This window comes from Lissotriton vulgaris, chromosome 1_1, assembly GCF_964263255.1.
Source record: "Lissotriton vulgaris chromosome 1_1, aLisVul1.2, whole genome shotgun sequence".
Classification (NCBI taxonomy): domain Eukaryota; kingdom Metazoa; phylum Chordata; class Amphibia; order Caudata; family Salamandridae; genus Lissotriton; species Lissotriton vulgaris.
In genome coordinates, this window is record NC_141685.1 from 1393204687 (window position 1) to 1393493044 (window position 288358).

A 288358-nucleotide genomic window follows, 5' to 3' on the forward strand; every position below is an offset into this window, starting at 1 on the left:
TGGGAAGCGCGGCAGTTCAATCCCAAAGTGCCTATCTACCTCGTCCAAGACCTCCCTCCAGTAAGCAGTCAACACCGGGCAAGCCCAAAGAATGTGTGAGAGGGTACCCTCCTGTCCGCATCCCCGCCAGCAACTCTTGTCAGTGTGTCTGCGCATTTCGTATAGTCTCTCCGGGGTGTAATACCAGTAAGTAGACACCTTAGTGAAGGTCTCCGTGAGACCCGTGTGGTATGCAGAGTGCCTCGCCCGATATGCAATTTTGTCCCACTCCCTGTGGCTAAGTGTCCTACCCAATTCTCTGTGCCAGCGCTCCCTCCCTGGGTTATGATAATGGAACGGCGGGGGCTGAAGGAATTTGTACAAGTCGGTAATCAACTTGGCATCCGAGGTCCGGGTCACCAACCACCGCTCATATGAAGTAATTTGGCGAGCAGCGGTGTCGCGCACCTGGGGTTGGAGAGCCCAGTGTCGGACCTGCATATAGCGCAGTCTGTCCGCCTCAGTCAGGCCGAATTCCTGTCGAAGTTGTTGGAAAGGAAGCACGCCTTCCGGCCCGTAGATCTGGAAAAGCGCCCTGCAGCCCGCGCTCACCCAGTGGGAAAAGGCTCCCGGTTCCAGCCCCGGGGCAAAGTCCGGGTTACCCACTATAGGCGTGAACGGCGAGGGGAAGGTGGTCAGCTCATAAGCCTCGCAAACCACATCCCACACCCGCAGGGGGACCCGTGTAACAAAAGAAGCGTAGAGATTAGCAGGGCGATGCGCGTGGCGCAAGAAGGGAACCTCCTGGAGGGTGCGACCCGCCACCGCCTGGTCTTGAAAGAGCCAGTGCTTGTCGGATTCCCACCTGCTCCACTCCACCAAGTATCGCAGTTGGGCCGCCTGAAAATATTTGCGGAGGTCCGGGATACCAAGGCCCCCCGCCTCCGGAGCAAGCGTAGAGAGGACCCTCTTCATCCGCGGTTTACGACCTTGCCAAACAAAGCGGGAGATGTCAGCCTGCGTCTTCTGTATCCAACCCACAGGGGGTTGGAGAGGTAGAGCGCGAAAGAGGTACAGAACCTGGGGCAGGACCGTCATCTTAACCGCTGCAACACGACCCAGCCACGAAAGCAGGCCTTTGCTCCAGCGGCCAAGTTCCTCCTTGATCTTCCTGCTAAGGGAAGTGTAATTGGCTGTTACCATCTCCGGTAGTGTGGGCGCCAGCAGGATCCCCAGGTATGGCACCGTAGACGAGGACCACTGCATGGGAAAAAGGCGCTGAAGGTCCCTCCTGGTTTCCGCGGTTAGTGACACATCCAACGCCACCGACTTGCTCATATTCATTTTGAAGCCGGCTACACGTGCAAAGGCGTCCAGTTCCTGGATGCACGCTGGGAGGGACCTCTTAGGGTCGTCTAGGGTCAGCAGGACATCATCCGCATAAAGGCTGACCGTGTGGACATATTGGGCCATCTTAACCCCAATGGCGTCTGGATTATCGCGAATCCTCTGAGCAAAGGGCTCCATATAGAGGGCAAACAAAAGCGGCGAGAGGGGACAACCTTGTCTCGTACCGCGTTCGATGGCAAAACTTCTGGAGCTACACCCATTGACCCGCACAGACGCCGATGGACTCTTATAACAGTTGAAGACCATGGTGCGGAACTTCTCACCGATACCCAGTTTCCTGAGAACCAGCTCAAGGTACGGCCAATGAACTCTGTCGAAGGCCTTCTCCGCATCCACTGATAGCAACATCCGCTCCCCAGAGACGCGTGAGGCCTTCTCTAGTACGTGCGTCACTCTCTTGGTGTTGTCCACCGTCTGTCTGCCGGGCACGAAACCAGCCTGGTCTGCCTCCACCAGTCCCGGTAGGTGTAGACCAAGCCTGGATGCTAGAATTCCTGTATAGAGTTTGAGGTCTACATTTAAGAGCGAAATAGGCCTGTACGAACCACATAAGGCTCGGTCCTTCCTGGGTTTCGGGATGACCGATATCGTGGCGTTAAGGAGATCCGGGGGGATAGCGCCAGGCTTGGAAAAGGAGTTAAACAGTCGAGCCAAAATCGGGGCCACAGCGGTGCAAAAGGTCTTATAAAACAAAGCCGTGTAGCCATCCGGGCCCAGGGCCTTACCATGTTTCAGCCGCGCTATAGCGGAGATGACTTCTTCGACATGGATGTCCCTCTCTAGGTGGTCCGCCTGGGCGGAATCCAGCGCCGGGAGGGCCACTGACTCCAAATAGTCCTCGGCTGCTCGCGGCGAGGGGGGCTCCCCAGCATACAGTGCTTCGTAGAAGCCGCGAAAGGTTTCCGCCACCTCCGCTTCACCAGAAGCAGGAACCCCGTCTGCCCCCACCAGTTCCTTCACGACGTTACGCTGTTGTGCGACCCGGAGCCGATGGGCCAGGAGCTTACCGCACTTGTCCCCCCCCCGAGTAAAAGGCATGCCTCAGGCGCAAAGCGGCATACTCCGCCCTATCAAGATCCAGTGCTGATAGGAGCTTCCTCGCCGCTTTCAATTGCCTCCAAACTCTCGGAGCCCCCGTGCGGCGATGAACCTGCTCAAGCTCCCTGACCTGCGCGGTCAGTTCGTCCCTTTTACGCTGCCGTTCCTTATTTTCGGCTGAGGAGATGGAGATAAATTCCCCCCGGAGAACCGCTTTCAAAGCCGCCCACTGCGTTGCTTGAGACGTGTCGGAGTTGCCGTTGTGAGTCAAATAATCCTGAATGACCTCCCCTATGCGCTTCACAACCGATTTCTTATGCAAAAGAGTATCGCGAAGACGCCACATCCCTCGAGAGGGAGAGGGTCCCGGCCATTTGAAAACGCCGGAAACTGGCGCATGGTCAGACAGGGATAGGACTCCAATGTCCGCCGCCGTGGCGGCGGTGCACAACGGTCCACTCACCAGGAGGTAATCCAGCCGCGAGTACGTGCGGTGCGCATGGGAAAAATAAGAGTAGTCCCTATCAGCGGGGTGCATAGAGCGCCAGAGGTCGTGCAAATCCATCTCCGCAATCCGATCCTTCATTGCGCGGGGAAGTTCCCCCGTCTGCGGGAAGAGTTGCGCCGACCTGTCCATAGCAGAGTCGAAAACAATGTTAAGGTCTCCCCGTGTGCGCCAGATGTGAAGGCCACTCTGCAAGTAAAGGTGCTGCGTCACAGGCGACAAAATGGCAGCCCGACCCGGGCACTACCAGTCGCGATGCCCGGCCAGGGCGTCGACTGGGGGCCAAAGCCAGGGTCGCTCCTCAACAAGTCCCGCAGGGAGTTAGTTCAGTAGCGAAGGCGATGGCAGGCACCCACCAGCCCGAGGCGCAGACGGAGGCCACCAACACCAGCTCCTCAGGGACAAGATGGCGGCAGGGCGGGGCCCGGCCGGGCGACCCGGGCCGGCGACCCCGCTGGCGACCCCCGGGATATAGCGATCAAGGAGAGATTGTAGCCAATGTCACACAGTACCACCAAGGGGCCAGGGTGGGCCGATCCCGGCGTCGAGGCCTCCGGTCGTCGTTCAAGGGGCCGGGGCTGCACAGCGCAGAATGTCGCAGTCACTAGTCGGAGGGCCAGGGCATGAACTCAAACCCAGAGTCTTCTGTGTCACCAAAACACCGCTCGTAGGGTTCCGCTATCCTCCGGCATTCGGCAAGTCCGGTCACCTCCGGATCGTCAGCTTTCAGCACCAGGCCCAGCCGCGGCGTCTGGACAGCGGTGCCTGGATCGCACCGTTGTTCGCCCCGCCTCCCGGGCTCTCCTCCGCACCCCGATCTTCGGTTCAACTTTTAAAATGCTTCCCTCGAGGCGATGAGGGTCAAAGTGGTATCAATGTGCGCACCAGGTTCTCCGGCACACTCCTCTCGCTCGCCGAGCAGCAGCGGGGGGAGAGAAGCGCCGAAAAAGGGGCTCGAGCTGAGCTGGGCCGGAGGAGCTACGGGAGGAAGCGTCCGTTCACCCCGCCATCTTGGCCACGCCCCCCCACCATACCTTTTTAAATGTTCTTAATTCCCAACATCAATTTGTTTTAACTCTTTTTAGATTAAACATCTCCCACCGCTTGATAAGTTTTCCAAACCCCAATGACTGGTTAAAAGATTTACAACTTTGCCCATGTGATAATGTATCAAACCAATCAACTATGCACAATGCACTTTTTTGTAAATTTTACAAGGATCTGAGAAGTTCTTTTATTGTACCCTTATTGAAATGACTACATTTTAAACAATGCAGGCCAGCTTTTTTATACCTACAATTGCTTCCAAGCCTGTACACATGTGTGGTACTTGCAAGGTTTCTTATGGCGACTCAAGCAAGAAGGAAAACAATAGTAGCAATATGTTGATAATTGATTTCTTGACTGCAATGTGAACTGCGCTTTTTAATTTTTGATACCAATACATTTTATATGGATGTATCTGTGTTAAGAAATTTTTTAACGCATGTACTCTTTTATGATTCACTTTGTGTGAATTGAATAAAGATATTTTGAATTTTGATACAGGTCACAGCAGACAATTCCATTCAAACACAACGAAGAGTTGCAAATTCCGTACCTTCCTGGAAATGAGGCACAATGCCTGGTGCGCGTTGATATGGGTCGCACCAGAAAAATCCTGGTCACACATGCAGGTGCAAGTTCAGAAGTGACTCACAAGGTAGACTGAGGTACTACTACGGTTACGCCCCCACCTCTGAGGGTCAGAACCTGTGAATCTGACACTGCACGAAATGAGAATGCAGTCAGTGTGTCACATGAGAGAGATGTGGCACAGTCGACGAAGCGGGCCACACGGGGGTATCGCAACTGGTGGATCGGCTTACCACCAACACGATGCTTATGCGTGATGAGGTCCCCATGATGCAGGGGCCATATGCCTTAGATGCGGGCAAGACTTCTGGGGCTCCGCAGAAGGCAAACCAGTCTCCAGGCACAATTATTAGTTCAACGCTCATGCCGTGCTACCAGTTGGCATTCAGCAGACGATGTGGCCACTTAAGAGGGCACCGCTCTTTAGGTGTCACAAATAGACAATGTGAACCCTCATATGAGATCTGTGATGTCCCTGAGATCTCTGAAAGAACAGGGGCCAAGCCAACAAACTCTTGGAGAGTACACTTCAGGGTGCAACACAGCAGCAGGTTGTCAGCCAAGGCCAGCCACTATCCAGGAATGACGCACAGTCCCTTTCAATGGCAGCAATCCTCCTTGTGCACAACAGATTCTTCTGGAAGTGTGCACCACACAGTTCCAGGTCCTCTCCACATCACAAGTGTAACAGTACCTTGCTGAAGTATGACACCAGTAGGTATACTGAAGTATGTCTTTAAAGTTGGGGTGCTTCAACCATAGATGTCTCCTCTAAACTCCAGTCCTGTCTGCCATGAGTTTGTGGAATGCAGATCTTAATCTTTAACGGGGCCTTGATTTGGCTCCAGAGGCCGTGTCAAAACCTCTTCCTCCAATCTATCCTGCCAGGCCCCAAAATAGCAGAGGTCTGTCGTTCCAGTTGCATGCCAATGTTTTACCGCTGTCACTAGGGAACTGCCAGAAGTACTCCCCCAGCCTCCAGGGTGGACTGGAGCCATTACAAAAAGGCACAGAAAGAGTTTTAGTGCAAAGTAAGGCCCACTTTTTAGAAGTGGCATTAAGAAGCTAGTAATGAAAAAAACACTTTTACCACTAGAAAGAGTTTGTCATTATGAATCCAATGATAGAAAACATTATGAGGCTGCTCCACTACAATCCACTATTGTAGCCTAAAGTAATATCAATCATCTCCCCATATTAGCCTAAGGGAAGAGCAAATCTTAATGATAGTGAAAACACACATGGGTATTTTCCACTATCTGGGCAGGGAACACACGTGTGTACCGGCCATGCCTTTCACGTACCTGTCGCTTCACCCCTTAAGATGTACCCTTGGGGTGCTCTGGTGGTAGTGAAAGGTATCTCAGGATGGCTAGTGATTTAGAAAGGCCTGCCTAAGTAAAAGCGCAATTGTGGACATACAGACCTGTAATGGCAGGTTGGACACCTGTTTAGAAACACTGTAGGTGCAAATGCACACACTAGCCTGCACTGGCAGGCTGGATACATGTGTAGAATCACAGTAGGTGCAAATGTGCACACCAGCCTGCAATGGGAGGCTGGACACATGGTTAGAAATCATCATGGAAACACCACTTCCCAACGTGTGTAGGAAGGGCAAGTGCACTTCCACACTGCATTTACAGTGAGAACGTGCCCAGAGCCCGAATCCCACTACAAGAGAATCAACAAAACCTGGGAGGAAAAGCAGAACGTTTAGGGAAATGCTACCTGAAGAGTATCAGGTCTAACAGGAAGATATAACCGGATCAGGTTTGGTGTCTCTGGAATCCTAAATGAAAATCCTAGCTTATGGTTAAGTCAGATCTTAAATTGCAATTCTGAAAATGCTTTTTTTTAGAAAGTGGGCATTTTCTTGCCTTAGTCATTTGGTGCATGCAGCCTGTCTCTGATCACATGTCTGGGTGTAGTTGGCAGTTGGGCTTTGTGTATTCCACTTAGATAGCTACACACGATGGGAATTTAGGTGTGACTTGTTGGCCATCCTGACAGGATGGGAGGGAGGAGCTGGGCACAATCTCACTTACACCTGAATAGGCAGTGTCCTGTCCATTCACAAAGGGCTGCATACCCCCCTATAGTGAGATTGGAGCCAGAGCAGTATGGGAGGACATATGTGCACTTTTAAGGCTTGTATTTGAATTCTCTCCAACTTCATAGGCACTACTGGATATAATTACTGGACCTCTGACACCGCCATTTGAGTACACTTCTGTAACTGTGACTACTCTGCTAGGAAGAAGGACTGCTGTGCTGCTGAAAGGACTGCCAATCTGACAGACTCCTGCTTTGCTGGGCTGCGGTTTGCCTGGGTGCCTGTACCTCTTGAACCCAGAACCTAAATAGACTCCAAGGGCTGGTTGGCTGGTTTCCTGGTCTGAAACTTCAGAGACATAACAGGCTTCCAACAACCTTGCATCTGCACCCGAACACTGCGATCTGGGATTCTACCCTGCAAAGTGGTGCCACCCCAATCCTGGACCATTGGAATTGGACCTAAGGGGCCTACCAGCAGAGCCTTTCAAATCAACATAACATAACAGATGCATCTTCTCTGCTGAGCATTGCATATTCTAGTCAAACCGACACATCTCCTCGGCTGAGAGGTACATTCTCGAGCAAAACTGATGGATTGCTGCAGTTGCATGGTTTGGGCCTGGCGCAGATGGTCCATATCACCCTCTCATCTTCAGAAGTGACATAACGCTGATGGTGCAGCACATCTTCAACCTAGGTCCTCACATTCCTTGTTGACGGCACCTCGACAAAGATGTTGGCCTCCGTATCACAGTCTTGCAGCTCATTGGAACTGATGTATCATCCCAGCAGCGCACTGCATCTTCGACGTCTGGACTTCTCATCGCAAGCCTTGCCAACAGGATCCTTGACGACGACACAACAGGACCTCGCACTGCAGCCTGAGCATCTCGAAATCGGCAAATCACTTCGACTTTGCAACGCTTCCTCGCCTCGGATCCATGCAACGCTCCACAACCAGGATTTAGGTACTTTATGCAGCAGGCCTACTTGGTCCTTGTTGCCAGCCTGCTCTCCATTGTGGTCGGCCTTGACTTGTGACTTTGTCCCAGTCCGGCTCGACTAGATATCCCTTGCTGGCAATTTGTGTTTTTTGGTTCTACTTTACCTAAAAAAATTGACATTCATTATCTCCGGTATCCCTGATTGGATTTTTGTCATTTTGGTCTTATTTATTAAATCTGCTCTATTTGTCTGAACCTGGTGTGGGATCTATTTGTGTGGCATTTTCACTGTTCTACTATTTTAAGTGTGCACAAATACTTTACACATTGCTTCCCAGTTAAGCCTACCTGCTCTTTGGCAAGCTACCAGAGGGTGAGCACAGGTTCATTTGGGGTTAGCTTGTGCCTTACCTTGACTATGATTGTGAATACTGCTTGACCAGGGCTCCCACCCCAGTCAACCAACAACCCAATGTCCAACAAGTAGGCATAGATCCTTACTCTTAATATGTCTGTCCTCCTCCTTACTCTGTTTATGTTTCTCTCTATAGTAATAAACGCCCTCTGTTGTCAACACAATGACCCAACCACCAGATGCCTGTATGTGGCAATTCAGTAAGCTCAGGTGAAAATTAATTTATGACTCAACAAATGGGCTAATGTTCCTAAGAAAAGGGGGTAGTGTCTCTCAAATGGTAGAGAATGCCCGGACCAGGATCATGGATGGGAACAGTCAGCAGGACTGTTTCATGTTGCCCTCACACATCCCCTAGAGTACTATGCAGAGACTGGAAGGGTAGGCGCAAACATGCGGTCCACACGCCTTAACTCTTGACAAGCTTCAGCGTGGCACTTCAGCGCCACCCTATGTTGCCTTGAATCTTCTTGCATTTAAATCTGACCCTGAATAACATACACAGTAGGTAGCACCTAGGGGCGCCAACTCAGTGTTCGGTAGTTTGTTCACTATATGTTTTTTGTCCTGACAAAGCGCCACAGATCCTTACGACCACACCAGGCGCAATACATGTTGGCATACCTTTGAGGGAGTGGCCTGAGATAGGTTCCCCCTCCCATGACTATAGAATACTTCCCATATTTGGTGTCATTACACTGACTACCAGGGTTCCTTTCAAACCCCAAGATAGCACTCACCTGTCATAGGTTTTTTATCCCTAGAAGGGTGATCCCCTCATTAAAGTATCTTATCAGTTTTAACCTCTAATCACACCTCATACTCCACATCACGATCACCTCACTTGCACTCATCATATGGCAGCCTCTTAAAAAGATCTCTGCCAAAGTGACCCTTTGGGGGACCCGTATGGCATTGCAGTGCTAGCCCCTCGAGGAGCACTGCCCTATGAAGAAGTATGATATCCTCTAGGGCAGGGGTCTTCAAACCGGTCCTGGAGGACCGGATCCATGCCAGATTTTTTAAATTACTACATGTATCCCAATGAGGATATCCAAAAAATCTGGCATGGATCCGGCCCTCCAGGACCGGTTTGGAAACCCCTGCTCTAGGGGATATGTGAGGGGAACATGAAACAGTCCTGCTGACTGTTCCCATCCATGATACTGGTTCGGGCATTCTCTACCATTTGAGAGACCCTTCCCCCTTTCCTTAGGATCATTAGCCATTTGTTGACTCTTCGATTAACTATAGGAGCACGGGCTCTGGACCTTATAATCAAGCTCCCTGTCCCCCTACACCCCTCTCTTTCGAGGAAGGGGTCCCTTTGATACGGAAACTAATTTACACCAGCGTAATTTCAGGAATTTTGTGTTGTGCTTGTTAAAGGAAAATGTAGGCTAGGTTACATAATTATGATGATTGCAGCAAAATTATAGCATAGAAACAATGTGCACTGACAGAAAGGCAGCTGCTGTTGTTTGCAGCAATTGTGTTTCTTGTGCTATTTTTGCTTATAGCAGGAAATGCGTCTTCTTGTAAGAAATTGACAGGAGGAGGCGCTTCAAACTGAAATATCATGCTAAATGACGTATGTGCATGTTCCATAATTCTCCCAAAAATATTAAATAATTACATGAAAGCAAATTACATGAATTTTGCACATTCAACAATTCCACCCTCTACCTATGTGTCTCATCCTGAGCAAGATCTTTCCTGCATTCCTTGATCGTTAATGGCTCTGGTGAATTCCAAGATTGAACCATTGGACTCCTACGGAGTCCTTAAGCATCCCTTTCCAGTATTTATTCTTTCTACCAATTTTCGAATGGAGCCCACATCTTCACCCTGTCGGTTGTAGAGCAATCACTGTCTAACTTGACGGCTCGCTTAGCAGAAAGGGGCCCAGTCAATAGGATCCGGGAAGGTAGAGGATAATCATTTCATGTAGATCTCCCTTCTTGGCAATAGAATCAGTGCAGATAAGAAAAATCTTAGCTTTTTAGGCAATTCAATGCTTTCTCCTTTTTTACTCAGTAGGATGCCAAAAATATCAATGTAGGGCTTACCATGATTTCTTTGCCGAGCCTCTCAGATTAATCTTTACCACAATTTGCCTGAACGGTTTAATCACTGGACATTGTATGAACATATGCGAATCATCTGCCAGCTCTAGACCACATTTAGGACAGGGTTTTACTAGTTGTTTTGTCTAAACCTTGACAGCTTTTTCGGTGTCAGGTAAACTCTGTACATAGTAAAGAGATGTTATTTTCCTTAGAGATGCAGATTTCACAGAGTCACGTAAAGTCGACATAGATACTTGCCAGAGGTCTGTTAAATCCATCTTTTCTGTAGCTCTTCTAGCAGAGTGAAGTCTTCCTGTTGCCTTGCACCATTATCCAGTACCACTTGGCCACCTCTTTCTTTATGGGGGGGTTTCCCTGTAGTAGTTCCTACAGTTCAGGATTCTCCATACCGTCTTTCGGCAATCCATGCACCCAGCTTGTCAGCTGATAGTACTTAAATCTAGAAAGTATACTACCTGCCACAATAGGTCTTCCCAAGAGATCAGTCTACCTCCTTTAAAGATCTGACCCCCATCTTTCAAGGGTCTTGCCAAGATGTAGTGTAGACAATCTGGAGTTCCAGTAAAGTTCCAGATAGGGGCAAATTCACTATAGTAAGGTATTCAAAATAGTCTTCTAATTTGCACCCGGCTGCAGGCAGCGTTTAGCATCTTTAACCTGACTTTCTTGAAGAATCTAGTGTTTCCAACTTATACAAGCAGTGTCTGTGCACATACAGTAGGTTTTTCAGAATAGCTTGAAAGATAACCCCTTTTTGTGAGTGGTCCTATCCCCTTAGCAGCCTTCTAATGTTCTTTAGCTGAAAAGACCAGCAATAAAACTGGAAGTCCGGGGCCACTATGCCCCCATCCAGCATTTTTCTATGGAGTTTCCAGGAATTTCGAACTCCCTGACGGTTTGGGTAAAACTCTTCTCCTCTCCCTATAACTTCATGATTCAAACCTGGGGCGTGGCCAAGCAGGCTACGATGGCAGACGTGTCCTGCTGAGACTCCGCGATTGGCCAGCATATTGCCCTTTTCCCGGCATTGCTCCGGGCGGCTGAGACAACATTGAGATGCTGGAAACACACCCTGCGTACAACAATGCCCTCATTCCTACATGATTGAGCGAATCCCCGGCAGAAATTTGAAAATACCGGACTCGGGCTCCTGGTATTTACTTTGATGCATATGCCTGCGAATCTTTACCTACTTAGGAAAAACCGATTTCTTAATAGCGAATCAGTAAAATTCGCTATTAAGAAATCGGTATTTCTCATTTACCTACATCTGGCCCTTTGTTACTTCTGAGCTTTATATTCCTCGATTCTGAAAGTGGTGTTGAGCAAACCTCCTATGCATTCAAGCTTCTGGGCTGACTGAGCTGAGACTTTGAATAGTTGATTGGAAGCCCAAATATTTGGAGAGTCTGAACCCACCAAAAGCAGTCTTCTTTGCAGTCTTTTTCCAGAGAAGAAGTATGAATTAGGTCATCCGAGTAAGAGTGGATCATCCCCCCTGACTGTGAAGAAGACTTTGGTGAGAAACCTTTGGATGGCCTTTAATAAAAAAGACAAAACTCGAAACTGCAATGTTAGTTTCCTATGAATCTTCTGATGAGAGTGAGCAATCGGTATCTGGAGGCACGAATCTCTCCAATCCATCTTGATTATGAAATCTTCTTTCGGAATAAGGGGAATGGCCCTCTGAAGAGTATGAATTTTGAAATGATTTGTCGGAATGAACTTGTTGAGAAACTTTATGTCTGTGATTATTCAGAATTACCTTGATAACTTCCTCACTATGGACTAACACCCCGATCATCTCTCTTGAAAAGGAACAAGGAAAATAGCGTTCTTATTTATGATCAATGTTATGCTCTCCTAAAGAGTGTTCATTTTTAATTCAGTCCATGGGCCATCGAGTTTGAAAATAATCGTTGATCCTGAAAATCAGGGGAAATGTTCATGACATAGCCATGACAAAATGGCTTGAAGGACCCACCTGTCCAAAATTGATGCTTTCCATTGCTGCTGTAAGTGGAACAGGTGACCCCCTACTGGACCTATGCATACCGTTTCATGGTTAGGAATACTGTTTGGGGTTTTCACTCCCACCTGAAGATTGGTGGGAGGAAGGATTTGATTGAACCTCCTTAGGTTAAAAATAGGATCTGTAGTGATAGAATTCACTACTTTTCTTCTTGTCATGATCAGATCTTCTTGAATCTCCTTCCCATGATTTTGGTCTGTGACGAAAAGGATGTGTGTGCGTTTGGCTGTTGAATGACTTGCAGAAAACATCCTCCAATTTCTCACCAAAATGTCTATTTCCTGTAAAAAGTATTTGTAACAGACAGTTTTTATGAGGTGCACCTCCTTTCCAACTACTCAGATGCACAAGATTGCTACCTTTTTCCAAACCAAAGTACAGCTAGTTTATAATGAACGCCATAAGACCAGCCACAGCCCGTGGAGGGAGTTCCGGTGGGGCAGAAAGGCGGGCGGGGGGTGCTAAAAAGCAGAATATGGATAATTGGAGGTAAGTAAACAATTTAATAAATAAAACGAATTTCGTAGCGCGCACTGCATCGCATTTTGCGATGCAGGGCGCGCTACAAAATTTGTTTTATTTATTAAATTAATAAAAGGTGAGGGAGCCATGGATATTCAGAAACTATTCTCCTGGTACTCCCCGCGGCGGATTCTTAGATCAGCCAATACAGGGCTTGTACAGGTTTCCAAAATTCAAAAAGCTAAATGGGGAGACAAAAGCCTCTCTCATAGAGCAGCCAAATTGTGGATCAAGCTACCAACCTCTATTAGGCAACAGTCCAACAGGCTTCTCTTGAGGAACCTGGTTAAGACCTGGCTTTTCCCCCCGCAATAAATTTCGGTTGAGCCTAGTCTACTGCAACAAGTCACTCCTAGCGCCAAGATGCCTCGGCAATCGTGCGCTTTATCACTAGATCACTCACTCACTCACTCAGATGCAGGTGGCGTCTTGCGGCAGCTGCACCTGCTGAGGCCATAGCAGATGCTCTTCAGTTATAAACCATTGAATCCAACAGGAAGTTCGCCAGGATTTCCATCCTCCCTAATGAGAACAATTAGTTGTACCTGTGTTAGGTCCATTTTGTGCTTACTATGTTATACTATGTGATTGAATGTATACGAGTGCGCTTCCGCACTGGTATCGTTTGGTCTCATATGACCCTCGCGCACACAGTGACACGATTGCATGGATTTCTGTGCTCGTGTCCTGTCTGCGTGTGATGATTCAAATCGTCTTTGCGGGTTGTGTGTGGTTGATTGGCAAGCTCGTAGGTTGTTCAGATTCGGATTGCCGGCAGGATATATTAAGGGTGGTGGTTCACTGTTGGGGCATTCTGAAGCTGGAATCAACTTGTACCATGATATGTTCTCCCATATGGATTAAAGAAGAAAAGAATAATATTACCTGTTTCTGTGCCTATGTCCAATTTACTTAATACTTACCTGAGTAAGTTGACATGTATCTTTAAAGCTGGAGTGTTGAGTCATAAGTGTTCTATGTTCTTATGTACTGTGACTTAGATGGGTTCGCTCTGTGGTCAGTTGTTTGCTGGCTGGAAAGGGAGCACCATCTGTAGTCGTAGATGTCTTAAATAAATACCTATTTCAACCTTCTTGGCCTGAGGACATTTACTTCTCAAGATTGGCGACGATCGCATCCAGCCATTAAGACATCTGACAACTGCAACTGAGGTATTGTGCGAGAACCCAGTCTGATGGGTTACAACTTTTTATGCTTGCATGGAAAGGCAAATGTACTTGTACCCATGTGGAGGACATCATGAGCACTACAACAATCAGCAAGGGAGTGTTTTTCTAAGTTTAAAAGTTGTTGGCAGGTGCTGATCAAGTTAATTTCTCACAGTAGTATGTTAATTGAGCTCGAGCTGCACCAACAGCTTTCACATCTGTGTTTTGCCATGTGGATTTCTGTCTACATTCTCACGCACAAGAGCACGCATCAGTGATCGACAACAAGGGATGTCATCTGCGGAAAGCTGATGTGCAATGACAAAGGCAATGTACTAGGGAAACAAGCTCTATCTCCATTCAAATCAGACGAAATGCGGTGCGTAAACAGTGGCCATTTTGAAAGTTTGGGAAAGCCTGCATTGAAACCTATGGCACACGAGTGGTTCAGTTGTAGTAGAAACGCGGTGAGAGAATTCGACTGATGGCGTATTCCTGTGCATTTATCTATCATCGGTGAAGTTATCTGTTGCGGTGATAGGCACATCCTTCATCTAACAGATTGGAAGCTCTTTCTACGGAGAAGGAACACATTGTGGTGATAGGCACACCATTTCAAGACGGTGCCTACATCCTGCCTGTTTAGCAACAGTGGGATTACGGTACAATTACAGTATTGGGAATAGGGTTGAAGTAACTATGGCTGCAGCTCCCCCATTGTTTTTTATGAAATGAAATGAAATTAAATGAAAAGGAGATTTGTAAAGCGCGATTGCTGCCCTGGGGCGTCCAAGCGCTACAAAGAAATGGTGTTTCCTGCCCGATACAGTCATCACAGAAAATTAGTTGTGTATATTAAAAAGAAAAGTTTTGAGTTGCCTATGAAAAGAAAGCAAATTAGGGTTAGCCCTAAGTTGGGGCGGAAGCGAATTCCATAGCTTGGCCGCGTTGTACGAAAACGACCTGCCACCTGGTCTAGTTCGCCTGACTCGGGGGACTGTAGCCAGAAAGGCTTGACTTGAACGAAGCTGTTTACTAGGGTGATACGGAGTGATCAGCGCATGGCTGATCACCCGGCCCATCTGCCAATAGGCTTGGTGAGAGATGCACATTGCTTTGAAATTGATTCTTTCCCTAACCGGGAGCCAATGTAGGCTCCTGAGCCCGGGTTTTACTAACATCCTGCAGAGCAACTGAAGCAGCGTACGTGCAGCTCAGTTCTGAATAATCTGCTATTTCCGCAGTGTATAATCAGGTACACCTAGGTACAGGGCATTATTAAAGTCCAGTCGAGACTGGATCAGGCCCTGAATGACTACCTGTTTGGCTTCCCCGGGTAAAAGTGGAAGAACTTTTCTCAGAAACCTGAGAAGACCAAAGCAAGTCGCAGATAGCTTGGTTGCCTGGGTGTCGAAGGTCAAAGACTTATCCAACCATACACCCAGACTTTTTATATTGTCTTTGGGAGTAGGTGGCATGCCCAGGCTGGGGGGCCATAAAGAGTCAATTGTAAGTAAGGCAGGAGGACCAAGGAGCATCAGCTCAGTTTTGTCTCCGTTGAGCTTGAGACAAGATGTTGTCATCCAACTTTTTACTTCCTCCAGACAGTTCATCAAACCACTCTGTGCTGACTGGCCATTTTCCTGCACGAGTGAGACCACTAGCTGTGTATCGTCCGCATATGTAATGATCTTTATATCATATGAAAGGACGACCTCGGCCAGTGGTCTCATATAAACATTAAATAACGTAGGGCTCAGTGATGAGCCCTGCGGTACCCTGCAGCTCAGGGGTTTACTGGAAGAAACAGTATCTCCCTCAAAGACCTGAAAGGACCCGTTGCTCAAATAAGATTTGAGCCAGATTATTGCCGTCCCTAATATTCCCAAGCCAAGAAGGCGACACAGTAGCGTGTTATGATTGACCGTGTCGAATGCTGCGCTCAGATCGAGGAGGACCACTGCCACTGATCCCCCTCGATCCATAATCCTTCTAGCTTCCTCAGTAACTGCTAGTAGAGCAGTCTCCGTCCCGTGTTTGGGGCGGAATCCCATCTGGGTGGCATCAAGCAGTTGGTTACTCTCGAGAAAGTTCATTAAGTGTATATTGATATGTTTTTCGAGGATTTTGCTCACCCAAGGAAGCAGAGAGATAGGGCGGTAGTTATTAAAGTTGCTGGGGTCTGTGTTAGGTTTCTTTAAGAGTGCGTGCACCATGGCTTGTTTCCAGGTGGACGGAACCAATCCGGAGGACAGTGAGGCGTTAAGTAAGTTCATAATGATGGGAAGAACAACATGGATTACCGAGACCAGTGTGTCCGGGCGGCTGGGTCACATGGGGAGCCTGACTTTACCTGACGCATCATCAGTTCAAGGGTCTCCTGATCTAATAAAGGAAACTGCTCCAAAGTGACGAGGGCAGATAGACATCTTCTGACGGCGATGTCCATTCATGGGCAGAGGAGTCTGGGTTGGCATCTGTAAATGATACATAGATTTGATCCACTTTTGGTAAAACCAGGAATTACCTATCGAATGGGAGAAGTGGGTAAAGATTTTTACAAATTATTGTAGAGTCGCCGCTCTAGTTGTTCACGCTACGTGATGACGTGGCGTGAACGGCAGCCATCTTGGAATCGGCGCTCTGTGTGCTGATTAATTCAATAAAGGACACTTCTAACCACCCCCAAAGGCCTCTGTCTTCTCTATAAAAAGCGCATCTTTACAATAGCAACGAGGTGAACAAAAAACCAAAAAAAACGACGAGGACCCACAAGGAGAAGCTTTAAACGAACCCTAATCATCTCCTCACTGCACTACCACTGGTCAGAGAGGCCTACTCAGCAAGCTGCACCACTGGAAAGAGGGGCAGCACGTAGGGAAGCACACAGAGCATGGCAGAAGCAGTTGTATCCAGGCAAACAGATATTGGACGACGAACCGAGGTACGAGGGGCACCACTTATACTTGCCACGTGCTAGAAGGGTGGCAGGGCAGCACCAGAGCCACATCCTGCAGGAACACCCGGCTAGATAGTAGCACTAGCAGATCCAGGATCCATAGATAGTGGTCAAGAGGGAGACACCCAGCCCCGACCAGGCGAAAAAGAGGAGAACAGCGCACCAGGCAGCCCCAAAACCCAGAGTGTTGAGCCAAAAAGGCGGGAAACCGTGTTTGCTCAATCATCCTCGGCGACAACGTCGGTTCCATTCCTACCAAAACCTGGAGAGCCCCTAATGAAGTGGGACGACTGGAAGGAATACATCACAAATTACATTGAAGTCCTAGAGGATGAGAATGAAGAGGCCTTCACAAGTGTCAGGAAAAGAAGAATCTTACTACACAACTTGGGCCCAGAGGGAATCAGAGTGTTCAAGAACCTGGTACCCAAGCAGAGACAAACAGGTGACGATGATGTGTATGCGCATGCCCTAGAAGAGCTTGATGAACATTACAGACCGGCAGTTTGTGTGTCGATAGACCGATACAATTTCCAACAGCGGAAGCAAGAACAGGGCGAATCTATAGATGAGTATGTAGCGGCATTAAAAAAGTTGGAGTCCACGTGTCAGTTTGGCGGACTCCATGATGATTTCATAAAAGACCATATAGTGATGCATACGACGATGAAATCAGTACAGGACAAGCCATGTTCATGCGGTGATACCACGTTGAAAGAGGCGATTGCGATGGTGAAAAAGGCAGAGTTAGCACGAAGATGTGCAGACGCGGCGAAAAGAGAAATGGCGGCAAAGCCCATGGTCAACAGAATGGAGAACGAAGAGCCAAAAGGCGGGAACAGGAACACGGGTTCGACCCATAAGGGACCCAACAAGTGGCAAGGAAAGCCGGGACCGCCAGGGAGGCAGATGAAAGGAAGTAAGACTTCATGCTACCGGTGCGGCAGCTGGGCCCATGAGGCGAATGACAAAAGGTGCCCAGCCTTCCGGGCTAAGGGCATGTTCATTACGAAAAAGTTTGTCGGAGGAAAATGGCCCGCAACACTGTGAAATTCGTTGACATGGACCAGGAAGATGGGGAAGGAAGAAGCCAAGTGGAAGAGGATGAAGTACTGTGCATCGAGGAACAAGTCTTGAGTGTAGGCACCAGGATATCGAACAAACCCGTGCTGGACATGTTGATAGGTCGCGTGATGATAAGCATCCTGGCGGACTCAGGTTCACCGTACACTTTAGTGCAAAGAACAGTGTGGACAGAGAAGTTCATGCTCCATAAAGCCAGCACCTTGAACCACCGGATATCAGACCGGTCACGTACCTGGGAGACCGCATCCCCATAGCAGGTTATCGACCACTAACATTCGAATTCAGAGGACACAGTGCAGAGTGCAAACTATATTTGACGGAGAAAGGCCCATCGGTATTGGGTTGGATGGACCAAGGAGACTTGGGCATCAAGCTGGACCCCGGCGGAGAAGTGCAGGTACTATTGACAGAAAATGAAACGTGGCCAGACATGGAGAAATGGAAAAGAGACTTCCCCAAAGTATTCGGCAGAAGAGTCGGGAAATTGGAGAAGTTTTTGCATAAGATCATCCTCGAGATGGATGCTACACCAGTGTCACATAAAGTAAGGAATGTACCGATAGCCGTGAGGGAGGCGGTGCAGCAAGAGCTGCGCGACTTGGAAAGAAATGGCATTATTGAACCCATCACATGTGCAGAGCGGCTGGCCTCCCTGGTGGTGGTGATGAAACCAAACGGCAAGGTCCGGCTGTGCGTGGACCGGCACGAACTTAACAAAAATATCGTAGTAGAGTAGTTCCCGCTGCCCCGTATTGAGGAAATGCTGGTGAAGACCAAAGGAAAAAAATGGTACTCCACCATCGACTTGACGTCGGCGTACCACCAGATAACGTTACATCCTGAGAGCAGGAGGCTGACATCATTCATCACCCCCTCGGATGTTACCAATTCTGCAGGATGCCCTTCGGTCTAGCATCAACAGCGGCGGCTTTTCAAAAGCTTATGCACCGTCTCTTCAAGGACATGGAAGGGGTCCAATACTTCCAAGATGACATTTTGGTCATGGGGGTGATCAACGGGACCATGACGCCAAGTTGGCCAAGGTACAGAGGGTGCTGGAAGACAAGGGGCTGACTACTGAGTGGGAGAAAGCCACCTAGGCATGGCATCCATCACCTACCTGGGGCACGAAATTGGTGAACTAGGGATCACACCAAAGAAGGAGAACGTAAGAGCAATATGCGACGCTCTGCCCCCTGCTAGCAAAGAGGAAGTCAGGTCCTTCCTAGGCATGGGCGAGTGTTAGACGGGGACCTGGAGGGTCGGCCGAGGACAAGGGGAGAGGCCTCCGGAGAGGGCCGTCTCCAGCGATCGTACAGACGAGTAACTTCCCCCCCACAGATGGACACCACACAAGGATGAGGTTAACACTCTTTATATACAATTCTTGAAGCAAGGATATCAGCGATACAGTGAGATCGGGACACGAGGGTCCTCTTAATTCTGGTCTCTGGAAGGGAAAGGGTAGCGGGACAGTCTTGGTACCGGTCTGGTACTGAGGTGGTACGAGGGATAGCTCACAATCCTCGAGCTCGGAGTTCTGGAAGGTCGGGCCGCGGCAGCGCCAGCAGGCTCGGTTGATAAGTCTCACTTGAGAAGGGCCGCGGCAGGGCCAGCCGGCAAAGGCGATGGTTCACACAAGGATGGGCCGCGGCAGCGCCGGCAGGTCCCGACGAGGATGTAGGTTGCAGAGGGCCGCGGCAGCGCCAGCAGGTCCCGACGAAGATGTAGGTTGTAGAGGGCCGCGGCAGCGCCAGCAGGTCCCGATGAAGATGTACGTTGCAGAGGGCCGCGGCAGCGCCAGCAGGCAGGACGATGATTCACAAGGCAGGGCTGTGGCAGCGCCAGCAGTCCGTCAAGGATGAGTTCTTCTAGGTGTCTCTCGACTCCAGGATACAACTGCCTTCCTGCTCTGGAGCTGCCCCAGTTATAGGTCTGGCCTCCTTTGATGTCCGGACCCTCGCTCTTGGAGGTCGGGAGGTCCGGGATGAGGGAGTCCAGACACCCAGCAGGGGGGTGGAGCCAGCGCCCGGGGAGGCCGGGGGCGATCGGCACCTGGCGGGGGAGAGCCTTCCTCCCATTGACCTGCCAAGTGATCTCTTCACCTCCTGGGTGGATGGTGGTGCCTCGATGTCGGGGCCTGGCCAGGCCCAGGGTTGGGGTCGAGCTGCGGCCACGCGGCCTCGTGGTGCAGTGTCCAAGATGGCGGCTGGGCCGGGGCAATGCTGCTGATGGCGGCCCGGGCCAGCCGATGTCGGGGTGTTCGGGGGCAGGTGTCCCGTTGGGGACGGGTTGCGGGTTGCTTCTGTGGGTTGCTGGGGTGGTTCTTCTGGTGACACCGGGAGAGCCGGTGTTTGAGTCTTATGATGCGGGGAGGGAGCGGCCCCTTCACGAGGCCTGTCCAACACCGAGTACTATAGCAAATTCATACAGCATTTTGCTTCCAAAACCCACCACATGCGTCAGTTGACATGAGAGAAAACGACGTTTGCATGGACAGAAGAAACTCAGAGGGAATTTAAAAGCGTCAAGAAAGATGTGACCCAAGCCGTATCCCTCCAAGGGTAGGATCCACAGGGGCGGACAGTGGTAACAACAGATGCCAGTGACAAAGGACTCAGCGCGGTCCTTATGCAAGACAGAGGTGGAGGAACGATGGAGACCCTCAGTTTTGCGTCCAGGGCCCTGACAGACACCGAGAAGAAGTTCAGTGTTATTGAAAAAGAGATGCTGGCAGTGGTTTGGGCCCTGGGGAGATTTCGCCAGTTCCTATGGGGCACAAGATTCCAACTAAGAACAGACCACAAGCCATTGGTGCGAGTCCTCACGTCCAGTGGGCATGCGAGTGCCACCCGAGAATTGCGAAAATGACTCTATAACTACTGGAGTATCGGCATGATGTAGAATAAATCCCGGGCAGCAGAAACAAAGTTGCCGACTATTTAAGCAGGGCAGCAGCTATGGAGTTAGCGGAAGAAGAGAAGGAAGAAGGGGGTGAAATGGTGGCATTGATGGAAGACCCTGAGAAGGTGATAAGCAACCAAGAATGGAAGGATGCATATCAGGCAGACAAGAGCCTCCAAGAGGTAAAAGGGTACATCACCTGAGGATGGCCGGAAGAGAAACACCTGAGTGGAGACATGAGGAAGTATTTCGAAGTGAGAGAGGAGCCCTCACTCGGCGACAAGGGAGTCTTTATGTACCAAGTGGACAAAGTAGTACCCCCAGAAGGACTCGTCCCTAGACTATTAGCAATACTACACGAACGCCATTTAGGAATCGGAAAGACTAAACTGAGAGCCAAACAGGGTTACTGGTGGCCAGGCATGGACACGCAAACAGAACGACACGTAAGAGAGTGTAACCAATGTCAACAAGCTGATAAGACCATGACACCATTGAGGCCGTCCACAGGAAAATTCGACACACCAAGCAATCCATGGGAAGAACTCTCCATTGATATCTTGGGACCTATCCTGGACGAGCAAGGAACCCTGAAATATCTATGTGTCCTGGTGGACAAATACTCCAAGTGGCCAGAAGTACATGTCAACGAAGAAATGGACACGGACACCATACTAAACTGCCATTTTCCTCAGGGAAGGCATCCCCAAATCTATATTAAGTGACAAAGGACCACAATTCACTTCAGACAAATGGCTAAAATACATGGAAAGGAATGGAGTCTACACCAAACACACGTCCATATACCATCTTGCAGGGAATGGACAAGTAGAACGATTCAATAGGGTCTTAATGGGCTCCATTCAAGCAGCCATCATGATGGGGAAGAATTGGGAAAAGGAACTGTTGCACATGATCTGGGCGTATCACATCACCCCCACCGGGACGGGGTTCAATCCTTTCCAGATTCTTAGAGGAAGAGACCCTTTTACCAAGGACAATTTGGCGTGGAAAGAGAAGACGGTGACCAGCAAGTGGTCTCCGGCGGCAGTACAAGCAAATTTAGAAAGGGCACAGAGAATATATTCGGAACACTACAATAAGAGAAGGAATGTAAAGGGCACGCAGTTGGAAGAAGGAGAATGGGTGAGAGTCAAACTAGCCACACTCCAACGAAAAGGGGACAGTAAATACAGCAGACCTCTCCAAGTCAGAGAAGTTTTCGGCAGAGTAGCTAGGTTGAGTAATGGGAATGTGTGGTCCCAGGATCTCATGGCTCGATGTAACAAAATAGTACAATGGACCCCAGAGGCGCGAGAACCAGAAGAGACGGACCAGTGCACATCGGGGAATGACACAGACAATCAGGAAGGAGAAATGGAAAGCACAGAACCAGGGTTGGAACAAGAAGGCGGAGAAACCCCACGTGCAAGCATGATAAGACGAGAAGGTAAAGAGCCAGTGGACAGGGAGAGATCGTTTGTCCACAAAGGCAAAGAGGCGGAGTCCCTGACCCAGGGGGAAAAGGAAGCAACATCCACTCCGGTAAGGTGCACCAGAGGTGGGCGATTGGTGGTCAGACCCTCCAGATTCCGGGACTATGAGATGGGCTCTGAAACCACCACAGACTAAGTTACTTGTTTGGACAAAAAAGGGGAGATATGTAGAGTCGCCACTCTAGTTGTTCACGCTACGTGATGACGTGGCATGAACTACTGCCATCTTGGAATTGCGCGTTTCCGAGCGCGAGGAGTCGGGCGCTGGAGCTGTGTGCTGACAACACGCTCAATAAAGGACACTTCTTACCACCCCCAAAGGCCTCTGTCTTCTCTATAAAAAGCGCATCTTTACAATTATATTGAGGCATTGCATAGGAGGGACTTCAGTATGGCTAGAAAGAAGGCTTTACTGTTAAGCACACTAGGTAAGGAGGATCAACATGTTTTAAGTACTTAAAGGTGGCAGCAGGTTTTAATGGACAGCCAATTGTGACTGTGTATTTGGAGTCTAAAGCAAGATTAGAAAAACAGTTTGCAAAAGAGACAAATATAGTAATGTGTAGACATCGTTTCTACACTCAACCACAAAGAATGGATGAACTGGTGGATCAGTTTGTAGCAAGGCTGTGTGAACTATCAGTAAAGTGTCAATTTGTAGAAATGAGAGAGAAACTGATCCAGGACCAATCAATTGTGCATTGTAGGAATAAAACAATGCAGGAAAGATTGTCGGCGGCAAATAACCCATCACTTCATGATGCTGTGGAAATAGCTAAGGTAGTTGATCAATCAGATCAGTGCATGAAGTAAATGGGAAAAAAAGGATGCAGCACTGCAGTGTCATGTGTTGAGCACGATGATACTAGAGTTCTCAGTACATACAGGCAAGGGTTATATAAATAATGTGAAGAAAGTGGTGTACAACAAAAATAATGTAGCAAATGCAACTAAACTGTTGGAATATGTAACACAATCGGAAAGAGTATGTACCAGGCATGGGAACAGTTTCCATACTGCAGATTATACAAATTGCTATGCCCTAGGAAAGGATTATAGACAGTGTAGGCGCAGAGGGCATTTTGTCGGCATGTGCAAAATGAACAGCAAAATTAAAGTAGCCGCAGTGCAAGGATGAAGGGAGGAAGATGAGGTGAAGGTGGGTAGAATTTTGTGTATTGAAGGTCAGGATGATGCAGGAAAGAAAAGCAGACCCAAGGCTCTGTTTGTGATTAAAGGTAAGACAGTTCAGCTTATGGTGGATTTGGGTTCACTTTATACAATTATTACCAAGAGTATATCCTTGTCTCTTTGGCCAAAAGTGCATTTGTTACCCATACACATAAATCCAGGGGGATATCATGGTGAGAAAATCGACATAAAAGGTTATATGCTCACAGATATAGGTTTTCAAGAGATGAGGGTGAAGGGAAAGATATATATGGCACAGAGTGGACCTCCAATTTTAGATGGGAACATCGGTATGATTTGCATTTGATCATTAATCACCGGTCACCTAATCAAATCATGGATGATGATATGACAGTGGATTAAATTGTGTGTGTGGGGGGGGGGGGTGGGGGGGGGGGGGGGGTTCACTGTTTTTGTGGAGGAGATTGGAGAGCTTAAAAAATATGTCCAACAGATGATGGTAAAACCGGGGCTGTACAGGTACAACATAAAGTGCAGAAAGTCCCCATTATCACCATCCAAGAAGTAAAAAGGATGTTGGAGGAAATAGCTACACAAGGGGTAATTGAACCGGTGGAAACCTTGCGCTGGATTTCTCCAGTTGTCATCACAGGCAACTCTTTCAGTCTTCATGGCCTGAGGACATTTACTTCTCAAGACAATCGTCTTCCTCTTGAATGTCAGAAGACAAAGACTGAAAGTCTTTAACCAAGGACTGGAAGGCCTAAACATAAGACATCTCAGACCTTCTTGCCAGATTGAGGCGAGCATGCACTCTTTTCAGTGCAGGCTCCACCTTATGGACAGGGTCCGACATCACCATATCCTTAGTCAGAAGGGATGGTTCACCGATGAGTTTGCTAAAAGAGGGTCCACTACCAATGACTGTAGAACTCAGTCCCGTCCTTTAGTATAGGATATAGCCTGATCATGAATCAGGTGACAACACTCTATTGGGATCCTTCTTTTCTCACTTTCTCACAGGTGAGTAGGGCGCTTCAAAAAATCCTTATTGATTGATTGATTGATTGATTGATTGATTGACTTCAGCAAACTCATAACGGCAGTAATAATAGGAACTTTAGGAAAGGAATGCCTCCGAAACTGACTGAAGCCTTCCCGAATTGCGCTGGATTGATCATCCTGCAACGGAAGCTGCGGGTTGGAAGAAAAGTAAGAATTACCGGCTTGAGAGCTACCTTAAATTTATATTTTCCTCTTGGAGCTGATAGTCTACCAGGAAACCCATGCACCTTCTCATTATAATCAGGAGAAACCTATGAGAAGAGAGAGGAAACAGAAAAATAAGATCCTTCCAAAGAAGGAATTAGATGAGAGGGTGAGTTTATGTTGCACTGGTGATTATATAGATAAAGATAGTACCATCTCCTGAATCTCTTTTTCAGAATCTGGAGGGGACCGGGATCTCTGCCATAATTTCTTACACCATGAAGATAGCTTTCTTCAGAGGAAGAGGGAAAATATTATGTTTCTTCTGCAAGTGTTTCCCCATAGCTGCACAGCCAAAGATACACACATAAGGCCAGCAGGAGGAGAAAACAAATGAACCCCCTTGGACCTCAAACTTAAGATGATCAAAAAAAAATGGCAGAGAGGAATGAAGAAAGATAATGAAATACATCACTTATCTTCCTGAAAGAAACATTATTGTATCCCAAAGATAAAAAAAAACATTTCATAATATATATTTCCTCTTTTAATTAGAAGTACTTATATGGAAGAAAGAATAAAGAAGCATTACAGGCAAAGATAAGGGTGCCCTACCCGTCTTACTCCCTCTTCCCTCCTTTCTTTTTCCTTCATTTTTAATGGAGATCACTTCTGCTTCTGTCAGGATATGCCACCAGAGGAAAAACAGAAAAAGAAGTAAAGCCGAAACCTTTGTCTGGGAAAGGGAAACAGTCTTGGAAGAGACCTCCCTTGGGGCTTAACCAGAGGTGTAGGCTCCCTGCGTTACCAGGATCAGCAACATTCTATTTTAAATAATAATGCTAAGGTGTCCGCTGAACTGCATAAAAGCGATGAATTGGCATCAAGAACAACCACTTGACGCTTCATCTACCGCGGGCTCCCTGCACAGCAAGGAAAGCACCAAGAAGGGAACGAGAACTGGAACACCTCACACCTGCCTGAATATTTTATCTTCCACCGGCCCTATGTGTTGTGAAGAAAAGCTAGAGAGGGAACAGTGACTCTTGCCAATACAAATATTAATCCTTTTGGGCCCACTGATCCCTGAGAGGATGAAGTGGGAAGCAGGCTACAGAAAATACGAGAATAAATTGATCCCCATGACACTTCTTGCACCATGGGCAATGTAAAACAATAAATACTGTTTCAGCAGGCCTCCTGCAATGCAGACAAATAAATAATACAATTGTAGGCACTGGACTGCCGGGCACCAAGCAGGTGACAAATGGCCAGAACTGCCAACTTTGGAACTGGATAATCAGGTTTGAGTCTCGTTGTCACTTCAACTACCTGGGAGTCAAGGCAAATCACGTAATCTCCCGTGCCTACCACAAATTAATGTGTACTTGTGTAATGTAACAGGTGCTCATGTAAAGCGCTCCAATACCTTCGGGGGAGGTATAAAACTGCAAAATAAAAAAGCGTAACAAAGGGCCCCTACACCCTCACTGCCATCCATAATGGTAAAAGAAACACGGATGGTGCCCTCCCAACAACCTACGGGATAAAGCAGGGCACAAAATAGAACAGGAAGAGGTCAGATGTAGGTGTCAGAGTGCAATGCCCTGAAATCTTGTTTTAGAATATTGAGTTTGAAGTTACATGCAGCAGAATAAAGACGTGTAATATTAAGCTCCATCTGTGGAAGGTTTTTGGTAGGTACCCTGGCTGGGAAGACGCTACAAATGGCGACGAGATAGAGACTACGCAACCCGAAGAATGACCGTGGTCTCTTAGAAAGTTTGACGTTGTCCAAGCATACTGGTCATGCATGCCATGTGTGTCGCTGTCGAAGATCGGAGTAGACGCTTCATGCACGTGGAGTCAAAGTGCAACTCCAGCCACTGTAAAGCATATGAAAACAATGGAATCATTGAAAAGAACTTACACCTTGATGGTCGAGAACCTGATGGTCAAGCCATACATAAAGGTACTGACCTGCTGAGCAAGATAAAGTTGTACCTTATCTGCAAAATACTGATACTCCAAATGTTGACTACGTATTGATACAGGCAGAAGTGAAGGCTGACAGAATCAGCAAGAAAGGAGTATATTGTCATTGCACTTGCCAAAGTCTCAACAAACAGAGCTTTACGACCTCAGTACCGGGCGAGGAAACTGAAGACAAAGCACTAGAGTTATGCTAACTACGCTGTCCAATACCTAAAGTAGTCCACCAGCAAAGCTGCCAGTTGATAGCTCAGAACAACTCCAGAGTTCTCCAGCAAGTGAAGATCTTCGATGGACACCGGGTGGAAGGACAGCGCTCCCCCAATTGACCATGACGACTCTGAAGCTGGTCCATCGCAAAGCCTCAAAAATAGAACAAGTGACACAGGCTCAAATGGACAGCCAACAGGAGCAGAAAGAGCTCCACCCTCAAGGTCAGCCACACACATCATTAGTTGCTATGCTGCTTCTTTTTTGAAACCAGCACCACATTTTGATACTGCCAAAAAGCAAAATATTGGCAATAGATGGTCTGAGGGGGTAGAGACATTTTAGGATTTCATTGTTGCCCTTAAAGAGACTGATAACAAAAGATTATCAAGTATCTCAGAATTCTTGCTGGTGATGGTGTGAAAGAAGTCAGAAAGAAAGTGCCGCAAAATAACGAAAATCTTTACATATTGTCGGATTAAAGAAATGCTGAATCTAAAATTCAATCCAGTACCAAACATTAATTATGAAAGATATATTTTCAGTCAAGAATGTTATAGAGTTGGTAAAACAGTTGATGAACTTATGGAGAGATTTGATATGTTCATCAAACACTGTAAGTTCAGTTAATTTAATGATGAGGAAGCTATGCAATTTAGAGTTATTGATGGATGCTTGTCCGATTCATTCAGATGACAAATGCTGAGACAAACTCTTAGTCTGGAGCGAGTGTTGATGGCTGCCAGAGCTGAGAAGTGTTCTGAAAGACAAGTCACTGGCATGGAGGTACCCAAAGTGAATTAGTCATGAGCATACAAAGTAAGTCCAAACAAAAGACTGAAAGACACAAAGTGTTTTCTACAAGTAAAAAGTTATGTTTTTTCGTTTCCACACGAAGGCAAATGTCCCGCCATCAGACAGATATGTAAAGGTTGTGGCAAAGAGAAACCTTTTAAGACAGTTTGTAAAGTGAAGGAAAAAGCAAGTGCGTCACGTTGCGAAGACAAAACGGCCACCCGAAATATTTCAGAGGCAACGTTTGATGTAATCCTACAAGGCAAAGCAGCGACATCAATTGAGTCAAATTGAGACTAAACAAACTCAATTGTCATCTAAACAATCACCAAACAGTTTGTATGCAGCAATATCTGATGAAAGTGAGGGAGATGGTTGCGCCATTTCAATGTTTAATGTCGGAATGGCCACATGTGAGCAAAAATGTCAGTCAAAGAAAAGTCGACATGCCAAAGCATCAAAGTCATACAAACGTTTTCCGAAAATAACATTAAAAGTAAATGATTGCTCGATACCTTTCATCATTGACAGTGGTGTATCGATAAAAATAATATAGAGAAAGATCATGAATTGCCTCCATTATCTTAATTTACACCATTGAAATCCAAAATGTGCATGTGGGCTACATAGGTGCCTATAAAAACTCAACTTTCATTTGTAGTGACATTGAAATAGAAGAAAACAAAGGTGCAAGCACCCATCAATATGCTCCACGGAACAGCAGCCATTGCTTGCTCGCTCAGTTCTTAGTACACTGCTGATATGGGACAGATTTTCTGTGAATTACAAGTTGAATGATCAATATTTTAATAAGTGAAACTTGTATACCCACCGCATTACTGCCTTAATCTGCGCCGCATTCCGCCTCTTTTGCATTCACTCAGCCGATTAGGAGCTGAGCTGCAGTTGGGGATTGGGAGGCTGCCTGTGGCGGACATCTTGGGGGAGGCAGGCTCGCAGGTCGGCGGTCCAGGCTTGCTGGATCGCGCTGTGACGCTATAAATCAAGGCAGTCATGGCTCCGCGCAGCGGACGCGCCTCCCACGCACCGAAGGAGCGCCAAAGGAAAGCCTGTCTGCGCCCGTCCGTGCTGAGGACGTGCCAGGCGGGCTTCCCCTCACTTCTGCTTACTGGTAGGGAGCTCCCTTTATTCCTTAACTCCATGGCTGCTAGAGCAATTCCCGCTGGGTGCTGAAATATTCAGAAACCCATGCTCCATGACGAGCTCAGCTCGTCATGAGTGTATGAGAGGTGTACATCATGACGAGCTGAGCTCGTCATGAGCGTCGAAGGTGTTAAACACCCTACTCTCCCTAAGGCCCCCGTCTAAATCATGTCAGCATACTTTTCCCCCTGACAAGATACATCTTGCTCACTCTTGTGGTTGTAATCATGGATACAATAGGAATACACATCTAAAAAAGTTGCCTTTGTCCACTAAAGCACTGAGGACTACTTCCTCTGTAAAAGAGGTAGGTTTCCTTATTAACTCTAGGTCTCTGTGCAAAAATAATATTGCATTCAATGATTTTGTTTCGCAAAGGAATCCTTCCTGGGTTTTCATCACTGAGACTTGGGCCTCAGAATCTTCAGACCCTGATCTGGTCGCCGCCATTCCCCTGGGCTATGTTCTGACTAGAATGGACAGAACGGGGCGAAGGGTGGTCTAGGAATATTGCATAAGACCTCTTTCATTTGCCCGTTTGATTTTCTTTCTATCTCTTCCGATACCTTTGAGGCTTTATATTTTTCCATAAATTCCACCTCTACAGTTTCCTTCTCAGGTATCCCTTGTTATAGGCCTTCGGGTCCTAGAACTTCTTTTACCCAGGACTTGATTAATCTTTTTGAACCTTTCCTGGATAGGCCTAACTTTACTCTCCAAGGCGATTTTAATTTTCACTTAGAGAAAGTTAGCTCTAGAGACACTACTTCCTTGGTGGAATCCTTAGCCGCATGTGGCCTGATCCAGCTCATGGGTGGTCCCACCCACTTAGCCGGCCTCACGCTTGATGGCATTTTTTCCAATGACACCAGACTCAAGATAGGAACCCCGATTCCTCTGGCATGGTCAAACCACCTGGCAGTGCGCTTTGAGCTGAATGCTCCCCAATCCTCCCCTTCTCCCGCTGACACCAAGATATGGGAACTCAGACGAAATTTTAAGCTGATTAGTAATGAAACTCTGGCCCCTTTTGTGTACGAGCTTAGTTCTTCTTTTAAAATTATGACATAAATTCTGCAGCAACCGACTTGGCTAGTTCCATCTCTAGAGCCGTAGACATATTGGCTCCCGCCAAGCAAGAGTCCCTCCATGCCTTGGTTCTCTGATCGTCTTAGAGGGCTGAGGCAGGGCTGTAGAAAACAAGAAAGGAAGTGGCATGCCCATCCTGAACCCTCTGGAAAAACACAACACAAACTTCTCTTTAAAGCATACAAGTCAGCGATAATGGAGGAGAAAAAGGCTTACTATGCCAATCTGACTGCATCGCTAAAATCATCCAGAGATCTTTTTAAGATCATTGATTCTCTCTCTGCCTCTAAGACTGCGGATCCGATAGCTGAATCCCAGGAGCTCTGTGACAACATGTCAACTTTTTCCACACTAAAATCGCTGACATTTATAACTCTCTCGAACTCCTCAACGCAGAACTGGATGCTAGCGCTCTTCTGCCCTCCTCCCATGCACCTGTCCCACCGGTTGTGAAGCCAGTGTTGAGTTTTCTTGACTTTCCTTTGCTCACTCTAGAAGATTAATCACCTCCTTGATAGCACCAAGTCAGGTTCTCCCCTGGACCCTTGTCCCTTAAAAACCTTGAAAACATCCTTGAGGTGATGAACCGGGCTATTACAGAGGGAACTTTTCCATCCCCATGGAAAATGGCGGTGGTTAAACCGCTTCTGAAAAAGGCTTCTTTGGACCCGGGGGTCTTGAAAAACTCTCGTCCAATTTCTCTGTTGCCGACTCCTGCTAAAATTCTGGAGGCTCACCTAAATTGCCATCTCACCGCCTTTATTGAGGACTCAAACCTCTTGGATACTTCGCAACACGGCTTTGGAAGTGAACACAACATCCGTGCTAAGGTTGACAAGGGCCATACCACTCTGTTAGTCCTTCTCGACCTCACGGCAGCCTTCGACACCCTGTCCCCCTCGGTCTTGGTTTCCAGGCTGGGGGAGATAGGGGTTGGAGGCTCGGCACTTAGTCTCCTGGCTTCCTTTCTTCATCAAAGGGAGCAGAGTCAAGCTGGGCGAGTTTCTGTCCCCTTCCAAGCCTGTGCAATGTGGGGTTCCTCAGATTCTTCTCTAAGTCCCTTATTGTTTAACATGTATGTGACACCCTTGCCTCAGTTGTGAGATCCTTTGGGTTTGAGGTGTTATCATACGCTGACGATACCCAAATCTTGGTCTCCCTCACCCAATCGGTGGCCGACTCTGCCTCGAAGTTCAGATCTTGTATGGATGCAGTCTCTAAGTGGATGATCCGGAACTTTTTAAAACTTAATGGCGACAAAACGGGGATCCTGATTTTTGGAGGCAATCAGGCAATCAGGATGTCTGGTCTAGTGACTGGTGGCCAGCTTCTCTTGGGGATTGTCCTGTCCCCTCTCACTCGGCCAGAAATCTGGGGGTCCTGATCAATGCCACTCTCTCTTTTGACCTTCAAGTCAGCAGGACTGTGTCCACCTGTTGTGGTATCATCAGGGTCCTCAGAAAGATTGCTGCATACCTCTCTCCAGCTGCCCGGAAGCAAGCTGCAGTTGCTCTAGTCTCTTCGAGACTGGACTACTGTAATGCTTTGTATGGGGGTATGAACAAGTTTTCTGCCATCACCTTCAGATGGTTCAGAATGCTGCAGCCAGGATTGTTCTGGATCTCCCTCGTCTTGCCTCAATATCACTGGCCCAGAAAAACGTCCACTGGCTCCCTGTCCAGTCTAGGATTTCTTTTAAACTTCTCTGTCTTGCTCATGGGGCTTTTTATGGCTCTGGTTCTGAAGGCCTCAGGTCCCTTCTTCAGCCCTACAGTCCTAGTAGAGTGCTTCGCTCCTCCTCCAAAAATCTTTTTCTTGTCCCGCGATTTGCAAAGGCTAGATGGGGAGGTAGAGCCTTTTCCTATCTGGCGCCTAGGCTCTGGAACTCCCTCCCTGCAGAACTGGCTGCTCACTCTTCACCTGGGCTCTTTTGTAAACAACTAAAAACCTGTCTCTTTCTGGAGGCTTAGCCGTAGATTCTGGATCTGGCGTTGCAAGACTCTGTGTTGTTTGTTTGTCCTTCTCTGTTATTGTCGGCGCCTTGATGCCCTTGGGCTAAGTTGCGCCATACAAATCCCCCCATCATCATCACTTTGAAATAGTAAGTCAATTTCCATCATTGTTTCACGGTTTGGGAAAACTAAAGACTATGAAAGTAAAGTTACACATTAATGATGATGTCCGAGATATAGATGAGTTACTTTTCATTTACAAGGTGCTGTTGAAAAAGAACTTGAGTCATTACTTTTCATAGTCATAGTCATAGTCAAAATCTTTATTCGATCAGATACAAATGATCATAAAAGTACAAAATAAAAGTATAGGATAAAAAAAAACTATTTTCTTTTTTTTTTTTTTATTCTTTTTTATTGCAAGATTCGGCATGTACCAAAATAATACAATTATACAATTTCCATAGGTCAGATTTAACAAAGGATTAACATTGATATATTTTTAAGAGTAGAAAGTAAAAATTAAAATAGAGTAGTAAAGAGGTAGGGGAGAGGAATAGAAACAATTTAGTGCTTGAACAAAGAAATGCATTTAACCAAAAAGAATTGTTTAAATCTTGGAAAAACTTTAACTGACAATCCCCACTTCTTGTACTTCAAAGAAATGCTTCCAAATCTTTTCTTTTCTAGCAAGGGCTTTTGGGCCTCTATATTTAGCTAGTGTGAATTCCATGATTCTGATTTCGCTAACCAAAGCAAGCCACTCAGCTACATTTGGAGGTTCCTTAGAGATCCATGCCCTAGCTATAGTTAATCTTGCACATGCGAACAAGATCGTTATAAGGTCCCTATTAAGACAGTTAATCGCTTGAATGTCTAGTAAGACCAAATGTGCAGTAAGTTCCGGTATCCTTATCTGATTAGTTTTTAGATGATCAGTTATTCCATTCCAATAAGTAGAAAGTGCAGGGCAGGAAAATAGCATGTGTTCAATTCCAGCAGCATATGTATTACATTTTGCACATTTAGATTTATCTGATAGCAAATTCCCTTGCGACCATATGGATATTCTTTGTGGTGTGTAGTACAACTCAGTAATTGTCCTATATAATTGCATTCTGAGGTTAGAGGAGTGTACTATATCGCTTAGGTGTGTTAAGGCATTTCCAATCTGTGTTGAGTTTATATCTAGATTTAGTCTACGGGACCATTTAGCTGCAATTTTGGTGGTATTTTCACATTTGTCTTTAATTAACAATTGGTATCCCAGTTTTATTAGTGATTTGGTTTTATCAGAGTAGATACACTCGCAAATATCTGACTGTATAGCTTCCGTTATTCTCATTTTGTTATGAAAAAAGTCTCTCAGTTGTCGATATTTAAAGTGCATATCATTCGTAAGACCGTTTGTTATTTTCAAGTTTTCAAAGTCTATCAAACCATTAGTTCCATATAAATCTCCTAGTGTGTTTATTTTGTTTCTAATTCAGCGATTCCCTGTCCCATCCGAGAAGATACCCGGGAGACCTGGGTTGTTCCATAATCTAAGTTCGGCATTATAAAATGGACTTTTACTAATATGCAAGATTTTGTCCCAAATTTTATAGCATGTTTTGCGGTCTTAAATTTGACCCGCTTGAAGTAGTTTGGATCATGAACGCGCAGTAGGAATTGCTTGGAATCAGCGCCTAGCATATATTGGTGAAAAAATAGCGATGGCTCGTTTTTTAATAAGCTCCTTATTCGAAAAAAAAAAGTAGCTAAAAAATACAAATTAAAGTCCGGAAAAGCAAGTCCCCCTTTAGAAATTGGCAGTGCCAAGAATTTTATAGCCCTTCGTGCCTTTTTGTACCCCCATATAAAGCTACTACATATACCGTCTAGCCTTTTGAAAAAAAGTTTATTCGGTTGCAGCGGTATCGCTCTAAACAGATAAAGTAGTTTAGGTAGTATTTTCATCTTTATCAGATTGAGCCGACCTAATAGACTGAGAGGGATTTTGTGCTATTTTTTGAGACTTATGATAGTTTCTTTTAAGAATGTCTCATAGTTCATTTCCAAAATTTTTCCCACTTTGGCAGCTAGTTTAATACCTAAATAAACAGCCTCTTTACAAGTATCAAAGATATGTGTATCCGGGATATAGTTGACTATAATTTGAGTTTTGCTCACATTCAGTTTGTACCCGGAAATTCTACCATAATTTTGCGCTTCATTAATAATTTCTGGCATAGCTTTATTAATGTCTGTTGTATAAATTGCTATGTCGTCAGCAAAAGCTGTTAGTTTAAGAGCTATGCCCCCATGGTTAACTGGGATAATATTAGTTTGATCATTAAGTGCATTTAAAAAAGGTTCTAAAGAAAGAGCAAAAAGTAATGGAGAAAGGGGGCGACCTTGTCTTGTGCCTCTTGCTATCTTGAAGTTGACTGAATCTTTACCTCCATAACTTATCATAGCCAAAGGTTCATCATAAAGTGACCTTACCCAATCTAAATAGTACCCAGATATTCCCATTTTATTTAATACTGCCCACAGATATTTCCACCCCACTCGGTCAAATGCTTTTTCCGCATCTAACATAATCATACCGAGTGGGGTGTGAGTAGCTTCTGCTACGTCAAAAGCTGTAATTGATGTATTTACATGCGTTGTGGTGTCTCTGCCCATTACAAAACCATGTTGTTGAAGGTTGACAATATCTGGCATGATAGGAGCTAAGCGATTGGCAAGGATTTTAGCAAAGATTTTTACATCAGAATTAAGTAAAGAGATCGGCCGGTATGATCCACATTCTTTTTCAGGTTTTCCCTTTTTCAAAAAAAAGATTATTTTTGCAATTTTCCATGATGGTGATGCTTGCTTGGAAACAATAATTGAGTTTATCACCTTTTCTAATAGCGGCAGCAGTTCTTGTGCACAAAGTTTGTAAAGTTCCACAGGTAAACTATCTTCTCCAACCGCCTTCCCTAAGGGTAAATTATCAATTGCGCGTTTGATTTCATCAAGTGTTATTTCTGAATTTAGTTGTTGGAGTACTTCAGTAGTTAACGCCCGAGGTGGAGTTAAATATTTGTCAAGATAATGTAGGATAGCTGCTTTGGATGGTATAACCTCTGGTGTATAGAGTTGTTGGTAGAATTTAACAAATTGATTCAGTATTTGATCCGCTCGTTCGTAAGTAATTGAGTCTGGTCCTATTATTTCTTTGATTTTAGTTTTAGCTTTTCTATCCGCAGTTTTAAAAGCTAATATTTTCCCAATACGGTCGCCGCCTTCGTACTGATCAAGTTTGTACTTTTGTAGTTTTGAGATATACCTTTCTCTCAAAGTTTTTTTTAGTCCTGCTTGTAATTCCGCCAACTTTAGTCTAATCCGCTCTATATTGTTTTTTGAGTGCCGTGTTGCCTCAGCAAGTTGTACTTCCATATCCAGTATATTAGAGGTCAATTTTTTATTATTTTTACGGCTCTCAGCATTTAGCCTAAATATATATTGTTGGGCGAGCCCCCTAATGCTGCATTTACATGTATCCAATACAATGTTTATAATAGCCGAGTTAATATTTACTGAGATAAACTCCTGTATGTGTTTTTTGACTAATGTAGTGAATCTTGTATCAACGAGTAAGTGTCTTGGGAAGGTGAATTTTCGTGGTTCTTTTTTATTTTGATCTTTAATTGTAACTTCAATTAACAAAGGATTGTGGTCGGAAGTAACTTTAGGGCAAATTTCGATCTCGCAATTGTCTAAAATTTGATCAGAGGCCCATATCATATCAATTCTAGAGCAGGATCTATGTGGTGCAGAATAACGAGTAAAGCCTGCCAACATAGGGTGTTTAGTCCGCCATACATCTCTGACATTGTTCAATCTTGCTAGTTCTAAGATTGCTGCTCTAACTTTGTGCATTCTTTTGTAGTTACTTTGCCCAGTAGAGTCTACTTTGTAGTCAATAGCACAATTGAAATCCCCGGCAATGATAGTTTCTCCCTCCCATTCAAGTAATTCTAAAGTTAGCTCTTCGAAGACTTTGGGATTATCAATATTTGGTCCATATACTACACATATTACCATTTTCACATTATCACCTTGCATCTGTGCAATTGCCCACCTTCCCCGAGCATCTGAGGCAGTTTTAATTGTTTCTAATGGAGCTCCTCTTTGCTTTAAAATAGCTACCCCCCTAATGGTCTCGTTTAGAGTAGAACATACAACCAATTCGTATCTCAATTGTGATAGTAGCTTTCGATCTTGATATTTGATATGGGTCTCTGAAACCAAAACTATATTAGGGTTGTACAATTTAATCTCTTCATGTACTAAATTCCTTTTGTTTTTACTATTTAGGCCATCTACATTCCAACATAATATTCTTAGTTTAACCATTTGACTATTGTAGTGTTTCTCGTATACAAATGATTCCCCTGTATCTTTACTCTTTTCATGAAATTAAATTTTTCCCTACTGATCCTTAAGAAATAATCGAATCCTGCAATCAATTTTTCCCCACATTTGTACCCCACCCCCCACCCTTGACACATGTTGTTGCACCCTCCCCTGCAACAACCCCACCCTCGCAACCTCCCGTCCCCTAGGGGGGAGCACCCCTCTATCTTGTGCTGCCGCTGTAGGGGCAGCGTAGTGAAGGTGCATACATGATAGACTGCTCATGTCACAACTTAAAATTCTCAGTATTTACTCACACCTAAAGAGTGAAAATTGAAAAAAGAAAAAGATTGAGCCCACATTCAGAAAAATTAGTAGTAGAAACCTAGAGTATGGTTGTGAATAGAAAAAAAAAATTAGCCATCTGCTCCTTAAATATAGGTTCAGTATAGTGGATTCAAAAGAAACAAGAAACTAAATAATGTCATTGGTGTATGAGCTCCAGTTTTTTTTTTCTTTTTTTTCCATCACATTAGTTTTCTTTTTCTTTTTGGTTTTCTTTTTCTTTTTCGTTCTCCCAAGAGAATTTTTCCAGCGTTTGTTCAGCGGCTGAAAGATCAGTGAAAAAAACCGCTTGACCATTACGAATGACCTTGAGACGAGCAGGCTCTTGGAGGTAGGCCATACAGCCTAGGTTTTTGAAAGCGTCTATCATCTTCCGAAGCTCCCATCGTTTATCCATTGTGCCCTTACTTAGGTCAGATTTCACAAAGAAAGTGAGGTTATCTTCGGTGACAGGGTTATTGGGCCTAGCCTTAAATGAAACAGCTTGCTGCAAAATGAAAATTCCCAAAATATATCAGGAATGGTCTAGGAAATTTACTATTTGTGTTTCTTTGGATCAAGGGCAGTCTGTGTACTCTCTGTAGCTGGGAGTCCCAGTCCCAGTCGGCGAGATCCATAAAGGCTCTTTGAAAAAGTTTCACCATGAAAGCCCTTGGGTCGGACCCCTCCATTCCTTCTGGTATGCCAAATAATCTAAGGTTTTGTCTTCGTGCCCGGTTTTCCAAATCCTCCACTTTAGCTTCTAGTTTGGAAACTCTTGATGTATTCTGTTTAACAGTTGATGTAGTCTTATTCACATCTTCTTCCACTTCCACAATTCGTTGTTTTATGTCCTCTATATCCTTTGTCACTCCTCCCAAGCCTTGGCAGATATCTCTCATAGTATCTTGTAGCTTAGTTTTATCTTCTCTTAACTGCAGATATTGTTGTTGAATCTCCGCTCTTTGCTCTAAGAGAGTCTGCATAATTGATTCCATAGAAATATTTGTTGAGACTGAGGGGTTAGAGGGATCATGTGAGACCATTTGAGGGAGTTTTTGTGCGGATAAGGATATGGGACCTGCTAGTGTTTCTTGAGGTTCAATATTAGAGTCATCCATCACTTTCTCTACAAGATTTTCTCCTGAGTTATCAACAGAATCCCCAACTGGGATTGATTGAGTTTTCCTCAGACTTGATATTATAGATTCCGTGTCTTCACTTAGCTGATCAGAGTTATAGGCTATTATTTCGAGATCTTGGTCTTCAGATTCGTTAGCCACTGCATTGTATATAGGAGAAATAGGAGAAATATTGAAAGTGGGAGTAGGAGAGATTATTGGGGTTATTGGGGAAACCCCCGCTCTGGGTTCGCCAATCGTTGCCGTGTTTGTTATGGTTGTGTGCCTTGATGTCTCTTGGTTTATAGATACTGCCCCTAGATTAGAGTCTATTGAGGGATCTGTAGGGTTAGTTATATTAGCCCCCTGAATACAGTGCACGTCGTCCGGGCTGGCGCCAGAGAGTCTTAAAGCCATATTCTTGACGCCTCCCTTTGCCTCTATCCATCTTCTCAGAGGGCTATCATCTATTAGACGACTTTTCTTGCTTCCTGGCACCTCTTTACTAGCTGTCTTTAGTAACAGATTTTTTTGCTTAATTTTGACCTTCATCTTAATTTTTCTTGATATAGTTTTTTTGTTAATTAAAGCTTTAGGTGTTTCGTCTAATCCCTCTTCTTCTGTTAATTCCTCATATTCTAAATTAGAATCTTCATCTGATATGACCGTAGATTCTTGAGACAGACCATCACAGCATTTCTTCTCCTTTGTTTTATTTTTGTCAGTCTGTAATTGGGCATTAATATTAATGTTCAGCTGATCAAGATCTGCTCTTTGGTTTTGTACCATAGGTTGTATTTCCTCTGTTGCTTCTGTTCTCTGAGTAGCCATTTTGCTTCCACTCGGTATATCCAGAATTAGTTTATTTGTTTCTGAACCAGAAATTACGTTAGCGCTAGGCAGCTTATCCGAGCCTTTCCTTCCATTCTTTATCGCAGCTCTGATCGCATTGTCAGCTACTACTCTCCCAATAGAATTTTCCGCCAAAGTTTCCGCCAAAGTTGAATTCTTAGCTGGTGGAGTAGTATTTGCGTTCAAATTAATCGCTTCCTCTTTGTCATTCATTTTCTTTTTCATTTTTGCCTCTACTGTTAGCTCCGATCCTGGTTTGGGCTCTCTACAACCACCTCCCTTCATGTCTGGAGCACATTTCGCATCATACCGTGAGTCTGCTTCGCTTGCATCGACAATTTTTACATTCTTAATTTTAAGTCTCCCGTTGTTAATATTTAAATTAGTAGAGTGTGCCTGCTGGGCCTCGTTGTTAGTGCCTGACGCCCCTGCTGCCGCTATCCCTGCAACCGCTGCCGCTGCCGCCATCGTACCTGAGTTAGCTTGTCTCCCCGTCTGACAGGTCTTCCGACTCCGCGTAGACCTCGTCTGCCGTGTGGACATCCGCTCTTTCGTTGCCTCCGTCTCCTCTGGTCTCCATGGCGTTTTCCGCGTGTTTAGGCGTAATGTCAGGTGAGCACCCAGCTGTATTGGAGACGCCCAGCTGACTATCCCCACAGGCGTGCGAGTAAAGCTGGCCGCCACGTAGCTCCAGGAACGAAGCAGACTCCTGCTGCAGTGTCGGAGCAAAACCCGTAACATTTGTGTCAGCTTTGAATCCGAATGCCGAGCACTCCACAAAAGAAAGCAGGATAGCAAAGAAAAAAAAGAGCGGGGTCAGCAATCCGAATCTGCCAAGTGTAAGTTTTAACGTGGATAAATCTCCTCGCAGTGTGTTCTTCCTGTCTTTACTCCGCTGGCTTTTCCATTTCAGCCGTTTATAGTATAGAGTAATTATTTCATCGGTTTGCAGCGTTCCTTGGGCAGAGCAGCTCCATGCAGCAGCCTTCACTCGGCGGTGTCAGCCCGCCATCTTGACTCCTCCCACCGTGTCATGCGCTGTGTCCGACTCTGCCTCGAAGTTCAGATCTTGTATGGATGCAGTCTCTAAGTGGATGATCCGGAACTTTTTAAAACTTAATGGCGACAAAACGGGGATCCTGATTTTTGGAGGCAATCAGGCAATCAGGATGTCTGGTCTAGTGACTGGTGGCCGGCTTCTCTTGGGGATTGTCCTGTCCCCTCTCACTCGGCCAGAAATCTGGGGGTCCTGATCAATGCCACTCTCTCTTTTGACCTTCAAGTCAGCAGGACTGTGTCCACCTGTTGTGGTATCATCAGGGTCCTCAGAAAGATTGCTGCATACCTCTCTCCAGCTGCCCGGAAGCAAGCTGCAGTTGCTCTAGTCTCTTCGAGACTGGACTACTGTAATGCTTTGTATGGGGGTATGAACAAATTTTCTGCCATCGCCTTCAGATGGTTCAGAATGCTGCAGCCAGGATTGTTCTGGATCTCCCTCGTCTTGCCTCAATATCACTGGCCCAGAAAAACGTCCACTGGCTCCCTGTCCAGTCTAGGATTTCTTTTAAACTTCTCTGTCTTGCTCATGGGGCTTTTTATGGCTCTGGTTCTGAAGGCCTCAGGTCCCTTCTTCAGCCCTACAGTCCTAGTAGAGTGCTTCGCTCCTCCTCCAAAAATCTTTTTCTTGTCCCGCGATTTGCAAAGGCTAGATGGGGAGGTAGAGCCTTTTCCTATCTGGCGCCTAGGCTCTGGAACTCCCTCCCTGCAGACCTGGCTGCTCACTCTTCACCTGGGCTCTTTTGTAAACAACTAAAAACCTGTCTCTTTCTGGAGGCTTACCCGTAGATTCTGGATCTGGCGTTGCAAGACTCTGTGTTGTTTGTTTGTCCTTCTCTGTTATTGTCGGCGCCTTGATGCCCTTGGGCTAAGTTGCGCCATACAAATCCCCCCATCATCATCACTTTGAAATAGTAAGTCAATTTCCATCATTGTTTCACGGTTTGGGAAAACTAAAGACTATGAAAGTAAAGTTACACATTAATGATGATGTCCGAGATATAGATGAGTTGCTTTTCATTTACAAGGTGCTGTTAAAAAAGAACTTGAGTCATTACTTTTCATAGTCATAGTCATAGTCAAAATCTTTATTCAATCAGATACAAATGATCATAAAAGTACAAAATTAAAGTATAGGATAAAAAAACTATTTTCAATATTAATTTTCATTTTAGACAACAATATAATTCATTTCATCTAAAGTTAAAAAATTCAAAACGATCAAGGCTTTTCCACAATAAAAAAAACAGTTGTTACACTATCAGGTCCCAAATAGCTTCAGCCAATTTTCAAGTTTCAAACCTATTGATTGTTAGTATCTCCCTCTTTTTCTTTTGTTTATGCAGGCCCATAGGAACGAAGCTAATGAAAAACATATCAAGGGGTCAGATAGACCTTTTTAAAAACATAATGTCACCCGGCATTGATTAAATTTCATTTTCTTTAATAGTGGCTTTAAATAGTCATTAATTTCCTTCTTATAAAGACTGCAGAATAAAACTAAGTGCAAATCAGTTTGTTTTGCCATTAGAGTCATTACTTAAACTTGACATTATCGAGCGCTCATCTGGTCCGACGCCACAGGTTTCCCCCATAGTGGTAGAGCACAAAAAGGACACTGAAGGAGCTGCATGCATATGCGTTAATAAACACCAAGCAAACAAGGCAATTGAACGAGAACGACATCCAGGTCATCATATTGCTGACAAGAGAAACGCAAACAAATGGTGCAAACATTTTATCTCGCCTTGTTTAAATAAAGCTTATCATCCGTTGGAACTCGAAGAAGATTGCAGGTATATTTCAATCTTTTCTACACGAGTACGTCTGTTTCGCTATAAAAGACAAGTTTTGGTGTGTCATCTGATGAAGGACCTTTCCAAAATGTCATTTGACGAGTCATACACCTGGTTGTGAATGCATTCAACTACCGCAATGACATTAATTTTTTGAATTTCACCAAAGGAGCTTAATAAAGCTCTCACTCAAGTATGTCGCTTACTGACTGATGCAAGTCTGACTTTGAATGCAGACAAGTGTGAGTTCCACAAGACCAAATTAAAGTTCTTTGGCCATATCTTTTCTAATGGGGTATGACACCTGATCCTGCTAAAGTACAAGCGCTGTCTAATGCTGACCTACAGAAACTGTTTCTATGATGTGTTCATTTCTTAGCATGGGCAGTTACTGTTCAACATTCATACAATACTTTGCTACCATAAGCGCTCCCTTACGAGAATTAGCAAAGAAAAATGTTTCATTCAAGTGGTCACAGGAATGTGAGAGACGTTTCCAACAAATCAAACACGCCATTGCAACTGCTACTGAAATGGCCTATTTCAATCCAAAGCTCCACACAGAGGTTGTTGTTGATGCTGGCTCTGTTGGGTTAGGTGCTATCCTGGCATAGCTCAGCAGACAACCCCATGCTTGAAGGCATATTGTGGCATATGCCAGTAGAAGTATGTCCCAAACAGAATGTGCTTACTCTCCACCCGGGAAAGAAAGTTTGTCTGTGGTATGGGTTTGTGAACATATCTGTGTATTCCTACATAGAAAACCTTCTACGCTGGTAACTGATCATCAAGCTATGATGACTATCTCTGGCAATCTAAAACTCAAGATGTCTCCTCATATTCAATGGTGGGGACTCAGATTCCAAGAGTATGATTTCACCATTGTACATCATCCAGGGATGGATCAGAACCCTGGTGACTACTTTTCCAGAGTGCCTATCCAAGATCAAGGTGCTCTATCCAAGATGGCTGAAGTCTACATTAATTTCATTGTTAAGTCGAATAGGACAGCTGACATATCATTAGCCCAAATCATCACTGCCATGAGCCATGATAATGACATGCTGAAGTTGACAGATATAATTGCAGATCAGTCATGAAACTGACATGCTTGACCTTTCACCAGTGATGGTGAATACCAAAAGTACAAAAATATTAAAGATGAACTGTCTGTAACTCAGAAACGAATTACACTGCGAGGGTTGAGAATCCTAATTCCAGAGAGTTTAAGACTGAAGATAATCAAGGTGGCTCATGTAGGGCATTGTGGTATTGCTGCCACCAAGAGAACTCTCCGAAACCGAGTCTGGTTTCAATATTTAGATGAAAGGGTTGAAAAGGAACTCAATGCCTTTCGTCTATGTAACTGCCTTTCTATGAACATTACTCAACATACTCTTACCATGTCAGAACTCCCTAAGTATGCATGAGAGAGAATAGCCATCAATTTCTTTGCTCCACTTGACAATATACATCATTTGATGATAATTGTGGATGAGTACTCTCAATTTCCTTTAATAGAGGATCTCTCATCCACAACTCAAGAGCGAGCCATTGCGAGGATTGCGGCAATTTTGCAACATGGGGCATTCCAGCGATTTTGAAGTCTGATAATGGCCTGCCATGCAACACTAAAGAATTCAGGGATTTTATGGAGAATCTGAACGTAAACCATAAGAAGAGTGCACCTTTGTGGGTGAAAGCCAACAGGCTTGTTGAGGGTTTTATGAGTATGCTAAATAAAGCAGTGCAGCGTGCAAATCTTGAAAGGCTCAATTTGCAAACCGTGTTGAATTCCACCTTTTGAGCCTATTGTTTACCACCTCCCTTGATCACGGGCGAAAGTCTTGTGACTTTGATGTTTGGGAGAGCAATGATGACCAAGTAATCTTGATGGACTAACAAAAGAGATGGAGGTGATAATTAGGCCTGAGCAGTGAACTCTGCTCCATTCGTGGAGTTTGCAGTGTTTTCCGTGCTCCGTGGATCACGAAGAGTTCCAAAAAACACTGTTCTACGTAGCAGAGTGGAGTTTCGTCCTCGCTCGTCAATGTAAGATTGACAAGCGAGGAAAATCCATCTCCTGGCAAGATTTCTCAACGTGGGCAGTTGGATTTCTTACGACCGCTGACATTGAGAAACCTTCCGTTTGCATTGAGAAAGCTGCAGCTCGAGTAAAAAGTCTACTTGAGTGTCAGATAAGAAGTAGCGCCCTCTTGCGCTGAACATGGTGCGGTTTGTGCTGATTTTACAGCAGGGGACATACACCTGGTGCTGAAAATCCACGCAAACGGTGTGACCAAACGCATTCACCACTTGCTGAACTCCGCAGAGTGCAGCAGAGTTTTTTTGTCACTTTGCTGAGTTCTTGAAGCGAAACTCCGCCCAGGTACAACTCGAATGAAGTACTCAATTAAAAAAGAAAAGATAAAAGCCTATGCTGACAAGAGGCGACTTGCAAAGAACATTGAAATAAAGACAGGGGATCCAGTGATCGCACTCCAACTGTGAAGGAAAACATCTGATTCTCCATATGATGCTGCACATTTCCACATTGTGTCCACAAGAGACAAATGGCAACTGCCCACCCTCCTGAAAAGTTTGTTACAGGGAACCCAGAGACTGCTGTTACTTCTTCGCCGTCTTCGATGATCTCTGACAGTGGATACGACAGCTCCCAGTTTCCAGTACCAAATTAGACCCAGTGATTAAAGCGCTAAAAAGGTTGTGACTGTATAAATATATATACTTATACAGTCTGGTAAATTTTATTTACCAGAGGGGTTGATGTAGTAACTTGGGATATTTTATTAATGAACCCTATTGGCTCCTAGTGAACTCGGTAGAGCTGTGATGAAGGTGTCAGAGCGAAATGCCATGAAAGCTTGTTTTAGAATGTTGAGTTTACCAGAATAAAGACGTGCAATACTAAGCGCTATGTGTCGCGTGATTATTGGCAGGTACCCTGGCTGGGAAGATGCTACAGGAAGGATGATAAGAGCACTTTTGAAATGCTCTAACACTCCCCTTGTCTTTCCTTTACAAAACAACAGACAAGGCACCAAATGGTGGACCGCTCATATCCCCCTGCCCATTTCTGCATGAGAGCAAGTTTATTTTGACATTAAAGTATTCTATGAAAAAACATAAACAAAAGTAAACTTCTTTTACCCTTGCGGAAACATTGTTTTGAAGGGTCATTTCAGAGCCGCTACGTCTCAATGGGTGACAACAGTCACTTTGATTCCCTTTCCCTATGGTGGTTGGGGTGGAAGAGGAACAGCTCTAAACACACACTTCAAGGTGTCGAGGTGTGGAGGAACATTCATGTACTTCATGTGTTGCTGATCCAAGTGCATGCCTGACACTTGCACACTAATAGGAAGGTGCCAGTAATGACTACCAAGTCCAGAAGATATTTAGGTGTGATGCCACATAGTACTTCCCTACTACAATATTTCTCTACTTATACCCAACATTTTAGGACCTTTGAAGATTCTTCATCATTTAAATTAGTTTCACTACAACTTGAGCTAATCATTAGTGGACTAGCACATTTGTTAGTTTGGTAGAGCTATCTTGTCCAGTATATTTCAACCAGCGAATTCTAGAAAATGTACACCAATTTGGAACAATTCCTTCATTGTTTATGTTTATCGAGTACCTGGGAGTGGTCAGGCTTTTGCTTTCAATATTCATGCAATCTGACTGTCAGGTGAGCGCAGGTGCACCTCATCAACTACTATGGAATTCTAGCTAAATATTTTTCTACTAAATTAAACGGGCATTACATTATGTAATGTTAAGTGACTCTCAGCAAAGGAGACAGTGTTAAAACCTCTAAATGTACAAAAGGAGCTGTGGGGAGTAGCAGTTAAATGTGTGACCACAACAGCTATAAATTTGGTTCTAATCCCAGCGTCAATACTTAAGCCATAAATCATGTCAAGTCATGTCGAGTACCCTAATCCCACTGTACTGTGAAACTATAACTAAGTGATATATTTACAAAGGGTTGCATGGGTGCTCTAACAGTGAAACACAATTCTGCAAAGTGCTTTTGGACCTTTTTAACATATAGTAGTATAGACATGTCACTTTGTTGAGCTGTGTGATGTGATCATCATCACAAAACATTTGAACATTTCTTTCCCCCACACCTTTTTAATATAAAAGCATGTACTACAAACAATCCAAATGCATAGACTGTGCAGTGGTCAGAGTTGAAGACCACATAGAGCCATTCACTATCAATGCACCCACCCAACAAAATAATTATTAGAGGTATTGATATTAAATGATTGGGCAAATTGGGAACACAATGACAGATCTTTGAGACACCATGATTATTTAAAATGTAAGCAGACTCAGTTGTACCTGTCCCATTTCAATAACTGCGTACATTTTATTGTTCTTCACCAGGTGAAACAGCATATTTCCCTCAGTGTGACGAGAAGTATTTATTCTACTGAGAAGTCCAACATGAAACTCTTCGCCATTATGCCAAATGACATCTTACACAGAGTAATCTGGGTCTCCCTGTGTCTTGTCAATCTGGTTTCATCTAACAAGTCCTCAACTCTGAGAGCTCCTCCTGTGGTAGAGAAGTCTCCCTTCATTACCATCTGGAACGCCCCAACAGAAGAATGCATGAAACACCAAACCACCAACCTGAGTCTCCAATTATTCCAGTTCGTGGCCAGTCCAATGAAAACCGCCATCAACCAGACATTGGCCCTGTTCTACAAAGACCGACTGGGCTTTTATCCCTATATTGATGAGACCACCGGTAAATCTATCAATGGAGGCCTACCTCAGCTAATCCACTTGCCTGACCATTTGAAAAAAACTACTGACGACATCACGTTTTATATGCCAGACATACAACAGGCAGGATTTGCAGTGATTGACTGGGAAGAATGGCGGCCATTATGGGCTCGGAACTGGGCAATCAAGAGTGTATACCAAAAGAAATCAATTGAGCTTGTCCTTAGAGAACATCGCACCCTTTCATCCCAAAGAGCAAGACTAATTGCTAAAAAGGCATTTGAGGCGGCAGGGCTGAGTGTTATGCAGGGAACTTTATCGCTGGGGAAGTTACAAAGACCAACCAGGGCCTGGGGATTTTACTTGTTTCCTGAGTGTTACAACTATAACTATCGCCAGAACCCCAACAATTATACAGGAAGTTGCTCGGATGTCGAAAAAAAAAGAAATGATCAACTTTACTGGCTCTGGAAGGAAAGCACTGCACTCTACCCCAGCATTTACCTGGAAACAGCTCTAAAATCTTCACCAAATGCAGCTCTTTACTCACGGCACCGAATTCAGGAAGCAAAAAGGGTTTCTACTTTCCGCAGAAGAAATGCTCCATTACCAATTTATGTATACACACGTCCAGTGTTTACAGACAGGCCAGAGGAGTTTCTCTCTCAGGTGAAATGGTGTTATTTTCTGTCATGGTTTTGAGTTTCAAGGTGACATCATGCCTTAAATATGAATTTATTTGGGTATTCTCCAGCGCGCCAATTACTGCTGGAGGCCATTTTATAAAGACAGATTAGATAACTCAGGAGGCCTCTAACCAGAAAGCAGTCCACATTATTCCTAACCGGCAGACATCTAAAATAAATCTGGCGTGTACAATGATGCAGGAATTTCATTAGGAAATGCACTGAAAAGGTAAGCCTCTAGTACAAATCCTATGCTAAAAAATACACTCACATCTCAGCACCAATGTGCGAAGCAGTGCGTTGTGCAAAGCAGCCTGTTTGCGCACCAGTGGACCGAATCACCACAGCAATAGACCAGTCTTAGTGGCTATAGCTCTGCAAGGTCTTTTCCCTCTTGACAACGCGGCACAGCAAATGCTGGTGTCTGTGGTTCATGAAAAAATCTGTAAATATGGCCTCAGGTTTTGCATGAAACTGGCTTCCATTCTTACAACAATATGTAAATGATAATCCTTGTTGAAGGAAGATGAGGTATTACTCTAGTGCAGGGTATAGTTGTCACAACTGAGCTACCTCCACAATTCATTCACTTTACTGGGTACGCCAGCTACTGCTAGGATAACATTGAAAGTGGCAACCCTAATACCCAAAGCACCGTGTGAAGAAACATTAAATATCCATAAGTAAAGAATCTAACTAGCATCAAGCTGCATTGAGCTTATGAGCACCAGCCCATAAGGTAGCTAAAGTTAAAAAAGCACAAAAGCAGGTCACTTGCACTAGACACTCATCTGCCAGAAAAAGAACTGAAGCTATAGTTCATGGTCCCAACCTACTGATCCTAACAAGAGATTTAGATGCAGTAATTAAAATAGTTTGGGAATTTGCCAACAAATTTGGCTTAGTACACGGGTACAAACTAACCACCTCTAGATTAGTTCCGTGGGTAGAACAAAACCTACTCAATAACTTGATTGTATGTCACTACTTCACAGTAAAACTACATGGTAATAACTAGATCAATTGTTGCTACCTCAGAGGGACCAGTAAATCGCAGCAAAGTAAATTTACTATCTGCGTGTGTGTCTTTGTGGTGTATATATAGGTATATACATATATATATATACATATATATATATATATATATATATATATATACTATATATATCATTCCATCTCTTCAAAGCCTTGAAGAATTTGAGTCGCACTCCACTCGGTTCTCGGCAAAAATTTATTGAAATCACTTGGGTGATGGCAGTCCTGACGCGTTTCGTTCACACTTGAACTTTCTCAAAGGTAAGCCCACACCTTCGCCTATGCACCTTCTTACAGCAATTGCCTTTATTTTGTTCCCCTGGTGGGTTGTCCCTCAGGTGGGCGTTGACATCTCGGCATGCTGGAACCTGTAGTCATAGTGCATGGGCGGTGTTGATTTAATCATTAGTTGTTGTTTTTGTCCTCGAACTTCTGTGCCCCGTGGCAGTCCTCTTTTGAGACTGATGCAGGAGTCATACCAAAGACAGTCTTTGGTGGCAGCCGCTTCCCCTTTCACCGCCTTCACGAACAAACACTGTTGGTTCCTGTCGGGGAAGTCTGGGCGCTCTCTCTGACTGTGCGTCACTCATGCGGCTGAACCACGCCGCTAAATATCATTCCATCTCTTCAAAGCCTTGAAGAATTTGAGTCGCACTCCACTCGGTTCTCGGCAAAAATTTATTGAAATCACTTGGGTGATGGCAGTCCTGACGCGTTTCGTTCACACTTGAACTTTCTCAAAGGTAAGCCCACACCTTCGCCTATGCACCTTCTTACAGCAATTGCCTTTATTTTGTTCCCTTGGTGGGTTGTCCCTCAGGTGGGCGTTGACATCTCGGCATGCTGGAACCTGTAGTCATAGTGCATGGGCGGTGTTGATTTAATCATTAGTTGTTGTTTTTGTCCTCGAACTTCTGTGCCCCGTGGCAGTCCTCTTTTGAGACTGATGCAGGAGTCATACCAAAGACAGTCTTTGGTGGCAGCCGCTTCCCCTTTCACCGCCTTCACGAACAAACACTGTTGGTTCCTGTCGGGGAAGTCTGGGCGCTCTCTCTGACTGTGCGTCACTCATGCGGCTGAACCACGCCGCTAAATATCATTCCATCTCTTCAAAGCCTTGAAGAATTTGAGTCGCACTCCACTCGGTTCTCGGCAAAAATTTATTGAAATCACTTGGGTGATGGCAGTCCTGACGCGTTTCGTTCACACTTGAACTTTCTCAAAGGTAAGCCCACACCTTCGCCTATGCACCTTCTTACAGCAATTGCCTTTATTTTGTTCCCCTGGTGGGTTGTCCCTCAGGTGGGCGTTGACATCTCGGCATGCTGGAACCTGTAGTCATAGTGCATGGGCGGTGTTGATTTAATCATTAGTTGTTGTTTTTGTCCTCGAACTTCTGTGCCCCGTGGCAGTCCTCTTTTGAGACTGATGCAGGAGTCATACCAAAGACAGTCTTTGGTGGCAGCCGCTTCCCCTTTCACCGCCTTCACGAACAAACATATATATATAAATATCTTTTTAGTGGATTTATTTTTGCTTCGGGCACATTGTATTCACAATAAGGAGCTTAATAGGTACGGAGCACGCCCCAGATTCTGTGATTTCTGCATCATCCTTGTGTACTGCTAGGTGTGTTGCATTAGTTGGGATTTCACTACGAAGAACCGACACTGGTCTTAGGTATTTAACCGTAGGTCTTCAGGGTGTAAACATCGAAATGTGCAGTCCCTAGAAGTATTAAGTTTTACAGGGTTGGCATGGACAATGTTAATAAGTTGATACTGATTAGATTTAAAAGACAGCTGCATTTGCAGGGTTTTTCATCACATGCTCTGTTCAACACTATATAAAGTGAGCTCAGTATGGACCCTGGTTTGTGTGAAAAAGGCCGGTGCCTTGGCCGAAACGTGTCTCATTGGCTTAACTACTGGAATAAACAGAGTGGTTTAAAGAGTTGAGATATATATATATATAGTGAGCAAGGCAGTGAATACCGTCGAAACGCGTCTGGGCTGTTGCATTGGAATTAAAGAAATCTTACTTTGAGATTATTCACGGAGTCAGAGCCTTCTTTGTATGGAAAGTTTGGACTGGTTTTGATATATATATATATATATATATATCTGCAAATACCTCGCAGCAGCGACGCTTCCCTGGCGAAACACGGGGCAAGGACCATCTTTTTTCAGCATTCTTATTTTATTCAGCCATTAGATAGGTAGTCATAACGCGTTTCGGCCGTCCCAGCGGCCTTGGTCACATGGCATTACAGATTGCTTTTGCCCTTTTTAAAGTGATATCGTGCAGTCACATGTTCCAATGATGGACATAAACAAAATACTACATGTATAAATACATATATATTATTTCTCTCTCATCCTTACCATTACAAATGGTAGTTATTAACTGTATAAATACATAAGTTAATTCTGCCTTTTTTGGAGATACATTTACAATTCTCTGTTCACCTATGGGGATATGTTTTAACTCTTCAAACATTTGAATAACAGCATAAATGCTTTTAACTCCCCGAACAAAAAAGATTATTTACTGAAAGGATTGTATCAACCATGTCCATCAAATAATTAATAACTATAGTGCATAATCAGTGCTCACAAGCGTGTATTAAATCATAATACAAAAAATAATAATAATCTCTACTATTCCGTAATAATAGAGAAAAAAAGATCCAAAAAAGAATAAACTTTATCTAAAAGGACCATTCAACAAAAGATGAGTCCATGATGATAATTTTTCCAGCCACTGAGTATTTAGATAAAGAGGTTATAATACCACTTGATATTATTTAGATTTGTAAATACATTTCTCAACTTCAACTACATTATTGCACATGCTATTTGCCATAAATGATTAATGGCATCAACATAAAAGTGACTTCGTGTCAATTGCTATAATTTTCAATAAAGTGACATTGTGTCAAAAAAGTGCAATAAGAATAAAGTGACTGGTGCTAAGGGATTACAATGGAATGAAATGGTATAGGGAGGGGAAAACTTAACTCTTTTCAACAAGAGTTGTAATCATTTAATTCAAGACTAGAAAAGATCATACAGTACCAATGAAACAAGTATAGTAAAAGTCTCACCATAAAACCAATCTATAAAAAAGGGGGGAATCGGTGACATGACTAAAATCAGCTATCATGAAAAACACTAGTATAAAATGCTACCCCAATATTTTAAAAGACGGCTAAAATCAATCAATTCATATATATACACACATCACACTATTTTATAAGTTTCACACAATATATCACAGTATAAATACATATGTGCAAAAAGTGCAAATACATATGTGCAAAAAGTGCAAAGTATGATCCAACTCCTCTTTTTCTATGGTTTAAATGATGTTTTACTATATGGCTGTAATCTGGCATTTGTACAGGCAGGTCATAGGTATGTGTGGAGGTCCTCCGTGGTGTTAAGACCTCCCGGCCACTTGGAGTTAAACTCAAGGATATATTTGGTTTCCAGCCTGCGCATACACGCCTCTCTGTCACCTCCTCTTTTTGTAAGAGGGATAGATTCTATGGCAAAGTATTTAAGACACTGAGGCCTACTGTTGTGACATGCCTCAAAGTGTCTAGCCACCGGATAACTCTGGTCTTTGTTGACAATGGCGCGTAGGTGCTGTAAGATGCGCTTGTGGATTTGTAATTTGCTGCTACCAATGTATTTAAGTTTACAGTCACATTCCAATATCTACACACAGTATTCAGTTCTGCAGGTTAGATGCTGTTTTATCTCCCTGGTAATCCTAGGAATTACTGTAGTGTATTTTTTGGTGTTGACACCATGTTGGCAAGCCTTGCATGCCAGGCATTTGTAAAAGCCCCTGCTAGTAGGTCGCCACGGTTCTTTCCCTATATGTTCTTCACTATTTTTTGAGAGGATGGAGCCCATACTTAAGCCTTTGCGGAAAGTTATTGAAGGGTTTGGGGGCATCACATCTCCAATTGTAGGATCATCTTTGACGAAATGCCAATTTCTTCTGACGATACTCCTGATTTCTTTTTCCTGCTTGGAGTATGTCAGTACTAGTCTGACTTCATTAGCTTTGCTACATTGCTTCGATTTCTCATTATATGTCAACAGATCACCTCTATTTTTAAGCCTGGATTTCCTTATAGCAGTATTCAGTATCTTGGCACTATAGCCCCTATCCACAAATCTCAAAAAGCTTTCATGTTGTTTGACAATCATGTCATCATTGTTACTGCAAATACGGCGGATGCGTAGCATCTCACCGTAAGGTATGGATTTAATTAGATGTTGGGGATGGGCACTCGTTGCATGTAAAAGAGTGTTACCTGCCGTCGGTTTCCTAAAAAGGGTACTGGTAAGAATATTGTTAGATATAAAAACCTGTACATCTAAAAAAGTCACCGATTCCCTACTTACATCAGAGGTAAAATGCAAATTAAGATCATTTTCATTGATTTCATGTATGAAATTTAAAACACTTTCCTCAGAACCATGCCATACAATAAATAAATCATCAATAAAACGAAGCCAACAGGTTATATTGGTGGAGCAGTATTCTTCAAATTTGCGCTTAAAGACCAGTTCCTCCCACCATCCCATAAACAGGCACGCGTAGCTGGGGGAGAAACTGGCCCCCATTGCTACACCCTGAACCTGTTGGTACATTTGTCCATTAAAAATGAAGAAGTTATTGTTAAGGCAAAATGTTAGCATTTCTAGAAGCATTTTATTATGATGGGCCAATTCAATTGGCCTGCGGCTCAGATAGTACTCACATGCACGCAGGCCATCCTTATGCTTTATACAAGTATATAAAGAGCTAACATCCAGTGTTACGAACAGCAAGTCTGGGCTCCACACTACCTCCTCTAGTTTTCGCAGAAAATCGCTTCAATCTTGTGCATATGAATTTAGAGATTTCATGTGTGGCTGCAAAAAGTAGTCAATGTATCGTGAGAGGTTTTCCACTGGGCCACCACAGGCTGCAATTATTGGTCTACCAGGTGGCTTGGTGATACTTTTGTGGACCTTTGGTATGAAGTATATGTATGGAGTAAGTGGATGATCTTTCTTCACATTCTTAAACTCATCTCCACTTAACATACCAAGGCCCTTCCATGCCACCAGGTTCTTGCATAGGGCCTCTAGCATAGCCCTGTATTTCTGGGGGTTGCTCTTAGTATAACATTGTACATCATCCAATTGTCTATGCGCCTCCTCAAGATATTCCGTGGTAGGCCATAAAACAATGTTTCCGCCTTTGTCCGAATTCCGAACTATAACTTCAGCATTTTTAAACTTGGTTGACAATTGATTTAATTTTCTCTCCTGGTTCGTATATTGTCGTTTATTGTTTTTGGTGGTTAAGGCCATCTTTTTAACTTGTTGCACCACTGCGTCGCTGAAAGAGTCAAGTCCATCACATGCCGCCAGTGGTATGTATTTAGATTTTGGCTTGAAGGGGGTTATTGGTTTCCTCTGTCCACTGGAGGCTACTATCTCCTGTGTCCCCATAGTTTCATTAATCCCCAACTGGCACATATCACGGTATAGATTTAAGTCACTGACTGCCAGTTCAGAGGTGCTTGTCACTGGTCTCGCTGGAGCATTTTCTGTACTGACTGTTTTGTTTAGGAATTGTTTTTTAAGTTTTAATTTCCTTATATATCTGTAAATATCCGCCCTCGTTGTAGTATAGGAAAAATTGGACTCAGGGCAGAAGCTTAAACCTAAGCTTAAGAGTTGCTGTTCTGCGACTGATAATTGTACTGAGCTCAAGTTTATTATAGATTTAGCTTGTTGTTCTTTGCTGGTTTGTTGTCTATCACAGCTCTCATTATTTGGAGGGTCCATTATGCTGTCTCTAACTAGGCCTGGGGTTTCTTGTTCCTCCCCCGTCCTCGGCCTCGTCCCGGCTTGGTTGTCTCGCCTTTGTTTGGCAGCTTTTCTCCTGCCCCTCCTGCGTTGGGATTTGGTTGAGACAATATTCCCTGGAAGTGCGATCTTAGGGTTGCCTTTCTGCTGTCTTTCAAGACCGCCAACTCTTCCCCCATTGTCAGAACAACATTGCTTTTGCCTCTTGTACCCTCATTGTCAGAGCCACTTTCTGCAGCAGAACTGTATACAGATATATCCTCAGACTCAGCTGGAATCGCTCCCGTGCTGTCTGCTCCTCTTTTACTTGCTGTTGCTGCTCTCAAGTTGTCATAACGACGTGCAAAAGTAAATATTTGACCATTGGCATAGTCGTCTCGGTCTCTTTTAAATTTGTAAATTTTCCTTGTCTTGATTTTTTCCTCCTCCTTAGATAGTCTTGTTACCATTTCATTCCTCATTTTGGTGGTTTGTGGGGTTTCCTTCTCACCTAGAAGTATTTTTATTTTCTCCTCAAGCGTATCTATCTTTTTTTGGAGTTCCTCACCATGGATTTCAGCAAACTTGACCAAAATCTGTATTAGTTTCCGCGAGGATTCTAGGTTACATTGACCCCATTCTTCCATCATTAGGGGATTGGGTGTCTCGTAGCTGGGGGCCAGCATGATACGTAGTCCTCTAGGGACTCTCCCCACATCCAGATATCTTTTGAGGGAGCGAGCTTCCCACCATTTGGACTGTTCATTTCTTTTCAATTTTTCTAATTCCCTGAACAAGTCTCTGGCGGTGCTGTTAGCTGTACCATCCGGCCCCCCTGCCCCCACCTCCTTCTCGGTAACCATCTCCTGCTCAATATCATCAGAAAACATCTCTTGTGCAGCGAGCTCACGGGCCCTCCGCACATCGCCTGACATAGTCTGGCTGAATGGCTGCTAATTACTTAAACGCTGAATAACGTGTTTATCAAAGAACCGCTCCTGTTGCCACAATTGTCTCCGTCAGCAGCAGCTGACTCTGGCGGTTAAACACGTACCTCCTCAATCCGTTTAGTCACCGCGATGTTAGTCTTCTCTTCTCTGTACCACGGGCTCCGCGCCCATCAGGACGCATACGCGGATCAGCTGCTTGCTCTCCTATCGGCACCCAGAGGCACCCACAAGTCGCGCTGCTCCTCCTAACGACGCCCGGTCTACAGTAGCCTCAGGGTAAGAGATTGCTCTGGCGTTTCTGGCAGCCAGACGGTGCTCGATCGGATGGCTCCACTCCTTCCCTTGAGTGGGATTCACAAAGTACCCCCGGGGTCCCCGCCAACTCTCCTCCACGAGGAAGGAGCTCGGCAGATACCAGGTGACAATAGACTGCTTGCAGTGAAGCCTGCTTTTAGAGGAGGGGGTCCAATATCGGCAGCAATCCAATGCCGATTATTATCTGCAAATACCTCGCAGCAGCGACGCTTCCCTGGCGAAACACGAGGCAAGGACCATCATTTTTCAGCATTCTTATTTTATTCAGCCATTAGACAGGTAGTCATAACGCGTTTCGGCCGTCCCAGCGGCCTTGGTCACATGGCATTACAGATTGCTTTTGCCCTTTTTAAAGTGATATCGTGCAGTTACATGTTCCAATGATGGACATAAACAAAATACTACATGTATAAATACATATATACTATTTCTTTCTCATCCTTACCATTACAAATGGTAGTATTAACTATATAAATACATAAGTTAATTCTGCATTTTTTGGAGATACATTTACAATTCTCTGTTCACCTATGGGGATATGTTTTAACTCTTCAAACATGGGCATCTCGTTTTCGCCGAACTATGCAAATACCACCATGGGATGGTGGGAAAAGACCATTGCATGGAATAGTACCAATCAGAGAGATGTAGATCGCATCATCTTATGGGTGCGATATATAGACGATTTGTTTTTGATTTGGCATGGATCTGACTTTGAATTTCGTGATTATTTTTCAAAACTGAATACAAATGATGTGGGATTACAATTCACCTGCACAACAAGTAACAAACAAATCGAATTTCTCGACACCAAAATATATATATCTGATGGAAGACTGAAATCAACACTGTTTCGTAAAAAAACAGCCACTAATAGTGTGTTACACGGGACAAGTTTTCATCCCAGGTCGCTATTGAAAAGCATTCCATATGGTGAATACATAAGGTTAAAAAGAAACTGCTCTGAACCTGAAGATGCTGAAATCAAAATCCAAGAGAGTAAGTTGAGATTTAAATCAAGAGGATATGATGAACGCATTCTAAAGAACTGCAAACATAAGGCTGATCAAAAGACACAAGCTGAAATTCTGATTGAAAAACCTAAAAAATCAACAGAAAAGGATCCACCAAGATTCGTGACCACGTACAGTAAAGAAAGCGGTATCATCGCCAACAAAATGAAAAAGTACTGCCATCTCATATCGGGAGACCCGGATATTGGAGAACTTGTGGGTAAACAACCAGCAATCACCTACAAATAAAATATCTCACTTCAGGATCTCCTGGTGAAAAGCTATTTTGAAAAAACACCGAAAAAGAATTGGCTGCAAACTCAACGGAATGGCTTCAAACCATGTTCATCATGCAAGGCATGTAAAATAGGAACCAGTAAAAAAAGCTATGAGGAACCTAATGGAAAAATCATGCACATTGATCAACAAATAACATGCATGTCTAAAAATGTGGTTTATATCATTGAGTGCAAATGTGGCAGCAAATATGTGGGCAGTACCACATGCATGTTGAAAAAGAGGATGTTGGAACACATCAGGGCGGTCAAAAATAAAAACATGCTCTATGCAACCGCCAAGCACATCAATGCCTGTCAAGAAGGAGACTGGAGAACTATGAGATTCTATGGGGTGAAAATGCTCACGAAAATGGAAAGAGGAGGCGACACCGTTCGAAAATTGCGACAAATGGAATCTCGCCTAATCATTCGATTACGGACAAAAACACCGAGAGGCATGAACTTTGGGGAAGACCTTCATATACATCTGGAGTGACCTTGATAGTACCAGCTTAAGAGACTCTCAATTTGATTGGGTACTAAACCCAACTACGAACTTACTGTAATCACTGGAACTATTCCAATTACAAGCAATAATTAATTTAGCTCATGTGATTTAACATGTCAAGACGAGTGTATGAAACTAATGACACACCGGTCTTTCTTTTTTTTTAAATTCTGAAATGTATATATACTGTTTTCAAACTACAACTCCCATAAAGCCACCTAAGGCTAATATGGGCTAGTATAAAAACGAAAATAGTAGAAGGACTTACTAACCGTGAGCAAAGCCCTGTGAGGCTGAAACGCGTTGGTGGGGTGAAGCGCTGATTAAAAGGCTTCAAAAAGAAATTTGGTGTGCCGCTCCCTTCGTGACATAAACTCTAAACTGGGTCTGGATCCGACCCCTGAGCCGAGCACACGCTGTTGAGCGCATCGACTGTCTGCAGGATCACTTTGTGGCAAAATATATATATATATATATATATATATATATATATATATATATATATATATATATATATATATATATATATATATATATATTTTCCTGGATTCTACTCGCCCCCCACTTGTCGGCAGAAGTCACAGCACAGCAGCAGGTAAGTTTTTCAAAACTTCTTTATTATTCACACACCATGTGCAGGATTCAGCTCATCAAAAAACAGACGGCCTAAGCGTTTCGCCTACTCTAGCCTTCCACTGGACCATAGAGTCCCAGGGATCTAAACCTTAACTTATAGTGCAAAGTGAAAGTACCCTCTTCCATGTCTATTAAAAATCTAGACCAGCAACCTTGCTCATTTCACATGGCTTCATCTGAGCGCCATTTTTGCTCAACATACCTGTGAAGTACACATTTTAACAAAAAGTCTGGGCTTATGTATATGTATAGATATATACATATATCTACATATTTACACACATTGCATACAATTTCAGAACAAGCCCTATGTTCCTCATATCTCCTTAGTGGAGTCCAATATTGTTATTTTGAACCAAATGTTTCATATGATTTTCATTTATGTCTTCATCATGTATAGTATTTGTTATTATGAGGGTTAAACTTAGGCCCATTATTCTCAGTAAAGTACCTGAATATATTTCCACATCTTCTCAAAATTCTCTCCATCTAATATGATTATATTTCCTTCTAGTCCGCAAAACGGTGCGACCTATATATACACTATTTACAATTCCCAAAGCCAATTCATGACCCCCAGGTTATTTACATCTAGGATCCTCAGCAATATCTTTAAACTAGAAGTGTATCAGTTGGGTTAAACATTGTTATTACAGGGTCTGAGTCATTTCGTTCCCGTAAAGTACATTCAATATTCCATGAACCCTGAATATCTTAAACTCATTTAACCCAACACCAGATCCAAGTGATGTTTTTACACCAATTTACATTTACAGACTAAGGATGTTCATACTCATCCATTTTTGATGTTTACTCATGTCACGATGTCTGCCCATGTGTGCTACATGTCCCTTTACGACTTCCCTTGACTTCTCAAGTTTGACGCCTATTTAAAATAATTCACATGAATGGATCCAAATTGTCACTCTCAATTAGTTCTAATATTGTCCCATCATTTGGATTTTCATAGAAGATGTACAAATAGTTCAGCTTCCAGATTATGTCCATCCGGGTGTTCAGTTCCCATGCCAAGAATCATCCTGGACTCCAGTTTTCGCAACTGTATAGTACGATCACCACCCCTCTCTGATGGTTTGCTCAGTTTGATCCCTGAGTATCTTAACAAGTCTGGATTGCTGTTGTGGCATTTGGCAAAATGTGTGGCCATAGGGTAGCTTGGGTCTCTGTTCTTGATCGCCCTTATATGCTGTAAGATTCTCAATTTTAATTTGTTGATTGTGCTCCCTATGTAAAATTTCCCACATGGGCATTGCAGTCTATAGGTCACACATTTAGATTCGCAAGTTATATGATCTCTTATTTTCTCAATCTTGCCATTCCGTAATTAGTACTCTTTCGCGTTTGTGCCATGTTCACAGGCCTTACATTTGGCACACTTCCAAAAACCCGGGGTTGTCAACCAAGTTGATTTTTTGGGGGGATGTTCCTTCAATGTCAGATGGCTTTGGGTTAAGATGTCACGCAATGAGGCAGTTTTCCTATATGTAATGCTTGGATGTTGAGTTAGTTGTTGTTTTAAGGTTTTGTCCAGGAGCAGTATATTCCAATTTTTCCGTAGGGCTATTTTCATATCCCTACTTTGATTGTTAAAATCCATAATCAATCGTGTCTCTTCCTCATCTCTGGTTTGCTCATCACTGCCACGATCCTTCCTGCTGCCACCGGGAATCAAAAGATCATTCCTATTCTTTTGAGCCACCCTGTTTTGTGCGGTGCTAATGACTTCTTCAGGTTAGCCTCTTTCCCAGAAGCGTTGTGCCATCCTCTCAATCTCCTCTCTCATGTCGTTCTCTTCTGAGCAATTTCTCTTTGCCCGTAGCATTTGCCCATACGGGATGCTCCTTTTTAAGTTAGCTGGGTGTCCGCTATTAGCATGGAGTATGCTGTTACATGAAGTTGCTTTTCTGTGAATTTTGGAGCACAGCTTGTTATCGCTCACGTACATTTCAACATCCAAGAAGATGAGGTTGGTTGAGCTAATTGTGGAAGTGAAATGGAGATTATATTCATTTTCCTCCAACGAGTCAATAAATATTTGTAGTGTTTCCTTGTCTCCCTCCCATATGATGAACAAGTCGTCAATGAAACGACACCAGAGTCTGACTTTTGATCCATACTCCTTCTCTTTGTCCACTGCTGCTGTTTCCCATGCTCCCATCAGGAGGTCCGCATATGTAGGCGCAAATGATGTCCCCATTGCGGTCCCCTGTTTCTGGAGGTACAGTTGTCACAGAAACAGGAATGCGTTATGCGTCAGGCAGTAGTTTAACATATCCAAAAGCATTGCAGAATGTTCCAAATGACTTATGGACCTCATTTACAGAGTTTTTTTGACAACTTCAACACCATCGTTATGACGTATTGAGGTGTACAAGGCGGCGATATCAATGGCCGCCATTTGGTAGTTAGGGTTCACATCATGCACTTCCCCTGTCATACTTAGTGAGAGAAAGGTTAGTTTGAGCCAATCAGTCGGCTCCCTCTGGGGAACTCTGTACAATTACTTTGCTTACTAGTTAGTTTTCCATTCAATCATTGAGATTTTATTCAAGAAGTCCATTGTATCCCTCAGGTAGGAAGGTAGGACAGTTACATAGGTCATTAAAAAGATGTCTATAAATCTTGATGTTGTTTCCAACAATAACCCTATGGAACTGCCAATGGGTCTTCCTGGTGGTTTGCTGAGGCACTTATGTACTTTCAGTAGAAAGTATATCGTAGCAGTAATAGGGTTGTCAGTTTTCAGGTACAAATATTCATTGAAGTCTATAAGACCTCTCTCCTTCCAACCTAACAACAGAGAGTGATATTCATCCATCCAGTTCTCAGGTCGATTCACCTCTAGTCGTTCGCAATGTTCCTCATTGTCCAATTGCCTATTAGCTTCATCAATGTAGTCTGTCACGTCTTGCACAACCAGATTTCCCCCTTTATCTGATGCTTTTATTATTAGGGTGGGGTCATTCCTCAGTTCAGACATTGCTCTGTTTTCTTCTGCTGTTAAGTTTTGAGTTTTATCCCTTTCATTCTTGTGGTTAAAAGATTTGTCAGCAATCCTTGTTGTCTCTTCTATCATGACCTCATGGAAAAGGTCCACTTTATTTCCCGGGGGAAGCTGTGGGCAAAATCTTGACTTCCTCTTTAAACCACTCTCACCTCCTACATTGGTAGGAGTTCCTGATTCTTGGCAGAATTCAATATCCTTTTGGATTGTGCTTGTATGGTCCTTTTGACTCAAGGAGACGGTGTCCTTTATTGTTGCTAGTGTAACAATCGCTGGTAAATCCTTGTGTTGGATGGACGATGTAGTTGCCTTTGGTCCCACGTGCTCCGATTTTTTTGTCCTGAGCTGGGATGGTGCAGTGAGATAAATAACGGTGATGGATCAAGCCCTGATCTTTGGACTGGGTAAGAGTGGTCTGCTTATTTCAGACACTCTGTTCATCACCACCCCCTTTTCTTAATCGTTTTTGGCCACTATAGGTGTGGCAGGGTATACTCAGACATGAGTCCCTTTCTCACTGCACCATCAGGATTCAAGCAAGCCAGGCCGAAGACGGCTGAAATGCCAGAAACCGGTCCCCGGTAGCTTGTCTCCTTTCTGGTGAAGAATTGGCTTGGTAGTTTAGTCTGCCCTGTTCCCATGATGCACTGGGCCAGGGACAGACTGATTTGCATATAGCCAGGTTCTGAGCTGGGATGGTGCAGTGAGATAAATAACGGTGATGGATCAAGCCCTGATCTTTGGACTGGGTAAGAGTGGTCTGCTTAATTCAGACACTCTGTTCATCACCACCCCCTTTTCTGAATCGTTTTTGGCCACTATAGGTGTGGCAGGGTATACTCAGACATGAGTCCCTTTCTCACTGCACCATCAGGATTCAAGCAAGCCGGGCCAAAGACGGCTGAAATGCCAGAAACCGGTCCCCGGTAGCTTGTCTCCTTTCTGGTGAAGAATTGGCTTGGTAGTTTAGTCTGCCCTGTTCCCATGATGCACTGGGCCAGGGACAGACTGATTTGCATATAGCCAGGTTCTGAGCTGGGATGGTGCAGTGAGATAAATAATGGTGATGGATCAAGCCCTGATCTTTGGACTGGGTAAGAGTGGTCTGCTTAATTCAGACACTCTGTTCATCACCACCCCCTTTTCTGAATCGTTTTTGGCCACTATAGGTGTGGCAGGGTATACTCAGACATGAGTCCCTTTCTCACTGCACCATCAGGATTCAAGCAAGCCGGGCCGAAGACGGCTGAAATGCCAGAAACCGGTCCCCGGTAGCTTGTCTCCTTTCTGGTGAAGAATTGGCTTGGTAGTTTAGTCTGCCCTGTTCCCATGATGCACTGGGCCAGGGACAGACTGATTTGCATATAGCCAGGTTCTGAGCTGGGATGGTGCAGTGAGATAAATAACGGTGATGGATCAAGCCCTGATCTTTGGACTGGGTAAGAGTGGTCTGCTTAATTCAGACACTCTGTTCATCACCACCCCCTTTTCTGAATCGTTTTTGGCCACTTTAGGTGTGGCAGGGTATACTCAGACATGAGTCCCTTTCTCACTGCACCATCAGGATTCAAGCAAGCTGGGCCGAAGATGGCTGAAATGCCAGAAACCGGTCCCCGGTAGCTTGTCTCCTTTCTGGTGAAGAATTGGCTTGGTAGTTTAGTCTGCCCTGTTCCCATGATGCACTGGGCCAGGACAGACTGATTTGCATATAGCCAGGTTCTGAGCTGGGATGGTGCAGTGAGATAAATAACAGTGATGGATCAAGCCCTGATCTTTGGACTGGGTAAGAGTGGTCTGCTTAATTCAGACACTCTGTTCATCACCACCCCCTTTTCTGAATCGTTTTTGGCCACTATAGGTGTGGCAGGGTATACTCAGACATGAGTCCCTTTCTCACTGCACCATCAGGATTCAAGCAAGCCGGGCCGAAGACGGCTGAAATGCCAGAAACCGGTCCCCGGTAGCTTGTCTCCTTTCTGGTGAAGAATTGGCTTGGTAGTTTAGTCTGCCCTGTTCCCATGATGCACTGGGCCAGGGACAGACTGATTTGCATATAGCCAGGTTCTGAGCTGGGATGGTGCAGTGAGATAAATAACGGTGATGGATCAAGCCCTGATCTTTGGACTGGGTAAGAGTGGTCTGCTTAATTCAGACACTGTTCATCACCACCCCCTTTTCTGAATCGTTTTTGGCCACTTTAGGTGTGGCAGGGTATACTCAGACATGAGTCCCTTTCTCACTGCACCATCAGGATTCAAGCAAGCCGGGCCGAAGACGGCTGAAATGCCAGAAACCGGTCCCCGGTAGCTTGTCTCCTTTCTGGTGAAGAATTGGCTTGGTAGTTTAGTCTGCCCTGTTCCCATGATGCACTGGGCCAGGGACAGAATGATTAGCATATAGCCAGTTTCTGAGCTGGGATGGTGCAGTGAGATAAATAACGGTGATGGATCAAGCCCTGATCTTTGGACTGGGTAAGAGTGGTCTGCTTAATTCAGACACTCTGTTCATCACCACCCCCTTTTCTGAATCGATTTTTTCTGGGGCTTTTCTGCCGGCAAGTGTTGCACAGAGCCTGATATTCGTCAAAATTCCGGGCATCGCCAACAGAGATATAGGAAATGGCACATTGGCTGTGGTACATGCCACACAAAATAGTTTGGGAAGTACAGCTATGCCATAGAGGTGTTTATTGTTGAGCTGGTTGTTGTGAGGAGACTCCCACCCCCACCCCCACCACGTAGCCAGTGCACATAAGGGAGCGCGTTTTTTGGCAGCAGATTTCCCTCATTGACTTCAGGGAGAATGAGGTCATCATATACTTCCAACATAGGAGGGTGTCCATAATAGAACTGCTGAACCTGATAGTGTGTGGGCTCTAGCCACCAACTGCCAGGCCTACCAACAGACCTCCGCAGGTCAAGCTGTTGGCTGTCCTCCACATCCTGGCGTCTGGTTAATTCCAGATCACAACAGCCAGTGTAACAGGAATATCGCAGCCATCTTTTTCTGCCATCTTACCCTATGTCCTGGATGCCATAATTCGCCTAACACCCCAGTGCCTCCTCTTCCCCAAGACGAAACAACCATGCCATTGCTGGATTCCCACATGTGCTAGGTGCCATGGATTGCACATATTTGCAACTTGTAACCCCTTTCAGCAACGTCACACCTGCACAAGAACTGGGAGCACACCTACTCTATTAATGTCCAGGCCATTGTGAACCATTGGAGGATGTTCACCAATGTGCTCGCAAAATACCCAGGGAGTGCACATAAAGCCTACATCTTCAGGAAGCATCATCAATGAGCATTTCCAGAATGGGTGATGTGTGAATGGCCTACTTGTTGGTAAACAAATATGAAGTACATAATAGAACTACTACTAGTAAGAAATGTAGGACAAAATAACCATCTGTGTCTGTTGATGGAAATAGGGACATATGTATGAGAGGTGTGCCTCATATATGTACCATGCATCATAGTACACATGTAATGCAAAGGCCCAAGTCATACATGTTAAGATATGCAAAGCCACTTTGTGTGCCTTTGAATGTTGTAAAGGGACAGAGCAATGCAACACTTGTCAACATGCAATGTACCTTCACTGTGTGCAAGGGTGGTTCCATGGGCGTTGTGGGGGTGTCTCCATGGATCTCCCGTGGATCATGAGCATGTCATGTATCCCACACCAGGTAAACCTCAAGATGTGACAAATCAATTGGTCTCCCAGGTGATGTGTAACAAGGAAAAATAAGTGAAGTGATCCAAGTCACTCCCGCTTCCTATGTGTGCTGTGTTCTGTGGCACACGTACATAGATGATCAGGGCTGTGAGGGTTCATAATGTGCAGGTAGGTGCCCCTCCATCACAAAGACAATCCCACATGCAATGCATGCACCCAAGCACCATGGTGCAAGTGTGCCTGTGTTTGGGCTAGGCAGCACATTATGTGCCAGTCTAACCTGAAATGCGAGGAAAGTGCAGTAGGTCCCAAATACTGTGCACTGCTGCCTTTTCTCAATGATGCAGTGTAGTGCAGACAGGTGACTTGCTGCACTTTAGTGCCACTTTCCCAAATATCTTGGCCACAGTGTCAAGCGCACATAGTGGGAACAACGCAGTGCAAGTGAAGACTATGATGTCCCAAACTGACATCCACTTACTAATCTGTCTATGGCAGCGACAAAATGTCAGTGAGTAGCAATGTATCATTTCACTCTGCGTGGATGAATTGAACAACGTCAACTGCACTAGGTAACAAATCACTTACACAATCATTTGGCATGACAGACAAGCCCACACAATTACAAAGGCAACACAAGAAAAGTCTGAGATCAGTGTCTTCTCAATGGCGTACCTACTCTCGGTATCAGGCAAAGGTTAACAAGGTCAATGGTGTGAGAAAAAGTGCTGTGGAAATGAGCAAGTGTGTCACACATAACAGTATACTTGTATGTTGATTAAAGGGGCTGGGCTAACATAGAAAGAAGTATGTGAAAAGGCCATGTGTCCCATGTCAGTGTAGGCCCAAACATGTATAAATGTCAATACTGGACCACATTGTGACACCAACAGTACAAAACATGCATATGTCTCAGCAATACTGACAGTTTGCGTACACACATACACATAGGTTGATGGCTGCATTGACTGATGTAACCAATGTGATGGCTCACCTGTACTGTGGAGTAAGTAGCCCAAATGAAAAGCATATGAATCCAGCAACGTGAAACACATTACGTCAAACACAATGCAGCCAAACATGTCATACATCAGTCATTAACAGAGAATACATTTCAGCTTGGAAAAAGCACCACAATTTACTCAGGATACTAATCTCGACATACATTAGCAACAGCAATTATTAAAATTAAAGGCAAGTAAACAATCTGTGACTCAATATGGACATATGTATGAGTGAGTTGTAAACATGTTGACAATGTCACAACCTACCTAAAGAGGACCAACTAAATAAATATCAGATCAATAATGTCACATCACGCACATAGTGAGTGCACATAACATAGAGTGATCAGGTACATCTCTAAATACTCATCACAGTAAGCTACTGGATAAACATGAATGTCAAGATGTAGAAGCGTATAATGTATCAGGTCTTGCTCATCATTGGCAATTACACACAGAACAGGAAGAGAAATGTGAATACCTATGGCCAACTGTATAAGTAACACATATTTTGAAATCCAATAATACGTATGTTTGTCATTCAGTACACATAATACACACAGACAGGATTGTAGCTGTAACAGAGAGCAAAAGCATTGACAGTTGTAAAGTATGTCTAGCATGTCTAGCTTTCAACTGACCAAGGATGTGGTCTCCAGTCATGGTACATGACCCCAGTAGTGCATCCCCACACTGAGCCAGAAGGACACTACGATCAGGCACTGGTTAAGACCCGCAAAGTTGTGGAGAGAACCTTTGGTGTACTGAAGTCCCAGCTCAGCTGACTTGACATGTCAGGCGGTAGATTGCTATACTCGGCCCCATTGGTTTGCAAAATCATCCTAATATGTGCCATTCTACACAACATCTCTGTCCGAAAAAATGTCCTGTGGGACGTGGACCATGATGTTAAGGACCCAATGGAGGAGCATGAGGATGGAGCAGTGATCCAAAATACAGTGGCTGGTAGTTGGTGACGCACCCACATTGTGCAGAATTTCTTCTCCTAAACTACATATACTTTGATGGAGAGAATGTCAGGACAGAATAGGAAGGTCAAACATGGAAAAAATGATTGAATACATTATTTGTGTTGGTGTTTCTGTCACAGTCCCAATAAACATCAACTTACCCATATCTCGTCAAATAGAAGTAGGCTCAAATGAAATAATCATGTCATCAGACCTGTTGAGCAACATGGAGCTATGCGTGTCACCTTTCAATTGCACATATACAGAAATGCAATGTGTAGCAGTGTAGTGCATTAAAGATACAAGCCAGGCATGGCACATTTGCAATTCCAATTAAATCATTACTCTCCTCTTGTACGTGCAAACCTGCACAGCTAGAAGTCTTTCTCTGTTATGCAGCAGCAAAGTGTACAACAGCGGGGACTCACTGAAGTTAGGAACACAAACCACAAACTGCCATACCTGAGAATAACCTCATGTTGTATTGTATCTCAACAATGTGTTACCATGCAGAATGATAGCATTCGGCTGTAAGTAATATATTTGCAGATACCATTAGAGATAGTAAGTGACATTTGTCATGGACAAAGACCTAGTGCCATGCAGACATGTAAAAGCTGTCACTTGTAAGGAACACATATATAAATGTGTGACTTACCACAAAACGCAGCACATGTTAACTATTTCCTTGCTACATTGACACATATTGTACATAATGCTCAGCAATGCAATGAGAACTAAGGTCTGCAAAATTCAAATATCAGCAGATGACATTGTACAGTGAGTAAATAGCCAGAGCAGTATGACACTGGACAGGTTATATGCAAACATCTGACATCTGAAGAATACTGAGATGTCAAGAGTGCGATTTCACTTGGATAAAAGGGCAGATAAAACTGTAAGTGCACACACACTAACTCATGGCACACGGTAAGATGGAAGGATTGTGATATGAACTTTCCTTTGCATGGCAAGAGGTGTGCACCTCTGACCTGAGTGCACAAGGGCATAGTTGCCTGCATCACAAATCTTGTATCCACCCAAAGATAAAATGTAAGTAAAGTGTGTGCTGTTACATATGCCTTTGTCAGGGAATACAGTATGCCTTGGACCAGGTGGCACACACAAACCTGCCCTTAGAGTAGATACTAGCATTGACAGGAGTAAGGCAGAGATCATGTGTGAATGGCAGCATAATGTTGGCTGAACATCACCAGTTAATTTGACTATTTAACCATGTTTCACTGCAGTAATGACTAATGGCTCACTCAATCAATCAATCAGGGTTGGTAAAGCTCAACTACTCGCCCATAAGTGTGTCAAAGCACTGGGGGTAGAGGGGTGGCTCCTCCGAGTGCTGAGGTCTTCCGAACAGTCAGGTCTTGAGGTCCTTCCTTAACTGGGGCAATGTGGCAGGTTGCTGAAGGTGGAGGGGAGGTCATTCCAGGCCTTGGCTGTGAGGTAAGAGAAGGACTTTCCTCCCGTTCTGGTCTTGTAAATACGTAGGACAGTGGCCAGAGAGAGATCGACTGATCGGAGGTGTCTTTTGAATGTATTGAAGGAGAGGTGGTTGTTTAGGTATGTGGGTCTGGGGTCACCTATTGCAAGGTCTATTGCTGTGTGACACACACACCCCCGAGACCCACATCATGTTTTCTGATATATGTGTACATGACACCATGTGCCAAACACCTGCCTTTGCAAGACATACACAACAGAAAGTCTGCAATGTACAGTAGTGTGCACATGCAGTGGTTGTGTGTGCTGCTACAGACCCTCTGCCACATTCCAAAGTGGGTGTAGTACCAAATAGTTTGCCATGACTGAAGTGTCAGAGCTCCGCTGGCAGACGCCGGGAGACTCGATTTTTAAAATTGTATAAATTGATTTTAGCTGTGTGAAACTTACCAGAAGCCTGTTGCTTCACTTTCCCTCATTCTGAAAAACAAACAGCGTCCTTGTGACGACTGCAACGACCCCCAGCTCGCCTCCCCGGCGACGCACAGGCCACGCCCACTTTCGAGGCCACGCCCACTTTCGTGATCACTCATAAGAGCGCGCGCAGTGTGAAGACGCCGCCAGAAGTGTCAGAGCTCCGCTGGCAGACGTCGGGAGACTCGATTTTTAAAATTGTATAAATTGATTTTAGCTGTGTGAAACTTACCAGAAGCCTGTTGCTTCACTTTCCCTCATTCTGAAAAACAAACAGCGTCCTTGTGACGACTGCAACGACCCCCAGCTCGCCTCCCCGGCGACGCACAGGCCACGCCCACTTTTGAGGCCACGCCCGCTTTCGTGATCACTCATAAGAGCGCGCGCAGTGTGAAGACGCCGCCAGAAGTGTCAGAGCTCCGCTGGCAGACGCCGGGAGACTCGATTTTTAAAATTGTATAAATTGATTTTAGCTGTGTGAAACTTACCAGAAGCCTGTTGCTTCACTTTCCCTCATTCTGAAAAACAAACAGCGTCCTTGTGACGACTGCAACGACCCCCAGCTCGCCTCCCCGGCGACGCACAGGCCACGCCCACTTTCGAGGCCACGCCCACTTTCGTGATCACTCATAAGAGCGCGCGCAGTGTGAAGACGCCGCCAGAAGTGTCAGAGCTCCGCTGGCAGACGCCGGGAGACTCGATTTTTAAAATTGTATAAATTGATTTTAGCTGTGTGAAACTTACCAGAAGCCTGTTGCTTCACTTTCCCTCATTCTGAAAAACAAACAGCGTCCTTGTGACGACTGCAACGACCCCCAGCTCGCCTCCCCGGCGACACACAGGCCACGCCCACTTTCGAGGCCACGCCCACTTTCGTGATCACTCATAAGAGCGCGCGCAGTGTGAAGACGCCGCCAGAAGTGTCAGAGCTCCGCTGGCAGACGCCGGGAGACTCGATTTTTAAAATTGTATAAATTGATTTTAGCTGTGTGAAACTTACCAGAAGCCTGTTGCTTCACTTTCCCTCATTCTGAAAAACAAACAGCGTCCTTGTGACAACTGCAACGACCCCCAGCTCGCCTCCCCGGCGACGCACAGGCCACGCCCACTTTTGAGGCCACGCCCACTTTCGTGATCACTCATAAGAGCGCGCGCAGTGTGAAGACGCCGCCAGAAGTGTCAGAGCTCCGCTGGCAGACGCCGGGAGACTCGATTTTTAAAATTGTATAAATTGATTTTAGCTGTGTGAAACTTACCAGAAGCCTGTTGCTTCACTTTCCCTCATTCTGAAAAACAAACAGCGTCCTTGTGACGACTGCAACGACCCCCAGCTCGCCTCCCCGGCGACGCACAGGCCACGCCCACTTTCGAGGCCACGCCCACTTTCGTGATCACTCATAAGAGCGCGCGCAGTGTGAAGACGCCGCCAGAAGTGTCAGAGCTCCGCTGGCAGACGCCGGGAGACTCGATTTTTAAAATTGTATAAATTGATTTTAGCTGTGTGAAACTTACCAGAAGCCTGTTGCTTCACTTTCCCTCATTCTGAAAAACAAACAGCGTCCTTGTGACGACTGCAACGACCCCCAGCTCGCCTCCCCGGCGACGCACAGGCCACGCCCACTTTCGAGGCCACGCCCTCCCCCGCCCATATCATGTGTTGCCAGCGGAAGCGCAGCGGACGAGCGCAGCGGGAGCGCCGTTTGCGCGCCGAAGGCGCGCCTAAGGCTTGCCTAAGGCGCGCCTAAGGCAAGCCCGTCTGCGCCCGTCCGCGGCAGACCGGGGCACGGGGCCAGACCCCCTGGTCCTCACCTCCCAGATAACCGCCACGACAAAGAGGAGCTCCTCAGCCTTCGCACCAAATACCTAAAGGTATGTGAGCACAGTATTGATCTCAGTAGTTCTACTAATTCCTGCGATAACTGTGGCTTCACCCTCAATAAACACCCCAAAGCTAACACGCCCAACGGCAATGCCCAACCAGAGCACAGTAGAAAAATCAGTGGCGCTCTACTTAACTGTCGCTCCCTCAAAAAGCATAAACTCGAAGTATTCGACCTTATAACTGACAACAAATGGGACTTACTATGCCTTACTGAAACTTGGCTGGACGAAGACTCAGACCCTGAAGTCAGAGAGGCCCTGCCCCCTGGATATGCAATTTGCAGGCAGGATAGACCTAAGGGAAGGGGAGGTGGCATTGCCATAATCTATAGAATGAATATGACATGCTCCCTCGAACCTGTTACTATAACAGATAGCGAAACTGGAGCTTTCTCCATCGGTATTGACAAAAATACGGTCATCAAAGGTCTACTGATCTATAGACCCCCTGGAGGTAGCAGAAACTTTACGGAAAGTCTTATCCAGAACGTCACCCCATTGGCTATGAGATACAGGAAGTTCCTTGTATTAGGGGATCTTAATCTCCACATTGAAGACCTTAACAACTCAGCTGCTCAAGAATTGTGCCAAGAGCTGCTAACCTTACAATTAGTAACTGCCTCCCACCTCCCGACTCATCGTCAGGGGCACCTTCTTGACCCCATTTTTAATAACCTGGAGGATCTGAAACAGGATACTCCCATTCCTTTGCCGTGGACAGATCACTTCCTAGTCCCTTTCCACTTCCTAGTCATGACTCATCATATAAAAACTCACCATTGCGCCAATAAACTACAAAGGAAATGGGCCCGGTTTTCCATGGACTCTTTCGAGCATCACTTCCGACTAAACGGTTCCCCCGCAGACTTAGGAGTGGACGTTGACAGAGCTTCCATAGCCCTGGACGGACACATCACTAAAGCCCTGGACATCACTGCCCCTTGGGCCAATAAGGGCCCGGAGCGACAAACTAAATCTGCACCTTGGTTCAGCACAACTCTTAGAGAAACCAAGGCAGCCTGTAAGAGGCTTGAACGAGCCTGGAGGAAGAACTATTCACTAGAGGCAAGAGATGTATACAGAGCTAGCATAAAAGAATACCACCTCCAAATCAGGAAAGCCAAAGCGACCTTCTATGCGGATCGAATAGATAGTGCTAACTGCTCATCCAAGGAACTCTTCAGGATTTATAAAGAGATTACTTCACCTCCCCCCGCTTTAGAGCAGGCCGACACATCAGCACAATCATGTAACGCTATCGCGGAATTTTTCCACCAAAAAGTACGCGACATTTACAACAGTTTCCCGGATGATGCAAGAACTGGCTCTAACCTTCTTCCTCCTCATGAAGAAGCAACTTGGGAGGCAAAGATCGAAGACTGCCTCACAGTATACCAAGTTCCGTCAGAGGATCTCCTGATAGCCATCGCTAAAGGCATTAAATCAGGCTCCCCGCACGATCCTGCCCCTGCCAAATTCCTGGCCAGCGCCATGAGTCATCTGGCACCTTATGTTGGCCACATACTATCTACCTCTTTCAACACTGGCAAGGTCCCTCACCGGTGGAAACAGGCAGTCGTACTGCCTCTGAAGAAAAAACCCAACATCAGTGCGTCCCAGCTTAGCAATTTACGCCCCATTTCGCTTCTACCCTTCTTCTCTAAACTGGCGGAAAAGCTGGTTAACCAACAACTATCCGCGCACGTAGAGTCCAGAGGCCTCCTGCATACCAACCAATCGGGATTCCGAGCATGCCACTCCACGGAATCAGCCCTCCTTTTTTCGACTGAGGCACTGAGGAAGCACGTAGATGCAGGACATGTGGCAGCACTAGTGCTCCTGGACCTCAGTGCAGCCTTCGACACTGTAGCACATCATACGTTGCTACAGTGTCTGAAGAAAGGAGGGGTGACAGGCATGGCCTGGTCATGGCTGGAATCTTTTCTCACCAACCGGAGCTTCTCGGTAGAGCAAGGAGGAGCACGCTCCGACACCTTCGACCTCGGTCAAGGAGTGCCGCAGGGCTCAAGCCTCAGTCCAACCCTTTTTAATTTATATGTCACCCCCGTGGCTACTACTGCGGAACGATACGGGGTAGAAGTAGTGACATACGCAGACGACACACAGTTGGTGGTCGCTCTGACCCAACCTGCTGAACAAGCCGCCGCTAACTTCTCAGCATGTCTCCAGGATATGGCGGGATGGATGGCGAAGAATTGCCTCCGTCTTAATGGTGACAAGACTGAGGTGCTGATTGTTGGAAAACCCCCCTCAGTCTGGACATCTGCTTGGTGGCCGCAGACCCTGGGGCCCCTTCCTACCCCTAGTGATCAGGTCAAGAATCTGGGAGTATGGGTGGACTCAAAGCTGGACTACGACTACCATACTAGACGGGTAGCCGGTACGTGCTTCTCGATTCTACGGAAACTCCGCAAAACCATCGACCTGCTCCCAGAATCATCTAGGAAGACCCTGGTCCACGCCCTTGTCACGTCAAGACTGGACTACGGCAATGCCCTTTATCTGGGAGCCAATGCCACTAGCCGGCGGCGACTGCAGACAATTCAGAATGCTGCCGCTCGCCTGGTCCTCCGGCTGCCCAGAAGAGCCCCTTCAAAAAAATCCCTACAAACTCTACATTGGCTCCCGATCAATGAAAGAATTGATTTCAAAGTCCTTTGTATTGGTCACAGGATCGTACATGGCAGGGGCCCGGCCTTCCTTCGGAACCTTCTTTGCCCCTATACGCCCACTCGACAACTCCGCTCGTTAGGAGCAGGCCTCCTCGCGGTCCCCAGACACAAGAAAGCCAGAATGGGAGGAAGATCCTTTCGTACTTTGGCGGCACATAAATGGAACTCTCTCCCCCTGAGCTTAAGAGTGGAAACATCGGAGCTCATCTTCCGTAGAAAGCTCAAAACATTCCTCTTCCCTAAAGATTAACCCGTCTTGTCTGACTGACGGAGTAGATGGCTCTTCTGACAGCGCGGGGACACACTGAAAGTGTAACCATGCGCTTTACAAATTCAGAAATAATAATAATAATAATGACTGAGTGTGTGTCCTGCACTTTGTGATGTTGGATTCTGTCTAACATATGCAGATCACTGTATAGTCTACAGGATATCCTTTGAGTGTCAACAGAGGGGCATATAATGGGCAGGTCCACACTGTGCAGCACAAATACTTGCCCTACGCCACAGCTATGTTTGCATGCACATTGCAAGAAATGTAAGGTATATACCATAACACCTTCAAAGTGTGCCTCTTGCCTTGTGCCAGTGATGGTTTGGCTACCTTGGCCCAACACAGGCACCTTTGTACAAGGCTGCCTCTGTTGTAGCGAGGCTGCTGAAAATGCGCCAGTGCAAGGTGAAAGGACTGGAATGCACTGTGTACGATGAATACGGTGGATTTCTGCCCTTTAACTTTGACGTAGGGTAGTGCAGCAAGGTGATTTGCTGCAATACCCTACATCAACTCCCCATAAATTCGGACCTATGAAACCTGTCAGGTAAGAAAAGAGGAGCAAGGAACGTGAGACCAAGATGTGTTTTCCTGCATTGCACAATTCCTTACAGTGTATCTCATACAATATGCCACTTCTGTGGGTCAGAACCCACACATGGACCCATTTGCGTTTCGCTTTGCCTCTGTTGGTATGGTCATAAGCCGCGCATCCGCGCCAATGTGGTGAAAAAGCATGTGGCTATGCGTTAATCACACATTGACAATTTTTGTACCAATGCGTCAGAAAAAAACCACATTTGTAAAAAACTGATGGGATACAGCCAAGAAAGGACTTATTGGGCATGGAAGGCTGCAAAATAGGAAGTGTGAAGTTACTTTCACTTTCTCTTAATCTCCGTTAGTCTGTGCTTGGTGTTGGAGGTGTTTGGAAAGAGCATTTTGGTCCTGTCAGTGTGGGTTTGGTGCATATTTTGTTTCTGTATGTCATCTATTTGGTGCAGTGCCATTGTGGTTTTGTAATAATTGACTTTGTATTGTTTGTTTGTTTTTTGGGTATTTCTTGTTGGGTTAATTAGATTTTATTGGGGTGTTAGTTTTGGGCGGTAGTGTTTTCGAGAGAGTGTCCACAATGTCTGGGAATAGTAGGAACTTTAGTGGGAAGGAGTTGGGGGGTTTGATATGGTTGATAGTCCATTACCTCCCAAGGATGCTTGCAGCTGGTGGCAGGGTGAGCCAGGGCTATCCTACCAAGGTAAAGGCCTCCGTGTGGACCATACTACCTACCAATTGAAACAGGAATGGATAGATGTCATCTCCCGGGAAGCAGATGCCATAGACTGCATTCGGTTGGTGATCAGTGGACCAGTAGGTATGTATCTCTGTTTTATCTGCCTTTTGTGATGTACCTTTTTCAGTAATTCCCAAAATAACCATGGAATATTCATCATTTGTGTTTTATGCAATATGACAACATACATGATTCATATCATGAGAAATATATATAATGAGATAATGTAAAGTAAGGTTACTTAGTGTGCCTCAGAAAGCCTACATTATTGAAACGTCAAATAAGCACATCTTATGTTGCACACTTCCCATACCCTGCCACAGGTGCCAATTCAATGGCTAGTGGGTTGCACATACAGATGAAACACCAAAATCTAGGGGCATTTCCTTACTTAACCTACAGAAATGTCCAGGGGATGCTAACAAATTTCCCAAACACACAATGTTGAAGGGGAAGTTGCAGATCTCATTTGTCAATGCTTGTATGTGTACTCCTCAATGTGTGCTGCATTGTGCTGCACATGTATACAGATTGCTATGTCTCATGAATATTTACATTTGCAGATCTGTGTGTTCTTCAGACAAAACTAACAACATTTTACATACTGAGAAGGCTTGTAGCCTTACAAAAAGTCTGAACGTACAACAGCTCACTACTACTCAGCACTCAATTCACCATTCCCAACACACACTTATCTGTCTTCTATGACAGTATCTAAGGTGTATATCTGTCCTTTTCCATCATAGCAACACTTAAGTAATCATAGGGTAAAACATTTCACCCATGTTTCATTGTAGACTAGAGTCTGTATTTATGCTGGCCAGCATTACTACAGAGATCACATGCTTGAGTCAAGCTTCAAGCATGTATTGATGTGTACATCAAGCTTCTGCATCCAGCCACGTCAGACCTGCAAGCAGACCAGATCTGCTGAATAACATGGGAATATATAGACATGTGTGTATGAGCTGCTGTCTTCTTATGACTTACTGGGATAGCATAGTTATTTGAGTAAAAAATGTAAACATTCTGGAAAACAATGTTTACAATAATATGTCCTCATTCATGTCTCCTAGGTGGATATTTTTCTTTCACCACAGGTGAGGTCGATACATTCCAGGAGCCCAATGCCACCAGTAAGTGTTATAAGTGCATGTAAGTACAATATGATGTCTGTGCGTGATCTTTGTGACACTGTGATGTGTGCTGGGAGGTAACACTCAGCTACCACAAATTACCTGACAGTCTGTGAATCAGAACTGAACCTGCCCACAGATCCTTTAGTGATGATACCAGAGTAAAATTCTGATCCTGTAATGTGTATGTAAGAAGGCCCACAGGAACTAAACATCTCTTAATTTCTGATTAATGGCACATCTCCAGACATGTGGCTTAGGGCACTGTGCTCATCATGTGGCACAAACTGTGCATATGTTCCACAGAAACACATGAAATTGTACAACAAATAGCAGATTCCCAGATGTTGTGGAGTCAATATATGTGGTAGCACAGTGATTTCTGTTTTGCAAAGCAAGTGTGGACAGTGATCTTTTTATAGATGTCCAAATTTATGATTGACACTGGGGCAGATGATGGGCAATATTTCTACACAGGCACTGTTCCCAAACATGGACAGGATAGGTATCATGGAATCTGATTCATACACTATATGTGCCAGGACACTCCTTGGAGTAACAGTGCGCTCTATAAATACCCCCACATAGACATAGACATATATGATTATACAACATATGTAGCATCAATGGCAGTATAATGGCTTCAGACATGCAGCATGCATTTGAGCTCTCCAGATAAGGCATTTCAGTTTTAAAGACCATAAGGATTGACTAACATACCTGCTGTTTTACACATCATATTTTTTTAAAGAATCAACTGTCCCCGTAGTAGTACGAAAAAAAAACTGAAAAAATAAATACATAAGGAATAGTGAATAGTCATAGTGAAATACATATGACAATGTCATCAGGGTTGCCATCACAGTCTGAGCGACTTTGGATATGGTAGATGAAGCATATGTTTTTTCTGAAGGAGCAACATATACTTAAGTAATGTCGTTGCCCCATTACAGACAACACATGACAGGCATACATATGTGTCTGTTCATGTGTGTGTTCATTATTGTATGGACATATAGGTATTCAATGTGTTAGCCTAACTCCAAGGTATGTGTGTTCTAATCCAGCCACAGTGGTCCTTGATCCTCCCTCAGAGTTATGATGCAAGGGCCTATAAAAGCTCTTTTTTGTACCAGATGAGTGGTAGATCAAGCATACACATACGACTGAGATGCTATGCAGAGTTAATGATGTAGCCATCCGAATGCAGCCTTGGGATGATGTGTGTACATAAGCTTCTTTCAATAGAACACCTAATGATTTTCCCAAAAAAGTCCGAAGCTGGAGATACTTGTTACATTTCTGTTCAATTGCCTGACTCTCAATGTTGGTAAGGTTACACAATCATGGTCTACCGGAAGTGCATGACAACCCCCTATCCGTTTATTAACTATCTGACATGGAGTAAGGGAAGGCAGCAATGTGTGCAGTCTTATAACATTCCACATGGGGTCTACAAGGCCAAGCCAGAGTGCCTGCACTATTTCTTCTTATCCTTTCACACTTATGTGAATGATCAATGATCAGCACATTAGCATGATGCTACTCCAAATCCCATATGTCGTCAAACATGCCATAGTGTCCAAACTTAAGTATGGGCATCAACTTGAGTGTGAATTTTAGTCCTATATGATATGGTATGGTATTTGATTCATTGTGACTAATGTTACATTTCATGCACCCACTTGGATGGCGTTTTCCTGGTTCATGTAGTGGATGTCTGTGTAGCCATTTATCCATATCTATTGCTGTCATTGGTTTGCTGAGGGACATATGATTGTGTTACAGTGTTAGGCTATTTCTCACACACATCATGTACAGCATGCACTAACTATTTTGAAATGTTTTCCCCCTAGACAACATGACAGTTGATGACGCACGTACCTACGAGATGATGCGTGAGCATTTCCGACATGTGGGCAATATTTCTAGGGCGTATTGGAAGATGCACAAATTATATAAATGTTCAAATGTTGGGTGGTCCTGGGATGTTCTGAGGCCAATCACACAACCAACATCTGCCAGTGGCCAGGACAGACCAGGGCTAAGCCACCAACCTACACCCCAGCCATCTTTTCCACTGACAACCCCTGCTGCCACACAGCTGAGGCACTCACGGGCCAGGAGGCCTCGCAAGAGGGAATCGGTGTTCCACTGCACCATTATTCATGAACTGAGGAAATTAAACCGCAAACTGGACAGTATTTAGGAGGAGCAGGCCAGTCAGCACATGTGCATGACAAAGCTAGAGGAGGCAATGTGGCAGATATCCCAACTGCTGTGAACATTTTTATTTCTGTATTTTTCCATTTTATGTTGTAGTATTTTAGTTGGCAAGATGTAAGTCAGTTAGCTGATAGTATAGGTTTAGATAAGGTAGGTTTTAGATTTTTAACATATATTATAGGTACCTTTTTAATATATTTACAAGGCTTTAATTAGGGGGCAGAGTTCACGGAGTTACACTATGCGAAATTACGCAAAGTTGCATACAAACTCTTTGGAATTCTGCAGAGTTCTACTCCACCCTGGTCCTCAGTTCATGAGTAGACAGGGTAAATGAACTACAAATCCCAGGACTTCAACAAGCCAACATGAGGGAGCACACTGGATGCCGTAAGGTGTGATGCAGGACGAATTTGCCACTGCACCTTGCAGCGACGCCCAGGATAAAAATGGACTTCATTAGGATCACAGTTAAAGTCAAGTCAGAATTTATATAGCGCACTACAGACCCAGAGGGTCTCAAGGCACTTGAGGAAGGGGGGGGGGGGGGGGGGGGGGGTTTACTTATCGAATATCCAGGTTTTGAGCTGTTTTCTGAAGGCTAGGTGGTTTTGAGTAATGCGGAGGTGGATGGGAAGGGAATTCCAGGTTTTGGCCGCTAAGTAGGAGAAGGATCTTCCCCCCATGGTGGCTTTGTGGATGTGCGGAACAGCGGCGAGGGCTTGGTTGGACGAACGCAGCTGGCGGGTGGGGGTGTAAAAGAAAAGGCGCGTTTTGAGACAATCAGGTCCAAGTTCGTATAGGGCTTTGTGTGCGTGGGTGAGGAGACGGAACGTTATCCTCTTGTTGACGGGGAGCCAGTGAAGGTCTTTCAGGTGAACGGAAATGTGGTCTGTGCGGGGGATGTCTAGTATGAGTCTGGCTGAAGCATTTTGGATGCGTTGGAGCTTTTTCTGCAGTTTTGCGGTGGTACCGGCGTAAAGGGTGTTTCCGTAGTCCAGACGGCTTGTAACCAGTGCGTGGGTGACCGTTTTTCTTGTTTCGGTGGGGATCCAGCGAAATGTTTTTTTGAGCATGCGTAGGATGTTGAAGCATGATGATGAGACGGCGTTGACTTGTCTGGTCATCGAGAGTGAGGAGTCCAGGATGATGCCCAGGTTCCGTGCGTGGTCCGTCGGTAGGGGGGCTTTTCCTAGGGCCGTTGGCCACCAAGAGTCGTCCCAGGCGGAAGGGGATGCACCTAAGATGAGGACTTCCGTTTTGTCCGAGTTCAGTTTCAGACGGCTGTGCTTCATCCACTCGGCTACTTCTTTCATCCCTTCATGTAGGTTGGTTTTGGCGGTGATTGGGTCTTTGGTGAGTGAGAGGATCAGCTGAGTGTCATCAGCGTAGGAGATGATTTTGAGGTTGTGTTGACGTGCGATGGTTGCGAGGGGGCTCATGTAGACGTTGAAGAGGGTGGGGCTGAGTGATGATCCTTGCGGGACGCCGCAGATGACTTCGGAGGCCTCTGACTTAAAAGGGGGGAGGCGGACTCTCTGAGTTCTTCCAGCGAGGAACGAGATGATCCAGTCCAATGCTTTTCCTTGAATTCCGATGTTTCTGATGCGTTGTATCAGGGTGCTATGGCAGACTGTGTCGAAGGCTGCAGAGAGGTCAAGGAGGATGAGGGCGACTGTGTCTCCGTTGTCCAGTAGTATTCAAATGTAGTCTGTTGCTGCGATGAGGGCGGTCTTGGTGCTGTGTTTGGCTTGGAAGCCAGACTGTGAGGAGTCGAGTTATTTGTTGGTTTCGAGGAAAGCGGCGAGCTGATTGTTGATGGCTTTCTCAATGACTTTGGCAGGGAATGGGAGGAGCGAGATGGGGCGGTAGTTTTTGAGTTCGGTGGGGTCAGCTGTGGGTTTCTTCAGAAGGGCGCTGAGTTCGGCTTGTTTCCAGCTTTCTGGGAATGTGGCGGAGTTGAGGGAGCAGTTGATGACGTCTCGGAGATGGGGTGCGATAATGGAGTCTGCTTTGTTGAAGATGTGATGGGGGCATGGGTCTGTAGGGGATCCTGAGTGGATGGAGTTCATCAGGCGAATGGTGTCTTCTGTGGTGATTGGGTTCCAGTCGAAAAGGTTATTCGGAGGAGGTACAGGTTCAGAGGCGAGTGGGGTGGACTGGTTTACGGGTTGGTTGTCAAAGCTGTTATGAATGTCGGCGATTTTGTCATGGAAGAATGAGGCGAGGGAGTCGCAGAGGACTTGAGAGGGGGTGATGTCGTTTGAGCTGGCGGTGGGGTTGGTGAATTCTTTGATGATGTTGAAAAGTTCCTTGCTGTTGTGGGCGTTGTTGTCTAGTCGGTCTTTGAGTGCTGATTTCTTGGCTGTCCGGATTAGTTGGTGGTGTTTGCGGGTGGCGTTTTTGAAGGCAGCTTGGGTGATAGTGTTTGGGTCTTTTTTCCAAGTTTTCTCAAGGGAACGACAGAGCTTCTTGGATTTCTTAAGGTCATCGTTGAACCAGGGGGCGTTCTTGCTTCCTTGCTTGATTTTATGTTTTTTCAAGGGTGCTAGTTTGTCGGCGGTTTGGGTTAACCATTGTGTGAGGTTGACGGTGGCTTGGTTAGGGTTCGTTGAATAGGCAGGGGTTTTTTGAAGAAGCGATGTGGAGATCTGGTCGATGGTGATTTTGTTCCAATTTCTTCGCAGAGTTGGTTGAGGTTGGTTGTGGATCGTGGTCTTATTGTAAATGAAGTGGATGCAACTGTGGTCCGTCCAGTGGAGGGGTGTGGTGTGCTTGAAGGAGATATGCTTGCTGGAAGTGAAGATAGGGTCGAGTGTGTCTCCTGCATAGTGTGTGGGGGTGTTAACAAGTTGTTTGAGTCCGAGATTGGCGAGATTGTCCAGAAGGGTGGTAGTATTACTGTTGTTGCTCTTTTCCAGATGGAAATTGAGGTCTCCCAGTAGAATGTATTCTTCCGAGGGGAGGGCGTGTGGGGTGATGAAGTCAGTGATGTCTTCGCTGAATTTTGTACGGGGTCCTGGTGGCCTGTAGAGGAGGGTGCCTCTGAGTGTGGTGTTGGGGTCGGTGTGGATCTGGAAGTGAAGGTGTTCGGCGATAGCGAGGTTGTCTTCTGAGCTGGTTGAGACGCGGATGGTGTTCTTGTGGACGATGGCGATGCCTCCTCCTGTTTGGATGGTGCGGTCCTTACGGATGATCTTGTAGCCATCCGGGATGGCTATGGTGATGTCTGGAGCTGAAGAGGCATTCATCCAGGTTTCTGTTAGGAAGGCGATGTCCGTAGAAATGGTGTCGAGTAGATTCCAAAGGTCAATGGCGTGTTTGTGAACCGAGCGGGTGTTGAGAAGGATGCATTTAAGGTGGTTGGTGTTGGATCTCTGTTTGGTGTTTGTGGGTTTGGTGTGGGTCTTGATGCAGGTGAATTTGCAGGAGTGGCAGGTGAAGGGTCCATGGGTGTGTCCTGGTGCTGCTTGGGCGCAGTTAGGGAGTCGGCAGGGGTTAAGTGCTAAGAGGGTGGAGGCGTCGTATGTAATGCGGGAGGGGTGGGTGATGCGGGGACCAGGGGGGCTTACCTTTGGTGCGCCTTTGGCGCGCATGGGGCGCGACCGCTGCGCGTGGACGCTGCGCTTAGATGCGGGCAGTAGCTGCACAGATCCAGGATGTGCCAACAAAAGAGGACTACAAATTCCGGTTAAGAGTAAGATGAAAGGAAGATCATGGTGGGGCAGCTGGGAAAGATGGTTCAAAGGTAAGAGAGCGTTGTTCATTTTTTTTATAGGACTGACATTAATAAAAGTGATAGAGTGCCTTAGAAATGAGGTGTGAAGCGCTACATAAACAAGGTATTACTGGCAGGCAGGAAACAGCTCCGATTGACCCAAAGAACTCTCTGTGGACAGACAGAGAATGGAGACGCTGAGGATTACTGAGACCAGTACGATATTTGTGGAGAACTGGGTCATATTGATTAAACATTCAATTTCCCTACTACTGGTCCTGCCTGCCTTCACATCGCTTACTTCCTCTACCCCAGACTTCTCCTCCCCTGAACCACCTACTGCCCTCTGCTAATTCCAAGTCACAATCTCCTTTTGATCACAATCACATTTCATTTTATAGCCCCACCTCCTCATCTTAAAGTACTTTTTGCACAGATGATGTTAGACACTATTTACTACCCCGGGCAGCTTCTCCTGTTCAAGCCTTCGTTGTCATTGAGGAGGAGCATCTGTCCATGCAGTAGGAGGCCCTGGACTACTAGGGCCCTATGCAGTTTGGAGTTGCGAAGCCCGTTCCATGGCTCACTGTGCTTAGACCAATCCTCCTCCACAGAGCAGCAGTGTGGCTTTTGGCAGGTTATGTCACTTGTCCAGACAGTGCTCATAGGCTGCGACACTAGGAAGATGGGTGAAAATGGAAAACGGTAAGAGCGAATAGAAAATGTAAGGGACTTTTGTCTCCAAGGTGGGTTATGTCTCTGTGAATTTCCATTAATGGTGAGTGGTGGGGGCAAACTCAGAATCAGAGTTTTTCGCTAAACTCTGCACTCCCCGCGGAGCGCAGAGTTTCAAAATTCCGCAAACTTGGTCCACGGAGCGGAGTTTACCACCCACCCCTAGTTTTAGTGAGTGTGGGGATAATATTTAGGCTTTTAAAAATATATATTTTTTTAAAGATTAAAATAAAAACATAAAAATACGCATACAATATATATTTGCTTAGATTTTACTGTGTATTACATTCATTTATAGGTGTAGTTCATGTTTGTATTGTGTGACTATGTGTGTTAAGGGAGAAGAGAGGTTGATGTTTAATTTGTTATTGGGATCATATATATAGCATAGCTAAAAATAAGTATAGGTAAATTAAGGTAGTGGTAAGGTAAGATAGTGTGGGAAATTGTAGGTTAACTTAGTTTAGGCTTAGTTTGGATAGTGTAAGTTACAGTAGTGCATATCATTTCAGTTAGTGAGTATTGCATTTTTATATATAAAAATGTTTTCTACTTTCACGGCAGCGTGATAATTTCCTGGGTACGAATTGTCATAATTGCTTAGGTTGAGTTGAGTACATGATGTAGGAATTTCCTGCAGTGTTTGTAGATATTGGTAACTTTGTGAGACGCCTATGTACAACAGTCAGTCTATGTTGCAATTGAGTCACTTAAGGAACCTTCAACATTCTTTGGGCACTGTGTGTGGTCTTCTTTGTGTGAATGGATGCACAGCCCAAAAAAGATAGTCACGTACTGTAGCACTGTGTGTGTAACTTCTGCTACATGTATAGTAGGAATGGATCTGTCACCCCATAATACCGATTAACCCCTTCCACGCTCATGACGAGCTGGGCTCGTCATGGTGTAGCCTCCTCGCACACTGATGACGAGCCCAGCTCGTCATGTAACATGGGTTTTTAAAAATCTCAGCATATGGCCAAATTCCAATAGCGCGCATGAGGTTAATGGCTATGCTGGAACCCACACTGGTGCCTGCCACTTACACACTCTCTCTTGCACCATTGTACTAGTAGGTCACTCTTGTTAGCTGGTTAGAAGCCATGTAAGTGGCCCCAATCTGCCCCTAAATGTCGTTCACCCTTACCATTGAATACTTGCTCAGTGTGGCACTTCCTGAATGTGAATTTGTGCAAATACTTGCTAAGTTAGAAAAACATTATTGTGATGTTTCCTCTTGGCCTAGGGATGTGTAGCTTGGTTCCTGGGTCTAAGCTCTGGACTTAGCTTAGGCTTGGCTGTGCCACATGTATTTGGGCAGTGTGATTTATATTTCTATGTTGAAAGGACATGTTAGAAATCCCAACCCTGTCCCTTGTACTCAGCACTGTGCAGCCCAGGAACATAGGTTGCTGTGATGCAGAGCATGACATTTTTGCGTATAATGTCCCTTATTGACACTTACCCTGTAGGTGTTTTTGGTCCTCAAGGCCAGCAGTGTCCTGTCTGGGAAATCCTGCCATCAACTCTGCTGGGATGACCGGTGCCACCTGCTCCTCCAAGGAGTCCAGCTCCTCCTGGTGCTCAGGTCCTCAGGTCCTCTTCCTCCAGTCTGCATGGCTTCCCTCAGGTTGTTGGCCAGTTTCAGCTTGGTCCTACGTTTATAATCATGCCAGCGCTTCTTGCTCTCTGGCACTAGCCTTTTAGTTTGCCCAAAACTGTTAATCTTCTCCACTATGGACTGCCAAATGGCCTCTTTCTTCCCTAATGGCAATTTTGAGGTGACAAAGAGTTGATGTTCAAGCTTTGTCCCCTCTGTTATTAGAATGTGGTTCTCTTCCTCACTGAAAATTCTCTTCCTCTTTACCTGGGGTTCTAACTGGACATCCTGCCTGGTGTTGGGGTTGTTGCCCTGACCACTGCCGCCTGCTCCATCTTTCGCTTTTGAGATATAGGTAATGTTTTCTTTTCTAAATGTGTTGCTTTTTTAGGATTTTTGATGCATGACGCACTCCAATGTGGCGCTAAGGTGATTTGCAGCATGTAAGCGTTGCTTTATGTGCCGCAAAGCAGCCTGGCATCACTTTGGCTGCACATTTTGTCACTTTTCTCTGTAGAAGCCATCCCATGGATGCATAATTTTTTGGAATGCATTATGGGACCTTACGCCATGGTGTGCCATACCGTAAATACTGCGCATCCATGGTGTTTGAAACTGTTGCATCGCAGCACACTTTTTCTGATGCATCGCTGCCTTACCACAGTGATGCATCAGTTCTCATAAATGTGGGCCTTAGTATGTAGTATGTAGAATATTTACATTTGGAATGAAGACGACTGTGGGAAAGTTTGCCCAATAGCTGACCTAGTTTATTTTAAAAATAGACACATCCATGTTCATAAGGATACCACTGTGTGGAATTAGGGTGAAAGATAAGTGTAGGATCAAACATCAGTTGACCAGAAAAATCAAGTAATGAACTTGAAGTATTATCGGATTTAGATGAATCTCCCAGTTCATTAAGAGAAGTTTTATGCCTCTTCTACGCAGGCCCAGACCAGATCATATGTCTAAATCATCCTTATCCATATCATTTTCTGTGTCACCCATATCATCATCTGTATCTTGTAACTGAACAACTTTGATGGGTAATTTGAACTTCTTTGAAGTAATATTCTCCTCAGAAAGAGGTTGAATAAAAAGAAAGTCTTTAGCCATAACGTTAAGTTCAGAAAAATGTATTTTCTCTTTTTTGGCATGAATATTATCAGAATCATTGGGAAAAATCTTTTGCATAGAGACTTCCAAAGTTTGAGAAATATTAGACATTGAGCTAGAATTGGCTTGTTGTACTGAATCTTTCATAAATAAATTCAAATTATCCTTGAAAATCTGACTCTCCTAATCCTCAGAATACATTTCCATGTTAAACAAAATATCAGTGATATTTATTTAAAAACCAGGTAAATGTCCCTTTAAGCCCTCCGGCAAGAGAAACTGATAGAAAAAACAATAAATATCCTCAATGCAGCCGGGAAAACGCTGTGGCCGAGGGCATGACTGGAGGCGGTCCCGCAGGCGTGTCAAACAGAGAGAGAGGTGGGCCATTGATTCGAAACAGCATAAAGAGGCAGATGGACGCGTGGTCCGAGGTAGACACCTCAGAGCAGGAAAACAAATGTCAAGTGCCAGCAACGTTGCCCGCGACCTTTGGCAAGAAAGGCAAATCTGAAAAGATGCGGAGCAGTCTATCGTCAAAGGCTGACGAAAGCAGTGCCAACGACTTCAAAGGCAGTGAAGGCCAATGGTCATCGCGGATCCAGAAAGACGTTGGGACTAAAAAAGATTCCCTAAAACGAGGTGACACTAGCTAAACACCACAGGGAGAATATATAACAATACAAATCGGGAAAACAACATTATTGAGCAGTTAATATTATATTATGCACCTTTAAAAGATAAATATTTGGAAATACTTATCTTGACTGCAAGCAGCAGGAAAAGAGCACTTGTTGCTCCCAGTCAAGATACTTATAGGTCTTGGGGGGCTAGAGAGCGCGCAAGCAGAATGGCTGCACTGATGTGAGACTCCTGCGTCCTGGAATACCTATCCTGCATTTATCCTAAGCAAACGGCTGTATAACTCGCCAAAAATGGGTGGAATGTAAAAAGCTAACCCCCTCACCGCTCGGTGCAAGTGCCAAGGAGATCGCTGACTGGGAACCGGTCATCCGGACGCTGGGAGACTGTGCCGTACTGCGCGCCGGAGCAATGAGACTGGGGAGCGGCTGCCCCGCTCAGGACAGGGCGAGGCTTTACAGGTGACCGCTAGGCCGCGCGCCTGGCGGAGAGCAGAGAGTAGCTGCACCGGAGCGCCAGCGATCGGACGGAGACTGGCGGATACTGCTGGGTGCCGCTATCAGTGGTGAAGCGTTGTGGGCAGCGGAGGCACACGGCGCTGGGGCATGGCTGAGGCTCTGTTTGCTGCTTGTGCCTGGCGTAATGGGCGCGTTGGAGCGAGGGGTGGCGAGGCCGCACGGAGCTCTGGCTGGGACACTGGCTGCGGGAGAGGTCGCCGGCACACCTGTGAGAGGATGGTGGGAGCCGGCGGGGCACAGGCGAGATCGAGACGAGGCACAAGTGTGGTGTTGCGGTTCCCTCCCCCCCGCAGGTCAGTGAAGACGAGCCATGCGGAGGGCGCTGCCATTGGGGACAGACGTGGATGCAGGCAAACGGGGAAGGCATATTTAAGAGCTGCGCTGCCGGACGTGGTGCGTGGAACGCCGTGTGCGGTGCTCCTAGGGCATACAGCTGGCAGTGGCAGAGCGCTATGCTGGGAAGGAGAGACAAAGTGTCCATTGGAGAACAGGTCTTTCCCACACAGTGCCTGGGAAGCAAGTAAGGAGTGTGCAGGACCAGGAGGAGGACCCCTGGGGCCTACTGGTGGCACTAGCACAACGCTGGGTGGTGCCGGGGCAGCAGGAGTCGGCCGGCCCCCGCCCCGCCCTGTGAGGACCTGGAAAGAGTGCAATAGCAACTGAGGGGAAGTCGGCTCTCCCCCACCCCCGCTCCTTATACTGTGGTCCTGTGACTTCCTGGTCTGGAAGGGCCCCCGCAAGGGGAACGGCAATGGAGGTGCCCAGAGGTCCCCTGATGAGGGTGGTGACGCCAGCAGGGGAGAGTCTACTGGAAGTGCTGAGGTGCTTGTTCTGCACTGGCTGCTGTCGATTTAAAGCTGCTGAGTGATGTACTGACAGGGAGGCATGGGACCACCTGTATAACAGTGCCGGGAGCCATTGCGCAGCCATTATTACATTGCGCCAGAGGTGAGGAAGGCAGCGTGGACGCAGGCGCATGTGCGGATATTACACAAGGTGGGGTGATAGGATATCATAGAATCCCCGCACTGCTGGTATAGGAAGATCGGTCGGCTGCTGTAGAATAATTGAAGCGACTGCCTGGGTTAGCACACTGAGGCAGATATGGGGAAGTTTGATACCAGACAACCGAAACTGAACTTTGATGCGGTGAAGAAGGGGAACAGGCCCGCACAAGACGATCAGGGCTTGGAGTCTGGGTTGCATACCAATGGAGGAGCCACGTCACAAGCATCGGATATGAATAATATCCTGCAAGAGATACGCCAGGGCTTCGCAACAGTGGTGGATAAAGTAGACCGGATGTCCTCCAGGATGGATGCTATAGCCCAAAAGCTCGACGTGCACGGAAAATGCATCAAGGAGGCGGAGCGTTGGATTTCTGACGCAGATGATGTCTCTGCAAGCCATACTACCCAACTGCCAAGAATGGGAAAGATCCTGCGTACCGTAGCAGCAAAAAATGAGGATTTGGAAGCCCGCAGCAGGCGTAACAACATATGCATCGTAGGTGTGCCAGAATCCACCAATACTGGTAGGATGGAGGACTATATAGAGAACTTACTGTTGACGACTATTGGGAAAGAGGCGTTCTCCTTGCAGTTTATAGTAGAACGGGCGCACAGATCACTTGGTCCCCGGCCGACGCCAGGCAACCCCCGCGCCCCATCATAGCCATAGGGATCGTGATATGGCTCTCCGTGCAGCAGGACAGAAGCAGACGTTGACACATGATGGCGTCACTTTCTTGATATACCCGGAATTCACTCCAATGGTGCAGGAAGAGAAGCGCAAGTTCGTAGAAGGTAAGAAGAAACTGAGAGCAGCACAAATTGACTATGCGCTACTGTACCCGGCGACACATCAGTGTAAACAAAAAATTTTCATGAATCTGCAACAAGTAGAAGATTTTCTCCGGACTGTGAAGCGTGCGAATCTGGGTAATGAAGACGACGCTGACATGGAATGACTATTCCCCAGAACTGCTGACATGTGCCACATGATACTGAGTGGCAGCTTGGGATGCGCTGGCGAGCAGAGAAATAAAAGGCGGTGAGATATCCTCCATTGACTTATTTGCTAATTTGTTATCAAGGTTCCAGGCTCCGCTTCCAACCCCACTCTGCGGAGTAAGGCAAGACGCTGGGGGGAGCGTAAGTGGAGCGGAGAGACTGGGTAGCTATCTAGACATGTCCACCCAAGGGTGTTCCCCCACGGACAGCAATGACACACTGATGGGGAGGGGCGTAATGTTGTGTTTGTTGCATTTGCGGGATGTGGGAGGGGGTTTGGACCTGGATTCTGGCAAAATTGGGCTGCTTTAGTGGGTGGGGTGCGGTGGGGGGGGAAGTTCGGTTGTTAAGTTTCTAAGGGGAGGTACGTGGAGGATCGTTTCCCGAAGGGGAGAATGGTTAGTCAGGACAGGAAGAGTACGGCATCAGAAAAGAGCACTTTTAAAAAAGTTATATGCAAATGCAGGATTGGAAAAGCGTTGCGTGGATTACACCTATATAATAGACAAAAGCCAGATGTTATGGCTACTCCGACCGTAGGTACATTAAACATTATTACATGGACTGTTCGAGAGCTGGGCGACCCTAGGAAGAGAAGACAGATACTGTCATACTTGAACAGACATACTGTGCATATAGCTATGCTACAAGAAACTCATTTTGCATGTCAGAAACAACACACCTTTGCCACTCTGTGGGCGGAGCATAGAATCTTCTCTTCTTACTCTACATATGCATGGGGAACGGCGATATTGATAAAAAAACATGTCCCCTTCCGGATGGAGGGCACAGCTGAGGATCCGGCGGGTAGGTATTGCCTTGCGTGGGGCTGGCTGGGTACAACATCAATCACACTTGCATGTTGCTATGGTCCAAATACAGATGACCCTGGGTACTTCGACACTCTTTGGGCAAAGATCTTTGAGAAAGATTCCACCCACATCATATGGGGAGGAGATTTTAATGTGACTTATAATCCTCGATTAGATAGATCGCACCCCGCCCCCCACCATTACACTAAAGCGCAGGGAGTGTTACAAGAGATTATTAATGCCTATCAGTTGACAGATACCTGGAGACATAAGGTTCCCAGCGGGAAAGAAGGCACACATTTTACTACGCAGGTGCACTCATGGGCCCGGCTAGACTATTTTTTTGTGTCCAGAGGGACAACCCCTGCGATAGCCGCGGTGCGCCACCTGGCCAGGACCTACTCAGATCATGCACCAGTAGTATTAGGGCTATCCACTCCCGACTTTAGCATGCCTCGCAGTCCCTGGCGGCTACATGCCCCCATTCTACTTGACTCAGTTTTCCAGAAGGAGCTACAGACGGAAATCAGTGACTTTTTTGAACGCAATAAGGACTTGGTCGACAGGGTTGAAACAGTATGGGAGGCATTTAAGGTAACACTCAGGGGATTTTGCATAGCTAAGGGGGCCGGAGTTTTTAGGGACATCCTACATACCCTGCGGTCACTAGAGACAGAACTAAAAAGCATTGGAGACGGAACTCGCGGAGGGCCCTAGAAGTGCTGATGTGTTTTATCTAGGAACCCGATTCAATATTGTGACTTTATGCCCCTATACGGCTATAATCAATAATATCCCTATAAAGGCATAATAATCAGATCCATATTTCAGTAAATCGCCCTTGCAGTCCGAGGCACGGCAAAAGCTACTTCCTTGGATTCCTAGAGAGTACACCGAGTTCTTTCGACACACCAAACCTCCAGCAACCTGGGAAAGCCCTGCTTGCTTTGTTTTGATTTGTAATAGAACTACTGCGAGCACTGTAAGAACGGCCAGTTCTTAGTGACATCTTTATTGACGTCTTATGGTCAAACTCGGCACCTTTCAGGTATAAATATACCAACGTTGCCTTAAGCAAACACACGGTGGTGGTTCTGGAGCAGAGCAGCTAATCTACTTTCCGAGAGCCCAGCAGAAGCGAGAAGCCCACGGACGCTGCCCCTCCTCTTTGACGCGCTGAGAAAGACGCTGTCTTTTCTCCTGCCGAGAAAATCCAGCTCCGGCGTTTCCAGCCTACCCTTGTGGGTGACTGGGATATCGAGTCCTGAGAGAGAGATACCAGACCTCCTACATTCTATTCCCAAGGTACAGTGCTGACTAAACCCTTAGAGAGAATTCTTGAACAGATCCTTGGCAACAAACCTACTTAATTTAAACTGCTACTTACTTACTCCTTCCCACGTATTAGGCTTAGGTCAGGTACACCGGGGTAGGCTTAGTTTAGAAGCACCAGTTGAGCACGTTAGCCTATATATATATGTATATATATTTTATCCATTTTAAAGTGTCTTATGGCTAAGAAACCATATCAATGCTTTTACAGTATTATTTCATCATACTCCTTTTACTGTACGTACTTTACTTTACATTAAGTATTGCAATTGTGGCAATTCATTTCTCTTGCATGAGAAGGAAGACTGCTCAATAAATAATACCTTTTATTGAAAACGCCCTTCTCTCTATTCTCTGCACCCTGGTGAAATTAAATATGCACATCTGACTGAGTGAAATAGCTGTCTATTTCACACGACTCTAGAGATTGACTCTTATTCTGAGGGAGCAAAGTTGTCATGTTTATGCGGTTGTCGGAAGCTGAATCCCTTCTTGTCTGAGCCAGGGAAGCTGATCACTTCCTATTCATTCAAGAAAGTTTCCAGTGACCTCTGAGCTAGCTGGCGCAAACCTAAATTAAGTCTAACATAGTCAGTAGAGACCTAGAAGACCCCAGTCCTACGTCTAAACTGCTGTTTATGTTATTCCAATGCGCAGGGGCCTATAGGGAAAATAGGAACTACACTACATGGCACCCAACGTTTGGTAAGGCGATAAAACTAACGCAAGGCGTTAGAGTAACTCAGTCGTGCTTTTTCACACAGACCCTTTCTCCCGTAAATACTCCAATAGACGTCTGGAGTGGGTGAAAGGTTAAAATCCGCCGGAACTTAGTAGGAAGAGATTCCTATGTAGAGTTTTTGGTTTAGTCAACGTTGAAGGATACAGTGTTCCAAAATATTGTACACCTAATATTTTGTCTCCTTGAAACCTGATCTGCAACAAAAAACCTTTCTGACAGTAAAATGACAGATAGTGAAGACGAAAGGGAGGCAGCTATAATAGCAGCCCAACTAATAGAGGAAGACACGAGTCTCCTACAGAACGACCGGAATGCTATCCTCATTCCGGTCAACATAAGAAAAACTATAACTTTAAAACTTATAGAAAACGGACTGACATCACGAGATGGTACAGTCATTTTCGTGATAGAGGCACACGAATATCGGCAGACAGAGGTATTCTATTCATGGATAAACTTTCCAGCGGCAAACGCTACAACACACGAATTTCACTATTACAAAATAGAGGAACCACCGGAAGAATATACACCTTTTGAGGATTGTGAAATACCACTAAATTACCAAGAGCACCTGCTCTGGTTTAAAGGCGCCCTAAAACATAATGATCACATCACCAGGCTTGGTCCACTAGGTAGACCAGGAGCAACGTGGCCGGTTCTAGCCAGCTACACACCACATCCTGACATCGAAAAAATGTCAGACAAAGAACTTTTAGCACAGCTAAAAACATTAATTAAAATACATAGGCAATTAGTCCAATATGTAATGCGGACTGCAACAGTTCAACCAGCTGTTAATATTCCACAGCTGACCCCTCATCAGGGGAACACAAATAAAATTACACCACAGAACATACAATCATGTCTAGGAAAAACACCCGCAAAACGGGAACAAATTCCATTCTGGCTAGCACAGAAAATAACTCAAATAGAGGCAGTATTCCCGAATACTACCCCTATTGAGAAACACAGAATTCTGACTATCTGCCTTCCAATGGGGGTCGCACCACATGTGGAGGACTGTGACACTTGGGGCACAGTTTTTGCTTCCATTTTCACAAAAACACATGGTGTTCCGTCTCTGGCGGTAATACCAGATGTATTAAAACAAATTCAGAATGAATACGGTCCAGAACCTGCTTTAACTCTTGGTATGAAATTACTGAAAGACTTCAAGCAGGTCTCAGCTATATTATTAGCCAACATGAAAGGAGAAGCAACATCTGTGGCGATCCGCCAAAAATTGAAAGAAACAGATATAACAGATCAACCAATAGAGCTTGCCAGAATCATAGAAAAATACTATGAAGAACTAGGTAGAGATAGTTTGGGTGGGAAACCAGTAAAACCCCAACTACTTGAAAATCCTGAAAAATTATTTATTAAAAATAATCTAAACACTCCTAAAAAGAGCTGGGATGGAAATAAACAATCCACTCCCAAAGAAAAAGGATTCCAGTCCAAAGGAAGGTCTCCTCAGCGGAGAGAAAAAGCTCCGAGCCGAGAACACCAGTCTCCCCAAAGGGAGCCCTCTGAAAAAAGATACAACCTTAGAAATAGGGATAATTTGAAAAAGCCTGATAGATATAAAGATATTGATACACGTTCCTCTCGATCTTTTTCGCAGAAATCGGAAAGAAGAGGACGATCAGAACAAAGGGAAGAGCACGCCAAGTCCAAAGACAAGAAATCTGCTCAAAGTAAAAAATTACAACTTCCAAGAAAGAAGGTAGCCAGTATTAAAGTAATCAAACATGCCGAGGATACTGAGGACACAGCTGAAAAACGGAGAGTGGGCACAGACAATGCTAGACAGCGCAGCAGAAATCAGCATAGCTCGCAAGATCCTGATGAATCATCTGGAGACAGTGGACACGAATGAATACATTCAATGGAAACTGCAGATACCAGAGTTAGTGAACCTTATAAAATATACTAAATAACATTGCATATAGAGGGAGATAAGACTAGGAAAATAAGGGGTCTATTTTGGGATAACCTCTCAAAAGGCTATGACATCCTGTTAGCCGAGAAAGACTGGCCACCAGAGTTTGTAACAGAGTGCCCTCATGGCAAGAAATGATTATGCCTGCCTTCTCAAATCACATTCCAATTCACAGAAAATATATATATGCAAGAAAATGGGGGGCAGTAGCTCAAGCACCTGCATTATATAAGAATCATGTAGGATGGGATGAGGACTCTCCTCCTCACAAAATCCAGTTAAAATGTCAACCTACTGCACAAAGGCAGTACCCGATTAAGCAAGAAGCTAAAAAACAGCTCAGGGAGATTTTAGATCAACTTGAATACCAAGGGGTGATTGAAACATGCACCTCTCAAAAGAACAATCCTTTGTTTCCTGTCTCCAAACCAGACGATTCATATCGTCTAGTCTTGGACTACAGACACCTTAACTCATGTTGCAAAACATTTGCGGTACAAAATCCGCACAGTGCGGCACTAATGAATAACATAGTTCGCAAAAAATACAAAACAACATTAGAAATTTCTAATGGATTCTTTTGTCAAAATATTGCACCGGAAAGCAGGTACTTGACCGCTTTCTCAATAATGGGGTCACAGAAAAATTTCTGTAGACTCCCACAGGGATTCAAGAATAGCCCAGGATTATTCTCAGCCAGAGTAACAGAGTTACTACAAATGTATGATGATGAGGCATTATCTTATGTCGATGACATCTATCTCACAGACGACGACTTGGATACTCAATTGAAAAGAGTGAACACCATAATACTTGGGTTCGCAGCAGAGGGTTACAAATTCAATTTTAAAAAGTCACGAATTGCCCATCTAATGGTCCTGTTTTTAGGACACGAATTATCAAGTGAAGGCAAAAGCCTAGCAGACAACTTCTTAGAGAAGTGCGCTGTACTCCAAGCTCCAAAAACGCTGAAGAACTTACAATCGATTCTAGGCTTCCTGAATTTCGGAAGAACTTGCATTCTAAATTATGCAGAGAGGGTTAAACCTCTCTACGAATTAATAAAACCTGATTTTAAACCAATCAACTGGACTCAGAAACACACAGAAATTTTGAGATCATTGCAAACAGACATGTTAGCTAAAACAAAATTAGAAACACGTGATAATACATGCAACCTTGTAATCCGAGTCATCCCAGGAAGATGCGGATTCACGTACCTGACCTCTAATGAGGGAGAAACGGTACCGATAGCTTACAAATCACACTTGTACACAAAAGCTGAAATAAAATTCAGTTCAACGGAAAAAATTCTAACTGCGGTTCAGACTGCTGTAGCAAAAGAAAGGGCCCTAGCACAAGGTAAACGAATAATAATCGTTACACCTATACCAGCCCTAGAAGCGGTAACAAAAGCGAGCATACCAAATGCTAAAGCTCTGCATCCGAGATGGATCCAATGGGTTAATTCTCTTGCTGCAACAGACGTAGTATATGAATTTGATCCTAATCTGAAAACACAAGAATTTTTACAATATTAATATGAATGTCCTCTGCCCACCGAAATCCTGCCTCTAGAACACTACGGATGTATAATATATACAGACGGATCAGCACAACCCGCAGTTGGGGGTAAACAAGCTTACAGTGCTGCGTGCGCGATTGTTAAAGGTCGTTGGCACAAAGGAAAATTTAGACCACTGGTCACTAAAACGCAATCTCTAGGAGATTGTACAGCTCAGCGAGCTGAACTACTAGCTTTTAAGATGGCGCTTGAGAATACCGATCGCGAATTCCCCACACTTATAGTGTGCGACTCATATTATTGCGTTCAATCTTATAATGAATACTTGCAGAATTGGGTTGAAAACGGATTCAAAGATGCAAAAGGTGGCACAATCAAGCATAAAATGCTTTGGAAACAAGTAGTTCTTTTACAGAAAGAACTACAAAAGACTCACGCGATACACACTCTGAGTCATCAACATGATGGCGTTCACGTTTCGGGGAATTCATTGGCTGATGAAGTAGCTGCTATCACCCGGTCAAAAACAAAAATAGACAGCGATATACTACAAGCTGTCAGTGCGTCAGTAAAAGATGATAGAAAAACACTCCCAAAAGGCTTTCCAGAAAAGTACACATACATAACCAATACGAATAATGTTCCTTTTGCTCGAATCCCTGGAGTGGGGGATAGAGTAATTCCAAACATGGAACACAGGTTAGGACTAATTACAGCGGCACACGAAGGGCTTGCTTCTGCACATGCTGGTGTTTCCGCCACAATATCATTATTAAAAGAGAGATATTGGTGGCCGCGCATGAGAATACAAACTAAGAAATATGTGCTAGAATGCGAAATATGCCAAAGAATGAAAGTATCAACAGTGAAACGACCGGCGCAGACACCCCTTCTAATCTCAGATAAACCATTGGCATGTGTTTACCTGGACCACTGTGGTCCCTTACAAAGGGATGGTAACTAGAAATATATCATGGTCGCAGTGGATTCCTGTACGAAATTCATTTGGATGTGGCCCCAGCGCTCGGCTGACGCCAGAACTGTTATAAAAGATTTGCGAGTCTTTATCGGCACATACGCAATTGCCATGCTTCATTCTGACCAGGGTCCTGCTTTTAGCTCTCGAGCTTATAAGAAGGCCATGACCAGCATGGGCATTGGATTGAGGTACTCTTGTCCCTTCCATCCTGAGGGAAACGGGATTGTGGAAAGAAAAAACCGAGACATAAAGCAATCTATAACGGCAAAGGTATTAGGTTCGGGTGATGGGTGGGTCCAGCATTTAACAAGTGTCCAACGTAGTCTTAATAATCTGACAAGAAATTCTCTAAAAGGTTTCAGCCCGTACGAACTATTGTTCGAAACTAGAATGTATGTTCAGGACTTAGATAGTCATGCTTCAGTGGTAGAAGATAATAAAAAATGCTTTGACATCAAAGATCGTTTGGCTGTTTTACAGGACTTAAATGAAACAAGAAAAGCCCTGAGCAACATAAAACTAAAACAGCAGCCAACAACCACTGAAGACACACCACCTGTCCCAGCAAGACCTGTCTGGATTCCAAAGATTGGGGATCTGGTCAGAGAGAAGATAGTTGTGAAGAAGGAATTTGGGCCTTCTTACAGAAAAGCAGTACCTGTCTTAGCAGTCAACGGAATGAGATCAGTTGTACTACCGCCCCTTGCTGGTAAAAAGGAGAACCGAGTTGTATCCATCGACCTGGTAAAACCACAATCATGTGGCCAATAATAAGTAGTAGGCCCAGTGGACTCACAAGAAATAGCAGAATACCAAAATTTGCTACAATCCAAGAGGTTCAAACTGAGAGACTAGTCACATTTGATAAACCTGCAGTGAATAAAAAAGGACTATGCAACAATGCCATGGAACTTGTGCCTCTTGAAACCCAAATTGAAACAGTTTGTCAAGAAACCCCAGTCTACAATGATGTAGCATCAGAATGTGCTAATGAAAGGCAAAGTGAAAAAACAATTACAACAATTGACAGAACTGCATCTGGCTACTTCATCAATTTCGATAACTTTTCTGAAGATCAAAGCGAGCCTGAAGTAACACCAGCAACAAAGACTTTTAAAGACAAAGCAACAGAACTCTTTCATCAACTCAAAGAAACTTATCTTGTTTGTCCATGGTTAGAATTTTGGATTGTGCTTGGTGTATTTTTCCTCCTGCTTTGTTCATCATGGTACTTTCGTTGGGAAAATTCATTGAGGGAAAATACAGTGCAATGGACACAGCAAGTCAGAACATCAACTTAGTTCTGAAGCCACACAAGTCATCTCACATCGAGAAAAGAGAACTGTCATCAGTGAATGTCACAGCCATTCCAATACCCGGCGGGGTAGTTTGGGACAAAACAGATTACGAAATATATGGACCGGTCGAACTCTTGAAATATCCTCATCAGTTTAAGGTTTCATTAAGTGACTTTGTAAAACCAAGTACATTCTCTGATGATTGGGACTTTGAAAGCATAAATAATATGATGTCAGATGTAGTATTGTCAGCAAAATTTACAGAACATGATTATTTGCAAGGTTCATTGAATTATGAACAGATGTATTGCTATACCCACTATGCAGACCACTATTTGCATAAATCTGCTCAACCTAGAAATGTTTTTAAATATAATCAATGGGAACATTGTGCAACTCCACCTAGAAGCAGTTCGAAAACATTTTATGAGAAATTTCCATACTTCTCAGGGTTTAACACAAGTGATGCAGAAACATTTTATTACAAACTGTTAGATAAAACAGGGACAAAAACCATGCTGACAAATACCAAACTGATTTATTCTGAAACATTTTATGAAAAAATGATTACATTTGATTTTGATTTCTGGAAAAACAACATTGAAACAAAAACCATCTGGGGTACAAAAGAATGGCAGGTACAAGGCCTAGAAGCATTATTTCGAGCCTGCATGATCCCAGAACAAATAATGTTCTTGAATGACACCATTCAACAAACTACCTGTTTTGGCCTAGCCAAGATCAAAGACTTAAACAAACTGTCTATTCCAAAACAAATACCTGATAACACAACCACAGATATTGAGATAGACGTATCCCAAATTTTACATCAAAATAGAACACATCCTGATTGAAAAAAAGCGGTTAATCTGGCCAACAGACATAAATAAATGTCAAGATAGATTCCTGAACAAAACACAGGGGTTAAAAAGGACCAGACCAGACCCTAGTTACTCCCAGAGACAACATCCAGGGATAGTAACAACATACAGTGTAGGGCAACTATGCCTTGAATGGCTACAAACATCCACACTGGCAGAAATTAAGCAACACTTGTCTTTACTTAAAGATGGTGCTGACTTGCGCGATTTCATAATGGGACCACGCAAACAGCGTCAAAATCGTTTCATAGCGGCCAGTATATACGCTGCTTACAACGAGGCATGGAAAGTGACTCAAATTGAGACAGCAGAGAAAATACGAGAAATTGATAGTATTATTTTGGAAAAATCACTTTCTGTTGTGGACAATGGGTTAATGACTCTGTCCTCCAGAATATATTCACTGGACAGTATTGTATCATCTGCTATAGATATAATAGATCAGGACTTGCTAATGTTACAACATGGTCAGTCCCAATTACGTTCTATAGTACAGCTAGGCTGGACATTGCAAAACCTGCGTTCAGGCTATGTGCCTTGGCGTTTAATCAACACAACGTCATTGTTCTCTATCTTTAACCTTACTGATAAACAAATCAGTTTGGCACAGAAAAGAGCAGACTATACAATTCTGAGCATTGAAAAACTTGAAAGATTACCATTGACAATGTCAGAAAGACCTGTCATTGAATGGATAATACTCAGAATTATCACAATTCCGATAACAACTTTCCAATTTAAAAAATGCCAAGAGTATATACCAGCAGGCCAGTATGAAAGGTTGGGTAAAGGGTACATTAAGTCATCATGGAAATTACCTTATACAGACACATGTTATAGTGACAAAAACCAGAATGTATTTCTTAGTGGTAATAATTGTAAACAATCACTAAGCGGTATACTTCTGTGCCAAGGTATTCATTTACATGGGGCCTGTGAGGGGACTTCAAATAACCTTTCATGCCACCAGCACGGCACACCTGCAACACAGATAGAGCCATTCTTTAGACAACTTTCTAACGATAGGTACGTTCTAATAACGGACCACAGCTGTTGTGGCATGGTGCCAGGGAAAGCATATCTCATAAGCGTTAGTTCCGTGGTCACTTGCTGTATGCAAGCATTGTATCCAAACGGCCCTGGAGACTCAGAGGCGACGATTTGGCCTCCGTTGAATATCTCTTCTACACGAATTGATACTTTAAGCAGAATGAAGTCTGTGCTTTTACAGACAACAGTGCCCATCACGTCATCAAAAGAAACGTATGATCTTCAAGTTGCAAGGACAACGGCAGAGATACATACACTTTTATCAACTAATTGCCCCGTGTATTTCGTAGAAATGCTAAGCCAAATCCTACATATGTCAGATGCCAGTGGTATCGCAAATGTATTTAAGACAATTTTTTAGGGACTGTTAACACCCTTCGAAGCAGTCCTGGGCATCTTACCCAATTTTGTCCATTCGGTTTTTGGTGGCCTACCACTACTTTTGGGACTCGTAGCAGGAATCGTATTTTTGACTCTTCTGCTCCAATATGGCAAGCCAAAACGCAGACATGACTCCAGCAACAATGGAAGAAACGATCCTAGCAATAAGCTACCGGGACCGCATAACTAAAGTCCTTGGATTAGCCGGCTAAGAGATCTGAATATGACCTGGTTTCTTTCATTCAGACCTATATGGCAGAACTGCATCTTACCTGTGCTTCGATGTATGCTATGCAGAGAAGAATGCGTGTTAGACACCAGTCTTACACTACAATCAGCAGTACCAATGGATATCGACACTTTGCTAAGTCCTGTAACGGCTCGTGCATCGTGTTGTCCCCAGCGGTTACCAATCCTGATGACGGCATTCGTTGAGACTTCTGCACTACGATTAGGTGGTGGCAGTGAAGCAAGAAATGAGAGCAACATCACCCAGGTACGACCTTCTGTGAGCATTGCTGATCCTGAAATCGATGATAGCAATCATTCACACGACTGCCCAGTTACAGCATTTTCATCCTTGTTCGAACTTTCACCTGAAGCTGTAGACTGTTTTTTTGCACATCTATCTGAAGTCATGTTCTCCCCTGAACCAAAAGAATAACTTTTAAGCAAACCGGCACACAGCGTTCCCATGAACCCTGAATTCGGCCTTCAGCTTTGAAAAACAAAAGCTACTGAAAACATTTTGGAACAATTTTTTCCCCTGAAAACTAAATTATTTTTTCCAAATTCCAAAATATTTACCTTTTTTTGGCACTTGTACTCTGCTTGAAGTAGAACTATTCATAAAGAACACAGCTTCTATTTTTATCAAATCTAGAGACAATATGTTACCGCAGCCTCTAGCACACTCACAAGCAATTTCATTTATATGTGATGAAATAGTCTCGACCTTCTTTTCTGTAATTAAGAGATATTTCATGCGTAATTTTCGCAAATCGTTCAGTTTTTTGAAGGATTACACTGCTTAAAAACGTACAGTACCTATAACGTTCCGTGTATTTCGCATACACCATTTTGAATGCAAAATGTATTTTGGGGTGGGTTGGAATACACATGCATCTTTATTGCTTAGTTTTTAGTAATTGATGGACATAAAATCGTGGAGCGGGTGATGTATTTTATCTAGGAACCCGATTCAATATTGTGACTTTATGCCCCTATACGGCTATAATCAATAATATCCCTATAATGGCATAATAATCAGATCCATATTTCAGTAAATCGCCCTTACAGTCCAAGGCACGGCAAAAGCTACTTCCTTGGATTCCTAGAGAGCACACCGAGTTCTTTCGACACACCAAACCTCCAGCAACCTGGGAAAGCCCCGCTTGCTTTGTTTTGATTTGTAATAGAACTCCTGCGAGCACTGTAAGAACGGCCAGTTCTTAGTGACATCTTTATTGACGTCTTATGTCCAAACCTTACGTCAAACTCGGCACCTTTCAGGTATAAATATACCAACGTTGCCTTAAGCAAACACACAGTGGTGGTTCTGGAGCAGAGCAGCTAATCTACTTTCCGAGAGCCCAGCAGAAGCGAGAAGCCCACGGACGCTGCCCCTCCTCTTTGACGAGCTGAGAAAGACGCTGTCTTTTCTCCTGCCGAGAAAATCCAGCTCCGGCGTTTCCAGCCTACCCCTGCGGGTGACTGGGATATCGAGTCCTGAGAGAGAGATACCAGACCTCCTACATTCTATTCCCAAGGTACAGTGCTGACTAAACCCGTAGAGAGAATTCTTGAACAGATCCTTGGCAACAAACCTACTTAACTTAAACTGCTACTTACTTACTCCTTCCCATGTATTAGGCTTAGGTCAGGTACACCGGGGTAGGCTTAGTTTAGAAGCACCAGTTGAGCACGTTAGCCTATGTATATATATTTTATCCATTTTAAAGTGTGTTATGGCTAAGAAACCATATCAATGCTTTTACAGTATTATTTCATAATACTCCTTTTACTGTACGTACTTTACTTTACATTAAGTATTGCAATTGTGGCAATGAATTTCTCTTGCATGAGAAGGAAGACTGCTCAATAAATAATACCTTTTATTGAAAACGCCCTTCTCTCTATTCTCTGCACCCTGGTGAAATTAAATATGCACATCTGACTGAGTGAAATAGCTGTCTATTGTTTCACACGACTCTAGAGATTGACTCTTATTCTGAGGGAGCAAAGTTGTCATGTTTATGCGGTTGTCGGAAGCTGAATCCCTTCTTGTCTGAGCCAGGGAAGCTGATCACTTCCTATTCATTCAAGAAAGTTTCCAGTGACCTCTGAGCTAGCTGGTGCAAACCTAAATTAAGTCTAACATAGTCAGTGGAGACCTAGAAGACCTCAGTCCTACGTCTAAACTGCTGTTTATGTTATTCCAATGCGCAGGGCCTATAGGGAAAATAGGAACTACACTACAGTGCCACGCTAGCGGCATTCAGAGAGAAGCTCACAGAATATATGGAAGAAGCTCGGAGGGAGGTACAATTTCGAGGGAAGCATTGGATTGCCCGACAATATGGTGAAGGAGATAGGCCTGGTAAGATTTTAGCGCAGAAGGTGGGTAAACCTAGATGCAACACATATGTCATGGAAGTAGAGGACCCAGACGGGGGCATCTGCCAAGAGACACCTAATATACTCAATGCTTTTGTGAAGCATTATAAAACGCTCTACACCACTACAAGAGTAAAGGCACTGGATTTGGATGTGTTTTTGGGGGATGTGACATTGGGCTGGCTCAGTGATGGGCAGAGGGCTTTCCTGTGTGCACCGTTTGAGCTCGATGAGGTGCAAGATGCTATCTTGAGTCTATAGTCTGGGAAGGCCACGGGTACAGACGGCATTCCGGCAGAATTTTATAAAACATACATAGACCCCTATTCTTAGGGAAGTCTACGAAGATGCATTGGAGGTGGGTTACCTGCCGGCTTCCATGAGGGAGGCGCTCATATTGTCCCTGCTGAAGCCGGGAAAGGAGACATCACAGTGTAATTCCTATAGACCATTATCGCTCCTAAACTGCAATGCGAAAATCTAGGCCAAATTAATTGCAACACGCCTGGGTCTTTTAATGGAAAACTTGATATTGCCTGACCAATCGGGCTTTGTGCCTGGTAGGGCTACCGCCCACAACCTTAGGACGCTATTTGCTGTCCTGAATACCGTCTCGCCTGACTTGACGTTGGGGGCTATTTTTTTAGATGCCACCAAAGCATTCAACTCCATCGAATGGGATTATATCTTTGGAGTCATGGAGCGCATGGGCTTCCCCCCTCTGTTCCTGTCATTGATTAAATTGTTATATTGCATGCCGGTGGCTAAGGTCCTCGTCAATGGACACACAACACAGACTTTCAATATTACTAGGGGGACGCGGCAGGGATGCCCCCTGTCCCCATTGCTCTTTGCAATAGCGACGGAACAGCCCCCTGTCCCCATTGCTCTTTGCAATAGCGACGGAACAACTTGTGGCTAAATTAAGGCAGCACCATAATGAGAAGGCCCCCAGATGTAATCTGCGTCAGGTGTTGATATCACTGTACGCCGATGACATCACGCTGTATGTTTTTTGACTCTCAGCAGAACCTTAACCCGTTAGAATTTATAGTATTTGGGTAACTCTCGGGCGTTCAAATAAATTGGGGGAAATCATGTCTTTTTCCACTGACCTCAGCTATGACGTCTTTCCCCCTAGATTTTCCCCTGGAGTGGTGTGATGAGGAACTGAAGTACTTAGGGATAAAAATCACCAGAAATAGGGAAGAACTTATGAGATTGAATTACGGTACGGCCATGGCTAAAATAACAGATTGTGTCACACGGTGGGTGGCGCTGCCCCTCTCCATGGCGGGACTTGCGTCGTTGATTAAGATGGTGGTTCTACCCAGGTTGTTATATATTTTTTTGAATATCCCCTTTTATCCAGGTGCGTTTTTTTTAAGTCACTTAAATCGGAGATGATACGACTAGTCTGGGGGGAAAACAACCTAGGTTGCAATGGGAGGTGATGACAAGACCTTATGATAAGGGAGGGTTTGGTATTCCAAATTTTGAGCTATATTTTACGTGCACGCATCCCCATTATGCGTGGTACTGGGTGAAGCAACCGACATACATGCCACAAGTGGCAGCAGAACATTGGCTGGCGCATCCCACACCAATAGAAGGGGCACTATATGTAGTAGTTACAAGTAGAGACAGGGCAAGCAATGCTCTTTACACAGACTGTACTATACTCCGGCCAAGATGTACAGGTTCAAGTTACGAGGGGATGATAGATGTGACAGGTGCCGTGCACCAGGGGCGGATTTTTTGCATTTGGTGTGGGGGTGCCCCGAGGTAAACAAATACTGGGATTAGGTATTCCAGGCATTGAGCGAAATAATTGACACGCCTGTAGTGGCCACACCACTGATGGCATTGCTGGGACATGTTAAACCACTCCAACCGAGCACCGTCAATTCACAGCGCTGGCACTCCTCATGGCCAAGAGAAGGGTGGTGTGCCGGTGAGGCAGGAGGTGTGCTCCCAAGTTCAAGGACTGGATCACTGATCTAGTAATGTGCCAGGAAAGATTATTGACCTTTGCGGAACTGTTACCGATAGCCTCCAGGCCCAGGGATGTATGGGCACCACTGCAATGCTATTTACACCCACGGGAAGTAAAGAGATAAAGTATAAGAGGACCGTTGGTGTCAACATGGGCTTCTATTGGAGTTCTCAAAGGCATATTATCAAGCCCATTATCGCCGCTTTAGCAGCAGTTTTCTGCCGCTAAAGCAGCGATAAGGTTATCGCCGTGCTTGATAATATGCCCCCTGGTTTTTCTTGTCTGCTTTTAAAATAAAAGCAAGAAAAGATAGCATAATACTCACCTCTGGGTCTTTAATAAAATAAAAACTTTCTTTCACTAAAGCTAAGAAAATCTTCATTCTAAACTGCCCATTTGGAAATGTGTGATGGCCTACAAAGGGCGCAACTGGGAGAAGGACTACAGTGGAAACAACTGCCGCAAGTCAGGCTGTAATTAATGGTGTCAGTTGTTTCTCCGGATGCAAACCTATTAAAGGCTAATGGATTTATAATCTTTTCAATTTTTGTCTAATGAGTTGGAAGCATCACTCACAGTGCCATTTCAGAACATTATGTGAAGGACTTGCTAATATGGCGATCAGAATACCTGTATAAAATCTTGACAGTAGTAGTCCCTTCTCATTGTCCACAAATTCATCCAATTGGAGTACGTTGTGTAGAATTTAAATGTACTAGCATAATGGTGCTGTTAATTTTGCAAGAGGAACCATTGCTAAAGGCACGCTCTGTCAAAATGTATTTGCCTATGAGTCTCAATAAATACTGAAAACGAGATACCCATTAGTGCCCAAATGTTCCTTTGGAATGTTTTTTTAATATGTTTGTGAATGCCACCCTCACGCACGGAGCACCCACCTTGGAGTTCGGCAACGCTGGGAGACACTGTGGCGTGAATCTGTTGAAGCCTGCCTGAACTGCTGCTCAGTGCAGTGGTGTAACGGAACCTGAGGGGGCCCCCCTGCAAAGTACATGGAGGGGGCCCCGACCCACTGCCCACCACTTTGCCACACCACCAAAAAATCTGGTATATTTTGAATTGAAACCTCCAATCTCAAATGAAATGCCTCTATATTTGCGTACTCAAAGTTCGAATAAGAAATTAAGAAACACTCTTAACATATAAGCTACACCATTTTTAACATTATTGTCAAGAGCAGATTATTTAACTGAGACAGGAGTCAGAGCAATGCCATGGAGCTGTCCTATTGTTTGAGGAACTGCCTATCGCTGCAGAACAAAGAACAACGACATAGGGTCTGAATTAGAATTGACATTGATGGAAAATAACTTGAAACTTTTTAAAGACAAACCCAAATCAGCAATTTAACAGACTTGACTGACAATATACATAAGCAGTACACAAGATATAACCCAGTATCCTGCCAGATCCAAGAAAATAAACTGGTGTGAATTATCTGCATGCCACACGCTTGCGTCTGTCAGGGATTTTGTATCATATTAACCACTCCATAGTATTTAAAATGAACTGAGGATGCAATTTCAATATCTACCATCAGGGCTTTATTAGTAAGCAGGGCATAAACAGGCAGGCACACAAGGCTGAGGATGAAAACTGCTTGGATGCTTCAGAACACTGATGCAGATGTGTGTCTGTATTGATCATTTCTGTATTGTAAACAGAGCTATTTACATGATTTCAGGTGCACATATTATAGACAAATGCAAACAACACCATCAGTAACACATCATGTAGAATACAAACAAACCATATTATCAAGTACCTAATGACAGAATCTATACTAACTGTAACTGGCGAAGCAAAGGAAAAAGTGCAAATACTTTCAAAGCGCATAATAAAAGAATCAGCAATCCAGCAATAAACAAAACTCAAGCATGTTTTGTAAAGCAATCCCCCTTCTTCTTACATCAAGTTGAAAAGGCTTTCAAAGTGCCTGATAAAAACAAATCCAGCAGTATGTAGAAATGAAGCCAGGTTGGTCAAACCTTTTCTCCTTTGGTTTGTGCATGAAGGCGCAATTAATTCAAAGTGACTGGTCACACAGTACAAGCACAACAGCATACAAAAATCAAATCTAACCAGTTTAATCAGACTATGGCCCTTTGGTTTGTGAATGAAGGCGCAAATATTTCACAATGACTTTTTAAACAATAACAAGTGCAGCAGGCAGCAGCATACAAAAATCAAACAAGTTTAGTCAACCAGTGCCCATTTGGTTTGTGCATGAAGGTGCAGATATTTGAAAGTCACTGTTAAAACAATAATAAGTACAGCAGGCAGCAGCATATAAAAATCCCTGTACTGTACCCTTCCCAGGAACACCCACATCTAGCGCAGAGTCACTGCTCCTGCGCAGCACTGCACATCTAGCTGAAGTAAGCCACAGGTGAGTCAAGAATACAGCAGCTGAACTTTTGAAAAAGTGAGTGAGCCTGTAGGCCTCACTCCAGTGACAGGGTAAAAAGGACCTGTTCACTACTATTGATCACTACAAAGTATGCTGCCACCACCGCCCTTGTGCTGCTTAACACCTGGCGAAGGCTGTAGCCTTTCACCACTATAAGGATAGCACTTTGGATGTCCCTCCTGGTCCAACAAGATCGCATACCGTGAGACAGACCTGTGTCACGGCACACCCACATAATCTGTGCTCACCTATGAGAAAAAAATCAGCATTAAAGATCTAGACAACAGTACAGTAGAGCAATCAGGGCAGGGGTACACTTCTTTAGACAAGCAGAGGACTTTTCCGATAGACAGATAGACAGATAGACAGATAGACAGACAGACAGACAGACAGACAGACAGACAGACAGACAGACAGACAGACAGACAGACAGATAGATAGATAGATAGATAGATAGATAGATAGATAGATAGATAGATAGATAGATAGATAGATAGATAGATAGATAGATAGATAGATAGATAGATAGATAGATAGATAGATAGATAGATAGATAGATAGATAGATAGATAGATTCTTTAAGGGAGGAAAAGTTATTTGTATGCAATTATGAAGGCATTTCAAGCCAGGATCAAAATCATAATTGTAGGTTTCGAAAACCTCTCTCTGAAACCATAATAGTGTAAGCAAATAACTTGTTACTCTTCTCTTCAAGCCTGAAGGGGGCATGGTACCATAAATTGAGGTAACACTCCATCCCCTCTTACTTTATTGTCTATTTTAAGTTCCTGCTAAAAAAAAAGAACCACAGTAGGAGAGCACTAATATTTCTTTTCAAGATTAAAATATTTAGCAATCTCTTTTGACAGCTAAAGTGGTATTTCTCACTAGGGTTATAAAAGCAGAACATGCAGCAGTCATGGGTCGTCGGGTAGGCACTCATGGTAAGCCAATTCAAGGTGTCACCAAAACTGGTGCAGAGAAAATGAACGGGTTTAAATGAAAGGAAACATTAAGCTCCCAATTACAGGGGGTCTGGATTGAGATGTCAGGATACTATCTAGCCAGAAAGAGTGATTCCAGATGGTAGGTCCAGACCTGAATCCTGCTGTTCTTAGTCCTGGTCTCTAGAATGTGAATTAACATGTGAACTTGGAATTGCCTGGTACAAAACGACATCTGGAGCCTCCCTTCTGTGGACAAATCTGCTTCAATTCACCATCAGCTATTAAGAGGTAATAAATGGGTGCAGGACCAGGTCAGCCTTTGTAGGGTGGGTAGGGTTTCAGGGGGTATTAGAGGCAATGGGTTCTGATGGCTTAGGAGGGCGCCAGAGAATGGGGTGTATTCTTGGGACTGAATTCCAGAAGCAAAACAGGATTTTTCCTGGTTTGTTAATGAAATTTGGAAGTAAGTCAGGAGTACTGCAAGAATACATCATACCTACCCATAGCAAACCTCATGTGAATCAGGCCATGTGTGAATTGAGCTCCATGAGCCAATTCACAAAAGATTTGCTGGGAGAAGGTGTGACTTACACATATAGTACTCCTATCTTTCTCATGAATTGTGGATATAAGGTAGACTGTTCCTAACTTAATCTTGCCTACCTCACAGAATTCAAACGTAAGCCAGGAGTACTACAAAAATAAGTCATAGCAAAAACATTTGGAGATTGTGGCTTGTATCTTTTCCTCTGCAATGGCATTACACATAGAAAAACTCTGCAAAAGGTAAACTCGCAGATACATTTTTCATCCTGGCTAGCTTTGTTGAAAGTGAAAAAAATATATTGTTATGCAGTAAAAACCATCACACTATACAGAGACAACTTTTGTGGGATTGCAATGGGAAACTTTGCAAGCTTTGCAAATAGAAAGAAATGGACATTTTATAAATCTTTGCAAGTTAAAAACAGCACCCTTCTGCACTCTAACCCTTAAAGCCTGTTGTGCATCAAATGTCGTCTTTTTGGCTGACACTATTACCCTACACATTCCTTTTAGTCTGTTTTGTAAAATCAATATTAATTCACTCAGAAATGAGACAAATCAGTGGCATGAGTGCCTCAAACGTTCTTTCAATGCACATTAAGTAATTTAACTGAAATAAAGGGTCAGTACATACAAAAATTAAGTAAAATGCAACTGAAAGCTCTTCCTGCAACCTGGTGCATAACCTCCTGGAAGCCCCTGTCTAGATGCAAGCGCTGGGACGCCTTCGAGTAGCTACGCGTATATAAAAGTAAATAATAATAATAAAGCTACAACTGACCACAAAAAAACTAAACACTGCATGGTCAAGCATTACCTAAAGAGTACACTCTCTCGATATTCAGAATTTGTATGCATCAAATCTTAGAGGACCTTTAGTAGGCCTAATATAATTCAGCCTTTTGGAAGACGTTTACATAATTTTTTAAGCAAGGGTTACCTGACCATTTCATGCTGTTCACAGTGCGTCCAAAATGAACCCGATGAATGGACGATTACCCAGACACTAAGGCAAATAACAGCGCGTAATAAACATCTGGAAATTTCAATAGCACTGTCCATCTTTGCCTTTGGCGACACCTAGATCAAGCCTGGATTTCCAGCCGACATTTCCCAAGGCAGTTGATAGGTCTTAAAGGACAATCTTTGTGTGTAGGGTTAGTTAAAAGTTCAAATTGTTTTTTATTCAACATGTGAATAGGGGGTTGCTTTCAGTGTGCGCAAGGTGCCATGTGGAGCTGCATGCAGGACTGACATGATGCTTGCATTATGAATGAAGCACTAACGAGCGTAGTTCTATAGTTCAGCATTTTTTTAAAATACATATAGTGTCAAATTGTGTAATACAACAAAAAGTGATCACTACATTATTATGATGTGCAGAAATATATACATTAACTTCTTTAATTTGTGGTATTTTTGTCAGTGCATTTTCTTTAAATATGCAATTCTATTCAGTCACAATTTTCAAAGTATACAATTTGTACGTTTATTTTCAAGGCAGTAATATGTGCAATAGCACCAAATTTTAATTTCTGCCTATGTGGCCCCAGTGTAATGGAAACCTTTTAATGATTAGAGAAATGATTTTTACATGAGGAAATGTAAGGAGACATGACCTAACAGTTGCTTGCAGGCTGCTCTGGTAGTGTCCACAGGAGCAGGCGCAGATGACTGGTGCTGACCACACAGTTTACTCTGCGCAGATGACCCACCCTACCCCACCCTGCAGAGCAATGCATGATGGCGTGCAGGCGGCACACTAAATGTGAACATGCGGCACTGAGACCGCGCAAGTTGTAATAATGGCCTGCTGCCCGTGCACAGAGCCAACCTTTGGGGTGCATGGGCGGCAGGTCATTACCCCCAGCTCCCTCCTGTCCTCGTCCCCTTCATTACATTTGTTATGAATGAAGGGGACGGGGGCAACGGGACCCGGAGTAATGAAGATTACCGGTAAGTAATAGGACATTACCCCCAGGTCCCTCCTGTCCTCGTCCCCTTCATTCATAACAAATGTAATGAAGGGGACGAGGACAACGGGACCCGGAGTAATGAAGATTACCGGTAAGTAATAGGACATTATCATTATTAAAATGCTCCTCTGCCTCGGTCAGAACCCTGTGCAAGATCAGACCAAAAACCTTGTGAGCGGCTCCTTCCAGACAACCCTATCAACTATGGTATTATTGCGGAGGAGAAAACGCATAGCTGCCAAGGTTTGACATTGCTTATGTGTGACATTTTCATAGTTTCAGTGTACTTGTGAGTGACATTCAACAACCAATGTGTGACACTCAAGAATGACACTTTCTCCCGAGTAAAATCAAGCAGTGACATCCATGGAGACAGATAAATACCAAAAGTTACACCCATATGAGCAATGAGAAACTAAAAGAAGATCTTGAAACTTCTACAAAGCACCATTACTAGTGTAGGGTGCCAGAGCACTTTACATCATACCTACATTATAGAGAGACAATAATTCATACGTTTGAAATCAGTCTAAAGGAAATGTTACATAAAATAGTGAGGATTAAGTTGTAGAATCACATGTCATCCATACTAGTAGGCAGTATATTTTAAGAGTGTTGGTCTGGATTTAAAACGTACCACAGTGGTTGGTTTTACTAAAAACAATGGGGCAGATTTACAAGCCCCTTGCGCCACTTTTGCGTCATTTTTAACATGTGGAAAATGACTCAAAAGTGGTGCAAGGGGCTTGTAAATAAGCCCCATTGTCTTTTTACCCAAACTAAACCTTTTAGAAAAATTAGGATAATGAGAGTCTTGGGGTGTGGGGGGATATAATGTTCTAACTTTACCACGTAGTTTGAATACAAACTCTACACTGCAGTTTATACATAATTGTGTTATATCACAAATGTAACTTATGAACTGTAAGTAACTAAATAATCTCTGTGACAAAAGCAGTAACCCACTGAGCTACTCACATAAAATGCACTTTAGTGATCTGCATGTACACGTTCTGTGCAGCAGGCATAATAACCCGCTGTGCTACATCAGGATGGGTGAAAACTGACGCTGACAGAATGCTGATGTTGCTCCAGCAGGAACATTATTCACAAGAGGTATCTTGGCATGATTTTAATCGTTGCCAGAAAACTCCTGGAGACACAAGGGATTCGGTAGAAGGTGTTTTTTAATTGTGAAAATATCCTCGTGGTTGAAAGGGCAGATTCCCTGACTCCTTCTCACTCACAGGTGGAACCAGTATTAAAACAAAGGTAAGCGAGTTCAGCAATGGCTGCAACTGCTTCCTAATACACAGAACACACGACTCTGCACTACAAGAAATAAAAGTGAAACCAAACTGAAAACACTCCATCAGGAGAGGCAAACCTGACGTGCTGAACATGCGGGACCCTGCACCACAACAGCTGAAACAAATGCTACTCTATTATTAAAAAAAATGTTTCCTACCTTACAACTGGAACCAACTTAAAACTTTGGGAAAAGAAGGCCCCTGCACTTTGAGGAAAGCCAAGCCGATAGTGTGTCTCAACTCTGTGCTAGACCATGATCCTGCTGCCCTGGCCCGCCCTGAAGAGACTGTCTATCGAGGTCAGGGAGCATACTGGCGGCACCGGCAACAGCTCCTGGGGAGTGGGGGCCCAGGTCCATTGGCAGGAAATTGAAAGAAAAAAAACACATAATGAATGATGCCTGCCTCACTCCTCACTGAATGTAGAGGAAAGAATACTTCATTTTCCTGACAGTTCAAGAGCTGCTGCACCTCGCCTCACGCTTCCATTGACCTCACTTAACCTAACAAGTCTGCCCACCATTTAGCAATGCAAAATCAGCCACATTTACAGTATGCACAGGTGAATACATTGATTTCTTTGGGCAGCTTTTATATAGCGCGAACTCGACCCGAAGGGTATTGGTATTACGTGAGGAGAGGGAATATCGGAGACTCTTCAAGGGGAACTGTGTAGTGACTGACTGCTGCGAGTTAATATTTACTGTATTTGGTCCCATAGTCCAGGCAGTCTGCATTGTGCTGAGGGGGCCCCTAGACTGCAGGGCCCCCTCGCACCGCGGGGGCTACGGGGGCCTGTGTTACACCCCTGCTGCAGTGCAATCTTTCGCTCCCTCAAACATTGTCGGAGATTACTAAATCGAAATGTACATGGCTACCTAGCGGTACCTTGTGGATGAAAGCTAGGTGAATTCTGGCAAACTATCTGCAGTGGCTGCGAGGGGCATGGACAGTAATTGATTTATGCAATAAGACACACTATGCATAACTGATGCAGAGTGATTCTAAATTTAGAAATGTGTGATGCCCTACAATGTGCGCAATTGGGAGAAGGACTACAGAAGGAACTACTGCTGCAAGTCAGTATATATATTGAAGCAGAATTGATTTGGGTAATAAGCTAATGGCTGTGGGGAGGTGTCTGCATTGCACGAAGAGGGGATTTCTTTAATTCTTAAAACTGATCCCTGCACTGGTCACGACCAACATCACCATGTAGTCTTGTAATCTCAATGCAACAGACCGGAAAACTCTGTAACTGGCAGGGTCCTTTGAAATCACTGTGAGGGAAAGGAGAAAAGGAAGAAAGTAACTGACTCCTCGAACAATGCATGAGCTGTAGAGGCACAGTCCTCAATTGGTTCTCCTCTTACCTAACCTACGGCTACCAAATTGCGAAAATGGGCAACACGTTCTCGAGACCTGTCATGGTACATCAAGGGGTCCCTCAAAGCTTGATCCTCTCCCCAACCCTCTTTAACCTGTACCTATTACCACTATGTTGATTTTCAGAAACACTGGGATTCTCTTCCACCTCTACGCTGACAATATTTAAATATACATAAAATTCACTTCCCCTGAAGACCTTGTCCTCCTTTCAATCATTCTCCTAAAGATTCAGAACTAGATGTCTAATCATTACCTAAAACTTAACCCAGCTAAAACAGAATTTCTTTTGATCTCACCTCCAAAAGCAAAAAACCCAGTTCAGGAATGGATTGCCAACTTTCTGGTACTGGATGGCTGCCATGATATTGTCCAGAGTGCTGAATCCCTTGGTATCACCCTTGACAATCATCTAAATCTCCACAACCACATCTCAGACATGTCCAAAAGCGCATGACACCAATTCAGGCAGCTATGAGGCGTCAGACAACTGATCCTGGAAAGAGACTTCAAAACAGTGCTCTCCAGATTAACCTATGGAAACGCCCATCATTTAGGAATACACAAACTTCCTCTAAGCCCACTGAGAGCAACTCTCCATGCAGAAGTATGCTTTGTACTAGGTCTCAAGAAAGGTGACCACATTTCCCCAGGCTCTGCTAACCCTCCAATGGCTTCCCATTGAATTTCGGGCTCAATTCAAAACAGCTTGCATTACCCACAGAGCACTGCACTCCTCTTCACCCTTCTGTCTAAGTAATACACTGAAAATATTTGGAGCAAATAGGGGTTCCAGAAATTCCCAATCCCTGCTCCTGCAACCTTCAGTTGAGAATGGTACATGAGCCAGTCATTGTCTGGTAGTGACACAAGAATCTTGAGCGCCTTACCTCCCTCCCTTCGCCTAACAACCTCCATTGCCACCTTCAAAAATGAGCTCAAGCCCCTCCTATTTGACAGACACCTGGGTTAATCACCCTCAACCATACCTAAGTACTCTATCCAGGAGCTGAACCACGTTCCTTGTATGTCCCCACCATCCTAATCAATGCTGGAACTATGTACGTCCCTTTCCAACAACTTCTTTTGCCTTGGTTGCAGTTACTGATGCAATATGTCTGAATGTAAATCTTATTACTGTAACTTGTTGTACCTTTGTATCATGCTACTGTTGTAAAGCGCTCTGGTGCCATTCGGGCCATGTCCGCAATATATAAAATTGCAAAAATAAATAAATAAAAATGTTGAGAAAGGCTGTGCCACGGAAGGGAGAGGTTTTTATCCTTGCCGCCTATGCGACAACAGAAAGAGCCGTCTGGTGCTTGCTCCCTCCTTAGACCAGCACATGCTACAGAACAATCCTGAAATAAAGTGAATATGTCTAGAAAACTGTGATGCACCAAAACATCTAGTAGTGTGATAAATTAACATCATTATATCTCCTAAATTATAAAACAGTACATCAACCAGACTGGCAATAGCAATGTGATAACGGAAAAGTTTGAATCTTTAATGAAACATTGCCATTTTAATTTTTTGAAATGTCGGTGCATTTCCTTCCTAGGAGGACCTTGTGAATACTGTTGGCGAAAGTGCTGCATTAGGAGTCTCTGGAATTGTCATGTGGGGAGGCCTTAATTTCAGCAAGAGTGAGGTAGGTCATACCTAATCTTATTTTGTCTTCTGAAAAATGATTGGGAAGTTTATAATCATTATGTTTTTGCCTTTGGGTGTATTATTTAGAACACAGATGAAGGCTAACAGATATTAAATAGGCTGTCAGAAGTACTTAGGTAGACATTTGTATTTCATAAACTGAGAGTCACAAACACAGTCCCCCCAGGTTAAGCTTAGACTATTGGCTTCCAAATCTACAAAGCGGTATACTTCCTTGGCATCCATCAAGCAATGCACTTGATCATAGTATTTAAGCTCTCAGAAGCTTATTGGGTGGTTTGCATGAAAGTAGAGACTCTATATCTGAAGTTACAGAACCCTGAAAAAATGGATCAATCTTTATGGGGAAGGGTGTGCAGAGTAAAGGCATTATATTAAAACGTGGCAGAATAAAGAATTTCTTTCCTAAATGCTCATCATCAGTAAATCATTATTACAGACTTCTTTGATGTTAACAGGTATCTTAGATGGGAACGTGCTCTTTTCTCTGTAAAACCCTCCCCGTACTTATCATTTCACAAACTATAAAGCTGCCTCTTATGTGTATAAATTGGTACTTTTTTCCTTTACATAGACCTTTTCTAATAATGCATACAAAAAACATAATCCATACCAAAACAAGATGATGCTTTAGTGCAGGACTAGTATGAAGTACACAGTGTATACAGTATCCTTACAAAATATAGAAATACAAATTATTGGACCACCCTCCCCTTGTGACCCTGATTGTACTGAATACATACCTCTAAAATCAGAATATCTGGGTCTCATTAAGTTTAAGTGAATTTTCTCCCTCTGTATTAACAAGCTCCTAAGACTCACAGACTCGCATGATATTAGTCAGACATCATTTCAGCCTTGTCTCTTATTTAGAGACCTGGCCTTTTTTGATGCATTTTTATTTCCTAATGCTTGAACTATTGAATGGAACTCTTAATCTCTTCCAACTCTTTCTTTGCTGGTACCACATGGTTAAGTCCCTCTTTTCCTGTAAACATTTGTTAACTTCTTAAGGAACTTATTGTTTGTAGTATTGTTTCCTTTTCCACCCAAGGAGTAAGGGTGTCTCTGTGTTAAAAGCCGTATGTCCATGAGTGGCAACAAGTGATACAGTCAACATAAATGCAATGGTGGCTGGTACGATACGGGGTGGGAAGGGATATGTTTTTTTAAAATGTACTTACCTGATCGCTGCATCTCTCCCACATCGTCTCTCCTCCGCTCCTCAACCAGGAAGCACCCAGGCTCCCTAAGCCAATCACAATGCTACAATGCAACGTTGTGATTGGTCTGAGCACTGTGGTTCAGCGCTCTCACTGGGAAAAGGGAGCCTGGGCATATTCTCCACCCATGTTGTAATGCAACCTGGGTGGAGAACATGCATAGTGTGCATGACGTTTTGGCCGGGCCAAGACAGCCGGTCAAACCATCATGCACACTTTAGAGTGCAGCAACCACTCCTCCTCCCAGACATCACAGGACCCAAGTCCCACCCCAACCTAACCTGGTGATACAAAAAATAAAATGATGATAACTTATGTTATTATTATTTTCTTTTTTCTTTTACACTTCTCCGTGAGCAGTGAGGCAACGCTCCTCCGCCTTAGCAGAGGAGCTGACACTGCATGAATGTACATAGACATGACTCACAAGCTTTTAATTCAGGTAGGGCAGGATTATTTTAAAGCAAACAGTTTTCAACAGAGTTTATGAAAGGTCTGGATCCCAGGAATAACTACATATGAACCAAAGGGATACATCTAGAGTTAAATGCTCAGTCTGGAGTTTCTTTAGCAGTGTTTAGTTAGAGGAGTTTGAACTGCGGCGGAAAGGTTTCTGATAATAATTTTTACAACCGCATTTGTTGCAATACTAACACTGCACAGAGCTCATAGTTATATAATGTGTTCAAAGGCTCAACTACTTTTTTCCCTAAAATACATCAAACCCTCATTACAGCTGCTCTGGGAATACTACATCAATATTCCCATATCTACAATTACTGGTACCACTGGTATTGCTGTTTCCAGGATTTTGGAATATAAGTGAGACACTGAGTGGTCCTTAGATTTAGGACAGTATGGTGTCACTGAATATAACCACCCAATTACCAAACTATTTCAAAAGTTTCAGCCTGTTTGCAGGAAACGTATCCAGCTTTCAGCTGGTAGAAATGCCCATGTGGGAAATCCCAGAGGCTTTGTTAAAAATCAGGCTCATATAACTATCATGACATCCTATTTACTGAGTGCACACAAGGCACACCAGAACTGTGTGCACAATTACAAGATAATATACTGTTCTCAGTACAGACACAAACTGGTGCCTTCAATGGAATGCCCCTTTGATATCGCCCAGGTCAAAATGTGCACCCAAGTGATTCATGTTAAAGAACAGACCGCATCTGTACAGCTAAAGTAACTTTGGGCACAGAAAGTGGGAGCAAATGCCTGATGCAGCCCAGATGCACAGGTATGCAGCATTCCCACATCCTTGTGATTTACCGATTTGGCAACTAGTTCTTCCTATGGCCGACTTTGTAATGAAGATTGTTGGGTCTTCCTTCAGGGCATTTATGTGATGTAAGTTCTTTGGAACATAGAACTTGGAATGTATTTCGTTCTGTCTCTCATCTTTCAGTTGCTGCCCAGCTGCTGATGGATGAGGTGCTAATTAATAAACATTTGCTGTAAACCTACAACATGTCTGTCTTGTCCAGTTGAAGATCTTTTACTGGAAACGAGTGAGGGATGAATTTTGGAGTTAAGCAGATGAAGCACCTCAACATCAAGGGGCCGATTCTGGTTCGGGAAAAACCGCTCCGAATAGCCGTACGGAGCGTTTTTCCCATACGTATCGTACCCTGCAGCGTCCCCCATACGTACGACGAAGTACGATTCGTACCATGAGCTGGACTCCGTACGAATCGTACAGAGACCGTATGATCAAATCCCTGTACGAATCTCCCTCGGAACCCGCTGTACGCGACATCCGTACGGTTCACGGCTACTTTCTCCGACCCAGCAAGTACGATTCGTGTGGGGTACGCACTGTACAATGCTTTTTCTACGGGAGCCGAAAAAATCCGGAGAAGCAGAGTTCGCCTCGAAACAGGTACGGAACCCCCCCCCCCGGTACGGTGCGTACACCCCATGATCGCAGGGGTACGGTGCGTACCCCTGTGATCATGGGGTGTACGCATTGTACCCCGCGATCATGGGGTGTACGCATCGTACCCCATGTTCGCTGGGTGTACAGTGCGTACACCCTGCGATTGCGGGGTACAGTGCATACACCCCATGATCGCAAGGGTACGCACCTTACCCCTGCGATCATGGGGTGTACACACCGTACGGTGTGTATGTGATTGTGTGCTTTTCCGTACGAATCGCCCTTACCTGACGTGGACCGTACGAATCGCGTCCTCATACCCCAGTCCGGTTCATACTAATCGGGTCGTACGGCATGTGTACGAGTCGTACGGTTCACGGTTTCAGCCTTTTAATACGTACGGATCGCGACGATTCGGTCGGATTGACGAAATACAGATCGTACTACGCGACCCGGACGGAAGGGTACGATTCGTACGGAGAGGGCTCCGGATACAAATCGTACGGATGGTTTTTTTCCAGGATCGGAATCGGCCCCTTAGTCGGAGTTTTATGAAAATGGGGTCGCTGTTGTGAATTGGTGACTCACTTCAAGCACATATTTAAAGGAAGCTAGCATTGATGTAAAACAACTTCGAAAGCTAAGCGGGCGGATCGGACCCGCAAGGTACTGTCAATTTTATTTTTGGGGGTTTGTTTAACTCAAATTAGTAGCACAGCGGTTGAAGGGCGCAGCGCGTGGATGCCGCGAGCACACTGCAGAGGCTTAGGCAGCACCAAGAGACGGCGTGCGGTCAATGCATGAGGATTCGTTTCATTGGAGTCAGAGTCTTTTGAGGCATTGTGTTCTCGGAGCATGTAACGTGCAGCGCGTGATCGACAAGAGAGGTCTCACAGTTAAAGAGTTGTCTGTGCGTGGGACGAAAAGAAAGAGACGATCGGTCTCAAAGTTAATCACAAATCAAAGACAAACATAGCTTTGAGGAACGCGCATTGGCAAGTGTCTCCAATGAACATAACAAGAGATCGTTATAGTAAACATAACTACCTGAGAAAATGTAAGTCTCTGATGAAACAGCAGACAACATCTTGAAATCGAGTAGAGCTTGGCAAGTTTACCGGAAGCTGCTTCCCATACAGTGGAACAAATCAGAAGCCTAACAACTTTGCAAGGAGGCCAATCAGGAACAAGGGTGTGTCATGTGAGTGCTTGAGAGAAGAGACAGCGCTGACACACACACCAGGAAGTATTGTTTCAATTCAAGCTTTATTAAACATAAAGCCAGAACATGGCAAGAAGAGCAATACAAAACAGAGAAAAACTATTGAAAATCTGTCAACTATGTATCTTGTGAATATCCAGGAAGAGAGGCAACTGTGATACACACATACCAACAGGATTTTCTTAATTTTAAACTTTATTATTAAGATAAGATACATATGTCAAGTGTGCAAGGAAATGTTTGAATGTAGTGCTGTTTTGGTGGTGCGTATACAAAACAATCTCTTATTGTACTAATCACAATTTCCTTGAAATTAACAGTGATAACACCTATTATAAGAACCATTTGTCTACGGTGATAGGCACACTTGTGTCTTCTTCAGTGATAGACACACCATATAAAGAAGAAGAAATAAAAAAACAACTATATAGTACTTAGAGAAATAGTTCAGTTTCTAGTTTCCATTGTAGTTTCAGCATTCAAAATAGTGTTCAACTCCTACACCAGTTGGATATTAGCAAGTGTGTCATGCAAAACGTACCAACACCCCCATTTTTTTAAGAAGCCCTGGAGAACCACTTGTAAAATGGAGCAAGTGGAAGAATGTTTTTCCAAATTATGCAAGAGTCTGTGGAACAAACTTGAGTGCAGAAAGGAAGCATTTGTTGCTTTTACACTGTCTTGGCGGTGAAGGTCAGGAACTGTTAGAAAACTTACCTGATCTAGCAGCAGAAGAACAGAGAGGGTTAAACGAATATGAGATATGTATTTTACAATTAGATAAGCATTATTTGCCAAGAGTGAGCACAATAATGGAAAGATACCATTTTTGGTTAAGGCAAGGAGGAATCAGTTGAAGATTACCTAACTAGTTTGAGAAAGTTGGCATCAAGTTGTAAGTTTGGGGCATCTAAGGAAGAACGAATTTGAGGTCAATTTGTTTTAAAATGTAGAGAAGACAAAATCCGAGAAGAGTTGTGGCTTAAGGATGAGCCTCCATTAGAAGAGGTCATTTCCATAGCTAAAAGGGTGGAACATATGTTAAAATGTGTAACTGAATTAAAATGTGTAATAGAGAAAACACAACCTACTGTAGAAGAAGTGCAAGAAAATATATGTATTGTAAAAATTTTAAATCATCCTCAAAAGAGGTGGTAGAGAAGGATGTTTACAAAAATTCATTTGAATATTTTCAAAGTGGGAGGTCTGGTCACAAGGCAAACTCTAAATCCTGTCGTGCTTTTGGCTTTGTCTGTCATTGGCTGTGGGAAAAGGGGTAATTTTATAAGGTTTTATAGATCAAAACAGAGAAGATTTCAAAACAATATTGTAAAAGAAGTAATTTGTCATGTCACTGAAACCAAACAAACTGATCACACAATTGGTAAAAAAGTAGTTGAACTGGAAATGAAATTTGACTCATGCTCTCACCTTTACTATTATTCCTAAAGAAATCTACTGCAGGTGGTTTCAGGATGAAAACAGCTTACATAAGATGGACGTAAACCCAGGTGGATATGGTGGCCAACCCATCAGTATGTTGGAGTATTTTAATGCCTACATTGAGATTGAAAAGAAGTTGATTGTGGGGAAAATGTATGTGCCCGACCAAGGTGATGATTTACTAGGCTGGCCACACCAAAATTTATTGGGGGGTCACACTAAATCCAAATGCAATGATTTTGCAGTAGAATTTCCACTTTTTTTTAAAGAGGATCTAGGGTGCCCGAAGGGATATAAGCAGTGTATCAAACTCAAAAGTGGGGCTGTGCCATCAGTAGCCAAGGTAGGGAGAATTCCTATTGCTGTATAGGAGAAGGTTGAACTAGAATTAGAAAAGCTTCTCAAACAAGAAATAATTACTCCAGTGGAAGCATCTGAGTGGTTGGCACCAGTAGTTGTTGCTAACAAGCCCAATTGTGACATAAGACTATGTGTGGACCTCAGGTCACTTAACAAGGCCATAGTAGGGAACAAATTTCCTCTACCTAACATAGACGAGATTATGTCAACATTAAATGGTGCAAAGTTCTTCACAACTCTAGAGCTTACACATGCTTATAATCAGATAGAACTAACTCCTCATCCACACGACTTCACAGCATTCATCACTCCCATGGATGCATTCAAATATGAGATAATGCCGTTTGGTCTAGTGTCTGCCACCTCAGTTTTTCAGAGGGCGATGTCTTCCATACTAAAAGGAGTGAAAGGGGTCAAATGCTATCAGGATGATTTATTAATTTTTGGTCAAATCAGCAAGAGCATGATAGCAGAGTGAGAGTAGTTCTGGAGAAACTTGAAAAAGCTGGCCTCACTTTGAAATTTGAGAAATGTAACTTTTCAGTGCAAGAGGTAAATTATTTGGGACATCATATCACGGCCACAGGAATTGTTCCAAAGAGGGAATTGGTAGATACAATTCTCAAATTAGGCATGTTCGAATAATATGGCAAGTTCATAAATAATTTGGCATGCAAATCTAATAATATGAGGCAGTTACAAAGTAAAAACAAAGAGTTTGTATGGTCACAAGAATGTCAACTTGAATTCTTAGAATTGAAAGAAAACTTTAAAGATGCTCCCAAATTGCAGGCTTTTATCCCGGGTATGGACACTACAGTTGTGACAAATGCTAGCTCAAAAGGTTTAGGTGCACTTTTAAAGCAAACCAGGGACGGAAAGGAACATCTCATTTCTTGTGCATCAAGGAGTTTGCATGGAGCAGAGTTAAACTACTCTGTCATTGAAAAAGAGGCGTTGGCCATTTACTGGGCACTAAATAAGTTTCACAATTTTATTTGTGGGACATATTTTAAGGTATGCTCTGATCACAAACCACTGAGAGAGATCTTTTCAAAGTAGTATCTGGATTTCCTCAAGGATAAGTTGTTGGGTGATTAGTCTGCAAGATTTTAATTTTGAGGTTGAACATCTACCAGATGTTGACAATGTAACTGCGGATTGCCTGTCCTGCTTGATATGTGATGTGGAAGAGGAACTGTTAGTGGAAGATGTTCCGGAGGATGAAGTCAGTGTTTGCAAAATAACTTCCGGCAATATTAATGAGGATGAGTAGAAAGAAGAAGTACAAAAAGATTGTGAGTTGGTAAAGGTCATAAACATGACACAATTGAAAGATGTATTTGATAAATCCTTGTCAAAAACTCAGTGTGATTTAATTTTTGCAAGATGTGTTCAAAAGGGAAGGTTTTCCTAGAACACTATTATCTGATAATGGTCCCCAATTCTGTTCAAAGCAAATGAATGATGTCTTGCTTACGTGTGGTATTCAACAAAACATATGTGCAATTTATCTTCCTGAGGCCAACGGGACAGTTGAAAGATTTAATAGAGAGATAGAAAAGAACATTCAACTGTCCAAAGTGAATTCCTTAAATTGTAAGCAGGAGTTACAAAAATGTATCTTGGCACATCTCTTAACGTCTCCTTTTGAATTGTTCAAAGGAAGAGTTCCTAACACAAGTTTGTGCCCACGTTGGATGACTTGGGGTAAAGGTGTAAAAGATAATAGTGTTGGTGCTTGGAGGCTAAGAGAAGATAGATTACAATTTAAAAATAAAATAAATGTTGATGAAAGAAAAAGGTTAAAGCAAGTTGCTGTAAGGGTAGGTGATTTGGTGTGAGTGAAGGCACCTGTAGGTGCTTTGTCTTAGTCCAAATACACAAAACCCAATTGTGTAACAAAATGTTTTAGAAATGCTGTCAAATTGGAAGATGGAAGAATTTGTAATCTCAGTTGAGTGGTCATTCTCAAATCCAATCCTGAAATGGAAAAGGATGGTAGCGGTAGGTTTGATGTCTCTGATAAGTTGTCTCGTTCAGACATACGACAAAGTGGACGAAAGAGAATCATGCCATCCTGTCTCAAGGATTATGTTGATTAGTACACTTTTTAGTTTCATGATGTTCCAACATTATCTTTTCTCTGTGAATTGTAACCCTGTGTTTCCTGTACATTTCTTTATTGGAAGGGATATGTGTGGTGTATTCCTTCATGGCATTTCTGTGATGTAAGTTCTATGGAACATAGAACTTGGAATGTATTTGGTCCTGTTTCTCATCTGGCAGTTGCTGCCCAGCTGCTGATGGATGAGGCGCTAATTAATAAACCTCTGCTGTAAACCTACAACATGTCTGGCTTATCTAGTTGAAGATCTTTTAAAGATGTTAGTTTAAAATATTCAAAACTGAAACAAATAAACCATGGAAATGAAAGCCAGCTCGTCTGAGGGACCAGCGACACCAGTTGCACAGATCACCTGCCACAGTCAATCACAAATCTGTTGGGGATGAGAGGGACATTCCTTGTATGGAAAGAGAATGAATACCAACAATTCCGTCAAGCTAAATAAAAGGGGTGAGAAGTGGAGAAAGTATTTCCAGGATCCTCAAAGGGGATGGGAGTGGTAAGGCCTAAAAAGGCAATGGTACCATCAGCCCCTAATAAGAACTTCAAAAAAGGATCCCATTTATTTGTAAAATTCTTTGTTTGGGTAGGTGTAGTTGCAGCCAGCCTATCACCAGAAAGGAGACCAACTTCAACTCAGGTAGTCAGTGCTTCAAGAAGTAGAATTAAGAATTCACTCTAGATTATCAGTTTTTTATCCTGTAGTATATCAAATGTTGTAATACGGAGTATGTCTTGCTTTTTTTCAACTGATTACTTCTTTGTTCTTCCTCCAGGTCTCTTTATACCCTGTACTATCCCCTTCACCTGCAAAAACCATTATCTGTAGCTACCGAATACTTCTTTCTTTTTGCCACTGACTGCTAATTGGGCCTGCTGTCTTCTGTTACTGCCAAAAAACAAAATATCATACTAATAAAATATAACACTAGGTATCCCAGCAAACATCATCGACATGAACTCCTGAAAGACAGAAGCTTTGGAGATCACATCAAAGGACATCCTTTTAAACTTGCATGCCCCCATCTATCTATATAAATAAAAATGTAAATCTTTGTTCGTTCAAAATCGCAAATCTCCAAAAGTTTTTCACTGATTGCTTTGAAATTTTGACACAACGTTGGATTCGAATACGGTGTGTTTTTATATACACAACGTTGGATTCCAATACGTGTGTGTCGAATACGTGCGCGTTTTTAATCGAAAGCCCGAACAGAAACATACAAATGTCAATGTTCGTTTGTTCAAAATCTTAAATCTCCGAAAGTTCTTCACCGATTGATTTGAAATTTTGACACAACGTTGGATTCGATTAAGCGCGTGTTTATATATACACAACGTGGGATTAGAATGCGTGCGTGTCCAATACGCGCATGTTTTTAATTGAAAGGTCGAACAGACACATAAAAATGTAAATGTTCGTTTGTTCAAAATCTTAAATCTCCAAAAGTTCTTCACCGATTGATTTGAAATTGTGACACAACGTTGGATTTGATTAAGCACGTGTTTATATATACACAACGTGGGATTAGAATACGCTTGTGTCCAATACGCGTGTGTTTTTAATCCAAAGTCCGAACAGACCCTATCGATTTGGTTGCTGCGCAAAAACTACAAGGGACGCATAGAGACAATAGTCTACATATATTAGGATGGACAGTTGGTGTCAGGATGGCAGACCAGGAAGTGGGTGGAGGGAGTGTTGAGGAGTTGGTTCACTTTGCAACATTAAGAAAGGACGCATAGAGACAATAGTCTACATATTTTAGGATGGACAGTTGGTGTCAGAATTGCAGACCAGGAAGTAGGTGGAGGGAGGGGGGAGGAGTTGGTTCACTTTGCAACATTAGCTCGTGTTTATATATACACAACATGACAATAGTCACAAAAACATATTGCGTGCCCACAAGCATTGTGAAATTAAACATATTAGAAATGTGCGCTTACTCTTTTCTTTCTCTTTAACCAGACTGAGCCACAGCAACGTGTGGCAGGGTACAGCTAGTAGATTTATAAAAGAGGTCAGCTCTTGTGAATTTGGCTGTAACATTATCTTGTGGTAAGCAGATGTGAAGTCTAGCATTGAGAATACTTTAGCACCAGATAATACAGCTGACATTTCTGTAATATTGGGAAGAGAAAATCTGACAACTATTATAACTTTATTTAGTGGCCTTAAGCTTACAAACAAGCGTATCTTTCCATCGGATTTGTGAGTAACAACTATAGGAGAAAGCCACTCGGTAACCTTTACTGGTTCTTTCACTACAGCTTTACATAACTTCTCCAACTCTTGTCTTACATACTCTTGCACACTTAGAAGAAGTTTAATTCCATGTGAAACACCAGGTGTTGTCTCTTTTTTCAGCTTTATCATCTGAATATATGTTTACAAGCTGAGTTTTTTCATCAATAACTTGCACCTGAACCTGTGGTTCAACATTTGGCTCTTACTCCCAGATCCTTCTGTACAGTCCATCGTAAAATGTTATCTCCTCTTACTGATACAAAATCCTTAACTACAACATACCTTCCTTTGTACTTTACACCAGTGTGAAAATAGCATATAATTTTAATCAGCTGTTCACAATGCCCTGAATCGAATTTGTTAACCAAACAGTTGATTAAATGAAAACATGATTTGAACATTAGCTCAGTCTTAGCGCCATTTAACTTTACCTAGCCTTTTGGGTTACTAGTGTTTCACTGAACTACAGAACAATTTCTTCTACTTTTGCTTTTTCTTGCACATTTTTGTTGTTCCTGCAACATAGCATGAAATGACCCTTCTTCCCACATTTGTTGCAATTGGACTTCACTGCTGGACACTATTTCGAAAATCTCTTATCAAGAATGGCATTAACATGTTTTTATTACAAGAATCCATTTTTATTCTTCTTCACACAATTAATTTATTTATTTTATTTAAACAGTTTTATATAGCGCTGGTTAGACCCAAGGGTATCAGAGCGCTTTACATGAGAAGGACAAGATTGAATAATACAATAATAAGTTCAAACAGAGAGAAAATGCAAAAAATTAGAGCAAAAATTTCAAGAACAATAAATATTACATCAAAGAGAAAGGCAATAAACATTCAGAACCAGACTGGGAATTGGATAACTGTGTAAGTGTGATAGGTCGGAATAGAGGGTAGAAGGAAAGGGGGTAAGGTGGGGCTAGGGATGGAGAAAGGCGAGAAGATAAAAAGAGGGGGAATGAGGTGAGTACAAGTGAACAGGAGGAAGGAGGATGGAGGTAAATATGGGGAGATAAGTAGGGGTGGCAGGTCAGGTAAAAAGCAGAGAGGAACATAAACACAAAAGGGACAGGATATGAAGCACCTGGGAAGTAATACATCATGCATTCCATTTGTTTGGATACAGGCAAAACTTCACTGAGAGGAAGTTCATCTTCCAGCCAACTTTCCTCCATTCTTATATCAATATTACAGTTTAACAAAAATGATCTCCTGTTCTACCGCCTCGCCCTCCTTTTATGTACTTTGCCAAAATTTTAGCGGTCAAGTTTAGTGTTTACTCTTGGTGGAAAGTGAATATCTCGTAAGTGTTTAACCCTCTCACCGCTACCTGGTCTAATTCTGGTAGATGTTCTATAATTTGTTGCATTTAACACTCTAGACAATGTAAAAGTAAAGCGCCCTTTCTTTCCAGTCCAATGTGATGCCCCATATATGGTGCCATAATATTCAAATACCTTTTAAAACCCCCCCACTAGTAGCCATGATTCTCCAAGTTGTGTCATAAAACATGGTTGAGGGAATGACGTTCTGCTTGCTTGCTGTTAGACCTCACCCTTTTTGCAGGTTTATCCTTAAACCTTTTGCCTTTTGCCTCCCATTTTTCTGACCATGTTTTCGCTGGCTATAGGATTCTGGGCACTTTACCACTGCTGATCAGTGCTAAAGTGCAAATGCAGTCTGTATAAATTGTAATATGATTGGTTATCCATGATTGCCATATTTGATTTACCGGTAAAACCCTAATAAAGTGCACTGAGTGTGCTAGGGCCTGTAAATCAAATGTTACTAGTGGCCTTGCAGCACTGGTTGTGCCACCCACATGAGTAGCTTATAATTGGTTCAGAAAAGGGGATGGTGATGAACAGAGTGTCTGAATTAAGCAGACCACTCTTACCCAGTCTAAAGATCAGGCTTGATCCATCACCGTTTTTTAGCTCACTGCACCATCCCAGCTCAGAACTTGGCTATATGCAAATTAGTCTGACCCTGGCCCAGTGCATCATGGGAACAGGGCAGACCAAACTACCAAGCCAATTCAGTGAGATAAATAACGGTGATGGATCAAGCCCTGATCTCACTGCACCATCAGGATTCAAGCAAGCCGGGCCGAAGAAGGCTGAAATGCCAGAAACCGGTCCCCGGTAGCTTGTCTCCTTTCTGGTGAAGAATTGGCTTGGTAGTTTAGTCTACCCTGTTCCCATGATGCACTGGGCCAGGGACAGACTGATTTGCATATAGCCAGGTTCTGAGCTGGGATGGTGCAGTGAGATAAATAACGGTGATGGATCAAGCCCTGATCTTTGGACTGGGTAAGAGTGGTCTGCTTAATTCAGACACTCTGTTCATCACTACCCCCTTTTCTGAATCGATTTTGGCCACTATAGGTGTGGCAGGGTATACTCAGACATGAGTCCCTTTCTCACTGCACCATCAGGATTCAAGCAAGCCGGGCCGAAGACGGCTGAAATGCCAGAAACCGGTCCCCGGTAGCTTGTCTCCTTTCTGGTGAAGAATTGGCTTGGTAGTTTAGTCTGCCCTGTTCCCATGATGCACTGGGCCAGGGACAGACTGATTTGCATATAGCCAGGTTCTGAGCTGGGATGGTGCAGTGAGATAAATAACGGTGATGGATCAAGCCCTGATCTTTGGACTGGGTAAGAGTGGTCTGCTTAATTCAGACACTCTGTTCATCACCACCCCCTTTTCTGAACCGATTTTGGCCACTATAGGTGTGGCAGGGTATACTCAGACATGAGTCCCTTTCTCACTGCACCATTAGGATTCAAGCAAGCCGGGCCGAAGACGGCTGAAATGCTAGAAACCGGTCCCCGGTAGCTTGTCTCCTTTCTGGTGAAGAATTGGCTTGGTAGTTTAGTCTGCCCTGTTCCCATGATGCACTGGGCCAGGGACAGACTGATTTGCATATAGCCAGGTTCCGAGCTGGGATGGTGCATTGAGATAAATAACGGTGATGGATCAAGCCCTGATCTTTGGACTGGGTAAGAGTGGTCTGCTTAATTCAGACACTCTGTTCATCACCACCCCCTTTTCTGAATCGATTTTGGCCACTATAGGTGTGGCAGGGTATACTCAGACATGAGTCCCTTTCTCACTGCACCATCAGGATTCAAGCAATCCGGGCCGAAGACGGCTGAAATGCCAGAAACCGGTCCCCGGTAGCTTGTCTCCTTTCTGGTGAAGAATTGGCTTGGTAGTTTAGTCTGCCCTGTTCCCATGATGCACTGGGCCAGGGACAGACTGATTTGCATATAGCCAGGTTCTGAGCTGGGATGGTGCAGTGAGATAAATAACGGTGATGGATCAAGCCCTGATCTTTGGACTGGGTAAGAGTGGTCTGCTTAATTCAGACACTCTGTTCATCACCACCCCCTTTTCTGAATAGCTTATAATTGGGGCGGCACTGTAACAATTTTACATGTATGACTTGCAATAGGGACAAGATAGAAAAAAGGAGTGTAGGCTCTCTGGGCTCAGAATTTATTAACACACCTTTTGGTGAAGGTGGTTTTTAAGTTCTGTGTTTGAAAATGCCAAAATGGGCATTTCCTTACTTTACCATTCTGTGTGCCTCGACTGTTTGTGTATTAAGCGTCTGGTGTTAGAGTGACAGGAGTTGGGGATGTGCATTCACTCTACACAGTCAGTAGGGGGGTTGAGGTGTGCCCTGCCTTGCCTGGGTGACTCATCGCTGGGCTGAATAGGCGTGGTCTGAATTTTGAGTGATGGGAGGAGTTTCAATTGCACCTGAATGGGCTGTGGCTCCTTTTCACAATGCTGTCTTTGCCACCTAAAAGCCCCAAGAGACTAGATTTCTTCAAGAAACAAGGGCATCCAACCATGAAGAAGAGTGGAAGGACTGGGTGAGGAGCACTGCCTTTTCTGTGTGAGGGGTGGGTTTGCCTGCAGTTGCTGCTTTTGTCTGTGGTGGAGGAAAAGGACTGACTCGTTTGCCCTGCTGTGGAATGCTGCTTGTGAAGAACTCTCTGAGGGCCTGTGTGTGTTGGCCTCCTGTTCTGGGAAACTCAGGATCAGCAAAGTTTCCATGTGCTGTGCTCTACAACCTTTGCTTTGGGCAGAGCTCTAGGTGCTGTTCTCTACCAGATTTACTTAGGCAGAGCTTTGTGTGCTCTGCAACAGTTACCTTCACAGAGCTTTGTGTGTTTTGCAAGTGCTCTAAGTGCTTTACTGTTGCCAGTGTGCTGTGTGTCTGGCTCCACTACAGCACTGTGTGCTTTACTGCCTGAGAGCTTGGTGGGCTCTCCATTGCATGCCTTCAGGAAGGAGCAGCCTGCCCCGGGTGCCACCCCATACACCTCCTGGGGCACAAATCTGGGTCCGATATACTCCTGCTGTGCAGGAAAACCTGAGATCCTTGTGCAGCCGCTCAACCAATGCTGCAGAGCACTAAGCATTGCCTAGCAACCTCCTGATGTGAGGAAGAGAAGCCATGGCTCACCGCAGCCCCACCTAGCAGGATGCTGGGCCGCCCTGTGCACCACGAGTATGTGCTCCAGTAACAGGGAGCTTCGCCACACGCACTCCAGGGAAGGAAACCCCTCGCGCCTCCCACACCGCGCAGCAGCAGTGCCGACCTGAGAAATCTGCTGTTCCCGGCCAGGGGACCAAGTGAGTGCCTTTCTCCCCCTTCTCCTGGCATCTTCCAGCCCCCACTGCCGTGCCACCGGAGTGCGAGCAGCCTCCAGTAGGAGCTGAGAGAGAGTGGGCACAATCAAGCCACCCCACTGTAGTGCTAGCAACAGGTGGCAAACCTGAGTTGCTCCAGCCTCAATCCAGACCTGTATTGTTATCAGTGTTGGGAACTCTAAGTTATGCTCATTTTTTAATGGCCTAGGAGCATACATGCAATATAAAAACATGTTTACTGTCTGGAGGATGTTTTATAATGTGTGCAATCCTAACAGTAGTTCAATTATAGGTATTTACCTAGTACACTAACTGATATGTTTATGACAATTGCCTTATGGCAAAGGTATGTATGACCTGGGCAATATGTATGTATTTATGTTAGTGCCCTGCCTGTGAAGTAATTACAATTGCCTGGGTGGCAAAGTGATTTATGATCTATGTATTGTAATAACCATTGCCTAGTGGCAAAATGATTTATGTGATTGTGGTCTTATGTGTTTTATATATAATACAAATGGTATTTTTATATACCACTGTATGGAGTCTCTTTTTGTGGTGAGCCTAGTGTGTCACTGGTATGTGTGTGTGTTGCGCAAAATCTTTACACATTGCCTCTGCTACCAAGGGGGTGAGCAAGGGTTAACTTGTGTGTGTAACTCTCTTTCATGACTAGAATGGTGGGTTCTGCCTGGCTTAGGTGCATACCCTAGACAACCAGAAACCCCATTTCTAACATGTGCAAGCTACACATAAAAGCAAAGATGATCTTTAAAAGCAGCAAAATTAGTAACATTCACAATGAATAAAACGTAAATCCAAACTAGCTATAGTAATTCTACAACTCTGTAAAGTCTTTCCACCTGTACATAGTTCAAATATAATCACCTGCAAAATGTTAGTTATGTATATAAAACAGATGAACTCCAACATGCAAGGCTACAGTTTTCTTCTTTTACCTCACTTGCTGTTATAAGGTTCCTAATAATTTAGTAGGAATGTGTATTAGGTCAACAAAACTTCATAACAGAGAGACTGAGTCTTCTTATATCATCAGTAAATGCCAGTTTGGCTAGCTCACAGCACTGCATCTAAACTCCTAAACCTCCAGAGTCGTAGATGTTGTTGGTAACCTCAAACATCACCATTCCCATTCCCAGGGAAGTCATGGTAATAGATCTAACTCTTTTGTTTGTCACTTTTGCATACCCAAATTTTTACAAAGAAAAGAACCAATTGTACATTTCAAATGTCTTTTTAAAAGATCTAGGGCCAGATGTAGGAGCCCTAATACCGGTCGGTAACGGCCGAATTCGGCCGTTACCGACCGGTATTAGGGTTTCCAGATGTAGGGGGCCTATATTTTACCGATTCTGTAAATTTACCGAATCGGTAAATTTACAGAATCGGTAAAATACCGAATCGGTATATTTACCGATTCGGAATATCCACATGTAGGTGGCACTCCTAAGAGTGCCACAGGCCCTTAAGAATCGGTATTTTACCACCCAATCCTATTGGGTGGTAAAATACCGAATACAGGTGTGCATGCACATCTGTGCATGCACACCTGTGCAATGTGACACACAGACATGCCCTTAGGGCATGTCTGTGGCACACAAGTCCGGAATTGGGGTGCTAGAGGGTGTCAAAGTGACACCCCCTGCACCCTTGCAGGATTCGGTATTTACCGAATCGGTAAATACCGAATCTGTATTTCCCATTGATTCCTATGGGCTTCAAGGCCCATAGGAAGCATTGGGAAATACAGAATCGGTATTTACCGATTCGGTAAATACCGACTCTTACAGAATCGGTAATTTTTTACCTACATCTGCCTCCTTCCAATTTACCGACTCTTAAATACCGAATCGGTATGAGTCGGTATTTAAGAGTCGGTAAATCGGATTTACCTACATCTGGCCCCTAGTCCTTGTAAATAAAACATGAACTACGATTATTAGAAAGATGTAACACATCATTGTTATAAGCATTATTAGAATGGTGAAAAATATACACAATTCAACCATGTTAATTGTTTGAAATGTTACTCCTATCTATCACTAATATCCCTACACTATTGATAGTATGATGGGAGTATCCTTCTGCAAGACAATTTTGTAATGATCTAACCCGCACCTTAGTGTAATTGTCTCAGGAAGCCGTCCTCAGTGCATTAAAAAATGCATCCCGTCTGAGTTTGCAGGCATGCACACTTATGCTTGTGCGGCTATCTTCCTTCTTAGGATGAAGGTCAGGGTCTGCAGAAGTGCATCTCAGTCACAGCTCACAGCAGCTTCCATCATAACTCCGGTGTGAAGTGCCTCTCACCAGATTCAACACTGACACTGTTTGAATAGTAAAACACCGGCCTTATCTCATTCTGCTAGAGACGAAAAATATCATTTTTAGTTAGCCTGGAGGTAAAGAGTAGTCTCCTATGAGCACATAAAAATGTAAGGACACGGCGTTCTGGTATGTGTCCCTGGAACTAATTGTGCAGACTACAAAACAACATCGAACAAACAGAAATGAGTATATGATGTGTTCTAGTGCTAATGAAAAACATGTTCAGCCCACCATCCTACAAAACATGCTAAGTCAAAAAAGGAAACTAAAATTGGAAGCCAAATATAATCTCTATAACTTTGCAAATCTTCATAAGCTCCGGCAAATAAAACAAGATTGCCCTGCTTCCATCACTCCTGCTAATGTTCAATGACACCTTGCCCCAATTGTATCCTTTTCCAGGGGTGGCTCCTCCATTTGAACGTAGGAGCATCACCTCACAAGCCCCAGAGCTGAGAAATAAAATAGTAATAAAGTTTATCAATTACCATTTTATTTTTCAGTAACCCATCCCAAACTAAGGGGCCCATTAGGATCGCGGACGGACTTGCGTCCGTCCGCGACCCCAGAGTAGGAGGGAACCTCCGCATGGCCTGCGGAGTTCCCTCCTGTGAAATTAGGATGTGACCGCCGCTCTGGCGGTCACATTCTCTATTTTTACCATTGCGGCGGGTGCGGCTTCAAGCTGCACCCGCCGCAATGGTAAAAATGCATACATTGCATTTGTATGCAGAAAGCGGCAGGCACCGTGCGGTGCCTGCCGATTTCTGCATACAAATGCAGGGGGGTACCCCCCATGTGCACCCCCCCCCCCCTTCACCCAGGGGGCCCGCAACGTGCCCCTGCAGTGAAGTTCCACATGCTTTTCCACGGTGGAAAACCCGCCGCGGAAAAGCATTTTTTAAAACCCTTCCTAATATGGCTGGCGGTGTCTGAGAGACAACGCCACCATATTAGAGCTTTTCCGCCGCGGTTGTAAGCCAACCGCGGCGGAAAAGCAGCGGACTGAAACCAGGACCCACCAGCCATCCTAATGTGGCCGTGGGTTCTTGGTGGGTCCGCAGCGGATTTTCCGCATCCTCCGGCCCGGCGGTGGCTTCCGCCGGCCCAGAGGATGCGGAAAATCCGCTATCCTAATGACCCCCTAAGTGTCAGCATGGGGTGGGGCAGTGCTGGCGAGTGACAACAGCAGGGGGGAGCTGTGCGCTTTAAAATGCATATTTATCTTTGGCCGGCCACCTTGCGATGGCCAGCCAGATATGCACATTTTAAACTTCTCTAACCTAGCTGTCTTAGACAGCTGGGCTAGAGAAAGTGCAGGCCTCCAATGTTTTTAGGAGTGCTGAGAGAGCCTGCCCTATACAAACATGGCACTGCTCTCATGCAGTGAGAGCATTGCCAGGATTGGGTAGTGCAGTTTCCTGCATCCAGAACTTCCGGAAGACACCTGAGGGAGGAGGACATAGCGCTGCAAGTTAGGAAGGTAAGTTTATTTTATTTATTATAATTTTTTTGTGCCCCCTGCATCGCCACCCATTCGTACAAGGCTGCCGCCACTGTCCTTTTCAAAAGCCTCTCGACGGGCTAAGTATGATTCAAGTACACATCGGCTTCCCGTAGCATCCTGCTGCATCTGAATGCATCCTTTCCTTACACTCAGCACCACAGACAAGCACCCTGTACCGCTACACAGCCTCTCACATCCACAGACTCCCAGCGAAAAATACAGGGTAGAAAACAAACAGATCTCTTGCTTTATTGTATTTTTAGGTCTCGCGCCTGCGATGCATATGGCGAAGCCATATGCCATCGCGCAGGCGCGATACTATTGCTGCCGGGTCTGCTTCCCAGGAGACAGGAGATTTCACGCGCACGCTCTGGAAAGCGATCGGCGCCGGCTACGCGTGCGCGTTTCCCAATCTCCTGTCTCTCTGGGAAGCACAGTGAGCCCCTGAGATTGGGAGGCGCGGCTCCTCTTGCTCAAGGGCAGAGTCCTCGCTTTCAGCTTTGCGTGAACTCTCTTCTCTGTTCCTCTTATCACAATGGCTCGCTCCTCTACCGGCCAATGGGTGGGAGTTCTTTCCGGAAACATTGACCTCATCCACATTCGTCAGTTTGGATTGGGCCCAAACGGAGACAAACACATGACCGAGGGCAGGATATCGTCCCGGGGCGGAGATCCATTCTACACTTCTCAAAGAATCCAGAAGGCGTGCAGCGTCAAAGCAAGCGCCTCGAAGCCTGCAGGCGTGGGATGAGAGGCGAGAAGAAGGAACCACTACCCTTCCAGAAAGGTAATCTCATCGGAGGTTCTGGTGGCATTTTAAATAAGATGGGGCAGATTTACGAGCCCCTTGTTATTAATGAGCGCTCAGCAACTTTTCTGACTTGCGATGCTTCTAATTTGAAATGTAGTAGACCGGGCTTGTGCTTTCCCGTTCTCGTTATTTACTTAATGCATCTCAAATCAGTCATAGCTTTCCCTCCGCCTGCCCCTGCCGGTTATTCTTCTGACATGCTTGCTGAGACAGTCGTTTTGCTAAGTGGAGCACTCCGCAGCCACCCTGCACAGCAGAGTATAGGGAAAATATTGTGCGAATTCATAACTCTGTGAGATATTCATCGTAGTTAATTCCTCATTACTGCTACCGCCACAATCTTCTTGTGTATAACTGCATTGTGTCGCAAAGTCTTTCGTGTAAGAGCATGTGTGATGTGTTGTGTGCTTTGACTGATGGTGTTCATACACGTCACAAACATTGGCACCGCTAATCTGCCTTTAATGTGGTAAAAACATGCATACCGTGGGCCTTATTTATGAAGGCCTTGCGCCGCCGGTGCGTCACTTTTAACATGGGAAAAAGTGACGCACCGGTGGCGCAAGGCCTTCATAAATAAGGCCCCGTGTTAGGCAACGCCATTGTGTTCATACGAGTTACCACGTTAAAGTCGGATCTGTTAACTTTGCCATGATGATTGCAATTATGTTTGTGATATTTATAAAGCGCGTACAATTACCCTTGGGCGTCTCGGCGCTAAGATGCATTGTAATCTCGGCAGTACAGGGATGTGGATTGAGACCATATATGCTGCTGCGTGTGATTTAAGGACACTTCTATAATAGAAAAAACGCCAATATCAGTTTTTTGTATCTACTTCAATTTTTGGATGTCTTTAAAGATAGAGGATATATAGTGGAGCTGGATGTAAATCCTAATCCTGTGCACTAAACAGAACTGAGCTGTTGAACGCTCTCTTAATGCATTGTAATCACTATTTTTGATGCAGAGCGATGTGGTGGTGGCCTGGTGTGCTGATTTCTTGGAGCTAATTACTAGCCATGTGTTCTTGCGATTGTCTTTTCCCATACTATGTGGTTAAACGTATACTTTGGCTATGCTTCATCATGCAGCTGCAAGAAGTGCTATGCAAAACTCCTTATGGGGGTCTCACTGAATAGTCGCTTTTTTAGGAACAGGTGCACGATCGTAGTTGTGTTTACTATTACCATTCTCATAAGGTCAAATAAGCATTCAAATTCCCAAGTTCAGTAGTATGACGTTTCGTACTTTTTAATGGGGGCCACTCGAATGATGCCATTTTGTGGACGAGTATAATTCAGCATAATTAAGGATTTGATACATAATCCATCGTCTGCTGCATAATCTGCAAATTTCAACAACAAATTGTTTCTAGCGGATCAGAGGTAGCTAAAAATATAGAAACCTGTAATGCGCTAATTGGAAGGCCGTTCGCAAAGGTTGACTGCTCACCTTTTTGTTGGCTATTGCTGCATTGCTCTGTCAAACTGGTAGTAATGAGGTGAGAGATTTGTCCACAAATTCGGTGTTTTAAAAATAAAAAGTTTACCAGGTAATGCTCTGACACAATTTTCCTCATATCGTCCCATAACTTGGTCCTAATCTACGGCGCAATTCCAGTGGCCTCGTTTTTAATATGCTGGAGTTTTTTTGTCTCTTGCCACGCAGAATCTGGCACCGAGTAGATTAGGCCCCACGCATAATATTGCAACTATTGACTGTTATGCCCAAACATTGTTTTGTTCACATATTCCCCTGTATGCCATCTTGTCAAACGAGGAGTTGCTGTTTTAAAAAGATGACGTGCATAACTGTTCCTGTTTACTTTGAATTTTGCTCATTACATTATTCCCTGCAGCCTCTAAAATGTTTTATAGTTAGGTTATCTCCTAAGTGGATTGAGTTGGCGGCTTGGGATCTCTCCGTTGCCCAAAGGTTCTGAAAATAAGTTACTGCCATGCCTTCAGTGACTCCAGAGAAACACTGATTTTCTTAATTGAGAGGCATACAGTTTTCTGGGCTTGATCTTTGTGGGTGAACACTGACTTTGCACCTGGCATCTCGTATTTGCTTAGTTAGAGCACACATTCTTTATTTTTATTTATTTTTTTTTTTTTTACTGTTCAAACGTTTACACTTGTTCAACTTGTTCTTTGCCTTTGTATTCTGGAAATTTCGCTTGTGTGCACAATTTTCAGCCCCTGCACAGTACCTATGGAGTAAACTATGGAGTTGTGCAGATTTTGCGCTTTCACGAGTGAGCTCGCATTACAAATCAGTTTTGATGGGAAGCTTTTGTGAATTTGTGCATTCTGGTACATACTAAGTGTAATCTCGATTATGTTCATTGTATTTACCTCAGGCCCTCCGCCCTTTTTTCTGCACTTTTTGAGGGTGTTTCAAACTCATTATTGGGCTGTAATGTGACAAATTGTTTTTCATATATATAGTTCTTGAGAGCCCAAAAAGGCTGACTTAAAGTTCCGAGAAGGGACCTGGCTGAACAAAGGACTCAAGAAAGAGAAGGCATTAGGCACTGTCCTGCCAAGAAATAGCGATACAGTTGACAGAGCAAGTATATGGTATAATGCTGCACATTTTGTGGTGGTATTACTTCATTATTTTCTTTTTTATGCATTTACATTCACCTCAGTAGTACCTGTTTAACACGCAAATACAGCGATAAGCAACAGTAAAGTGACCAGTCAACATTTTCAAGAGACCTTCCACTCTGAAGTAAGACGTGTCGTTGCATTTTTAGTAATGTTTGGGCTTGAATCGTCTTTTTTATTAGCCCATCAGCTGCTGCATATTATGCAGATCTTACCTGATAAATCCATTATTATGTATAAAACAAGGCGGCTGCAGAATCGCATAGTTCCAGTGCCTGTTAATATGGTTCTATGTTGCCATCTCTGGGTTCTAGTCGCCATTTAAAATCGCTTTGCCTTCAATATTAGACCATATTACATGGTTGCACATTATGTATGCGTCTGTGTGTATTTACCAATTTAAGCACTGTCTAAAGGTGTCCTACCAGCAGGGAAGCTTTGTGTGGGGGAGGGGTAAGGATGGTTGAGTTAGAAATCAATTTATATAGGGTGAGGCCCATTGCAGACCAGAGAGTTCATGGAAGTGCATGTCTGCCTTTTTTAGGTCTCGCTGAACCAACGCGCATGCGTTGTTCTGCGAGAGTATAGTAGGCAAAATAAACTCTTGAAACCAGCGAGGATTGCATGTGAGGTACTCAAGCGCGACGCTTCCCCAGCGTTTGCTTGGCCTCACTTCTCCATTACACCCCATATGGTGTTCCCTCCCACTCGCTCGCACATCAAAGGCTGCTGCTCCCCCGTCAATGCGCTCCCGCCCCGCCCCCCCCCACAGCAATTCCAAGAGCTTGTTAACCTTGGCGTGCTTCTCTTAGGTGCAGGTAAGTTACCAAAATTGCTAATACTGCTCTGATCGCATATCCGTTATTCAGCAGTTCATTTTTTTCCTTTTGGTGAGGGCTTGTTTATCATTTTTTTTAACAGAAGTACCGGCTGCTTTGAAGTGCCTACGAGCCACTTGTGTCCCTTTTTGCACTACTGCAAACAGTGTCTTTTATTTTTAATGTACTAGCGGGGTCTACATAGCTCCCTGCAGCTCCTTCACAACGCTTTCTCAAGATGGAAAATCACTAAAAAGCTATGATCAAGGCATAGTCCAGCTAAGTGTGAGGAGGGTCCCAACACAACATTTGTCATGTACTATTACCCAGAAAAGCAATATAAAATTAGAACCGAGAGTGATGCGCTATGAAGCACCGTTTAGAGGAGAGAGAATTATAAGTGTCAATAATTTTATGCTATTTTTCACGAGCATTTGTTGACAGGATAGGAGCACGAACTTCTCCCTTCTGCCATTCTAATAAACAAAAATAGTACAAATCCATGCTTCAAAGCTCCGTACAAAGGTGAGTTACGACCTCGGTCTATGTTGGTTGGAGACCATGTTCCAGCCCCTTTTATTTGACGACCTATTTGCCTTGTAGGAGTTGAAGTCTGTGTGCTCCCATTGAAGCAATTGCACTGAGTTGCCTTTTTCCAGCAAACTGTAACAGAAAATGCAAGAAGTAACAGGTTCATAACTTCTGTTGTGTATCTAATTTTAAGTTGGTGAAGAGGGATCCACCTGGAAATGTAATTCTTAGGCCCAGGATAAGCAAACATTTATGCTGGCATATGGATTCACAATAGTAAGTCATGTTTCAAATTACTTAGTTTAGAGAGGTCCGGCACCCGGGTGCGGGAGGAGCAGCCGAGAGACGATTGGATGCTGATGATAGATATGATGTAAGTAGCCTTTCTTCTGAACTTTTATTTTTGTGGCTTGGGCTCTGACAAGGCAAGAGGGAGAGAAGTATGGTTGTTGTATAAGTGACCTGTACAAGTCACAATGATTTGATTTTCTCCTTTACCTGCACTTCTTTATTTGTTAATTAGCGATGTTAAATTTAATTCGCTCCTACCATTGCTGCTCCATCGCTTGTGTTGGTTCCCTTCCTCCCAGCTGTTTCTGTTTGCTTTTTTCACACCCACTACCACACCATCCCATCCCCTGTCCTGCATTCCTCCCTTGACCCTCGCGTTCCTAGTTGTATACACGTATTTACAATTTATGTATTATGTTTTCCTATATATGAGGATAAAAAGAGAGGTAAAGCTGTCTCTAGGCCAGATCTTAAAAACAGTGTCAATTGTTCTGCTTGTCAAGTACCCAGATAATGGGCAACAATAAATCAGATTCGAAATAACCTCTTCCACTAAGTAACTTCGGGTAAATTACAGACACCACATTATCACTCAGCACCACCACATTATCACTCAGCACCACCACAGCATCACTCAGCACCACCACAGCATCACTCAGCACCACCACAGCATCACTCAGCACCACCACAGCATCACTCAGCACCACCACAGTATCACTCAGCACCACCACAGCACCACCCCAGCATCACTCAGCACCACCCCAGCATCACTCAGCACCACCCCAGCATCACTCAGCACCACCACATTATCACTCAGCACCACCACATTATCACTCAGCACCACCACAGTATCACTCAGCACCACCACAGTATCACTCAGCACCACCACAGTATCACTCAGCACCACCACAGTATCACTCAGCACCACCACAGTATCACTCAGCATCACCACAGCATCACTCAGCACCACCACAGCACCACTCAGCACCACCACAGAACCACTCAGCACCACCACAGCATCACTCAGCACCACCACAGCATCACTCAGCACCACCACATCACCACTCAGCACCACCACAGCATCACTCAGCACCACCACATTATCACTCAGCACCACCACATTATCACTCAGCACCACCACAGTATCACTCAGCACCACCACAGTATCACTCAGCACCACCACAGTATCACTCAGCCCCACCACAGTATCACTCAGCACCACCACAGCATCACTCAGCACCACCACAGCACCACTCAGCAACCACATTATCACTCAGCACCACCACATTATCACTCAGCACCACCACAGTATCACTCAGCACCACCACAGTATCACTCAGCACCACCACAGTATCACTCAGCACCACCACAGTATCACTCAGCACCACCACAGCATCACTCAGCACCACCAAAGCACCACTCAGCACCACCACAGAACCACTCAGCACCACCACAGCATCACTCAGCACCACCACAGCATCACTCAGCACCACCACATCACCACTCCGCATCACCACAGCATCACTCAGCACCACCACAGCATCACTCAGCACCACCACAGCATCACTCAATGGCCGTGACACTCGACTGCAGATGCAGCTCTACCTCTAACTGCCACTCCTTTCCATTAGATACTATATTAGAGCAACCCCTAATGGCCTCTGAGGACCACACCAAGATTTACTTAACAGTTGGTTGGGAGAAGGAACTGTCGGATAGGATGCATGAGAGGGATCAAATACTCAGAAACTATGTGAATGTCCCGCGTTCCAGACCAAAGGGCATTCAGTAACTCGCTGGGAACCCAAAAATCGCACATCTACAGAACGTCATACGAAATCGCCAGATATATTGGATGAAATATTGATGTCAATCCAGACCACCCAGGAAAAATTGGAGGAAAGAATTGATGGAGTTGATGTTGACCAGGGTCTTTTGAGGGAAGACTTGAGTAGGCTAGCATAGAGAATAAAGACCACTAAGATGGCTATTAATGACCTACATATCACAAAATCATCAACATAAGCTGCTTTACTATAAATGTTTTCATAAGGCATATGTCACCCCTAGTTCACTTGCCAGAATTGACCCTGCCCGGTCCTCCGCCTGACTGAAATGACGCAGACTTTATACACCTATCTTTGACCTGCCCACATATTGGTAAATTCTGGAGTGAAATATTTTAACGTCTCTCTTTAATGACAGACATTGAGGTTGTTTGACCCCCTTATGACACTTCTGGGATATATGGCAGACATTCCTAAATCAGTGCACAGGTACACTGCCATGGCATTATTACTAGCTAAAAGGGAGATTGCGCTGCATATGGACAGTGGCATCCGACCGACTACTAAGCATTGGCTTACCAGCCTGATTACCTGTGACGCTACAAGTGAAGTGTATGCCACCCCACAACCACCCACCTCTAGGCCAAAAGGCATCTGCCAACTTCTTAGGGACTACCTTTTAACAATTGAACCAGATGCCCATTCCAAGTCTCCACTGTATAAGAATGTGAGCCTCACAATATGATGCTTTGTATGCTTAATTGTTCCCCTGACAATTCTGCATGAATATATATGTTTGCTCCGCCCCCGAGTGTCATGCTTTGCTTGTTGTTATATGCGGGTATTGTCTTTACTTTTGACCCTTTCAGCCGTGCTACTGGAAAAGGAAAAATATACCCACATTTATTGGCCTTCGCTTGTATTTCTCTTGTTTTGAAAATTGATAACCTTTTTTTTTTTAAAGAAAATGTAATGACCTGCATCCTGTCTGAAAGGTGCCACAGACGTAGATAAAGGAGCTCAAGGAGAAAGTCAGGGTCCTGGAATACATAGTGGAGGCAGGGCCAGACTGGCTGTAGCAGGCACCGGGCGTTGTGGGTCTGTTTTGGACCTGTGGGGTTCGTTTTTGTTACTGGGGCCGGTTTTGCAGCAATGCTGCAAAATCTGCCCCCTGTAACAAAAGCGCAGCAGCAGTGTTTCCCACCAGCATCCCCCACCCTCCCCCTCGGAGGCCGGTCTGACGTATTTGTAAGGGCTGGTTTGCGGTCCTAGTCCGGTCCTGAGTGGAGGGCTCATAGGTAACAAAATGGTGACATTGCTCAAGAAATGGATTGGAGAAGGATTGGAGAAATGCCAGTTCCCACTGTAATATCCAGATCTCTGTCCCTCTGCAGGTGGATGGTAGACAGACAGGACAGCTATTGGTTGATGAATATAGTAAAGAGCAGTCTATATGCCCCCCAAATACTGATCAGCCTCTTTTTTCAACATCATTTCGACACCCCTGCATCAATGGTGGCAGGTCCATGTCATCTTGGCGGGATACAAGTCTGTTGTTGATTGTTGTCTTTGATAAATCTGTGACCCCATTGGCTGGTGCAACATGGATCACGCAAACAGTATTCATTGTATACACTGGCCCATGATCTCCGTGTTCGCCTGGATAGGTTCATGTGCTCCACTGATGTGTTCTCCCTGGTGTCCATACAGAATATCTGGGGAGATTGCATTATATGTGGAGGAGGGAAAAAGTGTCGCAGGTGCCCAGTGGCTACATTCTGGGGCAAAATTCTTTATGCCTTTGATAACCGTGGGATGAGAGGAAAAGAAGAATTGTCCAGAGTGATTGAATTATAGCACTGAAAGATTACTGCCCCTGTTTCACAGAAATCCATTAAATGCAGAGCAAGTCGGGATATTGCCGTAAACTATCATATCTTCTCTTTACCTATGGAATCTCTGAGAGTTGTTTGCTCAATTGTTCTTTTTCTCACATTGTCTATTTACTAGCTACAACTCTGACTTGAAACTATTGGATCATTATAGAACTATGTATACATATGTTGATGCTTCATTTGTATGTAATTCCATTTCCTGTGTAGAACAAATGTAACAATGATAAGTTGATACTTTTTCAAATGTATTGGTTTAACTCATATATGAAATCCATGAACATTCTGACAGAATGGACACAATAGACCAAGTACTTCTGACAGAATGGACACAATAAACTTAACACAGTTTTTAAAGAACACAGGTCTTTTCCTCGCAGAACTTAAAGGGCCAGATGTACTAAGGTGTTTTGCAAAAGCCCTATTACAAAGAGAAAATGTCTTTCTGACTCACAAATGGGCATTTGCGACTTTTCCTAAATTGCAAATGGGATGCTGTACAACAGGGGTGTCCCCCTCAAATTGTGAGTCACTCACAATCCAATGTATCAATGATGTGTTACTACAATCGCAGTCGTGAACAATTGATCAGTTGCCAACCCCTGAGTAAGGGAACTAACTGATTCATAAAAAGGAAACTGTTCCTGTGCAAACCTTCCCCTTTAAAACATATCAGGCAGAGTATGCCTTTCTGGAGTGGACAACAGTGGTCGAAGGGGCCATCTCACCCACTCTCCAATGTCTTCCTAGCTTGTTGTTTTTCAAAGCAGCATCTGTCCCAGCTTCTGATGCTGACACCCTGGGAAAGTGAATGCATAGATAAATGTCTGCTGTCCCACGCCTGCATCCATCCCTACATTCACAGCCATTTGTAGTGGGTCGCAAAATGCAATCTGACTTGGTAATAAGCATGAGACAGGAGATTTTGTGTCCCTCCACGAAGATTAATTTTCTGATATAACTGATCAGTTCATCAGTTGCTTTGCAAAGTGATGGGCAGGTGGCATAAGTTGATTCATAATTTGCAGCCATTGTTTGGGCAACTCTACCTACTGGCATGGGATATCTTACATATGACAATTCTTCAAGAAGAGCAATATTGAACCAGATGATTCTGCCAACTATGCAACAATCTCGAACTTTGGAAAACTGAGAGAAAAGCCTTTTCTGAGATCTTCACCTTCTTCAAAGAAGACAAAACTGCTATCAGACCAATATACTCGGCTTCACACAGCGAGAGGTATGGGGTCTGATCTACTCTCCATCTGAAAACCGCAGTGGATAGAACAGGTGTTGCAGCAGTTCGTCTCCTTGATGTGTCTGCTTCTTGTGACACGGTTTATCCTCACACCCGTTGAGGTATACGAAAAGAAATGGGAATCTTGGTCTAGATCTACTCCTACCTCTCCAATGGATCAAGCATCGTTTCAGTACCTCCAACTCACTTACATCATCCAGGCAGGGGACCTCTAGAATCAAGCATTCCTCCACTTACTGTTGTCTACCACAGCCTACTTCCAGAACTCTTTGATTCGCTCAACATGGCATGCTGCAACTATGCAGAGGACATAATGTTCATCCTGGAATTGGACAATCCGAGCGCTCCTGATAACTCGACTAGAAAAGTATCTCCAAGCCATTGACCAATGGATGTTAACAGATTATTTTATTTATTTGAAAAGTTTTATAAAGCGCAATCATGACCCATACGGGTATCAAAGCGCTGTACAAAGGAGCGGAACTGGAAGGAGGTAAAAGCATGAATACAACATAATAAAGGGACATGTGAGGTACAAGAAAAGCAACAAAGTTATATGGATGTGGAAAGACAAAATTACAACGTTGAACCGAGGTAACAACCTATCTTGTGGGACATGTAAAGTTCCAGAAGAGCATCAAATCTCATAGGGCACGTGAAGAGACAATATTTTAACTTTTGAACAAAAGTATCAGAGTGTCAACAGGAAATAAAAGTACGTTAAGATGGCTACAGGACTATTGCTGTAGATGATCATTCAGGAGTAACCATTTGACATGCTTTTTGAATGAGGCAGTAGAGGAGTTTGATCTGATCTCGGGAGGAAGAGTGTTTCATATTCTTGGTGCAAGACCAGAGAAAGCGCGATTGTAGGTTCTTTTCTTTTTTAATTTGGAAGGTTTCAACAGTAGGGTGTTAGAACTTCTAAGGGTCCGATTCGATCCCAATAGTTGAAGTTTTTTTGCCAGGTAAACAGGGGTGTTATAGTGAATAGCTTTGTGTGTCAGGCAAGCTCTCTTTAAATGGATCCTTGCTTCGATAGACAGCCAGTTTAGTTGAATTAGGTCTGATGTGATGTGGCCATGTTTTCTGGAACCAGTGATGAGTCTAGCCTAAGAGTTCAGAGTGACTCTTAGAGGTGCCAGTCTAGCTTTAGGTACCCAAACTAGTGTAGTGTAGTCCCTATATTCCCAATAGTCTCCGCGCATTGGAATAATATATCCTATAGATGTGACATAGGACTGAGGTCAGTATGTCTCTATCAAATGTACTAAACTTAATTGTGAGTGCCAGCTAGCTCAGGCTCAGAGGTCACTAGAAACTTTCTCGAATACACAAGAAGGGATTAGTTTCTGACAACCGCATAAACATGACAACTTTGTTTCCCAAGAATAGAAACGTATATTCAGAGTCGTGGAAACAATAGATAACTATTTTACTCAGTCAATTGTGCATGCTTTGTTTCTACAGTGTTGCATAGAAAAAGAGAGACAGGCGTTTCAATAAAAGGGGTTTATTGAACAGTCTTCTTTCTCATGCAAGAGAGGTGAACTGCTACAATCCTTAGACAGAATGCAAAGTATAATGCGTACAGCGTAAACAGTAGTATAAAATAATACTGTAATAGCATTGTCTAGTGCTATGACATATAAAAATACATATATAAATAACACAGGCTAAAATACTCAACTGGTGCTTCTAAAATACGCCTACCCCTATGTACCTAACCTAGGTCTAGTACGAGGGAGGAAGTAAGTGTGGTCTTTGGCATAGGTTTAGTTTTTGCCAAGAATTGCCAAAGGTTTCTCTTGGTTCTAATCAGCTCCATACCTTAGAATGAGAGAGGATGGTATCTCTTTCACGGACTCGATTTCCCAACACCCCGCAAGGGTAGTCAGAAACACTGGAGCTGGATTTCTCGGCAGAGGAGGATAGCTTCTGATCAGTGCATCAGCTGGAGAGTTGGCTTCCTTCGGCACTTGCTGTAGCGAGCTCCGTCGTGGAAGTAGGTAGTCGAACTGTACCGAACCACACCGTGCTTTGCCATAGCAATTGATGGTATTATTTATACCTTGAAGGTGTTTAGGAATGCTAGCTTTGACGTAAAGTCGGGCATATGAATGTCATGGATGAACCCCAAAGGATAGTTGTTCATGCATACTGATGAGTTTCTTGGAGAAATCAATATCCAGGCTGGGGGAAGATTATCCACGAATAGAATACCTCTGTCTGGTGATATTCATGTGCCTCTATCACAAAAACTATCCTACCACCTCTCGATGTTAGGCCATTTTTTATAAGTTTTATAGTGATGGCTGTCCTTAAATTCATAGGAATGCTTATAGCATCCTCGTCGGTTTCTTGGAAACCTGTATAGTTAAGAGCTCTGTCGGCGTTGTTGCCTGTAGCTCCACAGGCCCCGGGATTATCTATGTCGGCCATTTTGTTGGCTGAAAGTTTGCAGAGCAAGTTTCAAGAGAACAAAGATAAGGTGCACAATATTTTGGAACACTGTATCCTTCAACGTTGAACAAACCAAAAAGCTAATACATAGGATTTTTGTCCTACTCAGCTATGGCGGATATTATCCTTTTACCCACTGCATACGTCTAATGGAGTTTTTACGGAAAAAGGGGTCTCTGAGAAAAGCACGTCTGAGTTGCTTTAGTATCTAGCATTAAATTAGTGCCTTTCCAAACGTTGGGCGCCATGTAGTGTAGTTCCTATATTCCCAATAGGCTCTGCGCATTGGAATAATATATCCTATAGATGTGACATAGGACTGAGGTCAGTATGTCTCTATCAAATATACTAAACTTAATTGTGAGTGCCAGCTAGCTCAGAGGTCACTAGAAACTTTCTCGAATACACAAGAAGAGATTTAGTTTCTGACAACCGCATAAACATGACAACTTTGTTTCCCAAGAATAGAAACGTATCTTCAGAGTCGTGGAAACAATATATAACTATTTTACTCAGTCAATCGTGCATGCTTCGTTTCTACAGAGTTGCATAGAAATAGAGAGACAGGCATTTCAATAAAAGGGGCTTATTGAACAGTCTTCTTTCTCATGCAAGAGAGGTGAACTGCTACAATCGTTAGATAGAATGCAAAGTATAATGCGTACAGCGTAAACAGTAGTATAAAATAATACTGTAATAGCATTGTCTAGTGCTATGACATATAAAAATACATACATAAATAACACAGGCTAAAATACTCAACTGGTGCTTCTAAAATACGCCTACCCCAATATACCTAAACTAGGTCTAGTACGAGGGAGGAAGTAAGTGTGGTCTTTAGCATAGGTTTAGTTTTTGCCAAGAATTGCCAAAAGTTTCTCTAGGTTCTAATCAGCTCCATACCTTTGAATGAGAGAGGTTGGTATCTGTTTCATGGACTCGATTTCCCAACACTCCGCAAGGGGAGTCAGAAACACTGGAGCTGGATTTCTCGGCAGAGGAGGATAGCTTCTGGTCAGTGCGTCAGCTGGAGAGTTGGCTTCCTTCGGCACTTGCTGTAGCGAGCTGCGTTGTGCAAGTAGGTAGTCGAACTGCACCGAACCACACCGTGCTTGCCATAGGAAGTGAAGGTATATTTATACCTTGAAGGTGTTTCGGAATGCCAGCTTTGACGTAAAGTCGGGCATTTGAATGTCATGGATGAACCCCAAAGGAATAGTTGTTCATGCATAATAATGAGTTTCTTGGAGAAATCAATATCCAGCCCAGGGGAAGTCCCTTCTGCTTAAGAATCTGGTTTTCCAAGAAATCGTTGCGACGTTGATGAACGGATGGAAGTAGCCATACCTGTATTTGGGCTGCATGGACTATGCCTAAATCAGGGCAATGGATTTCTATGCCTATATAAGGGCATGAATCGGGCATGCCTAAATAAGGGCAATGTGAATTGTACCTATATAAGGGCATGAATCGGGGAAATGCATACAGAATCTAAATCGCCACACAACACTAGGGTCACCATTCCGAACTCCAAGCCTGAGATAACTAGGGAATGGACTGCAGTTTGAATGTCCTCAGAAGGCAAGAATGGCTTTATTTTCCTTAATGTGTTGAGCTGATGAATGGCTCCCCTTATAGTTGCACTGAGGTGATCATGCATGTCCAGAGTTATGCCTAAAGATATCGAAGTGTCAACAACATGAGGGGTGCAGTTCACTGTAAGGTGTTTGAGCCAGTCTTGAGTGGATGCAGAGTGATTGGGGTGGCATTCAAGAGGAATTCTGTTTTGAGAGTATTTAGCAAAAGATGATTTTGAGTTAACCATTGTTGAGTTTTTAGCAGCGCACAGTTTAGAGTTTTTACGTCATCTGGCGAAGAGATTTTCAAATACAATTGAGTATCCTCAGCATACATATGTTATTGATTGTTAGAGTGATTCAGAATTTCAGAGAGTGGTTCCATGAAAAGGTTGAAAAGCATGGGCGACAGTGTGGAACCTTGTGGCACTCCAATTGCGACAGCGGTACTGGTTGCAAGGGTGTGGTTAACTTTGATTCTTTGTGTTCTGTTTCGTAGGAACGAGGCAAAACCAATTTAAGACAAGGCCTGATAGCCCCATCCTTTTTTGAAGAAGAACAATCAGGTCTTCGTGTTTTACCATGTCAAATGCTGAGGACAGATCAAGAAGGATCAGTAGACAGGGTACATTCTGGTCAAGAGATCGTAAGGCGTCATCAATTATGTGTATTAGGGCTGTTTCAGTTCTGTGACCTGCTCTGAAACCTGACTGGTATAATTCAAGGAGCTGAAACTTCTCAATGTGGTTGCAGAGCTGTGTGTGAATGCATTTCCCAAGCAATTTAGCCAAAGAAATGATATTAGTAATAGGACGGAAATAGATGGGATCAGCTAAGAATGCATTTGTTTATTTTGGGATGGGAGTGACTTGACCAATCTTGAGGCAGCTCTGCATCGTCGAGAAGTAAAAAGGAATCCTTTCATGCATTGTTTTTTGGAGGGTATTCGGTGGGGTAGGAAGTAGGTGCTCTTGCTACCATTGGCCAAGATGAAGATGAGAGGTAGGTCAGAAATAGCGGATTAGGTGAGGCACGTTGCAGTTCAAGTAAAAATGTTCTTGCCTTTTCAGTGAAGTGTGCTGAGAAGTCCTCCCCACTGGAGCAAGAGATTTGGGTGCACAGAGTTGATTGGTTGAGTGGTTATCTTGTTGTTTGATGATTTCAAATAGTTTTTTGGGTCTGTGTTTGGCGCAGTCAAGCTGTGCCCTGAAGTGATCAGTTTTGACACTACAGATATGCCTGTTATATGAACTTCTAGTCATCCTTAACTGTTAGAAATGGAGGGTGAGTTTCTCCATAGTCTCTCCATAAGCCTTAGTTTGCAACGTTCCTCATTTAGGGAGCCATTAAACCAGGGTTTGGACTTTGTTTGATTGGAATCCTTCTAAGTTGCTTCAGTGCAATTGTGTCAAAAATATTTGTCATGGTGTGGAGGTAGTGATCCGTAAAGTCATCCAGGTCAGTCACGTTAGAGGGTGGCGGAAGAAGATTATTGCTAATGGATGTTAGATCATTGACTTTGTCTGACCAGAACCTTTTCGAGGATGTAAAAAGAGTTTTGGTAATGATCCAACCAGTCTCAGGGTGATTTGTCATCGGGTTGTATGATGTTCTCTTTAACTATGATTAGATCAAGGGTGGAGCCATTGTTGTGGGTGGGTGGGTCCCTTGCAGGTCTGGGTGAACTTGAGGTTGTAGAGGAAAGCCTTAAGGGAGCACAATAAGGGATCATTTGTGCTGTTCCAGTGAAGGTTAAAATCCCCAGTATGGTTGTGGTGTTAGTCAGAGTATGAGGTAATGGACTCCATAATTTTCTCGATGGAGAGGAGATTGTCACCTGGGGGATGATATATCATGTGGAGAAAACAGACTATCTTGCCATTGTTTCAGATTTCAATCTCTAGGTGTTCACAAGAGGACATCATAGCAGTTTGAATCTGTTTCAAAGTGAGGATGGAGCGATAGATACATGCAATGCCACCCCCAACTTTAAAGGCCTATTGAGTCTGATAATGTCATATTCAGGAGGGACTAACATGTCCAGAATTGAGGAGGAGGTATCATTAAACCAGGTTTCAGTTAAGATCAGGAGGTCCTGTTCTTGCATAAGGATAAAGTCAGAGATATCCGCTGCATGCTTCGCTGCTGACCTGCAATTGAGAAGCATGGATTTGATGTGCGAGTTGGTTGCTACGACTTCTAGTTGAGAAGTGGTAAACAGTAGTAGGTTATTCTTGTTTACAGATCTCAGGTTAACACTTGGTTCTCTAAACAGGTTGGAGGAAATAGTTTGGATGTTGAGTGGTGAGTGTGAGGAGACACTACAACAGCCGTTGTAAGCTAGAAGTAGGGAGAGATTGTCATCATCAGACATAAGGTGCGTAGATCCTTGGAGCCTGAAGTGGTGATTTGGAAGAGGCCGAGTTCTCCAGAGTAGGCTGAGCGGGCTTTTGGAAAAAGACATTTTCATCCTGTGGTGTTTATCCCTTACTGGAAGGCTAGGTTGATTGGTCTCATGGGTAGGATAGAGTTTCTAAAACTTCTCCATATTCCAAGAGAAATGTAAGAGGGTCTGCAGGTGATCCTTAACAGTTTGGAGATCCTGCTTAAGGACAACCAACTTATCCTTAATGCAGGGCAATCTATCACTATCAGCGGCAGGTCTAGGAGTAGATAGTGGATGGGACCCTTTAGAGAGAGGGGTGTGGATCGGCAGAATAGTTTCCTCTAAAGTGCAAAAGAATGTATTGAGGGAGGGAATGGGATCCAGCTTGAAGTTAGCCATATTATCCTTAATAGGGGAGGGTTGGCATTGTGGACGGAGGTCTAAGGAAACTAGTTGAAGAGACAACCCTTGGGGCGGAGTGGTGGGGGGCAAATTAGATGTATCCTGTGTGATGAGGTAAGTATTGGGAGAGGAGACAGGATGTTGAGGGTTCATGGGTGAAGTACTGGTGTAGGAGGCTGGGCGAGGGGTAGAAAGAGCACTTGTTTTGGTATTCAGGCAGATGTGAGTTGACATACCAGGGTTCTGTTTGTTTGTATTGCACTCACCATCTGTGTCAGGGGATTTGTAAGACCGACTCAGGGGGTTTGTATTGTATTGTATTGTATTGTATTGTATTGTATTTATTGAAATTAATACAGGCAAACCTGGGATCTTCCAGTCTGGAACTGGAAGAGCAGCCATCTCCTTACAGTCTGACTCCTGAAACTTTGATCTTCGCTAATGACAATGACGGAAGTGACTAACGTGAAAGCGATTATGGACTCCAGCACTTACAATCGGTGGAGAATGTAGTGAAAATACAGCCAGTGGTACAGTGATGTGAAGGTTCATTTGGAAGCATTAACTACTTCAGCTCAACTAAACTTTACCATAGCAGTCATAATATGAGCGGTTTAATAATCTGCAAGTTGTAGTGTTTCTGTGTTGAACTGAGATGATGACTACCCCTCAATTATATTGGCCCCATTTATTGTGTAATACAAATCTTTACTTGTTTCTGTGAGTGGTCATCTCTGGCATGGCTCCGGATAAGATGTGTTTCTACTTATTAAGAATTAAGCACCCATTTCCAGCCACTGTTTGAGTTACGAATTTTAATCTGACCATAGCATGTGTAGAGTCCAGCCAACACATATATAATTAACAGCTATGGCTTTTCACCACTACAAATGCTCTATAAAGATATTTATTGAACTTCTCTTACTAAGTCTTAACCTCTTAGGCACATGAGAACCGAAATGTAAGCAAATTACCTCCATTAACTGGGTCAATGAGAAATTTGACACACACTGTACTACAACATACATATCAAATAAGTTGAATCCAGCAGAACTGAGATGTAACCCAGTGTGCCACTGTCATATGTATATGCATAATGTCCTAAATCCACCAGAAATTAAACGTAATTAAACACTAGGGGTAAATTGTCCAGTTCCTCTGCCCAACAGATTAATGCCATTATTCATAAATTAATATACCTTACGCTAGGTATATGCTTGAGTGACAGATCGCATGGCTGCAGTACAGGCATGATTGCTTCTATGACAAATTGCATGGCAGACTGTATGACCATCCACATGACAGCATCTCTTACTTTGCAAATGCTTGCTGTCTCTCACTCCTTTGAATTCAAACTCATACATAGGCACAGAGACAAACACATGATAAAAGTGCATCTCTGGTCCTTATGCGCAGCACCCCACTACCCATATAGGCCATATAACATACAAATTATTTCATCTGCAGCTCTTCCCTGGAGAAGTATGCTACCCATTTGCAAAGTGCTTCAGAGCCTCACCAGGGGTACGAAGTGTTGTATAATTCAAGAAAACCGAGTTCTATGCAGTAAGAATGCATAGCTGCTATTATGGCTTACTTTGGATTTTATGATCTACAGTGGCTGTCAAGGTGTGGGGCGAACAATGTAAACACATGGAGATGATGGATGGACCGCTGAAACTTTACAGACACTGACCCCCAGTTACAGATCTGGGTTGAATCCATCATCGCTCTTTAGCTCACCTCGCCACCTCAGTTCAGACCCAGCTATATGCAAAACAGTCTTGACCCTGTGCCTCATGGGAACAGTCCAGCAAGAACTGCCAAGCCAGGTCTTCCCTAAAACAGAAACAAGCATCCTGGCACCCGTTTCAGAGTAACACCCCTCATCAGCTTGGCTAGCTTGAATCCGGTGGCAAAGTGAGCAAGGGACCCATGTCTGGGCATACCCTGCATACTTAGGGCAAACTAAGCAAACACAAGGAGATGATGAACGGACGGCTGAAACTTTTCAGACACTCAAACCCTGTCACAGATCTGGATTGAATCCATCATCATTCTTTAGCTCACTCCGCCACCCCAGGTCAGACATGGCCATATGCAAATCAGTCTGACCCTATGCCTCATGGGAACAGTCCAGCCCGAACTGCCAAGCCGTGTCTTCCCTGGACCCGAAACAAGCATCCTGGGACCGGTTTCTGGTTAATCAGCCGTCATCAGCCAGGCTAGCTTGAATCCAGTGGCAAAGTGAGGGCCAACTTAGGGCGGACAAAGCAAAATCAAAGGGGATGATGGACGGAGTGTTGAACATTGCAAGCACTCACCCCCAGTCAACAGATCTGGGTTTAATCCATCATCATTCTTTAGCTCACTTCGCCACCCCAGTTCAGACATGGCCATATGCAAATCAGTCTGACCATGTACCTCATGAGAACAGTCCAGCCCGAAATTCCAAGTCATATCTTCCCTGGACCGGAAGCAAGCATCCTTGGACCGGTTTCTGGATAATCAGCCGTCATCAGCCAGACATTGTTCTGCATTCTGTCCACCAATTGTTTTTTTTGCATTTGTCACACCGAGTCGGACGGGTGTGCCCAGACATGGGTCCTGTGCTCTCCATGCCCCTGGAGCCAAGCTTTCCCGGCTGATAAGGGGTGAAACCCCAAAATGGGTCCTAGGATGCTTGTTTCCAGTCCAGGGAGGACCTGGCCTGGTAGTTCGGGCTTGACTGTTCCCATTGGGCACAGGGTCAAGACTGATTTGTATATGGCTGAGTTCAAACTGGAATGCATGGGGAGCAAAAAGCAATGGATTTATTCACAGATCTCTGTACTGGAGTGAATGTATGACATTGTTCTGCATTCTGTCAATCAATTGTCCTTTTTGCATTTGTCCTCACGAGTGCAACGGATATGCCCAGACCTGGGTCCTGTGCTCTCCATGCCCCTGGAGTCAAGCTTTGCTGGCTGATGAGGGGTGTAACCCAGAAACTGTTCCTACAATGCTTGTTTCCTGTCCAGGGAGGACCTGGCCTGGCAGTTCAGGCTGGACTGTTCCCATTGGGCACAGGGTCAAGAGTGATTTACATATGGCTGGGTTCAAACTGGAATGGCATGGGGAGCAAAACCACGATGGATTTTGGCCCAGATCTCTGTACTGGGGTGAATGAAGGTTGGAAGGAGTTAATGCTGCTTGTGATGGAGGCGGTGGCTGGATGGGCTATTGCATCTGTTTGAATCAATGCCACTTGGGAGACGTATGAAGTATGAGGAGGAAGAGCTGCAAACCCATGAAGGAGCTGCACTAACGATGCTGCGTGCTTTGTGTTTCCGACCCGGCTTTCAAGTCCTGGGTTTGCACCCTGTGACCTTTGGTTGTGGGGGTGGCCCGGCGGTCGGAGAGCAGGCAGCTGAGTCGTGAAAGGAGATGCACTCCGGCCCCAGGAAGCCTTGCCTATACTCCCGATTCTTTTTGGGAAAGGTCTGAGCACAACGTAGGAGGAGCAGCAGGAGGGCCGCAGGAACCGCAGGAGCTGGAGGAGCCGCAGTCAGCTTTCATCTGCCAGAAGTTTTGCCTAGACCTGTTTTTTCTTCAGTTTGCGCCCCCGCTAGTATAGTAGACACTTGTGGGTGCAGGAATATTAGCAGTGATTTGAAACATGAGCCTGTGGCCAGAGGAGGCTTGCCCGGTTGCCTGGTTTCACCTGCAAGTGCGAGTACAAGTGTTAGTTTAATCTGCAACGCGAGTGTGGTTGCCGTTAGACGGCTGAAGAGAACATGCCCCAGGCAGTCGAGGAAGCGGCCCGGTTAGTCCCGGGTGCAGCCCGCGCTTGCCTGTTGAGCCCTATTTGCCCTGCTCACTTCCACTCGCCTTTACTCACCCCATCCTTACCCCGGATAGTGATATCCCTATTGCAGTCACCGAAATTTTTGGCATTTTAGTAACAAAGAAGACAGATGCATGTGTGGCGCAAGAGATAGCACCTGCAGTAGCGCATATAGCGCCATCCTCAGCCAGTCTTGCGCCGCTCTGTTTGGCAACTTCCTCTGAGAAGATAAGTACAGCACATCCAGGACTACTCCAGGACTACTTTTTTGGTACCCCTTGGTGTTCCTAGGTGATCTCGCCACGGCTCCCTGTATTCTACCCGTAGTCCACCCAGATCTCTGTTAAGAGGAAAGCAGCTGCCCTCCAGGTGCTTGCAGTCAGGGCGCTTTACTGCTTCCTCTGGATCTCCTGCAGGATCTTCAGGGTCTCATCCAGGGCCAGCCAGTCATCCTTTTTGGTCATAGTAGTCCTCTTAAGTGACATAAGACCATCAGGCGAAGGAATACTTGCGGTGAACTCTCACACCTGAAATCTTACCCTTCCGTGATGTCGATGTTCACACAGGGTGTGAGGTGTTCACTAAGGAGGACAGCGGCAAATGATAAGACCCTGGGAGACCCTCCCTCTTCCGGTACAGTTCGTGTAGACAAGGTGGGTGTCTACCCTGCTCCTGCTGAGCCGGCAGTTCCACTCCCCCCAAAGTTTTTCCATCAGAGCACTGGTGGGGCAATCACCATTTCTCCACTAACCCATATTGACAATGGAAGTGCTCTCCCAGTAGTGGTGGAAGACATTGAGATGGAGATGGACATGCTTGTGAAAAATGGCAAGGATCAATCTGGAATAATATCTCTTTTTTTTTTTTAAACTCTTTATTCGTGACTGTAGCAGTTGGTTCACAGTACATTCAAGCATTTCACATTATATCAGTCTTTTCCTTTTTCTTTAACATTAACTTTTGGTAGCATGTCTTTCAAAATTAGACTTCCATTGCGTCATACAATCCTCCGGATATCTCTTAATTACATCTTTCGTTTGTCATATACTTGACTTATATAATCTCTGCTAAACCCCAACTACCCATCCCTCTCTGTCCACCCACCCTCCGTCTCCTGGTCAGTCTCTTACATACACTCTACATTTCGGTCCTGTAGGTTTCTGCCTTCCCAGAGAGTGTTATATGTCTTAGGCTCGGCTATCCAACACCTCTGATGACCGCACCCGAAAATTCTGGCAGTCCGTCGGTGCGTGTGTGTAATCATGTCGTTGGGTTTTGCGGCCCTTCTAGATCTACCTCTTCTATTTCTGTCAGCATTTGGTCCCATTCCTGCGCTATAGGGTACTTTCGTAGACCCCTTTCCTCCTCCCCACGCAGCGCAGCAGATTCTGCCTTGCCCCATTTCAATAAGTCAGACCGCCATATTCTTGCATCTGGGGATCTGGGCGATTTCCATCTCATAGTAAGTACTCTGAGTGCCAATAAGAGCGCCAAATCCATAAATTTCAGCTGCGCTTTACATGTTTTGGATCTCTTCCTGTGCCCTATCAGACAGGGTAGCGCCCCTTCAGGGATCTGCAGTGTTGTAACAGTGTGTAATGTGTTTCTGATCGTCACCCAGTAATTACGTATTCTCGGGCATGCCCACAGCACATGGAGGATGTGTGCCTCATCTTCTTGACATCTCGGGCAGCAGTGGGGAGTGGCAGGGAACATCCTTTGGAGCCTCTGGGGTGTAAGATATGCTCTATGGAATATCATGGCCTGTATGAATTGGAACTTAACATTTCTAGACACTCTCCTGTGATGGCCTAGGATGACCTTCCACTCTCCGTCCGTTATGGACTCCCCTGTGTCCATAGTCCAGATCTCTCTGAGTGTGGTGAGGGGTGATGCTACATGTTCCCTAATACCCACATAGAGCCATTTCACCAGGTGTCCACCCGTTCCCATGTAATACAGGAGATGTACTAGTTCATGTTGGTCTGGTTTGGTGTGTTGCGGGGCCCACACGCGTCTTATGTAGTGTGATATTGAGGCATGTCAAAAGTACAATCGCTGTGGGGCTCCTGTGGATTGTACAAATGAGGCATGGTCCAGTAAAGTATCGTCTCCGAACAGGTCCCCCACTCTGTCTACTCCGGCTTCTGTCCAGGAACGCAGTCTGTGTTGTGTCAGGTTTCCTTGTGTGTTGGGAGTCCCAGGAGAGGAATGTTGTCCGCATAGGGAGTGGTCCCTGCCGTGTACCTAAGCGCTTTTCTCCAGCAGTGCAGAGCCACGTGCAGGAGGGGGTGGCAATCCCTGGGGATTCTGGCAGTGGGTAGGAGGAGGGAGTGGAGATCCCCACGCGCCAAGTTGTCTGCTGTGAAAGCGATCTCATGCAGATCTCTACCTGCCGGCCATCGTGTCAGCCATTGGAGTTGGCTTGCATAGTAATAGCTCAGCAGGTCCGGCACACCCAGGCCTCCCTGTCTGGTGCTCAGTTGCAATTTCTTAAGGCTTACTCTCCTTCTCCCCGAACCCCAAACGAGGTTGATCAATATTGTATTCAGCGTGGTAAAAATTTGCTGTGGAAGCAGCACCGGCAGGTTTACAAAATAGTACAGTATCCGGGGGAACAGGACCATCTTCGAGACCGCCACCCGTCCCAATACAGATAGGGGTAGGGATGTCCAGAAATTTACACTACCACGGAGGCCAGTGATCGCTCTTCGAACGTTACCCTCAATCTGGTCTTCCGAGTTCCGGTATACGTTTATCCCAAGGTACTTAAACGTGGTCGGTGCCACCTGGATCTCATAGGCACCAAATTGTATATGAGAAGGCTGCTGCCCGTCCCGGAAATAGAAGCCCACAGATTTCCCCGGGTTTATGGCCAAGCCAGATATAACCTCAAATCGTTCGAAAATAGGCACCAGGTGCGAGTGGTCTCCTCCTAGGTTCCGGAGGAACATCAAGATGTCGTCGGCATATATAGAGACCAAGTTATTAGTGTCTCCAACTGGTATGCCCATCTCCGCAGCTCTAGTTCGGAGCGCAATCGCCAAGGGTTCTAGAGTTAGCACGAACAGCAGCGGTGACAGCGGGCAGCCCTGTCGGGTGCCCCTGTATATGCCATAACTGCCCGAGGTATATCGTCCAGTGCGTGCCCGACCAGTCGGGTTCGCATATAGCAGGCAGATCCACTTTATGAGTGCATCTGGGAAGCCAAAGCGGCTTAGGACTTCGAACATAAAATCCCACGTCAGGGGATCAAACGCCTGACGGAGGTCCAGGGCTATGCAGCCCGCTTGTGGCAGATCCTGGGGGGTGGCCATCATTAGGGCATGGAGTCGTCTAGAATTTTGGGAGGTGCTCCTCTCCGGGAGGAAGCCACACTGGTCGGTGTGAATCAGGCCAGGGAGATGGCTTTGTATTCGTAGGGCGATAGCTTTACTGAGGATTTTATACTCCGTGGAGAGCATAGAGAGGGGCCTATAATTGCTCACTTCCAGAGTGTCCCTGCCGGGTTTCGGAATAGATATCACCAAAGCCTGCATAGTCGTGGTGGGTAGGTGACCAGCCTCGTAAGCAAGTTTATATATTTTCTCCAGCACGGGCGCCAAAATGTCCGAGTACGTTTGATAAAACTCCCCAGGCAGTCCATCCATACCCGGGGTCTTACCCCGGTTAAGTGTGTGGATAGCCACTTTGATTTCCTGCTGTGTTATGGGTCCGGCTAGTGTCACCTTGACTTCTTGGGTCAGGGCCGGGATTGTTAGTTCTCCCAGGAAGTCCATCATGTCCTCCCTGTCACCTGCAGAGGGGGGAGCATAAAGTTTTTCTAAATGGGTCTTAAACACAGTGTTAATTTCTAGTTGTGTATGCACCAATTCGCCTGTTGCATCTCGGATGCTCGTTATCATAGGGCTCTCAGGGGCGTCTCTGATCAGACGAGCTAGCAAGGCGCCGGATCTATCCGCTTCCGCCTGTTGGCATCTCAGATAGCTCCCATAGTCCATCACCCTTAAGGTTTCCAGAAGTTCCGCATGTTCAATGTTACATTGTTGTAGGTCGTCTTTACGTTCAGGGTCCAGCCCTACCGCGATCTCAAGTACTTTCAATCTATTCTCCACATCACAAAGTTTACCATGGAGTTCCTGTCTGGCACCTACCAATCGGCCGATAGCAGCCCCCGCACCACAGCCTTCATTGCATCCCACACTATCAAGTTTGAGGACGTAGAGTCCCAGTTCTCATGAAAGTAATCAGTCAATGTGTCAGAGAGATGTGAGCGGAACGGGCCATCCTCAAGTAGGGGGGGGTGGAGTCTCCAGGTAGGCACTGGTGAGGGTATCTTACCCCAATGTATGTCAAGTGTCAGCGGCCTATGGTCCGAGAATGTTTTAGCGAGATAGTCTGAGGAGATACATTTGGTCGTTACTGAGTTAGAGCAAACAAATCTATCCAATCGGGTATGTAGGTTGTGCACTGGAGAGTAGTATGAGTATTCCTTGTGTGTTGGATATAATGTACGCCAGACATCAGTCATTCCCCATCCCTGAAACCACGACCCAAATGACTCAGCCAGCCTGTGTATCCCTGTCGCCTGGAGAGGGGGGTGCAATCTGTCCAGGTCCACATCTAATATCATGTTCTAATCCCCTCCCAGTAACCAGGGAATGTCTACCCAGTCTGCCAGTGCCCGACCCACAGCAGTGAGAAATCTGTCTTGATCGAAGTTCGGGGCATAAATGCTACCCAAGACTACCATTGCCCCATCTAGAGTACCCTTCACTAGTATATAGCGTCCTTGTTCATCCGTTCGTCGTTCTAGTTCTACGAACGGGGTGCCGTGTCGTACCCATATCTTGGCCCCCCTAGAGAAGGCAGAGTATGTTGTAGAAAATATGGTTCCCCTCCATTTCTTCCTTAGTAGGAGTGTATCTGATTGTGTTAGGTGTGATTCCTGCAGGAATACTATGTGTGCTTGTTGGCGAATCAAGAAGGCGTGCACTCTGTGTCTTTTCTGGACTGCGCCTAGCCCTCGCACATTCCAGGTAACCATTCTGTATTTCCCTCTCTTGTCAGCCATAACCAAATGTAAGTGCCATAACGAGTGTCTTTCTGTGTTGCAGTGTGTATGTCCTCAGTGTCAACCAGGAGACAGTTCCCTCCCTATCCCAAACCCCAACTCTGGAGGCGCAGCCTCTGAACTTTGCTGTGCCAAACAGTAAACATTGAAACATAGCAAAAAAAATTACGGTGCATACGCTTGTGGGGGGTCAGCTTAGCGTGGGCCGTGTCCAAAGAGCCATACTTATGTCCGCCGCCGGCTCAACGGCGCTGCCGGGAGAGTTACCTTTAGAGCCAACTAGTGCTGACAGCGGCTTTTCACGGGGGAGAAGTTCAGGAAGTATACAGTTCCCATCCCAGGAACAATACATAAGAGAAGCCCCTGTCCTCCCCAACTTGGCATCTTGAGTTATACATCGACAATAAGAAAATACATGTGCCTCGCTTGTAGTTACCCCCAATATCTCACGACTTTGCTGTACCAACAGTTTACACATAAAAGGATACCAGTGTGACCTGGGGCTCCAGGTCCTGTCCATTGGAGGAGTTATTCTTGGGCATTGTCTAGAAGCTCCTCTGCCGATCTGGGCATCACAGTTGGGAACAGCACCACACTATTGTCTGAGTCCGAATGTACCGTGCTATCCTCAGTGTCCATATTGACTGTCTCTCATCCCTCTCTGAAAGAGCCCACCGCTGCTACAGCCTCTTCTTGTCCTTGCTTCTGTTGACGGGCAGTGGGTTTGCGCCGTCCCGGGTCCTCACTATTAGTGTCGGAGCCGGCCCTTCCGTGAGCTGAGCCTTCTTTAGATCCATTGTCCGGTGATCCTTGCGCCGAGTCCAGATGTTCTTCAGTATCCATCACTTCCATCCACTCTTCCACATCCGTGGGGCTTTAAAAAAAGTAAGTTTTGTTGTCATGTATCACCTTTAGGCGCGCAGGAAAGAGCAGGGCGTAGCGGAGCTTGGCTCTCTGGAGCCTCTTCTTTACAGCATAGTAAGAGGATCGCTGTTTCTGCACCTGGTTGGTATAGTCCGGATACAGTGAGATACGTTTGTTCTCATACTCTATGACGGATTTTATTCGGACCTGATTGAGTAGCATGTCCCTGTCGCGGTAATTCAGAATCTTAACAATCAATGGTCGCGGTGGCTGTCCCGGTCTCGGTCGGCCAGTAGGGATCCTATGAGCTCTTTCTACACAGAAGAACGGCGACAGCCCCTCGTCGGCGACATTCTCCCGGAACCACTTCTCCATAAACTCTTTCGCGTGGGGTCCCTCGCTGCATTCCGGAAGGCCAATGACGCGGATGTTGTTGCATCGATTGCGCCCTTCGGCATCCTCCACGCGTTCCATCAGGGTTTTCACCTGGTGTTGGGTTTGGTGAATGGAGTCCGTGTGGTCCGCCACCGCCGGGGCAAGGTCCGCCAGTGTCAGTCCCTGGTCTTTGACTTTATCCGCCAGCTTCCCGTGATCATCCTTGAGCAAGGAGAGATTAGTGGTGAGGGTGACCATTTGTGCCTCCATCGCAACTCAGGAGTCCCTGATCTCTTTGAGTGTTAAATCTAGTTTGTCGTCTCTCTGGGTATCCGAGAGGGTTGAGGTTAGTGTCAGTGGAGTGGAGCCCTTTGGGTCTGCATCCAGACTGGCTCCCGCAGACGCCCCATCCCTGCCGTCTGTAGCCTTCAGGCCCTTCCGCACCATGATCAGTGTCTGATGGTCCGTGTGTTGCCGGGAACACGTCGCAGAGTGCTCTCCCCCCACCTGCCGTGAGCTCGCCTCCCGGGTTTCCGCCCCGCCGAGCCTCTGTATTCCCTATGTCTTTGACGTGGTCGCTCCTAGGATATCAGCGCCCCCGTATTGATCTCCCTCCTCCTGTTCAGGGCAAATGTAACTGCCTGCACCACGCTCTCAGCCTCAATCAGGGTCCGCGTTGTCTTCCCGGCACCCCAGTCTCGCAATGTCAATGGGGAGGAGGGGGGGGAGGGAACAGAAGGAGGAGGGGGGGGGAAGGGGTCGGCGGCGCCAAGCAGTGGACTCTACGGCACCTCCGTGTCATCCCCGGTCATCGGCCTCAGTGTGTGGAACCGGCTTAGGGCTTCCTCCCAGTAGCTCTCACCTCCGGGCGTCAGCCCCGCACCTCCGGCGACCTCACCCAGGCGTCCAGGAGCCGGGGTCAGGAGTGTTGGGCCTTCTGGGCCATGTTGCCGCTTATCCCGCTATTAAGCGGCGGGGCGCCCAGAATTGTGCTGCAGGCGAGCTCTCCCTACAGCGCCAGGCCGCCCTCAGCGTTCCGGGTTCAGCCCGTACTCTAGGCCCCGGTCTGTATCCAGGGGCCAGGCCTCGGGTTCCTCCTTCTCCTCCTCAGGTCCCCAGATTCTCGGTACCTCAGCCTCTACCACCTACATCGAGGCGGGCGGGGTGTCCGCAGCAGGAGTCGACCCCCGGCGCAGGGCACCCTTCCCTGCCGCAGTCCGTCCTGTCCGGCGCCCTGGGCTCTCTCCGCACTCGATGTCCCGGCTTGTAGCGCGGCGCCAGGCCGCAGGATCCCTCACGACGTATTTCAGGGCTCCTTGCCTCCAAACCTCTCAAACTTGCAGCAAGGTGAGCGGGGAACTTCTGAAGCAGGGTGCAGTCTCCGGTGTGGCTGAGCGACCCCTCGTCGCGGCTAGCAGGATGTTTCTTCTCCCGGCGGCACCGGAGCTCTAACAGACTCCGTCCGCCATGGTGGCTTGTTAGCCATGCCCCCCCCTGGAATAATATCTCTTGAGAGGGAGTTGTCCTTGCCAGCAGTGCCCGTATCCTCGGATGGTAAATGTAATCTTTTGAGCAACACTGAGTGTTGCTCTGGTCATCTCTCCCCCAAAATGACTCAGCAAATGCCACAGACTGTAGACTGTAGCCTTGAATTTGAGGACTTGGAGGATTATACTTTGCTGAATATTGCCATACCGCTAGAAAAAAACAAAGTCTTGGCAACCTATTTGAAAACGCCAGTTTCCAGGAAGCAGGAGCAGAGACTCCCATCTGTCATTCACACTAGTTGTCACCGTATGCCAATTCTGTACAGTAGCACCCCCTCTATTGTGTACAGTGTGCAAACACTCTAGACCTGTCTAATCTACAGGTGACAGGTGCGTCGCAAGATAAAGAGGTTCACAGAGTTATGCAAGAATTAAATGCAGAAGATAATAGATTGGTGAGGAGGGGATATCTCGAAATATGTTATGGTTTAGAGAGGATCCTTTTGTGAATATTATCTTTGTTGGTGAAAACCACCATGAACTCTGATCATATATTGGATGTCCCCTCACCAATCTTAATAGGGGTCCAGCAGCTGAATCCTGTTGATTTCAGTATAAGTAAGCTTGAAAAGGTCATAGATGTAAAATCTCATGCCTACCAGACGCACTTAGGGGTGTCTAGCATGGGAACTCAGACTGAGGTTCAAGGAGATAGGGGAGTTTACAATGATCCTCCGACTAGAGGTAGTCCCCCGGTATGCACTGTCCCTGAAAAACAATACATAGGAGACCCTACTTTTACTAGTCCTAGAGATAATACATACGCAATTGCACCTTTGAACCAATTTCATGTGTACCCCATTTTTATAAAAGGGAAAACGAACGTATCACGTACTATTGAATCATTGCCCACTGTCCCCACAATAATCAGCACACTGACCGTTCAGATGCTATTCTCCCTGGGGAGGTTGCCCCTCTGAAAGAAAGCATTGGTCCAAAAGGTCGGAGGGTGAAGGTGAATAGGATTCGGCGCATTCCAAAATGGAAGCTAAAAAGATTGCAATTTCCGACGGCACTTGAGGAGCCAAATATCTTAAACCCGCCTCAAAGTGTGAAGGATACTAAAATTATAGCTTTTGATGACATAAATCCTCCCCCATAGTATCTGACCCCTATTGGAAGGAATTGGGGGTACAAGAAGGGCAGGAAGATAGAAGGACCCTAAAATCGAATGTGGGAGGAGCAGTAAATGTATGGGAGAACTTTAAAATTCATATTGACTCGGATGTGGTGCACCTAGGAACTGGGAAAGATCATAACTCAGTGAACTTAAGAGTACATACTCACGCTGCTGTGCCAGACATAGGACAGCCCAAGGATAATGTCCCTTCCTTCCTTCCTTCTGGGCCGGTACGCTCCCAGTACGGTTTGAGCCCGGCCAAGGGAGGTTTCATGAGGGGGGTTCCAACCTTGCTCTTTGCACTGTGAGGGTTTCTGCATCAAGTGCTAACACAGATGTCAGACACAGATTTGAGCAAGCAACTGAAATTTTGACTTTTTCTTCCCTGTTTGATACTGATTTAGCCCTCCTTAACAGAAGCTGTCTGCTGCAGCTATTAGCATAAATAGATGTCTTAAGATTAGTCACAAGTAAAGACATCAAGCTGGTCTACTTTGATCTTAGCAGCAGTTCCCCAAATACCAGAGTCACATTCAGTTCAGGGATAATTGAAATGCTAGTATTGGCTAATGCTGATCACTTCAGGAAAAAAAGGGTAAATGTGTTTCCATTTGTGGATCCTTTGGTGTCCCAACTTGAATCTAATAGGATTAAATATTAGGAACAAGGTAGTAGGTTTCCCAACACAAAGGTTGCCATAAATCCAAAAGACATCAACATATTAGTGAATAGCATTGTAGGTAAAAGAGGGATTAACATCAAAGGACCCGAGGTTAAAAGTTCCCTCAAGCCCATAGGGGATGAGGATGTGGCACAGTGGAGTTGGGTAGCTGGCTCACTAAATGGCTCAAAAGAAAAGGCAAACGTGCCCATGCTGCGTAGGTAACCAACTGGGTAAAATACTGTCCTGGAATATATCTGGTGTTGGAAATTCCAGATTCAAGTTAAATTCCCTATTAGCACACGATCCTAAAATAACCTGTCTCCAAGAAACATGGAGCTGCGTGGACTTCCACTTTGAAAACTTTTTTGTATACTGTAGCTCAGCAAAGCCTTCGGCTAAAGGTCATGCTAGTGGTAGCTTAGCCACCTTACTTGGCTGCACTGTAAATTGGAATCCTGTGTTTTTCCCCATCCTTCTAAGCTTTGTATGGGTGTGAAACTTAGGTTGGGTAAAGGTACAAGAGGTCAAACTGTATCATTATTCTTGCCAAATGTATACATTCCACCTTTGAGAACTTCAGATTCACTGGTTGAATCTATTTTCTCCTTTGTGGACAGGACTAGTATCTCCGAAGAGTACACATCTATATTTATGGTGGGTGATTTTAATGCTAAATTCTCAAACTCATCCTCTATGGCTTTTTCTAACTCTGAGCTGGAGGATGTATGGTCCATCCCTGAACCCTTATTACCTAGCCATATTTAATCAGGTAGGCGAGCCTGTCTCTCTTGCATAATCTGATAATGTGTGATCTTGTACTGTTGAATGGCAGATTCCCAGATGATTCTCCCACCTTTTTTACTTTTCACGGTGCAAATGGACACTCACTGATCGATAATATGGCGGTCTTCTACCACTTGTTTGGGGCATGTACGCAATTCAAGATACTGCCTACAAACTTGAGTGATCATGGTGTTCTATTAGTAGATGTTTACATGGAACTCGAGCTACTAAAATCTGTAATCAAAGGGATGATAGCATTCTATATAATCAAACTAATGTGCGTACCTTTTGGTCCAGCAAAAACCTCTCATATTTTAGGAGAATCTATGAAAGTGTGCATCCTGGCTCTAGTCAGGAAGATCCCATTTCCAAATTTGAGAGGATATTGGGTCTAATTGGATTGTTTGGAAGTAATAAGCAATCCTGCAGCATCAAGCCTTTAGTGCAGATACCTTGGGAGATAAAAAAAACTGAACTGTGAGAATAATGGCCTAATAAGGAAACAATTTAAGCAGTCGTTAATGACTAGACAAAGGGAAATTACTAGATTGAAGCAGGTAAGAAAAGGAAAATTGATATCCGTGCATAGAGGGGGAGAAGATGCAAACTGGATAAAATGAAGAGAGGTTGCACAGACCGGAGATACACGTAAATATTGGGCATTAGTAGCCAAGTTTTGAGATGGCAGAACTAAGGCAAAACCCATTTCGATGTCCGATGAAAAATGGACTACATACACTTCCCAGTTATATGCTAAAAATCCCTTGGTAGGGTGGAGTTTAGACTTGGTCATTGACTCCTTGGTGGGGAGCAAATATGGCGCCCCCTCATGCAATGAACTAGAGGGTTACATTGAAGGGGCAAGCTACCCAGGTGCGATGGGTTCTGAAAATTTACCAATAGCTATAGTCAAACAGGACAGTGCAGCATGGGCACAGTTTATTGTTACACATATGGGACCATTCCGTCGTCCTGGAAGGGTAGTATAGTGGTCTCACTATATAAAAAGGGACCAAAAAATTCCCATGCAAGTTTTAGACAGATCGCACTGCTGGATGCAACCAGAAAACTGTTCGACAAGCGCATACTTTTCCAACTTCAAGACTGACCTTTTGGAAACAGCTTAGTCCCTGTAGAGCAAGCCGGGTTCCGCAAACACAGTGGTACCCATGACAATATAACAGCCCTGCAAACGTTAATCGGAAAATACCCAATGAACAGGGGTATGCCGTTATATGCAGCCTTCATAGACTTCTCCACGGCCTTCGACCGGGTTGACTGGGGGACGCTGTAAAGAAAATTGACCACTATAGAAATACCAGTGAATCTCCTTAGATTAATCATCGCATTGCATTCCCCCACTTGGACCCGGGTCCTAATGGATGGAACTCAGAGCTTGTCAAGAAAAATAGAGAACCAGAATGGACAAAATCAAGGGTGCTTATTGGCCCCTCTTCTCTTTTCCTTTTCCATCAATGATTTGCCGAACAGGGTAGGGTCTTGTAAAGGGGATCCCCAAAAATTAGGAACTATGAAGCTGAGTTGCCTGCTATGTGCGGATGATGCCATTTCATTAGATCTAACTCCAATCGGACTCCAAAGATAACTCGCTGAGTTAGCACGTTATTCAGAAGATTACTTTTTTTAAATAAAAATTTTAAAAAGCAAAATTATGGTTTTTAGATATTGGGGATGCCAAGTTAGGAAACAAATGCACTAGTTTTTGGGGAAGGATAAACTTGCACTGGTTAAATTATATCTGTACTTAGAGAGAATTTTCAAAAGTACATGTTCTAGTAGTGATCATATTGATTAATGCAGAAGCAAGGCAATCTCACAGGCCTCCCCAATTAGCAGACTCTATAAGCATTGCGGGAAAAGACACTTTGCGCATGTCTTATCAGTTTACAAAAGCAAAATACCTCCAGCGCTGAGTTATGCCTGTGAAACAATAGTCGAACAGTACTGGGAGAATTTTGAGAAAGTAGAGAGGTATATATGGTACCAAATGTGTCATTTAAATCGCGCAGCACCTACAGCAGCGATTCGTCTTGAATTTGGGTTACTCTCCACTTATGTGTTTTCTATGGCTGCGTGCTTAAGATGGAGTAATACATTATTGCACAGTCTTGAGAACCCTTTCGGGTAGCACTGAGTGAAGAAATCTTTGATACCTTGAAGGGAAATAGCGTCCTTTTTAGGAATTACCAGAAAGAGGTAAAGTCTTCCCAAACAAGTTTTGAAAACCAAAATTATGAAAACAATTTGATGTATCTTGTAAAAGAGATTCAATACTGTGCGCACTGCGTCAAAATAATGATCTCATAGTGGGGAGTAGTATTTATAAAAAGCCACAACCTTATGTTCTATGGACTCTCCAGTACGTAGAGTAATTTTCCCACTCCGGCTGAATTTACTTCCTTTAAGAATTGTATCAGGCGCTTGGGAGGGTCTTCCAAGGCAGGAAAGACTATGGTCACTTATGTGGCACATGTGTACAGGACTTAAATCATGTCCTATTTGTCTGTCCCGTGTTACAACCATTACGACGTAGATATGTAAGACCCATTTTTCTAAGGTACAATATTGTCACAGCTGAGGAAGGCCGTATGTGTCTTCTGGCCCTGCCTTCCGAAACTGTTTGTTTTACATTTTTATCTTTTTTTAACAATTTTTGAATATATTTTAGAGAAGTATTCAGTTTCCCCGTTTAGTCACAATTTTATAATGAATACATTTGGGTAGTTTCTTATTAGAAGGTTGTAATCATTAAAGTGCTAGTGCACTATTATGTTCGTTACTATCTAGGTTATGGTTGCATTTCAACAGGGTCTTTTGATTCTGATGCTACAGCTCTGTATCTGGACTTTTGTCTCCTTACATGCTGCTACGAATGCCGTTATGTGCAATTGTGTATTTATTATCTTAAGATTTTGATACTAGAGCACTCGCACTTCATTCTTCTTTCTCGATGCTGCTAGTTATTGTATATATTCTACTGATTTTTAGAATTTTAAAACAATCAATCTTTTTATGCTAAAGGTATCTTTGCAAAACACAATTGAAGTCGTCTAAAAACCTAAGTGTTCAATTTGTTTTGTCTATCCCTGAAATGTTTGTATTTGAACAGACTTTGAAATTAATTTTGTGTTTATGCTGCTCCACTCTGTGTAATGAACATGTATTCACGAATTGTCCTTTATATGAAAACAGAATTTTCTTTTTTGAAGTGTCGGTTAAGTTGAAATTGGATATATGTTTTTATGTGGAACTCTTCGGAGTTCCAAATGTTCTGCATTCTGCCCACCAATTGTTCTTTTTGCATTTGTCAAGGTGTGGAGCAAAACGTATGAATTAAATGTGATGTGCACTCTTAAATGAAACCGAGGCAGACACGTGACCAAAGTAATTCTTTGCTATGAGGCCAATCACTACATATCCTTAAGTTTTAAATTGAAAATATGTAAAAATAAAAAAACTCTTGAGTGTGCTGTTCCAATAACGTCCCTAAACCCCCTATTGCAACTCATATTGGTTTCTACAGTACAGCCCCTGCAGGACTCCAGCTTCCATACTGTTCTATGTGCAGCACCTCATGTTTGAGATGTGCCTGCTCCAGAAAAAAAAAATCTGCAATGTGCCCCCTGATTCCTATTGAAGTTAAGTTTGTGCTATATCAGAGGTCTCAGGCACTGAGAATTCTCAGGAGTGAGAACTAATTAATATATGTGATGACATCACAGGAAGTGATGCACATGGCCTTTGGCACGACTGACAGCACAGGAGGTATGAATAGTGAAATGTTTTAAACAATGATATACATCAAAAACTGACAGAACACTGCCATCACTTTACTAAGGGGGACTTCTGGCTTACAAAAGTAGTGGAGCAGGACTCTGAAGTGCTCAAAGCATCTCTCTACTAGGAGCCTTCTCTTGGGGTGGAATTGCTTCTGGAAACCTGTACATCTTCCAGAAGCTGCTATATAGCAGTTCTCTGACCAGAGCCATATTTAGAAATCAGCTTCTTTCCCTTCTCACCATGTGTGACATTTAGTCTACTGAGAGTTAGACCTCAAACGACCTCAAATGTGTGAGTCTCACTCATCTTTAGTGAGACTTAAGATTTCTGATACATTAAATGCTTAAAAAAACAAAATGGTTTACATAATTTATCATGCTACGGGAGAGCTGGGAAGTTATCGAAAGATAAAGATGGTATTCACAAAACGCCTTCATTAATAATTAATCATATTTATAGTGGTCCCAGGAGCTGAACTTTCACTCTCTGGGCTATATCACAGTTAGTGAGTACTTGAAGCGCTAAGTTTAGACACCCTCTCAGCCACATCTGTGAGCTGACTAGTATCTTAAGTACTTAAGATGACCAGCAATATTGTACCACCTTAGAAAGCGGTAAATGGAAACCTGCCAACAGGTCTTTGAAAGCATGTACTGCTTTTGGCTGGAAATGTGGCCACATTTGTTTATAAACTAAAAACAAATTACAAAATAACATGCACAAGGCAACATAACAGGATATTTAAAACATAACAGGGCAGAACACTACTAAACATACAGAACACAACAACACAATCACAACAGACCACACCACAGTGCATTAATGCAGCCCAAAAACACAGCAGCACAAAACACATCACCACCACAAAAAAATGGCACACAACAAATGTACACGAACGTTCGTCAGACGTTATCACCTCCAGAATCCTGTTTTCATAATATGGCGGTAAAAGATGTTTGGAGCAAGCACTGCCTTAAACTTACGACCATATACATAAAACAGCCCCAGTCAAAAATGCTTTCTAATCCACCCTTCTGAATTTTAAAATGGCAGGTTACCTAATGTGGAGCGTTTTTCAAAAATACATTGCTCCTGCTCATTAAAAAGCTTTATGAAACTGATGCACGTTAAAAAAAAGTTTATGATTTGAGCTTATTGTTTCTGTTTTACAGGAGACATGCCAAAATCTTGACAACTATTTGAGGGATGTATTAAATCCATATATCATAAATGTGACGCTGGCAACAAAAATGTGCAGCGAGCTGCTATGTGGGGGCAAAGGAGCCTGTGCCAGGAAGTCGTGGAATAGCAACGATTACCTTCACCTGAATCCACAGGTCTTCGAAATAAAAACAGAGGCATCTGGGAGCTATTCCGTCATTGGCCAGCCAACCGCAGAAGAGGTCCAGAGACTGGCCGAGCGATTCATGTGTAACTGCTACAAGGGCAGTGACTGTAAGAAGGCAGCCAACCTGAAAAGTACCACAGAACTCTCCATCTGCACTACCCAAGACATCTGCATCACCGTTGGTGCTATAGGAAACCCATGATCAGCAAACGCATGCTATTAGTGGGCCGTAATGCGTATTTTGTAAATTTAGGTATAATTCAAACTGCTGATAAACTACTTCTCATAGCTAAGGTTCATGTTTGCCTGATTTGCATAGACTGCACCACTGTTTTGGAAGCTTTGGGGGAAATTCTGAAACATTGGGGCATATTTACAAGCCCCCATTGGCACCAGACCGTCACTTTTTCTGACGCTCTGATGGCGTAGCGCAATTCCCCATACTTACAAGGTGGCACTAAGCCACTTAGCGTGACTTAATGCCACCATGTAAATATGCCCTGTTCCACCACAGTCATCTGCAACAAAGGCGGTACAAAAGGGGGTGGTGATGGACGGAGCATCTGAATCAATCTAACACTCACACCCAGTCAAAAGATCTGGGTTTAATCCATCACCGTTCTTTAGCCCACTTTGCCACCCCAGTTCAGACAGGGCTATATGCAAATCAGTCTGACCCTGTGCCTCATGGGAACAGTCCAGCCTGAACTGCCAAGCCATGTCTTCCCTGGACCAGAAACAAGCTTCCGAGGACCGGTTTCTGGCATGCCAGCCGTCTTCAGCCCGGCTTGCTTGAATCCAGTGGCAAAGTGAGCAAGGGACTCACGTCTGAGCATACCCTGCCACACTTATGGCGGCCAAAAGAGGTACAAAAGGGGGTAGTGATGGACGGAGCATCTGAATCAATCAAACACTCACACCCAGTCAAAAGATCTGGGTTTAATCCATCACCAAAGGGTGATGCAAATGCAACAAAGGGGCATGCAATGGATGTTGCTTTGGGCGTTCCACTACAACACCCATTGCTTTTTGACGCTGCCCCAGATTTACAAGGCTGAGACAGCACCAAAAAATACCAGGCATTAGAATGGCAATGCAAGGCATTCTGCAGCACACATGAAAAGAGCAAATCACCATGATTGATTGTTTATGAGCAGGAGGATGTCCCTTCTTGCACATAAACATCGCAGGCACCCTTGCAACATGGCGGAAGGGTGCCTGCTCTGGCGTAAGGCAGCTTTTTTTTTTGCACTAGAGGAAACACAGTGGTGCACCGTCTTCTTGTGAAAATGGCACATCCCTGGTTTTAAAAATGTCGGAGTGCGGTGCTCCCAAATTTGGAGTAGCTCCACGGTATAATATTTTTTTCTGAATATGCCCCTTTTTGCTCTGGCCTAGCACCACAAAAGTGACGCTGACCAGCAAAAAATGTTTTTAGTCTGATTCACTTATCTTTGCAAAACTTGTTTTGTGCTGGGAGGTACCCAAAAGTAACGCAAAGCAGCGCAAAACACTGCTTTGCATTACTTTGCATCAAGATGAGTTGTGTGGGTGGTACATGGGTGTTCCCATGCTTTTTGATGCTAAATCCTATCTACTAACATTAGTAGATAAGGATAGAGCCAAAAGTAATGCAGCTGAAAAGGTGGCATTAAAAGGAGAAATGTATTCATTTCTCCTTTTTTTCCAACTTTGCTTGTATGCAGCACTGGGCAGCACACATACAAAGTAGGAAAACCTTTAAGGCGTGTCTAGCCATAGTATTGTTTACCGGAAGGGGTAGCCTTACTGTACAAAACTTATGCTAGACCCACGAACGCACCGTAGCACTATGGCGCTAAAGTGTGTGCCTGCGCACCGCAACTGAAATCAGCACCATCGCTAGGTAGAGGGGAGGAGTGTGCCATACCTCTGTGAATATGGTGCTCTCCTGCTCTCCCCCTGTCACACAACGCAGCACAGCCTCTTTTTGTGCTGCGCTGTGTTCCACGATTTGTTTCAGAATGTGGGCCCTAGGCTCAAATTAAGTAACAATTTGTGTGGCTTTCTTGCAGGGTTTGCGTCACAAAAGCGACACGAACCCAGCGCTAAATGTTATATTGGGATCTACTTTTTAACACAAATTGTGATTTACTTGGGAAAGTTGTGTAAGGTAGTATGATGCAGCATCAGTGTCAAGGGAGTGTACCATAGATCTTCCCAGTCAACCACCCATGTTTTTTATGCAAATCCAGAGCTACTAATATTTGTAAGCAGGGATTTGCACCAAAAACCTACTTCCACCTTGAGACAGTGACAGTGGAGCAAGTTTTAAAACTCGCCACATTTTCCAACCTTGCATGTGGGGAAACATCACTTACAACGCATTTATTACAACGCACTACCATTACAACGCAACCATTACAACGCAAACCATTACAACGCATTGCGCTGGGGGGCGCTCTAGGATAGGGAATATATTTAATTTACTATCCAACACCTTCCCTACTATCCACAGGGACTGGAGTTGGAATAGTAAATTAAATAAATCACTATCCAGCGCTTAAAAGCACTATGCGTTGTAGTGGTATGCGATGTAAAAAACGCGTTGTAACAGCAGGCGTTGTAATAGCCTGCGTTGTAACGTCACCAATCCTTGCATGTGTGCTGCACTGTACAGCACACCCACAAAATGGGAAAAGTATTAAAGCATTGTTTTTGTGCTATTCTTGACGGAAGGCGTGCACCAGATGCAAGGGTGTGGGCCCTGGTGCAAAGTAGCAAAAAGATCACAAGAGCAGGGGAACAGAAGACCAGCATCATATCTTAGTTGAAAAGGTGCTGTTCTCCACTCTGCTATTGATGCAGCGCAGTGCAGAAACGTTGGTTGCTCTATTGCTTTGCACCAAAAGTTAGTAAATCTGCCCCAAGAGGCTAACGTACTAGTCCCATTGGCAAACCAGGGATACAGAGTTTACACACTGACTCGTTTGTGAATGGGAATGCAGTTTGCATTGTGACTTACATACTAATAAGTTGCATTGCACACTGAACATTCACATGTCAATTAGGTATATCGCAACTTGTGAACCCCAGTTATTGGCTGCCAGTGCAGGGACGGAGGCCTGCAAGAGACAGCAGATCTCTGTCCCTGCATTTGCATTCTAAAATGGGGGCCTGCTTCTTTTTTCAATAAAGCAGTCCATTTTCTTTAAAGTGCCCGATGCTGCGAAAAATAAAAAGAAGATGTTTCCGGTTCGTGGAGGGTAGGCAGTGGTCACAATCACTGCCTGCTCCCACTAGATCACTCGAAAGGATTCTCTTAGGGGTAAGGATTCCAAGCTGAACCTTCCACTTTGAAAATCATTTGCCACTTCCTTTGATGTTTCGGTAACTGATTGGTTACTCGTGACTGCAATTGCTTCGCAAACCATTGATACATACCGTATCATTTTGCAATTCGGAAAGAACATGCCTTTTATACGCTTTTCTAATTGTGAATTGGTATGGGCCACAAAAGCCCTATCCCGAATTGGAAAGAGTTTTCTGACTCGTAAAAGGCCATATTAAAAAGCTATTTTGCAGTAGCACACACTGGGATTTTATTACTCACAGGCTTTGTGACCCCAAAATACCTTGTACCTTGTACATCTGGCCTCACAACTACGTCATGCTGACTAAGCATTGCAAAAACACAGGCAGGAACTGACCATCTGCAAAAACATCAGGATCATTCGATTAGAGCACAAAAAAGCATGTGCACCAACTAACCAGTGGGAAAATATTTTCGCTCAGTGGCCAGTGCAACACTCACTTACACCAACTAATAAGTACAAAAACATTTACACTTAGAGAGGTAATTTGCTCTAACTTATCAATCAATTACTGTTTCTTTATTCGGCCTAAGTAGGCCATAAAAGCAGGAAAATAGGCTTAAAAATTAAAACAGCCACAGACAAATAAAATTGCGATTATACATGAGCAGGATAAAATACACAGTACAATAGAAAATTCATTAAACAAAATTAGCAGCAATCCTTAAAATCTGTCTAAAACATAACAAATTAAGAACAAGGGAACTTCAAAGACTGAGAATCAATATCGGATCTGGGTGAATACTAAGACCTGACAACAAAAACCTCTATCTTAGGGTCCATTATGTAGGCTCTAACTTATCAATTAAAAGTTAATATTTGCATCATCTGACTAGTGCAAAAAGTACATTTGCACCCACTGGTAGTACAAAAATATGTGTGCCAATTGGGCACTGCAAAAGACATTTGCACAAATTATCAGTTGAGAAACATTTTGACTGATTGACCGGTGTGAAAACTACATTTACACCGACTGACGAGCCACTAAAAAATAAGTGCACCACCTGAGCAGTGAAAAAATGACATTTTACACTGATCAGTCAATGTAAATGTAATTTTGCATCAGGCAGAAAGTGCAAGTAAAGTGTACAAATATTTACAAGCATCAGTGCAAAACTGCCCAAACCCAGTGCAGTCTATATAAACCAGCATGAACCTCAAGTATGAATAAAGCATTTCTGATGAAAAACCAAATCATAGTAATCTGGAGGCTTGTTCTCAAGATAATGATTATTCTGCATTTGCCAAATCATGTTAATTAATTGTCCATAGAAATAAAAATGTATTGCTTGCTGCCCATCAAGAGTCTGTATTCATTTTCCTGCATGACCGCGTGAAGGGACAGCTCATTGAACACCATCACCGTGTCTGATATACATTTTGATTGCTTAGTGCTTCAGTAAAATATAATTATGGATGTTTTCAAGAACAGTAGAAGCCAAAAACTTGCAAAACAGGAGACAGGAAGTCAAACGAATAATTATTTTGCATTGTGTTTATATTGAAGGCCTGGTTTGGAGTTTGGCGGATGGAGTTTCCATCACAAACGTGATAGATATCCCGTCTCTCTCAATACAAGAGTGTTAGGATGTAATGCACTTGTAATAAGGTGGTCTGGATATACGCCATGTTTGTTACGCATACCAGTCTGCCAACCTCTAAACCAGCCAGTGCTCTTAAACTGGCAGGAGTCTGTTTTCTTGCACTTACAAGGCTCCCTACTGTTTAAAAAGTGGATGTTCCACAGGAGTGGATACCATTGAACAGGATGGTGAGGAGGTCCAGTGGTCTGTATTGGTGGATATGTTTATGACTATATGGCAAAATATTATACGGTATAGTAATGCAAAATCATTAAAACAATCAATAAACTTCCAGCTCACTTTTCAAGTGCACTTACAAGTTCAGTCAAACAAGGTAAATGTAAATGTATTTGTAGAGCGCACTGCCACCGAGCGGTTTCCTGGCGCTATTACTCATACCACTGTGGAACCCTTCCTGGCTTTCCCTGTAATGTGTCCACTCCTGGGCACCCCCAGGGTGAAGCCAGGCATCCTAGCGCTGTTGGGGCCAGTGTGGAGGTTAAGCAAGCTATTGCCCAGAGTTGCAGCGTGGGGCCCATGATTAGAATAAGCACCGAGGCGAGAATTGTGAGGTCTGAGGAAATTGAGCCCAAGACCCGCCGAGGCGGGAATTGAACCCTGGTCCCGGGCCAGAACTCTGCATCAGGGTCTGCCGCTCTAACCATTGAGCCACACTCCTCCACAACTTTCAATGGAGTATTTTCCCTATAATGATGTCAAATGAGCAGCGAGTTCTGATGCTGATTGTGTGTGCTCTGCCTGTTTGTTCGATCCATTAATGATATCTAATTACCAGTTTAGCACATCAAAAAAATAATTCATTGTGCCTTTGAGAAGTGGTTGTGAGATTCTGGAACTGATAACTTTGCTTACCCCCTTTCTTTCCAGGAAACCTTTCCATTTATCAACCTTCAATGTATAAAGCAGGAATTGTGATGTTATGATTGGAAGGCACGGTCAAGTAGGAGGTCAGGTCTTTATTTTCTGTTGGGCCTTAGAGACAGTGGAAGGGACAATGAAACCATGTGAGGATCTAACTGTTGTTGCTGTCTCACAGCTTCCACTCCAGACCACACATTAACTTTCTATTACATCATTTACTCAGCATTACAGACACCAGCTCAGAAATACAGGGAATGAAGACACACATGAAGCTACGCGTGGATCTTCCACCAATGGGACAGGGTAAAGACATTTGCCAAGTTTTGCTGGTTGAGGTGGAAGAGATGTCTAAGCTATCTGGTTCCTTTTCCACTGAGCATACTAAACTGAAAAAAACATATCTAATATTGACCTTAGAAATGACAAATTATTACATCCTTTTTGACACTTAGCAATTCTCATTGATAATTTAAGGTTCTGTAGCTTTCTGTAGTTTGAGGCATTGCCCCAGTTTGTGACACTGAGCCACACAGACCTATAACAAAACAGAGCCAAGAGAAGTAATAGCCCTCAGGAATATCATGGTGTTGTAAATTGAAAATATATTACTCGGTCTTCTGAGGTAAACAAATTCTGTTATCAAAAGTAGTGCATGACTTGTAGAACTATTCTGTGATGGAACAACATCCTTAGGAATATATTGTGAACCTGCAAGCTTCTTTATGTATGGAGCCAACAGAAAGCAAACACAATATTTTGCCAGAGGTCTGTCACATCCAGGCAGAGTTTTCTGGCATTTGCCATTGCATGCTATTTGAACAAAGTCCTACCACTTTACAAAACACTATGGACTGTCTAAATCAAGCAGTCTGGCAACTTTATACCTAGTACTGAGAAAGGGAGGCAAAGCCGTCACTGGTCTTGGCCCTTGCAGCATACAGCATTTCCCTCTTATATATAGCCACTTTTCCTAGTTCCCTCTACTGGACCCTTGCCATGTTTGGTATCTAGACCAGTCAAAGTGAATATATGGGCTCATTCAGACCTCTGCAAGTGAGAGGGTTGAGAAATCATCCTTCCAGTTATCAACCCAGTGACCTTTCCCCATCTCCCAAGTGAGTTGTGATAATTGTTGTAATTACTTGCAATTACTGTGAATATTGTATTTTTTTATATTTGGTGCTGTGCTATTTGTTTATATGTAAACTGTAAATGTGTTGTCCGCTACTATTGTGCTACTCAAAGATAGAAAAGGTACACAAATATGTATTGCTTGGGTTAATACAAACCATAAAAATGTTATACAAGTACAAAAACATATAAAATATAGTACATGAGTAAAACCCAGAATTCATCAAAATCACAGTTTCACTGTAGACTAAAGCCTTCCTAAATCATCAATGAAGAATAAATACCATCAGAATATAACAGTTCAAAATAATTACCAAACTGTGAAATCCGCTTTACTTGTCAGTAAGTAGTCATCAGTAAAGTGCCATAGTGCAAATAGTGCCTCGATCATTAATGAATAAAAAGCATCCTACATAGTCCATTTCACTGGAAAACATTATTGAGTATATAACAACCTTTATACCTAAACCGGCATATGTCCTGTGCGCCACCACCCATGCAGAACGTTTCCTTGCAGGTCATTTAAAAGTAGACTGAATTTGGGTTTTTCATTTGAAATCAAATATTTCATCATCTTACAGTTAAGTTGAGGATCTGCTGGATCAAGTCCTTTTATTATCGCTGCCTGCAGAATCGAATGCCCCAAACATGAAAACTTTTTTTAAATAGTAAAACACATGCTTTTTTTTTTTTTTTTAAAGGGGCATGTACAGACTAAATGAAGGTGAGAAAGGGAAACGGTACAAAGACATACCACACAGAATTATATTTACCTACAATGGTGTGAGGACCAACCCCTGGCCAAGGTCTGATAGAAAATGCTCCATACTAATCAGGAGCCAACAGGTCAGGACAGGTGCAGGACAGGTAACCTCTTCTAAGTGCAACGCCAGTGTTACACCCCTCTCTGGTGCTACTCTTGTTCCCTTTCTAGGTAGACAAAGTCTTCTCCTTTAGCAATCTCCCGAATCTTCTTTCAGAGTGCTCGACCAACCCGCTGAGCTCCGCGACATCCACGATCTCCTTCACCATACGTTGGGTTAGTGACAGGTCTGTGACAATTCGGACAATCTAACTGACTGAGCCTACCTTAGTTATACCATTTTCCAGGGTATGTACCAACCCCAATGTTTCAATATTCGTGTATTCCCTGCATTCGATTGGTCAGTGGGACGGAGAGAGGTCATCACACCATGCTAATATGAAGTCATCTTCTTTGATTTAATTGTTCTAAGTTCCCACCCTTAATTTTTTTCCCCATGCTTTTATTCCTCCCAATTAAACTTCGGGTGCTAATTGGAGTTATGCAAGCGCTAAAGAAGTATCACACCCTCTATTCCAAACACAACAACAGACTCTACGGGTGCTTCAAAGTTATAGGAGGAAAACACCCAACTTCTCGCTGCGTAATCAAATGATTAGGCACAATCGGATTTCACAAGAATTGAAGCACTCCAAATGTGATAGCCCAAATTCAGCTTAGTCCATATAAAAAGACATCCAGAGAATCTCCCATGCAGATTATCTTCTTTTATTCTTAAAGTTCAGATCCAATCCCAACCAACGCGTTTCGCCGAGGTTATTTAACACCTCTCGGCTTCGTCAGGGCTGGAAACAATACAAAATAATATGCTCTTACCATATTATACATTCACGTGCATACTTTGAGAAGAGATAGAGCCCCACATGGCCCAGTAGAAAACCCGTGTACGTATTTACACACATAGGGGTGATTACATGCTTGTTCTCAAAATTATAGCAACTCTTTACTAAAAATGACACAGAAACCAATTCATTCATTTCCAATGCGGAAACAAAATCTGCCTACACCGATTTGGTGAATTTGTTCATGCACAATGCAAGTGGAAAATAAACATCAAGTGAAATTGCTCCCACAATTGCAAAGTCTCTTTAAACATAATACAATATTCATGTTTTACCTTATCTTCAGTTCAAAACTGCCTAGGAGGAGAAACATACCCTTACTTTCAAGGCATGACAGGAAGACCTGCTTGATTAGGTTCAGTTGACAATAATCTTTGTTTCATACCTTAAATTTCTTACTGGGGTGCTTGAACGCATTAATCTCTGCACTTTAGCTAAGCGGAGGGAACAGTATTCTTGAATTTGTGAACTCTAGAATAAAATATACAGCCATGTGTAAACACAACTCATTCTATCTCTATTTGTGCTAAATCTCGGCATTTCCTTCTGTTTAAGACATGTCACAGCCTCACCTGCGCTTGTATCTATGTGCTCCAAAAACGAACTCCACTCGTCTTGTATCCAAATATCCAAACCTCCTTATCTGTAAATAAAAACCATCATCATATTCACCCCGATCTTAGTCTGATCGTATTAGTTGATCTTAGCTCTCTATCACTGAGATTCTCCATACCTTCCAACTTCTTTATCCACTGCCGAATAGCAATCTGTTCACTCCGCTGCCCTCATTGATCCGCACCCCTCGTCTGTTAAATCAGAGGCGCGTCGTTACCATTACGAAACTTTAAACACTCACTGTTTTCTATGTATTCTATTTGCTGTAGCGCCCTTACCTTGCTCGACTCGGCGTCCCGTGTACAGGCAGCGCCATTGCCCTGTCACACGCCCATTATGTGGCGTTCATAAACATAAAAAGCGGACTTACTCAGTAATAGACTGAGCGCCATCTTAGAGTGGGGAAAACTCACTAAATTCGCATTCTTCATTCTGTTAACATATTAGAGCATGTCCTTCAGTACTAAAGACATCATCCTAATCATATTACATGATTTTAGGAGATAATTTCCTGTTACGATCCTCTCAAGTAAACGGGTAATATAATTACTTGAAAATATACAGCTGTAGAATTTACATATTTTTTTAAAATGAACATTTTTTTAAGAGGACACATTAATCCTCAGATGGCAATCACGCAGCATCATTATTAATACAATCCCTAGTTTGGATGCACAGTATCTACTAGACACTCATATTGAAATTCAGAGTCTAGAATAGCATTTTTTTGTCATGGATAAAACATTTGTTGAATGTTGTTTACATAGTGCTCATAGTACTCTCTGCTCATCTTTTTACATAAGCTACCATGTTTGAATGATAAGATTTAAGACCATAACAATTTATCCATACCACCTTTACTAGTCACCCAAAAAAAATTCCAATTCTCGATCAAAATTTAGGCCGTCCTCTACAGCCCGCAAATTCATGATCCATCTTGCTTCCTGCCTCCTCAATTTCAGTTCTCTGTTACCTCCTCTAGGATCTATAACCACATGATCAATTCCAAAGAACTTGAAATGTTTGCTTTGATCTTGCTTTTTGCATGTATGTATATGTTCTGCAATCGGGTACCTCATGTCATTATTCTTTACCGCTCTCAAGTGTTCGCTCACCCTATCTTTCAACATGCGAATTGTGCTACCCACATATATTTTCGAGCATTTACACTCTATAATGTAAATAACATATTTCGTGCTGCATGTTATATTAGTCCTTATTTCATATTTTTTGCTATTCAACACTTGAAAATCCTTTGTCTTGTCCTTGGCAAACCTGCACATTCCACAATGTCCGCATCTATAGAACCCCTTTGAGTGCTCGTCCAGCCAGGTCAACCTCTGTTCATCTCTTGGGTAGCTAGGACTCAGCATTAATCCTAAGGTCTTGCCTCTTCTATAAGTACATTGAGGTCTCTCTCCCACAATATCAGAGAGCATCTTATCCATTTTAAGAACTTTCCAATGTTTAATCATACTATCCAATAGCACCCTGCTCATTGGTGTATATGTGACATGTCTTAAACAGAAGGAAATGCCGAGATTTAGCACAAATAGAGATAGAATGAGTTGTGTTTACACATGGCTGTATATTTTATTCTAGAGTTCACAAATGCAAGAATACTGTTCCCTCCGCTTAGCTAAAGTGCAGAGATTAATGCGTTCAAGCACCCTAGTAAGAAATTTAAGGTATGAAACAAAGATTATTGTCAACTGAACCTAATCAAGCAGGTCTTCCTGTCATGCCTTGAAAGTAAGGGTATGTTTCTCCTCCTAGGCAGTTTTGAACTGAAGATAAGGTAAAACATGAATATTGTATTATGTTTAAAGAGACTTTGCAATTGTGGGAGCAATTTCACTTGATGTTTATTTTCCACTTGCATTGTGCATGAACAAATTCACCAAATCGGTGTAGGCAGATTTTGTTTCCGCATTGGAAATTAATGAATTGGTTTCTGTGTCATTTTTAGTAAAGAGTTGCTATACTTTTGAGAACAAGCATGTAATCACCCCTATGTGTGTAAATACGTACACGGGTTTTCTACTGGGCCATGTGGGGCTCTATCTCTTCTCAAAGTATGCACGTGAATGTATAATATGGTAAGAGCATATTATTTTGTATTGTTTCCAGCCCTGACGAAGCCGAGAGGTGTTAAATAACCTCGGCGAAACGCGTTGGTTGGGATTGGATCTGAACTTTAAGAATAAAAGAAGATAATCTGCATGGGAGATTCTCTGGATGTCCTTTTATTCCTCCCAGCAACATTCATATTATTTCATATTACATTTTATTTTAATCTTCTTCCTCTCTTTGGGTCAAGAGGTAAAGTTCTCTAGCGCACTGCTGGTAAGATGGGACTTGGCATCCTTTCAATGTCACCGCTCGAGGTCCTGCAGTGCTCCCAACACATACGCACACAGATTTCAAGATGGTGATACAAGTCACCCTTCAGGCCCAAATACGAGCTAATAGCAAAATCAAAGAAGGACATATTAGAATACGAAAATAAATGAATTCACTGTATACCACTTATTTCTACTCTATTCCCATTACTTTATTTTAACTATTGCATTAGCAGCTTAGCAAAACACTCAAGCAGAGGCATATGCATTAGCATGTGAGGTTCAAAGCAGCCATTTTAGGCACTACTGCGCAGCTGCAAAGAATTCCCACCAAAAGCAAAGGACATCATACTACATAGATGCAGTTGATGCATGTGCAGAAGAGTTCCCCCAGTTTTCAGCAGCCATTTTAATACACCCGGATTACTCGTTAGTAAAGCACATTTAAAGCTTCCCCTAGACACAAAAATGTAGTGTGGTGCAATTATTATTATTTCACAAAACATGTTGGTAATTCATTATATGTTATTTTGAGAGGATTGAGTCCGAGCAAGTTTATTTACGTATGAAAGCCATCACTAATTACTGAACCAGATGCCAACTTTAGCAGTTCCCCATTTCAATTTCTTCTATTACTTTAGTATTTCCCTTTTCACTTTTTTTAAACATTTCATTCTTTTGTAAATATCCCTTTGAGTTCCTCAATTTGAATTTCATCAAATTTTCTTTTCCTTCCTTATTCATTCACCGCATACCATTTTCTGTTTCTGCAGCATTTGCACCAAATCATTATCATTAATACTAATAGTGTTATTCCCATTATTGACATCAGTATTCAACCTAAAATATTTCTTCCAACACTAGGAAACCAACTACCTATGGAAGATAGACCATCAGTTAGCCTCTTCCAAGCACTATCAACCTCCAGTGGTTTCAAATCTTCTTCCAAATTCGTAATATTTCTGACATAGCTCCCAATTTCAATACTTTTGTCAGGTATGTAAGTGCAACAATGCTGCGCCTTCAACATTTTACAGACTCCGCCCTCTTTTGCCCATAATATGTCAAGAGCAAGTCGATTTGGCAAAGCCATAGATCTTATCGCAACGAATTTGGTATTGATCAATAAGAAACCTCCAGCAGTATCCGTCAATAAGCAATCAACCACTGTAGATAATTTACAAATTCTTTGTGTATTCAGAATTACCCCCACTGAAGGTATCAATGCACTGAATATATCTCCTACAATTTCTGAAAAACTAGCTCTTTTCTTTTGTGTTAGTCCATTATTTTCTTAATTGCTTCCAGTGATTCTTTTAACATGATATACCTTTGGGAATACTATTCCGAAATAGCAACTCCCATACCAATGATCAGGCAGCTTAAAATAAGCTTTATTTCCACAAATATAATAGACTCCAAGAAATACTGGATCAGTTCCGCTTTTAGTCCCCAAACCCCGATTATTAGGAAGTTGTGTTCACATTCACTGGAACCAAGGAATACCTTGTTATACTTTGTTTTTAACCTATGGAGACAGATTTTCCCCTTCTTTTCAAGGTCCTGGGGCATAGCATCATGAGTCTTGCCAGTTGCAATAAAATCTTCAGTCTCAGCCCATTTAGGTATCTGAGGTTTCGGTTCAGTAGCCCTTCTATGGAAATCCTGTCTCCTTTTCTCTACTAAATTCAAAAATATATTTTCTTCTTCATGTAACTTGCATGTTAGGTTATCCTTATGTGCTTCAGCTATGTCTATTGTTTTCATTGTTAGAAAATATTCACCCATAAACTGTGAATCTCTACTGCTAAGGACAGGGGTCATGTTTCTGCGTAAAGGAATGTCAGGAAAGATCACATCTATATTAGAATATTAATATTGTAATTTTCCAGTTCTGTAAAATAAACTAGCTAAATACTACATGAAATACCATATGTCAGTAGTAAATGATGATATGTCACTCCTTCTGCTACTGAGGTCGGTAATTTCATACAAACATAACAATCACTAACTTTAATGGTTTCTACACAATGTACTAACAGGTTAGCAAAAACATTTAGATCTGTCTGATTTCTAGTTATTCTGTGGTGTAATTCTGTCTCATCCGGTGTTTCTAATTCAACTCTGTCTTGTTTGAGGTTAGCTACCTTTCCATGTGTACTAGTGTCGTTTTGCTTATTTGCAGTCATTAAATAAGGTATGGCCCCTCGCGGCGGGATGCCTGGCTTTCACCTTGCGGAAACCCTGCCGGGGTTATCTCACAGGGGAATACCAGGACGGGTTCCCTAAGCAAGCGCTTAGAAACCGCTCGGTGATTTGCGCTATATAAATTCCTGTACATTTACATTTACATTTTACATTGTCCGTCCTAACCATGCAATGAGTACTATGACTATACTACATATGCATATTTTACAAAATGTCTTTATACAATTTCGTTTCCGTTTTCCAGCAGCTCTATTATCAGCCATTTCTGACTAAGGAGACTTATTCCCCTCTTTGTAATTTTTGTACAGAATACAAACTATAACATTTTAATTATTTCAAGTTGCTCTCACTTCTTCGTTAATTCGATCAGACCTTAATTCTTCATCACTGTCTCCATTTATTTCTAGATTCTCAAAGTCCTCAAGAATCATATGTCCATTCAGGACCCTTGAATTTATTATTCAGTCTTTTCAAAGTAGACTTCTCCTTTTAGGTTTTTCTGTTGATGGTACAGATTGACTTATCACTTCATCTACTTGGTCTGGTTCTTCATTTATTGTTCTAAGGCGATATTTCAGTCTCTTAATATTACTAGGCCAAGTATCACCTTTTCTGAGTCTTTTAGCTGGCACTGTGCTTTCACTTTCTCTAAATGCTCTTTTGTTTTCGTTGATTTGTAGCACAATTCTTTTGCTTTTGTCTTCAGAACTCCTCTCTATCTGACCTTGTCCAGGGCTTATTTCCTTTGCCGTTTCTGCCTGGATGTGTTCTTCTACTCTATTCTTACCCTGTTCAGGAGTTTGTTTACTTTACTTTGTTCTCCTTTTTCTTCCTAAACTTGCTTTTCTTGTCCTAACTGATCCTGCTCAGGTCCTACTATTTCTTTATTATCTTTTGCCTGGGCGTTTTCTCTAGTGCCTATCTGTCCCTCCTCAGACTCGCGAGTGCTGTTTCTATTTTCTTCTGTCTGAGTGCATTGCTCTTTCCTTATCTGGTCCTCCTCAGATTTGATGTTTCCTTTACTTTCTGTGATCTGAGTGTGTTTTTCTATTCCTGTCTCATCTTCACTATCACTCTGACTTTCTAATCGAGTTTGACTTTTAATTCTTACAATAATTGCAGGTATGTTCACTATTGGGATCCAGTCATCCTGACTAGTGCTAGGTTGTTCTTGATCAGCTACTTCAGAATCTATTGCCTGTGATTCTTCAGCTGTACAACCATCTGCCCTTTCAACCACTTCAGCTTGTTGTGATTCAGTTTCTTCAGGTGCTGGTATCCTCTTTTTGTGGCTGGCATGTATCCAATTAGGCAATCCTGCACACTTTTACAGCTGTTGTCGTAACCAATATAACCTGTTGTGGCTTTCCCCACCTTGGTGCTAGGCAAGATTCTCGAGTGTGCTCTGTCACTACTACCCAATAACCAGGATTCAGATCATGTGCATGGTTTGGACGCTTGGAAACAGCGTCTTCCCCAACCTGGTGAGAGATAGAACGCACTAGGTCAGCCAATTTTTGCAATATTCCGGGACCAAATCATCAGTTATATTCAACAGCTTATGTCCTGGTATACATGCTTGCCACATTGCCCTTCCCATGAGTATCTCATGGAGACTCAAGCATGTATTCTTGTCCGGAATGCTTCTGAGTCCCATCAGGACAAGAGGTAGAGCATCAGGCTACTCCAGTGGGGTGGATGCAGACACCTTTCCCAGTCTTGACTTGATTGTGCCATTCAATTGTTCTACCACTCCAGAAGCCTCTGGGCGGTATGCACAGTGCAGCTTTTGCCCAATTTTAAATGCTTTTTTTAATTTTTTTTCAAAAATAAATTTTTTATTAAAATGAGACCTTCAGTCTGACTCAATCATTACTTGAAAACCGAACCTAGGAATGAGCTCTCTCAATAAGAGTTTGGCCACAGGTAAACTGTGATTTCTTCTGGTCGGTGTGCCTCCACCCTCCTGGAAAATAAGCAAACAATAACAAGGACATATTTTAATCCTCGACAAACAGGCAACTGAATGAAATTAATCTGGAGTCTTATAAATGGACCCTCAGCTTTCGCAATCTTTCCTGGAAAAACTACAGTTTTTCTGCCTGGGTTCATTTGTTGACAAATTAAGCATCTCTGGCAAAGACTCTCTGCAACATTCCTGAGCCTTACATTAAACCAATCTTGTCGGAAAAGTCGAATCATTGCATCTCTGCCTATGTGTGTGTCTCCATGATACATTCTAGCCATTGGTGCAAGCATACAGTCAGGTAACACAGGTCTCCCATCTAAATAAGTTATTACACTATCATCAGTTCGTCTCTGACAACCTATTTTCTCCCATTCCTCTTTTTCTTTTGTTTCTGCTTCATTTTGTAATTATCTCACTTGCTCCCATGTTCCTATGCTTCCAAGTAGCACAAGTTGGCAGCTGATTCCACATGCATTAATTTTCATGTTTACTGCTAATTTGTATTCAGCACAATGTTGGGCCACTTGGTCAGCATAACGATTGCCAGCTGTCACTTTATTGTTGCCAGATTGGTGAGCAGCACACTTGACCATGGCCACTCTTTTGGCAATTGAATTGCTTCAATTAATTCTTTTACAAAATGTCAATTTTTAATAGGGGTTCCTGAAGAAGTCATGAAATCCCTTTGCATCCAGAGCTGGCCAAAGTTGTGCACAACCTAATAACCATACTGACTGTCAGTGTAAATGGTTACTTTTCAATTTTCCCAATTTTGCAAGCTTTAATTAAAGCTACCAATTCGGCTATTTGTGCAGACTTGACTCCTGGTAAATAGGATGCTTCGACTATTTCAGCTAATGTGCACACAGCTTAAGCAGCACTCAATCCTCCTTCCTCATGACACATGCATGGGCCATCTACAAACAGCTCATGTTCTGCATCCTTAAAAGGTTCTTCCTGTATATTTGGGTGTGGTTTGGTACTTAGCTCTGTAACATCAAGGCATTCATGTTCGACCTCATCTTTTACTTCCTCAAAAGGGGAATCAGGCAACAGAGTTGCTGGGTTCAAAACAGTACATCTGACTATCGTTACATTTTCTGCTCCTAGTATAACTCGCTCATACTTAGTCAGCCGACTAGGAGTAAGATATTGGGTTAGAATCCGTGTTAACAGAATCACAGCTACAAGTGGGACATAAACTGTTACAGGGTGTCCCATTACAATGGATTCACTTTGTTCCAAACTCATGCAAGTTGCAGCTACAGATTTTAGGCACCCTGGTAATGCAGATGCCACTGGGTCCAAAGTGGCAGAGAAATATGCCACAGGACGTCGCATTAGGCCATGTGTCTGTGTTAGGACTGAGAGAGCATAATTGTTTCTTGCATCACAGAATAATGCGAACTCTTTGGAATAGTCTGGCATACCTAATGCAGGTGCTTCGCACAGACAGTTGCGTAATTTCATAAAGGCTGTCATACTTTCATCATCCCATTCTACTGGATCTCTTGTCATTTGTATCAATGGTTTAGCAAGTACTGCAAATCCCACAATCCACTGCCTGCAATATCAAACAACTCAGAGAAACATCCTGATTTCTTTTTGAGTTTGAGGTAATTTCATATTTCTGATTATTTTGATTCTTTCTAAAGTCACTCTTCTGACCACTCTTTCTATTTGGTGTCCCAAATATTCGACTGAAGTGGTACAGAATTGTAATTTCTCAGGTGACACCTTATGTCCACCTTCAGCCAGGTGGTTCAACAATGCAATTGAATCAATGACACAATCCTCTCTGGTCTTTGAGGCAAATAGTAAGTCCTCAATGTACTGCACAAAGACGGACTGTCTGGGCAACACCAGAGATTCAAGACGGTTTTTCAAAATCTGATTAAAGATTGATGGACTTTCTGTGTACCCTTGTGGAACACCATTCCAAATGTAAACATGCTCGTCAAATTCGAACAAAAATAAAAACTGACTGTCTGGATTCAATAGAATGGAGAAAAAGGCACGACATAAATCAATTACAGTGAACCATCCTGCACTCCATGGTATCCAATATAGGATCACTGCGGGATTTGGTACTATTGGGCAACATGGTACAACCATTTTATTTGTTTAGCTCAAATCTTGGACCACTCTATATTTTCTGTTTGGTTTCTTTATGCCAATTATAGGGGAATTACAGAGACTATTCATGATCTCTTTCAATATGCCTTGCTCGACCAAGCGTTCAATTTCTGCTGCAACACCTGCTTTTATTTCTGGGCTCATCTTGTATCATTGGGTATTTGGGTAAACTGCACCTTCTTTTATAGTCACCTTTACTGGGTCTACATTTGCCATTAATCCTATTTCTTTTCTAGTAAAATCCCACACATCAGGATTTACAATATTTTGGCCCTCTTCTGGTAACTCATTTGGGGTCATCTTTTTAACTGCAGCTCCCTGTCTGGCTAACATGATTTTGTACACTCCGTCTTCATCAGGAGTCTGAATTGCAACACCCACCGGTGAGCAATATATTGTGCAGTTCATTTTGCACAATAAATCCCCTGCTAACAAGTTCACAGGACTCGAGTCACAGACTAAGAACTTATGCATTTCTTTAAAATTGCCAATACATACCTCCATTGGTTCTGTGAAAGGGGTCCTAATCTGTTTATTAGAAATGCCCACTACTTGGATCGCTTCTCCCGAGAGAGGTAGGTTTGAGATGTCTGCTGTTCTCACAGTAGAACGGGTAGCACCAGTGTCCAATAAAAACGTGATGTCATTTCCCTCAACCTTACCTTCTATGTATGGGCCTGACTGGTCTACTGGTAAGGATGTGCAAAGTATGCATTACTCTCCCCCCTCCCGGGCACCATCATAAAGTCTCTTCGTGAAAAAATGTGTTGTGTAAAAGAAACTGTTGGTTTACAGAATTTTTCTTACCACTTCCCTCCCGGAATCCGGTGTCCACACTGTACTTGGCTTGACTCACAAAATCTGGCATAGGGGCAGGTGGCAATTGACTCTGTATTACCTGTTGCAGTTGCATCATTGATACCTCAGTCTGCGTCTTGATTTAAATTTTGATTTTGAACATTATTATTCTGTACAAGTTTACGCTTGTTTTTCCAATGCCCCAATTTTCCGCACCCGTGAAGGGAAACTTTTTCTTTGCGTCTTCTTTGCTCATTCGTCTTCTCGGTTTGCCCCTACTACCTTCACCTTGTCCTTCTCCTTTTCCGTGATTATTTGCCTGATTACTTAGCTGGAGTTCTTGTTGCTCTGCTAATTTTACTTGGGCCCACATTACCTTATCTTCTAATTTCTTTCATCTAATATCCATTTAATTCCCACAGTATTTTGCATACTTGAGGATTGCGTCAATAGGCTATGCCTGCAACATAACGTATGTTCTTTAATTATTTGGGATATATGTGTCCTTAATCCAGTCACAAAATGATATACAAAGTGTGTCATGTCTTTATTATCGATGTTTTCCCAACCCACTGTACTGTTTGAATACCTGCAAAAGGCCCTCATAATATGCATGTACTGATTCATCTTTTACTTGGGTTGTTCTGTCTATTTTTATCCAATCTGTCTCTTTTGGGGGAACCTTTCCCTTCAAATAAGTTATTAGCAGGTGATATTTTTTCATCACATTGTCTGACGGAGCTCCGGTTTTTGCATTTCTTGGGTACTCATCACTAGGCCAATCTACTGAAATTTTACATTCTTTCCATAAGTCAGCAGGAACAACTATGTCAAACAAACCATCTAAATCTTTTAGTAGCACTTTTGAAACCTACACAAACCTTTCAACTTGCCTGTGCCATTCTACTGGTTTTTCTCTAAACTTTGTAAAATCACTTGTAAATGATAGAATATCCTGTCGGGACCATGGAACATGTACATAACCTCCTTGTGGAACTTCTCTCATTGGGCACAACCTTTCAACCTTTTCTGTTTCTTTCATTACATATTCAGATGTTGTTCGATTTGCCTGTGCTTCTTCCTTTTTCTTTGTTCATCTGGCTTTCCATCTATCTAAATCTCCTCATTTTTGTAACAATGTCAATAATTCTTTAATCTGCAATTTCCTTCCTGACACATTCATATTTTCTAAATCTTTGTCAGAAAATTCTGCTCTATATGGATTCTGCAATACTTTAGATTTACCTATGTCAATTCCCATTTCTGAGGCCAAATTCATTAATTTCTTATGAAATTTTTTTGTATTTCGAGTGATGCTTCTGCATATGAATAACAAATACTCTTCGCTGAAAGAATTTAATCTCTCTAGCCCTACATTTCCAGCTATCATTTCTTCCAATTCTACCCTTAATTTAAAGATATCTAATACCTTTGGCTGTGATTTTGGCTTCTCTATTTCTCGTGTCCACCTTTCAATTTCTTCTGGGGTTACTACAGTGGCACTCTTTGTTCCTGTAGACGTTTCAATCTGTTCCTCTCTTGAGCGTGCATGGGTAACTTTCCTGAGTGAATCATTTATTGGATCTCTTGTAGGCAAATCCATCAGGGAAGTTACTGACTCACACTCACTTGCTTGAACATCAATTATTATATTTTCTTTTTGGATTGCGCGAGTGGTGTATTCAGAACGGGAGTTTTAGGACTGGTTTGCTTATCCCCATACAAGGGAACAACAGGACCTATAGTCACTGGGATCGTTAGTGCCTCAGGACTTGTATTTAATTGGGTTATTTTCTGAATTAATTCACTTCTATTTTTATTTATTGCTTCTCTTTCTTTTTCTTGTAACACCTTTTCTAGAGTTGTTTCATGTACAATCTGCGGAGCCAAAGGAGTTTTTAGAAACGTGGCACTAGGGGTAATTCTATTTGTTTCTTCCTGATAAGGTGGAGGATTTTTCATTAAAAGGTCTTCAAGATAATTGTCTTCAAAATCCCCATTACCAGTCCCTAAATGTTTTGTTTTCTCTGTACTTTTACTTCCTGTCGGTTCATCTATGGCAAATACAGGGTATAATCTTTCCACTATCATAGACTGTCTCCATTGTTTCATCTGTTTATCTCGAGTCTCTCGGGGAAATCTAGGGTAAAAATTACTTCAATTCCTGTCACACCAGGATCTGTCGTGCTCAAAAGCCTCCGTTTCCCATTCTTCTAAAGCTTCATACTGCGTTAATCTAGGTCTCGGTTCTAATTTTTTCATGCAAAAATTATGCAATATTCTACCATTAAATGTTCCGTACTCTGGGAATGCTAATATTCCATCATCTTTTGTGTACTCTGTTCAATTTTCTAACCATACACAAGTGTGGTAGCCTCTTTCTATCATCATGTATGATGCAGGCGTTTTTGGGGAGGAATAATAATTCCTTCTCTCGTTTTAATGCATTTATCCTTTTTAAAATAATTCTTAATTTTCAGCATATATGAAATTTTTCTCTTTTTTTCCGTACATGATGTTTGGTCTTCCTCTAATGTACTGCTCGTGGACAAAACCTATAAATCTTCTCTCTGGACAGGACCCTGTTGTAGTTGGATCAAAGTTCCACATATAATCACCACTATCTATTAGTACTAAAAATACTATTTTAGCAATTAATCAATTGTTAACTTCCCTTAAATGTTACTCCAATACCAGTGCATCTTTTATTTTAATAACCAAATCAACCTTTGATTTACAAAACCACTTTATCCAATGCTTGTGCAGCTTTCCTGTGACGTGCGTTTTCACTCTCTGTACTCACCCCTCCTATACAAAATTTACCCCAGCTACACACTCGCTGTCTCAGCGCGGCTCTCAGCGTGGCTCTCAGTGACGTCAGTGCACACCCGCGACTGTCCCCTCCTTTGCAAGGTAATACGACAACTCAATTTCTTTTTAGATTCTAATTACACATTTCATTAATTAACAACATAAAAACATTTGCTACTGTGCCTGATTGACTAAATTCAAAGAAAATTCTTTCACGGCGAATAAAACTTTTCTGTTTACTCTTCACACACTATGAGTAAAACCTCTTCCGCTTACTCTTCACGCAACCATCAAAGAACCTGTTACTCCTTTAGACTTACCCTTTCTAGGTGATTAAGACCAAAGTTTCGCCAGCGAACTCCTTTGCTATCAATCACTCTCACTTTTATACGAAAATAATCCCTAACTAGTTCTTTCAGTTTTACCTAACTTTCCACACTTACTTCATCAAGGCCAGTAACCTCACTGCAGTGTGGATTCCACCTACCACCCGCTATTCAATATCCCCGGGAAATTCTGGACAACATGAAACAATATACACAGGTTTTGGTTAAAACATAAATCAATATTCCAATACACAATTAACTACCTGTCTTAACTAAAACCTAAACCATAGCTCTGCTACCAAGAACCAAGAACTAATACTGATGGTGCGAGTTTACCAGCTTGGTTTATTTCTAAAACAACATACTCACCTGGGCCCATAAACATTCATACAAATAAGCTGGTAACTTCACCATCACTGAAATTCCAGACTTAGTTTACCTTGACATATGCTTTACCTGTATACCCTTTTCTCTTACTATCTATATTTCCTCTGGTCGATGAATCAGGTTGTTAGAATATTAGGCATAAAATAACATTTATCTTGTTACTCTAAATGGCAACAGACTCGGGAGCGTTTTCAAAACTTTACCTATGCAATATTTTGTGAGTCAAATACCAATACATGTCAATCACCAACTTCTCAAGGAGAAAAACGATCAAAACAAAAATCTTTAGAGACTTAGTAACAGTTCTAGACATTGGTACCTGGAAAGGATCAGAAAGGGAAACGGAACAAAGACATACCACACAGAATTATATTTACCTAGAATGGTGCGAGGACCAACCCCTGGCCAAGGGCTGGAAAGAAATTGCTTGCGACTAATCGGAAGCCAACAGGTCAGGACAGGTGCGGGACAGGACAGGTACCCTCTTCTAATTGCAACGCCAGCGTTACACCCCTCTCTGGTGCTACTCTCGTTCCCTTTCTAGATGTACAGAGTCTTCTCCTTTAGCAATCTCCCGAATCTTCTTTCAGAGTGCTCAACCAACTCTCTGAGCTCAGTGACATCCACGATCTCCTTCAGCATACGTTGGGTCAGTGACAGGTCTGTGACAAGTCGGACAATCTAACTGACTGAGCCTACCTTAGTTATACCATTTTCCAGGGTATGTATCACCCTCAATGTTTCAATATTCGTGTATTCCCTGCATTCGATTGGTCAGTGGGACGGGGAGAGGTCATCACACCTACTAATATGAAGTCATCTTCTTTGGTTTAATTGTTCTAAGTTCCCACCCTTAATTTTATTTTCCCATGCTTTTATTCCTCCCAGCAACATTCATATTGTTTCATATACAATGTATAACATTTTATTTGAATCTTCTTCCTCTCTTCAGGTCAAGAGGTAAAGTTCTCAGGCGCACTGCTGGTAAGATGGGACTTGGCATCCTTTCAGTGTCACCGCTCAAGGTCCTGCAGTGTTCCCGGCACATGCCCACACAGATTTCAAGATAGTGATACAAGTCACTCTTCAGGCCCAAATACGAGCTAATAGCAAAATCAAAGAAGGACATATTAGAATACGAATATAAATAATGCACTGTATACGACTTATTTCTACTCTATTCCCATTACTTTATTTTAACTATTGCATTAGCAGATTAGCAAAACACTCAAGGTTTAGTTGAAGCAGAGGCATATACATTAGCATGTGAGGTTTAAAGCGGCCATTTTAGGCACTACTGCGCAGCTGCAAAGAATTCCCACAAAAGCAAAGGACATCATACTACGTAGATGCAGTTGACACAAGCGCAGAAGAGTTCCCGCGTTTTCAACAGCCATTTTAATACACTCGGATTACTCGTTAGTAAAGCACATTTAAAGCTTCCCCTAGATACAGAAATGTTGTGTGGTGCAATCATTAGTATATCACAAAACATGTTGGTTAATTCATTATATGTTATTTAGAGAGGATTGAGTTCAAGCAAGTTTCTTTACGTATGAAACCTTGCTCCATCAAGTCCTCCCTCAGAGCCACACAGTCTACAAGATATAGGACCACTGTATTTCCTGGATGGTTGTTCGGCCAGGGATGGTAATGTGCCAAATCGAATTGCCATCAGTTTTTTGACCGAAAATATCACAGTTAAATATGAGGCTGGTTTCAGTCTATCGTAAGATTCAAGGACCATCCAGGTGTGCGCACAGCTGGTTAATCTGTCTTTATTGTCAATGTAATAGTGCATTTTAGCAGCTTTATTTAATGCTTGCCCAAATACTCGGAAGAACAGGTTCATGTTCGAGAGCTGTTGTTTTTGCTTATTTAATCGATGGATACAAGTATTTGTGGTGAGTAAATTGAGGATCCATTTCCAATGCCAACCATGTCGGTCTACCCAGTCGAATGCTGCTTTAAAGTCTATGCAGCACAGGAGCAGCTTTATCTGAAGACGCTTGCACGTGTCTGCTATTAGGATGACGGCTAGGATATTCATAGTTGTTCCATACCCTCTTTGAAACCCTGTCTGGTTAACTGGGACCAGATTGTTCACGGTTGACCATTCTATAAGCTCTTCAAGAATTAGCGATGCATTGTACTTCGCTTCAGAGTCTATTAGGGCTATGAGTCTGTAGTTAGCACGGTTGTATCGGTCTCCTCCCTTAAAGTCCCGATTTATTATTGTCCTTCTCCAGCTCATCAGAATCAAGCCTGTTAGTTCAACATCCTTGTAAAGAGCCGACAAAGTGTTTGCTCAATGTTCAGAATTTCGTTTGAAAATAGACTGTGGGATGTCGTTTGATACCAGCACTCCATCTCTATGCCCTGCAGTTATTACTTTCACTAACTTATTAGGTGAATAGTGCTGGACTTCGTACCAAAGTAGATAGACTATAGTGGCGCGCAGGTTACTGTTACCCATTATTTTGTTACTGCTAATATCTTCTGTTGCAGTTTCCTTGATATTACAGTGGCTATCTTTGTACGTCAGCTCATCCACGTTGCTGTGAGTAGACACAAATCGTAATGTAATGAGGACCTTTTCCTTAGTAAAATGGCGCAACCTAAACTAGATTTTCGACATCAGTACTATCAGTGCACATATCAGTGGGTGCACAGCTCTTTCCTTGATAGAATGACATATGCGTTCATCTTCTGCAATGGGTTCTCAAAGCATGTAGCGTCAGTGAACGCCTTAGTCAGATGGATGACCCAAGCTTTATTCAACACACTTGAGTTGTTTATTACACTAGTAGACCTGCCAATACCATTTATGATCTCCCAAAATGCTCTAGTGTTGGACTGATTAGCATAGCAGCTTTGTCCAAAATGTGTCTGTTTTCGGTTTCAGGTCTTCCCAAAGTTGTTGTTTATATAATTTCCTCAAAAGTTTTTATTCTCTCCCATCTGGGAGTAGAGGCGGTGGACTTTTTTGAATTCCTCACTGCCTTTCTTGATTCCCTTTTTAAGGTTTGGCATTTGTTTGAAAGGCCTTCTAACCGCATATCATACTTGCCACCTGGTGTTTTTTGCTAGAGGAGCTTGTAGTAGCAATCTCATTATAAATTCTGTCCATGCATCCTTTTGACTTCTTTCAGGCATGATACCAGAGTCTCTTTCGTCAGGCTGGCCAAGCCAGGTAAAGAGTCCTATGTCCACCGCAAGCGATTTAGATTGGTTGCTTTTAATGAGCCAGCTTTTACTTGGGCACTCATTTGCTCAACTTAAATGTAAAAATGTAAATGTAAAAAAACTTAAGTTGCTGGTAAGAATGGTCACTTCACGTGGTGTATTTCACAGCATATTTCCTTAAATGTGGAAATAGTGGTAAAGAAAGGATTGTATAGTCTATTACTGAACATGAGTTAGCTCAATGGTATTTATATCTCAGGGAGTGTCATCTTGTGATCTGCCACTTATTACTCTCATGCTTAGATATACCAAGGCAAGGACAAATCTTTGCCCGTTGAAATCAGGGTGTTTTGATGGAATGTCGCACTCTGGCTCATCTTTATTTGTTGTGTAAATTAGATTTCTGTTGAAGTCCTCTGTCACAATTTTATGGCAAGGTACGGAGGCCAATATTATGCATATTTATTTAATTGCAACTCACAGCAGCAACTATATAACCATACTAAGAACTTAGAATAGGAACCTATTAGAGTTCTGAAGTTAACTTGGTTCCCTTTGAAGCAGCCATCTTCCTTCTTTGTTGCTGCTCACAGCCAAGATAAGTTCATTTATTTTATACGTTTGCGTTTTGCTGTCTTTGCTGCTGGTGCGATCTCTATATGTGATGAGAGGGGAGTGATTGAGTGCCTTGCTTGTCTGTGATCTTGATATACCTTTGGTTCTATAAATTTGCGTATTTAATACTTTATTCATTGTTTGTTAGTTTCTTATCATCGCTGGATAGTTCTTGAAATAATAGTTTTTAATCCTTAGAACGTATGGTTTAATTTGTAAATTATATACCGTGGGCGTAGGGCTTTTTGCGTTTATTTTGTTGCTTAATTCGGCTTTTTGCTTTGACCTAGCTATGGGGACGTTGAAAGCATGAGCGCACACGCGTTTCAGAAGGGTGCGTTCAGCCATTTCAAATGTAAATGTGAGCACGAGAGGATGTTTTCCTCGCGTTTGTGCGCCAATTGAATTTCGCTCCAGGTTGGCAGTGCAAGCGTTGAACTCTCGCTCCAGCCCTTGGGAGATCAGATCGCGAGTGCGCGAGGGGTTTTACCTCGCGCTTAAAACAAAGGAAATTAAGTTTACTTTTCACTATATGAGAGTTTGCGCTAGTTAGAATTTAATCTAATTATACGTTATAAATACAGTCAAAATACATATTGAGAGAAGCATTTCTCTTACCTGCTCTACACCATATGCTGCTCCCTTCTGGCCACCGTACTCGTGTCACACGTGGCGACCACATTTGAATGGTCTGTTCGTATTAACCCGCATTTGCTTTAAAACAGACATATTTTGGGATTCGAGAGAGCTAGAGTTACTGTTTTTTTCACCTGATTTCCTTCTGTCACGATCAAGAGTTTAGTTAACTGCTCCCCCTTCTGTTCATGCCTCAGTAATTAGGTTTACTACTTGGAGTTTGAATTTGTAAAGGTTTGTAGAGGATTATTGGATTGGATTATTAAGAGATATTGGAAGAGTGCTTGATTTTTTATAATCTAGTGATTTGGTGAATTTGGTATTTTAACAATGGAGGAGAATAGAATATCTGAAACAAGTATGGAACATAAGGTTCAAGAATGTGTGGATAAAGCAGTGTCTGCTTTAGCATCACAGTTGGGTAAAAAACTGGAGGACTGTATTGAAAAGTTGGAAATCAGATTTACGGAAAAGAATGAGGAACAATTTTGGTCACTTGAAGAAGTGATTGGCAATACCTCATGTAGGGAAGGTACAAGAAAGGTCATAATATAAGAAAAACATCTAGAGAAAGAGAAAACCTCTAAAGGTAAGGAGGCCTTTATTTAGAAAGGCTTTGAAAGGGCGACTCATTTCCTTTATAGCCTTGAAAAGGCTATAAAGGCAAAAAAGGGGAACGTAGGGCGATTGCCTGCGATGAATCCTCCAGTAGTAGAGATATTATAATTTCTTGTTCCTCAGATTTTGACTCATCAGAGCATGAGATTAAGAATAAAAAGGTTAAAAAGGAGAGGAGTGATAAACAACATTTGGATCAGGTGTTAGATCCCTTGGGTGACCTAATTTTCGACCCCAGTACCATACAACACCCTCTCTCACCTCAGAGGCTCCCATCTAAACACGTAGCTCAATAAGTGGAATTTTGGATAAGGAGGGAAATGCCTAAGGATGTTAGGACTAGGCTCCATTCCAATTGTCCAAGACCTATCTTTCTAATAAGGTAGCGTATACACCCGAACTAGATGGCAAAATGCTTACCTTCCTAAATAAATTTGGAAGGGACCCGAGAGGGGTCTGGATAAGGGGTTGAAGGGGTGTCAAGACTGCCTTATTGATGTGTTTGGACCTCTGACCAAGATCTTTGACCTCTGTGAAGAGGCTTATCTTCAGGAGAGTGCTATTGACAGCCTGGAATTAAGACTGTGGATATGGAGAGCTATCTGTTTGTTGGGGAATGCTAATGCATCTCTTTGTATGGAGCGTAGGAAAAGCCTACTCATGAAAATCGACCTGAAATTGGCAGTTAGCTGGAAAAGAGTCAGGCATGGAGGCAAACGGTTTCCTATTTGGTAAGAAATTTATTAGACACATGGTTTGTTATGCCAGGTCCTTTAACGCCATACAAAAGGTCCAAAAGGAAATTAGAAAGGTTTTAGTTCGGCCGGGAGAATGCGGGGTCGATTTCCCAGGCGAGGCATTGAAATCTCACAGAGCTCCTTCTCCCGTGGGTACAGACCCAGAATCTTTCAGGCCGGAAGTTATACTTCTGTATTCTACCCTCAAAGGCAGAGGGGAAGAGGTAATTATAGAGGAGAAAGAAGGACAAGGAACCATGGTATGTTTGAAAAACGACCATTTGTCTAGCCAAGTAAAATTGGGTGGCAGACTCGCCCATTTTATAGGAAGGTGGAGGGAGATTACTTCCGATCCTTATTTGTTACAAAACGTAAGTGGTTATCAGATAGACTTTGTGGATAATCCAGTTCAGGTAAAACATCCTCTACCCTTGAGGTTTTCAAGAGAGGAAGAAAAATTGGTAAATCAGGAGGTTTTGAAATTAGAGAAAAAATGTGCCATAGAGATAGCTTCAGATTCTACACTAGGCTTTGTAAGCAATATATTTCTAGTAGAAAAAAGTACAAGGGTATGAAAGACTTGAACGAGTGGGTGGAATACAACCACTTCAAGATGGAAGGTATTCATATGTTGAGGGACCTTTTAAGAAAGGGAGACTGGTTGACCCGTCTGGACCTAAAGGATGCTTATTTGACCGTCCCCGTTTGCGAAGATCAGAGGGATCTTTTAAAGTGCCAATGGAAGGGAACCATGTGGAGATTCAAAAGCCTCCCCTTCGGTTTAACATCAGCACCTTGGTGCCTTACACAGGTAATGAGACCGAAAGTGGCATGGCTGCAGATGAGGGGGATCAGACTGATATCCTGATTGTGGCACAGAGCAAAGAGTTAGCTCACAAACATACCAGTTTGGCAGTTTGTGTGATAGAAGACTTGGGTTTTGTAGTAAACAGAAAGAAGTCCTGGTTGGTGTCGAGTCAGGAGACTGTTTTCTTTGGTTTTCAGATTTGGACTTTGGACTGTATGTTGAGGTTACAGATGGAAAAAGGGAATAAAATTTGCATGGAAGTAAAGAGAATGTTAGCAAGCGAGTGGGTAGCACTGAGGCAGATAGCAAGAATTCTGGGTCTTCTTTCAGCTACCATTCAAGCTATCTTCCTGGGCGATCCAAAGGCTAAAAACTCTGTATTTGCACAAAGGAGTGAGATATTCTCAGAAGGTTCAGTTGGATTTGGAGACAAGAGAGGAGTTAAAGTGGTGGCTGGAAAATCTAAAGGCTTTGAATGGAAAGGCAATCTTCGGTCCGAGCCCGGACGTGGTTATAGAATCAGATGCCAGTTTGCAGGGTTGGGGAGCAAGATGTGGCTCTCTGACAACTGGTGGGAAATGGACAGGTCTGGAGAAGGAAATGCACATAAATTGTTTGGAGTTGATGGCAGGGGACTTTGCGATAAAGAGTTTTGTCAAAGAGCAGATGAAATGTTGTGTCCTCTTAAAGATACACAACATTTCCGCTGTGAGATATGTAAACAAATTTGGGGGCCTCGTACAAGGGCTCTTGCAGATCTGAGCAGGAACATCGTGATTCATGCATAATACCTTCAGGGATTAGACAATTCAGTTGCAGACTGGAATTCAAGACGGTTGATGGATTTCAGCGATTGGAGGTTGAACAGGGAAATGTTTGTTGCTTTAGACAAAAGATGGGGTCCTCTAGCAATAGACTTGTTTGCAAACAGGGTGAATGCCCAGATTCACAGGTTCGTCCATTGGAAACCAGACCCAGCAGCCAAAGCAGTAGATGCTTTTCTCCAGGTCTGGGGAAAGTCCCTGAATTATGCTTTTCCCCCCTTTGTGTTAATTCAAAGGGTGTTGTTGAAAGTAATGAAAGAGAGATGCGAGTTAGTGCTAGTGGCTCCTTTCTGGACTTTCCCAGGTTTGGTTTCCCGACATTCTGGAAATGCTGATTTCCGACCCGGTTCTTCTTCCCGTTGTCCTGAAGTTGTTGACCAAACCGTCGGGGGAGTATCACGATCTGGTTCTTCAAGGTCATTTAACTTTGATAGCCTGGTTGGTTTCAGGAGAGCCTAGTAAGTGTTAGGCTTATCATTGGAAGCTCTGAAGTTCATTAAAGAGTCATGGGCACCAGGGACTTCAAAGACGTATAAGTTGGCCTGTAAAAGATGGTTTTGTTGGAGTTCTGCTAGGGGTTTGGATCCTGTTTCAGCACCTTTGGTGGAGATAGTGAACTATTTTACAGAATCTTTCCTCGAGGGAAAGTCTTACAATGCAGTTAACATTGCTAAGTCTGCCATCTCGGCAGGTCATGATTTGATAGACAGTTTGCATGTGGGTCAACCTGATGTGATCAAGAGATTGTTGAGAAGTGTATGATTGAAGGCTCCTCTGGGGGCGAAATATTCATCCCTATGGGACGTTAATCTAGTCTGGAGGGAAACGGTTGGCTTGGAGAGTAAATGAGTTTTTAAATTTGAGGCAACTTTCTCTGAAGCTAGTTATGTTGTTATGTTTGGTTTCTTTCCGAAGAGTGTCTGACGTTAGAGCTTTGGAGATTTCAGACCGTAGATTTGTGGCAGAGGGAGTTTGATTCTATATCTCTAAGAGAACCAAAACTATGTCTCGAACTATTTTTTATCCTTGTTTGGACGAATGCAGAAAGTTGTTAGTGGTAAGGTGTTTGCGTGAGTATGAGGGGCGAACAGAAGTTTAGAGGTACAGTGCAGATTCACAATTGATCATATCTTTCAGATACCCACATAAGGCAGTGTCTGCGCCTACCCTGGCTCGCTGGGTCAGGGAGGTCATGTGGGTAGTGGGGATAGATTTATCTACATTTGGAGCACACTCTGCATGAGGAGCTATGGCTTCTAAATCCCTCCTTTTGAGTGGGGGTCTGCATGGGATCTTAGCCGTGGCAGATTGGTCACCAAACTCTGTATTTAATAAATTATATTTTAAGCCTGCAGATTCTGCTGTTAAGAATAATATGGCAAGGCTTTAAACATGCATAATATTGACCTCCGTGCCTTGCCATAAAATTCAGATTTTCCACAGCTAGGGTGGGTAGAAAATCATGATTTTATGACATGGAGGCTGATATTATCACTCCCTGTGATTTCCCACCATATAATATGTATTTTGCTTGATTCCAGGAGGAGACTTCACGATGTAATTGGTGGAAGAAAAGTAGATTACGTTGGTTTATCGTTCTACAATTGTTCAATGGACTTGTGTTTTTTCATCATGGGTTGAGTTTTTGAGCATGTTCACATCAACAAAGAAGGGAGATGGCTGCCTCACAAGGAACCAAGTTAACTTCAGAACTCTAATAGGTTCCTATTCTAAGTTCTTTGTATTGTTACATAGTTGCTACTGTGAGTTGCAATTTAAGAAATAGGCATAATATCAGCCTCCGAGTCTTTAATAAAATCATGATTATCTACCCACCCTAGCTGTGGAAAATCGGAATTATCCCCTATATCGGGTTCACTAGTGTTACTTCTGTTATCGAAGAGGTTTGTTTGGGAATAATTACTTTTCCTGTACATTGATGATGGCATATATATTATATAGCAATACTGTTGTTGCCAATTGTCTGTGCTGGGTACTGCATTTAATTATTTGTAGGCCGGGAACCGAGGAAGAGAGGTGCTCCGAGGTGATGTTTTCCTTCAGTTTGGTGGGGTCACTGTGTTGAAATACAGGTTTTTTTTTTTTAAACCTTTATTGAAACAGACATGAAAATACGAAAGCAAGTATACGGCCTTTGTGGGTTGGCCGGCCTCTGTCACAGTGCAGTACTGGATAAAAGGTACACAGCCCTTCAGCCGACAACCCAGAGGGCCCGGCGGCAAGTAGAAACCCATGTCTAGCTATATGTACATGTAAAGGAAAAGAGAGGTTTTGATTTTATCTTTTTTGAAAACAACCCCCCCAACTAACAAACAGAAGAAAAATACTGCAAGGGCTCAAAATAAAGGAACCAATCTTGGTGAATCCTCCTGGAGAGGGGCACCGTGTCTGCACAGCTACATTGTCAACAAACTGGATGTCCGGAATGGAATGAAAGAGGGAACAGGCAGTAGACAACAATGTGCAAATGAAACCTGGAGAAGAGGGAATGTCATGTTAAGGGGACTGGGGACGTTCCGGTGGCGGCTCAAAGGGAGAGGTGCAGATCTCACCACGGTATTGATTCCACTGACCCCACATCCTACCCCACTTCTTGGGCCTGCCCCTGGCGACATATACTGTCTTTTCACGGAACATGCACCAATCCATATTCTTAGACCAGGCAGACAGACTCGGAGGCCTCGCCGACCCCCACAATTGCGCAATATCACGCTTCGCAATCATATTGCCCAAGGTGGCCCACTGCGTTTGGGCAACATTATAGTCGTTGGGCTCCCATACATTAAGCAGGCATCTCCGAGCCTCAGGCAGAAGCGAAACACCCGTCACCTCAGACATAACACCATGCACACGGGTCCAGAATGTCCAAGACGTGCTGAGCTGCACAAGAAGGTCCACCCAATGGTTTATTAATTTCTTATATATTAACGAAATCGTACTGTCAGGGATATGCCCGTCTAGCACTCTATCCTCAAGGGGCGAGGAGTCCGGGACGGACGTCCCAGGCAACATCACAGAAGAAAGGGCGTGTCGAACTTGCAGGTAACAAAAGTGTTCGCGAGGGCCGAGTTGAAATTCCCGTCGCAGCTCCTCAAAAGATTTGATCTCGTCCTTCCGCAATAGATCACCAACCACACTGATTCCAATAAGGTCCCACTTATCGAACCCCTTAGTCGTCCATAGATTACCCAACTTTTCCGACGCATAGAGTGGAGTCGCCCGAGTGAGGGTGTCCGACCAACCAGTGGCAGCGGTGGCGTTGTGCCAAACCCTCACCGCAACTTTTGTAGGCCCGGTAAGGGCCACATCAGACCATTTCGAGTAAAGCGCCCTATGGTAGTCTCCACCCGGAAGCAACCATTTATTCATGGCAAAGGCTGGATTAGACACCGGGCCATACATAGCATGATTAACCGGGCTCAGTTGTGAGGCCCAGTAGTACCGACGGATATCCGGTAGCGCAATTCCGCCATCATACCATGGAAGCGTAAGCTTAGCCAGGGCAATCCGAGGACGGCCTGCCCAGACCAGTTTCCTTTGCAAGCTATCCACCTCACGGAAATAGCTGGAGGGAACTAGGTCTAACGTGTTCTGGAGAGCATACAGAAACCTGGGAAGGGACATCATTTTGAATAAGGCTGCCCTACCCACCAGGGAGAGTGGCAGCCTATTCCACGCCTTCATATCCGCTCGTAGCCGGACGAGCAGGGGAAGCAGATTAAGCCGGTATCTTGTCGTCGGGTCCCGTGAGATGTGGATGCCTAAATATTTGAATCCCGTGGACGAGATTTGTATCGGACAAGTACGTGGCACTAGTGGGACATCCTCCGTAAGCGAGTATACGCAGGACTTAGTCCAATTAATGACTAATCCCGAGTTCCTGCCAAAGGAGCTAAGAACATCAAATAGTACTCCCAAGGATTTCCGCGGAGAAGTTAGGTAAAGAAGAATATCATCCACATAAAGCGAGATGCGATCCTCAAAACCAGGGGCCCACCTGATGCCTTTGAGAGAAGGCTCCCATCTCAACCAAGCTGCCAAAGGCTCCAGCGCCAGGGCAAAAAGCAATGGAGAAAGAGGACATCCCTGTCGTGTACCCCGACCCAGAGCGAAGGGAGCCGACACTCTACCATTAACAACCACCTGGGCCAAGGGCTCCTCATACAGCAATCGGACCCAACCAATAAACACCGGCCCAAAACTGAACTTAGCCAAAGCCGCCCATAAGTACGGCCATTCCACAGTGTCAAACGCCATAGTGGCATCTAATAAAACCAAAATGGCCGGCTCACGCAGCGTGTCTGCTCTCGCCAGCACGCCATGAAGGCGACGTAGATTGAGCGTGGTGTTACGGGCAGGAATAAAACCGGATTGGTCCGGATGCACCAGATCACTGATAACGGTTATCAATCGGTTGGCCAACACCTTCGCCAAAACCTTGGGTTCGACATTTAGGAGAGAAATGGGCCTGTATGAGGTACAGAACTTACGTGGTTTGCCCTCCTTGGGAAGCACCACAATGGAGGCGAGTCGTTGATCTCGGGGAAGTCGGCCTCTCTCTCTCGATTCCAAAAACATCGCATGAAGATACAACGCCATTTTGTCTGGGCACAATTTGTACAGCTCGATGGGCAGACCATTTGGTCCCGTTGCTTTGCCCGAGCGGATGGAGCGAATAGCGAGCGCTACCTCATCCGTGGAAAAATCCGCCTCCATTTGCTCCCTATCAGATTCAGACAGACAAAGCAAGGCGATATCTCGAAGCAAAAGATGGGAATCTTCCTCAGGCCGATCCGAGACCGGAGCATACACCTTACAAAAGTGCGAGGCAAACTCATCCACTATCTCCAGCGGATCAGTCACACGTACCCCATCCTCACGCTCGATCACAGGCACCACACGACTCAATCTCTCCTGTTTGTCCAACCACGCTATCAACTTCCCGGCTTTATCACCCACATCATACAGACGGCCCATTTGCTCCCGACTCATGGCTTTCGCAGCATTCATGACCAAGGCCTTATAATCAAACTGTTTTAACTGTAGATTATGCAACTTCTCCAGCGTGACTCCAGTTTCAAGTTCTCTCTCCAGAGTAGCCACCTCAACCTCCAGTCGTTTAACCTCCTCATTGTGCCGCCTCTTCGCGCCAGCAATTAGCGAGAGCGCCTGGCCCCTTATCACAGGTTTAAAAGCTTCCCAGATGGACACTGAGGACGAGACAGAGCCCACATTCTCAGCAAAATAAAAGTCCACAGCTTTCACCAACCCCGCTCTAGTCTCTGGAGTCCGGAGATGCCAGGGATTGATTGGGGCGATTCGGCCTCCGGCATTCAAATGAAGATCAATATGAACCCACAGCGGGGAGTGGTCCGAAATGCCTCTGGGCAAATGTCGGGCCTCTCGCACTGTCGTGGCCTGGGCAGCAGGCACAAGTAAATAATCAAGCCTAGCCAGACTCCCATGTGCCCCAGAGTGAAAGGTATATTGGGCCTGACCCGGATGCAGCATCCGCCAACAGTCCACCATACCAAATGTATCTAGCAGCCCACTAAGGCCAGATTGGGATGGTGTGAGCGTCCTGGGAGGGTGTCGATCCAGCAAACCATCCATGACGGAGTTAAAGTCACCCCCCATCACTAGAAGCCCTTCGGGAAGTCCAAGCAACAATTTACCCAAGTCAACAAACGTGGTAGTCTGCAGACCAGGGGGAACATAAACCGAAAGGACAATAAGCGTTCTTCCCTCCCACCTCCCAACAATTGCAGCGTATCGACCCCTGTCATCCAAAATCGTGTTGTCTATCTCGATGGGAAGGGAATTACGGAGCATGATACCAGCACCCCTGGAGCCCGAAGTAAACCCCGAGTGCGCCACCAACCTGTAGCCCCTCCGATTCATAGCATGAAACGTATTCCCAACCAGATGTGTTTCCTGCAGGAGTATGATGTCGAGAGAGTGACGTTTTACATATTGAAGTACAATGCCCCGCTTTATCTTGTCCCCCAAGCCATTAACATTCCAGCTCAAGACCCGTAGCCCCCTACCCCCCATCCCGGAAGTGAGAAATCAGGTCCACCCAACCCCACGAAGGAAGCACAGAAATAGCAACAATACGGAGCCTCAAATGCAGTATGAACAAAATAAAGAAAACCCAACCCCCTTCCCCCAAACCCCAGAACAACAACCCCCCACCCTGCACCCCTGCGATGAACCAAAAAACCACCCCATTCAGCAGTGTGCCTGTCGCCCTACCCCAAGAACTAGAACTACAGATGAAAAGAAAACAAACACCCCCGGAGGAGGGGAAGTCCCGAGCCCCCCCCCCCGCCACCCCAGTGTCCCAAGTATAAAAGTCATCGACCCAAAGAAGGGGAGAAAAAATATCGGAACACAGTACAATGGAACATATGCCGGTGCCTTTACTCCTCCTGGTCCCGTTGGCCTCCCTCAGCACCACCAGTAGTGTCATCATTGTCTCTAGGCGTGGGTAAAGTGTCCAACCAGTCACTAACCACCTCAGGCATATCGAAGAAGAGCACCCGCTCATTGTGTTCAATACGAAGGTGAGCGGGAAAAAGCATGGCATACTTCATGCCCAAATCCCGTAGTCGACGTTTCACCCCAGAGAACGCCAGTCTCTGCTTCTGCACCAGGGGAGTAAAGTCAGGGTAAAAGTTAACTGAGGTATTCTCAAACCTGGTGGGGCCATTGGTCCTCGATGCCTGCAAGATGGCGTCTCTGTCTCTATAATTGAAGATATATATATATATACTAAAGGAAGGGAGTTAGAGAGAGGAAAAAGGCTAAGGCTCACCCTCCAAATACTATATTCAACATAAGGTCTCTGTTACCAGATACCTGAGAGCCTTGCCGGTCACTATAAATCCATTCACAACACTCAATGGGGTTGGTCCGGAAGGTATAGTAGATAGAAAAGGAGAAATTGCTCTTTTTCTAGGTGTCCCCTCACTCACCAGGGTTGCCCCATGGTGGCATGCTTCATCATTGGGGCCATCCCAGTCCTCTACGGGCTGGGGTGTGCTGCGACTTGCAAATTACGTAGGAGCACTTACAATGGACTATGTGTGGTGCGGGTGTGATAGTGGAGTGGACTAAGTGATGTGTTAAAAATACCTGCCCAGTAGGTTTTTATAGACTTTATTCTTGCCTCTAGGTGGTAATATTAAAAATGGGGTGGAAAAATAGGGGCCCCTAAACGTAATGTGTTAAGGTGTACCTATCAACTCCTGTCAACATGTTTCGTGCATACCCCAAGCACTTCTTCGGGACTACACAGGGACCAGCCCTGTGTTCGCCACTCCTTAGCTCTGCAATGAGTTATTTTAATTAAATAAATGCTGCAATCTGTAATAAGTGCATGCAGTAATACCTACGTATTTATTCCAAACACGTGGTTCATGTAGTGGGACCTAACTGTGCATCCGGACCGGAGGGACGCTAGTAGGTGTCTGAAAGAGGGAGGTATTCTTTAAGCAAATTTGCTGGGATACTGAACCCCTCCGAGTCCACGGGGCACAGTTAGGTCCCACTACATGAACCACATGTTTGGAATAAATACGTAGGTATTACTGCATGCACTAATTACAGATTGCAGCATTTATTTAATTAAAATAACTCATTGCAGAGCTAAGGAGTGGCGAACACAGGGCTGGTCCCTGTGTAGTCCCGAAGAAGTGCTTGGGGTATGCACGAAACATGTTGACAGGAGTTGATAGGTACACCTTAACACATTACGTTTAGGGGCCCCTATTTTTCCACCCCATTTTTAATATTACCACCTAGAGGCAAGAATAAAGTCTATTAAAAACCTACTGGGCAGGTATTTTTAACACATCACTTAGTCCACTCCACTATCACACCCGCACCACACATAGTCCATTGTAAGTGCTCCTACGTAATTCGCAAGTCGCAGCACGCCCCAGCCCGTAGAGGATTGGGATGGCCCCAATGATGAAGCATGTCACCATGGGGCAACCCTGGTGAGTGAGGGGACACCTAGAAAAATAGCAATTTCTCCTTTTCTATCTACTATACCTTCCAGACCAACCCCATTGAGTGTTGTGAATGGATTTATAGTGACCGGCAAGGCTCTCAGGTATCTGGTAACAGAGACCTTATGTTGTCTATAATTGAAGAGCCGCGCAATGATGGGCCGCGGGGCCGTCCCCTGTGTTCGTCTGCCGCCCGGAATCTTGTGGGCGCGTTCCACAGCAAAAAGCTTACTCAGGCCTTTAGGGGCAAGATGATTAACAATCAAGTCTTCAACAAGAAGGTCCGTCGATTGATCCGCCGACATCTCCGGAACTCCGATAATGCTATTTCGCCTGGCACGACCTTCAAAATCCTCGAGGCAGCGAGCAAACTGTTCGCTAGAGGATCGAAGGGTACGGACTTCGGTCTGGAGCTCGGATACATCTGAAGTTAGACTGGCAGTCTTAATTTCCAACGACTTCACCCTCTCGTTGGTTTTCCCCAGATCTGCCCTGATCAGGCCCACGTCCACCGCCACTGTGTCGATCTTGGCCGCCAAGGTCTTGTATTGTTGGCCCATAGACGACTGTATGCTGGCGATAGCTCCCATTATGTCTCGAAGAGTCGGTTCTTCCGACTCCTGGGTGCCACTACCCATGCCCTCCGAGGTTTTCCCAGTTCCACTCGGCGAGCCCTTGTTCCGAGCAAATCTTTCCATAATGGAGCTTGGGTCCCGCTACCACGAGTTGCAGTCTTGAGTGACCATTTGTCACCCTCCGACTTAGCCGCCATGGTGGATAAACCGCCCCGCCGGGGCTTCAGAGATCTGGTGGAAATGGCTCCCACGAAGGAAAACTCCACAAGGTGTTGAAACACAGGGCACAGTGGGGATTAGGCAGGGAGCTGTAGCAGCCAGCAGGCTCGAGATCAGCGATCTCCAATCTTCGCGGCCAGGGAAAAACGAAACCGAAAGTAGTACCCGGGCGTCTGTCACATACCACAGGCCGTTGTTGTTCAACTACTTTCAGGGTGCTCCCAATGCCCAAGGTCCGGGATCAGCCACGATATAGGCCTCAGGGCTCCAGAAGGAGCAAGTCGGGCATCCGGTGTCCAAATCAAATTCTGAAAAGGGTCTTTCAGATCAGGAGAGTCGCGGCAAGAAGAACCTGTCATCTAAACCAGGATTAGTGCCAGGATAGCCGGTGGAGGCAGCGAGGGTCTCGGGAGCTCACAGCTCACGCGACCATCTTGGATGCGTGCTAAGCTCCTCCTGAAATACAGTTTTTGACCTTACAATGAGGTTTAGCGAGATGTCCTGGGGCTCACTAAATTGTTGTTTAGTGTCACTCTTTTCTTGGTGCATTTACAGCTGATACTACCCAGTTCCACTGATCAAGGCTCAAATCACTTAACTATTTACAGTTTTTTCTGTTGCACCAGGGGGACACTGTAGGACTGAATAGACAGGAGTTTTTCCCAATTCTGAACTTGGACTCCTGGCTGGCATCAACCGAGGAAGAGGGTAACAAGGCTATGAGTGTTTTGTTAGTATTATGCCGCATGTTTCAAATTGTTGACTGACATTCATAATTGAAAGAGTGATTTCTTCGGTTCTCCATGTTGTTAAGGTTTGTTCGTGTTGCTTGAAATCCTCATTAGAAAGACATTTAACCGACAACAAGTCTGTTGATTTAAGATGGTTCAGACTGGAAATTTCAGCAAACAATGTAATTATATTGCCTCTGCTGAGGATATCCTGCTGACCTTGCGAAATATATTGTGGTTTTAGTAGAATTTACTGATTCAGACTTTCCTTTTGTAGGGAGCCTGTTGTAGTTAATAAAGAGTCAAGGTACGCTGTAGCTGCTTTTTTCTGACATGTTTTTTGGACTGCTGCATCTCTAGAACTATTTTCTCTTTGCATTTCGATGTTAAAGACTATCCTTGCCCTTTTGGTGTTATTGTTTGGGTAGCCATCCCACTCGCCCCACAGGGCGACTTCATATGATTTCTTGTAATGATAACTGCTTTTTAACATGACTACTCGCCCACAGGTTGGTTGTTCTTGGGTGAATTCTCTTCCGTTGTCTCTTTCATTATCTCTTCCATTGTTTGATGATTGGGACAGATAATCCCGTTTAGTGTTAGATTCACTTTGCGTTTTTTCTCGTTTTGCAAGGGACACCGGCTTTTCTGGACCTCATCCCTGGATGTTCTGCTAGATGTACTTCACCTTCTTGAAGTGTTTGGTTTCTTTTGTGAGGCATAACTTGAGCAGAACGTTCTCTTGTGTCTTAGGGACATTATCAGTCATAGCTACAGCTGTTTGCACTGTGTCTACAGAGTCCAAAATAGATGCTTCTCCACAGTGTCAATGTCCTCATGAAAATGTATTGAAGTGGTTGCATTTGCCACCTCTCTTTGTTCATGCTTTGCCTCAAATATGGGATATATAGGCCCACATGCATCAAGCTAAAAACCGGTCGCAAACGGGCAGATTCTCAGAATCTCCCTCTATCTGTCCCTTTGCGACCGGTATTTTTGCATTTGGGATGCATCATCCCAAATGCAAAAATCGCAATTTAAGGAATCACTAAATTGAGATTCCTTAAATTGCGATTGCATTTAAGGAATCCCAAATTGAGATTCCTTAAATGCAATGCATCAAAGTAAAAAAAATAGCGCTTTCGCTAATAGGAGTAGCAAATTGCCATGAAGTTCAACTTCATGGTAATTTGCAAAAACTTTGAAAAATGCACTTTGTGCATTTTTCAAAGTTTCATGTTGCGCACACATATGCCCTAAGGGCATGTGTGTGCAACATATGTGCACAGATCAATTTCAGGGGTGCAACAGGGTGTCCTTTGGACACCCCTGCACCCTTGAAATCGCATTCTCAATTTGTGAATCGCTAATTGCGATTTGCAAATTGAGTATGTCTTCCCATTCATTCCTATGGGCCTCTAGGCCCATAGGAATGAATGGGGAGGTATTCCTTAATTGTGACTCGCAATTTGCGAGTCGCAATTAAGGAATATTAAGAAATCGCAATTTTTTTAGAGATTTCTTCATGCATAGCCTTTTGCTATTCCTCATTAGCGAATCCTTATTTTTCGCTAATAAGGAATCGCAAAAGGCATTGTTGATGCATGTGGGCCATAGTTTGTTGCTGCCAGGTGCTTCTTTCTCTATGCATTGATGATTCATCCTCTTAGTTTAAACAAGGATCATAGATGTGTTTAGATCAACATCATTCTCCACTCTTTGATTGATTTACTGAGCTGGGTGGACTATCAGCTCCTGGCTAGTGAAATTTTGTCTTGTAGTACTGATGGAGCAGATTTCATCTGGAGCCAGCCATTGTTTATTTTTGTGCTTCAGACGGACTGCATTAAATTGCCACGCACATTTTGGTGCAAGTTAAAACACATGGCCCATGAAAAATATGAAAGTAAGGCCTAGTCAGTCTGAAATGCTTGTGCTGAATTAACATGTGTTTTTGCAATGTAGCGAAAGTATCCTTTTTAGCTTTGAAGGTTAATAGAATGTGTTTCTCTTTTCCCAGTTCATCCCTTGTAATTTAAATTCACTATTTCTGTCTTAAGAGACTTTGGCTTGTTGCATATTTTGATAAACATTTTTAGTTTAAAACACCTCTTTTTATAATGTGTGTGAATTAACAAATGCACCAAACACTACACATGGGGCTAAATGCTTTTTTGCATGAAAGGCTATCTAAAACATTAAAGCATGTTGCTGTGTGCTCTGTATTTAGTGTGTGCGCTTTTAAAATTTACACTAAAGCATAAAAATGCTATGTTGTACAGTGCACATTTTTGCATGTTGTACATAACCAATCATAACAGCTGCTTTAACTAATAGCTTGGCTAGGTAAACATTTATAAGGGGTATTAGTATGAGGGAGGGAAACATAATGGGCTGATTTACATAAAATTAATATTCTCTTTTGTTTCTGTTTTATTTTTGGGCCTACCATTAAATGGCTGCCTGTGAATCCAGCAAGGCTGTGACTTTCATTAAAGAGAAGAGAGCATGCGTAAACTGTGCCACCTTGCCTCAGGAACAGAAGGAGTGAAGGACACATTGAACTTTGAATATTCTTGTAATTGTGCCAATGTACCAGTTAGCTAAAGTATCCTTCTAGCCTGCGCTGTGGAAGGAAAGAAGAGTAAAGGATAGAAACATTTTTCCTAGCAAATGTTGCAAACTTATACAAATGTATTTACTCATTTACTCAGGATAGTGAGACCTCATGCCATCATGGCTGACCAATGACGTACAAGTTTTCCTGAAGATGCAACATTTATGTGTAGTCTGCCAAGAATTAGAGTATAAATAATGACCTCTTTGGAGGCGTGGTGGGCTTCTAGGATCATTAGGCTTTAGGCTCCAAAGCTTTAGGGGGCGTGTGAGCTCTTGAGAGAAGGAACAGATTAGACCAAACATTCTATGGATTAGGTACGAGATCGTCACGGGTGCAGCCTTGGGCGTCTGAGGAGAGTCAGGTCGGGGGTTCCCTGCTCATTTTTTCCAAAGTCCTAGCACGTCATATTTTGGCACCAGGCCACATTCCTTTAAGGTCTGGTGAAGGAGGGGTGCTTTCAAGGAGCAGCTCCTATCAGAGTGGCAGAGATGCAGAAGAGCAGCAACAGATAGAAAGGCTTTTTTAGATTTAGATGCTAAATTTAAAGTTTATGCTTTGACTAATTAATTAGGTCTGAAAAGATTTATTTGACTAATGCATTTATTTCTCTTAATGGAAGATTTTTTGCTAACTATTTAATTATTGATTAGCCTTGCAAGACTGTTTTTCTCAGAAACTCTTTAAGAGTTGTAATTGCTATTTTGCGCTACATTTTCTTTCCTACATGTAATGCTTATATGCAGACTGTAATATGTTCTGTATTAATGCTATTTTTCCTGTTTTCCAAATTCTGTAACCTGATTGATATTTTACTAATGAATAAAGGGTCAGAGAAAAACTTAACTGTTGACTAGAAAATTAAACCCTTTAAAATACTCAAGAAACTCTCTTCATTGGCTTAAATAATAATTGCATTTTTGACTGTTCATGATTATTTAAAGTCTCCTGAAGGTAATACATGGTGTGAAGGGCCCAACACCTTTTCAGCGGTAAAATAGAGGTAGCATGAGGGTTTTGCATTGAGAAATTACCATATGAAATTACTGCTCTATCAGTACGGAGCTGCTTGTCTATTTCTGCAATAAATTGTTTTTGCTGTTCTGCCACTAGAACTCGGGGGTGGTTGCTCAGCTCTTGGGGCAATTTTTCCTTTCATTCAAAATACTTGTTAGAATAGCTGGTAGTGTGCTTAACTTCTCAATAATAGGGCCACACGCACAATTTGGTTGTGCTGAAAGGTTTGTTTCTTGCATCCTTATTATCAGATCTGTCAGTTTATCTAGTTTCTTATTTATGCCAGTAATGTGGGAGGCTATTACATTCTTAAGGTCAATCTGGATGTCCAGCTTATCTGATTTCATATTGAGTGCCATGACTGAACTTTGCAACATATTTAATAATGAAGCAAGTAGATTAGAAATATTCTCAGTTTTTAAATATAAGATCTCATCATTCCCTGACACAGTATGTGAGGGGTTTGTTTTCCGAGTTGCCTTCAAAGTTGGGACTTCAAATCTGTTTAGGTCTGTGTCTCCTGGCTGAGATTGGGCTAGTTTTGTAGGGACGCTAGACTCCAATTTATATTAGTCGATTAGCCTTGGGAACCAAACTTGAATTTGTTGCAAGACTGTGCTACAGGCCCCATGCCACAAAAGGTGCAGAACCAGCATCTCTGGGTGACTCAGGGCATTTCAGGATGTTTCTGGTCCATATGATTCAGAAATTCAGCACGAGCCCCGTACTCAAGATCAAGCAACTCTCGTCTTCATGGCATTGAGCTCACTGCTAGCCGCTCTCCCAAGACTAACCAAACAAGCCAAGTGGGAGTGAAAATATGCACCAAAGCATTACTTGGAACTTTTTTAGACTTTTAACTTTTTTTGCTTTTTTGGCTTGTTGCCTTATTGTCTGCTGTCCTGTACTTTGGAAAGTTAGGGAGCCACTTAGAAAGCCGTTAGTCACAGGGCTGTGCAGCCAATGCAGCGCCCACGGCAACAGCAGTACCAGACTGTCTGCAGGCTCTGCCATGCCTGAGCCTGCTTGTTGCTCTCCACCACTACCACATGAAAATCACACGGCGAACTGAGTAGAAACCGCAAAATCGCAAACTTGGCACCTTGGGCTCACCCTTGATTCATGGTTGCAATAGAGGAAATGGTAACAGGCTCCTGCGGTCTCTCCTGCTCTCTCTTGTGGCCGCAGCAGCTCCACAGCTCACTTGCTCCTCCCATTCCTTAGCTTCAGCATGCGTATGGAATTAAATTACCAGGAAGTCCTCCATACATCATTACTAATGAATGGATGACTTCCTCATTCAACTTATTCAAGAGTTTAAGTTTAATTTACCATAAAAATATCAGAAATTACGGCACTGCTATTTTTGTAGAACTTAACTGTGGGTAGAGTTTGACAACACTACACTTTTTTAGCACCCTGCTTGCAACACACAATTTAGGCCACCTAATAATAAGACCTAAAGACCAGGAATGGGAACATAACCAGCAGATGAACGTCAATTTAATAATATAGTTGTACAGTGGGTTAATACGCCTGCTGTGCAGTCTGCACAATAACAGAGATTAAAATGATAAAGTAACACTGAAATGATACGTAAATTCTAGTATCATAAGGTGAAAAGAAAAACTACACTTCACATTTTAAAAAAGACCACTAAATCGAAAGCTAAAGCTCTAAAGCATTGGTAACTTTTCTGCTTTTGTGCTGTGCGTTACTCACCAATGAAGCATTTTTGGGGTAAAAACTTTACTTAACACAAAAAAGCACTGATTCTGTGCATTCTTTCTGTTTACACAACACTCTAAAATAGTGCCAGTATGAAAGGTATGAAGTCATTGCCATCACATGTCAATAATATATTAGATTTAAGTCTAATTGAACAAAATACATATATATTCCAGCATAACATTGTGCAGGAACATTTTGCGGGAAAGTTGCCCATTGTTAGATTTGGGGGTCTCTAGCTGGCAGAGGTAGGTACCTTTGACCAAATATCCATACCTTGTGTCTAGTCAGGGTAAGCGGGTACACTCCTAAAATAACCCCTGCTCATCTCCTTGGTAGCTTGGCACGAGCAGGCACACTTATCTCAGAGGCAGTGGGTAAAGCATTTGTGAACACATAGAGTAACCCAGTGACAACACTACAGATGGACACCACACAAGTTGTAGTATAAAAATAAGTATTTGTATATAGACTTAACACAAGACGACAAACGACAAAAATCCACAATACTGTAGTTTAAAAATAGTAGAATTAATCACTTTACCGGGGCTGGTCGACGGCGCGGGGGTAGCAATGACAGACCCTTCGATCCTTGCTGCGAGCTTCGCGCGCTACTACGAGCGTCAGTATGCCCCTCGCGAGAGCCTCTCCCCCGATGGCATTGAGGCTTACCTCGCGGCGGTCCGCCCGCAAGCGGTACCTGATGAGGTCCGCGATGCCCTGGATCTCCCCCTGACAGCTGAGGAATTGGGTGACGCGCTGGGTCAACTCAATGCGGGTAAAGCACCTGGGCCTAGTGGGTTCCCCAGTGAATTCTACCGGAAATTCCACCTGCAGCTTGGGCCGCATTACAGGCGGGCACTGGAACTGGCTCGGGAGCGGGGTAGCCTCCCCCCGGACTGGCGTCACGCCGAGATTGTGGTGTTTCAAAAGCCGGGCAGACCCCCCGAGCGCCACGAGTCCTACCGACCCATCTCCCTTATTAATTTTGAAGCCAAACTCCTGGCCAAGGCGCTTGCGAATCGCCTGCTTCCTCACATATCGGCCCTTGTCCACCCGGATCAGGCGGGATTCATGCCGCACCGGGCGACGCGACACAACATTCGGCGGGCGCAGGCGGCGATTGACGCGATCGGGACGACTGGGGACCAGGCGGCGCTGTTGTTGGCTGACATAGATAGTGCCTTTGACTCGGTCAGCTGGACCTACCTCCTTACCCTCCTGCCACTACTGAACCTGGGTCCGGTTTTCGTCTCCTATGTAAAGCTACTCTATACCGATATCACCGCTTCTGTGCGCGTCTCTGGGGCGATTTCCGCGCGATTCCCCGTGGCCAGGGGCACTCGTCAGGGGTGCCCCCTCTCCCCGTACCTCTTCGCGCTGGCCATGGAACCTATGGCCGCCCGAGTGCGCCAGGACGCGCTCTATCGGGGCTTTGTGTGGGGGTCTGGCCACTCGGACCGCATTGCCCTATATGCGGACGACGTGCTCTTCTTCATGACCGACTTACACCGTACAGGGCCTCGTGTACTCGATATAATGCGGGAGTTCGGCCAGACGTCGGGGCTCTTTCTTAACCCTCGCAAGTCAACCCTGTGGATTCTGGGGGGTGCCTCAGTGAGTTGCCAGTGGGCTGCGTCTCTTCAGGTGGCGGTCGACGGCATGAAGTACCTGGGCGTTTACCTCTCGGCCTCGCCTGCTGTGGCATGGGATCGTAACATCCAGCCGGTGTGGGACAGGGTCCAGGTTGACGTTAAGACCTGGACGCGTATGCCCCTCAATATCTATGGCCGGTCGGCTATTTTCAAAATGGTGGCCCTGCCTCGGCTCCTCTACCAACTACAGAATCACCCGTATAAAATAGACCCGCAGTGGTTCCGTGGTGTCAACTCGGTGCTGGGCAGATTTCTGTGGGCCGGGGGTGCCTCTAGGGTGGCACTGCGTACCTGCTTCCTCTCTACCTACTGTGGCGGCTTGGCGTCCGCGGACCTGCTATCGTATTACCAGGCCTCCCACCTTCTAGTGCTCAACGAGTGGTGGTACGGGGATCGTAGCGATCCGGCCTATGCACTGGAACACTCCTTGATGGGCGGTGCCACTCTCCACACCCTGCTGTACTCGGCCAGGCGGAGGAGGGCCTTGCCAAGGGTCACCCAGGTGGTCTTCGCGATCTGGCGGCAGGCTCTGCGCCGCATGGGGTGGTGGGGCAGGCTGACGGCCGAGACGCCGCTGTGGCATAACGGTCTACTACCAGAGCTGGCCTCCTTGTCCGGGTTCGGCGGCTGGGACGCGATCGGGATCTCGTCCCTCGGTAATGTTCTCAACAGAACCACGCTTAAGTCCTTCCAGGACCTTAGCTCCGAGTATAATTTGTCCAGGTCCCAATTCTTTCGCTATCTTCAGTTCCGACATGCCCTTGGCCCCAGCCTAGTGGGGTTGGAACAGCTCCCCGACTTTAGTCCTCTTGAGGCTAAATTGTTTATGGGCGACCTGGGCAACAAGAAAGTCTCCCAGATATACCGCTCCCTGGTCGTCAACTGCTCCCCCTCCCTCTCGACTTTGAAGGCTGCCTGGGAGAATGATGTGGGCCCCTTGGATGATGATGATTGGCGGGAGGACCTCGAATCCCCTCGGAGTGCAGCTATAGCCGTCCGTCTTCGGTTCATTCAATTTAAATACCTCCATAGGGCCTATTATACTAGGGAGCGGCTGTGGCGTGCGGGCCTCATAGCTGCCCCTGAATGTCTGAGGTGTGGTGCTGAGAGGGGGACGCTTTTCCATACCGTGTGGTCCTGTGAGAGGCTGACCCGATTCTGGGCGGGTGTGTGGGACTGCCTGTCGGAAGTGCTGGGGTGGGATGTTCCCCGTACCCCTAGGCTGGGTCTCCTTCATATTCTGGAAAATGTTGGGGGTAACATTTACAAGCGCCACCTACTGCTGTTGGGACTAGTGGTGGCTAAGCGTGACCTGGCCCAAGCATGGAAGTGCGAACGTGCCCCCCCCCTGAGTGCGTGGAGGGCAGGTTTAGACTATCTGATGGGTTTAGAATTACCCGTGTTTGAGGCCAGGGGGTGCCCCCGGAAACACTATAAGATCTGGAAGCGGTGGGCAGACTACAGGGGTCTGGACCTCGATCCCCCAGCTGACATTGATGATGTGCTGGCCCTTGATGTGGACCCCGGGCCCTAGGCTATTAGCCAACTCTGACATTGCTTCCGTCTCCTGTTGCTGACTAGCGATCACGTGCACTGGGTTAGGGTGGGATAAGGGGTGGGTAGTTGGAAGGGGTGTTGGGGGATGCTGTTGGGAATGGGTGGGCTGGGGGGTTTAGGGGCGTGCCCCTTTGTTTCCATAAAACTCTGAGTTCACTACCATGCCTTTCTCTGTCTGTGTTGTTGACAGTCTCCTCCTGACTGTGGAGGGCTGTCCTGAATCTTGATTGAACTCTTAATAAACACGGTTTTGAAAAAAAATAGTAGAATTAGCTCTTTAGATGATAAATGAGACACTTTATGTTCAATGTACCTTTGGATGTGTAATGCTATACAACGAAAGTGTTTCAGGGAAGGTGATGCATTGGTTCCTTACACGCAAGAACGTGATGCATCATATACCTATTGATGCATAGGGGATGCGTTGGTTCTTCTCGGCGTGGGGAGGTGATGCTTCGGTTTCTTACTGCGCTTCTGTGGCGATGTGACCAGCAGCACCGGGATGCGATGTAGATCCGGTGCAATGAAACAAAAATGGGGTCTTCTCCTTGATGCGACACGATACGTGCACACCTGACGGCCGTGCGGCGACTCAAAAATTCTACTGAGCCGTGACAGGCGGCCCTGCGAAATGCTTCTTTGGTGATCCGACGGCGTCTGATGCGACAGCGACACTATTCTCCGGTGATGCAAGACGCTTCGGCGATGCGATGCAACAGCTGCAGCGGCGACACCCTTCTTCAGTGATGCGACGGCTGCCGCGGCAACACGCTTCCCGATGATGTAACGGAGTGTGATGCAACGGCAACCCTCTTCTCCGGCGGTGATCAACACTTCTGCGAAGCGGCGGTACCCTTCTTCAGTGTTGCGACGACAGAGGCTGCGGTGGCGACATGCTTCTTCTTCGTGAGTCGAGCTTTCTGCTCCTTGCGACACACAGCCCTCAGAAAGCCCAACACAACTACAGGCACTCCAAAGAACTCATGGGGAGATTTTGGGGGAAGTCTGTTGTCCCTGAGACTTCAGCAGTAGGCAAGCTCAATCTTAAGCCCTTGGAGATCCTTCATAAGTTGAATGAAAGTAGCACAAAGTCCTTTCTCAATCTTTGGCAGTCAGGCAACCACTGCAGGGATAGTCTCTTCCTCAGTTCCTCTGGTTCTTCTCCTCAGCAAAGGTTTCTTCTTGTTTCCCAAAAGTGATCTAAAGTTCTGGGGTTTGGGTCCCCTCTTTTATACTAATTTTCCCTTTGTTCTCTGAAGGCAGAGATTCCTTTGCCTAGTCCAAATCAGTCCTGGTCAGTCCTGGAGCACTTTGTTTCCTTTCACAGTGTAGGCCAGGGACATCAGACGCAACACAGGAGGTGCAGCCAGCATTGTGGAGGGAAAGCACAGCCATATTCAGGTCCCAGGTGCAACTCCTTCCACCCATCTACACGCAGATCTCTCTATTCAGCCCTGTGCTTACTCACCCTGTCTCCTGGACTCCCCCAGCCCCTGTCACTCAAACTCCAGACAAGAAATACACAACCTAGCAGGGGCAGGCTTGGAAGGTTAGACAAGAGAATACCTACTTTCTAAAAGTGGTATTTTCAAACACAGAATGTTAAAACCAACTTCACTAAAAGATGTATTTTATCATTCTGAGTTCAGGCATACTAAACTTGAATTTCTACCTAGTTCCCTGAATCTGTTAGGATTATAAGATGTAATATTCAAACTGCCCATTCTGGCCTATGGGGAACCGGTAGCCTTGCAATAGTAACAAGCATTGGCATAGCCAATAGGTCGCACCTTTGGGACCTTATAAGTATTTAGTTATGCAGCACAATATCCTTGGTGCAACATCATTAACTGTTGCATGGCTAAACACTTATACGGTCCTAAAGGCGAGACCTATTGGCTATGCCAATGCTTGTTCTTCCTGGCTGTGCTCGAATGGCGTGGGATACAGGTGCTGGGCAGTATAAGTGAGGTATCATAGACAGAGCTCTAACAGCTCATGTCCACCATGCTTGGCTGTCTAGCCATCGTCCATCCCCCGTCCGTATCGCTTCATCCAAGAAACTTGGTCTTATATTTGTCGCCCACTCAATGGTTGTGTTATTTGTCTAGTGCATCTGCCTGCACTAGGTGACACACTTGAGTGTGTCTTTAAATCTAACACTGTTTTGTGCTTCGAAACAGGCTTTGTTTTGATTCGATTTGTAGTTATTTGTCTGTGTGCTGCCTTAGGCCTGGGAGCTTCTGCAGTGGTGAAGTGAGGACTCTACAGTGTTTATGTTGGTATCATGAACAAAACCTTACAGATTTTGTGTGTAACACATGGGCTACACTTTCAAGTGCTCTGGCCTCATGCATAATTGAGGGAGGGGTCATCTGTAGAGGCGCAGCAGCAGACGTACACAAATGCGCCGTTTATGGCGATCACAAACTTCTGAGCACCGCAATGGCTTCAATATTTTAAACCTTGGTGGTCTCTCAATCGTGTGGAGCAGTGTCATCTGAAGAATTTAGGAGTCCACAGGCAAAGTGTATTTCGGGGGCCCCCTGCGCAGAACAAATCTGAATTTTATTAGCCATTTCTAGCCTACTTGATGCCAAACAATACTACAATATAGTAAATGTTGATACAGTCACACAGCAGCGGCTGGGATAGAAGGAGAGGGAGAGGGGTTTAGATAGAGAAATAAAATAGACAGAGAACAAACGGAGAGAAAAATTAGTTTCCAAAGGGGACCCCCTGGAAGGTGAAGGCCCTGGGCAATTGCCCACCTTTCCCGTGCCTTAAAACATTGCTGCTGTGGAGGACACGCCCTCAGTTGCGCAAGGACAGTGGGTGACCCTAGCCAAAAACAGAGCACTTACAGGTTCATTCAGTCAACAAGTGAAAGTGATAGGAAACGGGCAAACGACATTTTGTTTATTTGTGACCACATATGTACTTCTTAAAAGTCAGTCACTCAACGCGTCTGTGCACAGCACTTTAGATAGACAAAATATGCGGAATTTAAGGAGTCACAACTTCGATCCGAATGCAACTGTTACAAAGGGCACTGTTAAGAATATGTGTCAGTCTGCTGTGTGATGGTGCGCTGTGTAATTTCTTTTGTGAATCTGGTATTTTCATTTGTGTAGCACACACATGCAACCGGCTGCAGATGCAAACAGGTATGTATACAAGACACCATATTGGGCTATGTATGGGAAGGCAGGGAGAAACAAACCAAGTTTAACTAACCAACAGGCTATCGAAGTTAGCGTTGCCTTTTACTGTTGTGAACCCACAACTCTCAACAGGTCAGAAGAATAGGAAAGAAACAGACCATGTCTGAGTTCCGATAATGCCCCGCTCAACCACTCTATGTGCCCTCAAAGAAGGTGAACTCTCTAAACTCCATGTTCTGTGAGATGATGAAATGTAGGGCGTTCATAAAGTCCTGCAAAGTTTGTGCCCGTATTAAGTTGGAAGTTGAAAACGACGCCGGTCTTCGTATGCACAATGAGAGGCATGGAAAGCGCCATACAGATATTTCTTACACATTAGATGGGTTTGAGAAGGGCTAGCCTCTAAGTGATAAAATAGAATATGGTTCAACAGTGAAAACCAGTGGGGGAACCAGGGCACAAGTCCTAACAAGCCGCAACAGTGAAAGTGATCGAACGGAGGCAGAGGGGAAAACAAAGCACTCATATGCAGTGCTGAAACAAGCCGTGAAAGTGAAAGTGATCGGACGGAGGCAGAGGGGAAACAAAGCACTCATGTGGAGTGCTGAAACAAGCAGCAAAAGTGAAAGTGATCGGACGGAGGCAGAGGGGAAAACAAAGCACTCATGTGGAGTGCTGAAACAAGCAGCGAAAGTGAAAGTGATCGCTCGCTAATGAGCCATGACGAGAAAAGGCAGATGGCGGCTGCACGCGTAACCGCAAGCGTGAGGCCAGCAAAAGCGTATGGTAGCACTTTTAAAAGCCCACTTACTAAATGTCTTGCCAGAGCAGTGCATGCGCTGGCTTAGGAGAGACCTAAAAATCGAAAATGGCTGTAATTCACTATTAGGACATGCCACACACATCAGGGCATGTCCTGCCTTTTACCTACAATGCACCCTGCCATTGGGCCTACCATAGGGGTGACTAATATGCAGAAAAGGGAAGGTTTAGGGACTGGCAAGTGGGTGCACTTGCCCATCCAGCATGGCAGTACCAGACTGCACACAGGCTCTGCAATGGCAAACCTGAGACACACTTTTACAGGCTGGATCTGTGGGAGGCACAACCAGAGCTGCAAGCCCACCAGCATCATTTGATTTACGAGCACTGTACTAGGGTCTGACAAGTAAACCAAAGCCAGCCAATCATAGAGTCACTAATCCATACATCAATTTACCATAAGGAGCACTTGCACTGTAGCACTGGACCGCAATGGCACAGTGCCCAACGTATCTATAACCAGCAAAAACACACGAGGCAACAGCAAAAAATGGAAGGGATACCCACGCCAAGCTGCCAGGTCTAACATGCATTCAGTAGTGCAAATAGCACTTTGCTCAGCATTTTGTGAAGAGGCCTTCAATGGGTAGTACTTGGGTGTTTCAACACTACAGCCCTTTGTGTTTGACTCAAAGCCATATCTAAAAACATTGTTACACTAGGCTCTATGTAACAAAATAATGTTTCCTTCAGGTAGGTGTGAAAAAGGACCAATGTTTTAATTTCTCCGAACACTTCAAACATTGCATGCGTTTTGCACTGTACAGCACAATTCCAATGTGTGAAATGGTTAAAAAAAAAGTGTAAGCATTAGGTTTTTTACTGGAAGCAAACCTGTGGTAAACAGCAAGCATACACCATTGTACTATATGGCTCTACGCAGCCTTAGAAATGCCCCAGCATGTGGGAAATGAGCAGCAGCCGGCCATATTTAGTAAATATGGCTCTGCGCTGCTCTTTCGGCATCATAACTCTGCAAAGTAACCTTGATTGCTGAGCTGCGTAGCACAACATTTTGTGTAACTTTGTCCCAGTGTGTTTAGGTTGCCATTAGCCAAGACCTTTTGTTTTTGCTAAAGCTATATATTTAATATGCTTATAGGCGATTTCAGCCACCCCCTCTTATCCATTGTTCTGTTGTTATGTCATTCACATTTTTCTTCAACTCACTAGAGCATACAGCATTGGACAGTAGATCAGCCCATTCCTGCCATTGGCTACATTCACTGTAAGTGTTGGGATTCTGTTCTTTCACAAAGAGCACATCCGCACTCAAAGTAGTTCCCATCAGTAGCAGGGACTACTATGACAATGTGTGCCTTATGAGAACAAAAAGTATTTTTTTCTTTTCTCCAATTTAATTTTTAATACTGGTGAGGGCCCAGTCGCTCCCACAACAGTAACATTTTACAAAACCAGAGCACAATACCATTGACAAAGCCAAATGTCTGGCAGCCAACACCAGGCCTTTTATTTGCCAATGCTTATTTGGGTTTAGTGATTCTACTTCAGGACAGTAGGCTTTGGGTTATGCATTCTCTTTCCCGATTTAATAAACAGCTGTATTCGGAATAGTAAAACACAGTAAGAACTAAGAAAAACTGTGAAAAGTAAGAAAAAACTGAAGCGTAAGATAATATAGTTGTGCCTAATCACAGTATAAACACTCATGAATACACAAGCTCCTTCTCTTCCTTGCTGCAAGGGCAACCATTATAAATACAATCCTTTCTTTACATTTTATTGCTTAATGTAAATGTTAATTAAGTGTGTGCCTGCATTGCGATTGGAAGCGTCGTCACACTGATTCATTTTAGCAACACAGACGTCTCATTTCTTTTTAGGTAGAGCCTAGAGCAGTGCGCATGCACTGATCTATGGGGAGGTTTCTTGTAAGCATTCCAAACTTCCCAGAGACTTCTCTGTGTGGGTCTGGCAACTCCCACACATTCCATTGACCTTTGCGTGTGGCTTTCAATAATGAAAGCACACTAATGGCCAAAGATGGGCGCATGTCCCGCCTTTCCTCTAAACATTCACTCCCATGGCGTTTGGGTTTGGGAGCGAGCAGCGGCGCATAGGGTGGCAGCTGGTCGTGGATCAGGTTACTAATTTAACATAATGCGGTCACTTTCACTTTCGTGGCCGTGCTTGTTTTGTGCTTGTTTCTGGGACATTTTTTTTTCTTTCTTTCCTGCCCACTCCCACTTGCTTTCAGACTGTGTTTTTGCAATGTTATTTAAACTCATTTTGGAGGCTGCACCATCTTGCACTTCCACTCCATTGCTCTTTGCCCCTTCACTCCATTGCTCTTGGCCCCTGTTGCGGGCAATCGCCAGGGCTGTACAGTTCAGTGCTTCTTGAAGTCGTCCCCTCTCAACCCCCAGCCCTGCATTTGCCTTTGTGACCATCTTTCTCTTTCTATATCTTTCCCTTGTCTGTCTCTGTCTCTCGCTCTCACTCTGCTGCTCAGCTCTTTCTTTGTGTATCGCCTGTCTCCCTCTCATAAAGTTGGTATTAAAAATACACTTGTAGACCAGCCAGTAGGCTTTCAGTCACATCCTTTGGTTTATGGTGCAATTAGACTGGAAATGGTCGTTTTTGTGTTTTAGACATTATCTGCCCCGAAACCGCAATACTAAGGGCGGGAAGGCTAGTGACAGGGTTAGAGTTTAACATATTTGGCTCGAAACGGCAGAAGATTGGGTTTTTCTGTTACTAGTATTGTATTTTACCTTCCATCGTGCAGTTAATGGTGCATTTATTTCCACTAGCCACTCTGAATCATACGTTGGCTTTAGTCTACTGACCTGGGTGAAAGGGCTGCACGTGCTCCTATCCCGGGAAAGAGAGGCTGGACTCAAGTCAAGTCAAGTCAAAATACACATTATTTGATTTGATTAAAATCATAAAAGCCAATAAAAACACAATAATATATACAGGTTAAAAAGAATACATACAGATCTTCAGTTTTAGCGACGCATTAAACAGTCATAAATAGCAGGACATATATATCAACAATCATGTTACAGCATTACCCTTATTGAACCTTGATTTTGTTCTAAATGCTGCAACTAAAAAGCTAGCCACAGAATATGTAATAAAAATATTGCCAAAAGACTGTAAGTCTTACAGGGCAGGCCTGACTTGTATAAATCCAGCTTCTTTTAAGACGGGTAATAAATATTTAATTCTTGGCTCCCTAAATGCACTACAAAACATCATAAAGTGCAACGTGTCCTGTGTGGAAAAATCATCACATTTACATGGAACTCCTGATTCCGGACTGGACTGGACTCATTCTTGCATCATATCTTACTTTTGTTGGGAACTGAAGCCCCTCTGCGCCTGTTCCCCCACCCTACTTCCACCACTCTCTAGTCTGCAGGGACCCAGCGCTCTGACGAGCTGGCTCCTATTCATAGAGGCGCTATCTGAAAGTACGCCAGGGGACTTCACTGAGCCGTCCACGTCCCGCCAAGGCACCCGCACTCTAGGCATGCCTCCGACGGCAAGATTACAGATTTAAAACACACATTTTCTCCCTCCGCCGCCTCTCGCTGCTCTCACTGTTTTCATCTGTCTCCTGAGACAACCACCTGTCTAGAGCCAGACTGAGTTCAATGTAATGAGCAAGTCTGATTTAAAAATGACTGAGCGCTCCATCAATTGAAACGCGGCAATCAAGGGGGACACGTCTAAGAAACGCCGGAATTAATTTGGGTAATACAGTAATAACTATAAAACGAATCCTTATGAAGACAAATGCAGGCTACTTACCACGTTTAAAGTAATCAGTACCTTGAGATAGGATCATTTGCATAAATTACAGAAATGCTGGATATTCGTAAGAAACCCTGGCAAAGCATACCCCCACTCAGCCCTCCACCCCACTCCACTCCCCCTATAGCATTCGGTAAACATTGTGCAATGTGTTAAAAATGCTGCCAAGGTCCGTCGGCGCCTTTGCACAATAGTTAACATTATAGTGGCCACGTCTCACAATAGCACCCGCACTCTAGCCATGGCAATGGGTCTCGATTCTGGGACCTAATTAGTATTTAGTTATGCGGCACAATATCCTTGGTGCAACAACATCAACCGTTGCATGGCTAAACACTTATGAGGTCCCTAAGTCGAGACCTATTGGCTATCCCATTGCTTATTCTCGTTAGTTTCCCCAGTCTGGGTAAAGCAATTGCTGCTGTTTTCCTCCCCCAAACCCCAACCACTCTCTTTTGCCCGTGGCTGACTACAGGCACCATTTTAGGTAGACTTCTCACTCGCACTCACTCTTTGCCTTGCATTGTTCACTCTCCATAGCCTAGCCTGAGACTTGCCTTTATCCTTTATCCCACTCCAGTCCCCACACCAATTACACTCTCTACCATGTTTTTTTGCTGATGGACTTCCTTGCAAGAGGTGAAAGACAGTGCCTCCCTACATCAATACAAGGATATTAACCTTGTAGTCCCTGATTGACGCCCTACTCAAAGAAAGCCTGGGCTGCAATAATTACTAATTAAGATAGTGAAGCTAAGTGGGGTTTTTCATATTGATTCATTTTTAGGCGTATAAAAAAGATTTATTAATATTCACCTGCACCAGTGTCACACTCGCTGAGGGCAAACACCTCCACCCCTCATTACACATATGGGTGAGCAATAGCGAGTAACCCAATAAATCATCTGGGTGATTGTTGTGATAGGAACTTAATGGATACTGCTCCAATACTCTTTCAGAGATGTCTTATGATAACCTCCACAATACTATTGGCCTCCCTCCTGATGGAGCAGAATAATTTGCATTCACAAGTGACTGTTTCCTCTTCTCTGGGTCCTTTGGCCCAATAATGGAAGACCTTCTTTTCATTACTACTTATGCCTGACACCCTTGTGAATCCCACCACACCACAGGCTCCAAAGGGAAAGAAGACAGTTCCAAAGCAAAAAAGCCTTCTAAGGCTACTGTCTTAGAAAATCTAAGGAAGGCCTACATAGGCTCTCTGCTCTTTAGTGCACCATAAGAGGATGAAGAAAGATACTCAGATGCTTCAAATTCACAAGTCCTCGACAAAGGTTACTCTGACTACTTCAGTGATGATCTACAACACCCACGGCAACCACTACCTGAACAAAGAAAACTATTAGAGGAAACAGAGGAAGGGTCATCAGCAGTTCTTCCTAATAAGGCAAATATTCTTAATAATACTTTTGATCCAGAGAACATAACCAACCTTACTCCTCTGACTTGCTTTTTTTCCCTCAAAAACTGCAGCCTATGTCCAATTCAGGCTTAGAAAACCCTTCCCTTAGGAGACACATAACCGCCTCAAGGCAAAATGCCCTCGCCCATCACTGAATGGTGAAGTCACAGAGACTCCTGAAATTGACCCCAAGTTGGTGTCCTTTTTAGGCAAATACATTATGGACCTTAAAAATGAATTGGCAGGTTCTGTCAGGCCTTTCAGTATAAACTCCTTGATCTGTTAGGCCTTCTTTCAAACATTCTGGATTTAGCCTTCCTGGCCGAAGAGCAGAGGGGACCTACAGACCTAGATCTCCCTGCAGGATGGGCTGAAAGAGCCATTTGCCTTCTAGACAATGCAAACTGTGCCCTGTGTATTGAATGATGCAGATATATTCTCCTGCAAATAGAACCTAAATTGTGTGACCAAGCCACCTACGAAGCAGACCAATCAGCTGATGGTATGCTATTTAGCAAACCTTTCGTTAAGGATATATCCATATTCATGAGTACTTTCACCTAATTGAATGAGGCTAAATCAGCCTTGAAAAAGTCTTCAATCAGCTCCTTTTTAACAAGGCCTGCAAAGTGTGCTCAGCTGGCCGCGCTTCCTTTCAGCCCTCTTTCAAAGGGTAACCAAGACATTGATTCGGATGAACAGACTACCAGCTAGGAAACGTTTCTCTCTATCCAGGCCTTTCAGAGTACGTGGCCACCAGGGGCCAGGCAGAGGAGATAGTGCAACTGCCAACTTCAAAGATTTGTCAACCCATTTATTTCCTGTCAGAACTAGGTGGCAGGTTTGTACTTTTCTACTTAAATTGCCACAACATCACACAGGCTCCTTGGATCCTTCACAAAGTTAAGTGGTTTAATTCTAACTTTTACAGCACACCATATCGGCTTGCATCTCCCACTTCCAATACACTTTCCCTCTAGAAAATAATTCTTACATAGATCTAGAGATTCAAGCTCTCCCTCAAAATCAATTGATTGCTTGTACTTCACAACATCCAAATGGCTTTATCAGCAACATTATTCTTTTGGACAAAAAAGGAGGCGGTTGCAGGTTAGTAAAAAACCTCAAAGATTTCAACACCTTCATCGCCACTTCTAGATGGAAAACATCCATCTATTGCGCGACCTGTTGAGGGAAGGAGATTTCATGGCCCAGCTGGACAAGAAGGATGCAAATTGCTTGGATTTATCTTTCCCCCTCACAGACACCTTCTCCAGTTTCATTGGACGGACAGTATGTGATCAGTCCTTTGGTATTTTACCATACTGATGAAACCAGTAGTTCAATTCCTCAGGGCACAGGGAATTCGTCTTATCATATATCTGGATGACATTTTGATCATGGCACAGAAGACAAAGCTTCTTCTTACACATCTTCACTAAACCATTTCTCTCCTGCAAGACTTAGAATATGTAAAAAATTACACCAACCCATCTATCCCCGACTACTCAACTAGAGTTCCTAGGATTCCTCATAGGCTCAGTGTCTGCATCCCATTTCCTTCTGAAAAACAAGATCAACGCCATCAAGAAGAAGAGCTGCAGAGTACTGGCAAAAGACTTGATTACCCTGCAATGAATAGCTCACCTAGCAGAACTGTTTTCGTCGTCCTTTCAAGCGATATTCCCGGGACCACTTCATTACAGGGATTTACAGCACCCCGAGCTTCAATATCTTCAGAAAGACTGTCATGTGTCCCAGTTAGGCCAGGAAGGAAATGTTGTCATTTTTACATGAACACAGATCTTTCCCAAAATTGCCTTCACTTTGCACAATGACTTTTGACACATTTTCATTCATGACACTTTGGGATAGTGTAGGAAAGTAGGATCTGCTTTTATGGTTACCCCCACTTTTTGCCTGGTGTTAGGCTATTTCTGACTAGTCTGACTGGGATGCTGCTAATCAGGACCCCAGTCTCTGTGCTTTCTCTCCTAAATTGGCTATGATATGTTCTTAGGTACACCCAAGAATGACTACTGGCATACCCTTATAAGTCCCTAGTATAGGGTGCCAAGGTACCCAGGGCATAGGTACACCAGGGGTCTCCCATGGGCTGAAGCATGTATCACGAGAGACCACTCAAACTGTGACTCTAGGCCTGCTTTTGCAGCCTGTGTAAGCTGGTGCTAGCACCATTTACGACAGATATAGTTTTCCCTATATCTGAGGTCACTACACTTAAAACCTATAAGTCACCCCTATGGAAGGATTTTTAATCCTGAAGGCAGGGTGCCCGGTTCTAAGTGTGAAGGTGCCCCTGAAAGAGCATGACACCCCTAGAACCTTGGGAGTCCATTTTCCCTGGTTGTAAGTGCATCAGCCATTAATCAATCAATCAATCAAAGCATTTATATAGCGCACTACTCACCCGGAGGGTCTCAAGGCGCTAGGGGAGGGGGTCCGCTACTGCTCGAACAGCCAGGTCTTGAGCTGCTTCCTGAAGGCGAGGTGGTCCTGGGTCAGGCGGAGGTGGGTTGGGAGGGAGTTCCAAGTCTTGGCGGCCAGGTAGGAGAAGGACCTTCCCCCTGTGGTGGCTCTTCGGATGCGGGGGACGGCGGCGAGGGCGTGGTCGGTCGATCGAAGCTGGCGTTTGGGAGCGTCATATAGAGTGCGACATATAGAGTGGCCATGCATCATTATGCGATGACCATCTCTGAACTGGCTGTAACAAACCCTGACATGTTTGGTATCAAACATGTTGGAATCATACCACCACACCATAACGGGGTGTAGAAGGTATGATTCCATCCACTGTAAAGCTCCTCAGAGTGGCCCTCAGTACTTCTGGTGCCAGTTTTTCAGAACCGGACAGCAAGCTAGGGCTGCTGCTGACCAGAGACATGTTTCCGCCCTCCTGCTGCTGAGCCAAGGTCTAGCAGGGGAAGGAAGAACAATAGATATCCTGTTGCAGGGAGGTGTAACCACCTCCCAGACAGGGTTTAGTGTATTGGTGCCGTTGGCTCTCGCTCTGCAAAAAACACAGTTGATGGACAGAATGCAGAACAATGTCTTACATTCACCCCAGTACAAAGATCTGGGCCTAAATCCATCGTTTATTTGCACTCCACACCACCCTAGGTCAAACACTGGCTATATGCAAATCAGCCTTGACCCTGTGCCTCATGGGAACAGTCCAGCCGGAACTACCAAGCCATGTCTTTCCCAGACCGGAATCGAGCATCCAAGGACCGGTGTCTGGCTATCAGCCTTCATCAGCCTGGATAGCTTGACTCCAGTGATGTGGAGAGCCTGGGACTCACGTCTGAGCATACCCAGCCCACTCGGGGTGAAAATTGCAAAAAACACAGTTGATGGACAGAATTCAGAACAATGTCTTACATTCACCCCAGTACAAAGATCTGGGCCTAAATCCATCGTTTTTTTGCACTCCACACCACCCTAGGTCAGACACTGGCTATATGCAAATCAGCCTTGACCCTGTACCTCGTGGGAACAGTCCAGCCCGAACTACCAAGCCATGTCTTTCCTAGACCGGAATCAAGCATCCAAGGACCGGCCTGAAACTGGACAAAGGACATGGGAGTATCTTCCCCACTGTCCGGCCCCTCCTCTTGGAGAAAAACCTGATCGTCCCAACCCTTTCCCTAGGGTCCTTAAGGGCTTACCTGTGGGTGGGTCCCTAGATTTGTCGAGGGACAAGATTCTGACCAAGACACCACTTCATCTTCGAGTGTCTGGGAACTCTGAACTTCGCTGGACTTTGTTCTAGGCACCGAGACTGCAACTGGGAAGCCTCCTGCTGCTCCTGGTGTCGACGTCCTGCTTGTCTGCTGCAACGTCTGTGCCTGTGCCCCATACAGGATCCTTCCAAGGCCTGTGAACATCCAAGACACCTGAAGGAATCTCCCTCAAAATGAAGGAGTCACTTTCCTGCATCTGAAGGCACCGCAACAAAGCTGCCCGGTCTTCTGATCCTGGGCTCCCACAGACTCTGAAAGGCTCAGCGACACGGGTGGTGGTTCTGCAACTCCCTCGAGGTCTACACTGTCTTCTCACAAAGTTTGATGCCAGTATCCCTCGTCAGAACCAAGAGACAGATGTAGGTGGGAGATTTTGGCCATTTACCGGCCGGTAACGGCCGAATTCGGCCGTTACCGACTGGTAAATGGCCATGGAGATGTAGGGAGATAAAAAACATGCGTTTTCGGTAATTTTACCGAATCGGTAATTTTACCGATTCGGTAAAATTACAGAATCGGTAAAATTACCGATTCTGTATATTACCGAAAATGCATGTTTGCTATGTAGGTGCCAATTTTAACATTGACACAGGGCTTTGAAAATCGGTATTTTACCATGCAATACAATGTATACACATGGCACACAAGCACATGGCACACAAGCCTAAAACAGGGGTGCCAGAGGGTGTCAAAGTGACACCCCCTGCACCCTTGCAAAATTCTGTATTTACCGATTAGGTAAATACCGAATCGGTATTTGATATTGAATCCTATGGGCTTCAAGGCCCATAGGATTCAATAGCAAATACCGATCGGTAAATACTGATTTTTATCGATTCGGTAAATTTTACCGAATTGGTACCTACATTAGAAATACCTACTCTTAATTACCGAATCGGTAAAATTCAGTAATTAAGAGTCGGTATTTCTGATTTTGATACATCTGGCCCCAAATCCCTGTGCACTATGTCAACTTTCTGTTATCAAGGCTTGTTGGCTCTCTTCACCGGAGATCTTCAGGCTCCAAGAAGCTCCAGCCTCAAGCATCTCCTATGACCAAGATATTTGTCCTCACTGCATCTTTTGCACCGTGGGCCTGCATCTTTGATGAGCTGCTAAAGGTCCTGTTGCGACTCCTGTGCCTCCAGCCTGTAGGTCCTCTCAAGGGTCTTCTTTGACTCCAGTGGGCTCCCTTGATTGCTCAGGGCCTACTCCAACTCCCCTGCTTGTGGTGAGTCACTTGGACCTTGCTGGTCCTAACTCTGCACCTTTTGTGCTTGCCACGTTGTTTGCAGTTGCCAAGGCTTGTTGGTGCTCCCAGTGGACACCGGCCATTCAGCTCTCGTCATCCGGTTTGGAATGGCTTGTGAATGGCTCCTGGTCTTCCACGTCATTGCCTGGTCCACACAGCTGCTACTCCAAGGTCATCGTCAACTTTCCTGCATCTCCCGACATCGGTGGGCATTCGTCTCTGGTGCCTCCTGGTCACTCCTGAGTGGCATAGACTCTGTCCCCTCTGCTTGCAGGTACTTCCCAACTTGAATCCACCTTTGGGTTCCACCGGACACTTACACCTTCTTCAACAGCGGCATCTTCCTAAAGTCCTCCATTAAGTTCGACTGCGGTTTCCAACACCACTTCACACCTGTATACCCGGCTTCCCTGGTGTAGGTATCCTGGTTCCAGGGTATCCACAGTTCGGGTGGCTCCCCAAACTTCTGTCTTCCACAGGGTTTCTTCAGGGTCCACTGGGAATATTCATTTTAATAACAGACACTTGTTCCATAAATGGTGAGGGAAGGACCTTCCTTTGCATAAAGAGATTACACATCTTATTAAATGTAGGGATTAAATTAAGAGGAAATAAGTACTCCAGGCAAGAGGTTATAAATATCCCTTGATAGATGAAATGAATGTGCTTTTCACTAAAAGGACACACCCAAACCCTGCACTCCCACCTGGGGGCAAATTTACCACTGCACCTTTTAAACAATGCACGTTTGTACAGCACTCTCACTCTGGAGGCAAAAAGACAAATTCAGGTGCTTTTTTTAAATAACACACACAAGTTTATTAATGCAATGATTAGAACGGTAGGCCAAATCTATCAGTAAATGCAGTTTCCCAAATATCAAATGAATAATTAGGTGAACAATTGAAATAGAATGCAGTATATACAGATAGCAAAGAGTAGAAAATATATATTAGAGAGAGTGGTTAGGAACACCTCACCGACTGAATTTGCATCATCCTTGCCCGCTCAAGCTGTAGGAAGCCCGTCAACAGCCCAGGAAAAAGTTTCAATCAGGACTCAAATTCTGTCACCCCCACAGCATACGTCTATTCTGTGGTAAACATCCTACCTGGCCCCCATCGGCTTCCAGCTTAAATATCATTATTCGACGTGAGGCGATGATTCTAGAAAATCTTGCACTCTTTCATTGGGAAAAACCGAGCAGGCTGTACCAGTCTGCATCAAGGCCAATATGGGGGCTGGCCCAGCTCCCGTTTTTTCACTTCGAGGCAGAGTTGCACATTCTACAGATAATATCCAGTTCACTCTGGTCAGTGAGATGCGAAAAACAAGTGAGGAGCAAAAAGACCTTGAATATGAATCGCAAGCCCTGCTGTGCACGCAGAAGTAAGGCAAAGTCCGAAAGCAAGATGACATGAGGCCATGTCAAAGCCAATAGTAAGAACTTATAATTCTCAAGCACTGCTGTGCATTCAGAGGCAAGGTAAAGTCAGAAAACAAGATGACATGAGGCCATGTCAAAGCCAACAGTCACAGTCCGAAAACAAGATGACATAAGGCCATGTCAAAGCCAACAGTCAGCACTTATAATATAAATGTACTGTTCTACTCCGTGACAGCTCTCACTAAAAGACAACACAATTGCAATACAGAAGAGCTTATATATCCAGGCTAGGGTAAAATAACACACTAAAGTCAGTTAAAATTATGGTAGTTGAGGGTCATCATAGGGTGCCAAATCACAAGAGCGCCTCTTTTATTACATTCCACCCCATGACCCTCGACTATCATCATTCACATATATAAAAAAACTGAGTCTTTCAACTAAAGACACCACTATTAGTGAAAAACTGCATTTTCAAAATACATGTTGAAGAAGTAACTCGTGCACTGAACAGAAAGCACAAAAATAACACTGTGAAATCATAAAAGCATGTAATAATCATTTTAAACATACAGAAATAACACAAAATGGAGTCAGTTATGTAAAACGGAGTCAATGGCCCCGTTGAGGTGGTCTCCGGCAGACCTGTGATTCTGAGGTTGCATCGCCGGGAACGAGCCTACAAATCCTCCGTCTTATCTTGGAGTGTCTGCATGACCCTGTACAGCTTTTTGTGTCCCGTATCAAGTTCCGTCTGGGCCTCCTCCACCTCCGTGAGCCTACGCTCTGGCATGTCCAGTCTCTCCGCATGCTTGTCTATTCGTTCCTCCATGCGGTCCCTTCTGTAGGTCAGAGCGTCAATCTTAGAGCCCAGCGTCGATATACTCGTCTGTATTCCCTTCTCCATGGACAACAGGAGATTTAATGTCCTGACCTTCCGGGGTCTCATCTTCCAATGGCGTAGGCGCCTGTTCGGCAGCCGTGGCTCCCTGCTGTTGCGAGCGCCTCTATGAGAAAGGAAGCTTGCGCTGGGTCTTGTCTCCTTTCAACATCTTCTCAGGTCTCCTCTCTAGGAATGCACGGGAAGAGCCAGTGGGTCGTGTTTGCCAGTCCGCTAATTAAGGAAATCCGCTGGCCCAGTTGTATTGACCGGGTTTTTGGCTCTATTTCTGAGTGATGGTGACTTTAGCTTGCTACCATCCTAGATCCCTATTCTTAGCATGTTTTGGTCCTTTTCAGGCCTCTTTTCAGACCTAGAAGCATAAACTAGAGGATAGCCGCTTTATATGATGATAGATCCCTTATTTCTGACTCTAATCCATCTATTGCCTATTGGCTTTGACATAATTATGTGTCCTTTCATCATTCTCAGGCCTGAAGACCTATAGTAAAGGGTGGATCCTGTAGTTCTGACTTTATATTACCTATTGGTATGGTTTGTGTATGTACTTTGATAGAGCTATGTGTCTATTTCATCCTTTTCGGGCCTACAAGGCCCAGAACCAGAGAGACTCCATTTTGCTTTCTGCCTCTGCAGACTGAGATGCTTGTAGGTCAAAGTGTGATGTTTTAGTTATGAGGTGTTGTTCGCTCTTTGCAAACTAGAGAGAACCGGCCGGAGCTGAATCTTATCAAGAAATGTCCCTGGGGCTCAAGTCTCTAGACGAAACAAGCAGCTGATCACTGTGAGAGCGTCTGGAGCAGGGAGCCTGGTACATGGATTTGGTGGGAGGAGGCTAACGGCTGGAATTTTCCACTAGGGAAGAGCATTCCATATTAGCGAAGTGCAGAGAGGTGGAGTTGTCAGAAGCAGTTGTGTTCAGATGGATCTTGGAGCGGTCAGATGAATCTTGGAATGGTAGAAGGCAGTTGGTCTTTGGAGCTGAAGAGAGCAGTCAGAGATGATCCTTTGAGTTGGAACTGTCAGCTGGAGCTGCCAGTTTGTCAAAATGTATTGAAGCAGTTGCCAGTCAAATTGAAGAGTTGGAGCTGCCAGTTGGAGCTTTTGGAGAAGTTGAGCCAGTGAAGTGAAGCCGTGGTGACAGAGGGAGAGAGCCCTGATTCCACCAGAGAGAGAGAAACATCCCTTTCTTATAGGGTGAGGTATTCTAAACTAGTTTGCTTTACATTTAATCATTAATTTTCCTTTAGTTCCTAGGCTATATTCCCTACTGTATTGTTACACTGATTAATCCCTTTTCTTTCAGCGGTGTGCAGTCCTGTTATAATCCATTATTTCCCTTTTTAGCTATCTACAGTTCCTGTCAGCTATATGTAGATGTGTTAGTAATAAAGCTTTATGTATTCCTTAGATGTGTCTATTTCCCTTTACTTTTCAGGCTATGCCTAGATTGCTAGTTATTGTGATGTTATAATTTGCTATTGTGTAATAAAGGGACCCCAGTTCTTAGTGAACAGCTGTGCAGGTGTTATTTCGTCATGACTAACCTTTCTTCTAGCCAGATGCTGTTATGTGGACGGATGTGTTTCCCGTCCAGGTAAGTGGTAACTGATCAAGGGAGCAAGGAGCGCCTAAATCAGGGAATAACCTTTGCATATAGTAATTACATTTGGTTGTTATCTTCTAGGACAGAGCTAACCCTTCTTTTTACCCAAATGCTGACAGGAGAAGGATGTGACATTCCCTTCCCTGCAGATAATTGAGCATGGAAGATTGTGTGTAGATCAGGTCAGGAGATAACCTTTAAATGCTACAATTTGGCCATTCTTGTGTGAGAGGATTGAACTGTCTATCTACCACATAAAATATAATATTACATTCCCAGTAGATATTAGATATATAGAGAAACATCCCAACAGAGAGAGAGAGAGAGCTGAAGGTATTCATAGGACAGAGATTGCCGCTAGAGAGAGTTGCATTAGTGAGAGCATTGATTGTGGTCAGTGTGTATCCGCACCAGATTGTGACGGAAGTGAGAGCCCCGGGAGGATACGGTGTGTAGTGAGATTGCCGCTAGAGAGAGTGGCATTAATGAGAGCATTGATTGTGGTCAATGTGTATACCCACCGGATTGTGGCTTGCGTGAGCACTGATTGAGGTCAGTGTGTAATGGTAAATGATCAGAACTGCCCCCTTCACTATGAGGAGGAGGGTAGCATAGTCTGGGCCTGAGTTGCCGCGAGACTATAAGGTATGAGTGTGGTGTGGAATATGGAATTCCTTAGTAAATAGTGAGTATTCCTAGTAATCCTATAGATTTAGTGGTGTTTTTGATGATATGAGCTTGTATATTGCTAATTCCCCATCCCCAGGAAGGTACCTAGGTACTGTGGTAAGTAGGCTCTGGGGAGGGAGATGGTTATGGTTCGGCTGGATTGGTGGTGTCTTGGTGAGCTGGTGATATCTGGTCTGAAAATCCGGTCGTTACACCAGTCCAGTCAGGCCTCGTCACGCTTATCATAGCGCACAGCACCCGGGTCTGGCCCGAGGCCGACGCCGGCAGCCCACTCCTAGGTCAGGGTCAGCAATTCACCACTACCGCTCCAGAAGGCCGATCCTGGTGGAGACCGCTGGTGCACCGCTACCTCCTCCCAGTGCAGGTCTCGTGTACTCTGGTAATGAGGGGGGCTCTCCGCACCAGCCGTGCAGCGTGTCAAGAAGCCCCCGGCTTCAGAAGCAGCTCCCCCTCGAGAGGGCCACAAGGAGGACTTCCGGCAGTTTTTCCTCTTCCGTGAGGTAACACAGCAGGTGTGTCGTTGTATCCCAGCTCCCCACGCTGTGGCTATGTGGGGTCCGTTATAGCACACAACTCCACAGTAGGACCACTAGAGCCGCAGCAATACACACATGTGCGCAGTACTCACCACGTCTCCCAGTGATCCCCTCACCGGCCCACGCCCATCTCCATGCCAGTGATCACCTTCAAGGGGGGGGTCACCGCAATCCTTCACCAGTTGGAGCCTGAGGCGTCTGCCACTACGTCCTCCTGCCGCAGAGCGCTGATGTGGGGGATCCGGGGCTGCCAATCCGGGCACCCCGCCTGTCTCGTCCGCCACCGGGGGAGGCCTCACCCCCATCTCGTCCAATGTTCGGGGATCGCTTCAGGGGGCACAGCTGGGCTGGACCGCCTCCCCCCCACCAAGCTCCGAAGGCGTGGGTGCAAGTGCCTGCCACCGCCCGCCCACTAATGCGCTGTGTTGGTCCCCCGGGGGTCCACTCGTCATCCGGGCCGGGACCTCCAGATACCTCATGCCGCACGTCGCGCGACGTTGCCCGGACCTCTAATCTGCTGTGGGTCGGGGATTCAGGCCCTCCGTACGCTGCTCAGCGCGGCTCGTGAGTCTCCGGGACTCAAGCTGCGCCGCCGCCGGAAAAGACACCGCCAGCTCCCCGATGGCAAGCGGGCTTCGAGGCAGGGGTGCCGGGTTCAATTTGACCGCTCAGATGCAGGATAATTGAGGATCTTTGGGTTGGGCACAGCGGAGCAGTGGGATTAAGCAGCCATTACGGACTCTGGCAAGCTCCGCCCCCCTCCCCTGCCTCTATCAAGTCCTGTATGGCTGCACTGATTTCCTCATGCCCTCCTGGAATTCTGTATTGTTTCAAATGAATTACCTTAGTTGCCTGGGGCACCTTCACTGGGGGAATCTTCAAGTGACCCACCCTTCCAGCGCCAACTGAAATGTACTTCTTTGATCCAAATTGATAGTACCCATCCTCCAAATACATAGTGGTTCCCTTCAAAATATCAATTCCAATAATATATTCAGATAGGGGCACAATCAATACAGTGTACTCTCTTTTTGGCATTCTGCCTATTTTGATTTGAACCTTTGTCTGCACTGCTGGTGGCTCTTTACCACCTAAGCCTGTGATTGTGAAATACTGTCCTTTAAACTTTCTGGGATTTCCATATTTCAAAGTGGCCTCCGCTCCGATATCTAATAGGGCTTGGGCCTTCTGAACATTACGATGTTTCCAATGAATTTCTATGTCAACATAAGGTCTATTGGTTTTGCGAGTCCATCTCTGTACCGGAGCTTGACCTATTTCCTAATCTGCTTTTTATCTGTGAACCTTTGCCCAAGTCAAATTTGGGTACAATGTTTCATATCCTTGAGGGAGAAAATGCTCCTCCCTCAGATTCTCAGTGAGCCAGTTGCTTTCTAAATCTCTCTCTCCCTTCCTGACAGCTCGAGCGGGCAGGTCTCTCCCCCTCTTTTTCCTGCTCCTCGCTCTCGACCTCATCTGACTGCCTTTGCATTTTATTTTGTTTATTCACTCTCCTGCTTCCTTCCTTCTTGTTCAAACCTCTTTTCCAGTACATTTCTCACAGACTTTTAATCTCTATTCCATCTATCTTTTCTTTCTCCACGCCATCTTTTAACAAAGCCATAAACATATCTAGTCTAGACAGCCTGTTATGGTCTGCTTCGAGTCTCTGACCTGGAAGCGCTTTCAGTCTTTATCCATTCCCCCATTTCTTCTAATTCACGACTGCCTCAACCACTTGTGCCAAAGTATTACCAGTCGGATTGATTAACAAAGTCATCATCACTTGTTTGTAATCAGGGGGAGCTGTACGAATTATTCTATTTCGCACAGATGCATTCAACAGCCCATCCATCAACCTATGAGCATTGTCCAGAAAAATAGCAGTTTTCATCACCTCCTCCTTAAGCCTCTGTATAGCATCTCTCATTGTATACCAGGGTTTGTCATTCACTGGCCAGTCTGACTCTGTTGGGTATTTATGACTACATCCAATCACAGCCAACTGCAACAAGCTGATTTGATTATTGTCACTGTAATTCCTAAACTGCTCCTGCACTGTAGAATCAGAACTAATCGTACAGAATTTTACTGCATCTCCATGATCCAACATTACAACCTAACCATCCACGTAAGCAGAGACTCTCCGGGACTCTGTCGGAATCTGTCTGAAATGTCATTAATCTCCTGCTGAGTAAAATCCTCCATACAGTCCATTGAAACCCCCTGTGGGTAATTAGGATCACCCATGAATTTTTCTGCGGTATATGGGCTGCGCATGAATCACTTTGCGTTCCATTGACTCACCCTGCCTGTCAGCCTGACCCCGCTCTGCAGCTTTATCAAACTCGACTCCAGAGTCTGAAAACTCAGGGGAATCCCAAATATTTCCATCCCACGTTTCAGGGTCCCAGTCAATTCCAACCTTTGTAATAACTAAACATACTTTTCTCTGGTTAACCCCTCCTCTGCATTTCTTATACTTGCGTTGTGCAATACGAACTGCAGCCTTTTCAGCCACTGTCTGGTAGGTTTCCAGCTTATTTTGCAATAACTTATTCTGACAGGTTAACATGGTAGAGGTATTTGTGGCTTCAACAAGCTGTTTCTCTAATTTCTCACATTCACTTTGCAACTGAACATATTTTTCATGCATGAGACAATAAGCATTTAGAAGGATCCAACCTCTTCTTCCTAATGTAGAGAGTTCCTCTCCCTTTTTCACAGGCACTTTTTGCAAACACTCAAGCACTTGCACTGGCTCAGTGTCAGCTAAACACACACTTCAATTCTCACTCAACACAGCACAATTAGCCCACTCATGAGCAAATGCGCTATATGGGACTACCTCCCATCCAGGAATTTAAATTGGTATCTGAGAATCTGCTTTTGATTTCCTAGAAAACATATTTCTTCCAATTTTAAAATTCAAGGTTCGAATCCTGTGAGAATGATGCCAAGATATAAGGAACGTGCTTTTCACTAAAAGGACACACCCAAACCCTGCACTCCCACCTGAGAGGTAAATTTACCACTGTACCTTTTATTCAATCTACGTTTGCACAGCACTCCCACTCTGGAGGCAAAAAGACAAATTATGGGGCTTTTTTAAAATAACACATACAAGTTTATTAATGCAATGTTTAGAACGGTAGGCAAAATATATCAGTAAATGCAGATTCCCAAATGTCAAATGAACAAATAAGTGAACAATTGGAATATAATGCAGTATATACAGATAGCAAAGAGTAGAAAATATATACTAGGGAGAGTGGTTAGAAACAAATCACCGATTGAATTTGCATCATCCATGCCTGCTCAAGCTGTAGGAAGCCCATCAACAGCCCAGGAAGGAGTTTCAATCAGGACTCAAATTCCATCACCCCCCACAGCAATACGTCTATTCTATGGTGAACTTCCTACCGGGCCCCTGTCGGTTTCTAGCTTAAATATAATTATTCAACGTGAGGCGAAGCTTCTAAAAAACCCTCACCCTCTTCTCATTGGAAAAAACATAGCAGGCTGTGCCAGTCTGCGTCAAGGCCAAGACGGGGCTGGCCAAGCTCCTGTATTTTGACTTCGAGGCAGAGTTGCACATTCTACAAATAATATCTAGTCCACTCTGGTCATTGAGGTCCGAAAAAAAAGTGAGGAACAGAGAACTTGAATATGAATCACCAGCACTACTGTGCCCGCAAAAGTAAGGCAAAGTCAAGAAGCAAGATGACATGAGGCCATGTCAAAGCCAATAGTAGGAACTTATAATTCTCGAGCACTGCTGTGCCTGCAGAGGCAAGGTAAAGTCAGAAAACAAGATGACATGAGGCCACGTCAAAGCCAATAGTCAAAGTCAGAAAACAAGATGACATGAGGCCATGTGAAAGCCAATAGTCAGCACTTATAAAATAAATTTACTGTTCTACTCCATGACAGCTCTCACTAAAAGACAACAAAATTACAAGACAGACGAGCTCATATATCCAGGCTAGGGTAAAATAACACACTAAAGTAAGTTAAAATGATGGTAGTTGAGGGTCATCATAGGGTGCCAAATCACAAAAGCGCCTCTTTTATTACAATACCTTATGGGTTGAGACGTTGAAATTATGTCCCTGCATTGAGTGGGTACTATAGAAGGAGAGCCGTTAAAAAGTAGTGCCCCTGACTTTACGTGGTTTATTTTATACCCGCTGATTGCTGCGAATTCACTCATTTTAAAGAAGGGTCTCGAGATATTATCTTCCTCAGTGGCCAAATACAGAGCCATATCGTCGGCAAACAACTTATGTTTTACAGATCCAGGGACAGGGGCTGAGATGGCACGATCCTACGTGATGGCACAAGCTACTGTTTCAATAAAAAAGAAAAAGGTGTTGACGAAAGGGGCAGCCTTGGCACTAATAGAAATATAGCCGGCCCTATTCCCATTTATAATTATGGAAGCCTGGGCACCACAGTATAAATTCCTCACTATATGGCAGAATTTTCGATGGTATAGCATATGTATTCATACTAGCAAAAAGTACATTTCACTGCACTCTGTCGAAAGCTTTTTTTTGCATCTAGCATTATTATTGCTGATTTGAATTTATTAGTACCAAAATAATCAATTGATTGAAGTAGGTAGTGGGTATTAGAGGCCAAAAGCCTACCTTGCACAAAGCCATTTGGATCCCAATGTAAGAGAGAATGTGTCACTTGTGCTAATCGATTTGCAAGAATGTTTTTAAAGGTCTTGTAATGTGCATTCATTAAGCTTATTGGTCGAATTTACTTCTTCCTCGGCTTTCCCTTTCTTAACAAAGCTAATCACTGTGGCTTGAGTAAAAGTAGCAGGCACTGCATCTCCTTTTAAAATCCCATTAAATAATAATCTCAAAAAGGTATTCAGCTGGAGAAGGCAAGTCTTATAGACCTAAATTGGAACCCCATCTAGCCCACATGCTTTAGCGGATGTTGATTGAAGTCACTGCATGACTGACTTCTTCCAATGTAATGTCGGCAAGCAGGGAATCTCTCCATTCTATAGATAGTAAGAGGCAGTTAATCCCATTTAGCCAATTTATAGCTTCCTATGTAGAGGTATTATTTGAGTCAAAATAGAGCTCCATAATGATTAGGAAAAATGGCTGCAATTTCCTGGGGCTGAGATGTAGGTTTCATAGCGGCTGGGTCATTAATTTTTTCGATGCTTATTCATATTGGCCTTCGCGTAGCTTACCAAGCAAGGAATTCACCAATATGATAATTTTCTTCAAATCTTTTTTGCAAGACTGAATCATGGGCTAGGATCTCTTTGGAGGTAAATCAATCTTGTAAATAAGCTTCTCTTGGCCAAGCTTGTTTTTACTTTCCAAGGAGGCCAGGGCTAGATGCCTTAGGCGCGCCGAAGGTGCGCCTAAGACAAGCCCGTCTGCGCCCTTCCGCGCCTGGCCCATGCCTAGGGCCAGTCCCCCTGTCTGTCGGGGGGACATTAGTCGTATTAGCTGGAATAGAGACCAGCTCCTTCAATTGAAACCAGCGAGATGTCTGTCCACTACTCGTTGCTGCCCCTGGCACCTGGAGGACGCCCCCTTTAATTGCTCACAATGTAACTTCACTCTCCCTCCCTGGTGCAAACGCCCCTCTCCACTTCCCAGCTTGGCCAAGCGCTCGACTCACCCTTCGACGCTGAAAGCGGGTTTGATTAATTGCCGCTCCCTGCCTCGCCATTCCAGTGAGATTTGGACGTCAATTGTCTCTGACGCTTGGGATATTCTGTTTCTCACAGAGTCATGGATTAGGGACACCTCCAACCCTGACATCCATCTGGCTACTCCTCCGGGTTACCTTTTGAAGGGTATCAATCAAGAAGGGGGCAAAATAGGAGGGGGCCTTGCCATTATCCTAAAATCCCACCTTAATCTGACCATTAGCAAACTTACGAATATTGGGATGATTGAAGCTATGTACTTTACCATTGCAGACGCTGCGGCGGTAATCCTTGCGGGTATTTTAGTTTATAACCCGCCTACTGCATCAACACTTTCACTAACTGCTTTAATCCACCTGATGGCAGATCTCTCCCTTAAACACCCACACTTTATAGTGCTTGGAGATTTTAACCTTCACATGGACAATTTACTCTGTACGCAGGCCAATCACTTGTTAGAAACCATGCAGAGTTTGAATTTGCTTCAATTAGTTAAGGGTCCAACCCATAAAGCTGGGCATACACTCGACCTGATTTTTTCTAACTTCTCGAATATTAAGGTCCATCCTTCTCTCCCTCTTACCTGGTCAGATCACCATCTCGTTCCTTTTGACCCAGATCTACTTTTTGGACCTAGACCTGCTGTCCTTGGTAAAGAGATGGGAAGAAAGTGGCATAAAGTTACCTGTATGGCTTTGGATCCCTTACTCTGCTACCAGCCGGACCCCCTGTCTAGTGACATTGATGAAAATGTGTCCAAACTTAACTCCGCTCTGCTCCTTGCCATTGATTCCATCACCCCTCTACAACCTATTACTTCTGCTAGAACCCGACCCTCTGCCCCATGGTTCTCTCCGGCCCTCCGTGAGGAAAAAAGCCGCTGCAAAATATTAGAACGTAAATGGCGACAAAATTATGACCTTGAGTCTAAAACGAATTATAAGACCGCTCTAAAAAAGTTCCTTAAACTAAAACGAGTTACTATGAGAGACTTCTTCTCTCTACAAATTACTAATGCTAAGAACTCTTCTAAAACCCTCTTTAGCATTGTTAAGTACTTTGTCAACCCTCCCGCCAGGGCCTCTCAGAACCCCTCTAGCCAGGCACTATGCAATGGCCTGTCCGACGTCTTCCAAGAGAAAATTGATAATATTAGATCCGCGTTTCCTACTGATTGGATTCCTCCGGCTCCCCTTGTCAGGGACCCGGAAACTGCATCTTTGCAGTCTTTTAACGAGTTGACTCCTGAGGCCGCATTAAGGCTGTTTATCCAGTGCAAATCTGGTTCCCCTTCTGACCCAATCCCTGCCAAGGTCATGGGTGACTTGGCCCCTTTATTGGTCAGACCTTTTCTTTCTATCTGGAATGCCTCCCTTTATCATGGCAAATTTCCGACTGCTTGGAAGGAGGCTTTGCTGGTCCCCATTCTGAAAAAGTCGGACGCTGATCCAGCTAAATTTAGTAACTATCGCCCCATTTCCCTCCTCCCCAAACCTGCAAAAATTTTGGAAAAGGCTGTGCAGCTACAATTGACAGAATACCTAGAAAGCAATCTTTTATTCCACGATTCTCAATCTGGATTTAGAGCGGGTTTCAGCACAGAGACTGCTCTCTTGGATGTTTCTGAGACAATCCGTGATTGTGTGGATAGGGGCGAGGAGGCCATGTTGGTCCTCCTCGATCTATCCGCCGCTTTTGACACGGTTTCACATAAGATTCTTCTAGATCGTCTGAGGCAAGCTGGAATTGGTGGCACTGTACTGTCCTGGATTGAGTCATTCCTTATAGGAAGATCTCAGAAGGTGGTTCTCAGGCCTTTTAAATCAGAGGGTAAACCCCTTCTCTGTGGCGTCCCGCAGGGCTCTGCCCTGAGCCCTCTGTTTTTTAATGTTTATCTTGCACCTTTGGCTAGAGTGGTGGAGTCTTGTGGGGTCAGAGTGATCTCATACGCTGATGATACTCAGCTGGTATTCTCTTTTAGAGATCACTCTGACTCCACCTTTGCCAACTTCCGCCAGTGTCTGGACAATATTTGCGCCTGGATGACCACCAACCACCTTAGGCTTAATACCGATAAGACAGAGGTCTTATTTTTTAACCAGAAAACTCTGTTGTCTCCTAGTCTGTGGTGGCCCACAGTGCTTAACCCCCCGCCCACTCCAGTTCAATCAGTACGCAACCTTGGCTTTCAGTTTGATGATTCCCTCTCCTGTAAAGCCCAAATTAACAAGGTCACTTCTGCCTGTTTTGCGAAACTTCGTATGATTAAAAATATCTTCCCATACCTCCCCCTAGATGCCCGCAGAACCATTACTCAGGCCCTCATTACATCTCACCTGGATTACGCCAACAGCTTGTACGCCGGTGCCCCGCAAAATCTGATTGAACGTCTTCAGATTGTGCAAAATGCGGCGGCAAGACTGATTGGCAATATCCCTTATCGGCAGTCGGTTGCTTCCTACTGCAAAAAACTACACTGGCTTCCCATTGCAAGCCGCATCCAATTTAAGATCCTTACCCTCACCTTTCGTGCTCTTAACGGTCTTGCTCCAGGATACTTGAAAAAGCGAGTGGTAGTATCTCAATCAGTCAGATCGCTGAGATCTAAAAGTTTACGCCTCCTGATTGTGCCACGCTTCCGACGATCCAGAATGGGCGGCAGAGGGTTTGGCGTAATGACTGCCAAACTCTGGAACAGCCTCCCACTTGATCTTAGGTTCAAGCCCATCTGAATCCCTTTTTCGTAGTAAATTAAAAACGTGGCTGTTCTCCAGGTCATGAACTTAATCTTGAACTTAGTCTTGATCCTTTTCTTTACTTCTGAGCCTTCTGTCTTAGCGCCGGGACACCCCTTCGGGGGTAGCCGTGCGCTCTATAAGCTACTTAAATAAATAAATAAATAGATAGCTTGCCATAGCTAAGGAAAGTTCTTTTTCGAGCTGAGATCTTTATTCATTCTTTTTTCCTGTTATAGTATAGGCTTTATAAGGGATTACCTCCCCTCTAAAAAAAAGGCCTTGAGAGCACCCCACACTGCAAATTCTGAAGCTGTATTAACATTAAGTTTCAAAAACTCCTCTAATGCCAAGCGCATATGGGCAACCCATAGCTCGACTGCTAATAGAGACTCATCAAATACCCATCTGCACACAGTTTGAGTTTGAATTCGAACTTGAAATTGTACTGAAATTACAGCATGATTAGAAACTGGATTTTCAATAATCTCAGACTCGGTGATTAGGAGAGCATGGGAGATGAGAAAAATATCAATCCGAGAGTAAGAGTGAAATCTCCTAGAATGGCATGTATACTTCCTCTGGCTAGGGAATTCATCTCTTCAAAAATCAACCAGCCCAAAATCCCATATTAGATCCTGACACAGCCTGCTTGATTTAGGTTTGTCTGAGTTTTTTTGTGCTCATGGGGAATTAATAGTGGGATCAAGCAATAAACTAAAATCGCCATTGAGGACCAAAAACCCTGTTTGGGCCAAAGCAAAATCATAAAGAGACTGCAGCATCTTTGGGGAAACCTCAATGGGCCCATAGTACCTCACAAAATTAAAAAGTTGTTTAAAAATCCTCATCTGCACCCAAGGCCAACTAGCACTATGATCCCTTTGCACCATTGTAATTTCACACTGCAAAATTGTACCTCCTAGTATCGCTACTCCGGTGATGGCCACATCCAAGGAAGCATATCATTCGTGTTGGATAAAGGGAGGGGTTTTGTCCAATAAGAAGCCTTCCTTATAGTGTGTCTCTTGAAGGAAGATTATATTAGGTTCTAAGGCCTTGAACCATGCCAGCATAGAACGTCTCTTCACTCTATTATTAAAGCTGTTTTTTGTAACATGATACTACCTTTAGTGATCTAGAGAAAATCTTAGTGAAAGGGGGAGAACTAAATAAGCTATTTTACTTCCTTGAATTACTTCCCCCCCTAGCCAGTGAACCCATCTAACTCCCCTCCACCACCCTCCTTCCCAATCTGTGCCCTTCTTGACCCTTCCCCTGGTAGTGAGCCAGTGGCTGGCAGTCTACGGTAACTGATCCCTGTGCCCCAACCTCCTAGCTATTTGACCGCTCCTATTCCTTAAGAGGGAAGAAGGAGGGTTACCTACTCAAGTGAGGCCACCATCGGGCCTGGAGGCTTATAGCCCATATTATCCTCTGCTCCATCCCCCTGGAAGCTGTACGGAATGAAGGAACTCTTGCATGACCTCAACTGACTGAAAGATATGGACCTTCTCCATATAGAGGGCTTTCAATTTAAATTGCTGGATAATGCCAGCTCGGATCCCAAGTCGATGAAAGTATTCCCCTGCCTGCTGGGTCTGCTACCTGTGGTGATGGTGCTCACACCCCTTGTAATGCCATGGTAGACGTGCCGCCTGGCTGCGGGTCCTGGCTCAAGAGGAAGGGCTGCAGTGCTCCCCACCCCTGTGCGCTTCTCTTGTAATGTCCCAGTAGACGTACCGCCTGGCTGCCGGTCCTGTGCCCCGGAGGATGGGCTACGGTGCTCCCCGCCCCTACCCGCTCCCTCCCTGGTGACCTGTGCCCCAGATTTCCAGCTCGCACAGCCTGATCCGGGAAGCTGCCTGACCATGGAGCCGTGCTGCCTCTGCTTGCTGCTCCTGCCCTGCCTGGCCGCCCTGCTGCTGCTCTACCTCGGCTTCATCCGCTTCTGCACGGCCAACCCTAGGGCCGGCTTCACCCGCAGGGAAGCGGGGCGCTGGGTGCAGACCCAGCTGCAGGACACGGTGAGCATCCCGGAGGTGATGGAGCGGAGGGTCGGAGGCAGTAGAGAGCAACGCCGGGGGCATTGTGGGGAAACTTGTAACTTTGGGGGACCGTCCTTGGATGACTGAAACGTGGATATTATCAGCAGGTGGTTGGATGTAAAACACGGATGCAGAAATTATGGGGCATAGTTACAGCATACAGGTGGATTCTTGTTATCACAATGTATATGGTATTTCTATAGTGTCAACCTTTCCAAAATCCAGTGGAGCGCTGTACAGGGCTCCACTGGACATAATACACTGAACATAAAGACAACAAGTGATAGGAGAGGAAACTAGACAGCTGTTACCTTTTTACCCAAATGAGCAAGCAAAGTCAGTCTTTCAATCCTTATTACAACATCCCTCTTTTGTGAAGGTTAGATGAGGGACTTGAAGCAATTCTGTAACATGTGAGGAGGTTTGCTCTGCTCCGTCATGCCTACGTCTGTGGGCTTGGTGGGCAGGGCTTCTCCCCACCTAGGCATTAAAGGACCTTTACAAGGTGCACAGGTGCTTGATGCCATGCCCCTCTTCAGAGTAGCCCATCCAGAATTGTTACCGGGTGTTTGGAAATGTCTGAATGCATGTTTTCAACATGCACTGTTACGGGGACAGGCCGAATGTAACATCAAGTTCAGAATTCCCTTGCATGACCTGCCACAATGGTCCATACCATGTTGTGCTATTACTCTAGGACAAAAAACAGACATTGAACTGACCTTCACCTTTCCCCCATTAAGACGTAGAACCTGCTGAACTTACCTCCAACCGTGGAGACCTAGCTATCTGGCCGATGCCCGGTGGAGCTACCTGATAGCTATAGAGGAGATGGGTTGTGGACTTCCCTCTCGACCTTCACCTACCCAGCCAGACTTTGGACAGTCTTTACTTCATCTCTCCGTCGTACCTCCCTCTCACATCTGTACCCTAACCCCCTTCCCCTCTATGCTCCTTTCATCTCATCTTCTATGCTCTTTAAATCTTTTTCCGTGGAGACCTAGCCATTTGGCCGATGCCCGGTGGAACTACTAGATAGCTAGGGAGGAGATGGGCTGTGGACTTCCCCCTCCGCCCTCACCTACCCAGCCGGACCTTGGGCAGACTTCCCTTTGTCTCTCTGTCTTATCTCCCTCCTACCCCTTTTACCCTACCCCTTACCCTTCTTTCACTCCATTTCCGAGTCTTCAATGCTCCTTAAATGTTTTTTTTCTGTAACTAATGTAATTGTAACTGCAGTAACTCTGTAACATTGTTGAATCTCATGTAAAGCGCTCTGATACTCTCGGGTCTAGCCCCAGCGCTATATAAAACTCATTAAATAAATAAAATAAATACAATAAACATGCCTCTAAATTCCTTTCTGTGTGACTTGCGGAGAGGCAGACATATCTGAAAAAAATTCAACGAGAAATTATCACTCGTCTGATACAATTTATCACGAATAGCACATGTCAAGAAATTTTCCTTCATTCGGAAGTCCCCAAAGTTCACAATAATCGTGAACTTGGCCTTAGAATGCTGAACAGCTGGCACACAATGCACCCGTGAGATGGTAAGGTCAGTCTTCTGTGTTGTCGCTTCTTGGCACACACACTTGGTAATAAGGTTCAAAACTACTTCTACAACTGATTGGCCATTATCATAGCCTTTAGGAATCCCAGTTATGCGTAGAATACATCTTCATGCTTGGTTTTCCACATCGTCTACCTTAATTCAAGTCAAGTCAAGTCAAAAATGCTTTATTCAAGTTTTTTTCTCATAAAAGCATGTACAATCACAAGTATAAAAACACCATTAAAAACACAACAATTATAGTTAGACTTAAATGACGATCAGATAATTTAAAACATAGAAAGCCATAGTAACATATAAATTTACAATTAAGAATTTAGCAAATAAAAATATTCAAGTATTTAAAATACAGACTATCTTAAGATACAAAAAAGGAGATCAGCTGCCTAGGGACTTCTGTCTGATAGTCCACTCCCATCCTAAAAATTTGGCTCTAGCTATAGCTAAAGGCAGTAAAGTGCTAGAACGTATAATTCTTAAGGCTACAACACAACTGGTAGTACCTAAATTCTTACACACTGGGGATAACCAAATACGCCTGGGTTCTGCATAGAATTTACAAGCAAATAGGAAATGGCCAGTTGTTTCCTTGTGTGCTCCACAAACTGGACAATTACTATTGGATGAACCCCCCCCCCACCTACCTGTTAGAGATCTAATGGGGAGGACACCTGCTCTAATTTGAAAAAAGAGCCTCCTGTCCCTAGGTGTGGTTACGGCGTCCCAATAAAGTTCTAGACTGGGGCACAGTTTAACTTCTAAAAATTTACCAGCCATAGATGCAGCGTTGGTGCCTCTCCAATTTCGAATGGCCACATTCTACCAATATATTTCTTTTAGGACTTTTTTTGAAGGGAATGAGGCCGAGGTCGCCCAGCGTTACTCTAAGAACGTTCAACCATCCAATTTTGTGGAACACATCCGCTTTGATTATGTCTAAGAACCCCTCAGCGTAGTGAGAGAGCTCAGGTGTAGTCCAGAGCCTCCTCCAATATAGGATAGGGCAGAGCCTAGCCAAATCTACTACCGCCTTCCTGCCCAAATCATACCTGAGTGGGAGCAATGGAGTACATTTAGGAAGGCCGGTGATACTCCTAAGAAACTTATTTTCTGATTTTTGTAAGGACAGTAGCTTCTCAAAGCCCCACAGCTCGGCACCATATAGTGCAGAGCCGAGGGCCTTGGCCTCATAGACCTGCAATGCAGGTTTAATTGGTTTAGTTCTAGATTTTCTATGCTCTATACTAAGAGCACCAGCCAATTGTCTATGTCGCAAGACTGCGATGTCTATGTGCTGGGACCATTTAAGGTCATTTGTTACATAGATACCTAGATACATAAAGGCGTTGACTATCTCTAAAGGGCGATCATTCATTACTAGCTTAGATCTGAAACTACGATGGGGATTGAAAGCCATAAGCTTAGTTTTGGTCACATTGACTTCTAAGCCGTGCTCCCTACAGAAATCATCGAAGATGAGTAATGCACGTTGTAAACCACTTGGAGTCTTTGATAAAATCAAAGTATCATCAGCGAACATTAAAATTGGTGTCTTTATACCAGCTAAAGAAGGAGCATCCACGTTACCAGATAACATACGGGCCACAACTCCGTTAATAAACAAGGTGAAGAGTGTTGGAGCCATCGAGCACCCTTGCCGGACTCCCCGCTCTACCGGGAAGTCTGCTGTAACCACTCCCTGCCCTCCCCACTGGATTTTGGCAAAGTTTGCTTGATGCAGCCGCATTATCATTGACAGTAGTTCGTCAGGTAAATCCAAGTTCTTCAGTACTGACCACAGCTTAGACCTGGGAACCAGGTCAAAGGCAGCCCGCAGGTCGACAAAAGCCCCATAAAGGCTGCCCTTGCCCAGTAACACAGTTCTCCACTGCAGTAGTGTAAATCGGAAAACCTGGTCCACCATACTAGTGGATGCTCGAAACCCCACTTGGAATGGAGACAGGGCGTTGATCTCCTCAGCCCAGTCTAATAGCCTATTGACTACCATCCTCCCGACCACCCTTTGAATGGTGTCAATTAAGCTTATGGGCCTATAATTCCCTAGTTGAGATCGATCACCTTTCTTAAATACGGGTATTATAACCGCACCTTGCCAAGAAATCGGCACAGGAGCCCCCTGTGACACTGCGTTAACAAGGAGGGACATGTACTTAATCCTGCTCTCCTTATCATTAATGAAGAGATCCGCCGGCACCCCGTCTAAGCCTGGGGCTCTACCACTTGTCACTGTCCTTAGTGCCGTCATTACTTCGTTACTACTGAACGAGTTTTCTTTGTAGTAAACCGGCCTGAAGCCAACCATCTCACTTCCAGGTTGCATTTCAGCATACTGGGGCTTGAAATAGTTAACCCAATCCTCCTCTGCTATGTTGTTATCTGAGGGGTCGGGTACTCCACCCCTACCCCATTTTAAGATGTTCCAAAAGAGCCTGGAGTCTTTTTGTCCACTGGCATCCATTAGCTCATTCCAGTGGAGCTCGCCCCACAGTTTTTTTGCTGTAGATATGCTATTCTTATACTCTTTTCTAGCTGTACGAATAGCCACCAAATCTCTACTCTTAATTGCAGTGCCTAAAGCTAGACAGGAACTCCTACACTGGTTATTATACCACTTTGCTGGATTAACAATTTCCTCTCTAGACTTCATTCCGGTTTCAAAAAATTATTCCTGATGGTAGAAAAGAGGTTTTCGTGGATTTTAGTTACATTGCCCATACCTGATACGGTTGTGTTAGCTTGCTCCATGGTGTTTATAGCTCTGTCCACCTCAGTATTAATGTTATCCATGGACTGTTGGTTGGACACAACAAATGGCCATTTTAACCTACGCATTACGTTAGTAGGGACTATCAAAGGGGCGCTATCCTTCTCATAAGACGGGGTCACGTTGTCAAGTGTCCACCACTTGTGCACTACGCACAGCGGATTGTGATCGCTTTCGATCCTCCACTTAACTTCCATATCACAGACTAGTTTCCAAAGTTCCATGCTACACAAAACATAGTCTATTCTACTCCTGTGTCGCCCATTATCGAAGGTGCATGCCCCAGCCTTGTCACTAGTGGTCCTCCCATTTAATGCCCTTAAGCCCCTTTCGAAGCAAATAGCATTTAATTCTTAAACTTCAAGATCAGATATACGTTGTTCAGCCTCAGCAACCCACAGTGAAAGTTGTTAAACATGAGATTGAATTGAGCATAACTGTGATTCAGTGCTTTTTTGAGCTTCGCCTGGTAAAATGTCATATTTTTCAATTCTGCCAAAGTTCCACTGATTGTGCCATGTTCTCTGTGTGAAAGTGCTGGAGTAATCTGCAAAGCGAGCGCATTTGTGGGCGCAGTTGTGAGTTGTGTTTCAGCTGTGGCCTACACAGCAGTAGTAAACATGGAAGTATCTGGAGTTAGGCAGCCTCCTTGTCATGAGTGTCGAAGCTTGCGTTGGGCTTCGGGTGTCACAAAGCTTATTGACTTAGGCTGATTCTTTATATTAAATCTTAAGAATAGCGGGTAGGCTGTCTGCTATGTGTTAACCTGTGGACCCCCTGCTGACAATGATTCAAATGAAGCTGGTAGGGTTATTTCTCGTCTCAAAAGAGAGACATGACACACTGTGTTAAGGGGGGACTTTAAGGCATTATTAGGATCCTTTGAGTTCTTCACTGGCAGTGGATCCCCTGCTGAGCGTCAGATCCCTGCTAAGCATCGGACTTTCTAAAGCCTAAATGCCCGGAAGCCTCCTTTGAGGAGTCCCTCCTGGATTCACCACTAAATAGACTGAATTCCATCTCTTTAGGGTGTAGGCTCTTACGTCAATTATTTGAACCCTTTAAGGAGTTTGCCACAAGTCGGGGTTTAACAGTAATATCTAGGGAGATTCTTTTCATGGTCCTTATCCTTGTTTTCGTGGCACAAAAAAAAATGAGGGGCTTGTGAGGAGGATGCAGGCCGCACCTAAACTTAGTTAGGCCAATACGCACGCACCCCCCTAGCTACATCTGTAGGGACGGCCTAATGCCCCCTCCTTCAATATCCAAACCCAAAAATACTTTTTTCTAGCTGTGTGAACGAGCCATAATGGACTTTGTGGAGTGGGAAAAGGTAGATTTCTTTAATATAGGAAACAGGCTAACCTGTGACTCTGCTTCTGTCTGCCTTCCCCAGCCTTCCTATGCCGACAGAGACAGCTCCCCCGCCTCCGTCCATCTGTCTACTTGTACCACCATAGTCAAATTAATGGAGGCAGCCTGCAATGCCTTTCTTAGACGTTCCGTTGATCCTTCTTCTGGGCATATTCCTCAACGAGCGTTCTTCCCCAAGCCGGCTAAAAGATTTCTGCTCAAGCTGCCCGTCATCCATCCGGAGCATTACGCATCAGCAGCTGCCGTTCTGCTCTACCGCCAGCCTCTAAGCCCATCCCACCTTCAGCAACGGAGCATGACGGGAGCACCCATGACCAAATCTGGGTGCTGATGGCTGGTCATGTGGCTGATTCTCAACAGTACGCCATGTGGACTCCTGGGTGGATACCAGTCTCCTCTTGCTACGATACAGGAGATTCAGATGGAAGCTTTAATTACGAATGAAGCAAGCTCTCTCCAATGAGAGACAACACTAAACAACAACAAAGTATGTCTTCTAACTGTTGCCGAAACTACGATAACTATACAGTCAACCAGTACAGAAACACACATTTCAATTTGAAATCCTGAAGTCTATGTTAATGTACCACAGATTGTGTCTACATCAAGTTCAACACAACCTGCTGAGCCGCCAAGGATAGACCGGACAGATTCTGGCTACTTCATCGAATTTGATGACTTCTCTCCTAACACATGAGAGCACTTCTTCCTCCTCCACCTCATCTGCCTTTTGTAGTGAATGTTTGTGTCTTCTAACTTTGGCTGAAAAGAACATATTTTGTTTATCCATGGTTACACCTTTCGATTACAATTGCATTACTTTTTCAGGTCCTTTGTATTGGTTTTGTGACAGTGTTCTTTCTGCTTGTGAATAGACATTTCAACCCAGAACTCTATGCAGTACAAATGTTAAACTTGATTCTGAAACCACATGCATTATTACATTGTGAACAATGAGACTTGTCCCTGGTAAGCATTTCAACTGTTCCAGTTCCAGATGGGATTGTATGGGATAAGATATCATTTGATTTCTTCAAAATTTATTTAAATGACATCAACACCCCTAGTACTCTTTCTGATGATTAGGTCATTGATGCAGTATATGAATTGCTAGAAGATCTAGAGCATTCAACTGTGTTTTCTTCAGATGAGTTATATGATGGTACAGCTAACTATGATGAAATGTTTATTTTCATTATGACGGACACCATTTTTTACACAACACTAGTATTCCTCGTGAAATTTTTAACTTTATACAATGGGAACACTGCCCTACACCACCACAGGGTAGTTCAAAAGCATTTGAACAGATGTTTGATTATTTTTCTGGGTATGCCATCTCTGACTCAGCCACTTTCTATTGTAGGCTTGCACTGTCACCTGCAAAGAAAAGTATGCTAACAGACAAGAAACTTATTTACTATGCTTCTTTCCTTTCCCAGCTCTCTGTACAAGGTTTCAACTTTTGAAGGGATACAATAGATGTGAAATCTATCTGGGGGACTAAAGATTGGCAGGAACCAGGGAAAAGGTTCCCTGGTTTCTTAGGGGAACTGAGGCCTTATTTAAAGCCCGCTTAATACCACAAGAAATTATTTTCCTGAATAAAACTGTGCAACAGACAACATGTCTTGACCTCTCCAAGATAAAAGATTTGAACACACCAGGGGTTCCCACTAGTACACCTTTTGAGAATTGGCAGTATTTAACACCTTACAATGAGGAGACCATAGACAGCATGCTGCATAAGAGTAAGCATAAGTCGTAGGACTCCAATTAGAAGCGCCGGTTAGTCTGACCATTGGCCATGAACAAATGTCAGGCTCGATTCCTAGGTAACAGCAAGGGATTTATAGCAAACAGGCCTGATATGCGATACGTGCAGACTGAACATTTGGGGGTGATAACAACCTACAGTGTTGGAAAGTCGTGTCTTGATTGGCTAATTACCTCTACACTATCTCAGGTACAGCAGCACTTGTCCCTTTTATCTGATGTTCTGAAACAACTGAGCTTTTTATTGGGTCCTCGAAAACCATGTAAAAAATGCTTTCGTTATGCCGCCTATAATGAGATATGGAAAATATCTCAACAGGAGGCTGCTGAAAGATTGCGTGAGATTGACATGGCCAACTTAGAACAGGCCATTGCAGTAGTAGATAACAGTATGACTAGCTTATCCTCCAGAAAATATTCCTTGGCTAACATTGCATGATCCTCAATAGACATCATACAGCAAGACATGTCTGCATTACAACACGACAGTCCCAACTTAGGTCTATTATATTGTTAAGCCGGATGTTAGACACCAAGTTCTGGCCACATGCCGTGGTGACACATTAACATCACAAATCTGTTTTCACCATATCACCTTTCAGAACAACAGATAGCTATGGCATGGAAGGATACACATTACACTATGGTACATATTGAAAAACTGGAGAAATAACCTTTTAGGTTTAAAGCATTTTTATTAAGACAAAAAAACATGGGGGAGGGGAATAGGAGGTTAAGGTTACATACAGCACAATAAAGGAAGAAGTGCATCTCAGGAGCGTTGGCGAAAAGTAGTCCGGTGGTCCAGAAGAAAAATACAACAAATGTAAGGCAAATGAGCAATCTGTGTGACCCTCGCGTGCACCTCAACACCCCATCTAAAGCCGAGCGCGAATAGCCATCAGCGACTCATCAAAGCACAACCCAGTCCCTCCGATCCCCCCACCCCCAATAGAAGAAAGAGAAAGAAAACAACACCCCAACTCCCCCGTCCAATGGCCCTGTACTAGGATAACCCGCCCCAATCAGCCCACACCCCACCCCCCAAGATCCTGTCCCCCGTGCAGTCTAATCCACCGGGGTCGTCGGTGGCGTCAGCCTAAGAAGTCGAAGGTACCTCGGGCAGGTGAGCTCCCGGAATTCCGTGGACAATAGTGCTAGGAAGGGTTGCCATAGCTCCTCAAATTGATCTACAGCCCCAGCTACCGTAAGCGACATCTTCTCCATTCCCAACACCTGCCAGAGCCTATGCAGCCAACCCGTAATGGAGGGGACAGTGGTGGTGCGCCAGTGGACAAGAATGTTCTGGACCGCTGAGCCCAGCGCAATTGCAATCTGTCTACCCCTGCGGGACTTCAATGGATACATTAGATCATTGGGAAGGCCTAACAAAACATACGCTGGGAAGCGCGGCAGCTCAATCTCAAAGTGCTTATCCACCTCATCCAAAACCTCCTTCCAATAAGCGGTCAGCACCGGGCAAGCCCAAAGAATGTGTGAGAGGGTACCCTCCTGTCCGCATCCCCGCCAGCACCCCTTGTCAGTGTGTCTATGCATTTCATAAAGCCTCTCCGGGGTGTAGTACCAATAAGTAGACACCTTAGTAAAGGTCTCCGTAAGTCCCGTGTGATATGCAGAGTGCCGCGCCCGATATGCAATTTTGTCCCACTCCTTATGGCTGAGTGTCCTACCCAATTCTCTGTGCCAGCGCTCCCTCCCCGGGTTATAATAGTGGAACGCCGGGGGCTGAAGGAATCTATACAAATCGGTAATCAGCTTGGCATCCGAGGTCCGAGTCACCAACCACCGCTCATACGGTGTGATTTGGCGAGCAGTGGTGTCGCGCACCTGGGGTTGGAGAGCCCAGTGTCGGACCTGCATATAGCGCAGTCTGTCCATCTCCGTCAGGCCGAATTCCTGCCGAAGTTGTTGAAAAGGAATCAAGCCTTCCGGCCCGTAGATCTGGAAAAGCACCCTACAACCCGCGCTCACCCAATGGGAGAAGGCTCCCGGCTCCATCCCTGGGGAGAAGTCCGGGTTACCCACTATGGGTGTGAACGGCGAGGGGAAGGTGGTCAGGTCATGAGCCTCGCAAACTGCATCCCACACCCTCAGGGGGACCCGCGTAACAAAAGAGGCGTAGAGATTAGCAGGGCGATGCGCGCGGCGTAAGAACGGAACCTCTTGGAGGGTGCGGCCCGCCACCGCCTGGTCTTGAAAAAGCCAGTGTTTGTCGGACTCCCACCTGCTCCACTCCACCAAGTATCGCAGTTGCGCCGCCTGAAAATATTTACGGAGGTCCGGGATACCAAGACCCCCCGCCTCCGGAGCAAGCGTGGAGAGGACCCTCTTCATCCGCGGCTTGCGGCCCTGCCAAACGAAGCGGGAGATGTCAGCCTGCGTTTGTCTTATCCAATCCACAGGGGGTTGGAGAGGCAGAGCGCAAAAGAGGTACAGAATCTGGGGCAGCACCGTCATCTTAACCGCCGCGATGCGACCCAGCCAAGACAGAAGGCCCTTGCTCCAGCAGCCAAGTTCCTCCTTGATCTTCCTGCAGAGGGAAGTGTAATTGGCTGTCACCATTTCAGGCAGTGTGGGCGCCAGCAGGATCCCCAGGTATGGCACCGTAGACGAGGACCACTGCTTGGGGAAAAGGCGCTGAAGGTCCCTCCTGGTATCCGCCGCCAGGGACACATCCAACGCCACCGACTTGCTCATATTCATTTTGAAGCCGGCCACACGCGCAAAGGCGTCCAGTTCCTGGACGCAAGCAGGGAGCGACTTCCTGGGGTCGTCTAGGGTCAGCAGGACATCGTCCGCGTAGAGGCTGACCGTGTGGACATATTGGCCCATCTTGACCCCAATAGCGTCCGGGTTGTTGCAAATCCTCTGAGCAAACGGCTCCATGTAGAGGGCAAACAGAAGCGGCGAGAGGGGGCAACCCTGTCTCGTACCGCGTTCGATGGCAAAACTACCGGAGCTACACCCATTGACCCGCACCGACGCCGAAGGACGTTTGTAACAGCTGAAGACCATGGTGCGGAACTTCTCACCGATACCCAGTTTCCTGAGAACCAGCTCGAGGTACGGCCAATGAACTCTGTCGAAGGCCTTCTCCGCATCAACTGATAGCAGCATCCGCTCCCCCGGGATCCGCGAGGCCTTCTCTAGTACATGCGTCACCCTCTTGGTGTTGTCAACCGTCTGTCTACCGGGTACGAAGCCAGCCTGGTCCGCCTCCACCAGTCCTGGTAGGTGCAGACCAAGCCTGGACGCTAGAATCCCCGTATATAACTTGAGGTCGACATTTAAGAGCGAGATGGGCCTGTACGAACCACACAAGGCCCGGTCTTTCCCGGGTTTCGGGATGACCGATACCGTTGCGTTCAGGAGGTCCGGTGGGATGGCGCCAGGCTCGGAGAATGAATTAAACAGTCGAGCCAGGATTGGGGCCACAGCGGTGCAAAAGGTCTTATAAAACAAGGATGTGTAGCCATCCGGGCCCGGGGCTTTACCATGCTTCAGTCGCGCTATAGCAGAGATTACTTCCTCAACATGGATGTCCCTCTCCAGATGGTCCGCCTGGGTGGGATCCAGCACCGGGAGGGCCACTGACTCCAAGTAGTCCTCGGCGTCTCGCGGCGAGGAGGGCTCCCCAGCATACAGCGCTTCGTAGAAGCTGCGAAAGGATTCCGCCACCTCTGCGTCACCAGAAACAACAACCCCGTCCGTGCCTACCAGTTCCTTCACAAACACTACGCTGCTGTGCGACCCGGAGCCGGTGGGCTAGGAGCTTACCACACCTGTCCCCCCCTGAGTAGAAGGCATGCTTCAGGCGTAAAGCGGCATACTCCGCCCTATCAAGATCCAGTGCCGACAGGAGCTTCCTCGCCGCTTTCAATTGCCTCCAAACTCTCGGAGCCCCTGTGCGGCGATGGACCTGCTCAAGCTCCCGGACCTGCGCGGTCAGTTCGTCCCTCTTACGTTGCCGTTCCTTATTTTCGGCTGAGGAGATGGAAATAAATTCCCCCCGGAGGACCGCCTTCAAAGCCGCCCACTGCGTTGCTTGGGACGTGTCGGAGTTGCCATTATGAATCAGATAATCCTGCATGACCTCCCCTATGCGCTTCACAACAGACTTTTTATGTAAAAGGGTATCGCGAAGACGCCATGTCCCCCGAGAGGGAGAGGCCACCGGCCACTTGAAAACGCCGAAAACTGGCGCATGGTCGGACAGAGACAGGACCCCAATGTCCGCCGCTGTGGCGGCAGTGCACATTGGCCCACTCACCAGGAGGTAATCCAGCCGCGAGTAGGTGCGGTGCGCATGGGAAAAGTAAGAGTAGTCCCTATCAGTGGGGTGCATAGAGCGCCAGAGGTCGTGCAAATCCATCTCCACAATCCGATCCTTCACCGCGCGGGAAAGTTCCCCCGTCTGCGGGGAGCGTTGCGCCGACCTGTCCATAGCAGAGTCGAAAACAATATTAAGGTCTCCCCCCAGGATAACATGGCGGTCGGGAGAGGCAGTGACGTCTACCAACACTGAGTCCAAGAAACGATCCTAGTGATCATTCGGGCTATAAACTGAGCCAACCGTAAAAGCTATTCCCCCTAGGCGCATGCGATATGCCAGGAGCCTCCCCTTCTGTTCAGCATACTTGTACAGAACCTCTCCTCTAAAGGAGCTCGCTAAAAGAATGGCTACTCCCGCAGTCTTGTTCGCCGCCGAGGAGAGGAACTGAGTGGGGAACTTGGCAGAGCGCAGCCTATGGCAATCCCGGGACAGCAAATGAGTCTCCTGCAGGAGGCATATATCCGCCTGTGTCCCCTCCAGCAGTGATAGGATCGCCCTTCGCTTCATGGGGTTATTCAGACCCTTAACATTAAGGGTCACTACCTTTAAGGACGGCATTCCACCCGGGGATCAGAAAAGCTATGTAGCAAGCAAGGGATCAGCGGGCGGGGCGCATGGGGCAGGCGCGCGGGAAAGGCCAGGACAGGCCAAGCGTGGGCATGGACAACATCGGACGGGACCTCCCCAACAACAAAACAACCCTTACACCCTCCCAAAACACACCCATGGCAACTAGCCAAATACAAACTTAAACACCCCATTGTCTCAGTCAAGCCCCAAAACGGGCAAGTCCGTAGAAAACAGCAAAGTGGACGTTCAGCCACTCACCACCATCCGCTCCCCCTCGACCCCCGGCCCCAAACCCAGCATCGTGAAGGCTAAGAACATCTCCCCCCGGAGTGAATTTAGGCCGTCAAGGCCACGCTGTTGGAGTCGGCCAAGTCCCTGGCCGCCGCCCTCAAAGCATCAGCCATGTCCGCCCTGATAGTAGGGGAATCAGGACGCCCTGCACTCGCTGGCGACTGTCTCCTCGTTGACCTCCGTCGGCTCCGTCTCTCTGGGCGCCTCCACGACGGTGTAGCTCCGTCCTCCTCTGTAGCCGTGAGTCCTAGGACCCCACAGATGTCTTGTAGGGAGAGTGCTGGTGCAGCACCCCGTTCCACCTAAAGATCAGACGGAAAGGGTGTCCCCAGGGGTAAGGCGTCTCGTGTTCGCGCAGAAAGTCAGTGGCAATCCTGAAGGACCTGCGCTTCTGCAGCGTGATGGCGGACAGGTCTTGGTAGAGCGCTACAGGCCGCTCCCTGAAAGTTAGAGGCTGCTTCTTTCGGGCCTCCGCCATGATGCGTTCTTTCAGCGGGAAGTCGGGCAAGAATGCCAAAATGTCCGATGGGGGCGCCGATGACTGGCGCTGCCGACCAACCCTATGCGCTCTGTCAATGCGGACAGGGAAGTCTGCATCTTCCCCCAGGATCTCTCGGAACAGGTCCTGCAGATAGGCCACCAAGTCGGTCCCCTCGTCCGCGGATGGGACACCACGCACCCGGATGTTGTTCCGCCGGGACCTGTTCTCAAGGTCTTCAGAGTGGGCCTGGAGCTCAACACATTGCTCCCGGAGGCGGAGAACGTCCTGTTGAAGATGGACTATCTCTTCATCCCGGCGCTGGGCCGCCGTCTCTACTGTTTCAACTCGCTCGCCGAGGCCCTCCACCTCCCTGCGTACTTCACGGACCTCACTGGCCACTTCCCTCTTCAGCGTTTGAAAGTCTTCCTTGAGGGAGCTAAACAGTTCCTCCATAAAGGACCTCGCCCCCAGTCGCATCCGCCGAGGCCCGGGAGGACCCCGGCGACGGCTGTGTTCTGTCCCGCAGCTGCTGAGCCCTGCCAAGCATATCCGGCAGGGTACGGTCCCCCTTCCTTGAGCCGCCCCTCCCAGTCATCGTAGTCGCTGCAGTGGACGAGCGGGTTCAGGTCCGGCCGCCTAGGGTTGCCCAGTCGCCGGCGAGCGCCAGATGTGGGGACCGCTCTGCAAGCAGGGGTGCTGCGTCACAAGCGACAAAATGGCGGACCAGTCCGGGCACTGCCAGTCGCGGCGCCCAGCCAGGTCGGCGATCGGGAGCCAAAGCAGGGTTCCCCCTTCAGCACGTCCCACAGGAAGTTAGTATAGTAGCGGAGGCGACTGCAAGCACCCGCCAGCCAAGGGCACCGATGGAGGCTACCAACCCCAGTCCTTCGGGGACAAGATGGCGGCAGGGCGGGGCCGGGTAGAGCCGCCCGGGCTGGCGACACCGCCGGTGCCCCCCCGAACACAGCAATCAGAGAAGTTTCACAGCCAATGTCACACAGTTTCACAGAAGGGCCCGAGTGGGCCGATCCCAGCGTTGAGGCCCCCGGTTGTCGTTCACGGGGCCGGGGCCTACACAGCGCAGTGTGTCGCCGTCGCTAGTCGGGGGGCCAAAGCGCAAATCTCAAATCCAAAGTCTTCCGTGCCGCCAAGACCCCGCCCGTAGGGCTCCGCTATCCTCCGGCACGCGGCGGGTCCGATCCCCTCCGGATCGTCAGCTTTCAGCACCAGGCCCAGGCGAGGCGTCTGGACAGCACTGCAGTTCGCTCCGCCTCCCAGGCTCTCCTCCGTTCCTCGATCTTTGACCAAACTTTTGAAGTGCTTCCTCCGAGGCGATTAGGGCCAAAGTGACATCAATGTGCGCGCCAAGTACTCCGCCACACTCCTCTCACTCGCTGAGCATCAGCGGGGGGAGAGAAGCGCAAGAAAGGGGCTCGAGCTGAGCCGGGCCGGAGGAGCTACGGGAGGAAGCGTCCGCTCACCCCGCCATCTTGGCCACACCCCAGAAATAACCTTTTAAAGTTGCTGAGATAGCGTCATCCGATTGGATAATCCATGGGTATATTTACGTTACCAATCTCGACTTTCTACTTTCAGTACTTTCTACAACCCCATCAAGTGGGCAGATATGAAGCTTTAGGTGAAGGGTTAATACATGCCCACTGGGAGCTTCCATTCAAATTCCAGTGTGAGAATAAGGATACTGAGATTTTTCTCAGTGGTTCTTACAGCGAGAATACCTTGAGTTGGTCCTTAGTATGCAAAATTGTCAAGTCGCATGGACCATGTAATGCCTCTGTGTCGAACTTGTGTTGCTACTTGAAAGGCTCTCTGGGGCCATGATACGTACGACTTTCAGATTGCTCTCGAATAGGAGTTACCTGATGCTGAACAGTCAAGGTTGCTGTGGGATCAAACCAGGGGATGCCTATGTAGTAACCATGTCTTCCGTTTTTACTTGTTGTACACAAGCCGTGTTTCCACCTGCCCGTACACTTAGGGCAGATATGGCCTTCAATTAATTTTACCAAAGCACGTTTTGATGCCCAGAGCAAACTGAAAACCTTATTATTTCAAAAAGATGTGGCCTTAACTTTGGCCAAGGAGACGTTTGATCTTCAGGTGGCGCAATCCTCTTCAGAGAAACATGTGCTGCTCCACACTAACTTCACACAAAACTTTGGAGAGCTGGTACATCATACTTTTAACATGTCTAGTACAACTGAAATAGCAGGGTTTTTCAGAAGTATAGGCTTTGGGTTGGTAAGCGCCTTCCAGACAGTGTTTGGAGTTATTCCATTTGTTATCCACTCCAACCTTGAAAGCATCTTTGGGGAACTTCCGCTGGTCCTGCTACTAATTGCAGGAATATTGCTTTTGCTATATTTTCCTCCACAATGGATGTCCCATATAGAGATCAAATGGAGCTTGCACTGCCTCCCGTCCTGATATGCAGTGAGCGCATGGTGCATTGCTTTGGCGCACCTTTGCTTTGAGAACTGAATGAGCATTGGTACCTGTCTTTTCAGCTTGTATGGCTTTGTTGCATGCAGACCTAGTTTAGCTAATCTCTTGTGCACTTATGAGTGTGCCCTGGACTTGTGCTTGGGGTTTCAATTGGTTGAACATTCAGACATACACGTACTGATGGACTCACAAAAAGGCCCATTTGTATAGCTGTCCCCTGCGGATTCCATCGCTCCTGAGCGCGTTCTACGAGCCTCCCTGGGTTGCTTCCGCACTTGGTGGTTTAGATCATGGCTCTGTCTTGACGGAACACCAATTGGCTGTTTTCACTCCCTCAACTGCTGCTGTGGGGGTGGATAGAATCACTCTTGCTATATCAACTTGCTCCGAGGTGTGTCGCTGGTATCATCGTCTGCAGAATCTGAGAACAGAAATGTTTTGTCTACCAATCGGAACACATAAACATCTGGCTTTGTTCGGTGGGAACTTTTCTTTGGCCTGGTTTTAATATTCCAAATTCATTTTAAATTGCCCTCTTTTTATAACTTTGATATTTATAAGACACATTGGCTTTCTTTATGCTTTGGGTCTCCTAATAACACGAGTGCCTGTTTTTATACACCTTTTAAAATTATTTTAACAAATGATTTTTAGCAATTTCCTTTAGATAAGCATTTTTTTAGTAGTAGGATTTTTACCTCTAGATAGCTTCTTAGTCGACTTATATCCTAGGAGTGGGTTGTATGTGTCCCAATTAGGCCTGGAAGGAAACTTTGCCATTTTTACATGAACATGAATTTTTCCGAAAATTGCCTTCACTTTTCACAACAGCTTTTGACACACATTTTGATTCTTGACACTTTGGGTTAGTTTCCTAGAAACACCGTCCTCCCTTACATGAATCAACTTCTCAGGAACACAATCACATTGCCTTGGCATTATGTACAAGGCCTACACATACGTTGTGCAAATGTGTTTGTTTTCACATCCATATGGCGACACAGCTATCTGTAGCTGGCAGCCTGATCACAGTTTCGGCTCAAGGCAAGAATACCTTTTTCCATAAATGAACATCTGTTTCCAGTAGGAGGAGACACTTCTGCTGATTTTGAGAGAGCTCTTCCAAGTTGAATCTTTCACCCAGCAGCTGACTGACAAATATCAATGAGGGGTGTCCAACTCATGATCAAGATGATGTCCTACATTCTTACCCTCCAGTTAATGGGGTTGTATCATCCAGTAGGGGGATTCTTCACAGAACATACGCATAAGCCCTAGACAAATAGGATAAGGTCTGCATAGTAGGAGTATGCTGGATTGTTATATTATTTTATATGTTTGCACATATACATTGTTTCAGCACGATGATGGAACTTTTTGTTCTGTTCACTGTCCTGACGCTTATTATAACTTTCATCTGCTTCTGTCTATTGACCATTGCAGCACATATATTCTATACAAGAATCCCTTTGGTACAATAAATATTGAAAACGTACGCCTGTATTTTTTGTTTATTTTTCTGAGGTAAAGAGAGCGTGAGTGTATGAGCGAAAGGTCTTAGGTCTGTCACCACGGTTCCTGAGGGAACAGTGTTGTCAGGTTCAGTGGTTGCCAGAACTGTTTGCTCCCTGACTAGGTTAGGAGGGATTATGGTGGCACTGTGAGCTAGCTGGTCTATATATACATTTCCTGCAAGGGTGCAAGGAATTAATCAGGCACCATTCCAAAGTTTATGTCATCCACAAACACTCAGTTCCTACTGATCAGCGGAAACTGCACAACAAGACTTGTCGAATTGCCAAACAGTCCCACTCTCTCTGAAAGTAAGACATGAAGTTCTATGGTGTCTGGACCAACTGGAGGCATGAAACAGCTGGACAATCTTCAGTTAGTCCTGAATCTGATATTCAAATTAAATGCCATCAACCTAGGTGTAGGGGCAAGATGCAGCAAGATTTCCATGGAAGACAAATGTTCTCAGAGGAGAAGCAACTACACCTAATTTGTCTGGAGCTTCTAGCTGGATCATTTGCAATCCACTCTTTGACTCCCAAAAGCTCACATTGTTACATCCTACTCCTTGTGGACAATATTTCAGCTGTTTAGTATATCAATCGCTTGGGGGAAATGGAATCTCGAACCCCAGCAGACATTATGCTGGGATTTTGGTAATATAGCCTGTACAACGGTTTTGGTGGTACACCTTCCTGGCAAAGAAAACCAGATTAAGGATTAGAACTCAAGTTTCCTTTGGGAGTCCAGTGAATGGAAGTTCCATCCTCTTGTTCTCCACATTGATGAATAAACGGATGGACCTATATGTCTCCAGATTCACTTTTGAGATTCCATAATTTAACAGTTGGAGACCAGATCCTATGACAGAAGCCACTGATGCTTTTCTCCAAGAATGAATTAGATGCAACTATAATTCCACCCTCACTATCATCTCCAAAGTAACTTGACAGATCAGGAGACAAGCAGCAGACATCATCCTGATAACACTGCTATGGCAGGCACAACCATGATTCCGATCCTCCTGAAACTTTCATGCCAATCTCCCATTCCCTTTTCATTCCTGCTAAACTTACTCGTGAACCCTCAGAACCAGCCTCACCCTCTAGTTTGCCTCAACCAACTACATCTGATAGCTTGGAACCTTTCAGAAAAAATTAGCAAGTGCCAGGCTTTTCGAGCCCAGCTCTCTTCTTCATCCACAAAGCCTGGTCAGATTCCACTCACAAGCCCTATATTTCAGCATGATCTAGGTGGTCATGCTAGTGCTCTAAATGGGGTTTTCATCCCGTGGGGGCAGATGTAATGTGTGTAGTCAACGTTTTGGCTACCCTTGCAGCAGAAGGACAGGCCTATGGAACAATCAATTCCTATTGATGAGTCATCTCAGCAGAACAAAATTCAGTGGCAGACCATCCAATAGGTGAACATACTTTGGTCTCTAAATTCATCATAGGCATCATATTTGTGCCACCACGTACATCGAAATACTCCATCCTTTGGGATGTAAGCATCAGTTTTTTTTTAAAAATTGACCAGATAACATATTTCGATCTAGGAAACCACTTTGAGCTAAACTTAGTATGCCGTTAAATTTGGCATTGTGTTGGAGAGTCTCCTGTATCAGAGGACTGGATATAGCAGGCAAGCATTTCACTCCAGAAGTAGGGACCTTTATTATTTTGAAAAGAACCAAAACTGACTCAAGACAATCTCTTACTCAGCTTTTTCCTCAGATCCCAAACTGTGTGTCGTTAATGGTTTGCATTCTTATGAGGAGGCTACAAAACACACTAGATCACTGCCTTCCAGACAAATCTTCATCTCTCTTTTTTGTTAATATAATTCTGTTTCAGTACCCACTTTTGCTAGATGGGTGTCAGGGTTCCGCTGACCACAGGGAAACCGAAGCGCCCCAAGCCCCTGTTAACAAAGGTCCATTACCTTACCTGCAGGCTGGGCCGGAGCCCTTTACGGAATATCCCTTCGAGGAGTCCCAGGAGTTGTGGCTCATGACGCTTCCGTCCACCAGCCAATCCGACAACAGAAAAGACGAGACAAGAGAGGCAGGCCCTCGCACGTCGGAAGAAGAAGAAGCCAGAGGAAAGAAAGCGTTGGTGGCGTGGAGACTGGAAGACACCGAGGAAGGAAGAAAACCCGAGACGAGAAGCGCTGCCGGGGAGGAAGATCCCAAGCCAGGAGGCCTAGGAGACTGCGCTTCGTCCCGCCACGCTTCAGGATGAGGAGGATGGCTTCACAAGGTACGGGCCAAACTACAGGGGTTTTCTGGGCACGGGTAGGGGTGGGGAACAAGAGGGAGGTCACACCGGGGCACTTCTGGTGTCGGCGTTTACTGGTGACTCGTCCCTCACTCCCCGCTTCCTGCATCAGAAGAGGGCAATTACCCTATGCTCATACAGCTTTCTTCTGTTCTTTTTTTTCCGGCCTTTTCCGATAACGGAGTCCCTGGAGCCTTAGGAAGCCAGGACCAGTGTATAATCACCTCTCTTGGGACAAGTTGGCGGAATAGAAGCCCCGAGACGCCAAAGAGGCAGCCAACACTGTATTGACTTCAGAAATAGGAGGCTGGACTCAGAGTTAAGAGGCAATAAAGACTCGTTTTGGCATCAATTATTGGTCCCGGTGTGCTTTGATAACCCCCCAAGATATAGCCCCATTACAGCTTGGTGGAGAGTGCAGGCATAGTGCCATCGATACAGGATGGAGAACATGATTCATCAGTTAAAAGAGGGACAGGCAAAACTAGAATGGGCTGTTGAGAGAAGCTCCAGCCAGACCGAAAGAGACAGAGCCTCTTTTACGGCAGCCATACAACAGCAGGCTGATCAGATGCTCAAGTTGGCGGAGGGCCAGAACCAACTTTTTGCAGGCATCGGGCAAGGTGGAAGCCCTGAACCCCCGGGTACCGTCATCCCGTTACAGAAGTATGTACCTGGGGAGGACCCGATCTCTTTTTTTTTTTTACTTCGAGAGGGCAGCCCGGGCCAGTGGATGGCCGGCAGATCGATGGCCTTTCTACCTGGCCCCTCTACTTACAGCTGAAGCCCAAGCAGCATATCAAATCATCAACAAAGATGGTACTTCAGCTTATGGCGTAGTGAAGAAGTACATATTGGACCGCCTAGGGGTGGATGATGAGACCCAACATCTTAGGTTCAGGCAAGAGCGGGACCTGGCAGGGGACACCCCCAAGACATTGTTTTATAAGATCAAGGACGCGGCTGACAGGTGGCTAAAACCACAAGAATCTAACATAGAAGAAGTGATGAGTAAAATTTACTTGGAGTAATACCTTGAGGCCCTACCCTATGAGACCTAACGGTGGCTTAAACAACACACTGGCCTGACCGTGGAACACGCGGTTGAAATGGCTACCTGCTACATATGAGCCCAAAGCCGCCCTCCCATCAAGGAGTCAGAGAAAACCCAGAAGGGGACTCCAGCGCCAAAGTTCGACCGTAAGATGATGAAAGCCCCCGTGGACCCACCCAGGATTCGACCTGGAAGAATAGACAGTCAGGTGACACCTGGCCCTCAGTGTTTCGAATGTGGACATTGGGGCCACATAGCCCGGTTCTGCAAGAAGAAAAGGGAGAAACCTGAAGAAGAGCCGATGGACGTCAGCTTCGCCCCCCGATCTGTCCTCTTTGCCTAAGAGACAGGGCACATCTAGTATGTGAGTCTGTGCGTGAACCAAAAGGAAGTAATTGCCCTTCTAGATTCAGGGTGCAAACACTCTTTGGCCAGGGAAGATAATGCCCCCATCACAGCTTTTTTACCAGAGCGAACTGTTAACATCCGCTGTGTACATGGTGATATTCGAGAGTACCCCATGGCTCAATTGACTATTTACACTAAGACAGGCAGTAGCATTCCAATCCTAGTAGGAATCCTCCCTACCCTTCCTGAAGCCCTGATTCTGGGAGATGATAGTCCTTGCTTTATCCTACCTATGTCCTAAACTTTAAAAATGGGATCCCCAGATACCAAACCGCATGATATCCTTCTGTCCTCTGAACCTTGGGCTATAGATAACAAATTTAGGGCAGCCCAGCTGAACAATGTCTCTCTCAGGAATGCTTGGAAAGCAGCACAGAAAACAAAGGACAACCCGAGACCTAATTACCCTTGTTTTTTAAAACGAAACAGGCTCCTTTATCGTCTTCCGAAGGAAGGGGCGGAACCCCAGTTGCTAGTCCCCACCAGCTTTCGGAACTAAATCCTTTTTTTTGCACATTCCCATCTTCTCTCCGGCAATGTAGGGGCAGAGAAAACCACCCAGGCAATTCTCCACAGTTTCTATTGGCCCGGCATATATCTTCAAACAAAGAAGTACTGTCAGGAGTGGGCCGTATGCCAGAGAAGGAACGCCTATGTTCCCTCAAACATACCCCTACAGCCCCTGCCTATCATAGCTCGTCCTTTTGAGAGAGTGGGCATGGACCTCATAGGACCTCTCCCTAAGTCCAGTAAAGGCCACCAGTATGTCCTAGTCTTAGTTGACTATGCCACACGCTATCCTGAAGCCCTTCCACTAAGAACAGCCACCACCACAACAATAGCACAAAGGGTAATAGAGGTGTTTTCTAGAATGGGCTTCCCACGAGAGCTTGTGACCAACCAGGGTACGCCCTTGGTCTCCCGTCTTATGAAGGAAGTATGTAAGCAGTTAGGAAACAAACAGATCCTTACCTCTGTGTACCATCCCCAAACCAATGGTTTGGTGGAATGGTACAATGGAAACCTAAAACATACCCTAAAGAAGTTGTTGAGCGGGGATGGGAAAAATTGGGATCAGTTGCTTCCCCTAGCTCTGTTTGTAATACGTAATGCTGTTCAGAGTTGTTTAGGGGTCTCTCCCTTTGAACTACTGTTTGGGAGAAAACCGTATACTCTCCTTGAGATCACAAAAGAGAGTTGGGAAGAACAAGGGAAATACGAGGCTCAGGCCTTGCTTGATTATGCCAATCAGGTAAAGTCGCGACTTCACAAGCTGAGGTCCCCAGCCCAGAAAAACCTAGAGAAGGCTCAGACACAACAGAAATTCCAATATGATAAGGGAAAGAAGTGGGGAGAGTTAAAGCCTAGGGACTGGGTCATTGTTCTCCTTCTCTCCTCCACTCATAAACTCAGTAAAGAATGGCAAGGCCCTTATGAAATATTTCGCAGGGTTGGTAACACCACCTATGTGTTACGTCTGGTCTCAGATCAACCAGGTAGAACCTCCTTGGCCACCCATTCGATACCCACCACAGAAGGAGTTGTAGTTAAACAAAAACCATACCGGGTCCCAGAAGCACGGAGGGCGGCTCTGAAAAAAGAGGTAGAAAACATGTTGGCCCTGGGAGTAGTGGTGCCCTTAAAAAGCAACTGGTGCTCCCCCATCGTCTTAGTCCCAAAGCCGGATGGGAGTATTCGATTTTGCATTGACTTCAGGGCAGTGAATCAAATATCCAAGCAGGATGGATACCTCCTTCCGCGAGCGGACGTACTGATTGAGCGCCTTGGTGAGGCCCGTTATATCAACACAATCTACCTCACCAAGGGGTACTGGCAGATTCCCCTCCATCCCGGTGACCAAGAGAAAACTGCCTTCTCCACTCCGGAGAGGTTGTTCCACTTTACGGTCCTGCCATTCGGCTTACATGGTGCCCCAGCTAGGTTCCAACGGCTGATGGACAATCTTTTAAGGAGCCATCAGGAATATTAGTCAGCCTATCTGGACGATATTATCGTTTTTAGCAAAACTTGGGAGGAACATCTGGGTCATCTATCTGCCGTCCTCTAAGAATTAAGAGGCGCAAATCTACACATCAATGCAAGAAAGTCCAGGTTTGCTTGCCATAAAGTAAAATACCTCGGGTACCTGCTGGGGAAAGGCTTAATTGCACCCCAAAGTGAGAAGGTAAAGGCTATCCAAGACACCCCGTATCCCACCACAAAAATAGAACTAAGGGCTTTCTTGGGGTTGGTCGGGTATTACCGACGTTTCATTCCTCAGTTCTCAAACATTGCCGCCCCTCTTACTGACTTGCTGGAAAAAAATTCAGCTCCCATCCGACTCAAGTCCCCTACCAAAGAAGAACTAGCAGCTTTTCAATCTCTAAAAGACATCTTAACGACTACCCCCTTTCTACTAACACCAGACTTTCACAAAACCTTCATCTTGTAGACAGACGCCTCGGGAATGGGAATAGGAGCCGTCCTCTCTCAGGTAGATGACGAAGGGCTACAACGACCCATCCTATACATTAGTAGAAAACTCTTCCCTAGAGAGAGAGCATACCCTATAATAGAGAAGTAATGCTTAGCTATTAAGTGGAGTATCGAGAAGCTATGATATTACTTAGAGGGACGTTATTTTCTGCTATATACGGACCACGCCCCACTCACTTGGTTACAGAGGAATAAGGGCTCAAACGAGCTGGTTCTTAGGTGGTTCCTGGCTCTTCAGCCTTATCGCTTTCAGATCCTTCACCGCAAGGGTAGGGACCAAGGAAATGCAGATTACCTGTCACGTTACCCTAGTTTCCCGGATCGGGGAACCTCCAGTGGGGGCATGTATCAGGGTTCCGCTGACCACAGGGAAACCGAAGCACTCCAAGCCCCTATTAACAACGGTGCATTACCTTACCTGCAGGCTGGGCCGGAGCCCTTTAAGGAATATCCTTTCAAAGAGTCCCAGGAGGTATGGCCTATGACGCTCCCGTCCACCAGCCAATCCGACAACAGAAAAGACGGGACAAGAGAGGCAGGCCCTCGTACGTCGGAAGAAGAAGAAGCCCGAGGAAAGAGAGCGTTGGTAGCGTGGAGACCAGAAGACATAGAGGAAAAAAGAAAACCTGAGACAAGAAGCGCTGCCGGGGAGGAAGATCCCAAGCCAGGAGGCCTATGACACTGCGCTCCGTCCCGCCACCCTTCAGGAGGAGGAGGTTGACTTCACAAGGTACGGGCCAAACTACAGGGGTTTTCTGGGCACAGGTAGGGGTGGGGAACAAGAGGGAGGTCACACCAGGGCACGTTTGGTGTCAGCGTTTACTGGTGACTCGTCCCTCACTCCTCGCTTCCTGCATCAGAAGAGGGCAATTCCCCTTGCTCATATCGGTTTTTTTTCAGTTCTTTAGGTCTCGCCTATTCCATTCCGCAGGAATGAATGTGTCTAATGCCGTCAAACCAAGACTTAAACCCAAGGCTCCCCAAAAGCGGATTACCAACAGTTCACGTGAATCACGTGACCACAAGCACGCTCATTTTCCCACATGAAAGGCATCAGCCTCCCTCCCACAGGCTTCCCCAGCGTGCGCTCGGCCGGCCTCTGCCAGTTCTCCTCCCCTAATTATTCACTTCACTTTTCACGGCCTCAGGCCGTGACTCGCATTTCTACTCCCCCCTGGTCTCACATCAAAGGCATCAGCCTCCCACATGCTTCCCTCCCACAGGCTTACAGGTTTACTCACTTCCCCTCTTCCACTCATAGCCCGAACCCGACCCAAAGGCATTGGAGTGCTTTATAGAGCAACAGTTACATCACACAAGGACACATTCATAGCCCGAACCCGACCCAATGGCATTGGAGCGCTTTATAGAGCAACAGTTACATCACACAAGGACACGTTCATTTTTGTAGGCACGGGGCGAGCAAGTGACTTGCGCAGAATCACAGGACGTTCAATGGAGTTTCCAAATGCAGCTTCCCAATTCCAAAGCCGGAAGCTCAGGCCCGTGCACCATATCCTCTCCCTGTCGGCACCTTAAAGGCTGGCGGACATGGGCGTGGCTAAAGAGCAGCAGCCAAACACGCAGCGTTTATACAGAGTCCTTCGTTGCTGGAAATGTACTGCAAACATGGAAACCGCACAGGGCTGTGTTAAAATCTCAAGTGGGGGCTTCCCCGAATTCCACGCAGAGATCTCACTCTACTCCATTGTTATGGTCGGCACCTTAGAGGCTGGCGGGACATGGGCGTGGCTAAAGAGCAGAATCCAAACACGCAGCATTTATACAGAGTCCTTCATTGCTAGAAATGTACTGCAAACATGGAAACCACACAGGGCTGTGTAACAATCTCAAGTGGGGGCTTCCCCGAATTCCACGCAGAGATCTCACTCCACTCCATTGTTATGTTTGATGTTGTTAGTGTACTCATTGTGTGTTCTGTCATGGGCATTTTGTTTTGTTCAGCTACTTTTTGGTGTATTACTATTTTGTATTGCTCATGCACGAGCACATCCCCAAGCCTTCTGCCTGCCTCCTGCCTTGTTGTCTAAGCCTCGCATGACTTCAAAGGCTCCCCCAGCGTGCGCTCGGCCGGCCTCTGGCATTTCTCCTCCCCTAATTATTCACTTCACTTTTCACGGCCGCCAGGCCGTGACTCACTCGCATTTCTCCTCCCACCAGCCCATCGCAGCCTGCCCAGCCTGTGCCGTCTCTCCCTACCCCTTAACCCTTCACCCTGCCCCCACCACCTCTCGATATTGCTGCTTGTTCTGGTGCTGTGCTTCGAAACTTTATCAAACGATGGAATCCTACCATTTGTCATTTTTTTTAGGCTTCCCTCCAACAGGCTTCCCTCCCCGCCCCCGCCTGCACTCCCCAACCAGGCTGCCATTACTTGCGTGCTATTATTTTAATATAATACAAGTTGTCCGTGTGCCTGCCACAGGCTTCCCTCCCACAGGCTTCCCTCCCCGCCCCCCCGCCTGCACTCCCCAACCAGGCTGCCATTACTTGCATGCTATTATTTTAATATAATACAAGTTGTCCGTGTGCCCCACTTTCTCACCCAGCATGTTCGTGTGTCCCACCTCCTCACCAAGCTTGCCGTGTGAAAGGCATCAGCCTCCCTCCCATAGGCTTCCCCAGCGTGCGATCGGCCGGCCTCTGCCAGTTCTCCTCCCCTAATTATTCACTTCACTTTTCACGGCCGCGACTCGCATTTCTACTTCCCCCAGCCCATGTAGACACCTCCTGCCTTGAAGACACACATCAAAGGCATCAGCCTCCCACATGCTTCCCTCCCACAGGCTTACAGGTTTACTCACTTCCCCTCTTCCACTCATAGCCCGAACCCGACCCAAAGGCATTGGAGTGCTTTACAGAGCAACAGTTACATCACACAAGGACACGTTCATAGCCCGAACCCGACCCAAAGGCATTGGAGCGCTTTATAGAGCAACAGTTACATCACACAAGGACACGTTCATTTTTGTAGGCACGGGGAGAGCAAGTGACTTGCGCAGAATCACAGGACGTTCAATGGAGTTTCCAAATGCAGCTTCCCAATTCTAAAGCCGGAAACTCAGGCCCGTGCGCCATATCCTCTCCCGGTCGGCATCTTAAAGGCTGGCGGACATGGGCGTGGCTAAAGAGCAGCAGCCAAACACGCAGCGTTTATACAGAGTCCTTCATTGCTGGAAATGTACTGCAAACATGGAAACCGCACAGGGCTGTGTTAAAATCTCAAGTGGGGGCTTCCCCGAATTCCACGCAGAGATCTCACTCCACTCCATTGTTATGGTCGGCACCATAGAGGCTGGCGGGACATGGGCGTGGCTAAAGAGCAGAAGCCAAACACGCAGCGTTTATACAGAGTCCTTCATTGCTGGAAATGTACTGCAAACATGGAAACCGCACAGGACTGTGTAACAATCTCAAGTGGGGGCTTCCCCGAATTCCACGCAGAGGTCTCACTCCACTCCATTGTTATGTTTTATGTTGTTAGTGTACTCATTGTGTGTTATGTCATGGGCATTTTGTTTTGTTCAGCTACTTTTTGGTGTATTACTATTTTGTATTGCTCATGCACGAGCACATCCCCAAGCCTTCTGCCTGCCTCCTGCCTTGTTGTCTAAGCCTCGCATGACTTCAAAGGCTCCCCCAGCGTGCGCTCGGCCGGCCTCTGGCATTTCTCCTCCCCTAATTGTATCGAACAATGGAATCCTACCATTTGTCATTTTTTTCAGGCTTCCCTCCCACAGGCTTCCCTCCCCGCCCCCGCCTGCACTCCCCAACGAGGCTGCCATTACTTGCGTGCTATTATTTTATTATAATACAAGTTGTCCGTGTGCCTCCCACAGGCTTCCCTCCCACAGGCTTCCCTCCCCGCCCCCCGCCTGCACTCCCCAACCAGGCTGCCATTACTTGCGTGCTATTATTTTAATATAATACAAGTTGTCCGTGTGCCCCACTTTCTCACCCAGCATGTCCGTGTGTCCCACTTCCTCACCAAGCTTGCCCGTGTGCCCACCTACTCAAACAGCCTGTCCATTTGCCCTCACTTCTAACCCAGCCTGTCCGTGTGCTATAGCTCTTCATCCAACCTCAGTGCCCCTTCGTTTCCTTGACGTCTTACATAAAACTTTAGCTAAGGCAAGCCTGTCCGTGTGCCCCACATTTAAATGTCCACGTGTCACTCCTCACCAAGCCTGTCCGTGTGCCTCACATTTTCATCCAGCATGTCCGTGTGTCCCACCTCCTCACCCAGCTTGCCCGTGTGTTCACCTTCTCAACCAGCCTGTCCATTTGTCCTCACTTCAAATCCAGCCTGTCTGTGTGCTATAGCTCCTCATCCAACCTCAGTGCCAGCTCCACCTCAGGCTGTCCGTGTACTCCAGCTCCACCCCAGCCTGTCCGTCTACTCTTGCTCCACCTCAGCCTGTCCGTGTACTCCAGCTCCACCTTAGCCTGTATGTGTACTCCAGCTCCACCTCAGCCTGTCCGTCTACTCCAGCTCAACCTCAGCCTGTCCGTGTTTCCCAGCTCCACCTTAGCCTGTCCGTGTACTCCAGCACCACCCCAGCCTGTCCGTGTACTCCAGCTCCACCCCAGCCTGTCTGTGTACTCCTGCTCCACCTCACCCTGTCCGTCTACTCCAGCTCCACCTCAGTCTGTCCGTGTACTCCAGCTCCACCTTAGCCTGTCTGTGTACTCCAGCTCCACCACAGCCGGTCCGTGTACTCCAGCTACACCTTAGCCTGTCCGTGTACTCCAGCACCACCCCAGCCTGTCCGTGTACTCCAGCTCCACCCCAGCCTGTCCGTGTACTCATGCTCCACCTCAGCCTGTCCGTGTACTCCAGCTCCACCTCAGCCTGTCCGTGTACTCCAGCTCCACCTTAGCCTGTCCGTTAACTCCTGCTCCACCTCAGCCTGTCCATCTACTCCAGCTCCAACTCAGCCTGTCCGTGCACTCCAGCTCCACCTTAGCCTGTCCATGTACTCCAGCTCCAACACAGCCTGTCCGTGTACTCCAGCTACACCTTAGCCTGTCAGTGTACTCCAGCACCACCCCAGCCTGTCCGTGTACTCCAGCTCCACCCCAGCCTGTCTGTGTACTCATGCTCCACCTCAGCCTGTCCGTCTACTCCAGTTCCACCTCAGCCTGTCCGTGCACTCCAGCTCCACCTTAGCCTGCCTGAGTACTCCTGCTCCACTTCAGCCTGTCCGTCTACTCCAGCTCCACCTCAGCCTGTCCGTGTACTCCAGCTCCACCTTAGCCTGTACGTGTACTCCAGCTCCACTCCATCCTGTCCGTATACTGTCTGTGTGCTATAGCTCCTCATCCAACCTCAGTGCCCCTTCTTTTTCCTGACGTCTTAGCTATGACTTTAGCTAAGCCAAGCCTGTCCGTGTGACCCACATTTAAATGTACACGTGTCACTCCTCACCAAGCCTGTCCGTGTGCCTCACTTTCTCACCCAGCATGTCCGTGTGTACCACATCCTCATCCAACTTGCCCGTGTGACCACCTTCTAAACCAGCCTGTCCATTTGCCCTTGCTTCTAATCCAGCCTGTCCGTGTGCTGTCCGTGTACTCCAGCTACACCCCAGCCTGTATGTGTACTCCTGCTCCACCCCAGCACCACCACAGCACCACCACAGCACCACTCAGCACCACCACAGCACCACTCAGCGCAACCACAGCACCACTCAGTGCAACCACAGCATCACTCAGCGCAACCACAGCATCACTCAGCGCAACCACAGCATCTTCAGCGCAACCACAGCATCACTCAGCGCAACCACAGCATCACTCAGCGCAACCACAGCATCACTCAGCGCAACAACAGCATCACTCAGCGCAACCACAGCATCACTCAGCGCAACCACAGCATCTTCAGCGCAACCACAGCATCACTCAGCGCAACCACAGCATCACTCAGCGCAACCACAGCATCACTCAGCGCAACCACAGCATCACTCAGCCCCACCACAGCATCACTGGTTCAAATATGTTCTCTCAATGTTTCAAACTTTATTACAAATGTCACAAAAAGATGTTAATATTTCACTTCTGTTCTTGGATTTTCGTCACAATAAAATACACTGAACATAATCTTCACAAAAGTTATTTACAAAAGTTTAAGCTATTGCCCTTATAAATTACTATCACTTTTATTTAAGTATTAATTAATTAAAAAAATTAAAAGCCATTGTTATTTGTAATTTCAATACATCTAAGTCACGTAAAAACACATATTGCATTACAAATGCTATAGGTGTCACATTTGCAAAAGTTAAAACTATTGGCATTGTAAATGACAAAGCTATTAATTTTGCTACTTTCAAAACCAAAACATAAATAAAATATTTGTCATTTACAATACCAATAGCTCAAACTTTCCTAATACGAGACCTATTGCATTGCAAATGCTTGTTTTTTTCTGGCCTCTTCCGATAACGGAGTCATTGGAGCCTTAGGAAGCCAGGACCAGTGTATAATCACCTCTCTTGGGGCAAGTCGGCGGAATAGAAGCCCTGAGACGCCAAAGAGGCAGCCAACACTGTATTGACCTCAGAAATAGGAGGATGGACTCAGAGCTAAGAGGCAATAAAGACTCGTTTTGCCATTAATTATTGGTCCTGGGGTGCTTTGATAACCCCCCAAGACATAGCCCCATAACAAATGGGTTTAATGGATTTTGGATCAAGCTTATTAATAAGCAGTACCTGCTTATTAATAAGCAAATAATACTGTTAAAACAGTCAAGTGTATTTAAAATATGTCAATATTCTGTAAAATGTAAAATACATACAAAGTCATTAGTGTACAATATCCACAAAAGATGTTTAGAATCACAAATAATTTTTTTCTGACTGGTCATCGGAACCTACCTTCAAATCGTTTGATTATGAATCAGTAAGTCATTAATTTTTCACTGTAATGAATCCACTTTGAACTTTGATAATAATCTAAAACCTGTGGTCCTGACATTGAATTGAAACAAAATCAAGCATTTGTGATCAATAATTTTTCTGCTCTATTGAGGACACACAGGGGATGATTATCTAAACTGATATATTGAGTTCATTATGATTGGTCCAGTGCCAACCCTGGCATCACCAGAATTGAATAAGCTCATTGATTGCAATTTGTTTTTCATCCGCTGCAGACCAGAAACAGGAATAAAGCTGTGGAGGGACCTCAACATGATACCCTCTCAACAACAGAAAGGAGGAGTTTCAGTATTCATGAATGTTTATGCCAGTTGGGGACTCATGACTGGACACTACGGGGCAGATTCATAGAACTAATCTGAGATAAAATCCTAAACTTACTACTTTTGGTATTCACAGAAGGCATTTAGTAGTAGTAAAGTTAGGACTCCTAACTTTACTACAACGAAACTGAAACAAAATCCTAACTTTACGACTTCCGGTATTCACAAAAGGCATTTAATAGCAGTAAAGTTAGGAGTTCTAACTTTACGCCCCGTGAGCGCTATGTTTTAATTGCCCAGGAGAAGTGCGTGGGCTTCACAGTACGGAACTGTAACCTATTTGGGGAGTCCCAATGTGGGAATTCCCCCGCATTTTAGCCAAGCGGAGCGGGAGCCCACCCCGCTTTATACATATTTTGACAGCGGGTGCCCACCCCGCGTTTGATGTTTGCTGGCGGGTGCCCACCCTACTTATGTGCTTGTTTGGGGAAAGGCGGGACTTCCCCTCGAGGGAAAGTGGAGGTCCAGCATGCCTGCAGCTGTGAGTAGACCTACAGAGTCCCCCAGAGAGTCTGGTGAGTGGGCCCAAGTTGTGAGCCTTGTGGGGGGGTCGAGGCACATTGTTGGTGCCTTCCTCCGTAGTCGCTCTCGAGGCACAGAAGTGCCAGTGCCTCTTTGTTTTTGCTCAAAGGTGTACCGCCGTGGCAGACAGCTGAAACGTGGGAGTGATTGAGAGGAGTGACAGTATATCACGAGAGATTGAGAGTGTGTATGTGGAAAATAGGACTTTGTACATGTGGATGTTTTAATGTGATATTTGCGTTGCAAGTATGATGTAAAAATGTAAGTGTTTTTCAAAATTAAAAAATTCTTCTGTTGACATAGAAAATAATAAAACAGATTGATTCAGACAGAACTAGGAGTCTTTAGCACATGTTGTTTTGAGTTTCAATATGGCTGCATTGATCACATTATAAATAAAGGAACAGTATTGGCATTTGTGTTGTTAAATATAGGTCAGTGGCTTGGCCATACTGTTGGGAGCCCAAACCCAGTAGTGTTATTAGTTTTCCTTTTGGAGCATTTTGTTTTCATAAGGAGAATGGAGTGAGATACACTCCTCGGCCCCAGCGCAATTGCACACTTTGCTTGCTGCATTGGCAGCCAGAGGGCTAATTGGATAGCCCTGGAGTAATCCCTGACATTTGGGACAGAGGGCATTTGAGCCACTTGAGAAGGCCAGTTGGCCAGGGGGTCAGATGTAGGTTGGTAGGGTGCAAGACCCTAATGTGATTTATGTGATGTATATGACACATGTGCACCATGATTATTGTATAATGTGTCTATGTTTGTGATATATATGCCTAATGTGATTTATTGCATACTGTGTTTGTGCTGCTGATTATGTCTGATCTAATAGGATTTATGCATCATGGGTTTATGTTGCTATGGTGATATAATGCTGCGCACAGTATTTTACCACTAGTAACTGGTTGTGTTTTCTGAGGTCATTTTTATACCAGTAGTTATTGGTTGCGTTTTTTACTACATTTGTTATTAGTACTTTCTAAAGGTTCTGACAGTGGCCCAATTGGCCCTGTCATGTGTATATAATCCCCTGTGAATATTGCCTAGTGCCAGTTGGCACAGTGTAGATGTGTGATTATGTTTCTAATGTGTTTATGATAATACAAAGGCTATTTTTGATATGACCTTTTGTGGAGTTTCTTTTGTGGTGTGCCTAGTGTGTTGTTGCTGTGTGTGTGTGTGTTGCACAAACGCTTTACACATGGCCTCTGGGATAAGCCTGACTGCTTGTGCCAAGCTAACAAGGAGGTGAGCAGGGATTATCTTCAGCGTGAACTCCTTTGCCCTGACTAGAGTGGTGGTTTCTGCCTGGCTTAAGCGCAAGCCCTAGCCAACCAAAAATCCCATTTCTAACACAGGGCAAAAAGCAATGACTACTTATACAAGCAGGGCCTTAACACAGACAGAGAAGCCCTTATCTTCAGTGCCACATCCTCTGCCCACCAGCTCTGATAGACTGAAGGATGTTCCAGGTGCAGAATCATGATTACCAGGAAGTATGTAAATTGGGAGTGATCAACTCAGCAGACCTTCCGTCGAGATATTCAAAATCCCCTGTACTTTAAGACGAAGTGGAAGCATCCCTGTCTGACCAGTATATTAAATTTGGCTTTTGGCACACACTTCTGAAAGCAATTACCCAGCAAATGTTGACTCAGGAAGCACTCCATTACACATGTCTGTAACTGCCAACGATATGGAGCTGCCCAAACCCATGAGACAAACTCAGAAATCACTATCTGAACTAAACCCCCGAGCAAGAAGCATCATCTAGTCACTAATAAGCATGAGTTGCCCTCTGCATCATGGGGCAGTCTCCTCTAATGTGCTAGGATTTTATCTCCTTAGGCACTCTTCGTTTCATTTTGTCATGTATTCTGCCTCATGAATTTTGGGAGCCTGCTTATAATGTTAATTTGTTTATGCCGTGTAAGTAATTATTAATTTGCAACAGCAGTATATTCATTTTCATTTTTGTGTAACAATATGCATTATATTTATGCATGTTTTGACACTATGCTTCTAGTTCATATATTGATGTATTCATGTGAATAGGTGGCACATAGGTGAGCGCATTATTAGCTTTAGGTTTTAACATGTGTGTATGAGAAATCTCACTTTATTTATTTAACTTTAAGTTATGATTGTTTTCCTCAAAATAAACTTTTTAGTTGATATAAATCAGCTGTATACAGCCTTCTTAGTAGGAGAGATTAGAACTTCAAAGACATTCCAGACAGTGGAGCAGCTTGGCTCTGAACTGAGCGATTCCACAGCCATCTTTGCTGTTTGTCACATATCATTTTTAGGTCTCGCCTGGCATTAGCAGCACGCATGCGCTGTCTCACCATGCAAGGGCTTCTTGGAATCGATCCGGTTCTAGAAGCTGTGTCTCGGCTCTGCCTCCAATTTTCATTGTTGTGCGTAATTTCTCGTCAGAAATTATGCTGAAGATACTTTATTCATTGCACTGGAGGGTTTTTAGTACCTCCTGGTTGCCACCCTGTCCGCTTTAAGTAATGCCCACGGAGATTGGATCTGTCACTGGCATTGAGACAGTGGGCTTTATATTGACTGGCCGCACTTTTTTCTTTTACTATTGTGGGAGTTGGCACAGTCGCGAGTCGCGGCTCCGCTTCATGGACAACGCACTCGGTTTAGTTATATATTTTCATTCTGGTACCTGTTTGTGCTTGTGTCACATACATTTTTTTGGTTCGTTATTTATATATTTTCAATCTGGTGCCTGTTCATGCTTCTCTATGAATCGGCATCACTTCCTCCCGTTTCCCCCAATCTCGCTTCCGTCTTCTGATCTAGCAGCAAATAATTTGCCCCCGTTGGGGCAGCTTTCAGTGCAGCTCACTGGATAATTAACTCCATCTCTGCAGCCTAAGTGAACTCTTTATCTAGTGTAACCCGGCATTACCATCAGCACGTGGAGTCGGGGGCTCACACCCGTGAGGACATTCCTCTGCTGTTGGCGGCCAGGGTTCAGGATGCACACCGCAGAAAGGCAGGGATTTAGACCTGCTCCAGGAACTACACACATATGTTTTTTTATTTGTTATTTTTATATTTTCATTCTGGTGCCTGTTCATGCTTCTCTATGAATCGTCAACACTTCCTCCCCCTTCCCCCAACCTCCTTCCATCTTTTGATCTAGCACCAAATAATTCGCCCCCGGGGGGGCAGCTTTCAGTGCAGTTCCCTGGATAATTAAGTCCATCTCTGCAGCTCAAGTTAACTGTTTATCAAGTGCACCCGGCATTACCATCAGCCTGCACAGTCAGGGGGAGCCAGGGGCTCACCCCTGTGACGACATTCCTCTGTTGTGGGCGGCCGGGGTCCAGAATGCAGGCTACGGAAAGGCAGGGATTTAGACCTGCTCCAGGAACTACAAAACGTGCTTGGAGTGCGCTGGTTCACCCAGAGGAGGACCTTGCAGTGTTTTTAGGCGTCGGACACATGTCGAAGTGCGCAGCAACACTCGCGTATGTCCTCGGTTTCTTTCTCTAGATCGCCTTTCTTTGAGAAGGCAGGGTCTCCAGACTAAACTTTTCTCAGTAGATATACTGTTTCTACTAAACGTCCTGTTGGCAATGTGACGGAGCGTGCAGCAACACAGCTATCCATACAAGAACAATAAAAGGCACACGTTTCCAAAATGCTTGTGTTGATGTCAACACACACACACACACGCACACACACTGACTGGGAAACAAATTTGTTTGCAGTTTTATAAGGCGAACGCGACCCACAGATATTGGAGCTCTTTATTTGAGCACCGGTTGCGTTACATAAGGACACATACATTTTTCTAGGCAGAGGGAAATTACGAGATTTGCCTAGAATCACAAGTTGTTGAGTAGACGCCGAGACTCAAACTTGGTTTCCCAGTTCCAAGGCAGGTCTGGCCTTTAGACCAATCACACAAACACATGATAAACCATGGCTCAAATGCAGTCTCACAAACTTGCAGGAAACAGGCACACATCCTATTACATATGATTTGCCTGCACGTATACAGCCAGGCACACACACAATCATATATGCAGTTGCACACAAACCCTTAATCCATCACACATCAAATACAAGTACATACATACAAAGATTAAATACACATTAACACTCATCATATAAAAACAATCAACTCCATTAACCAGCATGGCTGATTTCTGGGCTGCATTATTCCTGTCTTCCCCGCTGCACGAACACCTGCAAGGCGGACGCTGTCTTAATAAACCGGTACAAAAGGGGGTGGTGAAGGACGGAGCATCTGAATCAATCAAACACTCACACCCAGTCAAAAGATCTGGGTTTAATCCATCACCGTTCTTTAGCCCACTCTGCCACCCCAGTTCAGACATGGCTATATCCAAATCAGACTGACACTGTGCCTCATGGGAACAGTCCAGCCCGAACTGCCAAGCCATGTCTTCCCTGGACCGGAAACAAGCTTCCGAGGACCTGTTTCTGGCATTCCAGCCGTCTTCAGCCCGGCTTGCTTGAATCCAGTGGCAAAGTGAGCAAGGGACTCACGTCTGAGCATACCCTGCCACACTTATGGCGGCCAAAAGCGGTACAAAAGGGGGTGGTGATGGACGGAGCATCTGAATCAATCAAACACTCACACCCAGTCAAAAGATCTGGGTTTAATCCATCACCATTCTTTAGCCCACTCTGCCACCCCAGTTCAGACATGGCTATATCCAAATCAGTCTGACCCTGTGCCTCATGGGAACAGTCCAGCCCGAACTGCCAAGCCATGTCTTCCCTCGACCAGAAACAAGCTTCTGAGGACCTGTTTCTGGCATTCCAGCCGTCTTCAGCCCGGCTTGCTTGAATCCAGTGGCAAAGTGAGCAAGGGACTCACGTCTGAGCATACCCTGCCACACCTATGGCGGCCAAAAGTGGTACAAAAGGGGGTGGTGATGGACGGAGCATCTGAATAAATCAAACACTCACACCCAGTCAAAAGATCTGGGTTTAATCCATCACCGTTCTTTAGCCCACTCTGCCACCCCAGTTCAGACATGGCTATATCCAAATCAGTCTGACCCTGTGCCTCATGGGAACAGTCCAGCCCGAACTGCCAAGCCATGTCTTCCCTGGACCGGAAACAAGCTTCCGAGGACCTGTTTCTGGCATTCCAGCCGTCTTCAGCCTGGCTTGCTTGAATCCAGTGGCAAAGTGAGCAAGGGACTCATGTCTGAGCATACCCTGCCACACTTATGGCGGCCAAAAGTGGTACAAAAGGGGGTGGTGATGGACGGAGCATCTGAATCAATCAAACACTCACACCCAGTGAAAGATCTGGGTTTAATCCATCACCGTTCTTTAGCCCACTCTGCCACCCCAGTTCAGACATGGCTATATCCAAATCAGTCTGACCCTGTGCCTCATGGGAACAGTCCAGCCCGAACTGCCAAGCCATGTCTTCCCTGGACCGGAAACAAACTTCCGAGGACCTGTTTCTGGCATTCCAGACGTCTTCAGCCCAGCTTGCTTGAATCCAGTGTCAATGTGAGCAAGGGACTCACGTCTGAGCATACCCTGCCACACTTATGGCGGCCAAAAGCGGTACAAAAGGGGGTGGTGATGGACGGAGCATCTGAATCAATCAAACACTCACACCCAGTCAAAAGATCTGGGTTTAATCCATCACCGTTCAGAAACCGCCAGAAACCGGTCCTCGGAAGCTTGTTTCCGGTCCAGGGAAGACATGGCTTGGCAATTCGGGCTGGACTGTTCCCATGAGGCACAGGGTCAGACTGATTTGCATATAGCCATGTCTGAACTGGGGTGGCAGAGTGGGCTAAAGAACGGTGATGGATTAAACCCAGATCTTTTGACTGGGTGTGAGTGTTTGATTGATTCAGATGCTCCGTCCATCACCACCCCCTTTTGTACTGCTTTTGGCTGCCATAAGTGTGGCAGGGTATACTCAGACGTGAGTCCCTTGCTCACTTTGCCACTGCATTCAAGCAAGCTGGGCTGAAGACGGCTGGAATGCCAGAAACCGGTCCTCGGAAGCTTGTTTCCGGTCCAGGGAAGACATGGCTTGGCAGTTCGGCTGGACTGTTCCCATGAGGCACAGGGTCAGACTGATTTGCATATAGCCATGTCTGAACTGGGGTGGCAGAGTGGGCTAAAGAACGGTGATGGATTAAACCCAGATCTTTTGACTGGGTGTGAGTGTTTGATTGATTCAGATGCTCCGTCCATTACCACCCCCTTTTGTACCGCTTTTGGCCGCCATAAGTGTGGCAGGGTATACTCAGACGTGAGTCCCTTGCTCACTTTGCCACTGGATTCAAGCAAGCCGGGCTGAAGACGGCTGGAATGCCAGAAACCGGTCCTCGGAAGCTTGTTTCCGGTCCAGGGAAGACATGGCTTGGCAGTTCGGGCTGGACTGTTCCCATGAGGCACAATGTCAGACTGATTTGCATATAGCCATGTCTGAACTGGGGTGGCAGAGTGGGCTAAAGAACGGTGATGGATTAAACCCAGATCTTTTGACTGGGTGTGAGTGTTTGATTGATTCAGATGCTCCTTCCATCACCACCCCCTTTTGTACCGCTTTTGGCCGCCATAAGTGTGGCAGGGTATACTCAGACGTGAGTCCCTTGCTCACTTTGCCACTGGATTCAAGCAAGCTGGGCTGAAGACGGCTGGAATGCCAGAAACCGGTCCTCGGAAGCTTGCTTCCGGTCCAGGGAAGACTTGGCTTGGCAGTTCGGGCTGGACTGTTCCCATGAGGCACAGGGTCAGACTGATTTGCATATAGCCATGTCTGAACTGGGGTGGCAGAGTGGGCTAAAGAACGGTGATGGATTAAACCCAGATCTTTTAACTGGGTGTGAGTGTTTGATTGATTCAGATGCTCCGTCCATCACCACCCCCTTTTGTACCGCTTTTGGCCGCCATAAGTGTGGCAGGGTATACTCAGACGTGAGTCCCTTGCTCACTTTGCCACTGGATTCAAGCAAGCCGGGCTGAAAACAGCTGGAATGCCAGAAACCGGTCCTCGGAAGCTTGTTTCCGGTCCAGGGAAGACATGGCTTGGCATTTCGGGCTGGACTGTTCCCATGAGGCACAGGGTCAGACTGATTTGCATATAGCCATGTCTGAACTGGGGTGGCAGAGTGGGCTAAAGAACGGTGATGGATTAAACACAGATCTTTTTACTGGGTGTGAGTGTTTGATTGATTCAGATGCTCCGTCCATCACCACCCCCTTTTGTACCGTCTTAATAAACCAGCATTAAAAATGCAATAGGTCTTGCATCTCATTAAGTTAAAGCCATTTGCTTTGCTATACAATACCATTAGCACAGCAAATGGCTTTAACTTAATCAAAGGCGTGACCTATTGCATTTTCAATGCTTGTTACTACCGAGGCATCATTTGGCCTAGTTTCACAGACAGGCTACAGAGTGAAAGAACATATGAAGGTACAAATATGTGTTGACTCTGTTGAAACACCGAACCCTCATTGTGGCAAAACATTTGGGGCCCGATGTAGGTAAATCTAATTTACCACTTCTAAAATACTGAATCATACCGATTCGGTATTTAAGAAGTGGTAAATTAGAGGGGGGGAAATGTAGGTAATTCTGAATCAGTAAATACCGAATCGGAAAGATTCGGTATTTACTGATTCTGTAAATACCGAATCGGTATCCCCCATTGATTCCTATGGGCCTTGAAGCCCATAGGAATCAATGTGGAAACCGAATCGGTATTTACCGATTCGGTAAATACCGAATGTTGCAAGGGTGCAGGGGGTGTCACTTTGACACCCTCTAGCACCCCAAGTCCGGACTTGTGTGCCATGTGGCACACAGACATGCCCTAAGGGCATGTCTGTGTGTCACATTGCACAGGTGTGCATGCACAGATGTGCATGCACACCTGAATTCGGTATTTTACCACCCAATAGGATTGGGTGGTAAAATACCGATTCTAAAGGGCCTTTGGGACTCAGAAGAGTCCCACCTACATGTAGATTTACCGGTATTTTACCGATTCTGTAAATTTACCGATTCGGTAAATTTACTGAATCGGTAAAATAGGCCCCCTACATCAAGAAAACCCATTTACCGGCCGGTAAATGGTGACCTACATCGGGCCCCTGATGCTTAAAAATTTATATTACTATGTGTTGTCTGCTTTCATAATATTTACATTCTGTTTTTAAGCCCTCCCTACAATATTGTTGATTTCTTCAAATACTTGGATGTATTTATTTTGCGCTAAAATTGGTTTGAAATAAGGTCTTTGAAAATAACATTCTGGAATTTCTTATGTGAGCACACTTGAGGCAAATAGTTGCCAGAACCGGCAACAAAAATTAATTAAATTAGTCTGACCATCCCTTGCACGGTGATGCAGTGACGTCTTAACGCATGAGCCCACTGGGCAGTTGTCCGGGGTCCCCACGAGCATAAGGGTCCAATGCAGACCAGAATGTAACATACATTATCAGTTCAAAAATGTTGTTCCTGTGAGTGGTTGTGTAGGCAGGGCCCAGTGCGCTGCTTTGCCCGGGGGCCTATGGTGCTCTTTAGAAATCCCTGCGGCTGTGTGGCCCATACACAATATCTCCAGGTAAATTGAGATGAATGCGTGGGGTAGTTACTATAGCCTTATAGCCCGCCGTAGAGGGCTATACCGGCTATTAAAGGCCCGCTGAATCGTTAAAGGCCCGAGCCGAAAGCGAGGGACTTTAACGAGACAGCAGGACTTTAATTGCCGGTATAGCCTGCTACGAAGGGCTATAAGGCTATTAGAACATTCTGCCACTAGAGTGCTGAATGGTCTAACAAATTAAACAAAGGGTTCTCGAAGCTCGAGGGGATATAAATCCCCTCGAGCTCCGAGAAGCCTTTGTTGAACATTGGAATGTTGCTCTGCGGGCCTTTACCAGCCCGTAGAAGCAGGGATAAATCCATTGTCTGCAAAGGAGCTCCCAACATTCCAATGTTCTAATTGTCTGTATCTTCCACTCAAGCTGGTAAGTTGGCCCATACCTGCATTTGCCAAAGGGCCAAGAAGGACCTTCCGGGTCATGTTTACATAATGCTTGTTAATAAACGTAACATGGTGGTCAGTAAGGGTGGGCGGAAAATCCATTACGCTCGCGGATTTTCGGTAAAAATCGCGATCCGCGAACGCTCGCGAATTTACCGAAAATCCGCAAATTCGCACGCAGCGGATTTTTTTTTCTTGGTGATACAATTTTGCGGCGTGCGGTGTAAATTCGCAATTGCGAACATGTAGGTGCGGCGGGCAGCAACAATCTCGCACTCGCGAAATTACAAAATGTGCAATTCTGCACAAGAAATCCACTAGCAAGCAGCATAGACCTTCTGAAAATGATGATTTTTATCAGAATAACTCCTCAGGTTGACATTTGCCTGCCCTTTTTTGGCTTTGAGGCCTTTTGACTTTCTTTGGATCACTTTTGGATTAGAAATGAACTTTCACAAGTAAGTTTCTTTTGGGACATTACATTTGCTGTTCTGCAGAAAAACGAGTTTTGCTAAACTGAAAGCACTCAGCAGCAGGTGCAAAAGTTCAAATTCATCATTAGTAGCCATTCCCTGTAGTGCTTCCTGACTGGGGCCCCTCCAGAGTTCAGTTGCTAGTTGCAACAATTGTATGACCCTGCTCTGACCCTCACAGCCGATCATAGAATAGCTACAAGTAGGCCACAAAGGTCCTGGAAAAAAAAATTGCACTGCAACAGAAAGCAAATTACAGATAAGGAAGCAGGTGCCAGACTGGAATTTTAAAACAGTGGCACATTATTAAATCAACCCCAAATTAATTCATGTCAGTTGAAGCAGGGCAGGTGTGCTTGCTTTTCCCCCCCATAATCTACAGTGATGATGATGAACCAGAGGGTGGCATTGATGTACCAGAGGGTGGCATGGGTGAAACAGAGGGTGGCAGTGTTGAAACAGAGGGTGCTGTGAACCTGTGATGATGAACCAGACGTAGAAACAACATAGTCACGAACGTTGCGTGCCGACAAGTAAGTTCACAATCGCGAACTGGTACAAAATCCTCGCGAACTGGCAGAAACCCTTGCGAACACAAAAAAAAAATTCGCGAGAATTCGCGGATTTTGCGGATTGCGAGTTCGCAAATTCGCAAAATTCGCGAACGCAAGATTCGCAAAATTCGCCCATGCTTAGTGTTCAGCTTCTGGGCTTCATATGTTACCACCCTCAGAGGCCACCCAAGTAATTATCAATTATAACTAATACTGACAAAGCTGTTGTAATATTGCTGTTTCCTCCCTCATTTTAGACATAAATTCCCTATTCTGTTGCAGGACTTAAAATGCTTAGTTATTAAATGGATTTTCCAACAATGCGATTGAACTTTGAACTGTTTTCGGAATCTGTTGAAATGTCGAATGGGACTAAACAAATAAGGGCTGAATGTTAGGGGTCCAGTAACTAATCACAAGGGTTTCCTTCTAACAGTGGTGAACTCATTCTGGTAGTCAAAGCAAGTTCAGCTTATTCTTTTGAAATATTCTGCTCAAGGGAGAGTTTGCATCTTTTGAGGCAGTTACTGGACATGTT

General features: G+C 44.9%; 1 protein-coding gene across 1 annotated transcript; it reads left to right on the forward strand.

The window, feature by feature from the left end:
- Positions 1-45825: 45825 nt before the first annotated feature.
- On the forward strand, positions 45826-169161 carry LOC147750566 (hyaluronidase-like). Its single transcript, XM_086936558.1, has 3 exons — positions 45826-46779; positions 113566-113655; positions 168784-169161. Exons 1-3 carry the CDS (start codon positions 45826-45828, stop codon positions 169159-169161), a joined length of 1422 nt encoding a protein of 473 aa, XP_086792684.1.
- The last annotated feature ends 119197 nt before the right edge of the window (positions 169162-288358 follow it).

Coding starts and splice junctions, on each gene's coding strand:
- LOC147750566 (XM_086936558.1), top strand. CDS start 45,826: ATGAAACTCTTCGCCATTATGCCAAATGACATCTTACACAGAGTAATC. Junction 46,780..113,565: donor CAGAGGAGTTTCTCTCTCAG/GTGAAATGGTGT, acceptor TTTCCTTCCTAG/GAGGACCTTGTGAATACTGT. Junction 113,656..168,783: donor TTAATTTCAGCAAGAGTGAG/GTAGGTCATACC, acceptor TCTGTTTTACAG/GAGACATGCCAAAATCTTGA.